The sequence below is a fragment of the Delphinus delphis genome, chromosome 20, assembly GCF_949987515.2.
Source record: "Delphinus delphis chromosome 20, mDelDel1.2, whole genome shotgun sequence".
NCBI lineage: Eukaryota > Metazoa > Chordata > Mammalia > Artiodactyla > Delphinidae > Delphinus > Delphinus delphis.
This window is the reverse complement of record NC_082702.1, coordinates 46,401,493-46,635,291: the sequence shown is the minus strand read 5'-3', so window position 1 is coordinate 46,635,291 and position 233,799 is coordinate 46,401,493. Positions and strand designations below refer to the sequence as shown.

The following is a 233,799-nucleotide window of genomic DNA, read 5'->3' as shown; positions in this document are numbered from 1 at the left end:
TATTGTTGACTGTAGGTACAATGTTGTACAGCAGTTCTCTGGAGCTTATTCATCTTTCTTGACCGACACTTGATGCTCAATGACTAGTAACTCCCCATTTCCCCCTCCCACAGCCTCTGGAAACCACCATGCCTCTTTTTGATTCTATGAATTTGATGTTTTAGATACCTCTTATAAGCTGAGTCATGCTGTATTTGTCTTTCTGTGATCAGCTTATTTCATTTAGTATAATGTCCTCGAGGTTCATCCATGTTGTTACATATTGCTGAATTTCCTTCTTTTTTAAGGCTGAATTCTATTCCATTGTAGGTATATACCACATTTACTTTATCCATTCATCTGTTAATGGACATTTAGGTTGTTTTCACTTCTTGGCTATTGTGAATAGTATTGCAATGAACATAGATGTGCTATTTCTTTGAAATCCTGATTTCAACTATTTTGGTTAAATACCCAAAAGTGGGATTGCTGGATCATATGGTAGTTCTACTTTTAACTTTTTGAGAAACCTCCGTACTGATTTCCATAATGACTGCACCATTTTCCCTCCAACAGTGTGCAAGGGTTTCAGTTTCTCTACATCCTCACCAACACTTGTTGTCTTCTTCTTTTTTACAATAGCCATCTTGATAGGTGTGAGATGATATTTCATTGTGGTTTTGATTTGCATTTCCCTAATGATTAGTAACATTGAGCATTTTTTCACATGCAAGTGGGCCATTTGTAAGTCTTCTTTGGAGAAATGACTGTTCAAGTCCTTAGCCCATTTTTTTCATCAGGTTATTCATTTTTTTATCATTGAGTTGTAGGAGTTCTTTATATATTTTGGAGATTAACCCCTTATCAAATATATGGTTTGAAAATATTTTCTACCATTCCATAGGTTGCTTTTCCACTCTTGTTTCTTTTGCTGTGTAGAAGCTTTTTAGTTTAATATAATTTTACTTATTTTTGTTACCTGTGCTCTTGGTGTTGTATCCATGAAATCATTGCTGGGGTCAATGTCACAAAGCTTTTCCCCTATGTCTTCTTCTAGAAGTTTTATAGTTTCAGGTGTCATGTGTAAGTCTTTAATCCATTTTGAGTTGGTTTTTGTGAGTGATATAAAATAAGGGTTCAATTTAATTTTTTGGCATGTGGATATGGTTTTCCCAGCACTATTTGTTGAACAGACTATCCTTGTCCCATTGTGTATTCTTGGCACCCTTGTCAAAGATCAGTTGATCGTATATATGTGGATTTATTTCTGGGTTCTCTATTCTGTTCCATTGGTCTATATGTCAGCTGTTATGCCAGTACCATAATGTTTTGATTACTGTAGCTTTGTAATATATTTTGAAATAAGAAAGTGTGATTCTTCCAGTTTCGTTTTTCTTTCTCAAGAATGATTTGGGGGCTTCCCTGGTGGCACAGTGGTTAAGAATCTGCCTGCCAACGCAGGGGACACCACAGGTTCATGCCCAGGAAGATCCCGTGTGCCGCGGAGCAACTAAGCCCGTGCACCACAACTGCTGAGCCTGCACTCTAGAGCCCACGAGCCACAACTACTCAATCCCATGCGCCTAGAGCCCATGCTCTGAAAAAAGAGAAGCCACTGCAATGAGAAGCCAGTGCACCACAATGAAGAGTAGCCCCCACTCACCACAACTAGAGAAAGCCTGCATGCAGCAATGAAGACCCAATGCAGCCAAAAATAAATAAATTTTAAAAAGAATGATTTGGCTATTTATGATCTTTTGTGTTTCCATATTAATTTAATTTAATTTAATTTAATTTAATTTAATGCTGCATGAGGGATCTTAGTTCCCCAACCAGGGATTGAACCTGCACCTCTTGCAGTGGAAGCATGGACCATTGGACCACCAGGGAAGTCCCTCCATATTAATTTTAGAATTGTTTTTCTATTTCTCTATAAAGTGACATTGGGAGTTTGATAGGGATTGCATTGAATCTGTAGACTGCATTGGGTAGATGCTCATTTTAACAATATTAAGTCTTCCAATCCATGAACACTCGTCTTTAGATTTATTTGTGTATTGTTTAATTTCCTTCATCAGTGTTTTGTAGTTTTCAGTGTACAAGTCTTTTACCTCCCTAGTTGATTTATTATTCCTAAGTATTTTATTCTTTTTGGTGCTATTGAAAATGACATTGTTTTCCTAATTTCCTTTTCAGATAATTTGTTGTTAGTGTATAGAAACACAACTGATTTTTTACGTTGATTTTGTATCCTGCAACTTCACTGAATTCATTTATTAGTTCTAACAGTTTTGTGGGCTTTTTAAATGGCGTCTTTAGAGTTTTCTATAGATAAGACCATGTAATCTGCAAACAGGTACAACTTTACTTCTTTCTTTACTATTTTGATGTCTTTACTTTCTTTTTCTTGCCTAATTGCTCTGGCTAGGACTTCTATTATTATATTGAATAGAACTGGTGAGAGTCAACATCCTTGCCTTGTTCCTGATCTTGGAGGAAAAGCATTCAGTTTTTCACCACTGAGAATGATGTTAGCTGTGAGCTTGTAATATATGGCCTTAGTGATGTTGAGATAATTTCCTCCTATTTCTGATTTGTTGAGAGTCTTTAATCATTAAAGAGTTTTGAATTTCGTGAAATACTTTTTCTGCACCTATTGAGATGATCATATGTTTTTATCCTTTATTCTGTTACTGTGGTGTATCACATTAATTGATTTTCATATGTTGAACCATTCTTGCATCCTAGGAATAAATCCCACTTGGTCATGGTGTATGATCCTTTTAATGTGTTGTTGGATTTGGTTTGCTAGTATTTTGTTGAGGATTGTTGTATCTATATTCAGCAGGAGTATTGGCCTGTACTTTTCTTATATCTTTGTCTGGCTTTGGTATCAGGGTAATGCTGAGCTTATAAAATGAGCTTCGAAGTGTTCTCTCCTCTTTAATTTTTTGCAAGAGTTTAACAAAGATTGGTACTAATTCATTTTTAAATGTTTCGTACAATTCACTAGTGAAACCATCTGGCCCTGGGCTTTTCTTTGTTGGGAGGTTTTTGATTACTGATTCAGTCTCCATTACTAATTATAGGTCTGTTCAGACTTTCTATTTCTTCATGATTTAATCCTGGTAGGCTGTATGTTTCTAGGAATTTATCTGTTTCTTCTAGGTTACCCAGTTTGTTGGCATATAATTGTTCATCACAATCTCTCTCTCTCTCTCTCTTTTTTTTTTTTTTTTTTTGCTCATGCTGCAGGGCTTTGTGGGATAATAGTTCCCCAACCAGGGATCAAACCCGGGCCCCTGGCACTGAAGACCCGGAATCCCAATCCCTGGACCTCCAGGGAATTACAGTCACTTTTGATCCTTTTTATTTCTGTGACATCAGTTGTAATGTCTTTTATTTGTGACTCTTTTTATTTGAATTTTCTCTCTTTTTTTCTTAGTGAAGCTAAGGGTTTGTAGAGTTTATCTTTAAAAAAATAAACTGTTTCACTGATTTTTTCTATTATTTTTCTGTTTTCTATTTCATTTATTTCTGCTCTAATATTTATTTCCTTCCTTCTGTTAACCTTGGGCTTAGTTTGTTCTTCTTTTTCTAGTTCCTTGAAGTGTAAAGTTTGGTTGTTTATTTGAGATCTTTTTTATGTAGGTATTTATTGCTGTGAACGTCCCTCTCAGTACTGCTTTTGTTGCATCCCCTAAGTTTTGGTATGTTGTGTTTCATTTGTTTCAAGGTACTTTCTAATTTTCTTTTGATTTCTTTTTTGACAGGATAGTTGCTCAAGAGTTGTTTAATTTCCACATATTTATGAATTTTCCAGTTTTCCTTCTGCTATTGATTTCTAGTTTCATTCCACTGTGGTCAGAAAAAATACTTGGTATGATTTCAATCTTCTTCAATTTGTTAAGACTTCTTGTGACCTAACTTCTGATCTATCCAGAGCAGAAGCTACCTCTTGCTCCAGAGCTTCTTGCTCCAGACCTCCCCATGGAATCTGGCTGAAGCTAGTCTGCACTGAGACTGCATCCTTGTTTAGCTATTTTCTCCCCCTGCCCTATCCTACCCTCTATCCTGAGAGCCTTCCTTCAGTAAATCACAACGTACCTGATTCTCTTTTTTGGACTCTGCTACTAAGGAACCTGAGCTAAGAAGAAAACTGATGATGCAGTAGGTGGAGAAAATAGCAGGAGAATATAAATGAATAAACACCCCAGACGTCCTCTACCCAGGTCTTCCCTATCCAAAAAGTCTTCTCATACAATCCAATTCTGTCCTTTTAGAGGAAACAGCCTGATGAGTTAATGAATGTCATTCCTCAGACTTTCTAGCTGCGGACACAGCTAACTGTAATAAAACATGACTTGCACCAAAAGAGAAAGCTCTGCAGTGACCTTAGAGGAGGAAGTTGATTTCCGCCGAACCCCCCACCCCAGCTTAAGTGTGTCTCTTCCTTCACTCCCTTCCCCCAACCCCAATATTTTCAAGCACCGAGAAGCAGACACAAGAACCTTCTCTCTAGCTCTGTTTTTTGCTCATCTAATCTTTCCCATACTGTGTCCTGGTTATAATAGTTTCCTGGGACCTTATTCTTTTCTGAATCTCCGGCCCCAAGCAGAGGGCCTGGCCCCAGGAGTACTCTGTAAATAATTACTGAGAAATTTGGGGAAGGTGGGGGAGTGTGGAAAGGGCAAGGGGAGAATACCAGGAGGAAGGAAGGATCCTTCGCTCTGAGCCAGATGGAAAGAGGTTCTAGGGAACCAATGCACCCTGAGCCTGGGGTTTGGCTACAAGAGCCCTGTGAAAGCTCCGAGAAGGCGGGCCAGACCTCCCTGTCCGACACCCAGTCCTTTAGCCGGCTCAGGGCAAAAACAGCCGCCGATAAAGCTGATTGGGAGACACGTGGAGGGGCCGGGCTCAGGGGCCGTGAGCCGAACGTCGCTTGACTTCGAAGGGGCACATCCGGCCGGTGGCAGCCGGCGTCGGGTGAGTCCCGCTCCGCCAGCGGAGCGCAGGGCGCGCGGCACGGGCACCGAGGGCAGGAGGCGCGGGGACTCGGCACTTCCCCCAGGGTCTCGCGTTCGCAGACTTCTCGCCCGGGAGGAAGGCAGTCGTCCGAGAAGAGAAGCCGAGGTGCCTGCCTGGAACTGTGCGCAGGACCGACTGGACGCCCTCAGGAGGCACGAGGGTGAGTCTGGCAGTCGTCCCGGGGCGCGCGCGGTCCCCGGAGGCGGCGGGGCTGAAGGGCGCAACCAGATTCCTGGGCAGTGAGGGGAGAGCCGCAGTGGGAGGTGGGGGTGACCCACGGTCCCATTTCCTGGAACTCAGGACCGAGTTCGTTTTCTTTCCTCGGCTCTGAGGGTGGAGCCGCCCGCTCGTGTCTCCGACTGCTTCCAGCTAAAGAAGGCGCGGCAAAGGGGTGGGCTCCAGGTGGAGGTCGTTGTGGAAGGGCCTCGGGAACCCAGCTCAGAAGAATTGGCCAAGCAGCCCCAGACAGACAACTCCAGACAGTGGGACATTGCCAAGGGAGATGATTCCAGATCTTGATGATTAATGCCCTCTTCCTTTTCGGGGGGCCCATTTTAGACACAAGGAGAGTAACCTTATGTAAAATGTCTCATCAGGAAAGGTTGCTTGGTGGCATTTTTCGGAAGGGAGGAGGAAATGGCATTAGAGTTCTCAATGGATTTATATTGTTACTACCGTTTTAAGATTTTTCACTTTTAAAATTAGTGACTTTTACCCCTCATTGTTTTTCTGCAAGTAACATATCCTTATCAAGGTTGTTAGCAGGTTTACATATTACAAATAGCACCTCAATGCACGTCCTTAGTATCCAACTATCTGTACACATATGAGCTTTTCCACAGCACAAGTTCCTAGAAATTCACATTGTTGAGTCAAAGTATATATGTATTTATATTCCCTTTCATCCTTTTGGTATCTTTATCATATACTTAATAAGCCCTAAACAACTTTAGTAATTATAATTTTAATATCTTATAGGTAAGTCCCTTTTTATTACAAAAATCCTTGTTATCGCTACTAATTTCCTCTTTCAAATGAACTTGAGGACCATTTACTTTCAGTACCAAAACGTGCCATTGCGAGTTTTATTGGAGCTGCATTAAATTGGATTTACCTTTGGAAAGGATTGCCAGGTTTGTCATTTTTAATCTTCCCAGCTAGAAAAATAACAGTTCTTTCCATTTCGTTTTTTGGTTTTTATTGTGGCCATGCCTGGAGGCACTCGAGATCTTAGTCCCCCAACCAGGGATGGAACCCGAGCTCCTTGCAGTGGAAGCACGGAGTCTTAACCGCTTCTCTGCCAGGGAAGTCCCTCTCCATTTCTTGAAGCTTTGTTTTCTGTGGTTTTCCTCATACCACATTATCACTCTTCCTGCGAAATGTATTGTTTTAAATTGTTGCTTTGATGAGTGGGATATTTTTTCCGATTATCTTTTGATTAGTTGTTTCTGAGATATGGCTTTTTTGATGAGGCTGACAATAAGATAACTGAAGCTTGGAGCTATGAAGCTGAAATCCTCAAGGTTCCCTGAGCAACATTTTCACATCTGCCTTTGTCTCCGGTGGACCAGAGAAAGGTATATAGTTCATTGCCCTCAGGAGTCCCAAGAAATGGCCTTGAAGCTCTCTGCTTAGCAACTGCGAATAGCTGGGCAGCCTGAGACCCACTGAGTCTTTTTAGGCATGCCCTAATACCTGTTACTTCTCTTGTTAGATCAGTATAACTCCAAGGCAACAACAAAAATGTATCAATTAGTTGCTTATTTGGTTTGGCTTCTGCTAGTTTCTTACTCATGCTTTTAAACCAGATTTGGGCTCCAGACCAATTACCTTCTTGGAATAGAACTGTTGAGATTAACTTTGTTTAAAAGTACTTTAGAGGGACTTCCCTGTCTGTCCATTGGTTAAGACTCCGCACTCCCACTGCGGGGGAACTAAGATCTTGCCTGCCAAAATAAAAGTCCTTTGGCAACCGTTTCTGTGGACTTGTACTTATTTAAATGCAACCTTTCCCTACCTCAGGATCTTCACCTATACAATGCAGATAACCACAGTGAGCTTGTGGTTCCAAAGCACTTAGCCTGTAGTAATCATCGCTATTATCATCATTCATTACTGAACACAGTTGCCTTTGGTTGCAAGTACAGCAAACACGATTCAAAGGAGCTTAAACAATAAGGAAGATTACTGGTTCATGAAACCTGTAATTGAGGAATGGGGTAGACTTCAGGGTCAGTTCAAACCACCAGTGGCTCAATGTTGTCACTGAGGACTCATTCTTTTCTTTCCGTTCTGCCATCTGTAAGTTAGCCTCATTCCACAGCTTTAGAATCAGGGCTCCATGCTTTCTCACTCATATTCAGAGAGAGGTTGAGAGTTAGAAGCTGACTTCCTGGGCTGGCTTAGGGGAGCCAGGACGTTCCCCAGCAAACGTACCCCTCAAAGTAGCCCAGGTGCCCAGTTTTGAACCCATCACTGTGATAAGCTACTAGGAATTGTCTGATGGCTTAGATCAACGTTTCTCAACCCCTGCACTATTGACATTTTGGGCTGGATCATTCTTCGTTGGCGGGGCGGGGTGGGAGGCATCCTGTGCATCGTAGCACCTTGACCTCTACCTGCTAGATGTCAATAACACCCATCCCCTAGCCGTGGCAACCAAAAATGTCTCCAGACGTTGCCAAAAGTCCCAGCAGGGAGTGGGGGGCGTGTGCAAAGTCACCTTCAGTTTAGAACCACTGGCTTAGATACAAGTCTCACCCTTAGAACCAGGGGTGGGGCCAGCTCCCCACAAACTGATTGCTGAATGGAGGAGGAGCAGATAGTCACAGAAAATTTGGGCAACAATAGGAAGTAGAGAAATGGATGCTGTGTAGGCAACACAGATGTCTACCTCAACCCCTCTGGGCCTGAAAAATCTCTTAGTCTTTAGTGCAAAGGCCTCTGAGGGGTCAGCACTTACAACATGAAGGCTTATTGATGCATCGGCCAATGGGGAGGCTGGAACAAATTTACAGAGTGCTAAAAACACAGTAGAGAGGGATGGAGGTGAGGACCAGGAAGGCAGGGCTGCTCAAGCACTGGGAAGAGAGACAGAAAAGAAAATTTGAGACTGCAGAAGCCAACTTCTATTACAGTCCTGAATATCCTCAGCTGGCTGTGGCCAAGGTAGTAAACTGAGGCTTCATGGGCAATATCCAGTTGACAAACATATTTTATTTGACCAACACAGTGTTGGACTGCACAGTTTTTAAAACATTTTTTGACTTGGTTGCAATATTTTAAATTGAGAGATTTAATATAAAAATCCAAATTTCTGATTGCTCTTTAAAAACTAGAAGATCTTCCACCACTGGGCCCTTTATCCTTGAAGAGTTGGTGACTTACTAGGTAATCCTTGCCTTATTTGGAAAGGGCCTGAGCTTTTCAACCTACTATCCTATAGTCACCCCTATACTTTGGCAGGATATATTTGTTAGAATAGGCTAAATTTATTTAATAAATAGACCCCAAAATATAATGTTTCAAATGCAATAGAAATTTAGTCCATGGCAGATATTCCAGGTTTATGAGCAGCTCTCCTCCAAGTGATGATTCCGGGATCCAGGATTCTCCCTTCTTGGGCTCTACCACACCTAGGGCTACATCATCCTGTGTAACCAGCTGACAGTGTGTGAAGGAGACAAACCTGACTCAGCCCAAAGTAACACTTATATTACTCACACCCCATTGGTGAGAACTAGTCACATGGCCACATCAAGGTGCAAGGAAGGCTGGGAGATGTAGTCCTAGCTGGGCCAACACTTTCCAGCTAAAACTGGAAGATTTTGGTGGACAGCAAGCCATCTCTACCTTACATGAAATTGATGGGGAGACCTCTACAGCCATTTAAATCACAGACACCCTTAGCCCAGTAGTAAATATGCAGGAGATTCCTGGGACTTAAACAAATTCCATCTGTTTCTTCCAGATATGGATCAATTGAGGCAGATCATCTCCTTAGTCCAGCTTATCTACAACCAGTGTGAAGAGATGAAATACTGCCAGAAACAGTGCTGGCATCTAAGGAGCCATGTCCATGGCCTGCTGCAGCCTCTGCAAATGCTCCAGGCCCAAGGAGAGAGGAACCTGCCCACCGAGATAACCACTACCCTGAAACGTTTCCAGGCTGCCCTAGAGGAAGCTAAGGAGCGGATAGATAAGTTCAGCAATAGATCCAGAAGTTTCTAACAGCAGGGCATGACAGAATACTCTTCAGTGGAGTGAACAAGAGGCTGAGAGATGTCTGGGAGGAGTTCTCACTGCTGCTTCAGGTGGATCAACGGATGCCTATTTCAAGCATCAGCCCAGGAGCATTCTGGCAACAGGAAGGTCAATAGGATGCAGAGGAAGACAGGAAGGTTATCCAAGGACTGAGAAGTGGTAAGGAGTTTTTTTAGATGGGGGGACTCCAAATGGTGGTATATTAGTCTCATTTTGGTTTACCAAAAAACCAGGAAGGCTGAAGAGGTTTTAGCAGGTATCTATTCATGTAACTCAGAACTCCGGACATCCCTGGGTACAGACATGGTGGGGGCTGGTGAGATTTGAGTGTGCCACCAGTGGCGGGGTGGGGGTGATACTGATGAGTCGGGTTTCCCTTTCCATTCTCTTTGATGTCAATCCTCCCAGCCTTAGTTTTTCCAGGACGTTCCATTAATATGTAAATTATCCAGGAAGAAAAATTCACTAATTATCTAAACAAACAGGAATTGAGTACCATGTTCCAGGCACTGTTCTAAGTGCCGGAGATTCAACACAGAGCAAAATACTCAAGATCTTTGCCTTCACGGAACATAAAGTCTGCAGATAGAGGGCTAAGTAAATTATTTTATCTAAAGGCAATAAAAATCATACACATGGTAATGAGATGGAAAGTGACAGTGGGTGCAGCGAGAGTGGTCAGGGTGACATTTGAATGGACACCTTGAATAATCAAAAGGAGTGAGTCATGTGAAGTTGAGGGAGAGGTGCATGGCCAGGAAGACAATGAATGCAAAAGCCCTGAGGTGGGAATAAATATGGCCTGTGCAAGGAACAGCCGGAAGCCAGGATGGCTTTAGTGTGGTAGGTGGAGAGATACCAGATGAAAGTGGGGAGGTAGGCCAAAAGATACAGGAGCAAGGTCATGCAGGTCGTGGTAGGCCTGATAAGAATTTTAGATTTGGGCTTCCCTGGTGGCACAGTGGTTGAGAGTCCGCCTGCCGATGCAGGGGACGCGGGTTCGTGCCCCGGTCAGGGAAGATCCCACATGCCGCGGAGCGGCTGGGCCCGTGAGCCATGGCCGCTGAGCCTGCGCGTCCAGAGCCTGTGCTCCGCAACGGGAGAGGCCACAACAGTGAGAGGCCCACGTACAGCAAAAAATAAAAAATAAATTAAAAAATAAATAAAATAAAAAAGGACACTTTCTATTACTACCATAACTTGAAGACAAGACTCACTTATCACAAATAGGTGACCACAAATAAAACCAAAACAATGTTATTAAATTCTGGCTGCATGATGCCTCCTGCCCAAAGGCCTGCAGTTCAGACCGGCATTCTCTTTGTGCAGAGGAGATGTCAGCAGATTTAGGGAGGTATTAAAGACATCCAACACCAAACTGAGACTTTCTTCTTGGCGTAATCGGAAAGACTGGAATTAAAAGAAGGATAATTTTCTCACTATGTCATCTTGCATACCACTTACCCATACTTTTGGAAATACTGCCTTAGATCTTTCTTGGAAATCATAAAGTTTATTCCTTCTCAACTCCCTACACTAGTGAGTTTTATGAGAAGTAATTTTGGACTGTAGGAGACACTGTTAGTGCCTATCCAGATGGCCTCTGATCCTTTTTACCTGCTCTGCACACTCATCCCCCACTCAGCATACTTTGCTGCTAACAGCTCATGGCCACCATCTGCAGAGGAATATCCATGGGCGCTGGAGCCCCTTGGCCCTGAGAGGTGAAAGTGCCCGGGAGCTTTATAGCCACCTGTCCCTGTCCCTGTTCCTCTCCCCCCAACCCCACCCAGTCCACAGTCATTGAACAACGGGTGTGAGTACAAAAGTCCAGCTCCTTTGCGTCGTGCAGAACAAACCCTGAGGGGTAGTTATCCTCTAGAGGTCCCCTTGGGGTCAGGCTGAGCCTGGAACTTCACCTGAAGTCACACCCTTGCTTGATTTCTTCTCCTTCTCTGTCCTGCTTCCTCTACTCCCTCACCTGGTTTCTCCTGGGAATACCTTCTTAATCAATCACTTGTACCCAAATCCGTGGCTCATGATCTGCTTCTGGGAGAGCCCAACCTAAGGCCAACTCTGTGATAACACCCCAAACTGGGAGGCAGGGGCTCCATTAATCCAAAACACTTAACACTTACTAAGTTGGTGGGAACCCCAGCTTCACATTCTGTTTCAACCAGAAGGGTCCTAGGTATGGTCCAACCATCCCGCCATGCCTCTGAGCCCTTTGCTTTGCTCAGTGCTTCCCAGGCAGAGCGCCACAGAGGCGTACAGCTCACAATTGTCACATCTTACCTCTGCATCCCTGTTTTCCCACCTACCCGTGGATAGCAAAGTCTGTGCAAAGGTCACTAATGTTCCCTGCCTTTGGTCGTGTCAGGCTGCACCATTCGGAAACACCTGCAGAACTCCACAGAAACATCAGCAGCACGAGCTTCCTGGTGACTAAAGACTGCAACGTGAAGGTGAGTATGGCCTTCCAGGGGCCCTTTGAGTTCGACCTGTGTGACTGTTTGGTGCTAGGAGAGGGACGCACGTTTCCCAGAGGCCTGTGCCTGCTCGTTTCTCTGCCTTCAACTGAGTTCAACTCTTCCCCTGCCTGGACAGCTTCCCGTGTGCCCACCACAGGACAGACTCAGTCCTGCCTGCTCTTCTGATGCCCGTCGTCCACCACTGCCCAGGCACTCAGCAGGGATGGGCTAAGAGCCATTTCCCCTTAGATGCCTGGACACCACTTCTGTGTCCCTGCAACACCCATGAGGGGATCTTCTTAAGCCCAGGTAGGCATTCAGACTCACAGGCCAGCCATAGCCCACACTTGGCACCTGGAGGCAATTAGAAGGGCATCACGCAACACAGCTTGCCAGCAGGGCAGCATCAAATCCTTCTCTCCAGCCGGAGACGCCACACCTGTCCCCACAATCCTCCAGGAGATATTCTCCTCATCCTAGGTGTGACAGAAAGAGGCTCCCCCCGGGTGGGTGCGAGGCCATCCAGGCTTAGAAGCCTCACGACTCACAGGAGTCAATATTCTTTCTTTTTTTTAGATTATTTATTTATTTATGTATTTATTTTCTTTACTTTTTTGGGTGCATCGGGTCTTAGTTGTGGCACATGGGATCTTCGTTGAGGCATGCAGGATCTTTTGCTGTGGCACGTGGGCTCTTCCTTGTGGCACATAGGCTTCTCTAGTTGCGGTGTGTGGGCTGTCTAGTTGTGACACATGGGCTTTCTAGTTGAGGTGCAAAGGCTCAGTAGTTGTGGTGTGCCAGCTTAGTTACCCCAGGGCATGTGGGATCTTAGTTCCCTGACCAGGGATTGAACCCGCGTCCCCTGCATTGGAAGGCGGATTCTTTACCACTGGACCACCAGGGAAGTCCCCCAGTAGCTCTTTATAGTCCCCATCCCCCCGACCCCTTGTCCATAAACAACTTACTAATCACCCATCATTTTAAAATCAGCAGCAATATTACTTAGGAGCATAGGTAACAGTCAGCGTTTGTCAGTTTCCCAGGGGAATAGAGCTAAAAGGTCCACTGAAATTCGGATTCTCCTATGGAAGAGAAAAGGCTTCTGTTAACTCGATGTCCACAGTTCCCGAGTGCTAAAAGAATATTTTCTCTGTCATCCACAGATAGCTTTCTCTGAATAACAGAAGACGGGTCTTTTCTGCCTTTCAGATGTCTTTCCCCATAGCTGGTGTCATATAAGTGTTCACAAAGCACGGGCCTTCTCACACCTGACTGTAACATGTGCTATTCAGCCTTTCACCCCTGGTGGCTAGCGTGGAGCCAGATGTCAGAGGATGTCAGTGCTCACTGAACATGTGAATGAAAGGAGGAGGAGCCACCTAAGTGTCTAATCCTTTTTCTGACCTTGCCCCTACTTTTGGATCCCTGGCTGCGTTTAGGGCTTGCAGCCCTCTGCACACGGATGGTGCTGATGACAGATGTGCATGGACCAAGGAGAACGCACACTCCCATGGCTTGTGCTGTGGCTTCTTTAAGAGCATGGCATTGACCGTGCAGGGTCAGTGGGGTAACAGGCTGCCTATAGGTTCAGATACAACAGAGAGGATACCCCTGTGTTGGTTTTTTGTGTGTTTTTTTGGTCTGCTTCCGAGAGAAAATGAGCCATCGGTGACTCCAGGCACCCCGTCCACACTCACTCAGTGGAGCTGAGTCGTCAACTGAGAAAGCCCTGTATCTGACGTAGTAACACTAGAACAACAACATACCAAGTCTTACAGGTGCTTTATAACCATCGCCTCAAGTAATCCTCATGCCTCATTTTATAGAGAAGAAACCTCTTTGTGTTTCTCTTGGTCGTTACACCATAATAAATTGAACCCAGGATGCCAGCCAGGAGAGTAGCCACAGAGCCAGAAGACACCACTGAAAATACATCCCAAAGGAAAAAAACTATCCCCTGAAAATCATGTGTAGCATCAACCCCTTCCCTCTATCCCCCACCCGAGATGGTGCTGTTTCTTTCTGTCTCTGAGTCATTATCTAGCTTGCAGGATTTGAGTTGAGAAAACACAGACTTCCATCAGCTGACCAACTAAAGGAAAAGAAGCAGAGAGAGTCAATTCTGCCGCATACATCTCACCTCAGAGACTGGAAAATGTGTATAATAAATATGACATAAAAGCTGAAATATACAGGTATGTTTATGTTCTCGTGCAGATTCTAACTCAGATGAACGGGACAAGAAAGTCCAAGTCAAATGCCATTAGGGAGGAGCACCTTAACTCTGTTGAATGGAATTGGGTGGTAATCAGAAAATTCACCGTGAGGACTTCCCTGGTGGTCCAGTGGTTAGGACTCTGCGCTTTCACTGCCATGGCCCAGGTTCAATCCCTGATTGGGGAACTGAGATCCCACAAGCTGCTCAGCACAGCCAAAAAGAAAATCCACTGTGTTTTCTGGAAATGGCTAGAGGGGCATGGGAAAAGGGAAACTTGTTACGGTTGTTCAGTTTCTTGGTTCTCTTTTAGCTTTGGAATCGTCCTCTGGGAAATCGCCACTGGGAAAAGCCCATTTGAAGGTAACCAGTGTGAAAGTTGGCTCAGATGGTGCTGGGATTGGGTCGCCTTCCAAGAGACTAGAAATTCCCATCAGTGCTGTCCTGGGCGCTTTGTTCTTCAGTGTGGGCATTGCCTGCGCTTGTCATTGGGGTCATTGGAAGCTCCTGTTTCTTCAGTTCTCAAAGTCCCTGGTTCCATTGCCAGCCATCAGCATCCAGAGAGATGTGTGTGTGCCAGAGCAATTTTTAAGCCTCCCATCCTATCATTTCCATGCCAGGCTGTGATTCCAAGAAGATCTACCAGCTGGTGGCTGTGGACCGGCACCAGGAGCCAGTGGATAAAGATTGCCCTTCACAGTTGCAGGAGATCATTGATGATTGCTGTGCATATGAGCCCTCCAGGAGGCCCTGTGTTGAAGGTAGGGCTTTTTCTGGTCTAAAGAGCATGGGCCACATGTGTTACTTAACATTTGTGAAAGATTTTCCTTATGTATCACAACCAGGGGTTGTTTTGCCCTTCGGGGGACATTTGGCAATGTCTAAAGACATTTTTGGCTGTCACAACTCAGGGGAGGTGGGGTGGGGTGGACATGCCATTGGCATCTAGTGGATAGAAGCTTCTCAACATCCTACAAGGCACAGGACAGCCCCCTACAACAAAGATTATCCGGCCCAGATATCAATAGCACAGGAGTTCAGAAACCCAGCCCTAAGGGCATTGTTTAGTCTAAAGTTGGGTTGCGAAGGCAGATTACTGCAGCCTATATTCTTTCTCTCCCTTCCTTCTCTTTTCTCAACATCCTGGGGGTAATTTCCTCTACTCAGACTTTTTTTTTTTGCGGCACGCAGGCCTCTCACTGTTGTGGCCTCTCCCGTTGCGGAGCACAGGCTCCCGACGCGCAGGCTCAGCGGCCATGGCTCACGGGCCCAGCCGCTCCGTGGCATGTGGGATCTTCCCGGACCGGGGCACGAACCCACGTCCCCTGCATCGGCAGGTGGACTCTCAACCACTGTGCCACCAGGGAAGCCCTCTACTCAGACTTTTATTTCACCAGGTTATCAGCTGCTCCTCCATTTCTTTACACCATCTCCCTCCCTGGGAATGTCTCCCTCTCCCACTCTAGATCCAAATTTCTCAGACTTTCCACGAAGCTCCAGACACAAGAGAACATGATTCACAGGCAGTAGCCCCGGATTGGGGAAATGTTTCCACTGAAGTTGCTACAGAGTTCAAAGATACAAAATAATGTTTTTCTTATCTTTATTGCGATATGTATCACAGGACAGTAGTGTATAAAATATATATGTGCAATTTTTTTTAAGTCAGAGGAAAAGAACATCACATATCCACCCCTGGTTAAAGACTAGAACATTGCTACAAACTCAGAAACCACGTATGAGTCCCTTGCTTTCACATTCCTCTCCTGGAGTAGGACAGTGGCTACTCCAATATTTGTTGACCGAATGAACTAGAAAATGAATGAATGAAGGTACTGCTAATGGTAGAGGGAAATTCATGGCTTTCCCCAGAGCCTGGGGATGAGGCTTACCACAAGTGTAAACTTTCTTTGGCATATTTTAACCTTGACAGTTCTTTCAAATTTTTCATTTAAATTATACGTTCAGGTCCATAAAAGTAGTTACTATCATGTAGTTTAGGGGAACCCATTAGTTATGTCTTTTGGTGGAGAAAAAAAAAAGACATCCATCTAAACAACTCTTCTATGAAGTGGCGCTTAGTGCATTTTTTTTTCAGTCTTTTTACAAATGGGCCAACGGGGGGTTGGTGTTTAAGTAATCACCCATAAAGTTGTAAATGGGAATTTCACCCCTAAAATGAAATACAGCCAATACCTTTCTCCTCTAACTATATAAAACTTTTGGAAGTTGGAGACAAGACTATAACCTTCTGGCTTGTGTGTTTATTCTTTCTCTTCTAATTAGTAAACATGGCCATTAGGTGGATCATGAATGAATATACTCTCAGAACCTTTTAGAAACATTCTGTATATTTTTCACTAAGCAGCCCTCTGTGTTGTCCAGATTTTTTTGCCATGTGATATTACCTATTAATTTTTTTTTAATTTTCAAAGAATCACTCAGTGTTTGATGATGTGCCTATGTATTCATTGACAAGGAAAGCAATTCAAGATATATTTTGAGATTAAAACACAATTCCATCTATACCTAAATATACACATTTAGATAGATGACGATTTTAAACAAAGTAACTAATGACTTCTCTGGAGACAATTTTTCTTTTTTGCTTCTATGTATTGTCTAAATTTTCTGCATTGGACATGCAGTTACTTATATAACAGTGAGAATCACTCAAAATGTTTTTCATTCTATGCCATAATATATGTATTTGTTTACAAAATAACATTCCTTTTCCTCATATTAACCTTGCTATAGCTCAGTAGAAGCTCCCTTAGGGGCAGGAAAAGGAAAAAAAAAAATACAAATGCTAATGTTCACTTTAGTGACAGGTTTGGAGGAGGAGAATATTGAAAAGTCAATTATTTGGATAATCCAAGGCTTTCAGTTGTTTACACTCTCCTCTGCTACTAGTTCCACTCAGAATTGGAAGCTGAGCAAATGAAATTCGGCAGTGTGCAGTCTGTGCCTGCGGTTTAGATTTTTAGGTCTTCCTCCTAAAGGTGAGATTTCGTCTTTCAGGGAAATGCTTGAAAAATGTTTGCTGTCAAGTGATGTGACGGTAGTTTAGTAGCAGGCAGTTTGTTGCAATGGTTTGGGATTGAAGAGACCGCGTAGGTAAGTTCTTTTGCATGAGCTCTTCAACCCACTGGAGGATATACAATATATGAACAGGATTGTCCCACTCCTCTTTACCGGCTCCGGGATACTGCGGGCAACATTTTGAAATTATTGGATTAGCTACCAGCCTTTGGATAAAGACATCTCCTTCACCAAAGACTTAGGGAGAAATAGCATAAGGCACAGTTTTAATATTTTCATCTTTCCAAAATGGACCAAGAAATCTTTCTCTTGCCACTTCCTCTCGCCACAAAATTCAAATAAAGAGCGGTAAAACCCTTCTTCCGCTTTTCTCTTTGGGCGAGAGTTGACGGACGTAGGTTTCTACCAATTGTACGAGGCCTTCTCGAGCGTGGTCCCGCCTAGTCCGTTTACGAGGGATCAGCCAATGAGAGCACCGCTGTTTCAGCCAGTGGCGACCAAAGAAAGAAGAAGAGAGGGTATTGGCCGCCGACTGGGACTGCTGCCCAATAGGAGCAGGCCGAGGCCGCAACACAGGCTGGCGGATTGAGCTGCACAACCGGAAGTGGTTGTTGGCGCCAGTCCGGCGAGAGTTCTTCGAAGGAGACTGCAGCTGCTCCGGGGGTCTCGCGAGTCTGACCGCGTCCTTTCGGTTTCAGGTGAGGTGGGCGTTTGCCTCTTCCCAGACCTTGGGCGTCTGGCTCCGGGATGACTTCTCGGGCTGGGTCCATGGACGCTGGGTCCATGGACGCCGGGCCCCGGGACGCCCCAAGATGGGCTGCGGGCCGGCCTGGAACCCGGCTGTCTGAGGAAGTTCGGCCGCTCCGGACGGCCCCAACTGTCGGGGCTGAGTCTCCCGAATCCCCGCTCTTTTGGGGTTGCTGGTGAGGATGGGGGCGGGGAAGGCAGGAACATCGGGGATCCCGGAAGGAGCCGACTTGGCCGCGGGGCCGGAGTCACAGGTACCGGGTTTGCTCTCCAGGCAGCCGAGCCTCAGACTCATCGTCTGCAAATAACTGCCGTCCCGTGGAGCGCCCTCTACTTGCATCACTTTCAAGTTGAACGAAAGACCTATTGTTCTGTCCAACTTTATCTCACAGCAACACTGTGACGTAAACACTTTTATTATCCCCATTTTACAGAGGAGCAAGTCGAATAGGGAACCTCCTAAGGTCCCAGAGGTAGGATGTGACAGAGCAGGGATTTGAACCCAGGTCGGCCCGACTCTCCGCCGGCGCCTCTTATTCTTTTAACTGGGAGCCATCATCCCGACTGGAGCGGACATTGGTTGAAATCTGAGTGACAAAGCTTGGGAAGATTACGGGAGGTCTAGAACCAGGCTGCTCACGGCCTGGGGCCGAGGGGGCGGCGGGGGGGACGGAAGCCGACGCACCGCTGCTCAGCCCCAGGCCTGGAGGGATTTGTGTTTCCCCACGTTGATTGGGAAGCTTTGCTCCAGTATGGCGCTGGTTAGAGAACTTTCTGCCGGGATGAACATGTTCTATATCTCTCGTATCTCTGTGTCAATATCGGGTGCTAATATGTTCTTAGTTGTTGGGGGATTTTTGGTTGGTTTTGTGTTTTTAGGTGGATGGTGGGTAATTCAGTAGATATTTAGCATCTGCTCTGTACTTCTTGCTGTGTAGGATACACCGATGAATCAGGTTTGGATTCGGCTCTGGGCCTTTCACGTCTCATCAGAACTGGTTGTTCTCTAATCAGAGCTGGCATATGATGGGAAGAAATTTCACTTTTTAATATTTAACCATACTGAGAAGTGCACAGAATAATTTTTAAAAGACCCGTGCATTCACCACCCAGGTCTAACAAATCTTGGCTTTGACTTTTTGATAGAATTCTTTTTTTTTTTTTCCTTAAAAAAAAAAATTCTGTATTCAAAACCTCATGTGTACCTCTGCACCCTTCCTCTCCTGAATTTGGTATTTTTCATGACTGGGCTTGTTTTATACTATCTTATATCTATAAGTCCATATAGTAGTGTGGTTTTGCATATTTTATAAGTGTCCTAAAATTGGAATTAATAATGGAGGTTGTTCTGTAACTGATAAAATTTTTGAGGAAATTTACCATGTTGGGGTTCTTAGAAGAGAGTGTATGGTTACATCTTGACCAGACGTTTTGCTTCACTTTCTTCTCCATTTTGAGTTCTCTCATTCTTGTACTTCAGTTAATCAAGTATTCTAGCTTGAGCTTTTAATATTATTATTTTTTAACTGTCTTTTGTTTTCTGAAAGAGTTACTCAGGTTTATCTTCCAGTTCTTCTATTAAAGCATTTATTTTGGCTGTAAATTTTCTTTTTTAAGAGCTCTTTCTTGTTTTCTGATTTGATCTTTTTTTCCTTGGCATTCTTTTAAGTTTGGATTTGTTTATTTATTTACTTACTTCTGTTTCTTGCATTGTATTCCTTGCTTTTCTCCGAGTTTCTGCTCTTTGTCTGCTTTGGTCTCTTTCTCTCATGTTGGAGGCTTTTCTTGAATGTCAGTTGTTCTTTGGCTATTCATATTGAGGAGAGACCCCCAGAAAACTGATTGGAAGTTCTTTATGAATGACTGAACCTTACCAACCAATGGACTTTTACTGTTAGATGTATGGGCAGAGATCCAGCCATTTTCTTGAGAGTCAGAGCTGTCAGTATTTATAGATCTTTCCTCTTGAGCTGGTTTTCTCTAGGCAACAATCCTGTAATTTCCTGCCTTGAGGCATAGAGAATGTATGTAAACCAGAATATTGTGTTCTGGATTTGTGCAGCTGGGGAGAAGGGTTGGAAGTGTCTCACACTTGTGAAAGTTTGTAGACTTTCACTTAACTCTTTGTTTTCACTGCTGGTCTTAAGTCTGTCTGGTTCAAACCTACAGTTGTCTGCAGCATAGGGGGAGGGGTTTTTTGATTGTTTGCCTGAGGGACAGAGTAACTACTTTCACAGGCTTTCCATCTCCTGTCTTTCAATGCTATCTTCTTTGGTACATGGTTTTTACAGTCCCCTCAGTGGAAATTAGCTTGCTTCTCAACAGCACACAGTCCTACCAGTTATCAGTCCGAAAAACTGATTTGTGTGTCTCATACTCTCTTTGCCTTGTACTTGTGGATCCACTGCTTTCAGTAGTTCAGTCCTTATTTTATCGATCGATTGATTGATTTATTTATTTATTTATTTATTTATTTATTTATGGCTGCGTTGAGTCTTCATTCCTGTGCGCGGGCTTTTCTCTAGCTGCAGCGAGCGGGGTCTACTCTTGGTTGTGGTGTGCGCGCTTCTCATCGTGGTGGCTTCTCTTGTTGCCGAGCACAGGCTCTAGGCACGCAAGCTTCAGTAGTTGCGGCATGTGAGCCCTAGAGTGCATGGGCTTCAGTAGTTGCAGCACACAGGATTCAGTACTTGTGGCTTGTGGCCTCTAGAGCACAGAATCAGTAGTTGTGGCACATGGGCTTATTTGCTCTGCAGCATGTGGGATCTTCCTGGACCAGGGATCGAACCTGTGTCTCCTGCATTAGCAGGCGTATTCTTAACCACTGTGCCACCAGGGAAGTCCCTAGATCTATTTTGAAGGTTAGTGCTGTGATCACATGACTTCATGTTTTCAAAAGGCAAACAGGAAAACTGGTTATAAGTACTTATTATGGGAAAAAAAAGTCGAACAAAATCATCTCTTTAAGTTTCTCAGTTTTGCCAAGAATGATCTTAAACAGAAATATTAAAGAACAGATATGATTAGATAAAACATGTCTTATAGCTGATATATTTTACTAATACTTACAAATATTGTTTCTTCAGTGATGGCTCATGAAGCAATGAAATATGATCTTCAGGTGCAGTTAGATCATGGTGCTGCACAACAGCCTGCTCCTCCTGAAGTGGTCAGCGGCCAAGGGGGACCACCCCTGCTCCAGCCTTCTCATACTGAGGTGGTCAGCAGCCAGGAAGGACCACCCCTGTTTGAGCCTGCACCTGCTGCAGTGGTCAGCAGCCAAGGGGGACCAGCCCTGCTGCAGCCCCCTCCTGATGAAGTGGTCAGCAGCCAAGAGGGACTGCCCCGGCTTCGGGCTGCTCCACAGGTATCCATTGATATGACAGAGGAGCTCTCAGGAGAAGAGACTGTGGAGAACATCAATCCAGGAGTTTCAGAGGAGAGTAGGCAGGAATCTGGTGCTAACCACACTGCCCAAGTATCTTCATTGGATCCAGTGAACAGCTTCATCAGTGGGCTGCAGAGACTTCATGGCATGCTGGAATTCCTGAGACCAACTTCGGACCACAGGGTGGGGCCAGTGAGAGCTAGGAGGAGGAGTTCTGCTTCACAGAGGGCAAGAGCTGGAGGGTCTCACAGGACAAACAGTGCCAGGTAAATATATGTATAAACAGTAGGATTAGTGCCAGATTGGGAATTATGAACCTTAGGCCCTGATCGTAGCCCCAGTGCTGCCAAGAATTGGCGTTGTGACTTGGCAAGTCAGGTGACCTTTCTGAACCCCCGTTACCTCATAAGTCAGATGAAAATAAAAGTGCTTGCCTTATTTACTTCACAAAGTAATGGAGGGGACAAGTTACACTGATATGTTTTGAAAACTCAGTGGTAGTTCGTTGGCAGCGGTTTCTGTAGAGGCTGGCTTTTCTTCAGATCGTTTGTCTCTTGTACATCAAAAAAATATTTAACTTGCAAGGCCACTCCACTCACCCATGTTTCATTGTTCTCCACTTAGTGGTGCAGTAGATTTTGGAAGATGGGCAGGCTGGATTTAGAGAAGCCTTGTGAAAAGTAGAGTGTGAATTAATTTAGAGCTTATCTGACTAAGTGAGAAACATTCTAGCCCTCTTCACCTGATACTGTGTTGTAGAGTTAAAAATAATTTTCTTCCATAGGTTTTGGTTTGAATTTGCCTCTTGAAGGGCTTAGCCGTCAGGTCTTGACAGAGTTATTATGAAGAACAACAATTATCTATGCCTTACCTGTTTTTTCACTTCCTCCAGCTTTTTTTGAAATACTTTGTTTCACATTTGGGCTTCTAAGTATCTTCATAATGTTGAGATTGAATTCAACCTTTTCATTTTAAATATGAAGGAAACTTGGACCCTGAGAGAGTGGTTTGTTCAGGGTCTCATAGTGACAGCACTGAGGAGGTTAGAGCTGGTGTTGGAACTTGAATCTGACTGTTGTCAACAAAAACAGATAGAGGAAGCTTCAGTCAGACCCATTTGTTTTCTAACACTGTGAAGATAATCAGGTGACAATAAAAAGTGGTAGCTGGGCCATCTAATACCTATGTTTTACAAATGAGGAAGATGATGGGGTGATTTGTGATTTGACTGGGATAACTGTGGAACTGGACTGTGCCTTCTGATTCTGGATTTCAGCATCCTTTTCCATGGATCCTGCTGATTACTGTATCAGGGCCTGCTATTACTGTGGCTTCAGTCTCTGTAATGCCTGGTCACTGCTGGATGTGATCCATCAAGGGTGAGAGGTGCCTAGTTCTGTGTTGACAAGAGTTGCAAATGTATGCTACTCTGTTATTTTAAGATGCCGTTTACTCGGATTTTGAAAGCAAAGTAGGATTTCATACATTTGTGTCATAGGTGAAAGTACCTTGTAGTGCAATTTGGGGTCCCTGTTGAAGTAAGGGGGCTGAGAGTTGAGAGTGGTGTCCCCAAGAACTGTCAAGAGGCCTCTTGCAGTAGTCCTCACGCTTGGTTGTTCATCCACTCATGAGCAGGCGGGGGTGGAGATTGCTCTTGGTCGGAGACTTTTGTGTTAACCAGTTCACAGGAGAGTGACACTTATAAACCAGATGCCAATTTACAGAGAAAATTAGAAACACCACAGAGACCAAATTCTCTTGTTGGCATGGTCAGCATGATTCACCTAGGGGATGCTGCCACACTGAAGCCAGACTCTAATCAGAAAATAGCTTGATGTGCGTAGAATCTCTGCTCAGGGACTGAGCTACAGAATTTAGATGTTAAATGATGTCAGTTAAGCTATTTGACTGACGGTCATATGTTTGTCTCCACAAAGAGAATAAACCTTAAAGGCAAGGAATTATGCAGTTCAGGGGAGAGAACATGGATTCTGGAGCCAGATAAATGTGGCGTTAAAATTTTTTTTCCTTTAAATTGTGTTGTAAACAAATTCCACACTAAATTCACATAAAAGTCTGAGCTTTTCCAGGACTTATTGCTTATACCTTCTGAATTTCTTGAGGTGAATTTCTCATTATGGTGTTTGACATTACTCACCCGACAGACCATTCCTGGGCCAGGTGCTGAGAGCCTGGGCCAAGGTGAGCAGCTTTTGCCTCAGACTCCACCAAGAAGCCAAAATTGGGGAAACCTTCATAGTGGGATATTTTTCCCAACTACTTCTCAGCCAAGGTCACAAACTCCTTTCCTGTTTCTTTGTTTGAGGCTGCTTGATTCTGACAGCCAGCATCATCACTTATTCATCAAATATTTGTAACACTCCACTATGTGAGAGACTGAACTTTTGCCTTGAAGATATGTTGGTGAACAGGACAGATCAGGGTACCGTTTCTCTTGGAGCTTATGGAATCTAGGACTATAGAGGGTAAGCAAGGGGCAAGAACTTACTATACTGTTATTTAATTCAGAGATGATAAGTGCGGGAAAAAAGGAGAATTTCTTGGGTTCTAAGACTGTACTCCTAGCACTGCCTCCCAGTTGCTCTTCATAGTTCGTCTTTTATATGTCCCCGCCTGACCTTGGAAATGCCTCTTTTGCTATGTAAAAGCAATATTAATGAGTGATTTTTTAAAAAATAGTCAATCACTTAATTTTTTACTGGTTTCTATGCAGAATGTTATTGATATGCACGTAATAGCCTAACTTTATTATGTATTTCATTTGGTTAAAATGTTCTTAGGAAATACTGTTCTTATATTCTTATTCTCATGAGTAGCTATAGCTGCTGTTCATGCACAGTTCCTAAAATAAGTTTGTAAACTTCGTTAGCATTTTTTTTTTGAAAAGGAAACCTGAGTGACATCAGTGAAAACGGCAGAGTAAGGACCCCAGAAAATTCTCTCCATAAAATCATTGAAACAGGGCTTCCCTGGTGGCGCAGTGGTTGGGAGTCTGCCTGTCAATGCAGGGGACGTGGATTCGAGCCCTGGTCTGGGAAGATCCCACATGCCATGGAGCAACTAAGCCCGTGTGCCACAGCTACTGAGCCTGCACGTCTGGAGCCTGTGCTCCGCAACGGGAGAGGCCGCGACAGTGAGAGGCCCGCGCACCGCGATGAAGAGTGGCCCCCGCTCGCCGCAACTGGAGAAAGAAAGCCCTCACACAGAAACGAAGACCCGACACAGCCATAAATAAAGAAATAAATTTATTTTTTTTAAAAATAATTGAAACAACTGGCAAAATTTATCAAAATCAACTTTTCAGTACTCTGGAAATTAACCAAATACTTGTAGCAATTCAGTGAGTGATTCTCAAACCAGCTGAATCTCAGTAAGAACTGTAAGCTTTGTGGCATTGCCTATTCCCATCCCCTTCTTCAGCTTCATAGTAGTCTTTTTTTAAAAAAAAAAATTTATTTATTTATTTGGCTGCGTTGGGTCTTAGTTGCAGCATGTGGGATCTTTCATTGTGGCACGCGGACTTCGTTGCCCCACGGCATGTGGGATCTTAGTTCCCCGACCAGGGATCGAACCCATGCTCCCTGCATTAGAAGGCTGATTCTTAACCACTACTATCGAGGGACTTACTATGAAGTCCCTCCATGGTAGTCTTGAAAACTAAATGCCTGCAATCACAGTGAAAAGGCAGCAGTCTGGAAGCAACTAGAGAGAGTAGAATGGAATTGGAGGTCCTTCAAAGCCTCATCCCCAGAGAATTCTCTTCCTTTGACCTGTTTGTTGGTTTCCTGGAAGATCCCACTTGAAAGGCAATCCCTGGCTTGTCCAGTTCGAAAATTCTAAAGCCTTTACCCCAGGGTCTGCCTGTGGCAGTGGATGACCATTGGGGCAAACATTAGACTAACCAAAAAGTTTAAAAGGAAAAGGTGGAGAATGAGATCTTCCTATGGGGTTTTGAAAAGTTCTGACATATTCCTGGGAATCTAGAAGGCCACATACATGCCCAGGGCTGTGTGCAGCTGGGCCCACAATCAGGAAAGACCTAGGAAGGCACTAAGCTCTCAACTCTGGCTGACTTTGAGGCTCTGCATAAGCAGGAAATGAAGGCTGAGGCAGAATTGTCACCTGCCTGGCTGATTATTGATGATGTGTCCCAACACACATCAAGTCTCTCACCAAAGACTGGGAGGTGTACTGATTCCAAGTGTTTAAGGAAATCTCTATCTAGTCATGAACTGAACACTAAGCTAACCAAACAGAAACTTCAGTGGCCACACACAACAAAGAATGCAAACTTTATAGAATTAACTTCAGAAAAGTCACTAAACCAATAGTAACAACTATAAGAAATAGCAACAACAACAAACCCTGGGAATGGGTGAAATCTCATTTCCAGAGTTACCACATTATATTATTTGAAATGTCCCGTTTTCAAGAAAAAATAAGATATGTAAAGAAAGTATAGCCAAAACACAGGAAGAAAAAATAGAAACTGTACATGAAGAAACCAAGATGTTGGACTTACTAGACCAACTTTAAATCTGCTATTTAAATATATTCAAAGAACTAAAGCAAAGTATAAAACAACAAAATAGACAATATCAATAAAGAGACTGAAGTTATAAAAATGTACAAAATAGAAATACTGGAGTTGACACAGTAAATGGAAAAAAATCACTAGAGAGCTCAACAGCAGGTTTGAGCAGGCAAAAGAGAGAACTTTTGTCCTTCTTTGACATTTTTGACTTGAAAAGTGGCTCAAAATAAGAGATGAGACAATGATGACCATAGCCAGGCTTCATACCTTCAAAAGACCTTGGTCTTAGCTGCAGAAGCAGAATCCCATGAGGCCATATTTGATCAATAGGGCCCTTTTAGGGCTTCCCTGGTGGCACAGTGGTTGAGAGTCCGCCTGCTGATGCAGGGGACACGGGTTCGTGCCCTACTCCGGGAGGATCCCATATGCCACGGATCGGCTGGGCCCGTGGGCCATGGCCGCTGGGCCTGTGCATCCGGAGCCTGTGCTCCGCAATGGGAGAGGCCACGGCAGTGAGAGGCTGGCGTACCGAAAAAAAAAATAGGGCCCTTTTTCTTCTTGCCCACTCTCTTTTCAGCCCCCTAATATCAGCAGACAAATTGCTGAGTCAGCCCTCCCTCCCTCCCTCCCTTTCTTTATATTAATGAGTCATGTCTTTAAAAGGTATTGACAAAAGAAATGCCAGTAAAGTAGGATTAGCTTTTAGCAGAGGGGTCAGGCTTCAGTGTGGGCTAATGGAATACTTGAGTGGAAAGAGCATGTCTAGTCCAGTCAGCACCTGCCTGAATCTCTATTCCTACTTCAGCGTTCAAAGGCAGCATTTAATGGCCTGGTGATGCATTAAAATGACTAGGATTTACCTCCAAATTACTGTGGATTATTCTTGTGATGATGGTACATTGTACAAGAATTCTGTTGTCTTTCTGCATATATAGGTTGAGATCACCGCTGGATGCTTACTTTCAACTGAGCAGGACGCAGCCTCATTCGCCAGCCACCTCTTATGGTTCAGAGACTAGGAATCCTGTCTCTGAAGACTTGCAGGTATCAGGTAGTTCTGACAGTGACAGCTCCACAGAGTATGAAGAGGGAGTTGTCCAGGCAGAGGAACCTGGAGCTGTTGTTTTAGAAGGTGAGTGTTTTATCCAGATTTGATCCACAAGGTCAACATCTGGAAAGCTTAGACTCCAGAAGGCTAGAAACTCTAGACTAGTGTTTTAATACTTTGCCTTTTCACCCCAAATGTCATAGATTAATGCTTTATAGTACAGAGCTTTCACTGGCCATAACTATATAGAGAGGATTTGATCTGGCTTGCAATTTAATGTGATTTGTGACCCATTGAGTTGGTCACTTTATAATGGCATTTTACATTCCCTTTCGTTTTCTTAGACATTTGAGAAGGAAGTAGATTATTTAAAAGAAAAGCTTTGTAAATTCAGCACCCTGTCTAGTCAGGTACTTTTTAAGTCCTAGTGTAATGTTACGTGTTGTGCAAGTGGAAGTTTATTTAACAGTAGATGCGCAGAGACCCTTTAAGCATATGCTTGTATTAAAAAACTCTCTGGGGACTTCCCTGGTGGCACAGTGAATAAGAATCCGCCTGCCAATGCAGGGGACACGGATTCGATCCCTGGTCTGGGAGGATCCCACGTACTGCGGAGCAACTAAGCCCACGAGCCACAACTACTGAAGCTCACACGCCTAGAGCCCATGCTCCGCAACAAGAAAAGCCACCACAAGGAGAAGCCTGCGCACCACAATGAAGAGTAGCCCCTGGTCGCCACAACTAGAGAAAGCCCGTGCGCAGCAACAAAGACCCAACGCAGCCAAAAATAAATAAAATTAAATCTTTACCCAGAAAAAAAACAAAAACCAAAAAACCTATCTGATACCCTACACTGTGGTCTTCTCACACTAAAGGGGACCAAGGCTTGGAGAAATGGCTTTCCAGGTCTGTGATAGGAAATATACAAGATGGGCCTAGGGCATTTTATTGTGCTGGAAAGCAAGGAAGCCGTCTGAGTCTTACACAGTTACATCAGTAGGCACAGGTGCAACCTTGAAAGAGATCCTACTGGCCTAAGTTGGGACAGTTTGAGCATTAAAAAGAATAATGAATGTATTCTTAGATTACAGATTGAAATACATCAAATCTGTGTGAATCTATAAATTCATAATTGTGCACTTTTTTTAAAAAAAAAAAACCTTACTTATCACCATAACAAGTTATTAGAGCCCTAACTCATTGCTCTGAAAACTGTTGAATAGAGGATTAAGCATTTATCCTGCCTTTCCTATATGAACTGTATCCAGAAAACCAAATAGTTGATGGAGAAGGTCTTTTAAGTGCTTGTTTGTTTGTTTTTTTGTTTTTGTTTTTGTTTTTCGATATGCGGGCCTCTCACCGTTGTGGCCTCTCCCGTTGCGGAGCACAGGCTCCGGACGCGCAGGCTCAGCGGCCATGGCTTATGGGCCCAGCCGCTCCGCGGCATGTGGGATCTTCCTGGACCGGGGCACGAACCTGTGTCCCCTGCATTGGCAGGTGGACTCTCAACCACTGCGCCACCAGGGAAGCCCTGTTTGTTTGTTTTTAAGACTTTTTTTTTTAGAGTAGTTTATGGTTCACAACAAAGCTGAAAGGAAGCTAGAGAGATCTCCCATATGCACCTGCCCCCCGTCCTCCCCTACACATACATGCACTGCCTCTCCATTATTGGCATCATTCACCAGAATGGTGCGTTAGTTACACACTGTAATCACTCGAAGTCTTTGGTTTACCTTGGGGTTTACTGTTGGTGTTGCACATTCTGTAAGTTTGGACAAATGTATAATGACATACATCCATCATTATAATATCATATATTATATGATATTATTTTCAGTGCCCTAAAGATTCTCTATGCTCTGCCTATTCTTCCCTTCCACCCACCCCCTAAGGAAGTTTTTTTTAATAGAAAACTTCCAGCTAGTAATTGTAGCATGAATGATAGGGGGGAAAATTATCATTTTGTGACTCCTAATGCATTGATGTATCTAGTCAAAGATCATCAGTGACTCTTCAAACCATTAGATTGGAAGGTTGGTGGGAGTCTTTTTAATAGAGGGACCAGGCTGACACCACCTGAACCCACTGATCAATCTTAGCATTTCAGAAAGTGAAACCACCAGATTTTATGTGCCTCTTGATGTGCTGCAATCAGAAATGTCCAGGGCTTCCCTGGTGGCGCAGTGGTTAACAATCCACCTGCCAGTGCAGGGGACACGGGTTCAATCCCTGGTCCGGGAAGATTCCACATGCCGTGGAGCAACTAGGCCCGTGAGCCACAGCTACTGAGCCTGCTCATCTGGAGCCTGTGCCCCGCAACAAGAGAGGCCACGATAGTGAAAGGCCCACGCACCGTGATGAAGAGTGACCCTCGCACCACGATGAAGAGTGGCCCCCACTTGCCGCAACTAGAGAAAGCCCTCGCACGAAACGAAGACCCAACACAGCCAAAAAAAAAAAAAGACATCATTAAAAGAGTGAGATGGCAACCCACTGACTAGAGAAAACATTCATAATACATATATCCAGAAAAGGGCTTATATCTAGATTACATAAATAACTTCTACCACCTTATAGAAAAATGGGCCGAAGATTTGCAAAGGTATTTCCAAAACAAGATAGCTAAATGTCCAATAAATATATACAGAGATTTGATTAGTCATCAGGGAAATACAGATTAAAACCACAGTGTGGTAACTGATATGCACCCACCGCAACAGCTAAAATTTAAAAGACTGACAATATCAAGTATTGGGAAGGATATAAAGCAACCAGACCTCTCATAGAGTACTGGTGGGAGTGTAAATTTTTTTTTTTAATTCTGCTTGTAAGAGGTTCACTTTATTTATTTTTTTATTGAAGCATAGTTGATTTACAATGTTGTGTTAGTTTCTGCTGTACAGCAAAGAGATTCAGTTATACATATATATATGTATATTCTTTTTTTATATATTCTTTTCCATTATGGTTTATCATAGGATATTTATTTATCTATTTATTTATTTTTGGCTGTGTTGGGTCTTTGTTGCTGCACGTGGGCTTTCTCTTGTTGCGGTGCCTGGGCTTCTCGTTGCTGAGAATGGGCTGTAGGGCTTCAGTAGTTGTGGCACGTGGGCTTAGTTGCTCCATGGTATGTGGGATCCTTCCAGACCAGGGATTGAACCCATGTCCCCTGCATTGGTAGGCGGATCCTTAACCACTGCACCACCAGGGAGGTCCCTCTTCTGCCCTTTTTTTTTTCTTTGCATTTTTGAGTGTTTTATTTATATCGAATTGGATAAAATGTGTGTATTTCTCAGACAGAAAAGACATGTCGAGGTAGAAATGTACCTTTCAACTATTCATGGGTACACAAGTACACTGGGGAGATTGTAAAAGTGCAGATTGTGATTCAGTAGGTCCGGTAGGCCTGAGTTCTATTTTTTTTTTTTGGGGGGGGGGGTTGAGTAATTTTTATTTAAAATTTTTATTTCCTTGTATCTTTTTTTTATTTTTACTTCTTTATTAGAGTATAATTGCTTTACAATGGTGTGTTAGTTTCTGCTTTATAACAAAGTGAATCAGTTATACATATACATATGTTCCCATATCTCTTCCCTCTTGTGTCTCCCTCCCTCCCACCCTCCCTATCCCACCCCTCCAGGCGGTCACAAAGCACCGAGCTGATCTCCCTGTGCTATGTGGCTGCTTCCCACTAGCTATCTACCTTACATTTGGTAGTGTTTATATGTCCATGCCTCTCTCTCTTGCTTTGTCACAGCTTACCCTTCCCCCCCCCATATCCTCAAGTCCATTCTCTAGTAGGTCTGTGTCTTTATTCCTGTCTTACCCCTAGGTTCTTCGTGACATTTTTTTTTCCCTTAAATTCCATATATATGTGTTAGCATACGGTATTTGTCTTTCTCTTTCTGACTTACTCTGCCCATTTTTTGATTGGGTTGTTTTTTTGTTGTTGAGTTGTATGAGCTGTTTGTATATTTTGGAAATTAAGCCCATGTCAGTCACATCTTTTGCAGATATTTTCTCCCATTCTGTAGGTTGTCTTTTCATTTTGCTTATGGTTTCCTTTGCTGTACAAAAGCTTGTAAGTTTGATTGGGTCCCATTTATTTAGTTTTGTTTTTATTTCTATTGCTTTGGGAGACTGACCTAAGAAAACATTGGTATGATTTGTTTTGCCTATGATCTCTTCTTAGGAGTTTTATGGTGTCATGTTTTATCTTTAAGTCTTTGAGCCATTTTGAATTTATTTTAGTGTATGGTGAGAAGGTGTGTTCTAACTTCATTTATTTACATATGGCTGTCCAACTTTCCCAACACCACTTGCTAAAGAGACTGTCTTTTTCCCATTGTATATTCTTGCCTCCTTTGTTGAAGATTAATTGACTGTAGGTGTGTGGGTTTATTTGTGGGCTCTATTTTCTGTTCCATTGATCCATATGTCTGTTTTTGTGCCAATACCATGCTGTTTTGATTACTGTAGCTTTGTGGTATTGTCTGAAGTCTGGGAGGGTTATGCCTCCTGCTTCATTCTTTTTTTTCAGGATTGCTTTGGCAATTCTGGGTCTTTTATGGTTCCATATAAATTTTAGGATTATTTGTTCTAGTGCTGTGAAAAATGTCATGGGTAATTTGATAGGGATTGCATTAAATCTGTAGGCTGCTTTGGGTAGTATGACCATTTTAGCAGTATTAATTCTTCCAGTCCAAGAGCATGGGATATCTTTCCATTTCTTTGAATCATCTTCAGTTTCCTTTATTTTATAGTTTCCTTTGTTTTATAGTTCTCAGTGAATAAGTCTTTTTCCTCCTTAGTCAGGTTTATTTCTAAATATTTTATTTTGGGGGGTGTGATTTTTTTCTTTCTTCTTTTTGGCCACACAGCATGCGGGATCTTAGTTCCCTGACCGGGGATTGAACTCATGCCCCATGCAGTGGAAGTGCAGAGTCTTAACCATTGGACTGCCAGGGAAGTCCCTTGTGGGTGTGATTTTTTAAAAGGTATTGTATTTTTACATCCCCTTTCTAATACTTCATTGTTAGTGTAAAATGCAACTGATTTCTGTATGTTAATCTTGTATCCTGCTACCTTGCTGAATTCCTTTATCAGTTCTAGTAGTTTTTGTGTGGAGTCCTTAAGATTTTATATATATAGTATCATATTATGTGCAGATAATGACAGTTTTACCTCTTCCCTTCCAATTTGGATACCTTTTATTTCTTTTTCTTGTCTGATTGCTGTGGCTAGGACTTCCAGTACTATGTTGAATAGAAGTGGTGAGAGTGGGCATCCTTGTCTTGTTCCAGATTTTAGCAGGAATGCTTTCAGCTTTTCACCATTGAGTATTATATTGTCTGTGAGTTTGTCATAAACAGACATGTTTATGACAAAAAACATGTTCTTGTTTTTTGAGGAAGGCATGTATCGCTTGAACTTCTCTGTAAGAACTGCTTTTGCTGCATCCCATAGATTTTGTATGGTTGTGTTTTCATTGTCATTTGTCTCAAGGTATTTTTTAATTTCCTGTTTGATTTCATCATTGGCCCATTGGTTTTTTAGTAGCATGTTGTTTAGTTTCCATGTAATCGTTTTTTTCTCATTTCTTTTTCTGTGGTTGATTTCTAGTTTCATGCTGTCGTGGTCACAAAAGATGCTTGAGATAATTTCTAAAAATATCAATTAAGTCTAACAGTTCTGTTGTATCATTTAGGATCTCTGTTTGCTGTATTGATTTTCAGTCTAGAAGATCCGTCCATTGATGTGAGTGGGGTGTTAAAGTCTCCTACTATTATTGTATTCCTGTCAGTCTCTCCCTTTATGTCTGTTAATTGTGTTTTATGTATTTTGATGCTTCTATATTAGGTGCATATATGTTGATGAGTTAAAATCCTCTTCTTGTGTTGATCCTTTTATTATATAGTGTCCTTTATCTTTCCTTATGGCCTTTTTCTTAAAGTCTATTTTGTCTGATATGAGTATTGCAACCCCCACTTTCTTATCATTTCTGTTAGCACCATATATCTTTTTCCATCCCCTCACTTTCAATCTGTATGTGTGCTTTGCCCTAAAGTGGGTCTCTTGTAGGCAGCATATTGTAGGCTTTTGTTGTTTCTATCCAGTCTGCCACTTTGTGTCTTTTGATTGGAGCATTTAGTCCATTGACATTTAAAGTAATTTTTTTTAAAGAAATATACTATTTATTTATTTATTTGTTTGTTTGTTTATTTATTTATTTTGCGGTACACGGGCCTCTCACTGCTGTGGCCTCTCCCGTTGCGGAGCACAGGCTCCGACGCGCAGGCCCAGCGGCCATGGCTCACGGGCCCAGCCGCTCCGCGGCACGTGGGATCCTCCCGGACCGGGGCACGAACCCGTGTCCCCTGCATCGGCAGGCGGACCCTCAACCACTGCGCCACCAGGGAAGCCCCCATTTATTTATTTTTTAATGTTACAGTTTCTTTATTATTTTCTCAATTTTTTTAATTAAAAAAATGTATCTTTATTATTATTATTATATTTTTGGCTGTGTTGGGTCTTCATTGCTGTGCACGGGCTTTCTCTAGTTGCAGCAAGCGGGGGCTACTCTTTGTTGCCATGCACAGGCCTCTCCTTGCAGTGGCTTCTCTTGTGGAGCATGGGCTCTAGACGCGCAGGCTTCAGTAGTTGCAGCACATGTGCTCAGTAGTTGTGGCACATGGGCTCAGTAGTTGTGGCACATGGGCTTAGTTGCTCTGTGGCATGTGGGAGCTTCCTAGACCAGGGATCAAACCCATGTCCCCTGTGTTGGCAGGCGGATTCTTAACTACTGCACCATCAGGGGAGTCCTTAAGGTAATTATTGATAGATATGTATTTAGTGCCATTTTAAACCTTGTTTTCCCATTGATTTTATATTTCTTCTTTTTCCCTTTTTTTCTTTTTGTTTTTCCTTTTGTGGTTTGATTCTTCTTATTATTAGTTTTTATTGGAGTATAGCTGATTTACAATGTTGTGTTAGTTTCTGCTGTACAGCAAAGTCAATCAGTTATACATATACATATATCCACTCTTTTTTAGATTCTGTTCCCATATAGGTCATTACAGAGTATTGAGTAGAGTACCCTGTGCTATGCAGTAGGTTCTTATTAGTTATCTATTTTATATATAGTAGTGTGTATTTGTCAATCCCAGTCTCCCAATTTATCCCTTCCCCCGATTATCTTTTGTATTATACTTATGTTCTCTTCTTTTTGGTTTTTGTGTATGTTTTTAATTTGTGGTTACCCTGTTTTTCAAGTATAGTAACCCTTTCCTATATCTGCTTGCCTTAGACTGGTAGTCATATGGGCTCAAATACATTTAAGGAAATTTTTTTTTTTAATCTACATTTTCTTACTCTCCTCCCCCACATTTTATGATTTTGATGTCCTCTTTTATATCAAAATGTAAATTGGTACAAACATTTTGCTAGTATTGTTATACACTCACTATATATATATAGAACCAGTGGCTCAACAATTTCACTTTTAGGTATATAGCCAAGGAAGTGAGTACATGTGTTCATGAACGACATGTATAAGAATGTAATAACACTGTTTGTAATAGGAAAAAACTGAAAACTATCCACAAACCCATTAGCAGTAGAATGGATAAATAAATGTTATATTTTTACGCAGTAAAACACAGAAGTGAAAATGAACTACAACTCCACACATTAGTATGGAAAAACCTTGCAAAGAATGTCAAACAGAAGTAGCAGAAAGTGGGTAACTCAGATGCCATTTATATATAAAAACAGGCAAAACCAGTCGATGGTGTTAAAATTTAGTAAAGTAGTTACTTTTGGGGGGCAAGGTCACCTCCCTGCCTGTCACCCAAGATAAAAGGAGGACATAAGGGTATAAGGGCCACTCTTAGGGTTGTTGGTGATGTTCTGGTTTATAGTTCAGTTTGTGAAAATTCACTAAAAATATTTATGGTACACTTTTCTGTATGCATATTACATTTCAATAAAAGATTTTTTTTTAAAGAGCCAATTTGAAGGGATTCTTTCTGGCTTACGATGGAACAATTTGAGCCTCAAAAAGAAAAATAACTAAAAATTAAGATTACTATCTTGACCATTAATGGAAGCTGTGAAAGGTTGTTGAGGAACCAGATAGTCTAGGGGTCAGACTGACATCACCTGAACCCAGTGTAAGCCTCCTGGTGTACTGCTATCAGAAGCACAAAACCTAAGTTTCTTGCTGCCCTTCCTCTTTGCAAAAAACAGAATTCAATCTACAAAATCATCTAGGTCTAACGGCCAGTTTATAGGAAAGGCAGGCAGTGAAGCAGTAAGTAAGGAATACCACGGGAAGCAATCAGCCAAATCCAGGATGTAGGACATTTCATAAGACAAATGACCAAATCTCCCTCAACAAATCAGTGACAAGGAGGGGATAGAAATAAGTGAAGGAGAATTGTTGTAAATGAAAAAGACTTAAGAGACATAACAATCCAAGCTCACTGTTTGAAGATCTTGTTTGGATCCTGATTGGAATAAATCTATTGTAAAGAGCAACTGTAAAGCAATTGGGAGGGACTTCCCTGGTGGTCCAGTGGTTAAGACTCTACGCGGGGCATGGGTTTGTTCCCTGGTTGGGGAAGATCCTGCATGCCTCACTATGTGGCCACAAAACAACAACTGGGAAATTTTGAGTACAAACTGGGTGCCTGGGATGGTATTGAAGGATTATTGTTAACTTTGTTAGATATAGTATTGTTAATTTTGTTAGGTATAGTGTTTATGTAAAAAAAAAAGTCCTTATCAGTGAGTGTTACAAAAGTTTTTACAAGTGAAACCACATTTTAGGGTTTGTTATTAGGAAAGAAAATAAAGGGAATGGGGGCTTATTTGGAACAAGATTGGAAAAATATTATTTTTGAAATTGGGTGATGGGTACTTGTGGGTTAGTTTACTATTCTGTCTACATTTAAAAATTAATTCATTGGGACTTCCTTGGCGGTCCAGTGGTGGGGACTCCATGCTTCCACTGCAGGAGGCTTGGGTTCAGTCCGCAGTCAGGAAACTAAGATCCCACGTGCTGCACAGCAAACAAAAAAAGGATTCATTGATGCTACTTGGGGAAATTGTCATTCCTTTTACATCAACAGTATCAATTAGAAATGGAAAGCTGTGGTGAGTCAGGCTCTCCTGCTAGCCTCATACCTGACTTATATCTTCTTTTATATATTACCTATCCCATCATTTCTGGAAACGACTTGGCAGAGCAACTAGGAGGTAACGACTTGGCAGAGCAACTCGGAGATATCTCAACAGAGCAAGAAGTTACATGTATTGGTGGAGGAGAGACTCTCCCCAAACAGGTAATATGAACATCCTTTTAAATGAGAGGTTTCTATTTACATTTAAAAAGGCAGCTGCAGATTAAAGTGGAAAACCCACAGACTTTGTAGGCAGGGGGTCCAGGTGTAGATCCTATACAAGTTACTCATTATTTGTGTGACTGCCTCCCCTTAGGCTTAAAAACATGGAGTAGGGGAAGATGTGAGGAGAATTTGTCCTGTCCACCTAAGAAGGTTAAGTATCAGTTTAAGTAGTAGATATGAATGCAGTTTATGAACTGTCTGGCAGAAAGATTGCTATGAGATAAACAGTTTTTATTTTTAAAAATTACAGATATCACTGTCCTCAATATGAGACTTATTTATACCAACTGTGGACCCTGCCAGTTCCAAAACATCATTGATTCACTTTTTGCAAGTTTCTATTTTTATTCATTCTCTCTAGAAAAGTTACTCTCATATAAATTTACTTATGTGTATAAATGTTGTTTCTTTATTTATTGAAATATAGTTGATGTACAGTATTATGTTAGTTTCAAGTGTACTGCAAAGTGACTTGACATTTGCATACATTATGAAGTGATCACCACAATAAGTTTAGTAACCATCTATCCCCATATAAAGTTATTACAATATTATTGACCACATTTTTCATGCTATGTATTACATCCCCATGGTTTATTATTTTATAACTGGAGGTTAGTACCTCTTAATCCCGTTCACCTATTTTGCCATAGCCCACTCCCCTTCCCTCTGGCACTCACCCATTTATTCTCTGTGTCTCTTAGTCTGGGTTTTTTTGTTTTGTTTTATTTTTCAGATTTCACATGTAAGTGAGATTATATGCTATTTGTCCACACTCCATACAGTTTCCTATAGTGTGTGCACCAATTTACATTCCCACCAACAGTGCATGAGTATTCCTTTTTCTCCACATCCTCGCCAATGCTTGTTATTTGTTGTCTTTTTGATGATAGCCATTCTGATGGATGTAAGGTGGTATCTCTTTGTGGTTTTAATTTGCATTTCCCTTATAATTAGTCATGCTGAGCATCTTTTCTTTTTATGTGTCTGTTGGCTGTTTCTTTGGGAAAATGTCTGTTCATGTCTTTTGCCCTTTTTTTTTTTTTTTTTTTTTTTTTTTTGCGGTATGCGGGCCTCTCACTGTTGTGGTCTCTCCCGTTGCGGAGCACAGGCTCCGGACGCGCAGGCCCAGGGGCCATGGCTCACGGGCCCAGCTGCTCTGCGGCATGTGGGATCTTCCCGGACCAGGGAATGAACCCCTGTCCCCTGCATTGGCAGGCGGACTCTCAACCACTGCACCACCAGGGAAGCCCCTTTTGCCCATTTTTTATCAGGTGGTTTTTTTGCTGTTGAGTTGTATGAGCTCTTTGTTTATTTTGGATATTATCAGATATATCTTTTGTTAATACCTTCTCCAATTCGGTAGGCTGCCTGTTCATTTTGTTGATAGTTTTCCTTTGCTGTGCAAAAACTTTAGTTTGATGTAGTCCTGTTTGTTTATTTTCGCTTGCTTCCGTTGCCTGAGGAGACATATTCAAAAAAAACACTGCTAGGACTGATGTCAAAGAGCCTATTGCCTATGTTTTCTTCTAGAAGTTTTATGGTTTCAGGTCTTATATTTAAATCTTCAGTCCATTTTGAGGTTACTTTTGTATATGATGTGAGAAAGTAGTCCAGTTTGATTTTTTTGCATGTAGTTGTCCAGATTTCCCAACACCATTTATTGAAGAGGCTGTCTTTTCCCCATTGTCTATTCTTGCCTCTTTTGTTCGTAAATTAATTGCCCATATAAGTGTGGCTTTATTTCTGGGCTCTCTGTTCTGTTCCATTGATCTATATGTCCGCTTATGTGATAGTACCATACTGTTTTGATTACTGTAGTTTTGTAGTATAGTTTGAAATCAGGGAGTGTAATGTTTCCAACTTTCTTCCTCTTTCTTGAGATTGCTTTGGCTATTTGGAGTTTTGTGTTTCCATACAAATTTTAGAATTGTTTATTCTAGTTCTGTGAAAAATGTTATTCATATTTTGACAGGGATTGCATTGAATCTATAGATTACCTGGCGGGGATATGATTATTTTAACAGTGTTAATTTTTCCAATCCATGAGCATAGTATATCTTTCCATTTGTTTGTGTTGTCTTCAGTTTCTTTCATCAGTGTCTTATAATTTTCAGAGTACAGGTCTTTTACCTCTTCAGTTAGATTTATTTCTAAGTATTTTGTTCTTTTTGATGTAGTTCACAAATGGGATTATTTTCTTAATTTCTCTTTCTGATAGTTCATTTTTAGTGTGTAGAAATGCAACAGATTTCTGTAGATGAATTTTGTATCCTTCAACTTTACTGAATTCACTTAAATGTTCTATCTTAAAATTCACACAAGAGGGATTATATAATATCCTGTTCTGGGACTGGTTCCTTTTCCCCCAACTTACTGCATTTTGGAGAGCCTTTTAGTGTCAGTACATAAAGTTGAATCTCATTCTTATTGGTAGTAATAGCTGCACAGTGTTTTTATATAGGAGTACATTTTTAGTTAACTCTTCCCTTGCCATGTACGTTATGGTTGTTCCCTTTTTCTTTATTTCTTTGTTGTTGCTGTTGCTTCCTAATAAGATCATGCTGCACTGAGCATCTTTGTACTATTGTCTTGGCAAATATTTGTGATTATATTCATGGGATATATTTCTAGCAGAAAGATTGCTATATCAAAGGAAAGATGTATGTATTTTTAGTTTTGATAGATAATGCCAAGTTGCTCTCAGGAAAATTTGTGCCAGTTTTACTTGCAGCAACAGTATGTAAGTATGCCCATTTCTCCCTCACCCTCAGTGCTTGGTGTCATCAGACATCTATTAGATGAAAAAGTAAAAATGTGGTCTCTTACTTGAATTTTCATTTCTTTATAAGTGAACACTTGCCGACCATTTGTATTTTTGTGTGAGTTGTTTATATCCTTTCTTTTTTTCCTGGTATTTTTTTTTTCTTTATTCACATGAGCCAGGTATTTTATAGCTACTTGAATTGATTATGGACCTAATTTACAATGTATAACAAACTTAATATTCCCTGTTGTTATTTAACTGGGTCACTTCTAGATTTGTTTTGTTTTAATATCTTCGTAAATATAGCTCCTTTTTGTCATTTGAATGAAAGAAAATCAAGAATTTTATAAGCTCAAAGGGTAATAATATTTTCATGGCTTATATTACCTTTGACCAGATTGCATTCTGGAAAGAATGGGAAGTGATTCATGGGTGTTGGGGTTTTTCTTTGGCATTTTCAATTGTGTTTGTATCATTTTTGTGTATCTTTTGTTAATTTGATAGAGTTTCACATCTTCTTCAAGACTGATTTTGCATCTTCTCTAATTTGAATGTATTCTGGTTTCCATCTAGCAGTCTCCCCAGAAGTCTAATCCTCTTCTAGCTTCTGCTTCTGTGGATGAGGAAGAAGCGGACACTTGCACGATATGTTTGGAACAGTGGACCAACGCTGGGGATCACCGGCTCTCGGCATTGCGCTGTGGGCACCTCTTTGGGTATAAGTGCATTTCTAAGTGGCTCAAAGGACAGGCACGAAAATGTCCTCAGGTAAAGACCATAGTTAAGAACTGTGCATGTGCACAGTCAACATGTTAAGTCAGGAGGATTCCTAGAACCACACTTATTGTGTCCCATTGGGCTCCTTAGTGCAACAAGAAAGCCAAGCACAGTGACATCGTTGTCCTTTATGCCCGAACCCTGAGAGCTTTGGACACTAGTGAACAGGAGCTCACAAAAAGGTAGGTGGCAAGAGTCTGCCTAGCTGGAATATTCGCTTTTGGTTCTTTGTATGCACCTCTGAAAAGGTATGAGTCACTCTTAGTGTGGTTCTGAGGCTTTCCTTGGGCTGTGACTGGGGATCTCTGGGGATCATTGGCAATCTGTCTAACACTGTGATTTATGATACATGTCTGATCATCTGAAGCATGGTTTGCTCTCCATATAGCATTAAAAATGATGATCTGGGGCTTCCCTGGTGGCACAGTGGTTAGAAACCCGCCTGCCAGTGCGGGGGACACGGGTTCGAGCCCAGGTCCGGGAAGATCCCACATGCCATGGAGCAACTGGGCCCATGAGCCACAACTACTGAGCCTGCGCTCTAGAGCCCACGAGCCACAACTACTGAAGCCCGCGTGCCTAGAGCCCATGTTCTGCAACAGAAGAAGCCACCACAATGAGAGGCCCACGTGCCGCAAGGAAGAGTAGCCCCTGCTCACCACAGCTAGAGAAAGCCCACGCGCAGCAACCGACCCAATGCAACTAAAAATAAATAATGAATGAATTTAAAAAATAAAAAGGTCATAGAGAAACCTTTAGCCATACAGTAATACCTCACACCTAGGCTGGGAAGCAGACCCAATCAGAAAGATAGCCTGGATTTTTTGTAGCCTGTCCAGATTCTTCCCTAGGGATTCATTTACTGCCTGCCTCTGCTGCTAAACACTGTGAACACTGAATCAGGGAATCCTCTGTCTTACTCTTTGTAGCCAATTCATGGCCATCTAGAACACACTCCCAAGTCTCAATCTCCTTGTCACTAGAATAGACTTAATGATACTTTTTAAAAACTGAGAATTTTTGTTTCTTGTGTCCCTAAGCCCTCCTGCAACAGTACTCTGCAAAGAAGTCTCACAAATGAGGCTTTGCACTTGTCGTACAATGCAAGAAATTATCAAGATTTTGGAAGCCCATGAACAAATGCTAATAACACTACTTATAAAATATGCTCTAAGAACATTAAAGATTAAAAATACCTGCACTGGACTTCCCTAGCGGTCCTGTGGTTAACACTGCACGCTTCCACTGCAAGGGGCACAGGTTCAGTTCCTGGTCAGGGAACTAAGATCCCACATGCCTCGCAGCACAGCCAAAAAAAATAAAAAGAACCTGCACTGAGAGAGTACAGGGATGTGGGTTCGCTCATGTATTACTGGTAAAAATGTACACGGGCACAAACATTTAGAGAGGCCTTTGGCAATATGCTTCAGAAGTCTAAAAGTAATTCTGCTTCAGGCATTTTTTCTAAAGAAATGATTAAGGATATGTGCAGAGATGTACTTAATAAGACTTGATTTTTGGTTAATACTCTGAGGCACATATCCTAGTTGATATATGTAGCTCTAGTTGATTCATTTTAATTTCTATATAATATTCTATTTCTCTAATTAGAGTTTACTTATATGTATTTTGTATTGGTGGACAGTTAGGTGGTTTCCAGTTTTTGTTAATATAAGCCATGCTGCAGAGAGATAGGTGAGTTTCTTTCGGTCTAGAAGTGGATTTGCTTTATCATAGCGTACGTGTAATTTCAACTTTACTAGATATTGTCAAATTGCTCTTCCAAGAGGCTATTCCAGTATATACCAGCAGCAGTGTAAGAGATTTCTCATTTTTTTTCATACCCTCACCTACTTTATATTATCAGACTTAATTTTTGCCAGTTTCATGGAGTGAAGTAGTATTTACTTTAATTTGCTTTTCCTCAATTGCGGTTGAACCTACTTTTCTATACATTGTGCTCAAATATTTTGCTCATTTATATTGAACAAAATATATTGTTTCTTACTGATTTATAGTTCTTTGTTTTCCTTATACCAACTCTTTGTTGGTTGTATACCTTGCAAATGTCATCTTCTAGTTTATGGTTTGTCTCTTTAACTTGTCTATTGTATCTTTTGTTGAACACAAGTTTTTAATTTTAGTGTAGTCATTTATCAGTCTCTCGTTTTGTGTGTTTTTGTCCCTACTACATTACAATCATGGAGACATAATATCTTCTTTTAAATGTTTTTTTTTTTTTTTTTAATAAATTTTTTCTTTTGGCTGCATTGGGTCTTTGTTGCTGCGTGTGGGCTTTCTGTAGTTGTGGCACGCGAGGGCTAATCTTTGTTCCGGTGCACGGGCTTCTCATTGTGGCGCCTTATCTTGTTGAGCACGGGCTCTAGGTGAACGGGCTCAGTAGTTGTGGCGCATGGGCTTAGTTGCTCTGTGGCATGTGGGATCTTCCTGGGCCAGGGCTTGAACCCATGTCCCCTGCACTGGCAGGCAGATTCTTAACCACTGTGCCACCAGGGAAGCCCCTTTTAAATGTCTTTAAAAGCTTTAGTTTTTACACTAGTTTTTAGTCTACCTAAAATCTAGTTTTATGGATGACCACAATTGTATTAATTAAGATTAATAATTTAAAAACTAATAAATAATTTTAAATTAATAAATAAAAATTTATATAGAAATGTTCTTTCTATATAAATTTCCATTGCTACCTCTATCCTAAATTAAGTTTCTATATTATGAATGGACTACTCTGTTGTTCCGGGGTCTGTTTGTTAATTCTTGCACCAGTACTTCAATTTAGTCTTTCCAGCTGTGAATATTATATAATATCCTTTCACTTATTCCCTGTTTCATTTGTGTCTTTTATAACTGTTTTGCTTCTTAAAGGCCTTAACTTTATTCCTAGGTTGCTGTTGTTAGAATGCTATTTCGAATGAATTTTTTTCTGTTATATTTACTAGTCAGTTATCTGGTATATGGGGAATGCTGTTGATCTAATTTCTTGATCTTGACTACAGCAGCCTTGCTGAACTCTAATAGTTTGTGGGTTCTCTTGAATTATAAGAGCCACTTTATCCCTTCCTTTCTAATTTTCATCTTTTTTTCTCTCCTGTCTCATTGCAGTGGAAATTTCTTTTTTTGCATTTCATATTTTGAAACATTCAGATTTATGATTTTTATTCCTGGTGAATGTGTCCTTTCATTACACATTGTTCCTCTTTATGCCTATTCATCCTTTTTAATTCTAATCAGTCTTTTTTTTAACATTCGCCTAGTGTATACTTTCTATCTTTTTAACTTAAGCCTCTTTTTAAAATTTATTTATTTATTTATTTTTGGCTGCATTGGGTCTTCATTGCTGCACGCGGGCTTTCTCTAGTGGGGGCTACTCTTTGTTGTGGTGTGCGGGCTTCTCACTGCGGTGGCTTCTCTTGTTGTGGAGCACAGGCTTCAGTAGTTGTGGCATGCGGGCTCTAGAGTGCAGGCTCAGTAGTTGTGGCACATGGGCTTAGTTGCTCCGTGGCATGTGGGATCTTCCCAGACCAGGGCTCGAACCCATGTCCCCTGCACTGGCAGACAGATTCCTAACCACTGTGCCACCAGGGAAGTCCAGCCTCTTTTTATAGTGTTCTTTAATTTGAGTATCTGATGAACAACCAGTACCTTATTTTCTTTTTATCCAGTAGATAACCTTGGTCTTTTAACAGGTCATTTTTACTCTTTTATAATTTGGCTCTAACTCAAGCAGTGAGCTTGGCTGTAATCCCTCATTTTGCATTTTAGGTCCCCATTCCCTAGTAAGAGCCAGATTCCTGGTCATCACTGCCTACTTCAACACTGAGACCCACCCCAGTAGGCTCATGAGTTCAGCCCTGCATGCTACTTTCCTGTAGTGTTTCTGGGTAGTGTTTCTGGGCTTGAGAGATTTTTCACTTGTTATATTTTATTCACTATCGTGACATATTTACAGCAAAGTGTATATCATAGCATGAATTTACTATGTCATCTTGATGCGAAGTCTTCTGTAGCCTTTCTAATCTCCACCTGTTGCTGGCTTTCCCCCTCTAGTTCCTTAGAAGAGGAGAAGATGCTAAGGAAGAAGGCTGAGTTAGAATCGGCACAGTGCCGGCTCCAGCTTCAAGTCCTCACTGAGGAATGCACTAAGCTTCACAGTCATGTTCAGGTAAGTTTGCCTTCTCTAATCCAAAGAACTTTTGGAGTAGGAATTAAGAAGGCATCTAAATATTATTTAGTTTCATCTCAGATACGAATAGGATTTGCCAGGTTTTTCAGGAAGTAAACATGATCAACTCTTTATTTCTGATTAGGGCTTATATACCTGCTTTATGATGAATTCTACTGCAGTGTGAATTATTTAAAAATTGAACAGCCACCTGATAATCAAAACTTGTTTAAGTCATTTCACTTCCTTGAATCTACCAATTAAATGAGAATTTCAGACAAAATGACCATTAAGGACTTTCAGTGCTTTATGATTCCATGCTCTCCCTATTTCAATTGCTTGTTGAAATATTGTGAAAACTGCAGCAGTTCTTTAGGATTCATGTTAACATTTTCTCGTAAAGGATAAGAAATATCCTTGTATTAGATCAAGGAATTGTGTATGAGGGGAACACCAAACGAAAAAGCTTCACATTTACAGAATCTTTTTCGTTTATAGGACTTGAAAAAACTTATTGTGCAGCATCAGAGTGAGATTTCACAGCTGACCGGGAGTTCCCAAGCACGTTTCCTAAGCAGCCTGTCCTCCAGCCAGAGCCAACACAAGTACCATTTCCAGAAGACATTCACAGTGTCTCAAACCGGAAACTGCCGAGTCATGACATACTCTGATGCTCTGAGCTGCCTGGTAGTATCACAGCCTTCTCCTCAGGCCTCCTTCCTTCCAGGTGAATAGTCCAGAACCTCAGGTGGTTTTGTTTTTGTTTTGTTTTGTTTTAAGGAACATTTATTTATTTATTTTTTGGCTGCGTTGGGTCTTCGTCGCTGCACGTGGGCTTTCTCTAGTTGCGGCGAGAGGGGGTTACTTTTCATCGTGGTGCATGGGCTTAAGAGATGCAGTGGCTTCTCTTGCTGCAGAGCACGGGCTCTAGGCACACAGGCTTCAGTACTTGTAGCTTGTGGGCTCTAGAGTGCAGGCTCAGTAGTTGTGGCACACAGGCTTAGTTGCTCCGCGGCATGTGGGATCTTCACGGACCAGGGTTCAAACCCGTGTTGCCTGCGTTGGCAGGCGGATTCTTAACCACTGCACCACCAGGGAAGTCCCCAGAACCTGTTTTTATGTTCATTTTTGGACTCTATTTCTCTCCTCCCTTCTTGAAGAATCCAGGACTCACTAGTAGGTGAACACTGTCCACAGCCCACCAAATCACTTTTTCCTAGTCACTTCCCTGTTAATACAGATACTTTAGGGTACTGCAAAGATGTCTGTACTGTCTATTGATGTCATTCTGTAAATTTGTTCACCAAAAGGGTAGAGATACTGAACCATGGTAAAGTGAGAGAAGATGTACTTAGAAGTGTGGGTTGTCCAAGGATAAGAACATCATTCCTGTACGTTCCAGTAAAGTACAGGTTCATTTTAGACTAGAAATATTTGAAAAAACACTACCCCAAGCTCTAATTCAAGTTAAAACAAGATTTAATGCTTATTTTCAGTAGTGTTCAAATTGACAAATTCCAAATAAAAGAATTTGGGAACATTATTATTTTATTAATATTATACTGCTTTTCTCTTTTTTGTGTGCTTTCCAAGCTTAATTTTAGGTTGTCTTAATGTTGAAAACCAAATCTCACATGCCCAGTGTTGTAGATGTTTTTCCTGCTGTCTTCAGCATATGATTTCTGTCAACTGTCAGGTCCCCTTTGCTTCAGCCTGATTTCCTGTCCCCCGACTTAGAAGTTACATTCAAATGCTTCAAAACTACGTCCCCCACACTTAGGTATATATAGGATTGGTGGTGGAATCCCTAGATTATCTTATATTTCTCTATTCACTAATATTACCTATGAGTTGAGAGGCTATCAGGAGGCTCCAATTGAGGGGAAAGTAAAAGGATTGTTTATAATGTTCCTATATCCCATTCAAGATTTTAATAAAAAGATTTATCATCATATAAAACCTTCCCCATTAATTGGAAAAATACTTATTTCTTCCAGTTGTTTCCCCAAATTGGGTGTGATCTGTTCCTTTATTTCTTAATGTGTCTATTCCATACTGCACAGCTAGCTCTTCCTGATAGACTGATGATGCTAATTTCCTCTTGTTTCCTTTAATGATTAACTAGGCAAATACTCATGTTCCCTTGTTGATTTAAAGCCTGTAGTTTCTGTGTTTGTTTCTCTGGCTCTCCTAATTCTGTTTCAGGAGAAAACACAGTAAACTTTCTCTCACTTTTTCCCCTAGTGAAGCAGAAGTGTGATCTTGAATCTAGGATTTGACAAATTTTGTTTGTGTATAACTCAGGTAAAATAGATACTTGGTAAAAATAAATGTATTATCATAACCTTGTAAGAAAACAGAGTAACAAATTTAAAAGGACAAGTTTTTGGCTTTCTTTTCCTCTCTTGGAATGGTATACATTGATTAGCATACTTGATGTCATCTGTTTTCATTCTGTTTCAGAAAAATGTAACATATCTTGACCACCTGACACAGAAATTACTTATCTCCATTCTTTATTGTTCACTATCTGTTGTACATCTTGAGTATCTGTGGTTCAGGTGGAATAGTGTCTTTCTCTCTCTCCCCCAACAGCTTTATTATTAAAGTATAATTGATGTGCAATAAACTGCACATACTTAACGTGGTGTACCATTTGGTGAGTGTTGATATATATATACACTCCTGAAACCATCGCCACAATCAAGATAATGAACATATCTATCACCCTGAAAGTTTGCTCAAGCCCTTTTGTAATCCATCATCCACCTGTCCCTCCCTCCTCTCCCCATCCCCAGGCAACCACGTTCTGTCATGATAGATCAGTTTATATTTTCTAGAATTGTACATAAATGGAACCATACAGTGTTACTCTTTTTTTGTCTGGCTTTTTTCAACATAACTTTTTAAAGATTATCCATATTATTGTGTCTATCAGTAGTTCATTTCTTTTTATTTTTGGATAGTATTCCATTGTATGTATATACAGTGGTTTGTCATTCACTTATTGATAGATATTTGGGATGGAATGTATTTTTTAAGATAAATTAGAACCCCGGGGAAATTTTATTATCTTTGTTCGACTAGCTTTTTCCCAGAGACATGCCAAGAAAGGTGAAGAAAGGACCTACTTGAAATGGTAGTTTGCTTTGCCCTAAATTGACTTTCAGTGATCTGTTTCACTCTCTCGTATCTTTGGCAGGCTTTGGTGTTAAGATGTTGAGTACTGCCAACATGAAAAGCAGTCAGTATATTCCCGTGCATGGCAAACAGATACGTGGACTGGCTTTCAGCAGTCGATCCAAAGGCTTACTTCTCTCTGCTTCCCTAGACAACACTATTAAACTGACCAGGTGAGTGCTTTGTGGGGAAGATGGGCCCTAGGTTGCCTAGGGTTGAATAGTGTGGAAATTAGTTATCTGTGTTATGATGACCTTGGCTTTTGTGGGGGTGGGATGGGAGATGTCTAAGGCATTGTCTTCTCAGATCCAGCTTCATTGAATTTAAAATGTATTGCTTTAAAAAGTGGATACAGCTGGTGACAAAACAGAACATGTGGTGTTCCATCTCCTTAAAATTATATATGTTACAAAATATATCTTAAGTCATGCAGATGAGAGTAACACCCTAGAGTTGGTAGAATGACAATATGGAGGGAGCCTTGGTACTGACACCGTGGAGTCACCATACTAGCTTGGGACTGCTTATTCCTTGTCTGTTTCCGGATCATTGTGCCTAACAGAAATGCCTACCAGGAACTCATTGTCCTGGGTGCCATGATGACTGCTCTCATCAGTAACTACATTTTATCAGTAGTCAGTTACTACATTTTAATCTTTCACATGCTCTGCAAGTACCCTGAACCAGATCTGAGTGTGCTCCATGCCTTTATCTTTTAGAAAGTAGTTCTACCCACACACCTATGGCCACCTAATCTATGACAAAGGAGGCAAGAATATAGAATGGAGAAAAGACAGCCTCTTCAATAAGTGTTGCTGGGAAGACTGGACAGCTACATGGAAAAGAATGAAATTAGAACACTCCCTAACACCATACACAAAAATAAACTCAAAATGGATTAAAGACTTAAATTTAAGGCCAGACACTTTAAAACTCTTAGAGGAAAACATAGGCAGAGGACTACCCTGGGGGTGCATAAGAATCTGCCTGCCAATGCAGGGGATATGGGTTCGAGCCGTGGTCCAGGAAGATCCCACATGCCATGGAGCAACTAAGCCCGTGCGCCGCAACTAAGCCCGTGCGCCACAACTAATGAGGCTGCGCTCTAGAGCCCGCAAGCCACGTCTACTGAGCCCGTATGCCACGACTACTGAGCCAGCACACCTGGAGCCTGTGCTCCACAACAAGAAAAGCCACCGCAATGAGAAGCCTGCACACCGCAACAAAGAGTAGCCCCTGCTCACCGCAACCAAAGAAAGCCCATGTGCAGCAACAAACCCCAATGCAGCCAAAAAGAAATAAGTAAATAAATAAACTTATTGTTTTTAAAAAAACAAAAACATAGGCAGAACACTCTTTGACATAAATCACAGCAAGATCTTTTTTTTTTTTTTTCTTGGCGGTACACGGGCCTCTCACTGTTGTGGCCTCTCCCGTTGTGGAGCGCAGGCTCAGCGGCCATGGCTATGGGCCTAGCCACTCCGCGGCATGTGGGATCTTCCCGGACCGGGGCACAAACCCGTGTCCCCTGCATCAGCAGGCGGTCTCTCAACCACTGCACCACCAGGGAAGCCCGCAAGACCTTTTTTGACCCACCGCCTAGAGTAATGAGAATAAAAACAAACAAAAGGGACCTAATTAAACTTAAAAGCTTTTGTACAGCAAAGGAAACTATAAGACAAAAAGACAACCCTCAGAATGGGAGAAGATATTTGCAAATGAAGCAGCTGACAAAAGATTAATCTCCAAAATACACAAACAGCTCATGCAGCTCAATATCAAAAAAACAAATAACCCAGTCAAAAAGTGAGCGGAAGACCTAAGTAGACATTTCTCCAAAGAAGACATACAGATAGATGGCCAACCATGAAAAGATGCTCAACATCACTAATTATTAGAGAAATGCAAATCAAAACTATAATGAGGCATCACCTCACACTGGTCAGAATGGCCATCATCAAAAAATCTACAAACAGTAAATGCTAGAGAGGGTGTGGAGAAAAGGGAACCCTCCTGCACTGTTGGTGGGAATGTAAATTGATACAGCCACTATGGAGAACAGTATGGAGGTTCCTTAAAACACTAAAAATAGAACTACCATACGACCCAGCAATCCCACTACTGGGCATACACCCAGAGGAAACCATAATTCAAAAAGACACATGCTGCAGACTTCCCTGGTGGCACGGTGGTTAAGAATCCGCCTGCCAGTGCAGGGGACACGGGTTCAAGCCCTAGTCCAGGAAGATCCCACATGCCACGGAGCAACTAAGCCCATGTTGTACGACTACTGAGCCTGCGCTCTAGAGCCCGTGAGCCACAACTACTGAGCCCATGTGCCACAACTACTGAAGCCCACACACCTAGAGCCTGTGCTCCACAACAAGAGAAGCCACTGCAGTGAGAAGCCAGTGCACCACAACAAAGAGTAGCCCCCGCTCAGTGCAACTAGAGAAAGCCCGCGCACAGCAGCAAAGACCCAATGCAGCCAATAAATAAATTAATTAATTGAAAAAAAAGAAAGACACATGCACTCCAGTGTTCATTGCAGCTCTATTTACAGTAGCCAGGACACGGAAGCAACCTAAATGTCCATCAACAGAGGAATGGATAAAGAAGATGTGGTACGTATATACAATGGAATATTATTCAGCCATAAAAAGAAACGAAATTGGGTCATTTGTAGAGACATGGATGGACCTAGAGACTGTCATGCAGAGTGAAGTAAGTCAGAAAGAGAACAACAAATATATTAACACATATATGTGGAATCTAGAAAAATGGTATAGATGATCTTATTTGCAAAGCAGGAATAGAGACACAGACATAGAGAACAAATGTATGGATACCAAGGGGGAAAAGAAGGGGGTGGGAGGAATTGGGAGATTAGGATTGACATATATACACTATTGCTATTATGTATAAAATAGGTAACTAGTGAGAACCTACTCTATAGCACAAGGAACTCTACTCAGTGCTCTCTGGTGACCTAAATGGGAAGGAAATCCAAAAAAGAAGGTATCTATGTATACGTATAGCTGATTCCTTTTGCTGTACAGTAGAAACTAACACAAGATTGTAAAGCAACTATACTCCAATGAAAATTAATTTTTTAAAAAAAAGTAGTTCTGATTAGATGTCTCTTAGTTGGCTTCTTATTTAATTTCTGCAGCTAAATCTGAGGGACATCATGATGCCTGCTCCAGGCCTGATATGCCTTTTGACTTTTCAAGAATGCTTCAGCTTAATTTTACCCCAAAAATCAATGTACCGTTAGGTTTTATGTGTATCTATATGCTATGACTTATTTTAGTAGTGTTGAAAAATAGGGGGAGAAAGAAAGGTTAAATAACAAAGTGTTATTAATGACTACCTCTGGATGATTGGATTATAATTTATTTTTATTTTTCTTATATGTATTTTCTAATTTTTCAATATTAAATATTGATTACCTGTGTAATAGGTAGCTATGGAGAAGGTAATAAGGGTAGAGTAGGGAATGTACTGTCTATCTGTCCCTTTAACTTATTCATTTACTTCCTTACAGCTCAGGAGGGAAACCTGTGTCCCCCAAAACAAATATTTTGGCATTAAAAGGAGTTATCTGGGCAGTCCCTAGGGGAAATTGGGAATCCAGATAGTTTTGGTGTGTGGTTATGTTCTTAAAGGATCATCATTAAAATGATAATCTTTACATCTTTCTTCTGTATTTGATTTTTGTAATGCATAGTTGTAAAAGTCTTTTTTAACTCCACAGCCTGGAGACAAATACTGTGGTCCAGACTTATAATACTGGACGTCCTGTCTGGAGCTGCTGCTGGTGTCTTGATGAAAACAATTACATGTATGCTGGATTGGTCAACGGTTCAATTCTGTTGTATGACCTTCGAAACACAAGCTCTCATATCCAGGAGTTAGCACCTCAGAAAGCTAGGTAGGGAGCCACCTGTAGGTAACAGCTTTCTCTTAGACTGTTATTGTATTAATCCTGTCTTTTGAGAGTGTTTCACAGTTGATCAGAATTCCTAACAGAGGGCAGTTCTCTGAGTCCACTGATCTATTCTCACTTCAGAATCAGTAACATCCTTAGAGTTTGTGTTCATGATAGTTCATATGGTAGAAAGTTCTGCTACCAAATATAACCAGATTCACCCAACATGCCAAAATGAAATCAGATCTATGTTCAGAGCCCAGCTCCACCATTTATGAGCTGTGTGACCTTGGTCACATTTCTTGGCCTGTTATGAGCTTCATCTGTGAAATATGGTTAGCACAGTCTTGCTTTAATAGACACATGTCTAACACACAGGAAGAGATCAGTAAAGAGCAGCCCAATAAAAAGTGATTTAAAACTTCCCTAATCCACAGCTGAACCATATTACTATGATTTATCCATTTATAATCCATTTATAGAATTGGGAGGTTTGTGAAGTTGGCCCAGGTTCTGAGGATGGGTAGCCACCAGCATCACTTTGGCTCTTCAGAGTGTACTAAAAGGGGGGTAGAGCAATCTAAACATAAAGATATCACTATAGTAATAATTGTTTACTGAAACCTAGCCTCAACACTGTGGGGTCTTCTTTTCGTTTGGGTTGAGTGGAATCGTTCTTCAGTGATGTGGTTCATGGGCCTGAAGGTGACTGATGTAAGTTTATACAAATACGAACTCCAGGCAAACAAGGTGACTGCCATCGATATAGAGGATCCACGTAGAGTAGACAATAAAATACAGCAAATAGCAAGGGATGAATATGTATTCGTTTTTGTTTTAGTTTGCTTAGGTTAGCTTCATTATGACAAGGAAATGAAACAAAGCAGGCAATGTGATCACTTTGGCAGCTTCAGCAGAAACGAGTTCATAGGAACATAGTCTGTAGGCTAACATTTCTGAGAGAACTCTTGGCATGCAGTCTGGGTCATATGATTGCAGAAAGACATTTAGAAAATCTCTAAAGAAACAATCCTGTTTCTGAATTAAAATGTAGTTGCTTTAGGCTGTTTTGTTTGTTTTTTGGCCGTGCCACACAGCTTGTAGGATCTTAGTTCCCTGACCAGTGGTTGAACCTGGGCCCACAGCAGTGAATGCACAGATTCCTAACCACTGGACTGCCAGGGAATTCCCTAGGCTGGATTTTAATTGAGGGGGTCTGTCAACTACAGCTTGGAAGCTTTAGTTTATTAGATGTATAAGCTGAATTTCCTTCCTGACTTTTCTTGTGTATGTGGCTAACCCCATTTCCAGAAGCTTCACACCCATCAGATCTTGTGTTTGTAACCTTGTACTTTTAAATTTCCTAGTCCATTTTTTTTCCCGTTGCTTTTAGAGCATGTGGTGTCTCCTCTGAAACTGAACGTGGAATATTATATGTATGCTCTTTTGTTTCTGCAGAGTGGGTTGGTAGTTTTATCAGCTATCAGAGGATAGTGACCCTCAGAAGTTTTTTAACCTTTTCTATAGAGTTAGGAAAGTCCTCAAGGGCTCCTGGTAGTGGGGTCTGGAGCAATCCAAGTATTGGAAGGTGAGGCATGATTTCCTTTCTTTCCCTTCAGATGCCCGCTGGTATCCCTGTCATACATACCCAGAGCTGCCTCGGCTGCATTTCCATATGGTGGGCTGTTGGCTGGAAGCTTGGAGAATGCTTCCTTTTGGGAGCTGAAAATGGGCTTTACTCATTGGCCTCATGTGCTGCCCATGGAGCCTGGGGGCTGCATAGACTTTCAGACAGAGAGCAGCAGCCGGCACTGTCTTGTGACCTACAGGCCTGGTGAGTGTTGTTCGCATGTCCTCGTGGGACCTGTGGTTTGTTTGGGAGCAGATCGGTAGAGGGGAGAAAAGGAGAGCTTGTCCTAGCCTTCAGGTGGTACTGGTAAGCCCCTCACAGACTAATAGCTCTTGCTACTACAGTGAGGACAGTGGCCCCGAGTTCTTCCATAGAGCCTGCCTCCCTTTTCCTCACTTGTGTGAACTGGGACATATTTGGCCAGGTACTCCTTGGAAGTGAATTAGCCACTTTAGGAGCCCCTGTGACTTAAGGCAGTAGTGGAATGAGGAGACCTGCTCTTGAAGCCACTGAGCTACCCTTAGATCAGTTTCATGTTTTCTACTTGCCCCTCATTTCACTTAAAAGAAAGGCCCAGATAAGGGGAGTCATGTAGAGAGCCCAGACTCTAGGCTATTAGCTGTTCTTCCTTATTTGGGGCCAACAAACATAAGTAAAGAGTAGATGGACAACTGTAGTGGCCCAAGCCAGCTGAACTTCTCATGCCCTCCAGAACCAGGACTGCAACCCTCAACTAGCAACTATGCTAAAATTGACAGGTTTTTCCTAGCTGAAAGGTATGAATCTAAATTCCTGATGAGCTATATTGATGGTCAGGCAGATGTTTTGTAAGAGATAGTCATTAAAGTGCCCAGTAACCTTGTACTTTTAAATTTCTGCTAGTTGTGGATTGACCTAAGCATTTTAAGTTTTGTTTGAGCTGAGAAGCTGCTTCAGCAGACTCTTCTTTCCCTTTTGGTTTTAGTCATCTAGGTCCTCTATCTCCAAGGATTTGCTATGACTTTAGAAAGCTTGGGGATCCCATTTTGTTCTCTAGCTTTTGTTTGCCTCCCAGCAGAACCACTTGTATATGTTTCCCCTTCTGTAATAATATGCTTTCACTTTATATGTACAGTTCCGGGGATTATTGGGGTCCTGACTTGGGGAAGGAAAAAGCCTTGTAGTCAGAACCCTTAAGGAAGACAAAAACCCAAACAGAGGTCTGGCCAGTTACAGTGATTTTCGTAAAAAGGCTAGCTCATTCTCAGAATTGTATCCCTCATATACAAAAACCTATCGTAGATAACTTGCTTCATCCTAGCCTAGGGTTCTGAATTTCATTTATGATGTATTATTTTGTTCTTGTTATGTTTGCTCTGTAGCTATTCATGATGGTTTGATAAAATTGTGCCCTTTCCACTCAACTAACTGGTAACCAAGTTCATGTATTTGGTTAATTTCTTTGGACCATCCCCATGGATCAATACTGATTTCTCTGTCTCATAGATAAAAATCACAAAACCTTACGAAGTGTACTCATGGAGATGTCCTATAAGCTGGATAATGCTGGAGAGCCAATCTGTTCCTGCAATTCTGTACAAACATTCCGTGGGGGACCCACTTGCAAACTACTGACCAAAAGTGCCATTTTCCAAAATCCAGAGAATGATGGCAGCATCCTGGTGTGTACTGGGGATGAAATGTCAAATTCTGCCCTGGTGAGTAGTCTGTCAGTTTTTTATACTGACGTATATAAAGCAAAGAGCCAAAGTTCTCCATAATTGCAAGTATCTTCATACGGGTATGTGTGTGGTTGCTTAGTTTATTTTTTACACAAGTCACACTTTATTGATACATACTACTCTATAATTTGCTCTTTCCCATTTAACTTCCTGTTTTGGATATCTTTCCATACCAATATCTTTAGATTGACCTCACTCTTTTTATGTGAGCTCTAGTGTCTCATGGGCCGTATTGTGAACCTTTTAAAAAAAGCGCTACTGAAACCTCTATAAAATAATTAATCAGGCATCAGCTTCATCAATTCAGGATGAATTTACAGTGGAGGGGTCAGCCTGTCACCACCTGAATACACTGATCAACCCTTGCATCACTGTAAATGGGTTAACCAGAAATAATTTGCCTCTTGATGTTAGGCAAAATGAAGCACACGATGCCTTCTGTGTGTTGTCCTTGAACCCATAGAGTAGCACTGTCCAATTATGTCACACGGGTCATGTGAGCACTTGAAAGTAGTTAATGTGAATGAAGAACTTAATTGTAAAATTTTTATGTAATTTAATTTAAATGTAAAGAGCCTTATGTGGCATACTGTATAACACAGGAAACTGCTTAATGCACTGTGGTGACCTAGATGGGAAGGAAATCCAAAAAAGAGGGGATATATGTATATGTATAGCTGATTCATTTTGCTGTACAGTAGAAACTAAAGCAGATGTCTTTTTTTTTTCCTTTGGCTGCATTGGGTCTTCGTTGCTGCACACGGGCTTTTTTCTCTAGTTGTGGCGAGTGGGTGCTACTCTTCATTGCGGTGCGCAGGCTTCTCATTGCAGTGGCTTCTCTTGTTGTGAAGCATGGGCTCTAGGCGCACGGGCTCAGTAGTTGTGGCTCACGGGCTCTAGAGCGCAGACTCAGTAGCTGTGGTACACGGGCTTAGTTGCTCAGCAGCATGTGGGATCTTCCCGGACCAGGGCTCGAACCCGTGTCCTCTGCATTGGCAGGCAGATTCTTAACCACTGCGCCACCAGGGAAGTCCCAAGAAAATGTCTTTTTTTTAGAGATGTATACTTATGTATATAAGGGTAAAATGACATGATGTCAGCAAAGAAAAAAGTAAAATCAATAAAGCATGTATGGTAAAAGCTTAGTAATCTGGGTGATGGATGGCTCATTGTACTATTGTACTTTTTATTACTTTAATCTTTTTTTTCCACAATAAAAAATTTTTTTAAAGGAGAAGAAAGCACCAGTTAGAATATAGGTTCCATGAGGACAGAGACAGGGACTTTTTGCCTTGTTGACCCTTTTTTCCCTAAAAGAGTTCTTGGCACATAGATTGAAGGAGTGAATACTAGGCTTGGTTTTCAGATCTACTCACAGGTAGACTAATTGCTGATTTTAGTAGGTGAGGCCATACGTGACCTGTGTCAGGTGTGTTGGCTTTGTGCAACCTTGTGAAGGTTAGGGACAGTCTGTTTTGCTCCTTGCAGTGCTTTCAAAGTTGTGTGATGATAAAGAATGCAAGTCCCTAGCTGAATTGAAGGGACCTAGCTGACCTTTATCTCTGCTTTTGTTTTTTAGCTGTGGGATGCTGGCAGTGGCTCGTTGCTGCAGGAACTGCAGGCTAATCAGCCTGTCTTGGACATCTGCCCATTTCAGGTGAACCATAACAGCTACTTGGCTACCTTAACGGAGAAGATGGTCCACATCCATAGGTGGGAGTGACCATGGTCTTGAAACTTGTCGGACATGCTGCTGGTTAATGTTAAATGTTTGTTAGCACCTGGCAGCCCTGAGCAAGATCTGTGCTTAATGTCTGTGGCCTAGAACTTTTGGGATTGTGGCAGTGTCCATCAAAAGAGTCAGTGACTGGTACTCCATCACATTATACATTTCTTGGGGGTAAAAGCCTTCATGAATCTTCATTGAGAATCAGTATTTTTGATCGAACTTACAGCTGAACCTTGGAGAGTATCCTCCCAGAAGTCATTTAGGATATGTGTGTGCACCAAGCATTTCCAGAGGATGTGACATCCCACCAGAGTGGTCTTGTCACTTGAGCTATATGACTTGGGAACGTGTATGTTCCTGAAGGGACTAATGGTCTTTCTGATGCTGCTTGGATGCAGCCTGGAGGCAAAAGAATCTTTCGTTGAACACAAGAGGGCACTGTAGAATCTTCCAAAGGATTTGATCTATTTCTGACCTTGCGGGCTGATAACCTTTTAGTAACTTGGTCTCATCCCTACAGAAGTGTGTGGTAGAGCACATCTGGTCTGCTTTGTGGCAGGAACAGTAATGTTCAGGTGTGCAGTGCTGGGATATTGGTAAACCCAGTGATGGTGGTGGCTGATGAGCTGTAGACCCTTCCCTAATGCCGAGTGTATGGAGTTCATCACATTGTGGGAGTCAAGGAACGAGACCAGTTGTTTGAGCAGTGAGGAAGACTCACTTTTTTTTCTAGCCAGCTTAGGATCTCAGGATTGGTTTTATATAAGCCAATGCTTTGAAGGCCACTCTTTGTCTCTCTCACTAGGAAAAGATGAGCCATATGTCAGAGCTCTTACTTGAGTCTCCTAGTTTGAGAGATCAGGAGCAAGGGGCTAATAACCAAGAGAGGCCTACAAAAGAGAAGCTACTCAGACTGCTGTTGAAAGCAAAAAAAGGACTTGTCTTTTCCATTTTGAAAGAGTTTCTCTCTGAACAAAGTCAACCCCTTGGAGTGAGGAGCCATTCTTGAGCGTGTTTAGAATTCCCAGGTTAAATCCTTCCCCCAGGTGAAACTGATGTTTGATTCCAAGTTCCTCTGATTTGCCTCCCTTCCTAACTTTAAAAAAAAGTGTTGTTAGTTAAACAGTTATTCTCAGGAAGATAATAGTGGTTGGAGGCCTATGTGGTTTGCAGGGAGATGCCCACCAGCTTTCATTTCAGCCCTGGATTGTCCAACTTTGGGAGCTGCACTTTTCTCCAATAGAGGGCTCAGTTTATATCTGTTTACTTTGCTAAAGGCTGCTCTTCTAAACTATTGTCCACAACAGAACATGTCTCAAGGTGTGTGCTCCTTGTTCTTGGGAGCAGGATGGCTAACAATGTGATTTTCTTAAATAATTGTAGAAATTTTATCATTTTTATTTTAAAACAGTTCTGACGGTGAACTCCTGAACTGTTTCCAGCATTTCTTACCAGCAAGGGGTTATTGCAGTAGATTTCCCCAGAGTTCCACATTCTAGTTGTGCTTTTAAAGAGTGGCCTCCTATTTAAGGACATCTTTCAAAAAGCCAGTTTCCAGAGCCTGGGAAAGAGCCCCCTTTTCTAAAGGAGGTGTTCCTTTTGATATGTTGATGACTAAGAATGACTACCCAGGCCTAGAGCTTCCGTGGCAGAAAAGGATTTGAATTAAAAAGCAGAGCTCGGGCTTCCCTGGTGGCGCAGTGGTTGAGAGTCCTCCTGCCGATGCAGGGGACACAGGTTCGTGCCCCGGTCTGGGAGGATCCCACATGCCGCGGAGCGGCTTGGCCCGTGAGCCATGACCGCTGAGCCTGCGCGTCCAGAGCCTGTGCTCCGCGACGGGAGAGGCCACAACAGTGAGAGGCCCACGTACCGCAAAAAAAAAAAAAAAAAGCAGAGCTCATCTGGTTTCAGCTGATGATAACAGAGAGAATGCAAGTGGTCAGGCCCTGGCTGCCTTTGTCTTTGGCAGAGGCAGAACCCAGGGCAGGGTTAGGATTTGACTAATGTTGAAGTACACTCAGCTGATGCTGATTAATCCCCCCAAGTGTAGGAACCAAGGGACTTGTATTACTAGGGAAGTTGAAAGAATCTCATGTCTTACCAATCCTTGCATTTCTCTAGTAAATTTAGATGTTTTAGAAGCAAATTCTTGGGGCTGTGACTGATTTCTCCAAAGGAAAAAAACTTTGCCCCTGCCCCCACTCACCTCTGCCTGGCAGGAGAGATTACCTCTGTAGACCCAGACTCTGCCCCACCATGTTCCCTTACCCTGGCTCTAAGGTTGTTTTCCCATTTGAGGGTTTGGAGTTAAGCAGACTCAAAAATATTTTCTTGTTGTATATATCCTTGTACCTGCTTTGAAAACCGGACAATGGGATCTCTTCATGTTCTGTGTTTTATGTTTTAATGTTAATATGAAAATAAAGCATTTACCATGTGTACCTACTCCTGATGTCTTTTGTCTTTTTTTTTTTGGCTGTGTTGGGTCTTAGTTGCAGCACACAGGATCTTCATTGCCATGCACAGGCTTCTCTCTAGTTGTGGAGTGCAGGCTTCTCTTTAGTTGTGGCATGCGGGCTTTCTAATTGTGGTGCTTGGGCTCCAGTGGTAGCCCTAGAGTTGGCCATGACCCCAGTTCCTCTCATGAAGGTGGTATCCTGACGAGGTAGAGAGAGTGACAGTACTTAACATCACTAGGCAAACAATATGCGCCTTCCCTCACCTGAGTCACTTGCTGCCTGAGTCAAGGAAAGGAAACAAATACATTAGCAGATGCTAACATTTGCTTCTCTGATTAAGACCCCTCTCTCTCCCCCCCCAAAAAAAGAGACGTGAAATTCCTTTAGGAACCATAGTTTGTACAACTTGGCAAATTGTTGTAAGGGAGGTTGAACACCCACACTCCAGAATACTGGGTTCTTCTCTCTGGGTCTTACAACCCTAGACAATCTAGGGTTCTCACCCTAGACAATCACTGAGATTTCTGTGACAAACAAGTTCAGATCCCTTAGCTGGATAATTTGGAGTGCCTGGAAGTATGTTATTCCATTTTTCATCCCTTTACTCTTTTTTTTTTTTTTTTTTTTTTTTGCGGTACGCAGTTCCTCTCACTGTTGTGGCCTCTCCCGTTGCGGAGCGCAGGCTCAACGGCCATGGCTCACGGGCCTAGCCACTCCGCGGCATGTGGGATCTTCCCAGACCAGGGCACGAACTCGTGTCCCCTGCATCGGCAGGTGGACTCTCAAACCACTGCGCCACCAAGGGAAGCCCCATCCCTTTACTCTTGTTGGTATTAAGCAACTGCTGTCATTCCAGCTCAGTAGTCATACTGTTTTGTTTCTAAAAATTAAAAAATAATCAGAATAGTTCATTTTAGATTTATAATAACAGCCTACATTTACTGAGTATGTACCTAATGCTGTGGTATACCTTTTATATGAAAGGAACTCTCAGAGAAGTGAAAGAATTTGCCCAGGTGTGGTGGCCATGAACATGAGCCTTTCAGATCTCCGACCAAGGAGGGCATAATTGACTGCTGTTCCAGCTGCTGAGCTCTGAAATCCACTGCTACATCACAGCAAGGCCGCACTTTCCAAGGGTTGCTCCCAGCCAGTGACTGAGGATGGCAGGGATACTAAGGCAGGCCCATTTCTGGGAGACGCTGAATGCCTGACAGGCAACTTTAGCTTGAGGACTCTCCAGTGTTGTTGGCCAAACTTTCTTAGACTTGAACTTCAGTCTAAGTTGTTTCCACGTAACCATCCTTGCTTCCTCCCTCTCTATCTCTGCTTCACATGGGTGAGATCTGTATATTTGCTCTAATTGCCTCATCTCTGTGGAATCATGCAGTATTTGTCTTGTTGTGACTGGCTTATTTCACTTAGCATAATGTCTTCGAAGTTCATCCATGTTGTAGCATGTATCAGAATTTCCTTCCTTTTTAAGACAATGATGTTCCATTGCATGCATAGACCACATTTTGCTTATCCATTCATCTGTCAGTGGACACTTGAGTTGTTTCCACATTTTAGCTATTATGAACAATGTTGCTATGAACATGGGTGTACAAATATCTCTTTGAGACCCTGCTTTCAATTCTTTTGGGTATATACCCAGAAGTGGAATTGTTGAATCGTATGGTAATTCTCTTCTTAATTATTTGAGGAACTGCCATACTGTTTTTCCACAGCAGCTGTGCCATTTTACATTCCCACTAACAGTGCATAAGAGTTTCAGTTTCTCCACATCCTCTTCAACTCTTGTTACTTTCTTTTTTTGGAGGGGGGTTGTTTGTTTGTTTGACGGTAGCCATCTGAATGGTGTGAGGTGGCATCTTATTGTAGTTTTGATTTGTATTTACCTAATGATTAGTGATGTTGAGCATCTTTTCATGTGCTTATTGGCTATTTGTATACCTTCTTTAGAGAAATGTTTATTCAAATCCCTTGCCCACTTTATTTTTTTTTAATTTATTTATTTTATTTATTTATTTTTGGCTGTGTTGGGTCTTTGTTGCTGCGTGTGGGCTTTCTCTAGTTGCGGTGAGTGAGGGCTACTCTTTGTTGTGATGTGTGGGCTTCTCATTGCAGTGGCTTCTCTTGTTGCAGAGCACGGGCTCTAGGTACGTGGGCTTCGGTAATTGTGGCACGTGGGCTCAGTAGTTGTGGCTCGTGGGCTCTAGAGCGCAGGCTCAGTAGTTGTGGCACACGGGCTTAGTTGCTCCACGGCATGTGGGATCTTCTTGGACCAGGGCTCGACCCCATGTCCCCTGCATTGGCAGGCAGATTCTTAACCACTGCGCCACCAGGGAAACCCCCCTTGCCCACTCTTAAATTGGGTTGTTTGGTTATTTGTTGATGCCTAATCCCATTTTGTTTTCTGCTTCCTGCTAGACCTAGATAACACGGGTATGCCAGGAGTGTTCCGGGAAATTTGGTAAGATGGGGATGATTGAGGCCCAAGAATAATAAAGACCAGGTGGCAATGCTTAACTTCCAGAAGCCAGGAGGCCACAATTCCATTATTACCAGCAAGATTGAAGAGCTGACTAAGGGGTCTTGACCCGCAGGGAGTTGGGGAGAGAGTTAATAAAAGACAGCATCCCTAGGGGCAAAATAGACACAGCCAATGAGGGTGCTTTTTTTTTTTTTGCAGTACGCAGGCCTCTCACTGTTGTGGCCTCTCCCACTGCGGAGCACAGGCTCCGGACGCGCAGGCTCAGCGGCCATGGCTCATGGGCCTAGCCGCTCCGCGGCATGTGGGATCTTCCTGGACCGGGGCACGAACCCGTGTCCCCTGCATCGGCAGGCGGACTCTCAACCACTGCACCACCAGGGAAGCCCAATGAGGGTGCTTTTTAACATCTATAAACAAAAAATTCCATAAGAAAGGAGGGGCAGGAGGCTAAAGGTGGTCATCCCCAAAGGTCATACTCCTTTGCTCAGTTTCTAGACCTGAGCCAATTTTCAGATCCAGAGCCCATTGATGAATAAGTAGTTGGGAGCCTAGGAACAAAGACCCTACAACACCATGCCAAGCATATGGTTCCTTCAGTCTTTCCCCACAGAGACTCAATGGCCATTTACTTGGGTGACTATACACTGACAAAAGAGAAATAACCAACTATTTGAGGACTATTGGACATTTGGTCCAAGTTGCCATTGATACTCAGACTAAAAGCATCATCATCGGTCCCTGGCCCCTGGGGACCTGGTACTATAAATGGAGTCCTGGCTAGATTATGGCTCACAGTGGCCCCACTGGTTATGTGGACCCATCCAGTGATCATTTCCCCAGTCCCCAAGTATATAACTGGAAATGATCTAGAATAATCCAGACCTAGAAACACTAGATCATTGTGAAAATGATCTGTAAACATGTGGTGTCTCTGGCCTGTGGGGTAAGAATTACCATTACAGGGACTTCCCTGGTGGCGCAGTGGTTAAGAATCCGCCTGCCAATGCAGGGGACATGGGTTTGATACCTGGTCTGGGAAGATCCCACGTGCCACGGAGCAGCTAAGCCCGTGCACCACAACTACTGAGCCTGTGCTCTGGAGCCCGCGAGCCACAACTACTGAGCCCAGGCGCCACAACTCCTGAGTCCGTGCACCTAGAGCCTGTGCTCCACAACAAGAGAAGCCACTGCAATGAGAAGCCTGCACACCGCAACAAAGAGTAGCCCCCGCTTGTTGCACCTGAAGAAAGCCTGTGCACAGCAATGAAGACCCAACGCAGCCAAAAATAAATTAATTAATTTTAAAAAAATACCATTACAGGAAAGGCCAAATGTAAACCTTGGAAACTGCTCTGCAGTCACTGGCCAGGATAATAAATTAAAAGCAATGTTGGGAATTCCCCAGCAGTCCAGTGGTTAGGACTCAGCACTTTCACTGCCATGGTCTGGGTTCAGTCCCTGATCAGGGAACTAAGATCCTGCAAGACGCGTGGTGTGACCAAGGAAAACAAAAAAAAGCAGTGTCTTACTGGGGGATGGAGGATGGTGGAGATTAGTGCCCCATTAAAACCTACAGGATGCAAGTATGACCCTGAAAGACAGTGGAGAGTGAAAAATACTCCAGTGGGTGGAGCTGCAAGCTGTGCCCTAATCTTTCCACTTTGTATGGAAGAAGTGGTTTAAGGTGAGAATATAAACAGATTCCTGGGCAGGGTCCAGCAGCCTGGTCTGGGATAGTGGCATGTGGTTGGACTATATGGAGAAGGCACAATGTGTAAAGACTTTTTATTACAGGACAATGCACACCAGAACCTCTACCATGGAAGAGGCATTGAACAACCAAGTAGGCAAAATGACTCAACCAATTGACAGCCATCCTTCAGCCACTGTAGACCTGATATGTTGGGCCCACGAATGGAGTGGCCGCGGTGGCAGAGATGGAGGCTACATATGGGCCCAAAGTCTGTCTGGGAGAATGGACTGCCACTTACCAAGGCTGCCTCTTAATGTCCAACCTGTCAGCAACAGAGACCAACACTGAGTCTCTGATATGCCCTTTTCCTAGAGAAGATCAAGTAGCTACTTTGTGGCAAGTCAGATACAATGGGCCTCTTCCTCTTGAAAAGGCCAGCAGTTCTCCCTTATAGGGATAGATATCTATTCTGCGTGTGGATTTAACTTTCTTGCTCTCAGGGCCTCTGCCAGCAGAATGCCAGATTGAGGCACAGATTGCTACACAACATAGCATCTGACCCAGGGGACCCACTGTACAGTGAAGGGATTGCAGAAGTGGATCCATGACCATGGGATCTGTTGGTCTTGTCATATACTATCCCATCCAGAAACAGCCAGCTAATAGCCTACTGATAATGACCTTCTAAAGACATAGCTGAAGCACTAGCTAAGAAGCAACACTGAGAGAATAGGGTGTCATTCTTCAGGATGCAATGTTAAGAGACCTCTGTTGGTGCTGTTTCCCCAGTAGGCAGCATACATGGGTCCAGGAACCAACATGAGGAAACAGGAGTGGCTTCATTTACTGTCACTCCCAGTGACCTGGGTGATTTTGTACTTCCCATCCCAGCAACCTGGGCTCCACATCATTGAAGGTCCTGGGTTCCTACAGGGGTGCACTTTGCCAGAGGACACAGCAAGGGTCCCACCGAACTATAAATTATGGCTGCTACCAGAGCACTTTGAGACCTTGTGCCCAGGGACCAATAGGTGAGAAGAGGAATCACCATATTGGCAGTGGTAACACCCTGATCAACAGGAGCAAGTAGGGCTGCTTGTACATAATGGGAGCAAAGAGAAATATCCAAGTGGTCCACTTGGATGCCTTCTGGTGCTCCGTTGCCTCTCTCTAACTGTGGACAGACATGCAACAATACCACAGCAGGATGAAAAGGTTATTATGCCCACTACCAACACCACACCTGAAATGAAGCCTTGGGTCACATCACCAGGTAAGCCACCAAGACTTCTGAGGTGCTAGCTGAGGGTAAAGGAAATTCAGAATGGAGGAAAAAGAGGATGAGTTCCACTTGCAGCCCTGAGATCACCAGCAATGATGGACATTAGTTTATCTCACTAACCTCCCTCTTCTGAGTTTTTCCCTCTGAAAAAGAGATCCATGGAAACTATAGAGTAGCTGTTCATCAAATTTGTGTAGAGAAATAAATCTGTGGGGCACAAGGGATGGAATATGATGGTCATGAAAATTTGCCTCTCATATGTCCAATTGTGGGGACTGTATGTAATTGGCCAGCTGCTGTGCTCTGAAATCCATCGCTGGGTTCACTCTGAGGCCACACTCCCCAAGGGTTCTTCCAGCCAGTGACTGAGCATGGCAAGAGATGCTAAAGCAGGCCTATTCCTGTGAGGCTTTAATCCTAATAAGTTTCTTCCACAGCGAATCCTGTCTGGAGATTGCTTCTCACAGAACCCAGAATAACCCACCAGGAGGCAAATGGTGGATTAGATAAACCCAGACAGTCCAGGCTGGTTCTTCTAACTACAGTGCTATCCCCAAGGCAGGAAGTACATAGGAGGTGCTCAGAAAAGAACTGCTGAATTATAAATGAATAAATCTAAAAATGGCATGTTGAAAAGGGGTTAATTTTCCTAGGAAGGCTTCAGAAATATTGAGACTTCTGAGCTGAGCATGAAAGGAGAAGAAAACAAAAATTTTAGGAAGAAAGTGTTAGAACTTCATGGGTCAATGTCACATCTACATGATCGTGAAATTTTGGATATGGCAAAGGTCAGGAGGCGCCTGAGGAAAGAGACCACTGATGCAGTCCTGCACTAGAGCAATAGTTGCCGAGGACTGGCAGGGACCAGTGCTGCCTTAGTTGTCAGGAAAGCATATTCCTGGATTCCATAATCAGAAACATTTGAAAATTGCTCCAGGTGATTCAGCTGCACAGTCAAGTTTGGGAAAGCATTCCTGTATTTTGGAAGCTGCCATAGTCCTCAAATGGGGAAGATGGTAAGAAGTCAGGGGAGGAAAGTGCTCTGCCCCATCACTTCTTTTCACCTTGCTTGCCCAAACAATGAGAAGAACAATTAGAGGGCTTCAGGGAAGTCACTTCAGCCACTCAGCGGTGGGAGGAGAAGCTTGGCCAGCTCAGTAAGCCTTCATTGATTGCCCTCTATGTGCCCAACATCATGCTGAGCACTGAGGGTACTTGTGAGGTGGTTGAAGACTCTATTAGCTCTTGCTTGGCGATTAAACCACACCCCGGCTGATACCTCTCCAACAGCTTCCCAATGCACTTAGATTTAAGTAGACTTAAACCTAGTGCAGTTGTTTTCTGTTTATCCTACGTGTTCTTTGTTACTTTATTCCCACCTTGTTGCCTTCTTTTGGATTAATCAAATGCTTTACACTTACACATTCTTGTAGTATTCTTTTAGTGTTTATCCTAGACTCCAGGGCCTAGCAGTTACAATCTGCATTCTTCTTTATATGCTATGGGAGTCATATATTTCACTGTTACATATGTTAAAAATCTCTCATTATCGTTGTTTAAAACAATATTAATTGTCCACATATTTACCCTTTCAGTGCTCTTTATTCCTTCCTGCAGTCCTATGCTTCCATCTGGGATCATTTTCCTTCAGCCTAGAGTAGTGCAGACCATCTAGCAATGAATTACCTCACTCTCTCAGCTTTAGTTTGTCTGCAAATGCCTTTTTTAACTATTTAATTTATTTATTTAAATTTATTTATTTGTTTATTTATCTTTGGCTGCATTGGGTCTTCGTTGCTGCACGCGGGCTTTCTCTAGTTGTGGTGAGCGGGGGCTACTCTTCGCCGCAGTGTGCAGGCTTCTCATGGCAGTGTCTTCTCTTGTCGCAGAGCACAGGCTCTAGGCGCGCGGGCTTCAGTAGTTGTGGCATGCGGGCTCAGTAGTTGTGGCTCGCGGGCTCTAGAGCACAGGCTCAGTAGTTGTGGCACACAGGCTTAGTTGCTCCGCAGCATGTGGGATCTTCCCAGACCAGAGCTTGAACCCATGCCCCTGCACTGGCAGGCAGATTCTTAACCACTGCGCCACCAGAGAAGTCCCTGCAAATGTCTTTATTTCACCTTTTTTGAATGGATCTAATTACATTTTTTAAAACTTACTGAAGGGCCTCCCTGGTGGCGCAGTGGTTGAGAATCCGCCTGCTGATGCAGGGGACACGGGTTCGTGCCCCGGTCCGGGAAGATCCCACGTGCCGCGGAGCAGCTGGGCCCGTGAGCCATGACCGCTGAGCCTGTGCGTCCGGAGCCTGTGCTCCGCAATGGGAGAGGCCACAACAGTGAGAGGCCCGCGTACCGCAAAAAAAAAACCAAAAAAACAAAAACTTACTGAGATCAAATTCATGTAACATAAACTCCACTATTTTAACAATTTTAAGTGCACAGTTCAGTGGTTTTTAGTATAATCACAATGTTTTGATTGTGATTATCTGATTCATCACTATTATCTGATTCCAGAATATTTCCATCATTCCCAAAGAAATCCCATACTTCTCAGTTCTCCCCTCCTCCCATCTCCTGGAAACCATTAATCTACTTCTGTCTCTATGGATTTGCCTTTTCTGGATATTTCATATGAATGTAATCCTACAACTGGTGGCTTTTTGTCTCTGGTTTCTTTCACTTAGTATTATGTTTTCAAGGTTCATCCATGTTGTAGCGTGTTATCAGTACTTCATTACATTTTTTTCTTTTTTGGCTGTGCCTCGCAGCATGTGGGATCTTAGTTCCCCAACCAGGGATGGAACCTGTGCCCCCTGCAGTGGAAGCACAGAGTCTTTAACCACTGGACCACCAGGGAAGTCCCTAGTACTTCATTTTTTTTTTTTTTTCCTAGTACTTCATTTTTGAAGTACAATTTCCCTGGGTGTAGAATTCTAGGTTAGCAACATTTTTTTTTCTTTTGGTATTTAAATTATGTCATTCTACTGTTTTCTGGCTTTCATAGTTTCTTAATGAAAAATCAGATATGCCTGTTATTGGTCCTTTGAAGATAATGCATCTTTGTCTGCTTTTAAGATTTTCTCTTTCTCTCTTTGATTGTCACCAGTTTTACAATGACATGCCAAGGCTGTCTATGAACCAGGACGTGGGCTCTCACTGGACACTGAATCTGCCAGCACCTTGATCTTGGCCTTCCCAGCCTCTAGAACTATGAGAAATAAATTTCCATTGTTTATAAGCTATCCCATCTATGGTATTCTGTTTTGGGTTTTTTTTTTTAGTTTTTTAAATCTTTTTTTTTGGCCGTACCACCTGGCTTGCGGGATCTTAGTTCCCCAACCAGGGATTGAACCCGTGCCCCCTGCAGTGGAAGCATGGAGTCCTAACCACTGGACCACCAGGGAATTCCCTATAGTATTCTGTTAAAGCAACCCACACAGACTAAGATATCCAGACTGCTGTTTATGTTATCTAATGAATTTTAGTTCAGTTCTTGAATGTCCATTTGATTATTTGTATAGAATCCAATTTTCTGTTGAAATTCTCTATTTTCACCTATTTTATCTATCTTTTATTTTCTATAGTATACCAGTCACAGTTATTTTAAAGTCCCCATCTGATGAGTCCAATATCTGAATCATATGGAGTTTTTGCTGACTTTTTGTTTTCGGTTATTTAGTTTAGCTTAGTTCAGCTTTGTTTTGTTTTTAGCATGCCTCATAATGTTTGATTCAAAGCTGGACCATGCAGATTAAAAATTATAGAAGCTCTGGATGGTATTAATCTTTCTCCAAAAAGGTTAATTTTTCTTCTTATAGACAGAGTACTGGAGGCTCACCTTGTCCCCACTGAGGCATGTTTTAAGCTTTATTAGGGTTGGCCCATTGTAGTTTTGTCTTTTCTTCTAGGGCAAGGTCCTTACCCCTGGGGTGTTGTCCTTCCTCCTGCAATATGGCCTTTGTTCCTAGGGTGTAACACTTCTGAGGCCTCAGTTAAAAGCCAGGGGTGTTTACCAAGGCCTCTACACCTCAGCAGGGTCCAAGCTCCAAGCTGAAATCTCTCTCAATTTATTGCTCTCTCAGCTATTGTTTTCTTCAGGATTTGTTGGAGTCTGACTCTGTGCATGCACAGCTTAGGAGTCAGTCAGCCACTTGAGAGAAATTTGTTCACAGATTTTTCGCTTTTTCTCGGTGGTTTCCTTCTCTCCAGTATTTTGACCCTTAAGTCCCAGCCACTTAGAGGATTCTGAACTCCTACCTGTACATTTTCAGCCCAATAAGATTACTGCTTTCTGCAAGGGCTCAATTCTTCTGGGCCACAATTTGGACAGTCCCCTCAGAAAAAAATCTGGGCTGGAGCTTCCCTGTGTACTTCTCTTTTCTCAAAGATTGTAGCCCCCCATTTCCTCACTGTATTAGTTACTTTCTAACCCCTCAAAAGATATTTTATATATTTTATCTAGTTTTTATGGTTTTATTTCAGCGTAAATACAAATTTGTATTTGTACTCGTATTTGGGATCAGAATCCTCCCCAGTTTCATGTATATATAGGGCCTGCAGGGCCTTATATGATCTGGCCCTTGATGGGTTCTCTGACTCCTTCTTCTAGTCCCCTCTTTCCTCATTTCAATGCAGCCACATAGGCCTTCAGTCTGAATGCTTATTCCCTTGTCTTGAACTTGCACTTGTCATTAACCTTTGCTTTTGGAACTCTTTTGTTATGGTCTAAATGTTTTTGTCCCCTCTAAATTCATATGTTAAAATCCTAATGCCCACTGTGATGGTATTAGGAGATGGGGCCTTTGGAGGTGCTTAGATCATGAGAGTAGAACCCTCATGAATGAGATTAGTGTTCTTATAAAAGAGATCCCACAAAGCTCCCAGCTCCTTCCGCCCTGTGAGGACACAGTTAGAAGTTGGCTGTCTGCAACCCATAAGAGGGCCTTTGCCAAAACCTGACCATGCTACCACCCTGATCTTGGACTTCTAGCCTCCAGAACTGTGAGAAATAAGTTTCTGTTGTTTATAAGCCACCCAGTGTGTGCTATTTTGTTATAGAAGTCTGAACAGACTAAGTATCTTTAGATCTGCCCCTCCCTTTTTTTTTTTTTTACAAATTTATGCCAATTCACTCTTAATGATCACTAGCTGCCTTTATATAAAATCTCCTCCCCACCCCAGTCATCCCATTTATCTTTTCTTTCTTTATTTATTTTAAAAAATATTTATTTATTTATTTGGCTGTGCCGGGTCTTAGTTGTGGCATGTGGGATCTTCATTGCAGCATGTGAGATCTTTAGTTGCAGCATGCAAACTCTTAGTTGTGTCATGTGGGAGCTAGATCCCTAACCAGGGATCGAACCCGGGCCCTCTGCATTGGGAGTGCAGAGTCTTAGCCACTGGACCACCAGCGAAGTCCCTGTCTTTTATTTTCTTCATAGTACTTATACTATCTGAAATTATCTTGCTCTTTATTCACTATCTTACTGTTTATCTCTCATATAAGCCAGTTCTTGAGCAATGCGTGACATATTAAAAAAAAATGCTCAACACATATCTATTGGATGAGTTACGGAAGTGAGGATCAAGAAACAAAGGGTACAGTAAAGGGTAAAATGAATTCCTAGTTTGTGATAGAGACAGTCTGTTTTTATTGAAAAGTCACTGAGTCCAGGCGACCCAGGTCAGGTCAACCCTCTTCTCACTGGCCTGTGGGTTTGTGTTTTCTGTAAAGTCTGACTTCCCTGACACAGCCTGAGCTGGCCAGGTTCCCAGATTTCTCTCAGTTTCTTGCTTGTTGGTCACTGTGATTTCAGGATAGGCACATACACTCGTCCCTATCTCCAGAGGCAGTCTGTGGCCGGGTCTAGGGTTTCCTCACTGCAGGCTGTGAGATGGGTAACTGCTGGCTTCTCTTAGCAGATTGTCAATTTCTGGCCTTAAACTGGCTTAAAAAATAAACTCCCACTTGTTGTCTGCACACATGGAGACCCATCATTGAAAATTAATGACCCTTATCCAGTGGTTAGGACTCTGTGCTTTCACTGCTGAGGGCCTGGGTTCAATCCCTAGTCGGAGAACTAAGGTCACACAAGCTACATGGCATGGCCAAAAAAAATTAATTAATTAAACAATTAAAAAAATTAATGACCCTAAGTGACTTTTCAAGAACTTCAGGTCTGAGATTTACCTATGCCACATATCTGTTAAGGAACATGTACATTTATCTGTTCTACCCTGGGCTGTCTTGGTCAATGCTCAAGGTTGGCAGCAGCCTTAGCACCACATTATGGCAGTAGCAGGAGTGAGTTTTGGTAGAGATGTCAACATGTCCTCATTCCTAGAGATAGAGGCCTGTGTCAGCCACAGTGGGCAGTTTGTACCCCTAAAATATTCTCAGTCTCAGGGGTTCCTTATGAGGCTCATGAGCCCCCACCCGACCTCTCAGGTTCTAGCTATGTCTGGTCTTCACTGCCCATTTGTGGGTCAGGACAGCAGAAGCTGCATTTTTGAACACGGATGACCAGTGGGGATCACATGTCCCAAGCTGCCCTCACTCCCCAACATGGTATACTGGCAGAGTGGGATAAAAGTGCACCACGCCAACTGAGAGGCCAGGGGTTCTGGTCCCAGGCTGGCAAAGTTCATCCTGGGCAGGACATTTAACCCTGCTGTGCAGAACTGTTACCATCTCTGCCATTCTTCAGGTGAGTGAGAACCCAACTCAGGCCTGATGCATGGCTCAGATGACACAATAGATGCGAAGATGCTTTAGGAAGATAACATCTCTCCTATGGAAAAGGAGGGGACACTGGTGTTAAGTGAAACAACCATCCCTGCCTGTAGTGCTTGCTGAAGATGCTGCATGCAGGTCAGCAAGACAGTTATGAGGCACAGACTTAACCTGAGGCCTCAAAGACATGTTTTGTTATTTTCTTTCCCTCCTTGAAACATGAGTTTAAATTCTGGCTTAAAATCTGGCTCACATGCAAAGGGCTTCCCAGTTTATTCATAATACTGGCTATAACTTTTTTAATTCCCTATTGTGGGCCAGGCACTATTATTTCTAATCTTCACAATTATACATTAGAGCTCCTCCTTTTCTTTCTCAGACGAGAAAAATGAGGGTCAGAGAAGTTAAAGGACTTGCCTACTCTGCCGAAGAGCAAGGAATATAACAGGCTCTTTTCTTATTCTGGAACCAGTGCTTCTAACCCTGATTCAATGCTGCCTCCTTTTCTGGGTAAGAGAGGCTTTTGGGGCTGGTGGAAGGAAGCAAGGAGAAATGCAAGAAGAGGTTCTTAGATGCCGGAATACACCTGATCGTGTAAAGTTCACCTCTACACATAAAGTTTTTATTTCAAGTCATTGAACGGATGACATACTCTACCGGCCATCTTGGTTGTGGCAATCCCAATCCTTTTTTATTTTTCTGTGACGACAACCAAGGGAATTAGGCAAAGCTGCCCTACCCAGATATCTTAAGGCGCACCAGGAACGCCCCCGGCAAAGAGCGCAGCTTTCCCGCCCGCCGAGGTCCGGGGCGTGGGCCATTCGGAGCTCGGCCACTCCCGGGCTTTGCTCCCAGCTGGCGGGTCTGCGCCGGCAGGAGAAGGGATCGGATGGACCCCGCCGGGCCCCGCCCGACTCCCCGCCCCCTCATTTAAATACGCTGCGCCGGCGGGTGCGTCGAGCTCGCCGCGGACTCAAGATGGCGGCGTGTGGACGTGTACGGAGGATGTTCCGCTTGTCGGCGGCGCTGCAGCTACTGCTGCTCGCGGCGGCCGGGGCCGACAAACTCCAGGGCCAGGGAGGCCACAGCCCAGGCCAGGGCCCGGGGGCCAACCTTCTGCCCCTCGGAGGGCAACCTGGAGGCGGCGCTCTAGGGGGTCAGCTCCAGCTGCCTCAGTCATCTCAGTTGCAGCAGCAGCAGCAGCAGCAGCAGCAGCAACAACCGCCTCAGCAGCCGCAGCCGCCTTTCCCGGCGGGTGGGTCTCCGGCCCGGCGGGGCGGATCAGGGCCTGGCGGGGCTGGCGGGGGCTGGAAGCTGGCGGAGGAAGAGTCCTGCAGGGAGGACGTGACCCGTGTGTGTCCCAAGCATACCTGGAGCAACAACCTGGCGGTGCTGGAGTGCTTGCAGGACGTGAGGGAGGTGAGGAGGCAGGACGGGGCCGGGAGGTCCAGGCCTGCTGCGGGCCCGAGGGTGTCGCCGGCCTTGGAAGCCGCTGACGACGGTCTGCTGCCTCTCTCTCTTCCTCTGAGCTGCGCTCGCTCCTTCCCTCTCTGCCCCTCGCTCCCCGGCGCATTCCAAGAAGGGGACCCCACCCCCACCTTTCATTACCTCTGGGTGCGGGGGTCTGGGACGCAGACCCCAGCTCCCGGCTGCAGTCGGCGAAGGCCCAGAGCGTGTTTATATTTGCTCCGGTCTTTTGTGTGATGCTGTAAGCGCGGTGGCTCCTCGGTGAAAACCTGTTTAGGATTTTGCCATCCGTTTCGACTTGGATAATTTGTAGCAACCCTTTTAAACATGAAAAATGGTTGGCGTACTTCAGCTGTTAAAGAATGCCCAGCTGTTTATTGGCAGTAGATAATGTTTGTTTAGGTAACTGGTTCTATTCTGATGTGTATTGTAGACAGCAACCGGATTTACTGTCTTTACCCTATTCTTTTGTAATTCAAAAATTCCTATTATTTACCAGCTGCTGAAAGTAATATATGCTTTTTTTTTCCCTTCTTTTTCTTCTTCATTTCTTTTGGTCAATTTGTAATGAATCTCAAGTGTAAGCTGTTACTTCAAGTGATTTAGAGTCCCAGAGCTTGAAAAGTTGGGGCAGTATTTGAAGATGGATTGTGGGGTCTTTGCCTTTCTGACGTCTGAATATGATTTTAACAGTACCTTTTAATGCAGTCTAGGTTTGATGTTGTTTGATGTGATTCAGTTAAGTAACAGAGAATTTCTTCTCTGGATTTAATGCTGCAGACTTAAGTGCATTTTTGACAGTTACCAAAGTTTGGGAGCAAATTTGGTAGGGATACTTTTTTTGTAAGGTTTAGGTGTATAGAATTAGGCCCAAAGGTTGACAGGTAGAATAAAGCCACCGCTGGATACAATTTTATTTGGGAAGTTGTTAAGAGAATTTTCTAAGGTGTTCATGGTCATAGGAAAACCACTGGCTTGTTGAAAAATGCTAGTCTTGGCAGGTTTTTTCCCCCTCATCCCCCTGTGATATTTGCTCTGGTATTCCACACAGAGTAATTCACAGGAGGAAAAGATATACATGCTCAGGAGACAGCGAGAAGGGAAATTTCTAGAGCCACCAGAAATGTGGGGCCTTAGATGACTTATCTACAATTTGAAAACTAGGAAGATAATCCCTTGTTATTCTTTATTCTGCAACTACTCCTCTAGTCGATAACAGCTATGATTCTTAATTCTGTCAAGCTTCCTGAAATTTTCTATTTGGCCTTCAAGGATATATAATAGATGCTGTTCTCTCAAACTAGGATCCTAATATTGAAGGCCAAACATTTGGTTAAGCAGTTTGTGGTAGAAACAGGATGTTATTAGCGAAAGTGGCAAAAAGTGGCCCATTTAAGGAATACATGTCTCCTTACGTGCATTAGGGACATTTGGAAACAGTCACTCACAGGAGCAGTCTTCCTTTGTCATGCATGTAGAAGTGTGTAGCAGCATATATAATCTGTAAATAACTTAGCTTTGACCACTTTTGGAGTCTTTTTAATTTGGTAGGTACTATCTTTCTTGCATTAGTTAGTGTAAAGATCCTGGCCTGAAAATGTAGTCCCTGCTCCACCTTTCACTGTAAGATTCTCAGCAAGGGTATTCTTTTGGTAACTACATTTTTCTTCCTTTATAAGGATTTAAACTCTTTGAAGGTAGTTACTAGGTCCTGTATTTCCTTTGTAACTTTTCAGAGTACCTAATTCAGTGCTGAGACTCAGTGAATAGTGTTGACTGATTGAAGGTGAGTAAGCTAATGGAGCCCGTTTTATGCTCTAGAGAAAGAAAAGGTGTCATGTAAATTGGAAGAGGCAGTTTGGGGGGGGGCAGGGGTTTCCAAATTTCCAATTTAATTAATTTTCCTCCAATTTTATATACATAAAAATTGAAAGAATAGTATCATGAACAGCTGTGTATATTCTTTAGGAGGTGGAGCTATTTTTAAACTACTTCTTTTTTTCCTTTAAAGACAGCAAAAAGAAATTTTATTCCACTCAGAGAATTAGTTAAATCTCAATTATGTGTTTGAAAGAGCATAACGATTAAAAAAGTAAACTAGCTAGGCACATTTGAAGTGAAAGTGTGGAATATGTTTTGTATGTGCTTTTTGGTAAGTAGGACAGTTTGATAGGAAAGTAGACATTTGTGCTTCTTTATCCCTTTGGATACATATTTGGGGAAGATTGTTCTCTGTGTTCTTGCTATTAGAATTATGAAAAGACAAAGCATGTGAGTATTTAAATGGTAGTATAGTAAACCACATTTTTATTTTGAAACAACGGGTAGGTTAAGTCTTAAGTTCAGATATTTTAAGGTTCTCTTTAGTGTTCAAAGTTATGTACTAATTCACTTAGAGAATCTATATGAAGGTATTTATACTTACCTTTAAATAATTTCAGTGGATACTTTCCGTTTGTCTAATGCATCATATGCCACCAAATTAAAATTTTATGTGTGAACTATATTGAAACTGTACATAGACTAAGATTAGCTCACAGCTTTTTCTCCTTTTGGCCACTATTTTAAGGTTATATGTTGTGGGGGATTCTTTTTTTAACTCTGTCAGCTGAGTCATACTTTTTAAAAGGTGAAGTATACCCAGCGAGTCCCCTGTTACATAGTGGGTATATTAGCAGTAATGATGGATAGTAGTCCTGGTTACGTGTGTGTGTATGTATATTAGTTAGTAGTAGTTCTAGTCATAAGAATATATAACTAGAAGGTATAAGGGTAAAAAGGAAAAATACATCCTGGGCTGTTCTACCAGGTGGAGAAGTAATACCCAAAGTATTACTGTCTAGTATTTGATAAAGAGATAAGACATGCTTTATGTTGAGAGTAATTTTAAAATAGTTTACATATTTTTGGCTGAAATGACCAACAGTATCTTTTTCATTTTTTTAAAAAATAGATTTATTTATTTATTTTTGGCTGTGTTGGGTGTTCGTTGCTTCATGCGGGCTTTCTGTAGTTGCGGCCAGCGGGAGCTACTCTTCGTTGTGGTGCACGGACATCTCATTGTGGTGGCTTATGTTGTTGCAGAGCATGGGCTTTAGGTGTGCGGTCTTCAGTAGTTGTGGCGCACATGCTCAGTAGTTGTGGCGCACGGGCTTAGTTGCTCCGCGGCATGTGGGATCTTCCTGGACCAGGGCTCAAACCTGTGTCCCCTGCATTGGCAGGCAGATTCTTAACCACTGTGCCACCAGGGAAGTCTCGACCAATAGTATCTTGTGTTTAGAAGTTGCAGATGGAGATGTTGTTTCTTTAGAAGTTTATTAGTGATGTGCATAGTTTTTCTTAGGTTGTTTTTTTTTGTTTGATTTAAAAAAAGAAACAAAAAACTTTCTAATATGGAAAATTTCAAACATAAACACAAATAGAATGGTATGATGACTCCCCACATACGCATCACACAGCTTCAGCTATCCTCACTTTTTTTTTTTAATCACACGGGTTAGGAGAATGTATATTTTAAAGCAAGTTCCAAACACTGTCATTTCTGTTATAAATACTTCAGTGTGAGTCTCTGATAAGGACTTAAAAAAAAAAACCAGAATCTAATTGTTATTTTTTAGTATTTGAAAGCATTGTGAGTATTTTTTCTGAATTTCTTGGTACTTTGTCTTGATATATCAGTTTCAGGTTATAAATTTGTGACCACTATCTCTAAACTATGCACAGAGTGAATGCTTTGTAAATATTTATTTTAGATGGCCTATTTTACATATTGAACAGGAATTAATATTTCAACATTACAAACTTACTTTCAAACTCATAGGTGAACATTTTCTTATTCTATTCTTAGCCTTTCTCTTAACTGTACGTATCCTAAGATAGTATGCCATAATGTCCGTATTATCGCATTTATCCTGTGAGGTGAATAGTGTTATTATCTTAGTTGAGAAACAGGCTCAGATAGATGAAGTAATTTGTCCAGTGTTATATCCTAAGTTGTAGGGGTGGTATTCAGCAAGTTCTCTTTGACTTCAAAGATTGTATTCTTTCTAATCTGCCATGGATGGTTGCAGCTAGGGAAATTAGTATGTGGCTGTTGAGAACACCAGGGGTTCATAAGTGCACACAAAAGGAGAAGAGTCACCTGGAATTAGAATCTTCTTTTCTTCACTACCAAGAACAACTGGGTAGGAGCAGCATCTTTGCATTGGAGTATTGTCGATTTCTCAGGTGGATAGACTGGCATTATTAGACAAAGCTAATTTAATTACTAGTCTGAGTCCATTACAAGTAGAGTTTCTGCTTCATGAAAAGATTTTCAGATTTTCAGAATTCACCTTAAGCAGAATTTGTACTGGTATAATGGAAGAATTTAGATATATTCCCCTACTATTTGTATTGAATCAATGGAACACCACAAAGAGTAAACTAGGACTAGAGCTGGCACTGCCATTAACTAATTCTATGACTGTGAGCAAGTCAGTTTACCACTCGAGTCTCAGTTTCCTCATGTGTTAAATGAGAGGCTTGGGAAATAGTACAATTTACAATTTCTAAGATTCCTATTATTTAACCTTTATGAGTTGTTTCCTGTGTATATTCCTGTATGTATGTATTTTATAGTTTCTAGGATTTATATATGTGACATCTCCTGGTTCCTTATTCATTCACGGGTGAAATAGTGAAATGGATAATGCAAACAGCAGTTAATCCAAACATCGTTTGGCTTTAGGATACATTATGATTGTTTTGTTTGAGCCAATATGGAATTTCCTCCTATGCTGACTCTCAGTGGTTGGAAGCAGTCTAACCACATAATCAAGGCATTATTTTATTTTTTATTTTTTATTTTTTGCGGTACGCGGGCCTCTCACTGCTGTGGCCTCTCCCGTTGCGGAGCACAGGCTCCAGACACGCAGGCTCAGCGGCCATGGCTCACGGGCCCAGCCGCCTCGCGGCATGTGGGATCTTCCCGGACCGGGGCACGAACCCGTGTCCCCTGCATCCGCAGGCGGACTCTCAACCACTGCGCCACCGGGGAAGCCCCTCAAGGCATTATTGATCCCCTATTATGCACTTATCATTGTGGAAGAACACTAGTACTTTAAGACACTACCATTGCTTACAGTTGGTTTGATAAATGGGATTGTGCTCAAGAAACAGTTATATAAGAGAGTGTTCATCACTTGGTGTCACACAGACAAGTAAATTCTTTAGGGCGATGAAAAGAGTACAAAATTAGGATTTAGACTTGGATGGAACTCCGCTCTGCTACTCTTGGCTTAAAAATCTTATCACTTTTTTTTTACCCTTAAGTAGGGACAGTTCAGCCCTGTTGTAAGTGAAGATACACATGAGTTCTTGAGTTTGATGTGCTAGTTGTATTTTTCTTTTTTATGTTAAACAAAATATGTTACCATTAAAGTAGGCAGTACTAACACATACCACCAGAAATCATCTTGCTTATCACTTATGGTACATGCTTTGGAACATTCTAAGAGTGGATTATCGCTTAAGATCCTTCCAGCTCTGGTACTTTGTGATTCTGTCATCTGTAGAAATACAAAACATTGCAAGGGAATCATAAGCACAAGTGAAAAGGGAAGATGCTTTGAGAAATTAAGGGGGCTGTACTGACTGTACTGAAGTAGAGAGTTTGCGAATTTTTTCAGAGTCCAGGTTATAAAGGGTCTTGCATACACCACTGTCTTATTCTCCAACTAAAGCCCAGAAATGGAATGTGTTTTTATCCCTGAGATAAAAATATTCCCCCAGATAAGTGAGTTACCTGTAAAATAGCACTGTCACTTATGGAAGGAACTTTTTAAGAAGCCTCTTGATAAGACTGCTTTACAGTATATAGTTGCTGAATAATTTCATTGCTCTTTGGAAGAAAATAAAATACTCGATCAGTCCAAGAGATAAGATGATACGTTTCTCCTAATGTATTCAAAACAAATTTCATCAGCAACAATCCTCCCAAAAAACTTCTCCTGCTTATATGAGAAATGTATGTAGTATTTTAAAAAGAAGCAGTTAAAATGGCTTGTAGGATGTCATGCAAATTAATTTTTCTTCCTTCAGCAAACATTTATTGAATAAATACTGTGTACAAGACACTGTGCTTAGTGTTAAAGGTTACAAATATTGATTATAGCTAGCATTTATCGAGGGCTTTTTGTGTGCCCTGCCCTAAGGGACCAGATGTTCTCTAGGTGTTATATCTCATTTAATCCTATGAGAGATATATCATTAGTATTATTTTAATTATTACTATTTTTTAAATGAGGGAACTCCCTCAGGGCCAGTAAGTAGTGGAATTGATATTTGAAAGCAAGTCTGTCCAACTGTAAAATGGCTCTTTCCCCCTCCCCCTGTGCCTGTGGTAGTCACCAGCTATATATGTTGCTACTGAGCAGTTGAAATATGAGTAGTCTGAGTTGAGATGTGCTGTAAGTGTGAAATGCACACTTGATTTTAAAGACTTAGAACACACAGGAAGGTAAACTATCTCAATTTTTTTGGGGGGGTAGGGGTGCGCTGCACAGCTTGCAGGATCCTAGTTCCGCCACCAGCAATTGAAACCGGGACCTCAACAGTGAAAGCACAGAGTCCCAACCACTGTACTGCCAGGGAATTCCCGTGTCAGTTTTTATATTGATTACATGTTTGAATGATAATATTTTGGATATATTGGGTTAAAAACATTATTAAAGCCAGTTTTACTTTTTATTTTTTAATGTGACTATTAGAAGACATAAAATAATATATGTGGCTTCCATTATATTTCTGTTGGACAGCACTGATCTGGAAGAAGAAAAAGGTATCTTTATTAAAACTATAATACAAGTTATAAAGTAGTAAGTACCATAAGAGAAGGAGAAATTAAATGCTATGCGCATATGGTAGAGGAAATCGTTGGGAGAATCAGAAAAAAACTCTTCACTGCTTTTCAGTCTTAAATTGATGTTCATATCATGAAATTCTTAATTTAGCCACCTTAAAATGCCTGGTTAATAGATGGATGTCATTTTCCTCATGCCGACTTTATGAGTTGTAAAGGGGTACAGTAGCTCCTTCAGATTAAGAGGAGCTGAACTCATAAAACTGGAAGCCAGCAAGTGACTCATCTTTATTTGATTGAGTTAGATATATTTAAAACTTAAGAAAGAATGTCAAGTGATGGCCCTCAGAACTGTGCCAGTACTAACCCTTGTATCTGCATTAAAATAGAGTGTGGAGGGACAAGAGTGTGGACTGGAATCTGAAAACAACGAATTAAGAGAACCAGACATGTATTTTCATTCAGTTTAAATAATTTTACTGAAATTAGAGTATTATGTTAGATCGACTGCGTGGTGTTTACAGTACCTATAAATTCTCCTATTGAAGCCTTGAATAACATTGTAACTCTATACAGGGGGAGTCATAGTGAAAACGGGTACTTGGTTGAATTCCTCAATCTGCATCCTTGTAAAACAGAACAAAGAACAAACTCTTAAAACATTTTTGTGTTCCTTTAAAAAAAAAATAACAAATGTGATGTATAGTTAAAATCATAAGGAAGATAAACAGTGAAGTGAAATGATATGTGAGAGAAATTAACCAGGAGAATGTGTGTATGTTATAAGTCAATTCAAATGCAGAGTTACCAAAAAAAAAATGAAAGAAAAAAATCATGTTTAAAGAAAATGCTCTGATGTCTAGGAAGGTTTCATTTGTAATTTAAGTTAACATAGAAAGACAGACTGCAAGTCACTTAACAGAATTCCCAAAGTTCCTATGCTGGCCAAATCAGCTCCGTAATGTGATAAACACCATAAAGTGAACAAAAACTTCAAGGAGGGAGAAGGGAATGTAATGGAGAGTTTTAATCATGCACAAAGTCTGCCATTTGTTAATTAATGCCATCTACTGCGCATAGTTGTTGCACATGAAATAATCAGCAGAGATAAGGTCCTGTAGTCATGTGGAGCTCATCATAGGAGGAGCAGTGTGGTGAGTGGTAAAGAGTGGGCTCTGGAACTGCAGTCCTGGATTCAAATCCTAGCTCACTTACCACTTACTGTGACCTTGGACAGATTTATCTCTTCAGCCTTCACTTTTCTTATGTGTAAAGTTGAGGTATGAAACCACTCCCACAGGGTTATGAAGAGGATGAAAAAAATTTAAATATATAGAGCATCCATCAAATTGCAGTTGCCCATCAGTGGTCTTTCTGCCCTTTGTTGTTGCAGATGATGTCCTTCAAGATATGGCTTTATGTTCACTGTCTTAAGAGAAATCTGAAGTAAATTGTAATGTGCCACACCTTTTATTATAATCCTTCCAAGGCTTCTTCAAGAAAGCTGTAGTTGAACTTGAAGAGTAGTAAGGTCAAAAACTTTTTATAGGACTTCCCTGGTGGCGCAGTGGTTAAGAATCCGCCTGCCAGTGCAGGGGACACGGGTTCGAGCCCTGGTCCGGAAAGGTCCCACATGTTGCGGAGCAACTAAGCCCACGCACCACAACTACTGAGCCTGCGCTCTAGAGCCTGCGAGCCACAACTGCTGAGCCCGAGTGCCACAACTACTGAAGTCCGCGTGCCTAGAGCCCGTGCTCTGCAACAAGAGAAGCCACCCAATGAGAAGCCCGGGAACTGCAACGAAGAGTAGCCCCCGCTCACCGCAACTAGAGAAAAGCCCGAGCGCAGCAACAAAGACCCAAGGCAGCCAAAAATAAAAATAAATAAATAAATAAAAATTTATTAAAAAACAAATAATGCAGGTAGTATTTTAAAAAAAACTTTTTATAGAGTCTTTACCAGGTATTTAAAATGTGTACACTTTGAGGTTGTGGAGTGCAAAGGACTGAATTCTCTGGGTAAAGGAATTCAGTTCTACCAAATGTTCTTTCATTCTCTTGGCCTAAATGATGCCTAAATTTGGAATAAACTGCCTATCAGACAAAGGAAATCTCTGTTCTTTGATATAAGAGGGAAAAAATTAGTTCTTCTATTTCTGAAGACTGTGTTGCTTAAAACATCCTCCCTCTGTAGAATGGAATGACTAAGTAACTTTTATCAGCTGAGAAACAGAAGGCATTGATTGTTATCTTTTTGCCCTTTGTAAAACCAGATAAATATAAAAATCACTTAAACTTTCCTGAAAGCTGGCAACTTTTCAGAGGGAAAGTAATATGTAAGGACTTCTATGTTGCTAAGGTGGGAACATTTTCTGGCCTATGAAACAGTCTATATTGAGGTATAAATACATAAATTAATCATACATTAAGGACAGCACAAAATATTCTCAGTATTTAAGCCTTCTTTCTGAGGTAATTAGGTAGTAGAGTTAGTTTTGAATAGTTTTGAAATAGGCAAAATTCCACAATCTCGGGACTTCCCTGGGGTCCAGTGGTTAAGACTTCGCACTCCCAATGCAGGGGGCATGGGTTCAATCCCTGGTCGAACTAAGATCCCACATGCCACATGGTGTAGCAAAAAAAAATCCACAATCTCTTATTCAAACTCTGATTTGCTAGGTTAGTACCTGACTGACGTGTGTATAGATAAAAGCTTTTAGTGTGTAGAGTTGTTGGTTTTCTTTTAAATCATTGTAAGAAGTTTCAAGAATTTATACGATTGTATATTGATTTTCAACTTGAAAGTATCATCTGAAACAGGAGAAATTAGAGCAGTGAAAGCGGAAGTCAGATGAGATTGGTATGGTTCCCTTCCTCTTTTGGAAACAAATTCACATTCTTTAGTCCATGGTCTCACGCTGCTTCTCCATTCTCCAGCTCTGCTTCCCACTAGCTCCCTACATGATATCCTACTGATCGCTACCTTTCCCCCAAGTCGTTTAATGGTATTGGCTTCCAGAGAGTGCCAGTTACAGCTGTTGAGTTTTTATGTAAATATTTTGTTGGCAAAGATTTTATATTCAGTGATTTGAGAAGCTTCTGCCCCAGACTGTTGCTCATTACCTTTCCCTTTGCACAGTCCACTGCCCCTACCCCTACCAGTTCTCCTTTAAGCATTGTTTTCTGGCTTGTTTTTACTAGCAGACGGAACCATAAGAATTACTAATATTTGATCATATTTGATTTATAAAAAGCAGTTTCACATGGTTCAGTCTGTTGTTCATCTTGCTCAGATTTTGAGTAAGCAGTATATGCTTCTGTAGCAATATCATTGTTTCCTTTTGTATCATCTTAAACTCTAGAGACAGGAGAAATTTAGTCATTGTAGTGTAGGGCTTTCACCTTGGGAGTCTTCCTGAAATTTTTTCCCCAGCTTCTCATTTGGCTTATCTGCCCCTAGGACCAAAAGAAGAGAACCATTGTAGATTGTTTTATATTTTTACTCATTCATTTGTGAAATATTTACTGAGCGCTCACTGTAGGGGTTAATTAATAAGCAAGATGATTATTTGGCATTAAAAAAAGGTGACATGAGAGTTTTGTTTCTTAAAAAATAATGTATTCTGAAAAATTTTTCTTACCTCTCTTACAATAGGGGAAATGTGGAACCAGGTATAAATGTCAGGGAAGAACTCACCAAATATACTTGCTTTTTAAAACTTGAGTATTGACCTAACAACCTTCTCCCTAAATATTTAGTTACTCTGAGTTAAGTTGCTAGCTAACATTTAGTTTATGGAACCCTTTAAATCTCGTTTGCAGTTCTTGATAATGGTATGTGGTAGATAGGACAGATATCAGCCGTATTTTACAGACAGAAAAACCACAAGAATCAGATGGATTGTGATTTGGCCAAGTCTTTTAAGTATTAAGAAACAGAGCTTAGACGCCAACTCAAGCCTTTTTAAATTTAGAGCCTCTGTTTTTCCGTGCTACCACATTGCTTCTCTGATAATTTTCACATTTACATAAATGATATATTTTCATATTTTTAAATGTATTTTTATAGCCCATTTTTATTTAAATCTGCCAACAAATATTTGAACACATACTGTGTGCCCCTATTTCTTAAAATAATTTTTCTGTTCTCCTCTCCTGGGCGCTAATCTTACACAGGTTAAATTGCTTGCTATCGTCTCACAGTCATGAGGCTCTTTTCTTCACCCTCCTCTCCCCACCAACAGTGGGGTTGGGTTTTTTTTTTTCCCCTCTGTTTCATTTTGGATTATTACTATTGTTGTATTTTTAGGTTCATAGGTCTTTTCTTCTGTGGTTTCCAGTCTGCTGTTAGTGCCATCTGTCCAGTATATCTTTTGTTTTAGATACTCTATTTTTCATCTGTAGAAGTTTGATTTGGATCTTACATATATATTCCATTTCTCTCTTTGTTATGTTCATATTTTCCTTTACAACCTTGAATGCATTTGTAATAGCTGTTTTAAAAAGGTCCTCATCTGCTAATTCCATTATCTGTCATTTCTTGGTCTTTTTCCACTGATTAATTTTTCTTCTGGTGGTCACATTCCTACTTCTTTGCACGTGTGGTGATTTTTTTTATTGGGTGTTGGTCATTGTGCATTTTACGTCTTTGCTGAATTTGGTCGAATTCCCTTAAAGAGTGTTAGATTTTGTCTGGCACACAGGTTACATGGAGATCAGTTTGATCCTTTTGAGGCTTGCTTTTAAACTTTGTTAGGGCAAGTCCAGAGCAGCCTTTAGTCTATTTCTACTTTAATTCTACTGCTGAGATGTGACTCTTCTGGGACTCTACCCAATGTCCCAAGTTATGTGAGGTCTCTCCTTTCTGGTTGGTGGGAATGAACTACTCCCTGCCTTGTGAGCTTCAAGAATTATTTGGCGTATTTGCTTTTCAGTGTTTCGTTTCGCACTGCATACACATAGGATAGGACTTGACTCAGGGCGATTCCTCTGAAGATCTCCTGTGTTCTTTGTACAGCTCTCCTTTCCATTACTCTCTCTGTCTTGCAAATTCTGGCCGCCTTGGATCCCCTGAACTTTGATTTCTCTCCTCTACTCAGCAAGTACACTAGAGTCTGTTTGGGTTCCTCCTCCCTGTGCTGCAGCCTAGAAACCACCTCCTGGCAGTAAGATGGGGTGATCGTCAGGCTCACATTGTTTCACTTCTCTCAGGGATCATAGGCTTATGCTGCCTGTTGTCCAGTTACTGAAAATTATTTCATATATTTTGTCTAGTTGTTAATTACTACGGGGGCAATTTCTGTGGTAATTAATAACTTTGTGAGCAGAAGTAGAAATCACTATCCCTTGAAGTTTAACTTCTGACCTATCAAATGGAAATGAATAGAAGAATTTGTTAGAAAAGGAGATTAAGCATTATTTATTAAAATTGCAAATGTATATATCTGTCTTTTGAGGTAACAATCCTACTTCTGAAAATTTATACATAACAGTATGATCAGTGTGTAGGAGGTATTTAATTGAAGTTTTTTTTTTTTTTGGTAATAGCAAACAATTGGAAGCAACCTAACACCCTTCAATAAGGAAGTGATTAAATAAATTTATTGTACATCAATGCAATGAACTATTGTATTACTGTGGAAAAGAAACTCTTTATGTCAGGTACGGAAAGAGCTCCAAGATCTGTGACTAAATTAAGAAAGTAAAGTTACCACTTTGTATAGTATACTACCTTTTTTACAATCAAAGGGGAAAAATAATAATATTTATTAATATTTGCTTGTATTTGCATTAGAATGCTCCAGAAGGGTACAGAAGAAATTAAGGCTAATGGAGGATAAAAATGGGTGGGAAACTTTCCACTCTATTCTTAATATTTTTGATTTTTTTTCTTTTTGGCTGCACCATGCGGCTTGTGGGATCGTAGTTCCCCAACCAGGGATTGAACCCAGGCCCACGGCAGTGGAAGTGCCGAGTCCTAACCACTGACGACCAGGGAATTCCCTATATTTTTGATTTTTTAAAAAAATATTTGAGGTGTATGTATGTGTTACCCGTTTAACTTTTTTTTTTTAATTAAGATAAAGAGCTTTTTTTCCCCATTGCTCATGTTGACTAAACTATCTTAGTATGAGAGTTCCACAGGTATAATTTCATTTTGTGCCAAGGTCGGCTTGTTTGTAACTGGGTTGAGCCAAGCCTTTCACGAACTTAGAAGATAAAAGATTTCCTTAATGTATTATTTAGGGCAAAACTAACTGCCATACCAAACCCAAAACTACCAGTGGCTTAGCGCAAGAGAAGTTGTGGAAGACTGCCAGCCATCTGGTGATGGGAAACCCTGGTTCCTCCCAGCTTGTGGTCCTATTTCCTAGGACTTTAGAGTCTTCTGCTTTCAGGCAGACAAGAGAATTAGAAACCCTGCCTGCTGCTTTTTCTTTTTTTTTTTTTTAAGTCCTTATTACCCTTCCTTCCATATAATTCACATACCATAAAATTCAACCACAAGTACTTTTTTTTTTATTTTTGGCTGCGTTGGGTGTTCGATGGTGCATGTGAGCTTTCTCTAGTTGTGGCGAGCGGGGGCTACTCTTCACTGCGGTGCTCGGGCTTTTCATTTCTCATTGCGGTGGCTTCTCTTGTAGTGGAGCACGGGCTCTAGGCACGTGGGCTTCAGTAGTTGTGGCTCATGGGCTTAGCTGCTTCGCGGCATGTGGGATCTTCCTGGACCAGGGCTCGAACCCGTGTTCCCTGCATTGGCAGGCGGATTCTTAACCACTGCACCAGCAGGGAAGTCCCCCAAGCACAAGTTCTTAAAAGCCCTGGCCTCAAGGTGACCAACTCTTTTGTTCACATTCCACAGGCGAGAACTCTTCACATGCAGCACCTAAATACACGGGACTGGGTAATGCGCTCCTAGTGACAGCTCCCCACTGTGAAAAGGGGAGCACAAAATGCTAGCAAGACAACTAGCAAGTTGTATCACAGTTATCTGGGCAAGTCAGATCAAGTTCATGTGCCAGCCTTTTATTTGTCATATCAAGCAGTTATGTTCCTTCACATTTTCTCTAGGAAGATGACAGTTGTTTACAAGCAATCAGATTTTTCTTTGCTCTAAATGTGTGGAAATACTTCCATGTGATCAGTTTTCAGTGTTATGATCTCTTTGATTTAAAGTATGGAAGCAGTTTCAGCCTTGTGTAGTGATCTCAGTTCCAGTTTTATACTTGCTAAGGGTCAAGACCTTGTGTCCTATGCCTGGCATTAAAGCCCCAAGCCCTAGGTTAATGGAACAGTCCCCCTTCTTCCTTCCTCTGCTTCTGGTGCCATGGTTTTTAATCCTCCCTCCCTCCTTTTCCTGGCACCTAGGGGATTCCTCTTTCTCCTGAGTTCATCTATGCCTTTGAAAGAACTTCATGTTTATTGTTGAAGACTTTTCAAGTTCTGAACATATATATTGCTAGAACCTGAAGTTCTTGAGTTCTGTGGCAGCTTATTCTTTGGATAAGTGACTTTGTTCAAAAGAGATGAGGAAGTAGATTAACATTTATTGGGCAACTGCTATGTGCTTGTATACATAATCTTATTTAATCACCACTGTTACTCTAAGAGGTAGATTTAGTTTTACCCCTCATTTTATTATGGAAAATTTCAAAGGTACAGAACAGTTTTAAAAAATCATACATTGATCACCCATATACCCGACCACTAAAATTTTACCATTAACATTTTGCTCTACTTGCTTTATCACATAAATACGTTTTAAACATTTACTGTAAGCTATATGAAAAAATTGTATTCCAAGTCAGTTTTAGTTCATAGCTTTTCTTGTGCTTAATAAAAACAAAACACTCTCCTACTGCCAGAACTTTAAAAAAAAAAAGAAAGAAAAGAGAAATTGTATCTTAGTCAAAAACAACTGCATTTATTTTGTGTTAGTCTTTTTTTTCTCCTCCTCAAGGTGGTTGGGAAAACCAGTGTCTTTTTCTGAAGCAGGTCTGCTCATTCTGCTATGATGAGCCAAAATCCTTAGACTTTGCTTTTTTCCTCAGTTTCTGAAGATGTTTATTTTCACGGTCATCTTTTTCTAGATCTGGCCTTTCCATTATTATAAGTTTATGTAACCTAAAAGGAATTCCAGATGATTCAAGATATACCAAGCTTGGGAAATTGAGCCGTCTTCTGAATGGCTGACCCTGCAACATGGCATGGCATTTCAAACTGATACATGTTGGAACTTTTGCTGAGTTTAACGATGCCATGCAATGGTGATTTATAGATTATATTGAGATAATAATAGATTCATTTTTTAGATTAATTAGAATGTAGCAAGTAGAGTGTAGCAAAAGCGCAGAGTGTTTGTTCCTCTGAGCTAGTATCCTCCGTCATCCAAAATAGTTGTTTAATAATTTAGTTATAATAATAACCTGTATAGGATGTTGTCAACCTTTTGATGTGTATGTTTAGTGTGCTTTTTAAAAAATTCCATTACTTTTGTTCTCCACTGGATGATTTAGAGCTCAGTCTTTTGTGATGATAAATCACTTCCATTGGCATGCTGAAGTCTGGACATAGGTTTATTCTTGCTGTGCAGCAACTATATTTCCTGGATTCAGAAGATGGCTGTCAGCTGGAGCTTTCTAAGAGTCAATTTAATATGATTGGCTGTATGTTAAAATGTTGTTGGTATTTGTAATGACTGCTTTTTGCCAAGAGGACGTTTAAGTTTTGTTTTTTTTTTTTTGGCTGTGTTGGGTCTGTTGCGCGCGGGCTTTCTCTAGTTGCGGTGAGCGGGAGCCACTCTTTGTTGCAGTGCATGGGCTTCTCATTGTGGTGGCTTCTCTTGTGGAGCACAGGCTCTAGGGTGCACGGGCTTCTATAGTTGTGACTTGCAGACCCTAGAGCGCAGGCTCAGTAGTTGTGGCGCCACGGGCCCAGTTGCTCTGTGGCATGTGGGATCCTCCCAGACCAGGGCTCGAACCCATGTCCCCTGTATTGGCAGGCAGACTCTTAACCACTGTGCCACCAAGGAAGCCCCATGCTTTTTCTTTTCTTTTCTTTTCTTTTCTTTTTTAAATATTTTAAGAATAGTTTAAAAATAATTAACAATTTGTCACTCCATAAGGCTAGACATACTAAATAAATTTGTTTTAAACTGTTATGATCACCTTAAGAAACAAAGTATCTTGAAATTGTTGTCACAAGGCATTAATTAGCATATGTAGGAATTATAAGATAAAGTGTGAAATTAAGGACAAGCAATACTTTTTTTAAAATTTTTATTGGAGTATACTTGATTTACAGAATGGGTTCATTTCAGGTGTACAGCAAAGTGAATCAGTTACATATATACATATATTCACCTTTTTTTTTTTTTTTTTAAGATTCTTTTCCCATATGGGCCATTACAGAGTATTGAGTAGAGTTCCCTGTGCTATACCGCAGGTTCTTATTAGTTATGTTTTCTGTATAGTAATGTGTATATGTGAATCCCAATCTCCCAGTTTGTCCCTCCCTCCTGAAAATGTTTATTATTAAAGACCTAATGAGAGATCATTATAATGGGATTAGCAAACAGATCTGCTTATTTCTGTGACATAAATTGTTAAAGTAGGACTGATAACATTGTATCAGGGCATCTTAGAATTTCAGGAATTTCATACAATTTTGGAACACTTCTGTTAATATATTCCTATATAAATATAAGGTTAAAAGATTGTTTTTCTTTAATTTTAAAAAATTTATTAAAAAAAAAACATAATGGTACAAAAAGGTTGAAAGTAAAAGAATTGGAAAAGATATACCGTGCAAATATAAACCAAAAGGAAATTATATAATAACATATAGTAGACTTGAAAGCAAAAGCGTTACTAGAAATAAACAAGGGCACTTCATATCAACAAGTCCAATTTACCAGGAAGTTTTAAATTTGTATGTACTTAACTTCAACTTATATAGAGCAACAGAGCTACAAGGAAAAAATAGAGAAATTCACTATCATAATAGGAGATTTAACATACTGCTGTCATTCACTGATAGAGGATACTGCTTTCAGAACCAGGAGACACCCACCCCAAAAAATTAGTAAGGATATAAAAAATTTAAATAACATGAGCAGCAAATTTGATTCAACAAGCAGATATATAGTCATTATACTCCAAAACTTTAAATTATAAATTATTTTCAAGCACACTTGGAACATTTTTAAAACTGACCATATTGTGCTATAAGGCAAATTTTAACAAATTTCAAAGTTTTAAAATTATACAAAGTGTGTTTCTTGACTTGTAGTTAAGCTACAAATCAGTAACAAAAAAGTAACTAGAAGTTATGAAATACACTACTTCTAAGTAACCCCCCAAAAAACAAATCACAATTGGAGTTAGAAAATAATTTGAACTGAATGATAATAAAAATATTACATACCAAAACTTGGATGTGACTAAAGCTGTGCTTACAGGAATATGTATAAGGACAAGCAATTCTCAAAATTATCCTTTCAGTTAGAAATGAAGTCTTTAGAGAGACTTCCCTGGTGGTCCAGTGGGTAAGACTCTGCGCTCCCTGTGCAGGGGGCTTGGGTTCGACCCCTGGTTGGGAAACTAGATCCCGCATGCTGCAACTAAGACCCGGTGCAGCCAAAAATAAATAGATAAATATTAAAGAAAAAAGAAGGAAAGAAAGAAAGAAATGAAGTCTTTAGAGTGTTTAATTTTCATCTATCACCATCATTGTTACATAGTCCTTGTAATGAATTGAATTTGATTCTGGATCAATTGCAGCAGACATTTCTTCCATTTCCTCCTGAGAAAAAGGCTGACCTTCTTCAGTCATATAGTTAATCAGTTCTTCCTTAGAAAGAAACCCATGTTTAGCTGGATCTAATACCTCAAAAGCTTGAAGAAGGAGATCTTCCGGAATTGGTCTGTATCTTCTTTCCAGTAGTACTTCAGTCATCAGGAAGAAAATTTTCAAATTCACTGTATCCAGTGGATTCTTCTTCCTCTACCTCTGCAATGAGATCATGTAGCTCTCCTTCACTAGGGCAGCTTCCTAGTGACCTGATAATTGTTCTGATCTCTCTGAGCCTTCCTTGTCTCTGTCGTCCACCATCTTGTTCTGTCTATGCTTTTTCTAATTCAGAGGTACTCGAACTTTAATAATGCAGTTTTTCAGTTCAGGAAGTTCTTTGTATTGAAGCATGCATAAAACTCTGCAGACATGGGATTAAATCACTTAGAAGTGTTATATGTGTTTTGAAAATAAAGAATCTTTTGAAAGCTTGTTAATATTTTGTTCTGTGTGGCTCTTACTATAAATGATGTGAATAATCTGTCTTATACTTACCTTTAGAAAACCCAGTTTAAATGATTGGACTTAAATAAGAAAAACTAAGCCACTTGATTGTATTACATACTATTATTTCATAAAGATTTTAGTATCATAGCATGATAACACATTATAGTTGAATTTTTTTCTTATTTTTAGGTATATATTTTGTAAATTTTATTTTGTACAGAAACTATCCCTTGAAAAAGAAACTTGAAGTTTCTTAATGGGCTATATTTTTTTAACAGATTTTTTTCCTAATGTTGACCCAGAGTTCATCTGTTATTTTAGATAGGTAAATTAATTTGCCATAATTTTATTTAGAATTTTGAATCTGTGAGCATTGGAATTTAAGGACAAATTTATAAAATGCAGCTGTCTGAAACTCTACTTGATAACAGTGTTGTAAATAATAATATTAATCATACTTGTAAGAAACACCCTAAGAGATAGTTTGTAAATGTTTTGCCAGCAAAACTTGGTTACTTAATGTTAGGCCTTTGTGATGCAATTAATAGTAACATTTTCAAGGTAATAATGCTGGTGGAAGTCTGCAAGGAACTTAAAATAAAGGAGAGTCAAAGAGAAGAATTAGTCATTGTTTTTCAATGCCATGGCCAATGGGAGAACTGCCCTGAGCAGCTGACATTAGTTGTTCTTGGCAAATTGAGCTCTTTAGTGAAATGTCTGCATTGGCTTAGATTCGTTTTTGAGGGAAATGGGAAGTCACCGAATATTTTTGGGTAGGAGAATGGCATGGCAAATTAGTTAGGGAAATTATTATTATTTTTGGGGGGGGAAATTATTTTTGTAGCAGTGTGGATTGAAGTAAGGAAGATCTGAAGGAACTCACTGAATAAGCTGCTTTTGTAATTGAACTGTGGACCACAGTAGCAATGGAGATGGCAATGGGATTGAAGGGAGACTCATTACTTAGGAAAAATTGAGTGCTTTTGTTCATTCATTTGCCACATTTTGGATAACTGTTATTTACTACATGTCTGAAACTTAATGGTAGGTGTTGGGAGTATGGAGATTATCATACCACTCATCTCCTACTCCTAAAAGGCATGATCCTTGTTCTCATGGGGCTTTCCATCTAGTGGAGGAGATAGCCATTAAAGAATCACAAAGTAAATGGAAAATTATAGCTACAATAAATGCTTTGAAAGAGATCTATGTGGACATTTGGCTAATCAGAGAGTCAGGAAATATTTTCCTGAGAAGACGTTGGCTGAGCTGAAGGAACAGTAGAATTTAACCAAGTGAAGAGAGGTTAAAGTTTAACTGTTAGGCTCCCTCCAAAAATATATAATTCTTAGCTTGTGTTGAATTTGAAGTGACAGCCAGGCATGTCAAGCAATTTCCAGTAAGAGGGTGTAAATTTGGAACTAGATCTTGAACTGAATCTAAATTTTAGTCATTCAGCTTAAAAGGCTGTAGTTGGAGGTATGAAAATGGTTGAGCCCTCTTAAAGAATGTGTAAATAGAAGAGTATGATTCCAAGGACTGAGCCCTGGGGAATGCTCACAATTGAAGGTTGGAAAGAAGCTTGTTGAGGGAATTACAGGGAACAGAAGGAATGGTTGAGAGTTAAAAGAAGATTTAGAAGAGTTTTTAACTGTGGAGGCCAAGGAGGAAAATTTTAGTTGTGGGAACCAAGGAAAGGGACATTTGAAAGGAGGTAGTAGTAATCACTAGGGTAAATAGCACAGTTAAGATTAATGACTGAGAAAAGGGCATGGGTTTTTGTAAAACAGAGATAGAACAGGTTCTGCAGAACCCAGATTTGGACTATTTGAAACTATATTAGTCTATTTCAGAAGTGTGATAGTGACAAGAGGTGAGAATATCTGAAAGGGAGGCCATCTCAGTTAAATAAAGATATTTCAAGATTAAGGAAATTCATTTTAGTTTAAAGGCAGAGAGAAAGGAACAAGTAGAAGGTAAAAGATAGGAGATGCTGGTGAGTAAGAAGGTAAATATAAATGCTCATAAAGAAAGAAAGGAGGAGGAGATTCAAATCAGTTTGGTGTCAGAAAACATGATTTGTAATTTTTTGGGAGAACTTAAAGACTATAGCCCTTTTGAATTTCACAGACCTTACCAGTTCTCAAGAGAGTTGCTATCTTAGGTTTAACTTACAACCCACAGAGTAAAGATTATTCTGCTTTTCTTCTTTTTTTCCTTCCTCAGAACTGTTTCATTCCTAAATTAAATTTCAGTGAAAGTAAATAGAGATGTTTATCCCTATTGTTCAAAGTAATTGTGTAGTCATTTACTAAATTGTCACCATGTTGTTTAGTATTGCAAGGTAGTTTGGGGGTGGAGCCAAACACTTGGGGCTTTGTGCCCCACAAATAATATTTAGTAAACCTGGTTGCCTGTAGGAAAGTAGACAAAACAATGGTTTAAATGCCATTCTGGAATAGATGCAGAACAGTTGGGAAAAGCACCATAGTAGCTTCTGTAAAGAAGAATTACAGCTTTAGGAATGCAAAATGTCAGGACTGCAAGAGTGAACCTTCTCTCTCCAGCTAGAAGTTTTTCAATACATCGTAAAATGCCTAAACTTTATCAGTGTGTCACCTGATTTTGTGTCTGACTAGTACCACCTGGCCTCTTAGGCTCTGGGTGTATGTGCATGCTCACAGCAACACAACTGTTGTATTCCCATTTCCTAGCCGAGTGCATCTTATATGCTCAATAAATCCTGAATGAAAAAAGAAAGTAACTTTTTATTGGCTATGAGTAATTAGAAACTTAAATTATTTTAAGTTTCTCTGCCACTAATGCAAACAAGGAGTGTCTGGCTTTTGTATAGTTTGTTTTCTTTTTTTAAAAAAATATTTATTTATTTTGGCTCTGCCGGGTCTTAGTTGTGGGATCTTTTAGTTGTGGCATGCAGACTCTTAGTTGTGGCATGCATGTGGGAGCTAGTTCCCCGACCAGAGAGCAAACCCGGGCCCCCTGCATTGGAAGCACAGAGTCTTACCCACTGGACCACCAGGGGAGTCCCATGTATAGTTTGTTTTCATACTTGGCATCTACCCAACTGCTTGTTTTATTATCGTACCAGCAACATACAAGTTCAAAAAGAACCCAAAACTGTGTCGTCCATTTTTTTTATTGTGGTATCATAGAATTTACCATTATTAAACATTTTTTAGGTCTACAGTTCAAAATGAATTAAGTATATTCACATTGTTGTGAAACCATCACCACCATCCATCTCCAGAACTTTTCATCATCCCAACTGAAACCATAGCCATTAAACAATAACTACCCATCCTCCCTCTCCCTAGCCCCTGGCAACCACCATTCTGTTTTCTGTCTCTGAATCTGACTACTCTAGTACCTCATATAATAGTGGAATAGTACAATATTTGTCCTTTTATGTCTGGCTTATTTCACTTAGTGTCTTCAAGTTTCATCCATGTTGTAGCATGTGTCAGAACCTCCTTCCTTTTTTTTTTTTTAAAGTTTTATTTTTTTTTATATTTATTTTTGGCTGTGTTGGGTCTTCGTTTCTGTGCGAGGGCTTTCTCTAGTTGCGGCAAGCGGGGGCCACTCACTATCGCGGCCTCTCTTGTTGCGGAGCACAGGTACCAGATGCGCAGGCTCAGTAGTTGTGGCTTACGGGCCCAGCCGCTCCACAGCATGTGGGATCCTCCTAGACCAGGGCTTGAACCCGTGTCCCCTGCATTGGCAGGCAGATTCTCAACCACTGCGCCACCAGGGAAGCCCCTCCTTCCTTTTTAAAGCTGAATAATATTCTGTTGTATGTGTAGACTACATTTTATTTATCCATTCAGCCATCAGGCAACTTGGGTTGCTTGCACCTTTCAGCTGTTGTGAATAATGCTGCTATGAACATGGGTATACAAATATCTGAGACCCTGCTTTCAATTCTTTTGGATATACATATACTTAGAAGTATCAGTAGAATTGCTGGATAATATCATAATTGTTTTTAATTTTTTGAATGTATGACCATACTGTTTTCTGCAGTGGTTGCACCATTTTACATTCCCACCAGCAGTGCACAAAGTTCCAGTTTCTTCACATCCTCTCCAACACTTGTTATTTTTAAGTTTTTAAAAATTTAATTAAATTAATTAATTTATTTTTGGCCATGCTCCGCGGCTTGCGGGATCTTAGTTCCCCAACCACGGATTGAACCTGGGCCATGGCAGTGAAAGCACTGAGTCCTAACCACTGGACTGCCAGGGAATTCCCTATTTTTTAATTTTTTAAATAATATTCTGATGGATGTGAAGTGATATCTCATTGTGGTTTTGATCTACATTTCCCTGATTCTTACTGATTTGAGCATCTTCATGTGCTTATTGGCCATTTGTGTGCCTTCCTCGGAGGAAAGTCTATTCAAGTCCTTTGCCTAGTTTTTAGTCGGGTTACTTCTTGTTGTTGTTGAGTTGTAGGAGTTCTTTATGTATTCTCAATATTAAACTCTTATCAGGTAAATCATTTGCAGATATTTTCTCCTATCCCATGGGTTGCCTTTTCACTGTCGATTGTGTCCTTTGATGCACAGAAGTTTTTTATTTTGATGTAGTCCAGTTTATCTATTTCTTTTGCCATCATATCCAAGAAATCATTGCCAAATTCCATGTCATGAAGTTTTCCCCTTATGCTTTCTTTTAAGAATTTTATAGTTTTAGCTCTTACATTTAGGTCTCATCCATTTTGAGTTAATTCTGTACATGCTGTAGGGTAAGGATCCAACTTCAGTCTTTTGCATGAGGATGTTAAATTTTTCCAACACCATTTGTTGAAAAGACTGTCCTTTCCCCATTGAATGGTCTTGGTACCCTTGTTGAAAGTCATTTGACTATATATGCTAAAGTTTATTTCTGTCCACACTGGAGCAATTGTCAGTAACAGTTTAAGTGTTGCTGGCTCCAGTAGTGGGCTTCTTCTGGGCTTCAGCTTCCAGTAAACTGTGATTCCCTGTATTCACCTGTCTCCGATTTTGGGGCAACAGTTTGCCGAGTGACTTCAGGTCTGATGGATTTCAGAAGAGTTGTTGATTTTCAGTTTGTTCAGCTTTTTTCTCATTGTGAGGATGGGAGTGATGATTTCCAAGCTCTTTACATGTCGGACCAGAGACTAGAAGTTTTCCTGGCTCATCTTGTACTTTTCCAGTCCCAGACCTGGAATCAACCACTTCTCTAAGGAACTCTGTTTCCTTTTAGTGGAGAGTGGTCTTTAGAAGCCAAGGTCTGGGTGCTAGGTGTGCTCATTGCTACTCATGTGTCATTGCTTCAGCAGACAGAGCTAGAAAATGTATAGTGTCCTTGCATCTACATACATGCATTAATATAGACATATGCACACACGTGCACATATGTGTATATACACAGACATCTATTCTTACCTGTGTGTATATATATAGACAAACATGTTAAAAGCTGATTTTTATTCATATTGATGCCTCCAGTACCACAAGGTTCATTCTAGCTTTCTCCCTTTCCATGTTTATAATTCCCTTCCATGACGGTGAAAAACTTGGTTCTTACTATCCACAAATTATTTATTTGATTGCTGAATCATATAATACACTTAAAATGGTTTCAGAATGCTAAACTATGTCACTGTGAGAAAGCAGACCTATAACTAGGGTTCAGTATTTGTTTATAGCTCTTTTTGTCATTGCACTGAGGATATAAAGTCAAAATACTGTCTTTATAAGCCACTGGAGTGAGTCTCCCTCTTCCTTCCCCTCTCTCCCTTATGGTTATGGTATTCAGTTGAAATACAGTTAGGTTCGTTTGTTTTTCTTTGAATTGCATTTTTGCCTTCCCTCATTCTTAGTTTTAAAATTTTGGGGACTTCCCTGGTGGTCCGATGGGTAAGACTCCGTGCTCCCAATGCAGGGGGCCCGGGTTTGATCGCTGGTCGGGGAACTAGATCCCACGTGCATGCCGCAACTAAGAGTTGCATGTTGCAACTAAGAGATCCTGCATGCTGCAACTAATACCCGGCACAGCCATAAATAAATAAATGAATGAATGAATAAATAAATATTTTTAAAAAGTAAATAAAATTTTGAGTCACTAAAAATAACATGGTTCCAGAATTGCCTCCCTACTACACCTTTTACCCCATTCCCATCCTTCCACCCTTTTCTTCCCATTTGCAGGGTAGCCAGTCTCAGTTTTTAGTTTATACTTTCTCTTTCTTTAGGTACAATGAGCAGATACTATATGTATATTTTTTTCTTTCCCCTTATTTCTTACCCAGAAGATAGCATACTTGAAACTCTTTTGTACTTTGCTTTTTTTCATTTAACCTTATGTCTTTGAAATCACTTTATACCAATTCATAGAGATCTTCCTTAGTTTATTCAGCCACTGTCCTGTGCATGAGTGTTTATTTCCTGTATTTTGCGGTTATGAGCAATGCTGCAGTGAATAGCCTTGCTTTTATGTAGTTTCATATTGTTGTAGATAATATTCCTGGAAGTGCAGTTTTGTTGGCTTTTGTTATTGCACCAACAGCATATCAGTTCAAAAGCAAACAAAAAATTTTTGAAGTTTTTTACATTTTATTGTTCACAAGCATTAGTTGATATTTTCAAAAACCTCTTAATAAAGGACTCCCCGGGTACTGCTACTGGGTGATGTAACCAGACAGAAAAATCCCACCTAACTGAATTGCTCTAAAAGTGAACATGGTAAAGTGGAACGGGAAGCATCTCCTTATCTCAGGTTGGTTAACTGCTCACTTGTAAGTCACAAAACATTGTATATATTTCATAGTGATTTTTCTTAATTAGTAATTCTTAGTTGGAATTTTTGGGAAAAGATTATATCGTGTACATCTCTGCAAATAATGTGAAGTACAAGCCTGTCACTCGTTAGGAAAAAAAAGCTAAACATATATTAACAATACTTATAATTTTTTATTTATTTATTTTTTTGCGGTACGTGGGCCTCTCACTGCTGTGGCCTCTCCCGTTGTGGAGCACAGGCTCCGGACGCGCAGGCTCAGTGGCCATGGCTCACGGGCCCAGCCGCTCCGCGGCATGTGGGATCCTCCTGGACTGGGGCACAAACCCGTGTCCCCTGCATCGGCAGGCGGACTCTCAACCACGGCGCCACCAGGGAAGCCCAACAATACTTATAATTTTAAAAAATGGGGCCTGATTAAAAAACAAAAACTTCGTTGTATTTATTATTAGTGTGGTTTTGCTTCTTAAGTACTTCCTATGATGAACTGTTGCTTTTCTCTTACCCAGCCCTTGGATATCCCATTTTCCTGATAGGCCCAGAAAAGCCTAACTAGTGTTTGTTCTTAACCCCATTTAGAGCAACATTTTCAATTTAGTTTTTTGATTTAGCATCTTTAAAATGTGATAGCCTTTAGGATTTAGATACGTGTTTTGGACAGTGGTGCAGCATGAGATTCAACTATTCTGGAAAAGTTTTGCTAATATCCTTAAATGACGATCTCTTGAGTTTTTAAAACAGTTTATGCATTTAATATCTCAAATCCTGGTACAGTATTGCTATTCAGCATTCCTGGGGCAGCCTTGAACCCTCTGATTCTGGATTCCAACTCATTTATGTGGATTATTAAGAACTGGCTCTTAATAAATGTAGAACTTTCAGGACACATCTACCTGTTTTCAGCTAGTTAAAGATTACTGAAATGCCTTCTTAGACCATGTTATCTTGGAAAAACATTGTTTCAAAGGTCTTTTCTTAAATCTTGTTTTAGCTGGTTGATTCAAGATAACCTATGCAAATGGTATTTTGGGGGAATTAAAACAAAACAAAACCAGCATCACTAGACCAGGTAACTTTCTTTGTGTACTGAAGCACAGCAGAGTAGAATTAGGAGTACATCTTAAGAAAATGATCCCATATTCGCATGGATTCCATTTGTCCTGGCAGGCATATGGATTTTGTTTCTTCCCCTCCGTTTTTTATTCAGTAGTGCATATATAGTTTTAATACATAAAAATTAAAGTCAGAGCACAACCAGGTATATAATGGAAAAGTGTAATATTCTATTTTAGCTTTCCCTACTTTCAACTCTTAGTTCTTTATTTTTTTTATTTTTATTTTTATTTTTTTTTTGCGGTACGTGAGCCTCTCATTGCTGTGGCCTCTCCCGTTGCGGAGCACAGGCTCCGGACGGGCAGGCTCAGCGGCCATGGCTCACGGGCCCAGCCGCCCCGCGGCATGCGGGACTCTCCCGGACAGGGGCACAAACCCGCGTCCCCTGCATCGGCAGGCGGACTCTCAACCACTGTGCCACCAGGGAAGCCCTCTTTATTTATTTATTTTTGCGATACGCGGGCCTCTCACTGTTGTGGCTTCTCCCGTTGCGGAGCACAGGCTCCGGATGCGCAGGCTCAGCGGCCATGGCTCACAGGCCTAGTTGCTCCGCAGCATGTGGGATCCTCCCAGACCAGCCATGGCTCACAGGCCTAGTTGCTCCGCAGCATGTGGGATCCTCCCAGACCGGGGCACGAACCCGTGTCCTCTGCATCGGCAGGCGGACTCTCAACCACTGTGCCACCAGGGAAGCCCCAGTTCTTTATTTTTGTATTTATCTAATTTTTAAGTAGAATACTTAATATTCTCTTTTTTTTATTAGACATTATCTATTGATTTCTTACAAACTATCTACATTTTGTCCTTATAAAACACACATAACAGTATTTACTCTGAAATTGAACTTTGTAGAGCAAGAAATCCTACAAAGCTAAGGGGTAAAATAGACTGTGCCGCACCACAGACAGGATTCATACAAGTCACTGGCTTTAGAATGTGGCATTAATTGGCCAAGTTCTACAGAAAGCTTTGATCTACTCTAATGAGATCAATTTTGGTCCATTTCATTCTTGTCTCAGTCTCATTTATCAGTCATGAGTAATCAGCATACTCATATACTAAACAGTTTCTTAAAAAAGAGATCAGATTCATTGCTACTTAGGTCTGATTAGTTAAAAAAATAAAAGCAAACAAATGAAAAAACCTACAAAAATCCACAAAGTTGTGTCTTACTCATTTTTTTAGTTTTAACAGAATGGGAAGCAAGTCTAAGTCATTGCTGTAAGAATGTTTCAGTGTGAAGTCAGAATACTTCAAGCAACTATCAATCACCCCTTTGTGTTTTATGATTTTCATTTTTATATTTCTGTTATAGATTACAGTCTTCTGGCTATGTTTCTTTTGCATTTCTGGATCCACAGTCATGATGCATATTAACTCTGCAGAGTTCTTTCGTTAGAAAACATTTCTAGAGTCTACTTTTTGGTGATGATTTCCTTTGTGATTCAAACAATATCAAAATAGATTTACTTAGAACTTGTGTGAATCTGGTTTTTATTTTATTTTATTTTTAAATATTTATTTATTTATTTTTATTTTTGGCTGCCTGGGGTCTTTGTTGCTGAACGCGGGCTATTCTTCGTTGCGGTTCCCGGGCTTATTGCGGTGGCTTCTCTTGTTGCAGAGCACGGGCTCTAGCCGCGCGGGCTTCAATAGTTGTGGCACTCGGGCTCAGTAGTTGTGGCGCACGGGCTTAGTTGCTCCGCGGCATGTGGGATCTTCCCGGACCAGGGCTCGAACCCGTGACCCCTGCACTGGCAGGCGGATTCTTAACCACTGCACCACCAGTGAAGTCCCTGAATCTGGTTTTTAAATTTGGAAAGGTTTTACTCTCCATGGGAACAGCTAAGGGTATATGTCTGGTTAATTTGAGACCCTCCTGAATTGGCATTCAGTTTTTAAGTTTCTCTTAATAACTACTGAAAACGCCATTTATATAAAACTCAGCAGTAAATTTATTTTCTCTTCTATAAACAGGTACATACTAGGCAGCACAAATAAAAAAACTCTTGCTTTGGCTTGGCTTTTCGCTAGTCCTAGAGACTTACTTCTCCTTCTTGATGGTTATCAGAGCCTGGGTAGGCTTTGCTATTAGCAAAAGTGAATAGGATGATCCTTTAAAAGTTATTTTTTGTGTATTTATATTTGAAGCCCAGGTTTTTGGAGGGTGGGGTCCCATGTATAAAGTATGATAGGAGTCATTAGAAATTTGCCCTCAATAACATCTTGACGTCTATTTTTCTAAATCAGAATTGGTACATGATTTCTTCTAAGAAATAAAAATAAAATATTTCTTCAGGTACTCATTCAGGATCATGAGTAAACAGAATGTTGTCAGTTATATTTTAAAGTGAAAAGAATAAAAAATAAACTTTATCTTCAGTAAGCTTCATTGTTTTTTGGCTTAGCAGTTCTTGTTAAAGCATTACTAAATAGCTATTAAATTGAAATCTAGAAGAGATCAGTTCTCTAATTTCTTCACAACCTTGTTTTATCAAGCACTCCTCTATGCCCATTTGTATCTTAGACTAGAAATTGGCAAACTACAGTCCATGGGCCAAATCCAGACCACAGCCTGCTTTTTGTATGTCTCTGGAGGTAAGAGTTGTTTTTACAGTTTTTAAAAGGTTAAAAGAAGATACCACAAGACTGTAGAGATTGTTTGTAGCCCACAAAGCCTAAAATAATTACTCTATGTCCCTTTACAGAACAAATTTGTTTTAGGCTATAATATATAATGTATGTACAACTCTCTATTTGTATTTATTTATTTTGTGCAACTCTTTTTTTTTTTTTTTTTTTTTTTTTTTTTCGGTACACGGTCCTGTCACTGCCGTGGCCTCTCCCGTTGCGGAGCACAGGCTCCAGATGCGCAGGCTCAGCGGCCATGGCTCACGGGCCTAGCCGCTCCACGGCATGTGGGATCTTCCTGGACCGGGGCACGAACCCATGTCCCCTGCATCGGCAGGTGGACTCTCAACCACTGCGCCACCAGGGAAGCCCGTGCAACTCTTTTTAAATGGTTTATAATCCATCTGAATTACCGTCACCTTCAGTAAGAAAAATGTCTTGCTGTATCTAATTACATATCCTTCATTTTTATAGGAATTCACCAAATTTGTTGGTTTTTATAGTTGATATGGACTTGAAATTTTTTTTATTTTTTGATTGAAGTATAGTTGATTTACAATGCTGTGTTAATTACTACTGTACAGTAAAGTGATTCAGTTATATATATATACACACACACACATTCTTTTTTTTTTCTTTGTTTCTTTGACCACACCATGCGGCTTGTGGGATCTTAGTTCCCCGACCAGGGATTGAACCTGCACCCTTGGCAGTGAGAGCCCGGAGTCCTAACCACTGGACCGCCAGGGAATTCCCAACATTCTTTTTTAATATTCTGTTCCATTATAGTTTATCATAGGATATATAGTTCTCTGTGCTATACAGTAGGACCTTGTTGTTTATCCATTCTATATACAATAGCTTACATCTGCTCACCCCAACCACCCAATCCATCCCTCCCACAACACCCTCCCTCTTGGCAACCACCAATCTGTTCTCTATGTCCATGATTCTACTTCTGTTTCATAGATAGGTTCATTTGTGTCATATTTTAGATTACACATATAAGTGAAATCCTATGGTATTTGTCTTTCTCTTTCTGACTTCACTTAGTGTGATAGTCTCTAGTTGCATCTGGTGTGGACTTCTATTAATCAGAATCTGTATACATGACACTGTGGACTTTAATTAAACTAGCTTGGGATTTGAGACAGAAGGACAGCACCCCGCAGGTACTTGTGCTTACTTTTGTGCTTGCTCTTCGGTGCGTGCATTTTTGTGATGCTGCTTTAGGAATGGTAATGAATTTGAATATTGCCATTTCTTCATAGATGCAACATTTTCTCATTGATACATTTGCCTACTGCATAGAGAGTGTTATTTCTTTGAGGCTGTATTTTGTGGTACGCGGGCCTCTCAGTGTTGTGGCCTCTCCTGTTGTGGAGCACAGGCTCCGGACGTGCAGGCTCAGCGGCCATGGCTCATGGGCCCAACCGCTCCGCGGCATGTGGGATCCTCCTGGACCAGGGCACAAACCTGCGTCCCCTGCCTCGGCAGGCGGACTGTCAACCACTGCGCCACCAGGGAAGCCCCGAGGCTATATTTTGATGTTAAATTGGGTGGTGTGGTTGATTTGGCTGAGTTTTTTTTTAAATAAATTTATTTATTTTATTTTATTTATTTTTGGCTGTGTTGGGTCTTCTTTGTGGTGTGCAGGATTCTCTTTGTGGTGGCTTCTTTTGTTGTGGAGCATGGGCTCTAGGCACGCGGGCTTTGGTAGTTGTGGCATATGGGCTCAGTAGTTGTGGCTCGCGGGCTCTAGAATGCAGGCTTAGTAGTTGTGGCACACAGGCTTAGTTGCTCCGCGGCATGTGGGATCTTCCCAGACCAGGGCTCGAACCCGTGTCCCCTGCATTAGCAGGAGGATTCTTAACCACTGCGCCACCAGGGAAGCCCCACCTTAACATTTTGGAAATCAGGATGTATCTTAAATTTTATGACATAATTACAATTGGCAGTTCCCCCCACCGTGGTGCATAAAATAATGGTTCACCTTAAAATCAGTAAGGCATGGTTCATATATTCTACTCACTTATATTAACTGTTACGTGCATTGTTTTCTTGTTCCTTATATAAATTTTTAATAGGTTTTTAAAAATTTATTTATTTATTTATTTAGGCCGTGCTGGATCTTAGTTGCGGCACATGGGATGTTCCTTGCAGCACGTGGGATGGGTTCTTTTCGTTGCGACATGCGGACTTCTTAGTTGCTGCCTGCGGGCTTCTTAGTTGCAGCATGCATGCAGGATCTAGTTCCCTAACCAGGGGTGGAACTTGGGCCCCCTGCATTGGGAGTGTGGATAGAGTCTTACCCACTGGACCACCAGGGAAGTCCCTCTTTTTCCTTATATTGATTCCACCCCTTTTTACTTACTTGGATATTGCAGCCAAAATTCATTATTTTGGAAATCTTTAATCATTAAAGGATTTGTTTGGGGATTTATTTTAATTCTGAGATTTGTAATTTGAATTAGATAATAAGCATCATCATCCATATCTGGTCAACAGAGCAATTTAGGAAAATCCACAGTTAGCATAGTGTTTCTCTCAACTGAGATTCTTACTGCTTTACTTCATCTAACTTACTATAAAATAAAATGGATAACTATCCAGTGAATAAAGATCCCTAAAAATAAAATGAAACTCACAACTCAAATATTATGTAGTTATAGAAAAGTTTGCGATGTTTGAGATAAGAATTTACAAAGCTATTAAATCAGAGACCCTGGGTTCCTTCTAGTTTTGCTAACTATGCCAATTTTATGGGGGATTGAGGGAGAAATTGGTCAGTAGGAAAAGTAGAGACTCACCCTACTGATTCAAGTGTGGAGGGTAAATCTTCCTCCTACTAAATAAAGTACTTCACTGTTCTGAACAGTGACAATCTGAATACATTTTCTTTATGAGAACGTGATTAAGTTAATTAAAGACATATTATTAGGGTTGTTCTTATAAGTTGTTCCTATCTGCCTACATAATGTAAACAACCTACATACAGTTAGACTGTTAGTTTTAGCTCTGTTTTTACCCCTTGGCTCTAGACTTTAGGTTATTTTCCATATAACCTGCGTTACAGGGTGCTCCATACAAAAGTTGGTTAAATAAGGGCTTCCCTGGTGGTGCAGTGGTTGAGAGTCCGCCTGCCGATGCAGGGGACACAGGTTCGTGCCCCGGTCTGGGAAGATCCCACATGCCGCGGAGTGGCTGGGCCCGTGAGCCATGGCCGCTGAGCCTGCGTGTCCGGAGCCTGTGCTCCGCAGCGGGAGAGGCCACAACAGTGAGAGGCCTGCGTACCGCAAAAAAAAAAGAAAAAAGAAAAAAAAATTGGTTAAATAACGTGCTTGAGTTAGCCTCAAACAAAAACATACGTTTTGTGGAGAGAAGTCCATTTCTCCTAGTAAAAAAACTTTAAACTTTCTAGTAAAAGAACTTCTGGTATTTAAAACCAAGGTTTATAATGTGATAAAAATATTCAATATTGTTGACCGTTTCCATCATCTTGCTTTTCTCCTATAGGACTGTTTCACTTTCTTGTAGTAAAAGCAAAAGGGTATTTGTGTGTGTGTTTGTGATTTAGGAATTTAGAGTTAACTCACCAGCTTATAATTGTCCCTGTATGAATTAGTGACCGTTTTTCCACAGAAATTGTTTCTATCCTAGGCTAATTGTTTCTGAGCCATTGCTCAACCTGTTTTCAGAATGGGAGCACATTTTATTAATAATTAGCTCAAGAAAAACATAATTAATAAAGTTAATCTGTTGCTAAGTAAAACCATATGAAATTCCAAAGCAAAATACAAATATGAGTTTATGTGTTCCAAAGCAAGTTCCTTAGCGTAAGTAAATGATAGAAAGCCCAGGCATGATCCTAGTTCTTGCTGTACAAAAAGGAGCTAGCAGGAGACTTTCTTCTTTGCCATCTTCTGCAGTATGTGAATTAAGAATACTAAGAATCTGGTTAACACACATTAACAGTTATCTTGATGTTATGCATGGTTATTTTATACAGAAATGTAAAAATAGTGGCAAATCATTCTTTGAAGAATAGAATCACATTTTAAATATATTGATGGAGTTAGTGATTTAAAGGAAATTTGTGCTAAGTTTTTTGTTTTTGTTCTGTATGGCAAGTCCCTTCACAACATGAATAACAGACCTATTTTATGTTTCGTTGTCTGAAACAAAGCCACTAAACAAGACAAGATTATGATTTGGAATTTGGTGACCTGATTCAGTTTTCAAAGAAGGAAAAATTGTAATTTGTGAACTTTTAAACTACCACAGTGATCATTTGATCAGTATGTGAGAATAATCCATTTAGTTAATATCTCCAAGCACAGCTATAACTGTTTTTTAAATTATTTTTTTTCCATTTTACCACAAAATCCTATAAAATAAACTGAAGGAAATTACATCTTTTTATATTAGCATCTCATCTTTATTGGGGTATCTGTCAGTAGGTCCACTGTTAAGCAGAGAGCTAATTAAAGTGACAAAGCAATGATGTCGTTGAATTTGCAAGTTGAGGAAATGAATATTAATAAGATCCATCCCATTAGAAAATAATTTTATTCATGCACTTTGCCAAAGTTCTTGGGTATAACTTAGTTCTTTCCCCGACTAGTCATTTTCATCCTGATTTAATGATGTCCCATCTGACTTTTCAGTGACCAACTGATATTTAGCAGTAATATATTCAGAAGAGTGTAGGAATCTCAACCGATTTATTGAAAAAATTCTGTCTTAAATATTTTCAAACAAAATAGGGTTTAAATAAATAGTACTGAGGAATTGTACAAATTGGTTTTTATTCCCCAGGACTGTTTTTGTGAGCATAGTAATTCCCAAGTATCTCTTTAAAGATCATTTTGTGTTGTACCTGGTTCTTAAAGACTTATGTTACTGAGGTTTAGCATGGTTGTAAACTATGTTGCCGTGGTTAAGAATGTTGGATGCATATGCTTTGGGTTGAAGGGTTTTTTTGGTTTGTTTTTTGTTTTTGCTGCGCCATGCCGCTTGCGGGATCTTCGTTCCCTGGGATCGAACCTGGGCCCACAGCTGTGAAAGTGCAGAGTTCTAACCATCAGGGAATTCCCATGGTTGAGGATTTTTAATAATCCCATGAGAAATCTAGATGGATAATTTGTATCTTTGTATATGTGAGTCCTGCTATTATCAGATGGCTACTTCTATAAAAGAGCTGTTTATTATACCAAATTATGGAATTTGGATATACAGTGAAAACTCAGCTTTTAACAGCTACAAGAAGACCAAAATAATGGCAAAGTGTAATAGGAACTAGAATGGAAACTGCTATGGAGTCCATATTTTAGAGAATGTTCCAGGGGATTCCTTGGCAGTCCAGTGGTTAGGACTCCATGCTTCTACACCGGGCCAAAAAAAAAAAAAAAAAGAATGTTCCAGAAAATTGCCGTTTGTCTAACTAACACTGTTAAGCTAGAATCTGTCGAAACAATCAAATTTTGAGCAAAGATAAAACAAGGTCCTGTGACTCAACCATGGACTTAAGTACAAATTAAGAGGGAAGATTTCTCTTAAGAAAGGGAGAATGGAGAACTCTCCCTGAATCTTTGCCCGCACCCGACTCTTCTGAGGTGTGGCTGAAGCAACACTGTAAAGGCATACCCCACGGGACACTGCTCACATTCTTCTGGCCCTTGTGCTCGAAGTGACCCGGCCTAGTTTTGATATTTTTTTAAAGGCAGTTGTAGAGGAGACTGAGCGGTCTATCTCATGCACACCACCGCTGCACTTCCACACTGGTGAATTAGCAGTGTGTTTACAAGAAACCAGGTTTCCCTCCTCGTTTTTTTTTTTTTTTTCCACACACACATACTGTATTTTATTTTTACAAGAGATAAATAAACTGACACCAAGCATTGTAACTGGATGACCACAACAAAAGCAACAATGATTGCAGTTACCAAACATGAAACACACTCATACTATGTCATGATATTGACATTCAGTCCAGTAATCCTCCACTGTAACAGCTCCTTTACTTTACAGTGAAAATTGATTTGTATATTTTTTGCCTTGAGTCCTTGTGGGATTTTTTTTTTTTTTTTTTTTTGGTGGTACGCGGGCCTCTCACCGTTGTGGCCTCTCCCGTTGCGGAGCACAGGCTCCGGACGCGCAGGCTCAGCGGCCATGGCTCACGGGCCCAGCCGCTCCGCGGCATGTGGGATCTTCCCGGACCGGGGCACGAACCCGTGTCCCCTGCATCAGCAGGCGGACTCTCAACCACTGCGCCACCAGGGAAGCCCGGGATTTTTTTTTTTATTCAAGCAGAAAGTCACAAAAATTATAATCATCCTCATCAGTTCACTCAGTCCCATGTAATTAATTTTTTTTTCACCTCCTCATTTTTTAAAAGAGTGGTATAATAAAATATATATTTGATCTTTGTCTCCAGTTCCTGGCACAGAGCTCCGAAAACCCTTGGAATTTCCTGAGTAATAGGATTTGTTACTTCATAACACGCCCCTTTCATTACACTTGAGTTTATGCTAATGAAGTGATTTACAACGGGGCCCCAGGATAGCCAGAGAATGGGCCAGTCATCAGGAGTGATTAGAAGGTTGGAACGTTCAGTCCCACCCACCAGCCTCCAAGGATGGGGTGGGATGGCTCTCTGGAGACTGAGCGTTATAAAAACTCAAACTAGAAGACCTGGGGAGCTTCTGTGTTGGTGCACAGATCAAGGTGCCAGGAGGTGACGTGCCCTGTGTGGGCCTGAAGCTCTGTTGTGCCTTCCCTCACTTTGCCCTAGGCATCTCTTCCATTTGACTGTTCCTGAGTTGTATCTTATATAATAAACTGGTAAATGTAAGTAGAAGTTTTCCTAAGTTCTGTGATTTGGTCTAGAGAGTTATTAAACTTGAGGAGGGCGTCATGGGGACCCTCTAACTTGTAGCCAAGTCAGAAGAATTACAAGTGTCCTTGGGACCTGAGATTCACGACTGGCATCTGAAGTAAGGGCAGTCTTGTGAAACCGAGCCCTCAATTTGTGGGGTCTGCCCTAACTCTGGGTAGTTAGTGTGACGATGAAAATTAATCAGTAGTCAGTATATGAAAGTAGTGGAAAATTTTATTTGAGCCAGATTTGAGGATTATAACTTGGGAAGAGCATCTCAGAAAGCTCCCAGAACTGTTCCTCCCATTGGAAGTCAAAACACAGTTACATAAGTTTTTTTAGACAGAGGGCTGTACATTAAATGACGTATTATTGACAGTTTACACAATCCAGATCTAAACATGGCCCTTACAAGATCAAGAAGGAATGTTATCTTTTAAGGAGTTGTCTTATTGATTTTAGGAGAATGTTGCTCTTTGCTTCACTTGAACAGGTATTTCTTCTGATGGGGGAGGTTTGGTTGATGCATAAAGCAGATACACAGTAGGTGGGGAGAGAGGAGGCCAGAGGGCAGAGAAAATTTTTTATGTTTAAATTTTTCTTGTTTTGCCATAGAATATGAATTTTATTTCACAGTGTCAGAACTAAACTGACACCCAGTTAACGTAGGAGAATCTGAGAGCTGGTATCACAAAGAGTAAGCTCTGCTTGGGACTTCCCTGGTGGTCCACCTTCCAATGCAGGGGACACAGGTTCGATCCCTTGTTGGGGAACTAAGATCCCACATGCCGCGGGGAAACTAAGTTTGTGTGCTGCAACAAAGACTCAGCGTAGCCAAAAAAAAAAAAAAGCATAAATTCTGCTTTGTTTTGTTTTGTTTTTTAAATTAATTAATTAATTTTTTTGGGGCTGTGTTATGTCTTCTTTTCTGTGGGAGGGCTTTCTCTAATTGCGGCAAGCGGGGGGCCACTCTTCATCGCGGTGCGCGGGCCTCTCACTATCGCGGCCTCTCTTGTTGCGGAGCACAGGCTCCAGACGCGCAGGCTCAGTAGTTGTGGCTCACGGGCCTAGTTGCTCCGCGGCATGTGGGATCTTCCCAGACCAGGGCTCAAACCCGTGTCCCCTGCATTGGCAGGCGGATTCTCAACCACTGTGCCACCAGGGAAGCTCTCTGCTTTGTTTTTATGTGCTTAGTAGATATTAACATTTGCATTAAAAAATACATAAGAATAAATTTGCTCAAAGAAAGTGTCAACTGAAGAAAAATGCACAACCTAAAAATTGCAAGTTATGTTTTATTTCGGGACCTTGCTGAGAACTATAGCCCAGGAGACAGCCTCTCAGATAGCTCTGAGGAACTGTTCCAAAGAGGTAAGGGAGGAGCTAGGATATATAGGAATTTTTGCTGAAAAAGAATCATGTAGTTGAACATCAAAAGATTACTGCCAATCTCAAAAAAAAACCCAGACATTTCAAGTTAATGATTTTATTGCTTTTCTGTGTATGGGAAGAAGCTAGAGTCTGGGCTCATTGAAATTAGTTCTTAGATACGCATCTTAACTATTTAGGGCCAGTATCCTGTTTTTTTCTCCTTCCTGAATTCCCCTTATAGCACACTGTGGCACTGTGGCGGGGCGGGGGCTGCAGTGGCTGGTGGCTTGGTGGTGGCCACATTTGCTGTTTACTGGAATGACGGGCAACATTGTTTGTTTACTGGAATGGCAGGCAACATCCTTTGTCCACAAAAGTAAAGATCCAACTTAACAGAAAGAGATAATATTCTTCCTAGATTTGGAAGACCTGCAGATCAGTTCAATGCAATCGCAGTCAAAATCCCAGCAGGCTTTTTTGGGGGGCTAGGTAATAGAAACTGACAAGCTGAGTCTTACATTTATATAGAAATGCAAGTGAGCTTGAATAGCTAAAACAGCTGAAAAAGAATAAAATTGGATGACTTGCATTACTTGTATTTCAGCACTTATAAAGATTTACTATAAAGTAATCAAGACAGTATGGTAGGGCTTCCCTTGTGGCGCAGTGGTTAAGAATCCACCTGCCAATGCAGGGGACACGGGTTCGAGCCCTGGTCCAGGAAGATCCCACATGCCACGGAGCAACTAAGCCCGTTTGCCACAACTACTGAGCCCACGCACCTAGAGCCCATGCTCTGCAACAAGAGAAGCCACCACAATGAGAAGCCCGCACACCGCAATGAAGAGTAGCCCCTGCTCACCACAACTAGAGAAAGCCCACATACAGCAACGAAGACCCAACACAGCCAAAAAAAAAAGACAGTATGGTATTGTCAGAAAGATAAACTTATAAACCTGGGGTTGACAAAATGGCTGTGTGTTTTGTAAGTAAAATTTTAGTGAAACAAAGCTAAACCTATTTGTTTATGTATTCCCTAGGGCTGCTTTTGATCTACAGTTACCAAATTGAGTATAACAGAGATTGTATATGGCCCCAAGCCTAAAATACTGTCTGTTCAGTGGTTCAGAATCGAAAGTTGATAAATAGGTCCACATATGCCTGATTGTTACCTGAAAACTGATTTCACCTCTTGGTGGGTGTTGAGCCAAAAGATACAACCAAGCCAAAGACTGGGAGAAGGAAGGATTTGTTACTTGCAGCAAGTAAGGAGGAGAACATGGGAGATCTTTCCCAAAGCAGTGTCTCCCTGAACAGCAAAACTGGGGAAGTTTTAAGCTAAGGGTACATGCATATTCATGAAGGGGCTTGAACAGAGGAGAATTCAGCATAGAACTGAGGCAGAGGTTGAGTCCAAGCTTTAGCTGATTAAAGTCATGAGGGTCAGAAAAGGTCACCATTATAATTCCTTAGATTCTGGCCAGTCTGGGGTTCTTAGCATGTAGTTGCCATTCTCCACCTGGATGGGGCCTTAGTTCCTGTTGAACAGCTCAAAGATATGTATCAGATTGTCATTTATATCCCTTGAGAAGGAACTAGGACTCTGTTCTATCGCTGAACTATTGTTTCTTTCTTTTTTTTAATATTTATTTATTTGGTTGTGCTGGGTCTTAGTCGTGGCAGGTAGGCTCCTTAGTTGCGGCTCGTGGGCTTCTTAGTTGCTGCATGCAGGCTCCTTATTTGTGGCATGCAAACTCTTAGTTTTGGTATGCAGGTGGGATCTAGTTCCCTGTCGAGGGATGGAGCCCAGGCCCCCTGCATTGGGAGTGCACAGTCTTAACCACTACGCCACCAAGGAAGTCCCTGAACTATTGTTTCTTGACTGCTTTTCCTCTGTTCCTGCATTCCTTTGTTCACTTAGGATCATTAATTGCTGAGACCTGTTAAGGGCAAGCATTGTGGCCTGGCTTAGATTACAAAATGGCTTAGGCCTAAAATGGCTTCTTTTATGTCAAAAAAGGCTGTATCTGCTTCTTTTCCTCCGGGGATCCTATAACCTATCTGCCTACATGATCAAATGATTTTCAACAAAGATGCCAATCAAAAAGGAAAGGATAGTTGTTCAAGCACAATTTGTTGAGGAATCTGTTGTGTTTATATGGGAAGAAAATTAACTTCAGCCTTACATCACACCTTCACCAAAAATAACTTGAAATGGATCATAGATATAAATTTAAAAGCTTTTTAAACAAAATTCGACTGAGTAAAAATGTAAAGATCTTACTGGCCTTATTCAGTGATTCATGAATAGGACAGCATCCCATCTAGCAAATAGAAAGGAGCTCGGAAGAGCTATACAAAATGAGTGGCTTCTATAGGTGAAAGGGGACAGAAAAAGGAAATTTCTAGCAAAGAGTGTGTTGTTTCAGGCAAGGTCACCTTCCTTTGGGGGACAGAAGGGGTCTCAGGCAGATTACCTCACTAGTGCTGACCAGTAATTAACCAGATTGACTGGTTAAAGGTTACATTCCTGGTAAAGACTGAAACTGCAGTTAGGTTAGGTATTGTCTTGATTTGCTGATGTGGGGCCATTTTGGGCCTGTCCTCTCTTTTTTTTTAACAAGCTAAAAATAAAAATTCTAGAAAAGATACAGAATATTCATCAACTCGGAGTAGGCAAAGATTTCTTAAGACATAAAAGCACTAACTGTAAAAAGAAAAAATGGATAAATTTGATTACATAAAAATTAAAATTTCTGCTCTTTAAAAAATACTATCGGGACTCCCCTGGTGGTGCAGTGGTTAGGAATCCATCTGCCAATGAAGGGGACACGGGTTTGAGCCCTGGTCCGGGACGATCCCACATGCTGATCCCACATGCTGCGGAGCAACTAAGCCCGTGCGCCACAACTACTGAGCCTGCGCTGTAGAGCCTGCGAGACACAGCTGCTGAGCCTGTGTGCTGCAACTGCTGAAGCCCATGCGCCTAGAGCCCATACTCTGCAACAAGAGAAGCCACTGCAATGAGAAGCCCACACATCGTGACGAAGAGTAGCCCCTGCTCGCCGCAACTAGAGAAAGCCTGCACGCGGCAACAAAGACCCAACACAGCCAAAAATAAATAAAATTGAAAAAAATAAAAATAAAAAAAATAAAAAGCACTATCAGAAAACGAAATGGCAACCACAGACTAGGAGAAAATATTTGTAAAACATATATCCATCATATGATGTGTCTAGAATAAATCAAGAAGTCTTAAAATTCAATAATAGTAAACTCAATTTTTTAAAACAAGAAAAAGATTTGAACAGTGCTTTACAAAAAAATGATATTAGTGGCCACTTATCACTTGGAAAAACTCTGTATATCATTAGTCATCAAGGAAATGCAAATTAAAACCATGAGATACCACTTACTATCCACTAGAATGGCTAAAATTAAAAATATGAAAAAAAAAACATGAGCAATTGTTGGCAAAGAGGTGGAGCAACTAGAACTCTCATGCATTGCTAGTGGGTGGGTTGTAAATTGGTGTAACCACTTTGGAAAATTGAATTAAAAAAAATTTTTTATTGAGGTACAGTTGATTTACAATATTATATTAGTTTCAGGTGTAAAACATACTGATTCACAACTTATATAGATTATATTCCATTTAAAATTATTATAAAATATTGGCTGTATCCCCTGAGCTGTACAATATATCCTTGTAGCTTATTTATTTTATACATAGTAGCGAATTTTCTTATATTTCAACATACACTTAACGTATGATCCAGAAATTCCAGCCTTAGATATTTACCCAAAGTATACCTCGAAGTTGATTTTTAAAAAGAATTTTATTGAAAAATAATAAATAGGGAATTCCCTGGCAGTCCAGTGGTTAGGACTCTGCACTTTCACTGCCGTCAGCCTGGGTTCAATCTCTGGTCGGGGAACTAAGATCCTGCAAGCCTCATGGCACAGCCAAAATAATAAAGAAAAAGAATAAATAAAGAGCATCTCTTTTGCAAAAGTAATTTGATCACGTCTATTCCCTGATTAAACTCTTTTAACACTTTCTCACTGCATTTCAAGTAAAATCCAAATTCTTTCCTGACTTCTTTTGGAATGTATTTTCTGCCACTTTACTTTTCACTAGGCTCTGTCCATACCTGCACTCCTTAGTTGCTAAAACATGCCAGACTCTTTCCAATATGATGTTCCTTCTGCCTAGAATACTCTCCATCCACCCCCACCTTCCCCACCCACTTGTTCATAGCTACATCCTCTCTGTTTAGATCTAGGCTTAAATGACATCTCCACAGAGAAATTTTTCCTGCCCTCCTTACCTAAAGTAAAAATTTCCACTGTTATTCTTTATTCCCCAGTTTCTTTCATGACAAAATTAGCCATTATTTTAGTTGTCTGCCTATTTTTTCATTGTTTATCTCATCCTCTCGCGTGAAAGCTCCACAAGGTAGTGCCCTTGTCTGTCTTGTACAGCACTGTGTCTCCATCACCTACCTCAGAGTCACCTGGGCTTTGTGAAGGAGTGAACATTGTTCCCTAAGCCTGAAATCTCTCTTCCTTCTCATCTATTGTAACTCCCCCCTCATCTTTCAAGGCCCAGCTCAAATGACAACTATTCTTCAAAGCCGCCTTCCACTCCTTGTTTAATTCCTTAGTGTATAAGTTAGTGTTTGTACTACACTAAAATGTTTTCAAAACTGGTGAAGGGCGACTTCCCTGGTGGTGCAGTGGTTAAGACTCAGTGCTCCCAATGCCCGGGTCCTGGGTTCGATCCCTGGTCAGGGAAGTAGGTCCCACATGCATGCCACAACTAGGAGTTCTCATGCCACAACTAAGGAGCCCGCCTGCTGCAACTAAGGAGCCTGCCTGCCACAGCTAGGACTTGGCACAACCAAATGAATGAATGAATGAATGAGTAAATAAATAAATATTAAGAAAAAAAAAAAACCTGGTAAAGGAACTTAGAACCAAAGCAGAGGTTGAACACTGGCTTAAACAAAAGGACCTATAACTTAACGGAGTTCGTATCTTCCAAGTCAAGACATTTGAAAGAAAAAACGGTGATCTTTGGTGGAAAATATAGTCTATTTTCCACTCCTCCAAACTAGGTCATAGCAGTGTCTTAAGCTATACACACTTCCAACTTCTTTGGTTAAAACTTAACTCCTCAGGAGGATAGGTATAGGACTGGTAAGAAAAGAAAAACTGGAAAGGTGTTTGCCATTTTCTTTTAGTTGTAATTAACTTCCTGTTCTAGGCTAGCTTCTGTTGTGCCTACTTGGAGGAATGGGTAAAATTCTTAAGAGCCTGCAGGTGAAAATAAGTAGTTTTAAAAAGATGCCTTCCCCTTCTTCCTCCTCCTTTCTCTCCCCAATAATTCTCCTGGTACATGATTTACCTCATTCATTTGAAATTAGCTGTTTAACATCATTATAGCCTTTGCCATGACACCTAAAGGTGAGCCCCTCTGCCCCCGAACACACACACGTGCACACAAATCAACCGACTCTTTAAAGTTGGATTTTCTTTTATTAAAAAAAAAAAAAGGTATAGCATTTGAAGGGATGAGAAGATACAATTCTGTAAAACCCTAAAAGCATTTCTCGGATAATCCTGTCATAGTCCTCTGATTAATTTATGACTTCTAGGCATTAATATTCTCAGGAAGTTACAACAGCCAGTATGACAGAATAAACCAAAGTTGCTAAATTGCTTTTCAGCAGTGTGATCTGTATTTGGCATACTCTGTCTTTCTCATATCAGGAGTCCAAGTACTGTTACTTCAGTGGTTCTTAAACTCGAGCATGCATCAGATCACTTTGAAGCCTGGTTACAACATAGATTCAGTAGGTCCAAGAATTTGCAGATGCTGATATTGATGCACTTTGAGAATCACACAGTAGCTTATATGAATATTCCTACATATTTGGGTTGCCCAGACAAAAGCCCTCTTTAGGTGAATGTTATTTGAGTTTACGATTCACCTTAATCTAGATAATTTGTGTTTATTGTTGTTCAAGGAATTGAATGGGCAGGAAAATGGAGTTCTCATAATTTTAGATTTAACCTAGTCCTTATCTTAAAATTTTTCTTGCCTTATATAAAGCAGTTCATAAAACCTGTCTTGTCATCTCAGGCCAAACTAGAAGCTATTTTTATTACGTATAATTAACCTAATTCTCAGAAAAGGAGCAGGTGTGGGGGAATGGCCAGCATTGAAACAAGTGTGGAAGCTCTCAAAAATTGCTTTTCTGAAATTAATGTTACCAGCCTCAATATAGCATTTGAAGTTGTTGTTTTTAGAATCTTGGACCTAGTTACTCAAATCTAGGGCTGAGTTTGTAAGGGTTAAATAGTTTGGCTGTGGATTCAACATGAATATTTCCAAGGTTGTCCTAACTCCAAACGTTAGATCAGCTTATTTGAGAAGTTGGAGGTGTGTTACTATGCAGAAACTTGGAGAAGTAGTTAGAGAGAAATACAGAATCCATCCCATTGGTGAACCGTCTTTCAGCTTCTCACATCTACTGCCCGTGTTTGATGTTATCACAGCATAGTATTCCAGAAGCTGTTTCTATACATAGCATCTTTATGTTTATAGTATAACTATGGAGAAGTTTTGTTTAAATCTTTAAAAAAAATTTTTTCAAAGAATTGTTGCCAAGCTTATTCCCCATCTTTTGACTTTTGTTTGAATCTTTGTCTTATTTCAAAGGCTGAGAGCTGTTACCCAATTGAGCCTTGAATTATGAAAGTCCAATATTTTTGAAATCGTAAAATTAAAAAATCTTTTTTAATTAAAAGATTCTTATGTTTTAAATTTTAGACTTATCACGTCTTATGGACCAAAATAGCACATTCCGTTTTTGGCAGCTTCTGTCGTGCCCATGCCAATAAAAGCAGCACCATATGGTGTGACTGCTGTCCCACTAGGAAACCCACACCCTGTGGAGACGTTGCCTGCCATGAAGCAGAGCCGCTGCTCCCCATATGCTTATCTTTTTAAGCCAACATATTGACCAAGATATATTAAGATTCCAGGACATCCTATCAGTTGAGTCTTGTAGCCCTTTTTCCTACCAGCTTTAACATTTGACCACATTATGAAAATACATACTCAAAACTTTATGGAATCTCTTACCCAGCCTCAGAAAGAAGCTTTTGAATGACTACTGCAAGAAACGAAAATATGTACGTTTTAGAATACAGTCAGTAAGTGTTTCAGTGCTCCTTAACTGCTAGTACCTATCTATCTCTAGCTAGTACCTAGCTATCTCCTCTCTTGCTCACCCCCCTCCCCTGACCAAACACCCAGAAGGAAAAGGGTTTGCAAATATTAATCTTAGGTGTTGGTGTAAGTGTAGGAAGATGGGCTGAAAGTTGTAGTTCTCTGTGATGGAAAGAGTTTAGAATGTGAAAGAAAGAGGGGATAATTGCTGTTCTACTCACTTCTGTGTATTCTGTCCTTTGTTGGATAGGTGTGCAGTGTTTTCCAAATAACCACCCTCTGCTGCCTGTTCTTTGTCTCTTTTATGCTGGAGCAGCCATTTAGTTATGGCTGGAGCAGCCATTTAGTTCATTGTAACCTTCATCCAAACACTTCTCTACCTTATAAAATTACTATTAAGGCTTTCCAGTATAAAATTATCTAATTCTTCTGAAAATGAAGGCACACAGCTAAGTTTTGTTCATCATATAGATTATGTCTGTAGTTTTCAATAACTTTATTTAGTTATTCTTGAAACATGTATTATTGAGCATTTACTGTGTTAATTGTATTGGGCAATGTGTATATGGAATAGACAAAATTCCACCCTCCAGAAACATATAAGCAGGTTATAATACAGTATAATGCTTTACTGAAAAGATATGCAGTATACTATGGTTGTATCTTGAGGCAGCTCCTGAAATTAAAGTTTCTAAAGACTCAAAGGAAAATATAAAACTTTGGTGTTACAGCAAAGTGCTTATAAATGTTATTGCCTGGTCTGTCAAAAAAGTGCTTAAAGCTCAGAGAAATTTATAAGGCTGGTTCAAGCTAAGTGACAAATAACTGAAAAATTAAGTATCTTTAAATAATTTATGTTACAGTATTTCTAAAATTTGAACATCTAATAGTCATGTGCGATTTTTCAAAGTTAAAATTTTGGGGAATTATATTTTTAATTTGAATATGATGAAGTGTTTTGTTAGTAATGTATATGCCTTATATTTAAATTTCTAGAATAAGAATCTACAGATATTTTACATTTTGAGGTGTTACTAGATAGGAACGTGGTTTAAATCAGTGTTTTTCAGCAGGAATACTTTAGGCATCTTGGAGGAATCATTTCTCCTTGTGTAGTACTGTCCTATACATTGAAGGACATTTAGTATACTCGGCCTCTTTTTATATTTTTTATATTCATATAAAAAGTTGAATGCCTTCTTACAACTGTTTGACCCAATAACATTGAGGCTGCTTTTATTACGTATAAATGAAGACCAGTATGTATTTCTGATTTACTGTTTTTAAAAGCGGTAAATGATAGTTAAAACATTGCCCTCTAAATGCTAGTGTTTCTCCTCCTCCCACGTTGGTGTGATAAAGAAAAATATCCCTTCACATTTCCAAATGTACCTCGTTGGGAGTTGACCATCTCCTTATTACATAATACTTTCGCTTTCTGTACATGTGTACAAAATTTTACTTTCTGAACTTAAGAGATTTGCTCTGAACTTTAATAAATAAGACATCTCTCTTTTTAAAATTAGAATGCATGCTTAGATATGTATGGGAGGGGTTTCCAGCTGGCTTGGTGCAGGAGCGTATAATTTTGTTTACTGTAAATCTCAGCAAACATTTTCTCACACTAGGGACAGCAGCCACATCACACTGTGGAAGGTGCAATACTCAACCTGATCTTTTTTTTAACAGCTTTATTGAAGTGTATTTTACATATCACAGAATCCACCAATTTCAAGTTTACATTGATTTTTAGCAACTTTACTGAATGGTATAATCATCACCATAAATCAGTTTTAGAACATTTTTATCACCCCAGAAATATGTCTCGTGCCCATTTATAGTTAATCCCCATTCATTCCTTTACCTAGACTCTACTAATCTACTTTTATATAAATGGAATCATCAACATGTGACCATTCCCTTCTTAAAACATTTCTCTGTGGCTCCCCTATCAGACTGTTGTCTTTCACTCACCTCCTCAGTCAAGGGCTTGAATGTTCTATCGAGGGTTCTGTTCTCACTCAGCCTAGGTGATTTCATTCTGACCTAAATGTGATGATTACCATATCTCTATCACTAACCTAAATCTCTTTCCTGAGCTCCAGACACATATTGCCAACTACACCTGCAGGGTATGTCCACAAGCACCTCAGTCTCAACATCTCTGAAACTGAGCTCAATACCCGCTAATACAAGCCTAATGGGCCTGAATTTCACTTTTCAGGGAAGGTACCACCTTCCACTTTGTTCACCAACTTGTAAAGTAGGGCAGCCATCATCCTTCATTCTTCTTTCCCTCACTTCCACATCCAATAAGTTACCAACTCTGAAATTACCCTTTAAATACCATATACACTGAATACAGTCAACCTGAGTTTAGGTAGTATAAGTATGCCATGTAGTTTGGGTCAAGAATCTGTAGAGATTCTAAGCAAGATCAGGCCTTAACAGGAAGTGTAGTAAATTTTCACCCATTTTAAGTTTTGAGATTCACAAGAATAAACTCAGCACACTTAGTAACAAGGTATCTTTAAGAAGTTTCAGAATTCTTTAATTTTATTATAATTTTATTTTTCTTTTTTTAAGTTTTTTTATAAAAGTTACACATAAAGAATCAACGGATTCTACAGTGTTTCTTTTTTCCTAAATAAATTTATTTATTTAATTTTGGCTGCGTTGAGTCTTTATTGCTATGCGCGGGCTTTCTCTAGTTGCTGTGAATGGGGGCTACTCTTCATTGCGGTCCACGGGCTTCTCATTGCGGTTGGCTTCTCTTGTTGTGGAGCATGGGCTTCAGTAGTTGTGGATCGCAGGCTCTAGAGTGCAGGCTCAGTAGTAGTGATGCAAGGGCTTAGTTGCTCTGCGGCATGTGGGATCTTCCCCCACCAGGGATCGAACCCGTGTCCCCTGCATTGGCAGGTGGATTCTTAACCCCTGCACCACCGGGGAAGTCCCCCCTTTTTTAGGGGGGAAAATTATTTATTTATTTATGCTGCACCCAGTCTTAGTTGTGGCACATGGGATCTTCCTTGCCACGTGTGGGCTTTTCGTTGCTACGTGTGGGCTCCTTAGTTGCAGCATGTGGGCTCCTTAGTTGCAGCATGCGGGCTCCTTAGTTGCAGCATGTGGGATCTTTAGTTGTGGCACATGGGATCTTTAGTTGCAGCATGCGGGATCTAGTTCCCTGACCAGGGATCAAACCCAGGCCCACTGCATTGGAGGTGCGGAGTCTTAGCCACTGGACCACCAGGGAAGTCCCTACAATGTTTCTTGAGGCATGTAGCAATCTGTATTTCCCCTTATAATTTTTTTTTAATTAAGGCTAAAACAGAGATTCTTTTGGCTTTTACATCCCCACTCCCAGATACTCTAAGTGAAGTTTTCCATTTTCTGTAGAACAGAAGAATAATTTACAGTTTTCTCACAAAACAAAATTGGTACTCGCATAACAAATTGAATGTCTATTTGCAGTGGTTTGACACAATTAGGTAGAGGCAGTTTCCTGTTCAGTAAGTAAATAAAAGAGTAATGTTTTATAACTTTACAAAAGAGTAAAGTTCCTTTCTATTTTATTAGCAGCAAATTTTACTTGGATAAAGAGCATTTTAAATTTTATGTAAAATATTTGTTGACTTAGATTTTCAGGGTCCTCATCACAAAGACTGAGTGGACTTTGTGAAGAACATAGTGGAACATGGGATAGAATTAGAAATGAATTGTTAGACTTCAGTAGAAGCTAGCAAGAATGTCTTTTCTAAGCAGCTGTTAAGAAGCTAAGGAAAGGGGTTTTTCTTTCCATATAGGAGATGGCTTTCCCATTACTTCCTCTTCCCTTTTGAATTATTTTTGTTTGTTGTCCTAGGGAGATAATCAGTTTTTGCTCTTAGTTCTGTCTCTCTCTGTCTCTCCTCCAGATCTCATCGATTGGTGTTTATTCATATGAAATTTTTTCCTTAGTCATTTCTAAAAGCTTTACCTGAAGGATGAGCGGTTTCTCCTGAGGGAATTGGATTTAAATGAATAAGGGTGATGAATTCCTTTACAGGTGCGCAGAGGAACTCCAGAAATGTAATTCTTGATAATCCTTTCCTTCTCCATCCTAGTACTATTCCATCAGGAATCCAAAATAGTGGATTTAGTTTTCTGAGAATAGTGCTCTTTGACATCCTTATTTAATAATTTCTTGTCCTGTCCAGCTTAAATTCATTGCATAGTTTTGGTCTTAATTTGGGGATATCTTAGGGAATTGATGTTAAAATAAAAGGCCTGAAAAATAGACCAAAAAGGAAGAAGTTTAGGAGAAGCTGTGTATTTCATTGTGACCCCAGTGATTGACAGCCTGCCTTTGGAAGCTTAGAGATCAAATAGAATTTCTGTCAACCAAGTAACAAATATTTGTAGAATGCCAGTGTGTGCCTAGTATTGTGTAGCACAGGATGTAATTACTGCCTTCCAGGAACTTCCTTAAATATAAGTTATCTTAAGAAGAAAATTTTTGCCAGAGACTTGTGGGGGTTTGTGATCAACCAAGAATTTATTTTATTAGGATTTTAATATTTTTAGGAATATTTTCAGGATAGATATAACTTGGAGCCAAAAATTATGTTTCATTGCTTGCTCTGCGATGTCATAGTTGCACCAAGTGAGAATTAGAACATAGATTTGAAATTCTTACTCAATTTCAGATTGAATAAAGGTATCCTGCAGCAGATATTTTTAGAATGGAGGATCAACTGAAGGGCCCAGGTTCTCATGCAGAAACTGATGTTGGGATATTGACTTTAAAACTTTGAATTTTTCACTCTGAATTATTTTTCTGTTCTGAAATGCAAGTTTAAGCTGTCATCAGTGGATTAAATCAATTTTTATATATATAATAAGAATACAACTTTTGATATGAGAGACAACTTAAATGATCCCCCTATTAATAGGAAGTGGATATTTTTCACAGATGTTAATTGAGTTGGTGATTATACTATCAGAATTGTCAGATGGCTTTAGATGGGTATGGCTTTAATTTTTATGGGAGAAAGGTTTGAAAAAATGTGTTTTTCTCTTTTCACCATACTTAAAATTTAAAGCATTGTAACGGCAGAGGATGGGATTAATGATTAGCTCCTCCCAAGTCGTAGTATGAGTTAACTGGTAGAATAGGGATAGAAATTAACAATTTCATAGTCTTAGTCAGTTGCTTTCCTCACCATACAAAAAGAAAGCTAAATGTGAAAAAAATGTCTTGAATTTTGTCATTAATGGAAACTGTAGTCTTAAGCCAATACACAGATATAAGACACTTTTGTTGTGTCTGATCTGTTTTGGTGGCAATTAATTATGTAAGTTAGATCTACTTAATCTTAAATTCTAAGGCAAAAGTGATCAGTCATCTTTGGAAAAAGAATCTGCTATTCATTATATCCTTTTTTTTACTGAGATTTTTAGAGAGGATGTATAATTATATTAAATAAGCTATTGGTGAAACAAGGAAAAGGTTGCAGAGATAAGTTATATTTTTAGGAATTTTTATGTTACTTTTTTATTAAATAAATTTATTTATTTATTTATTCGTTCATTCATTTTATTTATTTATGGCTGTGTTGGGTCTTAGTTCCGCCCACAGGCTTTCTCTAGTTGCGGCGAGTGAGGGCTACTGTTCATTGCGGTGCACGGTCTTCTCATTGCGGTGGCTTCTCTTGTTGTGGAGCATGTGCTCTAGGCGTGTGGGCTTCAGTAGTTGGGGCCCATGGGCTCCAGTAGTTGTGGCTCACAGGCTCTAGAGCACAGGCTCAGTAGTTGTGGCACACAGGCTTAGTTGCTCTGCGGCATGTGGGATCTTCCCGGACCAGGGCTTGAACCCGTGTCCCCTGCATTGGCAGGTGGATTCTCAACCACTGCGCCACCTGGGAAGCCCTTTGTTACTGTTTTTTTGGGTTTTTTTTTTGCGGTACACGGGCCTCTCACTGCTGTGGCCTCTCCCGTTGCGGAGCACAGGCTCTGGACGCACAGGCTCAGCGGCCATGGCTCACGGGCCTAGCCACTCCGCGGCATGTGGGATCTTCCCAGACTGGGGCACGAACCCGTGTCCCCTGCATCGGTAGGCAGACTCTCAACCACCGCACCACCAGGGAAGCCCTGTTACTCTTTTTAATTGAGGTACTACCACCTCCAAGGGGCCTAGGGAGCAAAATAAAACCAGAAAAACTTAGGAACACACACACACACACACACATTCTTTTTATATTCTTTTCCATCACGGTTTATCACAGGATATTGAATATAGTTCCTTGTGCTATACAGTAGGACTTTGTTTATCCATTCTATATATAGTAGTTAGCATCTGCTAACCCCAAACTCCCAATCCATCCCTCCCCCACCTCACTCCCCCTTAGCAACCACAAGTCCGTTCTCTATGTCTGTGAGTCTGTTTCTATTTTGTAGATAAGTTCATTTGTGTCATATTTTAGATTCCACATATAAATGATATCATATAGTATTTGTCTTTCTCTTTCTGCTTACTTCACTTAGTATGATAATCTCTAGGTCCATCCATGTTGCTGCAAATGGCATTATTTCATTCTTTTTTATGGCTGAGTAGTAGTCCATTATATTATATACCACATCTCCTTTGTCAGTTCATCTGTTGATGGACATTTAGGTTGTTTCCATGTTTTGGCTATTGTGAAGAGTGCTGCTATGAACATAGGGGTGCATGTATCTTTTCAAATTATATTTTTGTCCGGATATATGGCCAGGAGTATGATTGCTGGATCATATGGCAACTCTGTTTTTAGTTTTTTGAGGAACTTCCATACTGTTTTCCATAGTGGCTACTCCAACTTACATTCCCACCAACAGTGTAGGAGGGTTGTCTTTTCTCCACAGCCTTTCCAGCATTTGTTATTTGTAGACTTTTTAATAATGGCCTTTTTTTTTTTGCGGTACACGGGCCTCTCACTGTTGTGGCCTCTCCCGTTGCGGAGCACAGGCTCTGGACGCGCAGGCTCAGCGGCCATGGCTCACGGGCCCAGCCGCTCCGCGGCATGTGGGATCTTCCCAGACCAGGGCACGAACCCGTGTCGCCTGCATCGGCAGGCGGACCCTCAACCACTGCGCCACCAGGGAAGCCCAGTAATGGCCATTTTGATTAGTGTGAGGTGGTACCTCACTGTAGTTTTGATTTGCATTTCACTAATAATTAGTGATGTTGAGCATCTTTTCATGTGCCTATTGGCCATCTCTATAGGCCATCTCTATGTCTTCTTTGGAAAAATGTCTGTTTCGGTCTTCTGCCCATTATTCGATTGGGTTGTTTTTTTTGTATTGAGTTGTATGAGCTGTCAGAAAAACTTAGGAATTTTTAATGGCACCAAAATGAACTTATAAGAGACTCTTTTAAACCAGGGAAGTCGGTTTCCAATTCCTATGCACTGTTTCTTTGTTTCGGAAGCAGGAACAATTTAGTAACCAGTCTAATAAATTACTTGGTAAGTCATGGATGTTGAGATCATTTATTCAGTGTCAAGCCTTCTGGAAAGGGAATATTAATACCTTCACTTATCTTTCTTTTCAAACTTCATTAACTGGCTGTTAGACCAAAACTATCCCATATTATTTTATGTTTTAAAATGTGTATTTGGTATTCACAATGTACTATGATGTAAAATAAACTCTTCTATACCTGAAAAAAGAAATGTGTATTTGGTAATTTTGAGATGAAGTTTAAAAATTAAAATTCTGGCTAAAGGTTTTTAGTAAGTTACTTAATTAGATGATAATAAGATATCTCGTATGAATTATGTCCTAAATTTTTCTTTTAAAATCGGTCATGAATCACATATTTTGGCTTATGTATATGCTTCTGAATTCTTTATGTTAGTGGCATAACTAGCCACCAACATTCATAATGTTGTAAGATTCTTAACCAGACAGGTGACTCAGAGTAGACATAAAGGTGAGTACAGTACAGCTTACAATTGAAGTGTGTATTTATTTAAAAAAAAATTTTTTTTTAAATCTTTATTGAATTTGTTACAATACTGCTTCTGTTTTATGTTTTGGGTTTTTTGGCCGCAAGGCATGTGGGATCTTAGCTTCCCAACCAGGGACCGAACCCGCACTCCCTGCATTGGAAGGCGAAGTCTTAACCACGGGACAGCCAGGGAAGTCCCCGAAGTGTGTATTTTAAATAAGTCTTAGAATGTTGCATTTTATGGATTTTATTTAGTCCATATTACAGAGAGAAGTCTCAGGTAAATGCTTGAATCTTTTCTTCTTGCATACTGAGGTGAAAATAAGGATCATAGAGAGTCTAGGTAAAAGGTTAAAAATATTCCTTGGCACCAAAAGCAAGAGAGAAAGCAATCCAAAATTGACTTTCTGCTGTTCCCCTCTCCCCAGTCTTTTTTTTTCTTTCTTCTGAAACTGAAACAAAAATATGTTTGGGGTTATTAGATATTAAGTCCTGCTTCTGAATAGGTATAGTTATGCCCTGCCTAATGCAGAGAGCCTTTCCCCAGTCGAGTTCTGTGATGTGGATTATTTAGTAAGATTTCAGTTGGGAAAACGCTTGTGTGCTTTCTGTGGCTCACTTATGTTACTTGTTCTGTCCTCTTTCTGTGGTCCATGAGGCATTTCATTTGTATCACATGTCAGAATTTAAAATATTATCTTTGAAATAGTGAACTTTCCTCCAGTCATAGATCCTTATCTTCTATATTTCTGGTGTAGACTAAAGATTCAGAGACCCTAAATCAAAGGCTTCTATTTTAGACATTAGATTTCCCAGTACTCTTCTGAAGAATAATAACTGTGATGATCAAAATTTTAAAGATACTGTTGTAAGGTCTGAGTGTATTTGAAAGAATTATGGTAGTGTAACCCTGGACCACTTTTACACTGCTTTGTACGATCTGTTCACAGGTGGCTGTCAGGTGATTTAAAGTAACAAACCCAGACAGATGCATGGCATTGACTGAATTGTCAAAGGCATCAGTCTTGCTTATTAAAATTGACAGTTGCTGACAAGCAGCATTTACTTTCACAAAATGAATCAACTGGAGTTTGATGTGATGAGAGAAGTGCATTGATTGCCAGCAGTGGGCTAGAAACATTTACCAAGTAAAATTTAGAAAAGTGATTTTAGATGACTAAGAGCCTTGGTTTGTTTGCATATTTAAAGATACTTGCATCTAAACAGTTGGACTTAAATACAACCAAATACAGAGGTTGTTTGGAGCCTTAAAACAGTTGAGAGAACAAAATCAAAACTATTTAACTTCTGATGTTTACTTAGAAACAAAAACCTAAATGAAGTTCAAAACAGATATCTAACCTGGATTTGTATATGGATATTAGATTGAGAGATTAGAGTGAGGAGCAAGACAAATTCCACACACAGTTGTGCCGAGCAAACTTGGTGAAGTGATTTAAAGACTTTTCTTTCCATTAGGATAAGATTTTTCTACCTTAATTTCCTAAATTAATGTATTCCTTTACTCTAGTTTATCCTAATGTAATTGAACTACGTAAACTGAAGTTGCCTTCCTACAACAGTGAGGCCCGCATACGGCAAAAAAATAATAATAATTATAATTCTGAAAGGATCTGTGATTGTTCTGCCTGTCTCCTTTCACCTCTCCCAGTTATTTCTATAACAGTATTTCTCCTTCCTCAAAAAGGTAATTATCTGTTTTTCTTTTTGGCGGTATGCGGGCCTCTCACTGTTGTGGCCTCTCCCGTTGCGGAGCACAGGCTCTGGATGCGCAGGCTCAGCGGCCATGGCTCACGGGCCCAACCACTCCGCGGCGTGTGAGATCTTCCCGGACCGGGGCACGAACCTGTGTCCCCTGCACCGGCAGGTGGACTCTCAACCACTGCGCCACCAGGGAAGCCCTAATTATCTGTTTTTATAGAATCATATTAGTTAGCCAATTGGAGTCAAACTGTCTTGCTTTTTATTCAGTTTCCTACCTATTGTAACTGAAGTGTGGGGAATTATTATATATTCAGGTCATATAGTGATCATTGGCTCAACTGAACTTCCCAGCAAAAGAATCCTCCTGGTTTTTTGTTCTTTGCACTTTCGTTTCAAATCAATTTTATAATAGAAAATTACCACTTTAAAAGGCAAAGATGTGGTTTAGAGATTATGGATAATTCTTATTAAATATTGCATCTTTATTAATGTTTATATTAATTTTTCAATATTTCCCAGAGTAAGTGTTTAATTCTATCATTTCAGCCTTTATAGTTTGATATAATGGTAATTATTAACATACAATTAATGTACCTTTGTTCTACCGACTATAGAATGATATTATCTAAGCAAGAAGAAATATGGAAAACTTTTGAAGATTTCTGTAGATTTTATGTATATTACTGATGTTGTTAACCCCAGAAGATTGTTTTTAAAATATATCAATTTTTTCCCTGTTCAGCCCTAAATGCCTTTGAACTGGATGTTGAAGGATCTATTGGCATAGAACCTGATGAACTCCTCCAAATTTCACCAATCTGTTAATAAAGCAAAGCTGAATTTATTAGAACTTACTACAGTAAAGGAGAATACCACCTTGACAGGAAGAAGTAAAAAATGGGATATTTAAATGGCTTTGAGGTCTGAGGCCAAGTGGCTTTAATGGGATTTTTTTTTTTGGCCGTGCTGAGCGGCTTGTAGGATCTCAGTTCGTTGCAACACACAGGCTCAGTATTTGCGGCATGCGGGCTTAGTTGCCCCGCAGCATGTGGGATCTTAGTTCCCCGACCAGGGATTGAACCATGGGTCCCCTGCATTGGAAGGTGAATTCTTAACCACTGGACTACCAGGGAAGTCCCTGTTCAATAGTGATTTCTTTTGCCCTTTCAGTTTCTCCATGTGACTCTCTTTTGAGAGGAGACTATTTATGTGATAACTCTTTGCTGTTCCTCTACCACTTTTCAAGTCCATTTAAGCATCCACTGGTGTTAAGGTATCAGGTACTCTTCTTCCCCCATTCCAACTTACCATACTCAACTGTTCTTTTTTTGGCTGCATTGGGTCTTCGTTGCTGCACGCAGGCTTTCTCTAGTTGTGGCGAGCGGGGGCTACTCTTCGTTGCTGTGCGCGGGCTTCTTACTGCGGTGGCTTCTCTCGTTGCAGAGCACGGGCTCTAGGCACGCAGGCTTCAGTAGTTGTGGAATGCAGCCTCAGTAGTTGTGGCTCACGGACTCTAGAGTTCAGGCTCAGTTGTTGTGGCACACCCGCTTAGTTGCTCCATGGCATGTGGGATCTTCCTGGACCAGGGCTTGAACCCATGTCCCTTGCATTGGCAGGCGGATTCTTAACCACTGCGCCACCAGGGAAGACCTACTCAAATGTTCTTCATTGGGACTTCCCTGGCGGTGAAGACTTCGTGCTCCCGATGCAGGGGGCTCGGGTTCAATCCCTGGTCGGGGAACTAGATCCCACATGCGTGCCGCAACTAAGAGTCCGCATACCACAACTATGAAGTCCGCATGCTGCAACTAAAGATCCCTCACACTGCAATGAAGATCCTGCATGCCGCAACTATGACCCGGTACAGTCAAAATAAATAAATAAATAAGTAAGTAAAATATTTTTTTTAAAGTTCTTCATCTCTCTCATTTAACTGAATTTTTATCTCCTGTGCATTCCTGCTTCAAAACTTGCACATCCTTCAGAATTATGCAATGTAGTTGCAGACTTAATTCAGATAGAAGGCCAGTCCCTGAATCACAGCTGTTCTCTTAAGCAGCACCAATCATCTGAAGTGGGTTATACAGAAAGGGTTCTGTACAGTTTGGCAATTCAGCCCTATTGGCTTCTTCTCATCAGGCCAGTAAAAGTAAACAGTGCACTCACCACTAGTCAGTATGGAAGAAATGTGGTATTTTTAGATACTTGGGTATGGAGCATGAGAAATTATATTTAATTTCAGGACTTTTTTTGCATCCTGTAATCTTATATCCATTTTTTGGTTTTATCTTTTCACAATTATAGAAGTAGCATAGTTGGATTGGAGGTAATGAGCTACATTGATAGAATCATTCCAGATCTACTGGGTATAAACATTAATAGTATTGTCAGATGTCTGGAAATTTTGTCTCTATTTTAGTCTCCTTTCCCACGTTGCATTTGGCTGTAGTAGCCACTGTTTTGACACATTTGTACCTATATTCAGCTGTTCCAAATCATCTGAGATGGCAAATAAAGAGTATAAAAGGTACCGTATTAAAATTGACATTCTGTTCCTTTTCTTTCCCTTCTAGTTTTATTGAGATATAATTGACATACAGCACTGTATAAGTTTAAGGTATAGAGCATAATGATTTGATTTACATACATCATGAAGTGATTATCACAAAAGTTTAGTGAATATCCATCATCTCTTAGAAGTACAAAATTAAATAAATAGAAAAATTTTTTTTCTTGTGATGATAATCTTAGGATTTACTCTCAACAACTTTCATGTATAACATATAGCAGTGTTAATTATATTTATCATGTTGTACATTACATCCCTAGTACTTATTTATTTTATAACTGGAAGTTTGTACTTTTTGATTGCCTTTGTCCAATTCCTCTTACCCTCCCCACCCCCTGCCCTTCTTCTCTGGTAACCACAAATCTGATGTCTTGGGCTTCCCTGGTGGCGCAGTGGTTGAGAGTCCGCCTGCCGATGCAGGCGACACGGGTTCGTGCCCTGGTCCAGGAAGATCCCACATGCCGCAGAGTGGCTGGGCCCGTGAGCCATGGCCGCTGAGCCTGCGCATCCGGAGCCTGTGCTCCGTAACGGGAGAGGGCACAACAGTGAGAGGCCCGCGTACCGCAAAAAAAAAAAAAAAAAAAAAAAATCTGATGTCTTTTTCTATGAGTTTGTTTGTTTATTTGTTTGTTCTTGAAATATAATTGACCTACAACACTATGTTAGCTGCTGTTATACAACATAGTGATTCAATGTTTCTCCTCATTCCAAAATGATCACCATGATAAGTCCAGTTGCTTATGTCACCATACAGAGATATTACATGGTTAGTGACTCTATCCCCCACACTGTACATTTCATACCCATGACATTTATTTTGCAATTGGAAGTTTATACCTCTTAATACCCCTCTCCTATTTCTTACTTCCCCCTACCCTCCTTCTCCCTGGCAGACATCTGTTTCTTCTCTGTATCTGTAACTCTGTTTATGTTCTGTTATGTTTGTTCATTTGTGTTTTTTTTTTTAGATTCCACATATAAGTGATATCATACAGTGTTTGTCTTTCTCTGTCTGATTTATTTCACTTAGCATAATACCCTCTGGGTTCATCCATGTTGTTGCAAATGACAAGATTTCATTCTTTTTTATGTCTGAGTAATATTCCATTATGTGTGTGTGTATGTGTGTATACCATATCTTCTTTATCCATTCGTCTGTTGATGGGCACTTAGGCTGCTTCCATATCTTTGTTATTGTAAATAATGCTGCAGTGAGCATAGGGGTGCTTATATCTTTTCAAATTAGTGTTTTTGTTTTCCTCAGGTAAATACCCAGGAGGAGAATTGCTGAATCGTATGGTAGTTCTATTTGTAAATTTTTGAAGAATCTCTGTACTGTTTCCATAGCTGTTGCATCGGTTTACAATTCCACCAACAGTGTATGAGGATGACATTCTTCTCATAATTCCTATAATGTTCTTCAGAGAATTTTGTTTTCATCTCTCATTTTAAAACTCCCATGTAACAGTTGACCACACTGGGAAAACTAGGCCAAAAATTGTTAATGTGCTTTTCTTAGAGCAGAACTACCAATGTAGGACTCTTTTTTTTTTTTAAATACACATTTCTTCTTTCATTCATTCATTCATTTATTTTATTTTTGTCTGTGCTGGGTCTTCGTTGCTGTGCGCAGCCTTTCTCTAGTTCTGGCGAGCAGGGGCTGCTCTTTGTTGTGGTGCGCAGGCTTCTCGTTGCGGTGGCTTCTCTTGTTGTGGAGCGTGGGCTCTAGGTGTGCAGGCTTCAGTAGTTGCAGCACACGGTCTCAGTAGTTGCGGCCCGTGGGCTCTAGGGCACGTGGGCTTCAGTAGTTGTGGCTTGCTGGCTCTAGAGCGCAGGCTCAGTAGTTGTGTCGCATGGGCTTAGTTGCTCCATGGCATGTGGGATCTTCCTGAACCAGGGCTCGAACCCATGTCCCCTGCATTGGCAGGCAGATTCTTAACCACAGCCCCACCAGGGAAGTCCCCTGTAGGACTCTTAAAAGGGCCAGATTTCCACTTGCCATGTCCCAGAAGATGTTGATATTCTATATTTCCTCCCCACCACTACCCTATTTGGAATAGACAGTGGAAGAGAAAAAAAGAGAAAAATACGGACTGAGGAGGGTATATCATTAAATTTCCTCGGTGCCCCAACCATGAATATGTATTCCAGATATTTTCAAAGGTGTCTATGTTTATGTCTTAAAGTGGAATTATCTTTGATTTTTCTTCTTTTTTCTTCTTTTTTGCATGTGGTACATAATTCAAAAAGTGCAAAAGGGTATATAGTGAAAGTCAATATTTTTATGTGTCCTTTCAGAGATAGTATATACAAATACAATCAAATATGTATGTCATTTATTTTGAATTCTTATTCTTCTCCTGCATGAATTATGGGCTACTAGAAAGCAGTAATGTTGCTTTTGATGTTTATTTGATTAGATTATGTGCAGAGACTGAAGGGCCAGTATTATCTTATATTTGAAGGCCCTGTATAATTTTCAAAGGCCTTTTAAATAATTCTACTCATAACAGCCCTGTGAAGTACGTAAAGCAGGATTTATCTGTTTTGTAGACATGAAATTTGAAGCCTGAAGAATTATGTGACTTGATCAAGGCTTGTTATGCAATCAATATACAATGGAACTGGAATCAGAACTTAAGTTTTTTGGCTCCTAATCCAGAATTCTTTCTACCATGTTTCCTCTCAAACACGATGAAATGAGGGGATCTATTATATGGTGTCTGTTTTTATGAGGTATGAAAAATACTGTGAGTAGCTATTTCAGAAGAATTTTGGTACTGTATTTTTGTAGTGTTGCCATAGTAGTAGTAGTCATTGCAGCCTCACAGTTCAGAGGAAGTATGTCCTTTTTGATGAATTGTCTGCAAAATAGTTTATAAACGTTAGGCACTTTAGACTGAATGATAATGCTCTAGGTGCCACTCTTGTAACATGGGCACCAAAACTGACTTTATCCAGGAAACTGGGCAATGAAAAACAAGGTCTTTTATCTCTTTGCATCTGTGTGCCTGTCATGGCTGGAAGCCACGTTGACAGACCTGTCCAAGATTCTTTCCCTTGAAGGTTAAAGGGGAATCTGGCCAAGCATTTGATAGAATGCCTCTTTTTTCTTCCCCGCCCCCCCAAATTAGGACTAAATTGGATTCTGAATTTCTAAGTTGTCTCCTAGGGAGAAAAAAAAGAGTTGGTAGGAGGTAACTTTTTTCTCCTTGCTGATAGTAGGCTCTCATGAGGATGATTTAGTTCCAGAAAAATTCATTCACGATGGTGAAGTGAGGCAGAGTCCTTGCAAGGCCATAATTGGATTTTAAAGCACTTGTCACTACAAAACCATCCCTGTATTTCTTCAATATTAGGCAGTCCCAAATGGAAGGTTGATGAAAAGGTTGAATGAGCTCTGTATGTGAAAGAAATATCTCTAAACAATTCTTTTGAGGATGACCTGTCTCCTACAGTTTATAGGTACCTTTATTTCTGATTCATAATAGAAAAATGGGGGGGGGGATGGGGAAAAACTTCACAATATTTCTTATAGTACAGAAAATTACTTGGTTTTGTAATTTACATTTTTTTTTTTTTTTTTTTTTGCGGTACGCGGGCCTCTCATTGTTGTGGCCTCTCCCGTTGCAGAGCACAGGCTCCGGACACGCGGGCTCAGCGGCCATGGCTTATGGGCCTAGCCGCTTTGCGGCATGTGGGATCTTCCCGGACCGGGGCACGAACCCGTGTCCCCTGCATCAGCAGGCGGACTCTCAACCACTGCGCCACCGGGGAAGCCCTGTAATTTACATTTCCTAATAAACTTTAAGATTTGTAAAATGATAATCCAATGTGTATCCTTTGGGCCATAATGTAATGATGCAGTTTTTGTTCAGTAACTAGATTACTATATCCTTATTTGTCATTCCCTGCTCTGGGCACAGAAGATGATAAATTTTATTAATTTTGAGTGTTTCCATTTGGTCATTTGAACAAGTTTTAGAGTTTTCTTAGGCAAAAATAAGATGTAATTTGGCTTCTCAAAGTGAATTTTGGGGCATAGCATCTTCATGGATATGGATCATTCAGTCAGTGAGTCAAGAGTTGCTCGGTCTTGGTGTGTGAGCTGTTAAGTCCAGTAATTAGCCAGGTTGTTGTGCTTTAATATTTTTAAAATAGAGCTAAAGCCTCATTGAAGGTGAATGAATTAGTACTTGACAAAGCAGCAAGTCTTGCCAGTATTTTTTATCTATGAGTAAGTGTGTTACCTGAACCAGAGCAGAACCGTTTGCTAATTCCCACTATAATATAGATATGGAGATATATATATATATATAATTAGAATTAAAGGCCATTGAGGATATTTTTCATTTTAAAGGTATAAGACAAGTAAGTCTTGACCTCATCATAGTCCCCTGACTGTCCAAGAACCAGGGTTAAATGAGCCCTAATTTGTGCGTGTGGGGTCTTGCCTATTTATCTTTTATCCCTTTAAATTGTATCATGTTCCTATAGAAGTAACATTGAGTAACATTCTTGGTGTTGAGTTTTTGGGCTGTTTCTCTGAACTACACCTAAAGTAGTGCCCTGGTCAGTCGTCTGCTCCAACACCTTCGAACTGGGGAGGAATATGATGATGGTGAGAAGCCCCTTGATGTCTGTTACTCTTCGTGTTGCCAGATGGTCCTGGTACTGGACTGTCAGAGAAATTACCCATGAGTCCCCAGGATTGGTCTATGTAATTGATGCTGCCAAACACAGTCACAAATTTTGTAACGCAAGTTGAAGATACTATGTATCTTTGGAGGCCTGAAGGTGTGGAAGGACAGCACAGGAAGAAGTGTACGAAGTGTAGACTGCCACTCTTCTGCCAGTCCCAGCTGAAGAATGCTCCCATGACCTCCATTGTGGATAGAGCAGTAGTCAGGTTTGGCCAGGGTTTTGGGAAAATGAAATACGTATACCCAGAAACAAGAGCCTCCTAAGAAGGTGATAATGACCAAATGGACTAAAGACATGGGCACATTCAGCTCTGTCACTATGTCTGCTATTGATGAAGAGGAAGAGAAGATTGAGGCTAGGGAAGTTGCTGACTTGTGTGCACAGAATGCCAAAGTGATAGAAAAACAGTTGGAACGCAAAGTCCTGAGCAACAGGCAGTTGCAAGAGCTAGCTGAACTAGAAGCCAAGAAAGCAAACATGAAAGGGACTTTGACTAACCATCAGTTCAAATGATCAGGACCTTTCTCTGAACCCAGCTGGAAGCAAACATTTAGATCAAGAGGAAAAAGAGCTTTTCTTAGACTACATGGACTGGTTCCTACCTTTATGCCCCAGCAGAAGGCTTTATGTTGTTTCCCTTTGATTCTCCTAGATTCAGTGAGGTCTGTGAGTCCATATGATCTGCTTTCTAGAAATGGATTTTTCTGAATCTTTCTGTATATAGGTCTTCTGTACTATTTTTTGCCCCTATGATGTACACTTCTTGAGCTGTGTAAAAGCTCTATGAATAGATCAGTGCTTGAGTGTCTCCAGTTTCTAAAGTAGCTGTTCTTATTCCTTCTTCAAAGTTAATAAAATGTTTAACGATTATTAAAAAGTAATTATACATTATTTACCTGTTGTTAACCCCACCACCCATTGGGGGAGCACAGAGGTAAATAACAGTAAATTGAAGCACCACTCTCTGCACTGAGTTTACCATAACATATTAATATGGATGATGGCAAACCACCGTTAGACCAATGTTGGGATTTTATTAAAATTTTGTAGTTATCTCACTGTGTATTAGGAGATGCCAAATATGTAAGCCTAAGAATGGTCACCACAGAGTTCCTCACTTTCTTACTCAAGCCTCTGCCCTCTGTACAGAATATACCTTTCAAACTCCTCCACACCTAGTGTTCACAGCCCCCCTCTCATCTGCCTCAACCTAGACACAGTATTACATCACCAAATCACAACCTCCTTTTAAGACTGAACTCAATTGTTCCCTCTTCCATTAGACTCTCTCTGATTCTATCATCCTAACTCATGAGGGGTGGTGGTACTTCTTTCGTTCTTTAAGATATCAGCTCCTTCAACTCCACATTCAACTTTGTGTGATCGTTAGGTACAGACTCACGTTTTACCTCCTCTACCACAGTAATTTACTTGAGAGCCAGCATCTGTAACTCTGTTTCATACCTTTTCTTTTTATTTCGCACTGAACCTGTACATAAATCCTTTCTGAAGAGATGGATGAATGTTAAAGAATCATACAAAAGCAAAACTCTTTAGTGAATCAGAGCACAGTTGGAGGGCATGAAGCTTATGTTTATCACTGTTCTTTTGGAAAAACAATACTTAGCAGCTATCCTGGGTACAAATAAAAATTAATTCTGGGGGACTTCCCTGGTGGTGCAGTGGTTAAGAATCCGCCTGCCAATGTAGGGGACATGGATTCAAGGCCTGGTCTGGGAAGATCCCACATGCTGCGGAGCAACTAAGCCCGTGCACCACAACTACTGAGCCTATGCTCTAGAGCCCATGAGCCACAGCTACTGAAACCTGCGCGCCTAGAGCCCATGCTCCGCAACAAGAGAAGCCACCGCAATAAGCCTCTGCACCAGAATGAAGAGTAGCCCCCGCTTGCTGCAACTAGAGAAAGCCCGCACGCAGCAATGAAGACCCAATGCAGCCAAAAATAAATAAATAAATAAATTTATTAAAAAATTAATTCTGACTCAGCCAGAATAAGGCACTAAAGGAACTTAGTTATGAATCTGACTGAGGGTTAATATTCAGTTTACACTTGCTCAGGGGAAGTTTACCCAGACTAAATGACTGAGTTTATCTAATCATTACCAACTATATTATTTTCAGTGTGCTTTTTTGGTGGGCAAGAGTGAAGTGGTTTGGGCCAAGTTAATAAATGAATTGCTTATATGATTGGAAGTTTACGGGGTTTTTAATGTAACTCCCAGAAGAAGAATTTACTTACTACTGTAGCAGAATATTTCTAATCAGAAGGAGGCATCGCGCTGTTGCTCAGCCTTCAGATTTTTGCAAGGCCGTGAAAGCACCAATGCTACTGATTTCTTGTTTTGTTGTTTTTTTGTTTTCTCTTAGTGATTAATAAACAGTCTCTTGCCACTTAATTTAGTATCAGGTGTGATCTGGTGGGTAGTTCAACTTCAGTGGATGTGACTATAGAATGTTTCATATTTTAGACACAGTCTAATTCCCAAGATTTCTGTTTCAGAAACTGGGACAACTTCCAAGTCAGTGTTGTGAATCCTTTAATTTCTCCTGCCAGACTCATTAACTCAGCCTGTTCGCCTTTGGGGAAATCGTAGTTCCAGACTTCTACTCTTTGCAAAAATCATCCTCTTAAGTGAATGTGATGGTTGAATTAATTGAGAACATCGAGACTCAAGCTTTTCAGCAGTATATTCTGAAACCTGTTTGTTGTGACTTTGACCAGCATAGAATGATTAAGATGAAGTAGTAGGAAACCATAATCATAATACAAAAATTACCTGCATTAAAAGGTGTGGAGTTCAACAAATACTCTATTTTTGTGTTCCACACCTCAGCTTTTATAGACTCAGAAAGCTGGAAAGAATCTCGACCATCTTAGACCCGTGTTTCTTTTTTTTTTAAAACCATAGTGTGCATTTATTTTTAAAAATCCAAATATAAGTGGACCCATATAGTTCAAACTCATGTTGTTCAAGGGTCAACTGTACTTCAGTGCATTGTTGGCTTTGATTATTATTCTGAAGACTGCCATAGTATTGTCTTGAAGGCTGTCCAGTGTTCTTTTTTTTTTTTTTTTTTTTTTTTTTGACGTATGCGGGCCTCTCACTGTTATGGCCTCTTCCGTTGCGGAGCACAGGCTCCGGACGCGCAGGCTCAGCGGCCATGGCTCACGGGCCCAGCTGCTCTGCGGCATGTGGGATCTTCCCAGACCAGGGCACGAACCTGTGTCCCCTGCATCGGCAGGCAGACTCTCAACCACTGCGCCACCAGGGAAGCCCTGTCCAGTGTTCTTTTGTTTTTAACTTTTTATTTTATATTGGAGTATAGTTGATTAACAATGTTATGTTAGTTTTAGGTGTACAGCAAAGTGATTCAGTTATACATATACATGTATCTGTGCTTTTTCAAAGTCTTTTCCCATTTATGTTGTTACGTAATATTGAGCAGAGTTCCCTGTGCTATACAAGAGGTCCTTGTTAGTTATCCATTTTTTTATTTTTACTTATTTATTTATGTATTTATTTATGGCTGGGATGGGTCTTTGTTGCTGCATGCGGGCTTTCTCTAGTTGCAGCGAGCAGGGGCTACTCTTCCTTCTGTGCGGGCTTCTCATTGCGGTGGTTTCTCTTGTTGCGGAGCACGGGCTCTAGGTGTCCGGGCTTCAGTAGTTGTAGCACACGGGCTTCAGTAGTTGTGGCTTGCGGGTTCTAGAACACAGGCTCAAGAGTTGTGGCGCACGGGCTTAGTTGCTCTGTGACATGTGGGATCTTCCTGGACCAGGGCTCGAACCTGTGTCCCCTGCATTAGCAGGTGGATTGTTAACCACTGCACCACCAGGGAAGTCCCTGGTTACCCATTTTTAATATAGCAGTGTGTACATGTCAATCCCAAACTCCCTAACTATCCCTCTCCGTATCCCCCCCGGTAACCATAAATTTGTTCTCTAAGTTTGTGAGTCTGTATCTGTTTTGTATCTCTGTTTTGTGTCTTTTTTTTTAGATTACGCATATAAGCAATATCATGCTATATCTGTCTTTCTGACTTACTTATGGATCTTTTTGAGATTATGATGACAGCTGTGGATTCTCTTCTCAGGAAAATATACTTGCACACAGAAGTTTGTATTCAGTTTCAGGACAGTCTCACTCCTAAGTCTGTCATGGATCCTAGGTGGTGAAATCCCTGTTATAGTCCAAAGCCTGTCCTTGGGAGTCTAGAGAAGTGACCCATCTAAAATCACAGAGCTTCTAGGGACTTCTCTGGTGGTCCAGTGGTAAAGAATCCACCTTCCAATGCAGGGGATGCGGGTTCAGTCCCTGGTCAGGGAACTAAAATCCCACATACCATTGGGCAACTAAGCCTGTGCACCGCAACTACTGAGCCTGCGTGCCTCAACTAGACAGCCCACATGCCGCAAACTACAGATTCCACGCACCCTGGAGCCTGCGCGCCACAACTAGAGAGAGAAAACCCTCAAGCCACGACTAGGGAGAAGCCCATGTGCCACAACTAAGACCCGACACAGCCAAAAAAAATAAAGGAGAAAATAAATAAATAAAATAATAAATAAATATTAAAAATAAATAAATAAAATCACAGAGCTTCTATAGCTAAATACTTCTACTAGTCTATTGTTCTTTCTCCACAGTTCTATCCCTTAAAGCCCATATTGAGTTTACAGAACTAGAGGAAGGGCTTAGGGGTATTAAGCCTTAAAATCAACTGTTTCAGCTTAATTTACCCAGTTAGGAGATTAAAGTACAATAATACCCCAAACATTTAAGTCATTGATTTAGAAAAGCCAAATGAACTAAGCAAAGTTTTTTTTTATAATCTGTTGTGGTTATTCAAAGAGCTAATCTAGATCCCTAGTTGATCTAATTACCAGTTTCTTACCCAAGCTGTGGGCATCTGAATTCATTAAACAAATCAGTGTAGAGCACTAGTTCTGTTTATTCATCCTGTCTACCTTTCTTTGGTTTTTGGGGGGTTGGTTGCTTTGTTTGTTTGTTTTTAACATGTATATTGGAGTATAATTGCTTTACAGTGTGGGTTAGTTTCTGCTGTGTAACAATCAGCTATATGTATGCATATATCCCCATATCCCCTCCATCTTGCATCTCCCTCCCAGCCTCCCTATCGCACCCTCCCTATCCCACCCCTCTAGGTGGTCACAAAGCACTGAGCTGATCTCCCTGTGCTATGCGTCTGCTTCCCACTAGCTCTCTGTTTTACATTTGGTAGTGTATATATGTCATTGCTACTCGTCCCAGCTTACCCTTCCCCCTCCCTGTGTCCTCAAGTCCATTCTCTATGTCTGTGTCTTTGTTCCTGTCCTGTCCCTAGGTTCATCAGAACCAATTTTTTTTTTTTGAGATTCCATAAATATGTGTTAGCAACGGTATTTGTTTTTCTCTTTCTGACTTACTTCACTCTGTATGACAGACTCTAAGTTCATCCACCTCACTACAAATAACTCAATTTTGTTTCTTTTTATGGCTGAGTAATATTCCATTGTATATATGTGCCACATCTTCTTTATCCATTCATATGGCAGTGGACACTTAGGTTGCTTCCATGTCCTGGCTATTGTAAATAGTGCTGCAGTGAACATTGAGGTACATGATTCTTTTTGAATTATCGTTTTCTCAGGGTATATGCCCAGTAGTGGGTTTGCTGGGTCATATGGTAGTTCTAGTTTTAGTTTTTTAAGGAACCTCCATACTGTTTTCCATAGTGGCTGTATCAGTTTACATTCCCACCAACAGTGCAAGAGGGTTGCCTTTTCTCCACGCCCTCTCCAGCATTTATTGTTTGTAGATTTTTTGATGATGGCCATTCTGACTGGTGTGAGGTGATACCTCATTGTACTTTTGATTTGCATTTCTGTAATAATTAGTGATATTGAGCATCTTTTTCTGTGTTTGTTGGCCATCTCTCTGTATGTCTTCTTTGGAGAAATGTCTATTTCGGTCTTCTGCCCATTTTTGGATTGGGTTGTTTGTTTTTTTGATATTGAGCCGCATGAGCTGCTTGTATATTTTGGAGATTAATCCTTTGTCAGTTGCTTCATTTACAAATATTTTCTCCCATTCTGAGGGTTGTCTTTTCGTCTTTTTTACGGTTTCCTTTGCTGTGCAAAAGCTTTTAAGTTTCATTAGGTCCCATTTGTTTATTTTTGTTTTTATTTCCATTTCTCTAGGAGGTGAGTCAAAAAGGATCTTGTTGTGATTTATGTCATAGAGTGTTCTGCCTAAGTTTTCTTCTAAGAGTTTTATAGTGTCTGGCCTTACATTTAGGTCTTTAATCTATTTTGAGTTTCTTTTTGTGTATGGTGTTAAGAAGTGTTCTAATTTCATTCTTTTACATGTAGCTGTCCAGTTTTCCCACAACCACTTATTGAAGAAGCTGTCTTTTCTCCATTGTATACTCTTGCCTTCTTTATCAAAGATAAGGTGACTATATGTGTGTGGGTTTATCTCTGGGCTTTCTATCCTGTTCCATTGATCTATATTTCTGTTTTTTGTGCCAGTACCATATTGTCTTGATTACTGTAGCTTTGTAGTATAGTCTGAAGTCGGGGAGCCTGATTCCTCCAGCTCCATTTTTCTTTCTCAAGATTGCTTTGGCTGTTCGGGGTCTTTTGTGTTTTCATACAAATTGTGCAATTTTTTGTTCTAGGTCTGTGAAAAATGCCATTGGTAGTTTGATAGGGATTGCATTGAATCTGTAGATTGCTTTGGGCAGTATAGTCATTTTCAAAATGTTGATTCTTCCAGTCTAAGAACATGGTATATCTCTCTATCTGTGTGTATCATCTTTAATTTCTTTCATCAGTGTCTTACAGTTTTCTTCATACAGGTCTTTTGTCTCCTTAGGTAGGTTTATTCCTAGGTATTCTTTTTGTTGCAATGGTAAATGGGAATGTTTCCTTAATTTCTCTTTCAGATTTTTCATCATTAGTGTATAGGAATGCAAGCAATTTCTGTGCATTAATTTTGTATCCTGCTACTTTACTGAATTCATTAATTAGCTCTAGAAGTTTTCTGATAGAGTCTTTAGGATTCTCTAGGTATAGTATCATGTCATCTGCAAACAGAGACAGCTTTACTTCTTCTTTTCTGATTTAGATTCCTTTTATTTCTTTTTCTTCTCTGATTGCTGTGGCTAAAACTTCCAAAACTATGTTGAATAATAGTGGTGAGAGTGGGCAACCTTGTCTTGTTCCTGATCTTAGTGGAAATGATTTCAGTTTTTCACCATTAAAAACGATGTTGGCTGTGGGTTTGTCATATATGGCATTTATTATGTTGAGGTAAGTTCCCTCTATGCCTACTTTCTGGAGGTTTTTATCATAAATGGGTGTTGAATTTTGTCAAAAGCTTTTTCTGCATCTACTGAGATGATCATGTGGTTTTTCTCCTTCAGTTTGTTAATATGGTGTATCACATTGATTGATTTGCGTATATTGAAGAATCCTTGCATTCCTGGGATAAACCCCACTTGATCATGGTGTATGATCCTTTTTTTTTTAAGTTTTTTTTTTAATTTATTTTATTTATTTATTTTTGTCTGTGTTGGGTCTTTGTTGCTGTGCACAGGCTCTCTCTAGTTGCTGTGAGTGGGGGCTACTCTTTGTTGCAGTGCATGTGCCTCTCACTACAGTGGCTTTTTCTGTTGCAGAGCATGGGCTCCAGGTGTGCGGGCCTCAGCAGCCATGGCACATGGGCTCAGCACTTGTGGCTCGTGGGCTCCAGAGCGCAAGCCCAGTAGTTGTGGCACATGGGCCAGTTGCTTCATGGCATGTGGGATCCTCCTGAGCCAGGGATTGAACCCGTGTCCCCTGCATTGGCAGGCAGATTCCTAACCATTGAGCCACCAGGGAAGTCCCTGTATGATCCTTTTAATGTGCTGTTGGATTCTGTTTGCTAGTATTTTGTTGAGGATTTTTGCATCTATGTTCATCAGTGATATTGGCCTGTAGTTTTCTTTTTTTGTGACATCTTTGGTTTTGGTATCAGGGTGACGGTGGCCTCATAGAATGAGTTTGGGAGTGTTCCTCCCTCTGCTATATTTTGGAAGAGTTTGAGAAGGATAGGTGTTAGCTCTTCTCTATATGTTTGATAGAATTTGCCTGTGAAGCCATCTGGCCCTGGGCTTTTGCTTGTTGGAAGATTTTTAATTACAGTTTCAATTTCGGTCCTTGTGATTGGTCTGTTTATATTTTCTATTTCTTCCTGTTTCAGTGTCGGAAGGTTGTGCTTTCCTAAGAATTTGTCCATTTCTTCCAGGTTGTCCATTTTATTGGCATATAGTTGCTTGTAGTAATCTCTCAGGATCCTTTGTATTTCTGCAGTGTCAGTTGTTACTTCTCCTTTTTCATTTCTAATTCTGTTGATTTGAGTCTTCCTTTTTTCTTGAAGAGTCTGGCTAATGGTTTATCAATTTTGTTTATCTTCTCAAAGAACCAGGTTTTAGTTTCATTGATCTTTGCTGTTGTTTCCTTTTATTTCTGAACTGATCTTTATGATTTCTTTCCTTCTGCTAACTTTGGGGTTTTTTTTTTGTTGTTGTTGTTCTTTCTCTAATTGCTTTAGGTGTAAGGTTAGGTTGTTTATTTGAGATTCTTGTTTCTTGAGGTAGGATTGTATTGCTATAAACTTGCCTCTTAGAACTGGTTTTGCTGCATCCCATAGGTTTTGGGTCATCGTGTTTTCACTGTCATTTGTTTCTAGGTATTTTTTGATTTCCTCTTTGGTTTCTTCAGTGATCTCTTGGTTATTAAGTAGTGTATTCTTTAGCCTCCATGTGTTTGTATTTTTTACAGTTTTTTCCTGTAATTCATATCTAGTCTCATAGCTTTGTGGTCAGAAGAGATACTTGATACGATTTCAATTTTCTTAAATTTACCAAGGCTTGATTTGTGACCCAAGATATGGTCTATCCTGGAGAATGTTCCATGAGCACTTGAGAAGAAAGTGTATTCTGTTGTTTTTGGATGGAATGTACTATAAATATCAATTAAGTCCATCTTGTTTAATGTGTCATTTAAAGCTTGTGTTTCCTTATTTATTTTCATTTTGGATTACCTGTCCATTGGTGAAAGTGGGGTGTCCCCACTTAAAGTCTCCTACTATTATTTTGTTACTGTCCATTTCCCCTTTTATGGTTGTTATTAGCATTTGCCTTATGTATTGAGGTGCTCCTATGTTGGGTGCATAAATATTTACAGTTGTTATATCTTCTTGTTGGATTGATCCCTTGATCATTATGTAGTGTCCTTTTTTGTCTCTTGTAATAGTCTTTATTTTAAAGTCTGTTTTGTCAGATATGAGAATTGCTACTCCAGCTTTCTTTTGATTTCCATTTGCATGGAATCTTTTTCCATCCCCTCACTTTCAGTCTGTATGTGTCCCTGGGTCTGAAGTGGTGTCTTGTAGACAGCATATATATGGGTCTTGTTTTTGTATCCATTCAGCCAGTCTGTGTCTTTTGGTTGGAGCATTTACTGTGTTTACATTTAAGGTAATTATTAATATGTATGTTCCTATTACTATTTTCTTAATTGTTTTGGGTTTGTTATTGTAGGTCTTTTCATTCTCTTGTGTTTCCTGCCTAGAGAAGTTCCTTTAGCATTTGTTGTAAAGCTGGTTTGGTGGTGCTGAATTCTCTTAGCTTTTGCTTGTCTGTAAGGGTTTTAATTTCTCTGTCAAATCTGAATGAGATCCTTACTGGGTAGAGTAATCATGGTTGTAGGTTTTTCCCATTCATCACTTTAAATATGTCCTGCCACTCCCTTCTGGCTTGCAGAGTTTCTGCTAAAAAAATCAGCTGTTAACCTTATGGGGATTCCCTTGTATGTTATTTGTTGCTTTTCCCTTGCTGCTTTTAATATTTTTTCTTTGTATTTAATTTTTTTAATAAGTTTATCTTATTTATTTTTGGCTGCATTGGGTCTTCGTTGCTGCAAACGGGCTTTCTCTAGTTGCGGTGAGTGGGGGCTACTCTTCGTTGCAGTGTGCAGCCTTCTCATTGTAGTGGCCTCTCTTGCTGCCGAGCTCGGGCTCTAGGCACGCGGGCTTCAGTAGTTGTGGCCCGTGGGCTCTAGAGCTCAGGCTCGGTAGTTGTGGCGTATGGGCTTAGTTGCTTCGCGTCATGTGGGATCTTCCCAGACCAGGGCTTGAACCCGTGTCCCCTGCATTGGCAGGCAGATTCTTAACCACTGAGCCACCAGGGAAGCCTGTTGTATTTAATTTTTGACAGTTTGATTAATATGTATCTCTGTGTGTTTCCCTTTGGGTTTATCCTGTATGGTAGTCCCTGTGCTTCCTGGACTTGATTCACTATTTCCTTTCCCATGTTAAGGAAGTTTTCAGCTATAATCTCTTCAAATACTTTCTCAGACCCCTTCTTTTTCTTGTCTTCTCCTGGGACCCCTATAATTTGAATGTTGGTGCGTTTAATGTTGTCCCAGAGGTCTCTGAGATTGTCCTCAATTCTTTTCATTCTTTTTTCTTTATTCTGCTCCCTGGCAGTTATTTCCACCATTTTATCTTCCAGCTCACTTATCTGTCCTTCTGCCTCAGTTATTCTGCTATTGATTCCTTCTAGAGTATTTTTTATTTCAGTAACTGTGTTGTTCATCACTGTTTGTTTGCTCTTTAGTTCTTCTAGATCCTTGTTAAATTTTTCTTGTATTTTCTCCATTCTGTTTCCAAGATTTTGGATCATCTTTACTATCATTACTCTGCATTCTTTTTCAGGTAGGTTATCTAGTTCGTCTTCATTTATTTGGTCTTGTAGGTTTTTACCTTGCTCCTTCGTCTGTAACATATTTTTTTTGTCATTTCTTTTTTTTGTTTGTTTGATGGGTGGTACTGTAGTCCTGTCTTACTGGTTGTTTGGCCTGAGACATCTAGCACTCCAGTTTGCAGGCAGTTAGATAGAGCTGGATCTTGGTGCTGAGTTGAGGACCTCCAGGAGGCCTCACTCCAGTTGATATTCCCTGGGGTCTGAGGTTCTCTATTAGTCCAGTGGTTTGGACTCGGAGCTCCCACCACAGGAGCTCATACACAACCTCCGGCCTGGGAACCAAGATCCTGCAAGTTTCGTGGCATGGTGAAAGGAAAAAAAAAAAAACGAAGAAAGAAAGAAAAAAAAGAGCTGTACAATATCAAAGAATAAGAAACAAAATAAAATTAGAAGGATAAAAAATATATTAGGAAAAATAAAACTATAATTGAAACAACTGCAGTAAGGTAAAATAAAACCACAGCAAAAAAAAGAAAAGAAAGAGGGGGAAGGGCAACAAGCCAAAAGGAGAGATCACTAACAAAGTATAAAAAATAAAATAAAATTAGAAAAATAAAAGATTTATTAGGAAAAATAAAAATATAAAAGAATCAACAACAATGAATCAACAAGGTAAAACAGAACCCCAATCTAAAAGAGGAAGAAGGAAAAGGAAAAAAATAAAGAAAAAAGCCTTGGCTATGGGGGTGGAGTTTAGGAGCAGGTGGAACTTAGGCAGGGGTGGGGTTTTGGGTGGGGCGGGGCCTAGGCAGGTGTCGGGGTGCGGGGTGATGTTTGAGCGTGGAGTGGGGCTTAGGCGGGCACGTTGCAGCGTGGGGTGGGGCCTCTGCTTAGGACCTGGGGGAGGGGAGAGGCAGCACATCCAAAGGAGGGCCTCTGGAGTGTGGGGTTCCGGAGTTTGGAGGTAGGGCCCTGAGTGAGGGTGTGTGGGTGGGGTTTAGGCCCAGCTCATTGGACGGGGTCTCCCAGTGTAGAGGTGGGGCCCGGGGTGGGGGTGTAGGGGCGGGGCTTGGGCTCTGTGCACAGGAGGGAGGCTCCGAGGGCAGAGGACTGGGCCCGGGAGCCCAACAGTCTTCCCGGTGCCTAAGAGGACAGGGGACGCACTGGCCACGTTCCCTTCTGTTTCTCTGTGCCCCTCCCCCACCTTCTCTCCCAGGTTCTCGCCCCCTAACAGGGGTGGGTACCGCTTGGTGTAGGAGCTCCTCACCTCCCCCAGCCGCCCCTCAGGGGTGCCGGTCCTGGAGGTCCGGCCTTTACTTTTACTCCGCCTTGCCTTCCTCCTACTCCCTCAGGGCCTGCACAGCTGGAGGGGGCCTCTGTGGGCAGAGGATCAGGCCTGGGTCTTCAGCAGTCTCCCAGGGGCCCACGTGGGCATGGTAAACCTGGCCATGCTCCCTTTTGATCCTCTGCCGTCCCAGTGGTTCCCCAATTTCCCCTTTCGGCCGTGGGATACCTTCCCCTCCCACAGCCACCCCTCAGGGGCGCCAGTCCCATCCCGCCTCCGCTTCTTCTCCCGCTTCACTACCCCCACACCCCACGTCCTACCCAGTCACTAGGGGCTCCTCCCGTTCCCTTAGGTGTCCGTGGTCCCCCACCAGTGCCTGGTAGGTGCCCTAGTTGTGAGGAGACGCGAATTCTGCGTCCTCCTAGTACACCATTCTTGATTTTGCCCCTGGTTTTTTTTTTTGCCGTACGCAGGCCTCTCACTGCTGTGGCTCCCCCGTTGCAGAGCACAGGCTCCGGACGCGCAGGCCCAGTGGCCATGGCCCATGGGCCCAGCCACTCCACGTCACGTGGGATCCTCCCAGACGGGGGCACGAACCCACGGCCCCTGCATCGGCAGGCGGACTCTCAACCACTGGGCCACCAGGGAAGCCCCCATCAGATTCTTTATTGGAGTCAGGCAGGTGTCTCCAAGTACTTAGGGCTTGTCTCTCCTACAGTGCTATTGCTGCATCATTCATTCAGCATTAACTGAGTTCCTTCTCTATTTTAGTCACTGCTGTGTTTGGTTGGGGGGATGCTTCACATTTTCTTTTTTCTCTTTCCTCTATTCATAATCATTTCTTTTTTGATATTAATATAGGTAACTTCAGCAGTCTCTTTTCCAAAATTTGATCATTAATTTAACAAAGTTATTTGTGAGCCTTTTCATAAAATTTTCTCCTCCCAGTTTTCTGTTGTTAAGAGGACAATTATTTTAATTCCAAAGAGGAAACACTTGATGTAAGAGTCTTTTCAAAGTCCAGATTTCTATCTCCAGAGTAATAGAGAGCAGCTAATAATGTGGCAAAGCTTAGCTTCTAATTTACTGCTTCCACAGCTAGGAACCTTCGCTTTGCCTCTGATTTGAAGGGGTAGGGATGGGGATAGGACTCCTAAACTGGTGAGAAGAAAGGTTTCAACTCTTAGTTTTCTATCTTGATCATGTTCTTACCGTTTGAAAAAATTACTAAGCATACTCTAGTAGATATATATTCATAAAATATTAATTATTCTAACATATATTATAAAAACATTAAAGTATAAATTAAAGCATGAGCTTTTCAAAAAAGAGAGGTCCATTATTTTCTTCCTGAGCCCCAGGGGATCATCTAACTTGCATCCCCTTTGGAAATCATTCTTCTGTCTAAACCTTCAGGCCTAGTCAAGTCCCTGCTCTTGCTTACTTGCTTGATTTCACCATTTTATTTCTATAACTGGATTGTAAACTACCTGAGGTTAGGGACAATTTGTGTCTTACCTTTCTTCTGTATCCCACAACAATGCCTAGCACAGTTTTGGGTAGTTCATAATTATTCAGTTTTTACTTGTTGATTGATTTCTTGGGATCATTTCAGAGTATTATTTCACTGATTGTTAATAAAAGGAAAAAATCCTCAGCCTTTTTTCACCTTAGTAATTCTGGTGTTAGTCCTCATACTATTCTTATTCTAAGATTAAAGGTCATCAAGCCTATCTGCATTTACAGATTTGCAGAAATAGATAACGTCTGATGAAGTGACTTGATTGGGACCTCATGGCCATGGTGTAGGCTCAGAACCAGACCTGTGTCAGCACCCATGTTTGTTTTTGTTCCTTGAAATTTCTGTCTTAGTTTCTTATCAAATGGCTGAGTGCCAAACCATAGCATTTTCTCTTTATACTTTCTCTAGTTAGTTTGTGCTGGCATTATTCATGTTCCCACTGTTTGGGTATACTACTTTATATTTTATATTCTGCAAGTCTCTTTTCTGTTCCTCTGAACCACTACTTTGTCCTTTGATTCTAAAGGCTCTTTTAAATTTATAAGAGTAATTATTCATAATTACACTTAGAAATTCTTTATAGCTGTTCAGTTCAGTGAGTCTCAGTGGCTTAACATCATAACCTTGTTCTCATGGCACTCCTATATTGTCTTCTCTCTGTGGGTAGAAAAACTAAATCTAGAAAGAAAAAAAATAAGCCAGTTTATTGTCAATTGCAAATTGATACAGCGAGAGAGATGAAAACCAAACACTGACCTCCACATTTGCAGTTCACTTATGTCTCTGTGGACTGTGTCATTCCTTCATAGAAGGTGTAGTATTCTGTACTTACTAATATAATTCGCTAAATTAAACCATTGCAGTTACCAATTACGACTTAAAGGTTTTGAGATTTTTCTTATTTCATTTGCCTGATGGGCTTATTAGTCATTTTCTTCTTCATTACACACACCCTCAAAATTTCAAGGGCTTATAATGACAAATATTTATTCTTCTTGTTCATGGCTGTGCAGGTCAGTTGGGGTGGCTGTGCGCTGGGCTGCGGGTTAGGTTTAGGTCTGCTCCACGTGTCTCTCCTTTTCCTTGTACTAGCAGCTCTCTGTACATGTTGTTCGCATCGGGAATGTCAGGAGTGCGAGAGTACAAGCCAAACCACCCAAGCACATTTAAAGCCTCTTCTCATATTATGCCTGTTAAAATCCCATTGGCCAAAGCAAGTCAGTGGCCTAACCTAACATCAGTGGAGCAGGGTATATACTCATTCCACAGCAGGAGGCTATGCAGAGTTACAGGGCGAAGGATCTGGATATCAAATTGTATTAAAGAAAAGTAGAAAACTGGGGGAAATAATCCATTCTATCACTGTAGGAAAGTAAGACGTTAAAACACTCATTAATTTGCTGATTTAAGTCCTATGGACTGAAAACATGGCAATGCTTTTTTTCCATGGGTAACTTAAATGTTCTTTGACTACTTTACTTTGAAGATTCTCCAATGCTCTGAATTTCTTTCAAGAATGCCCCTTTAATCCAAAGTTATCATTTAATAAAAATGAACACAAGTAGAGATGCTAATGGTATTGATTGCTGTCTGTGCTTTGAGAAAGAGCTAGAATTACTGATTGATTGGAAAAAATTGAAAGGATAGATTAAAAGGGGATAAGGCAGAAAACTGCTTGTACAAAATAAAGTATTCTTGCAAATAAACTGTTAAGGGCTATAAGTTGAGCACTTGGAATTTCAGTGAAGGGAACAGAGTTAAGCTAGATTAACTCATAGTATGGAGGCTGACTTCTGAGATTTAGGAAGACACTTCAGAAAGACATTAAAATATCTATTCTTACTTAGACAAGGAAGGAGAAAGTTCAGAAGTGGTGTGTTATAATCTCACGATTGCCTAGCAATCTAATTAAAGTCCATTTTAATATAATATTTTATAAGTAAGTACAAAAATGAGTTTGTACATTAGAATTAATGCCTGCTAAATAATGTAGTGGAATGAATAGTTCCCTGGAAACCTTTTTCTTCCTAAAGTGATGCTAGGTGTGTCTGCTTAATTTGTTAATGTTTACTGTTTTCTGTATTGCCTTATTTCTATCCTTGAATAGGGAGAATCTTTTTATTTTGAAAGTGGCATCTTTTAACAGCCTATGTCAGGAATATTTCATAGAGGGGACGCAATTTACTTTGTTTGAGCAGGTTGGAGTACTATGGAATCTCAAAGGAAATAGTGCTTTATTATGGCGTACATTATGACAATTGTATCTCCTTTAACGGTGTGAACAAGGAAATTAAAGGAGAAGTGTATGGCAAAGGTATTCAATATAAGGCCTAACCTAGTCTACTTTTTTGTCACAGAATTGAAAGTTCATTTTATCTCTGTTATATGTACCTGGCTTTATGAGCGAATGTATTCATGGGAATATATAAATAATTTCTGTTTTTTTAAACTTTGTATTTTTAATCATAGACCTGCAAGATTATAGACTGATAAGAAGTTACAAACATAGACGTAGAGGTCCCATGTACCCACCACCTCACTTCCCCTAATGGTGACATGTGAGACTAATTTTTAAATCATTGTCAGACCTTTTTTGCCCTCTTTAATAAGCCTTCTTTTTTCCAGATATCTAACTTTCTTTAAAGCGAGGGCACCTGTATTGTGCCTGATCCTCTTCAGCTTTCAGAATTATGAAGTATTATGTAAGGATCCTTCTGTCACTCTTGCTTTATGTCTTTAGTACATCCTTCTCCATTTTCCCAATTTCCAGATTGTACCATTGATTGGGAAGGGACTGTGTCTCATCCTTTTCTGGTATATTTCTCCTCAGCAATCTAAAAGATGTATAAGCCCCATTTTACTCCTCATATTGAAGTATTATATTCAGTTGAATATTCAGATTTCTTGTCTTGAGTTTATTTTGGTGGTGTTTGAAAACTTGAGAGGATGTTTTTTTTAACATCATCTCTTCTTTTTTTTCCTTTTAGCCTGAAAATGAAATTTCTTCAGACTGCAATCATGTAAGTATGGATTTTCCATAATTCACCTTACGTGCTTTATATATATGATGATAGATATTGGGATGCTTTTCCTGTTGTTCTGGGAAGCATAATGTTTTCTTAAATTCACTTAATCTTAACAAGAGGGTGATTAACCTCATTTATGGTAAATCTACACCTACTCACTCCTCTATTGTTGAAATCAGTAGGCTCTGCCAAATAATATTAATATACTTAAGTTTAAATTTTTCTTCAGTTACAGCTACCATATGAAATTGTTTCTTTGCATGTCAGGCTTACAATTGTAGAGTTTTGTATTTTAAAGTTGTTTCATTTAGTCATCATACAGTCATCTACTGTGTGCCAAACACTGTGGTAGAAATTAAAGACACACAAATAAGCACCTTGAAGATAGAGACATATATTAGAGTTAGCAGATAAGAACCCCAGAGATAACTACTATTAATACATTCAATGTCATATATATGTGTCATATATATATTTGTAATACATTCAGTGTCTATATATCTCCCCATATTACATACAGTCTGACATTAAAAGGAGAGTGACGTGAAATCAAATCTGTGCAAAAAGTACCAGGTGCTTCAGCAGAAACTTGTAAGAGTACAATGGGGACACAAGAGTGAATTTTGCCCAGGTGGGTTGATGTCAGGAAACACTTAATAGTGGAGATGATACTTGAGTTGTGTCTCAAAAGAGGAGTAGTTATATATCTGAAATCACTCTGTGTCCACATTATTTGATAGTTTGAATGGGAGACTGTAAGAATAGAGAAGCAGGTTGGCTGCCTAAGTTGACTACTTATTCTAAAGAAGGTCTAGATAGGTCAGAGATTTAAAGTAAAAATAAAACCACAAGAGTAGTAGAAGAAAACATGAACAGAGGGTAGGGTTTTTAAAACATGATACAACCTCAAAAAATATTTAAAGAAAAAAAAAGATTTATAAATCTGATTGCATTAAAACCTCAGAAAAGGGGACTTCCCTGGTGGTAAAGACTTCACCTTCCAATGCAGGGGGTGAAGGTTCAATCCCTGGTTGGGAGCTAAGATCCCACATGCCTCGTGGCCAAAAAACCAAAGCATAAAACATAAAGCAGAGCAATACTGTAACAAATTCAATAACAACTTCAAAAATGGTCCACATAAAAAAAAAAATCTTTAAAAAAAAAACTCAAAAAAGAGATTTGAGGGTTTTTTCCTCAAAAATATTATGTAAATTATGAAAAAATATTTGCAGTGCAGATGAAAAGGACTACATTCTTTAATAGAAAGTACTGTTAATAAACATAGAAAACAGACATAAATAGACTATTCACAGGGAAAGAAAAAGATGTCCAGTAAACAACAAAAATTTCAATTCTTTCATAAAGTGTGAAAATTAAAAGAAAAATGAGTGCACTGTTTTTATCCATCTGATTAACAAATATTAAAAATTTGATAAATATACAGTATTGACAAGCATATGAAGATTTAAGCATTCTCTAGCCCACCAGTCAATGGCTACCCATTGGCCAAATCCAGACCACTGCCTGTTTTTATGCATAAAGTTTTATTGGAACACAGCCACACTCATTCAGTTACATACTGTAGCTGCTTACCATGTTATAATGGCAAGGTTGAGTAGTCACAACAGTGACTGTAGTTTCCTGAAAGCCTAAAAAATTTACTTTCTGGCCCTTGCGGGAAAAGTTTGCTAAACTCTGCTCTAGCCTATGGATAGAAATATAAATAAGAAAAACTTCTTTATAAAGCATTCAACTTAAAATGATATTTGTTATGGCATTATTATGGCATTATTTATTAAGCAAAAGATTAGGAAAAAATCCTCAAAAATCTATTAATAGACTAAATCTGACAGAGAGGAAGCCCAGAAAGAAGCTCCAGAGGGGTGGAGAAAGAAGCTGATCTCCAAAGGACGTTACACCGCTGAAAATGGGGACAAATAGTATACAGAAAACGGAAAGATTTATGTCCTAATAAAGAGAGATTAGGGCACAGACACAGGAGAAGATGGACATCTACAAGTCAAGATGAGAGCCCTCAGAAGAAATTGGTGCTACTGACACCTTGATCTCAGACTTCTACCCTCCAGATTTGTGAGCAAATAAATTTTTGTTGTTTAAGCCACCCAGTTTATGGTATTTTGTTACAGCAGCCCTACCAAACTAATACACTTGGGTTGGGATGGAATGCATTATAATTTTTCCCATTAAAGTTTTATTTTATTTTTATTTTTATAAATTTATTTATTTATTTATTTTTGACTGTGTTGGGTCTTCGTTGCTGTGCGTGGGCTTTCTGTAGTTGCAGCAAGTAGGAGCTACTCTTCGTTGCGGCACGCGGGTTTCTCATTGCTGTGGCTTCTCTTGTTGCGGAGCACGGGCTCTAGGTGTGTGGACTTCAGTAGTTGTGGCACGCGGGCTCTAGAGCACAGGCTCAGTAGTTGTGGCACACAGGCTTAGTTGGTCCGCGGCATGTGGGATCCTCCCGGACCAGGGCTCAAACCCGTGTCCCCTGCATTGGCAGGCGGATTCTTAACCACTCTGCCACCAGGGAAACCAAGTGAATTTAAAAGTAAAACTATTTAAAATAGCATATAAAGCATCAAATACATAAGAATAAATCTAACAAAAGTATGTAAGACATCTCTACAGATAACTATAAAATATTACTCAGAGAAATTTGAACACCTAAATAAATGAAGAGATATATTAATATATACTATGCTAGTGAGTTGGAAGACTAAATATTATAAAGACATCAGCTCTTACCAAATTATAGATTCTGTACGATCCCATTTTTGTTGTTTCAAAAAATAGTAAGCTGATTCTAAAATTTACATGGGAACACAGTTTTGACCAATAATAGCCAGAAGTCTTGAAAAGAACCAAGCAGAGAGAATTTCACCACCTGATTGAAGACTTAAAGTAGCAGTAATTAAGGCAGTGTGGCAGAGGCACAGGGGTCGACAAGTAGACCAGTGAAACAGAATGAGTCCAAAAACAGACTCATATATAGATAGACACTCGAATAAAAAAATCTTAATCCTTACTGCACACCATTCACAGAAATCTATTCTAGATGCATTATAGAGCTAAAGGTGAAAAGTATAATAATAAAACTTCTAGAAGATAACATAAGAGACTATGTGGGATAAGCAAAGATTTAATAAATGGGAAACAGAAAGCAGTAAGCAAAAGCAAAAGATTGATAAATCAGATTATATTAAAGTTTGTTTCATTAAATATAGTTTTAAGAGTGTGAAAAGACAAGCCATAGAGAAGGAAAAAATATTTTAATCCTTATCTGACAGTATGTGCAGAATATATGAAGAATTCATACAAAGCAATAAAGAAAAGACAACAGGGCTTCCCTGGTGGCGCAGTGGTTAAGAATCCGCCTGCCAGCGCAGGGGGACATGGGTTCGAGCCCTGGTCCGGGAAGATCCCGCATGCTGCAGAGCAGCGGGGTCTGTGTGCCACAACTGCTGAGCCTGCTTTCTAGAGCCCGTGAGCCACAACTACTGAGCCTGCAGGTCTGGAGCCCGTGCTCCATGGCAGGAGGGGCCACCGCGGTGAGAGGCCTGCGCACCCCAGTGAGGAGTGGCCCCAGCTCACCACAACTGGAGAAGGCCTGCATGCAGTAATGAAGACCCAACGCAGCCAAAAATACAAGATAATAAATAAAATAAATATTAAAAAGTCTTAACTATTAAAAAAAGAAAAGAATCCCCCTGCCAATGCAGGGGACACGGGTTTGAGCCCTGGTCTGGGAAGATCCCACATGCCGTGGAGCAACTAAGCCCGTGCGCCACAACCACGGAGCCTGTGCTCTAGAGCCTGCGAGCCACAACTACTGAAGTCCACGCACCTAGAGCCCGTGCTCCGCAACAAGAGAAGCCACTGCCATGAGAAGACCGCACACCGCAACAAAGAGTAGCCTCTGCTCACCGCAACTAGAGAAAGCCCGTGCACAACAACAAAGACCCAACGCAGCCAAAAATAAAATAGATAAAATAAATTTAAAAAAAAAGAAAGAAAGAAAAGACAACAGAATAGAAAAATGGAGAAGATAAATTTAATCAAGGAGGTGAAAGATGACCTGTATATTGAAAACTACAAGACATTACTGAAAGAAATTGAAGAAGACATAAATAAATGAAAAGATATTCCATGCTCATGGGTTGGTAGAATTAGTATTGTTAAAATGTTCATACTACTCAAAGCAATATACAGATTCTGTGCAATTCCTATCAAAATTCCAATGACATTTTTCACAGAAATAGAACAAACAATCCTAAAATTTGTTTGGAACCATAAAAGACCCCAGATAGCCAAAGCAATCGTGAGAAAGAAGAAGGAAGCTGAAGGCATCACACGCCCTGAGTTCAAACTATATTACAAAGCTATAGTAATTAAAACAATATGGTATTGGCATAAAAATAGACACATAGATCAGTGGAACAGAATATAGATCCCAGAAATAAACCCATGCATATATGTCAGTTAGTTTACAACAAAGGAGCCAAGAATATGTAGTGGGGAAAAGAACAGTCTCTTCAGTAAATGGTATTGAGAAAAGTGGACCACTGCCTTACACCAGACACAGAAATTAACTCAAGACCTGAGACCATAAAACTCTTAGGAAAAAAAAGGCGGTAAGCTCTTTCATAGGTCTTGGTGATGGTTTTTTGAATGTGACACCAAAAGCAAAAATAAGGCGAGGCTATATCAGACTAAAAAGCTTCTGCACAGCAAAGGAAACCACCAAGAAAATTAAAAGACAGCCTACTGAATGGGAGAAAATATTTGCAAATCAAATCTCAGATAAGGGGCTAACATCCAAAATGTATAAAGAACTCATACAACTCATACAACAAACAAAAAAACCCAATTAAAGAATGAACAGAAGATCTGTATAAACACTTTTCCAAAAAAGACATACAGATGGCCAATAAGTACATGAAAAGATAATCATCAGAGAAACCAAATCACGAGATGTCACCACAAACCCGTTAGAATGGCTGTCATCAAAAGGACTAGAAATAACAAGTATTGGTGAGGAGGTGGAGAACAGGGAACCTTTGTGTACTATTGGTGGGAATGCAAATTGATACAGCCACTGCAGTGTGGAGGTTCCTCAAGAAGTTAAAAATAGAACTACCATATGATCCACTTCTGGGTATTTATCTGAAGATAATGAAAACACTAACTCAGAAAGATATGTGCACCCTCATGTTCATTGCAGCATTATTTACAATAGCCAAGATATGGAAACAATATAAGTGTTAAATGGTTAAGAAAATGTGTGTATACATACATACACACACACACAATGGAATATTATTCAGCCATAAAAGGAAGGAAATCTTGCCACTTCAAACAACATGTATGGACCTCGAGGGCATTATGCTATTGAAATAAGTCAGACAAAGACATATACTATACGATCTTTCTTTTATGTGGAATCTTAAAAACAAAACAAAAAAAACACCAAGCTCATAGATACAGAGAACAGATTGGTGGCTGCCAGAGGTGGGAGAAATGGGTGAGCTGGTTTTTGTTGTTGTTGTTTTAGTTTAAATAAATTGAATTTTTTAAAAATAGAAATTGTTCCTTAAAATACAATATAACTACTGGATGGACAAATTTAGGATAAGCCCTTAATTAAAAACAAAAAGAAAGAAAGAAAAGAAAAATGGGTAAGATACTTGAACATCCATATGTTAAAGATGGCAGTTGAATGATCTACAAATAAATGGAAAGGTGCTCATCCTCATTAATAATCAGGGAAATGGAAATTAAAACCTGAGTGAAATACTAGTATCTACATTCACCATTAGAATTGCTAAAATTCAAAAGACCGACAGTGTTAATACCGAGCATTACTGTGAATATAAAATAAGGGAGCTTTCGTGATCGTTTCGGCAGCACATATACTAGAATAACGGAGTTTTCAAATACTGATAGTGATAATGTAAATTAGTGTAACTACTTTGAAAGCTGTTGGGTATTACTTAGTAAAGCGGAACTTAGGCACAGTATATAATACAGCCTTTTCACTTCCAGGTACTTACCCCACAGAAATGCTTATGTATCTGTCTATACATGTAAGGAATATTTATAGCAGCTCATAATAGCCCTGTGAGTAAACAGTTAACAAAACCTTTCTTTCCCCTTCAGGAGAATTTCAATCCTGTTAACTATGTAGCTCAGTTCCCTGGTGACCTAGTAAGGGTGAAATACCAACTAAGGTTCAAGGCAGTATTACTTAAGATAAAAATGACCCTGATTGGTAAATTCTATATGGATTGGGGAGAACTATAAATGAATTATAAATACTCATTGGGGGTGCCATACTATAGGTTTCCCTGAATGTGGTGACTCTTGTACCTGGGTGTGTGTGTTCCTTGCAGGGATCCTGGAAACTATGCCCAGAGGGCTGTTTCAACAGATAATGGCTCGCATGGGGCTTGAGGTTTCTAAGCCAAAACTGCCTCTTCCAGTGCCTGTTGGGAGTGTTGTCTTCTCACACCTGAGCTGTCATTTGGAGAGAAGATACCGCCAGATGGCTACATAGACTGTTGCCATGACTCCCATTGGAGAGGAACAATTGATGCTGCCCTGCTGACTGACAATTTGTGGTTCCTGTCTTTTATCCAGCACAGACCTTTCCACAAACTCCAGACTCCAAGTGCTGATTTCACGTTTCTACGCTATCTCACAGTCATTTCTAGAACTGAACTCTTAATTTTCTACCTCTAAACCTCTCTTGTTACAGTCTTCCCAATCTCAGTTCTTCCCATTGCTCAAATCAAAAACCTTGAGTCCTCTTGTCCTCTTATATCCCACATTCAGTCTGTTAGCAGCCTTGCTGTCTGGCGCTCCTTTTGAAATGTGTCCTGAATCTGACCATTTTCACTGGTACCCCCTGGTTCAAGCCATCGTCAGTTCTCTTTTGTGCTTCTTTAATAGCCTCCTAAGCAGTCTCCCTTCTTCTGCCCTTGTCCGTCTACAGTCTATACTCCATGCTACAGCCTGAATGATTCCTCTAACAGTCAGGTCATATTACGTCTCTGCCCAAAACCCCAGAAGCTTTTTTCTCACTTATTAAACTCCCAGGTCCTTAACAGTGGCCTACAACACATGCAGAGAGTAGAGACCTGCTCCTTGGCCTCTTCTACCACTGTCCGCCTTGATAACTGTACTTAGGCCACAAGCAGCCTCCTCGCTATCCCTCAGATATTCACAGAATGTGCCTGACTTAGGTCTTTTGCATTTGCTGTTCATCATGGAACAGTCACCTTTTCAGGATGTTCATTTTCCTTGTCCTCCTCTATTAAAGCACCCCTAACTCGTCACTTCAGTTCTTTTATACTAGCTTAATTTTCTTTATAGCATTCAATACCTGATCTATTTATTTGATCATTTGCATATTATCTTTCTCTCCTTCATACAGTGTAAACTACTTGAGGGCAGGGATTTTGCCCTTCTTTGCTCACATCTGTCTTGAGTGGTACCTGGTATATATTAGCCACTCCAAAAAAAAAGAAAAAACTTGAATGAAAAATATGAGAAAATTTCCAAGAACTGAAGGATGAGTTTCTAGATTAAAAGTGCCCATGAGTGCCTCACACCATGGATGGAAAGATAACCCAAACCAATTTTAGGGTTCTGAAAAGAACCCTGGGAGTAAATAAAAGATCTCAAAAGCTTTCAGAGAAAAAAATAATAATTAAACTACTGGGAGTTTGAGTAATATGATACTTCTCATTAGCATTACTGGAAACTAGAAGAGAGTAGACCAGTGCCTTTAAAATTCTGAGGAAAAATTATATTTAGTCAAGATAATACAAAATAGACATTTCATACATAAAATTTTTCAAGACATTTACTACCCATACATGTTTTCTCATAAAGCTACTAGAGGATGTGCTTCACCAAAATGAGGGAATACAGCAAGACAAAGAAAACTAAAGAATCCAGTAATTAGTGCATCAGGCTAAGAAAAAGCAAAGGAATTCCAAGGATGATGGTGAAGGATGACACCTGTGCAGAGGCTTAGATGGCAACCAGTCCTGACTGAAGCAGGAAGACGGAAGACTCCAAGAGGAATGTCTCACCTGAGAGATCACTTGAAGCATTTGAACATTTTGAGAGATTTGCTTTTCCAGTGAAGAGATGGGGGATTAATTAGTAATGGGTATATCGAAAATAGGCTGATGAAATAAATGACTGTTAACTATATGACAAACTAAAAATTGAAAGAAATATTCTATATGGCTCATTATATATAGTATTTTTACATAATCAATAACGTAAATACTGAGTATCTAATGACATTATGATTTAACTATATTGGGAGGATTGGGATCAGGAAGAGGGTGTAAGAGTTCATTCCTTACCTTCTATAGTATAAAGCTATTATACAGTATCTAAAACTAACAGGTCAGGCAATTTTAAGCAATTTAATAGCTTAAAAGTATGGAGGTAATTACCATAAGAAAAAGGTAAAAGAATTGTCTCTGGGTAATGGGTAGGACTTTAGAAAGGGACTTTGTGGGGGACTGCTTGTTTGTTTAGATTGACTACCTTTGACTATTTAACTAAACAGACAGCTTTGATTTTAAAAATTTTAAGGATGAATGGAAGAGTAAGTAGATTAAATAAACTTAGACTATACTTTAAAGGAGCTTGACTGTGAAGGAAGAATTTTCCTTCATAAGTCAGACAGAGAAAGACAAATATCATATGATATTGCTTATATGTGGAATCTTAAAAAAAAAAGGGCACAAATGAACTTACCTACAAGAAAGAAACAGAGTTACAGACGTAGAAAACAAACTTCTGGTTACCAGGGGGCAAGGCAGGGGAGAGGGATAAATTGGAATATTGGGATTGACATATACACACTACTATATATAAAATAGATAACTATTAAGGACCTACTGTATAGCACTGGGAACTCTACTCAATTCTCTGTAATGGCCTATATGGGAAAAGAATCTAAAAAAGAGTAGATATATGTATATGTATAACAGATTCACTTTGCTCTGCACCTGAAACTAACACAATACTGTAAGTCAGCTATACTCCAATTAAAATTAAAATTAAAAAAAAGAATTTTCCTTCGCTCCCCACACCCAAATCTTGTCATTATTCTAAATAAATATCTCAAATATATCCCATCTTCTCCCATCCAAAAACTCTTGCCTTTTAACTGGCCTACTAACCCCCTCAGTGTAGCCCTTCTCTATACAACCAGAGTTCATCTTTTGAGTTCTCTGATTAAAATTATCCATTAGCCTCTCATTTCCTTTAAGGTAAAATCCAGATTCTTTAATATCAGCTACAGTAGTGTGATCTAACACCCCTTCTCCCCTGATCTTTCATACCCTCAACTCCAGCCATTCTGAACTATGGGATTCCCAGAAGTTATCATTATTCTTTCTGTCCTTTCTACGCTTGCAGTCCTAGAACCCCAGTCTTCCTCAGTTCATCTGACAAAATTCCTTCTTACTCCTGGCCCAGTATAACTTGACCACTACCAGCCTCACCTATCCCTCCTCTACAATCACTGTGATATGTTCTTTCCTTGTGTTCCCATAATATCTTCTGCATTCTTCTGTTACCACATTTATCACAGTGTGTTTTTATTGCTTATTTTCTTCCCAATCGAACTCTTCCATCTTTTGTTTCCTGTGGTTGAGCTTCTTGAGTACTAAGACAGTGGCTTTTTAAATTTTTTTTTACTTCCACCTGTCTCAACTTTGTCGCCTAACACAATACTCAGATTATAGTAGTTACTCAGTACATATTTGGGGGAGGGAGTTGGGTGCGTAGATGGATTCAAAGATGAGAGTCTTAAATTTAAGGAAATTGAAGCTGAAATACATCATGCTAACCAGTAGTATTTATTGTCAAATTGCAGTTATTTTTCTTAGTTGATTATAGCCACTCAGAGGAAAGGACACCTATCAAATATGGTGTAAATAATCACCTCTCAGTAATCAAGTGTAATGTGTGTTTATCTGTTTTCTAGAGGAAAATGTACTTGTGGCAACCTATGTTGAATTGCCTTTTAACCTATATTCCTGAAAGAGAATAATAAAGCGTTAATAAGTCATATTAAAAGTGAAAGACCAGAAAGTAGATTAATGGTTGTAAAGGATGGAAGTAGGGAGGATGGCGAGTGATAGAACAGGCATGGGGTTTCTGCTGGGGTGATGAGAATGTTCTTGGATTAGAAAGTGGTGATGGTTATGCACCCTTGTGAATACAGTTGACCCTCGAACGACACAGGTTTGAACTGCACGGGTCCACTTATACACAGGTTTTTTTTCAGTAGTAAATACTGCAGTACTGCAGGAATCTGAGCATGGGGAACTGTGGATGCAGAGGGCCCCCTATAAATTATACTCAGATTTTCAACTTCACAGAGGGTTGGTGCCCCTAATGTGGCCGTTGTTCATATGTCAACCATATACTAAAAAAACACTGAATTGTACACTTTAAAATCGTGAATTTTATGGTATGTGAATTATAACTGAAAAAGTGAAAAAAAGACAAGAGGTAGAATATTTAGCATTAGACAATAGTATCATGGTTATCTGGGAGGAGTCCTGTTCGTAAGGAAATTTACACCTATTATCAGAACGAATAAGGTTCCAAATTAAAAGTTAAAGACATTCAAAAGATCTAAATGATTATCTGAATGGTTTTTGTCAGAAAATCTGTTTCTAGCCCAATCATAGGACATCTGAGTTTGTATTAGATAAAGTAAGGAAATACTCTGTGGTTTGTATTTATTTTTTTTGACATTTGTTGCTGTTCACTCCAACTCTAAGTACCAAACAACTTTTTTCTTTCTTGCATTTTCCCTTTTCTTCTTTCTTTCTCTTTCTTTCTTTTTTTTTTTTTTTTTTTACATGGAAGAAATGCCATTGGGTCACCTGCAAGTCACTCAATAAGGAGGACATTTTTAATCTGTCTTTGGTTTGATGTACATATATAATCAGAATGTGTTGCCTTAATTTTAAAATATAACATTTAATTACCATGTAGTACTGACTTAGATAGATGGTAATAGATAAATAGTAAAATATATTTGTCCAGTTCTAACCACATCTTTTGAATCATGGGATCTACTTCTGAGGAACCAGGAGGCCTAAGATGCCTTCAGTTAGAACTGAGCTTCTCCTATATCTTTTCTCAGTTTGGCCTTATATGTCCTATTGGTTGAACTTACCATGGTATAGATTTGTTATTTTGTTGATCCATTCAACAGATACTTATCAATGCCTGTGTGTTACATGCACTCTTCTAGGCACCGGGCATATAGTAGTTAACAAGGCAAAAGTCCCATCCTCTTAAAACTTTCATTATAGATAGTAGCCAGATTCTTAACCCTTTTTCTAAAAACTCACTTATTGATGATAGTTGGGCGATTAGAGTTTTTTACCGCTTTTCTTTGTTTTTTGGTTTTGAGGAGGGAGGAGAAGAAATCCTCCTCATCCTTTATATTTTATTTCTTCACAAAATCTTCCTCAGCACTCTTATGCGGAATTTACTGCCTGTTTCTGTGTTGTTCCTAATGCACTTTATATTAGCTTCTGTTCTACTTCTAAACAGCAAATCCGGTCATGTCACTCCCTTATTTCCCTTTTAGTGACTCCCCATTACTCTTGGGTTAAAGTTCAGACATGACTTACAAGGACTTTATGATCTGGTCCTGGCCTGTGTCTCCACAGTCAATCCTCCATTGGACTTTCAGTTCGTCTAACATGCCCTGCTTCCCATTCCAATGAGCTTCCATGCATGCTGCTTTATTTACTTAAAACAGTCTTCTTACCCTTTTTAATATGGCTAACTGCTACTAATTTTTCAGATTTCATCGTAGATAGCACTTTCTCTGGTAAACCTTCCCTGACCAAACCCCCTACTGCAGTGTGGGGTACTCCTCCCCTGTACTGCTGTGGCACCTTGTGATGCCATTAACCAAATACACATTACCTGCTATTACCATAGCCACCACTGGACAGTGTTTGTCTTTCTCCTCCTGTTTTAACCCCCAGTTCCTAACACAGTATGTGCTCAAACATTTGCTTCTGTTTCCTGTAATAACCTATGAAGCCCTTGAGATTAGACTGTGTGTGGTACATCATAAGAAGTGCTAAGCAGATGTTTGAATAATCAGTGAATGAGTGATTGTATTCTTTAGTCTTGGAGTGCAGCCATCTGAAAGAAAAGCTTGTGAACTGCCCCTCCACCCCCCAAACCTCTTCATGTTCTACGTCATACAAAGCCCCTGCTCTGTCTCTCCATCCGAGCAGAGTTTAAGAGCTCATTTTTGCTACTTTTCAGGAATTGAATCATGTATTGAAATTTTTTAACTGAAGCTACAAAAATAAAGTAATATTCAGCCCTCGCCCATGAATAGTAATGGATTTAGAGATTTCATAGCTTAAGACATGTTAAAACAGTTGTGTAAAATAGACCTTATCGTGTATATGTCAAGTTGAGGGTTTTAGAGGAATAAAGAAAGATGTGTCAGGAAACTAGACTCTGGACAACACTCCTTCATAAAAATGATGTGTGAAAAGCACTGTTGATTGTGAAATCTGCAACTACCAATTCTTGAGCTCCTGGGTTAGACTTTTTGATTTAAGAATTTTGTGTATACAACCTATTTATATTTTCTCTGAAACCCTTATCAGGAATTTTCATTTTAATTATTTTCCTGACTTAAAAAAAAATTTGTCCTTAAGTAAAAAGAGAAAAATGTATGTCCGAATGGTAGTGTTTTATTTTGTCTGCACATTTTTTCCTTTTATCTGTAAATACAGTGACATTTTATCTTTTTGTTTGTTAACTGAAGTGTGAATATGTTTTATCTGACTCTGTATAATGGAATTTTATCATTTATAGTAACCATTGATGTTAAATTTCATACTATTCTAACTGGAGTTTTTTTGGCTTTTTTGTTTTGTTTTTCTCTTATACCTAGTTGTTATGGAATTATAAGCTGAACCTAACTACAGATCCCAAATTTGAATCTGTGGCCAGAGAGGTTTGCAAGTCTACCATATCAGAGGTAGGTTGTGAAAGAAAGAATTTTGTGCATATTTAATGACTTAGAAGCGAAAATTACATCTGTTGACCAGACCAGTCATTAAAGGAGGAATGACTGATTCAGTAACTTTACTTTTCTTGGAATTAACATATGTCTTGGCTCAGAGATAGGCTAAAGGGGTGTAATTAGACTTCTTTTTCTTAACATTTACCTACACTTACAGTAGGATACTGTTGATTCAGACAAGTTGGAAATCAGGCTCTTTTTGTCCCCAAATGGAGAATACAATCACTTCTGTTATCAGTCAGTGCTCTCACACATTGTACAATCTGCTTATGACTGAGGCGTTATCAGAATGGTTTCCCCAGGAGGCTGATAAACATTCCTAAGTGTTTTGGCTATGCACTTGGACCAGTTGAACCACAGGGCATATGCTTCAAATAATAGGAGTTAGCATTAAAAAGGTTTGTAAAAAGATTGTATATATTGTTATAAATGGATATTGAGTATAAAAATAAAAATAATTACTAAAAATGTATAACATTATATGGATGCTAATTGGTGATATTTTTCAATCATTTCTCTTGGCTCAGTGTAAATATCAAATAATATGAGTGAAAATTGTGGTATTGAAATTTTTATTTTAATTTATTTTATTTTTTAGAATTAGTGATAGAAATTCCATGAAGCTGGGGATTTCTTCATACTGAAAGAATCACAAAGAAAATAGTTGCTATTTTTTTTACCTCAAAGTTAATAATCACAGATCTTGCATCATATAGATTTGTCCCCAAACTACCCTATTGATGACTTAATTCAGGACCATTTTCTCCTGAGGTCTTAAGGAAGACGCTACTCCAACCAGATAAGTCCTCAGCTTGTGTTCCTAACTTTCGTCATTATGGGATCTTGTGGAACCTGTTTTCTTCCTCAAACTTTCTACTACTGAATCAGATATGATTTATTCTTTTAAAGCTTTCTTCATATGCGTTGGGGCTTCAGAATAGAATAGCTTATTTTAAAACATTGATCTTCAGCTTCTAGGTTCAGTATCACGCACCTCAAACTCCCTATGTGACTCATGTACATACCCGTTTGAGTGCCATGTGGAAATTTAGCTCATAGACTATGCAGATTCATCAGAATAATCTCCCCCTTTGCTGGTTTTATCCATCTGTATTTATAAAATGAAACTGGCTTCCTTGTAATGTACATGTTATGTTATGGCCCTCTTGTAACCTTTTGGGGTGTTGTGGTTTTATAAAAGATTAATGTAACAGGGACACTTCTCCCTCCCTAGAGGGAGATTATACTGGAGTCAAGAAAATTAAATATCAGGAAGAACATAGTTGCCAACAAAACATTTTATTCTACATCTCCCTCTTATCTTCTTTCTTAATTTTGGAATCCTTCCAAGGGGGAAAACAACATCATAAGAATACTGAAGACTGCCAGCCAAACTTTTTATTTACTCTCCATGATTGAGTCAAATGTTGCCTGCTTTTCTCCTGCCTCATGTCAAAAATAGAGTGACTATAGCATTTTTTAATGGCACCTTAAGCATCTGCTCCCCAGCCACTTCAGAGTTTACTCCCATTCATAAATATGTTGACGATTTAATGCTGTTTTTTGCTGTTAATCTTAGAAATTTCTTTTATTAGACTTCTCTCCAATAGAGTGGTTGAAGAAAAGCATACACTTTTAATTCAGACACTACATCTGGTTGTAATTGGTGGTGAACAAATAGGTGTTTCAGTAAAATCTCAGGTGATGGAAGCTAAATATACATTTAATTTCTTATTGAGGCTCCAATTCAAAATGTCTCTTGGTCTTTCTTCAGAGTTTTAAACCATTGATTGCCCAGTATTAGAGCCTATACGAATACTTCTACTTCATTGTTTTAAAACCCAGGTGTCTGCCACTAGTCCTGTGTTTTTCATGCAGGGTTTTTCCAGTGGTTGAATTACAAATGCTGAGATGTTCAAGCAGCTATTTCTCCTTTCACTTTTGAAACTTACCTCTGTTTTGCTTTAAAAAAATCACAAACAAACAAAAAACCCTTTTCTTGGAAATACATTCACGGCCCTCTCTTTAGGCATCACCCAAAAAAAAGAGCTCAATGTTAAGCTGAAAACATTACATTCAGCTTGTTGACTGTTGAAGATCTCTGCTGCCTCTTGAAGCCAGTGTGAGGCTATTTAAATTTCCAGGTTTGCTTCTTTAAAAGTAAACACGATTTCCTCTCTTGAACTGAGTCTTTGACTTGCTCTGGATTTAATCCTGGGGTTAGACATGAAGAGACCCATCGGCCCATAGGACAATTAGTATGTGGTATATCCTTCACCTAGCACCTTTTGGAAAAGGAGATTGTATTTATCTTATCAAGTGTACATGTTTACCGTAGGTGGTGTAATAGTAGAGAATGGTCTCTATTGGTTTCAAAAAAACCGGTAAAATATTCCCTTCTCATTTTTTTTTCCTTCTCATTTATATTGGAAACAGACATTTACATTTGGCTCCTTCCTCTTGTCAAAACTGCCTTTTTTTTTTAATTGCTCCAAATGCAACAGGCTTTTTCTAAACAACCTTCTCTGCTTTATAATTCAAGCTTAAAACCGTGTAAGTAGATTTCACTTTTTTATGCCTGAATTTCAACATTTTGGGGCTATTTTCCTTCATTAGCGCTTGTGATTTTGTGTACTTTGCAGGAACACTACCCATGTGGAGTCACGCTGTGCTTGATCCACTAGGTCATATGTCTAAACCACCCAAATTAGACTTGCAATGGCCTTCCCCTTCCCAAACTTCTTGCCAGACTGCACTGAACATCATTTTTTTAAAATAAATTTATTTATTTATTATTTATTTTTGGCTGCATTGGGTCTTTGTTGCTACGTGCGGGCTTTCTATAGTTGTGGTGAGTGGGAGCTACTCTTTGTTGCGGTGCGCAGGCTTCTCACTGCAGTGGCTTCTCTTGTTGCGGAGCACGAGCTCTAGGTGCGTGGGCTTCAGTAGTTGTGGCACTTGGGCTCAGCAGTTGTGGCTCACAGGCTCTAGAGCGCAGGCTCAGTAGTTGTGGCGAACAGGCTTAGTTGCTCCGCAGCATGTGGGATCTTCCCAGACCAGGACTGGAACGCGTGTTCCCTGCATTGGCAGGCAGATTCTTAACCACTGCGCCACCAGGGAAGTCCCTAAACATCATATTTAAACATATTTCTGTTCTAGACCACAGTGTTGAAGCTGGGATTCTACTAGGTTCAAAAACATATGTCCAAATCCATAGTTAATTCAGAACACATTAATGTCATGTCAAGAGGTAATAGTACGCCTTCCTCCCTCCCTCCCCTTGGTCATTAGGTTTACCTAACATTAATAGTTTGCTGTGTAGCTTGGCTTGGGATATGCAACTAGACTTTAGTTCTGCACCTGTTTTTCAGACCTATTCCTTAGACTGATCTTCTCACTGTCCATTGTGTTCTTTGCATGGATAAAGGGACTTCTCAGTAGAATCATTATAAAAAGAGCTGTCAAAAGCTCTTTTCAATAAATACATTTTAATCAACTTTCTCAACAAAGCTGAAAATTTTTAAAAAGCTCTTTACTCCATTTAAACATGAGTTCTACCTAAGCATTTGTATATGTATGTATTTTCTTGCAAAGCATATTAATCAGGTATTTCCTAGAAGGTGCAACGATCTGAGTAGGCATGGCACACGATTTTCTTTAAAACACAAGCATTTCTAAGTGTTTTCCTTTTTCTTCCCCGGAAGAAGAAACAAGAAAATATCATTCTCTCTTTTGTAAAAGTTGTTTGGTAAGAGAATAGTATAATTGTGTAAAACAGCCACTTTCCTTTGAGCAGATCAAAGAGTGTGCTGATGAACCAGTTGGAAAAGGTTACTTGGTTTCCTGCTTGGTGGATCACCGAGGCAACATCACTGAGTACCAGTGTCACCAGTACATCACCAAGATGACAGCCATCATTTTCAGTGATTACCGTCTGATCTGTGGCTTCATGGATGACTGTAAAAATGACATCAACATTCTGAAATGTGGGAGCATTCGGCTTGGAGAAAAGGTATCTACTACACTGCCTTCACCAAAGGGGTCTTACAGACTCGATGGATGAAAAGCTTTGTATGACTGGCATGGAAAAATTTAGGGCTAGAGGTAGACTTAAAGTTGAGGTCCAGACAGCCCCAATATCTAAGGCTAGTTGGCCTGTGGGTACACTTCATCTGTTTGTAACAAAATGTTTCGATACTGTATGGGGGAGTAGAGGAATTAATATCTGCTAAGATTAGTGTTAGCTTCAAAATGCAAAACCAGCTGCTGGTTACCTATAACGTTCCTCTGGAAAAGTATTCAGTAGTCCTTTGGGAAAAGTAGTTGGATTAGGAGGGACTCAAGTTCTCTAACCTTTCTTTGCATATACCTCACTGTTGCCATAAAAAAAATTACTTAGTAAGCACACCAGTATAAAAGAAGATAATGTATTTAAAAATTAGAAAATTTAAAAATATGGAAGGTACTTTTAGCTTCTCAGAAGAAAGCTACTCTGTAAATGTTATATATGTTATGTTCATCTCAGGAGAACTAGTTTTAGTAAAGACAGGAAAGAAAATAACTACCTAGGTTCTTCTTCCTTAATTATATCTGATCTTGTTTTTGTCCTTGTTAGTCTGTTGTCCAGAGGGTCACAATGGAGGTTCAGCCAGGTTAATGCTGAATTTGTTTGCTTAGCAAAAATGAAAGAACTCCTAAAAAGTAGCAGATGCCGGTGGGAGAGGTAGTCTGAGACCTATGTATGGCATCAGCTGTTAATTGCTGCTGCTCATTAATCTGCTGTTCAGGAAGTACGAGAGAAAGCAAAATCCATTTGTGCCTTTGCCCTCTGTTCAGAGCACTGTGACTTGCAGGCTTCCATCCCTGACTGGGGGGCGTGGTGTTAGAATTCTGGAACTGCACACACCAGTTCAAATGAAGGTTTGAGCGCTGGTTATTGTCTGGCTGTCACCAAATACCCTTTGCTTCATACCAGCACAGGGCTCGCCCTTTCACAGGGAACCTCTGAGTCAGTCTTGAGAGCGCCGTGAACTGACATTTAGCTTTCAGGCAGCTAATGAAAGGCCAGTTTTAATAAAGAAGGGTGATTCTTCACTTTCCCAGCACACTGTAGAAATGGAACAAAAGCATTTAAGTCACCCTGATAGTTCAGGAAGCGCCTCTGACTTTATTTAGGGTGTTGAGGGTTATATCCAGTTCCAAACCTCGCTCTTAAAAATCTTCATATAAGTGTAACAGACACACTTTTCAGGACTCAGTGATGACACATTTTCATTTTTGTGGTTAGTGATCCATGCTGTAGAGCAGACCATTACAATTCACCTCTCTTTGTAGTAGTTCTTCCCTATTGCCCACAAAGATAATCGCTGGTTAGCTTCCCACTAGCAATCTGAACTGTTAGTGCAAAACCTGCTTTCAGCTGCGTGTACAAGTTACTAAGTCTGCACTGACTTGAACCATGGTAGAATATAACAGTGCCAGAGCCCAAAGATGTGGCAGTGAGGATTGATTTTTCAGCTTAGTTAAAATAACAAAAAATGTTTCCATGGACCATCCAAATGCACATTTTTGTCATTTTCATCTTTGGCTCTACCTGCCAGTTAGATGAATTTCTTTTTACTCCAGACCCCCACCCTAGCACCCTAGAATGACTCATGCCTGCACTTCTGAAAAAGCATGTTCCTTTCTATGTAATCCACCCTATTGCTACAGCCAAGTTTAAAAATGATAGCAGTCTGTCCTCAGCCCTTCTTTGCCTTTTTCTAACTATAGTTTACTTCTCTGAAGCCAAGTTATTTAGTTTTGAAAATTATCCTGAAAATTTATAAAGTCAGCTTCTGACCACAGAAGAGAACACACTCATCAGTTTTAAATTTGTTGCCCTGAAGCTTGCAAACTCCTCTGTGACTAGCTTTGAACTCACCTCCAAAGGCCAGAGGAGAGGGGTCATGGTTAATCTGTTTATACCCTGCCTCTGTATGAACATATAAATGTCATAATTTCAAAACTATAATGATTCTTTCAGAATGTTAATATATGTAAATTTTTAGAACAAAGACTATATATTTAATAAAACATTTAGAATTTTCTAAATAAATATTTTTAAAATGAAAAGGCAGATCTCCAAAAGTAAATGTAAATAATTTATATCATTTGAAGAGAAAATAGAATGTGGCATCCAGTACAGGAACTTAATTGCAGACAAGTGCCCCATATTATTACTACTTTTATACTTTTCACACACTAGTTTTATCATTTTATCCTTTTCTGCTTTTAACCAACTACTTTGAATAGTTCAGACATTCTTTTTCTCTCTTTACCTATGGAGGTAGATCACAGAAGACATTACAGATGTTGAAACGGAGAATGGTTAATAGCAGAGATGAAAACTGAGTTCTTGCCCACCTTTTTGTGATTAGTGTTATCCTTCTCTGGTCTTTCAAAAAATTTTTTTAATAAGGCAAGGTGTATGGAGAAGAAAAAATATTACCTATTGAACTGCTAAAAACTGATCGGGACCCTAGAAATAGTTTGTTGGGGGTTTTTTTGTTGTTTTTTTTTTGTTTTTTTGCGGTACGCGAGCCTCTCACTGTTGTGGCCTCTCCCGTTGCGGAGCACAGGCTCCGGACGCGCAGACTCAGCGGCCATGGCTCACGGGCCCAGCTGCTCTGCGGCATGTGGGATCTTCCCGGACCGGGGCACGAACCCGTGTCCCCTGCATCGGCAGGTGGACTCTCAACCACTGCGCCACCAGGGAAGCCCAGTAATAGTTTTAAGACAGACATTTGTCTCACCACAATAAGAATTTTAAAAATTCATTTTACATCCATTTACAATATCATTTGTTATTCATATGTCAAGCCTGCATATTAATAACTTTTAAAAACCTAACCCTAAGTAATTTCATTTTCTTGTAGGTAATGTGCTGCTGTACAGTTCCTTGCTTTCATTCATATTCAGTAATAACCCTACAGTCTTCTTTGTCAAATATTTGCATACATTTCAGTTGTATAACTCAAATGGGCTGAACCGAAAAGCTCAGAGACTCTGGGAAACTGAGAAGAATTCCTGAAATATCTTTATTAGAAAAAATTATCTAAAGTTATGATGAATGAAAATATCTAATGGAGGTGATGTTATGGCACAATACTAATATGTGGTGCTACAATTGCTATAATTAAAATTACATCTCACATTCCTTAGAGGATTTCAAACCAAACCATGGTGCTGGTGCATTTAAACAGTTGTAAACCCTAAGTATACAGGGAAACTTAGACTCATTTCTTTACCCTATGATGTCAGAACTAAAGGGTAAGTCTAAATCGTGAGTTGACTATCATGCTATTATTTTCAACCTCTTTTATATGATTGTGACCTAATTGCTAGCAACCTCTCAGTAAGTTATTATGAGCTACTAAAATTTGGTATAGGACATTATTTCATTAACACAAAATCATGTTTATAATAATCTCTTGTAAACTGTAAATAGTAAGTGACTGATATGTTTCCAAATCTTTGTTATCACAGGTTTGTTTTTCCTTTGGGAAGTGGAAATGGGTAGGGCTCTTCTAAGTGGGCCAAAGTCAGACACATTTTAGTGTCACTCATAAATTAGGAAGAAAAAATAAGCCTTACTCTGAATTTCTGGGGTTGTGTCCACTTTTCTCTCTGTCCTTATCTTTTTGTCACTTGTCCTTCAGAGTTTTTTCTCCCTTCAGAATTACTCTCTAAAAAAGCTTTTTGCTCATCTTAGGTTTCTAAGCATTGGATGGAATCATAAAGCTAGTGAGAAAGTTTGAGGTACAGATAGAAAATAGGAAGGCACGAGAATCTGCTAGTATAGTGTGCTTCCTGATCTTTTTTGGATCAGAAAACCTTTTGAAATTTAATGAAAGCTATGAACTCTCCTCAGGAAAAATATACAAAACCCACATACAAATTGTAGGAGTTTCATAGCACTCCAAGATCTAAAAAATAAATGGTGGACTGTTAGCTAGGTGCCTTATGTTCTGCAACTTGGACAAGTTGATAAACTCCTTTAGGCCTCTGTTTACTCAACTGCACAATAGGTATCACAGCTCGTAGCCCCTTTCACAGGTATATTAGGAGAGAACATGAAAATTTTCATGAAAATACTTGGAAATAAATGTGCTGTGGAACAAACCCTATTACAACAAAATGGAAAAAAACTATATACATTTTTTGTTGAATTGAAATTTTAGTAAAATAGATGTTTCCCTACCTAGTTTTAGGAGTCTTATATACAGATGATTTCATAAACATGGTATTTTACTATAATGAGATTTTATATACGTGCGTGTGTGTGTGTGTGTGTGTGTGTGAGTAAAATGATAACACTGAATTTTCTGCTGCTTTGGTTTGGTATATTTATGGATACACCTCTCAAGTTTTTGAAGCATATCTTCTGAGTATAGGAAATTAGGACTCTTGAATAGAAAGTGTTTAGGGGAAATTTTTCATATTTTGAACGATTGAGTGCTTGTGGTTGCTATGGGGTAGATGCAATGTACAATTAAAGATAATTGGATTAGGAAAGCTCTCAAAAGCAGTTTGTATAAATGGTGGTAATCTTGTTAAATCATATTAAGATAAATCCAGAACATCAAAGTGAACAACATTACACTAAAGATTGGGGTCTTTGCGGACAGTATAAAATAGAAAAAAGAGAAAGAGGGTCTCTATAACATATTTTCTCAATGAATTTTGAGGTTTGTTGTTATTTTTTAAACTTGACTAAAGCACATTTGAGAAATACCTAGCCCTTAGAGGTAAATGAACAGATATTTCTGCAGTGTTCTATCAGTATTGACAATGAACTGTGATCACTACATTGGGCTGATGTAATTTCTTTAAAATTTTCTGACATTTTAAACTCTGAAAAGTCAGGTTCTTGTTTCTAGTGCAAACTAAACTGACTTAAATTTCCCAGGATCTGTATTTTCATTTATAGCTTGCAACTATTACATTCTTACCAAAGATTATCGAGGGCATTTTCTGTAACTTTCACAATGTGGTTGGTTCTCACCCTATTTCTCAATAGAACATTGATAAACAATTGTGTGTTGAGTTGATTTTTTTGGTTTTTTGTTTTTAACCAAATGATGTTTATTTGATGCTCATGGTGGTGAGAGTTTTTTAATGTTAGTATCCTTGCTGTTTTAGGATGCACATTCACAGGGTGAGGTGGTATCATGCTTGGAGAAAGGCCTGGTGAAGGAAGCAGAAGAAAGAGATCCTAAGATTCAAGTCTCTGAACTCTGCAAGAAAGCCATTCTCCGGGTGGCTGAGCTGTCCTCAGATGACTTTCACTTAGACCGGCATTTATATTTTGCCTGCCGAGATGATCGGGAACGTTTTTGTGAAAATGTGAGTCAGCTCAGAAACTGTTCTTCTTTGCTTCCTTTTCTTCCTAAATATTTTTTTATACTTGATTCCAAAATTAAACCAACACAAGCTGTCACATGTAGAAAAGTCACTGAAATGGAAGGTGGAGTTGGTCCCAGGATAACAGAAAGTTATCTGGGTACTGGATACGGCTCCTCAGCCTTGAGGTAACATCTAGTTAACACTTGGCTTCGAACAGTCTCCATACGTTGTTTTTTCTACTCTATCTCACTTCTCAATTTCAATTCTTGGAAGTCTGTTTTATATATAGGAATCCTATCTTACCAGGGAATCCCATTCACATATATTCCGTGGCTAAAAATTGGCCATATTACGTATTTATATTTAACTACTTTTGGCTAAGACGAAGGAAGCAACAGGTGGCTAACTTTTAAAACCAAATCCTTGGTTACTACCTGCGTACCCTATAGAAGACCTTTCCAACCCTTTAGGCAGAAATAATCTCCATCTTTACCGCAAAGGACTGAGCGTGACTTGTGTACACTCCCACTCTGCCTGCTGTTTTGAATTAATAGCTTTAGCTATCAGAACCACTGATCAGAGCCAATGCTAGAGTTTTATTGACTCTAGCATAAAGTTGTAAGAAGAGAGACTCATTGACGCTTCTCTTGGTTTCCTAATTAACAGTATGTCTGGGAACACATGACAGTGTATTCAAATACCATGGGAAATTTTTTTTCATCTTTACTGCAATCGTTACTTTCTTTCAAAGGCTACTAAATTTTACAAATGGCTGAGCCATATGTTCAAAGGTAGTCATCATTATAATAATTTAACAGAAAGTTCTTTATAAGATTGTGGATATTGCCCAGCGTAACTACTTAGCTAGTGATGATGATGATGTTATATTCCATCTTACAGACACAAGCTGGTGAAGGCAGAGTATATAAGTGCCTCTTTAACCATAAATTTGAAGAATCTATGAGTGAAAAAGTAAGTATTACTTTGAAACAAACCAGCATTTTATTCATTTTCTTAAAAGCTTTCTCAAATCCTCTCAAACAATATTCTTATAAACTCATACCAAAATATAAAATACTGATACAGCTTGTCCTTTTCAGGGGTAAGATACTTGGCTTTTAGTAGGAAACCAAAGCATATTTCACCTAAACCAAAAAAATTAAGCTTCTCGTGATATCTGGACTTTGGGACGCCAATGGGGAATCAATTTGGGGAGTAAAATCAGAGAATTTTATGTCAGAATTACACTGAAGCCATCCCTATGTACTCAAGAAGTTTAGACTAACCAAACCAATATGCTTCATAGATAATTAGCGATTTAATTTTTCAGCAACTGTGTCATTAAGCTTTCTCATTACTGTTAGTTCTTTGTCCCTGGATGAATGCAAGAATCTTTCATGACTTTTGAAAGTCGTTATTTTTGGCTTTGCTATCCTGTCACTTACTTTCCTGTGTGGCTGAAGAAATGTTTTTCATTTCACTTCCTTATATCATTTAGTATTGAATAATTGTATTTTAAAAGTATAGTAGAATGGAGCTTCCAGAGTGTTATGTCAGTTGCCACTTTCATTCTGGTGGAATTTACTTTAGGGATATTGTTGAAGAGGAAAAGAATACTTTGTCAAGTTAATGTATTAGAATCTACCAAATATTTATGTGTTTTGGACAGTTGCTGTTGTTGCAACAATCAGCAATTCACCATAGAATTCCAGGCTTTCCTGCTCATATACCCCTGCTTCTTGCTACACTAGTTCAGCACACTTGTGCTCAATTTTAACCAAACCTAAACATAGACATTTTGGTAACCACTGCAGTTGTTTACTGTACTTGGCCATGAGCCTCTGCTTGTCTTAGAGGTACATGTACTTAGAGGTACATGTGAACGGCTCAGAGGTACATGTGAACGATCTCACAGCTCCCTTGGTGCCCTCTTTTCTCAGTGTCGAGAAGCACTAACAACCCGCCAAAAGCTGATTGCCCAGGATTATAAAGTCAGTTATTCATTGGCCAAATCCTGTAAGAGTGACTTGAAGAAATACCGGTGCAACGTGGAAAACCTTCCTCGGTCCCGGGAAGCCAGGCTCTCCTACCTTCTGATGTGTCTGGAGTCAGCTGTGCATAGAGGTAAGAGTTAATTTCTTTTTATCCTTTTCGCTCCTTTTTGGATCGTCTCCTGCTATGTGGGCTCTTTTGAGTACACTTGTACCTTGTGACTCAGGAGCCTTTCTTTGTAAGCAAAACTCTAGGCTGAAGGCTTGGTATCCCTAAGTCTTATTGAAGCCCCTTCCTCTTAACTCAAGAGCCCTAAATTTTGTTTTTCTTTACATCCCAGCCTTTTTAAAGTAAGGTATATTTCTCAAATCCAATTTAAAATTTTTAAAATGCATGTCACACAGCAATTTTAGGAGAGTCAGGGAAGCGTAATGATTTAGCATATGAGCTTTGGGTCAGAGAGACGTGACTTCAAATGATGGCTCTATCACCATACTAACTGCCTGGGGACCATTATTTATGTTTCTTAATCTCTCCAAACCTCATTTTTCTTATCTATAAAACAAAAATATATTACCTGTGTTGAGGAGTTCTTGTGAGGATCGAATGAGGTTTTTTGGCATAGCACGTAACATATGGTAAGTGATAAGTAAGTACTGTTATTATTCTAACAGTGTTGATATAAAGAAATGAAGCAGTGAAAGAAGGAAGGATTACCTTATAAGGTCAGACTCGGGGTCTGTTCAGTCCAAAAGTCAATCCCTGATAAAGGAACTAAGAAGGATGTATAAAAGGTCAGGGTCATTCAGAAAGAACGTTTCTTAACATGGGCTATAGGATGTAAAAATGAAATTTCTAGCTGTCGAATGAATGATGCTAGGACAATTGCCTAGTGATTAAAAAGTTAAGAGGAAAAAGATCAGTTGTTAAATAAAACTCAGAACTTTTTGTTGAATTTTTTTCTCATATCTGGGTAGTGAAAGACTCCTAAGCTTAAAAGCAATGGAATAGCAACCAGAGACCATGCATGTTTGGTATTCATGCAAACGAAGGACATTTTGGAGGAAATTGGAGAATTTTGATTATGGTCTGGGTGTTTGATGAAATTTTCTTGAAACGTAAAGGCGGAGATTGTTGACTACTAAAAGCATATTATAAAGCAGAATGCAAAACATCTAATTTTGGTATTTAAAAAATAGAGAGTTTATCTCCTTAAACTGCAAATTAACAGGAAACACAAAAAGACTCAGCAAATAAATGGTCAAAGGATATGAACAGATAATTCATAAAAGTTATACAGATTTTTTAATACTAAAAAGTCTGACCATGTGAGTGTTAGTAGGATGTGAAAGAACTGGAACTACACTATTGATGGGAATTTTAAATTTCTACTTCGGAAAATAGTTGGCCAGTTTCTTAAGAAGTTCCGCATACATCTAACTTATGACCCAGCTGTGTAAATCCTAGGTTACCCAAGGTATATGAAAGCATATATCCATATAAACTCTTGTGTATGAATGCTCATAACAGCATATTTGTAATAGCCCAAAACTGGAAATAACCCAAATGTTCATCAGCAGTTTAAGGGATAAACGAATTGTAGTATAGCCACATAATGGAATCATATTACTTAGCAGTAAAAAGCAACGCACTGTTGATTTGTGGCTGAATCTCAAAAAATCTGAAAGAAGTCAGACAAAAAAAAAAAAGAGTCCATAGCATATCATTCCATTTATATGAACTTTATTTATATGAACTTCTGAAAACTGCAAACTAGTAAAATAATGTGTAGTCACAGAAAGCAGATCATTGGTTGACTGGGCATGGGGTAGGTGGGTAGAGAGGAAAGGAAAGGAGGGATTCTAAACGAACATGTGGAAGCTTTTGGAGTTGATGGTTATATGTTCGATATCTTGATTGTGGTGATGGTTTCATTGATGCGTACATATGTCAGACTTATCCAATTGTATGTTTTAAAAGCGTAGTTTATGATATGTCAGTTATACCTCAGCAAAGCTGGGTTTTTTTTTGGTTAAATTTCATAAGTTTTCCCAGATGGCATTGACAGCTCAAAGAAGAGTTGGGGAGCTGTAGTGAGTATTTGAAGTGAAGATTTTTCCACACGCTTAAAGGGTGTAAGCCAGTAGGGATTTTCCTGGCTTTGATTTTTACCCCAGTAGTTATCTTATTGATAAGACTTCTGTTGGCAAAACATACGCATTACTAGTTCAGTAGTATAAAATTCTGTATAAGGCAGAACACTGACAGGATAAACCCTAGTCTTTGGAGTATTAAACTCATTTTATGCTGATAAAGCTTTTGCTAAGTTCTCTGCTTTTCAGTCTAGATAATAGTATGACTGGTATATTCTAGGGAAAAACTTGTACTTTTAATATGTGGTAATATCCGATCCTGTAGCTCACCATCCATAATGTTGTGACTTAAATCCTAACAGGGCGGCAAGTGAGCAGCGAGTGCCAGGGCGAGATGTTAGATTACCGCCGCATGTTGATGGAAGACTTTTCTTTGAGCCCTGAGATCATCCTGAGCTGTCGGGGGGAGATTGAACACCACTGTTCTGGATTGCATCGAAAAGGGCGAACCCTGCATTGTCTGATGAAAGTAGTTCGGGGGGAGAAAGGGAACCTTGGAATGAACTGCCAGCAAGCGGTAAGGACAGATTTTCCGCTGCCGTTGTTAATGTTACAGTTTATCAGCCGAGGAGCCTCTTCCTGACGCTGTCCCAGCTCATTTATCTGGATCATTTGTGACATCACAGTGAACCTTAGGTATTAAGAACTAGACACAAAATACTGTTTCTTCAGGCATATCAGAGTAAAAACGTGGAATTTGCTGCAGAGCAGAAGTTTGAGCTCATAATAAATAAAAAGAGCTATACAGTAAACTTAAAGAAATAGATTAAATGCATTGTTTACTGGAGTGTTTAAAGAAGAGATATCTGGCTAGATTGTATTTACTAAGGCAAACCGGGTTCTGGGAAATCAGAAAAGGTCTTCCAGCAAAAGAGAATGTGCCTCTCCCACCACTTTTGATTGAGTTGAGGCTGAAAGAGAGCTGAAATGAATTGAAACTTTCTAAGATTCTCTTCGTGTTACTGATATGCAGCATGGCATGAATTCCTGGCCTGAAGGATCAAGAAAGCATGTCGTTTTCAAAATCCCACCATCTTTTCTTGTTCAACAAGGGCAGCTGTGCATGGGAGGGTCTGTCTTTCTCTACCGCCAAACTCTACAGTCAGTTCTGTAAACATAGTTGGAAAAAATTAGTGTGCTTTGCTTGAGAAGATAAAGTTGTTCTTGATTCAAGGTTTATAAACAGTTGAGTAACTATAGATCAGGTACATATTATAATTTAACAAAGTATTATAATAGATACAGTGCATCTGTTTCATTACCATTATCCATGTTTATTGCTTTTTACCGAATAAGAGTCTTTGAGCAATTTACAATACGAAATGTAACAGTGGCATCGTGTACAATGAATTCTGTGGTTTCCTATACCTTCCTTTAGGAAGCACAGAAGATAGAGTTTAGCCTTATACTCTAAATTAGAAGGTTGAGATTCTCTCCTAAGTGAAACTTCAGAAAACTGCAATTCATTAGTCTCTTATTTTTGTTGTTGGCATTTTTTATTAAAAACAGAATATTAATTGAATTTGATTTTCCTCCTAATCAGGTAAAATCATAATTTTACAGTCTGAAACACAAAATTTCCATAGAATTTTGACATGGAGTCAAATTTCATCTTAGCTTCTATTACTCACCCTGACCCAGAGTGGACAGTAACTTATACATCCCATAGTGGGGAAAATAGACAAATGTCGCCTCTTATCCAGAATACCAAGCCTAGCTAGAAGGAAGCCTTCTGGATATAGTTCCTCAGGAGCAGTCTTTGCTGGTGATTGTCCTGGGAAACTTCTGTGACAGTGTGTGTGCCTGGGCCCCAGACCAAGAACAAATCAAGACATTTCATCCTTAATGCAGCATGCAAAGGGGAGGGTGGTGGTCAGGACTAAACTTATATTTTTCCTGAGGCTACACTTTGTACTAAGGTGTACAGAAAAAAGAAATTAGTCTGATTTTATTTGGAAGCATCTAGTTTACCTCCAGGGCTTTTTGAAATTTAGCTTGTTGAGAGAGAAATAAATAGCACCCACCTCATGCTTTGTGCCCAAAAGAAAAGTGCTTCCAAAGCTAGAGGTTAGCCTCAAAAGGTAAAATACGTGGTTCTGTCCACATTAAGTTTGGCTAAGTGGGCAAGAAACACTTCATTTTGTTTTTTATGGACCTGTGGTCTTTAGCCTTTGCTCACAAAAATTGAAGATAAGTGATCCAAAGGGAGAAAGTTTTCCTTAGTCATCTACTTCATTATCCATCCTCAGTCACGTGGAGGAATGTTTTGTAATAATTTGCTTTTCAAAGTTTCTTTCCTTGATACAGTAGACTTCCATATTGGTCTGTGGTTGACCATTAATTTTCCCTTGTTCTCTGCTTGGTGGTGCTTTGATTTAGTGATCTCTCAATAAATAGTAAAGCGAATAAATAGTGAAGCATAAGAATAATTATTATCTTAATGAGTATATACTCTTCCAAATACACTGTGATCATGAACTTAAATTCTTTTCAGTTATGGCTGAACAAATCTGGGCCCAGTCTCACCTAGGCTGAGGAGACTGCTGTCTATTCTCTAGACTAATTGTTTGGAAGCATTTTCTCACGTTTTCCTAAGCAATCAGGGCAGGAATAGATGTATCATCATGTACTATTTCACGTACGTAGTGTTTATTTCCCACACCGCTGTCACTGGATTCCAGAGTAGCAGTGATCCCTTGAGCCTTTGACCTCCTAGAGTCTGTAGGGCATTCACTGTCTTCTTTTAGAACCTGCAGTCTGGTACATGCACGGAGAATTCTCAAAGTTTGCCTGTCAGTCATGGATATTTAACTAAGTTCTTAGAGAAACTTCCAGACTCCCATGATGCTTATAATGTCCCTCAGAAAAAGAAGTAAATATTTTGGTCTTTGTCAGCAAATTAAAATTGGTAGTCATTTGACAGTAGTAGTAATCTTCCTACTAACTAACCACTGCATTTTGAAGCTTCTCCAAATTGCACCGAGAATTGGTATAAGTAAGTTCCATCCCAGAATATTAGATATCTTTCATACTTCTCTCATCTTGATTGTTGACTTCTTTCAGGAGAGACAAAATTGGGTTTTTCTTTTGATCTTTGTTCTCTGATCAAGTGTGTGATGGGGTCAGTGCTTTCATATGAGCCTCTATAGGATTGTAGGTCAAACGTATGAGGATCAGACAAGGCTCCTACAGAGGCTAAATCAATGACACAAAAAGGGCTCCAATTCTTTAACTTGGAACAAAAGGAACCCCAACCAGAAGCACCGTAGTTTTCAGATTTGCTTTGTGTTATTTAAGATTCCCACCCCAAACACCATCTGCTGCCCATCTGTAGTAATAATGATCTTTTACATCTGTAAGATGCTTTGCAGCTTACACAACCTTCTATATATTATTCTTCCTTATAATTCTTTGCAGTTAAAGAAACTGGAACTTAGAGGTTAATCAACTTGCCTTTGTTCTCAAAGCTAGTATCTGGCAGAGACAGAACTATTAATAGAACTCAGGTTGTCTCATCCTTGATTTAGAGCTTTTTCATCTGTGCCCCGACTGCTTTCTCCTCAGACAGGAAAAAAGAATCTGAGGCACATCTTATCATGCTTTCACTTTATTCTATGACAGAGTGTGGACCAAGCAAAAGTAAATGTTAAAGAATATATCCTCATTTTCAACTGCATAGTGACAAGTATTTTTCTGTATTACTTGTAATGAACAAGCTCTGGTTCATCTCTTGGTTATATAAAAAATAGTTGAGGAAAAATAGGAAATTATAAATAATATTCTTGTTTTTTGTAATTGGTATTTCTTGCAACTGAAATCTCACATCTCTTTTTAATAAAGCAGAGTATACTTGTTTTATGCCATTGTCTTTGCAGCAAAATTCAAATTCTAGATTTTTAAGACCAAATTAGATCTCTAACTGGAAATGTCTTCTGTTTACTCTTCTCGACTCAACTCTGCCTTGGCACTGAGTGTCAGATTTAGTAATTTGATTAACAGATGTGAGGAAAGAGGCAGCTTTTATATTGTAAGGTCCTCTTGTTTTGCACACATCCAGGGATGGTTCAGACAGGTAGGCAAGCTATACCTACAATGAGTTAAACAGAAAAACTTGCAAAGTAGAGGAACTAGTTGGAAAGTATTTGACAAGAGCCGTTGAGCTTGGCCAGTGACAATTGTAGTACCTTGTTAAGAGTACATTGTGATATACCAGACTGAGAACTGATTGAAGACATGACGTTGCTCATCCTAGATGTATAAGTGACTTTCTTTCTTCCTTCTTAATTTTTCTTAATCCAGCTTCAAACACTGATTCAGGAGACTGACCCTGGTGCAGATTACCGCATTGATAGAGCTTTGAATGAAGCTTGTGAATCTGTAATACAGACAGCCTGCAAACACATAAGATCCGGAGACCCAATGTAGGTTATCTTACTTGTGGTATTGTATTGTATTTGGCAGTGCAGCATGGGGAATATATCCCCAAATGACTTTCAGACGGTTTAGCAACTTAACTGAAATTTTGTTAAGCAGGAACACATACCAGCTTTTGTTAAAACTAGTATTGGGATGGAGACTTGGGCTCTGCCTCATCCATGATGTAGAGAACCTAGACCCAGCATTGTGATGATGTGTGTTGACAGTGACTGAGCATATACAGTCCTAGACATTAGGTCACTGAATAATCCTACTTAATGGTCAAATAAAAATCGGAGAGAAAAACTCACAGGATAAAATGAAGCATGCTTTGGCTCTATACTTTTCATCCTATGTGTATATTGTCTCATATGCATTGGCAACTTAATAATTATTAGAGAGTAATTAATTATAATTGAAATGAAGCACAAAATGTGGTGGTTGGAGGGGGTAATCATGGACAAAATGAACTCTGAAGTTATATCCAAGATCTAGGAAAGCTGTAAAATGCTGTAATAAAGCATTTGAGTCTCATGTATTGGTTTTTTTCCATATGATGTGCAAACAGCTCTTAAAACCAGGTTGCAAGTAAGAACAGGTTTTCCATTCTGCAAAAATCTTTATAGCCTGCAGCTGACCGTACCCAACTGTGTGAAACAAATGCAGTCCATGTTTCTCATCATTCTCCTGTGCATATACTCCAGATGTTCATGCTGTGGTAGGAGGTTAAAAAAAAGATCTTCTTCCTTGAAGCTCTTTGTATGGTTGGTGGAGGTAGACAAACACTCTTAAGACTGATTAAGACTATTTACCAATATGAAAATAACTGTGTCAACTATTAAGGGAGCAGGGGAGAGGGAGGAAGGAGGGAACTGCTACAGATTAAATAGATTTGAGATACTGTCAGTTAAATGCAGGTTATGGACCTTTTCTGGGTCCTGTTTTGAACAAACGTGAAAAGGCATGAGATAATTGGAAAAATTTGAAAGCTGACAGGATATTTCATGATATTAAGGATTTTTAGATTTACTTCTTTGGTGGATAATGGTATTATGTTTTCATATTATAGAGAAACATGCTGAAGTATAATATTTACAAATGAAATGATAGGGTATCTGGGATTTATTTCAAAATATTAGCAAGGAGGGTATAGGGTTAAAACAAACTTTGTCTTAAAGCTATGGGAAGGGAAGATGGATATTATATGATTCTCTACTTTTGTATGGTTGGAAGTTTCTCATAATAAACAGTTAAATATACAGCAGCTGCACACAGCTCTTGTGTAAGCTGAGTCCTAAGTGCTAAGTGGCTCTAAAGTTGATAGAAGGCATAAGCACTGTTAGGTTGAGTTAATTTGAGTGATTCTCAGGAAAGTAAGTCCCTGATTGCCCTAGGAAAATAGCTAAATGGCTTTTTCTACAGACCAAGCAATACTGGTGTGAGAGTTCTGAATCCATTGTCAGAACTTTCTCTAGTTACAATTTCACCCCTGTTTTATGCCCAGGATCCTCTCGTGCCTGATGGAACATTTATACACAGAAAAAATGGTGGAAGATTGTGAACACCGTCTCTTAGAGCTGCAATATTTCATCTCCCGTGATTGGAAGTGAGTATTTTGTTTGGTTTGGTTGGGGGGTTTTTCTGGCCACGCGGCATGTGAGATCCTAGTTCCCTGACCAGGGATCGAACCTGTGCCCCCTGCATTGGAAGCGCAGAGGCTTAAGCACTGGAAGTGAGTATTTTGAAGCCATAGTAAGGTAAGCCTCAACCTGTTCTCCTGTGTAGTCACTATCCCTTGTATTTTTAAAAAATAATCAGTAGGGCTTCCCTGGTGGCGCAGTGGTTGAGAGTCTGCCTGCCGATGCAGGGGACACGGGTTCGTGCCCCAGTCCGGGAAGATCCCACATGCCGCGGAGCGGCTAGACCCGTGAGCCGTGGCCGCTGAGCCTGCACGGGCCGGAGCCTGTGCTCCGCAATGGGAGAGGCCACAACAGTGAGAGGCCCGCGTACCACAAAAAAATAATAATAATAATAATCAGTAGTAATTTGTTTTTGTTAAGTTGTGGGATAGCTGACACTCTAATCTCCAGAAAAATCTCTTTCTTGCTTTCAGAACAGTATCTAAAAGCAGAGACAGCCCCTGCAGGTCTATTCCCAAGTGGCCCCATTAACTACTACATTGAAAGTCAGGGTCCAGTGTTTCTGATACCACAAACGTCTAACTAGAAAGAACTTGGGCAGCGGTGGGGCAGCAGAAGCATCTTCAGATATGTCTCTTATAGTGATTTTTATTTTTATTGATTTGTCCTGGGTATGGGAGTTTGCTTTATTTCTTTTACTATTCAAAGTTATTGAATTTATTCTGTCTTAAGAAGCTCTTCTCGGTAAATGACAACTTGATTCTCTTTTCATCCTGTTAGCCAGAAAAAAGGGAGGAGGTAGATGAAATAGAAGTATATCTCTTATAGTCAGAATAACTGTTTATTGGCTGCAATCCCTCCCTCTTTCCATGTCTTATTTTCTCTTCCCACCTCCAGACCAGGCTGTTCCTCCTGCCTCCCAAGTTCAGCTGCTTCCTGATTGTTTTAAGCCACTGTACTTTGGTCATTAATTATTTTTCTGGTGATTAATATATGTTTTACCCCCATACTTTACTGAAAAAAGATTACTTGAAGACTCAGTGTGTCTATTTCTGTTTCCTCAAGTTAACTCTTGAAAAGACTTCAGAAACTTGGGTGGGAATTTCCCTGTGCTTACTCTAGCTATCTAAACCGAAATAACAGACTGTTTACTGAGTTTATTACCTTAAAAAAGTATGTTTTTTCCTCTCCTGTAATTCCTTCATCCATGATCAAAGGATGCTTTCCAATCTTTAAAGCTACTTAAATATTAGCCTTTTTCCTCCCATTAAGTAGCCCTCTCCCAAGGTTGATAGTATAATATAGACAGAGTGAAGTATCCATTGGTCTGATTTGGAGAGGCAGCAGGCTCGTCACCTAATCCACTGTCTCCAGAGTCAAAGTTAAATGTCAAGTTTTTTTAATTGATAAGCATGTTCAGGTAAACTAAAAATATAACTGCCTTACCTTGCATGGGAAAAAGAACTGGAACAGTTTTACTAGAAAAGAACTTGAGGAGGAGACGGTTTATGTTGCCCTTTCCTGATCTTAGTGAACCTAGTATATCAGGTAAGATTGACTTTTACTCACAGAAAAAGTACTGAGTAAAAGTTGTGAATTGCCTGGTGATTGCTACAACCCTTGTCTCATTTCAGCTAGGGCATGTTAATGCTGAGTCTATTATTGTAATGTTGTGTGTCTTACATTGGGAAGATACCATCTTTTTTTTTTTTTTTTTTGCGGTACGCGGGCCTCTCACTGTTGTGGCCTCTCCCGTTGCGGAGCACAGGCTCCGGACGCGCAGGCTCAGCGGCCATGGCTCACGGGCCCAGCCGCTCCGCGGCATGTGGGATCTTCCCGGACCGGGGCACGAACCCATGTCCCCTGCATCGGCAGGTGGACTCTCAACCACTGCGCCACCAGGGAAGCCCGCGAAGATACCATCTTTGAGGCAGAACTTAAATCTTCTATATTAAGGATTAACAAACTTCTACAGATTAACCACTGTGTGTTCATGAAGAACAAAATTCAGGAATGTACTTGTGCTCACCTGCCGTCTCCATTCCCCTAGAAGTGATTGTCAACGGGTACACAAACAAGCACCTTGCAGAAACCCTTAGCATGTCTTGGGAGGAAAGGTATAGTAAGAGTGGTTATCTCTTAACTCTTAACCTTATAGGCTGGACCCTGTCTTATACCGCAAATGCCAGGGAGATGCATCTCGTCTTTGCCACACCCACGGTTGGAATGAAACCAGTGAACTTATGCCTCCTGGAGCTGTGTTCTCATGCTTATACCGACATGCCTACCGCACTGAGGAACAGGGCAGGAGGGTATGCACTCAATATTGACTTCATTTCTTCCTGTTGTCATTTAATTCATTTGCTGTGAATTGTTGTGATTCCTGTCATCCTAGGAAAACTTTGTTAGTATATCTGGCGAGGAGGGGTTGCTGCACTACTAGAAGCTTCTTCAGTGAGTGTACATAGAATTGTTCTACCAGCTTCCTTCCATCTGATTTTATGTTTTTAACAAAATGAGGGGACATTTCCAGTTTTTCTTAAAATTACCAAAATCTAAATCACAAGTAGACAAATGCCGCTACCCTAACTGTATTTAGCGTTAAAGATCCATTAGAAGCTCTTAGCCAAGGTGTAAATGGTTTTTAGGCTTCTGCCCTTGGCAGCAGAGCCCATAGTGCGTGTATTGGTGAGGCCCCTCAGACAGCACACGCGTTGGAGCTACACCCTCCACGCCCCACTCCCTTGGTATTTGTCTGCCCTGAGTACTGCCTCTTGTTGGGATGTTCGTGTCTGCTTGGCTCTCAGGTGACATTTGTTGCCTTCTGGTCCCGTACTGACATGCTACTTGCTCTCCAGGGTGGCCTTTTTAAGCCTTCTGAGATACTCTATTGCATTTCAGCCCTGCATTTGTTACAGAAAATATAGATGGTATTATTTCACAGGCATGTTTGCAAATACCCCTTCTGAGCTTAATGCAAAAGTCTGACTGTTTAGGATTCGGAATGAGGAGACTCAGAAAGAAATGTCATACTTTAGTTACTGCAGTATTAACCCAGTTTTTATATTGCTACGTAAGAAAATATGGAAATTTGTTGTTACTTTTTTCTTCGTATAATGAGCCTGTCATTAATCACAGGAGCTCCTAAATCCTAGCGTCTTGGTAGTCACTATAGTAGGAGGTTCCTTGTCTTTGTAAATAAAGAAAGAGTTGGAATCTGGTATGCTGTCCTTTTAAAAAATAGGCTTCTTTTAAAAATCGAGGTTAAAGTCACATAACATAAAGTTAATCATTTTAGAAGGAAAAATTCAGTGGCATTTAGTACATTCACAAAGTTGTGCAACCACCACCTCTGTCTACTTCCAAAATATTTCCATGTCTCTGAAAGGAAACTCCTGTGCCGATTAAGCAGTTACTCTCTATACCCACCGTACCTCCCTCCAGATGTGTTGGCTCTTTTAGGAGGAGAGGCTGACTGTACCTGTCAATGACAGCTTTCTCACAACTCTCCCCAAAATATTAGTTTTAATATGTTTGACCCTCTGCTTAATTCTCATTAACTTATCTAGAAGAGTCGGGTTCTGACCTGAAGTAACTCTCACCTTGTTCCGAGTTTAGGTAAATTTGAACTCAGTTCTCCTCACCCAAGTGTTTATTCTCTCTTGAATCAGACCCAGTATTCCACTCTACATTCATAGAGTAGTGGCAAAGTAATTTTCCTGAACAAAAACCTCTCTACCTCATCTGAACAAATCCAGTTCATTTTTTAATTGAAGTATAGTTGACTTACAATATTATATTAGTTTCAGGTGTACAGCATAGTGATTCAGTCCTAATTCACTTTTATCAGGATACTCTGAGAAAAGAATATTGTTTCATACAGTATATATATTAGAAAATGCCTAATGTATTTATAATCACATTCCTAGAGATAAAGGTGTTTAGAAACCTTATAGAACATTTAATTTTTATTCTGGAAGAGATTCGAGGCTTAAAGTTTGGTTCAAATAACTGTCAACTTATTTGTTATTTTCCTGACAATGGATTTGTTTTATCTGGTGTCTTTTGGTTTTGGTACCTTTGAAGTATTTTGCTTATTATTTCTCATGTAGCTCTCACGGGAATGCCGAGCTGAAGTCCAGAGGATCCTACACCAGCGTGCCATGGACGTTAAGCTGGATCCTGCCCTTCAGGATAAGTGCCTGATTGATCTGGGGAAATGGTGCAGTGAAAAAACAGAGACTGGACAGGTAGGTGACAAAGCTACCTATTTATGGTGCAGTAATAATAATAATGTTCATGATTAACATTTTATGTCGACTACAAACACCGTAAAATCCATCTCCATCAGCTTCACAGGTGTGTGATTTGTTATATTAGTCACTGTTCTTCCTATAAGAAATCCTGAGGAAAATGTTCTCTTTGGTCTCTATAACTGTACTTTTCCTAAGCAGTTAGTTTGTTTGAATGTTATGGTTATTATGGTTTGTAATTGATTGTTTTCCCTCTTTGTGCTGCCTCTTAAAAAGCCTCGAGCCAAAGATATGGTGTGCCTCTCGCAGGTGTATTAGATTTTGTGGTAGGCATTTTGTGTACTAACTTACTACTGGCTTCATTCCACTTTCCTTAACATATTTTCTTTTTCCTTTCTCTTTTTTACTCATTTTTAATTGATTTTATCTTGCCCTTCTTTTTTTTTCTTTTCTCATTTTTGTAAGCTACATTAGGTCCTTTTGAGGGAAGGCAGAGTATAAATATATACATCGATATGTGAATACTGATATGCATGAATAGTACGCTTGCCCTACGACAGTCCTAGAAGAGATGTAGAAATGGAATTATTTTTTCCATTTAGTAATTGATACACTTGAGGCTCAGAGAAATGAAGGGTATTGACTTAACTTACCTTGAGCTCAGGTCTAATCCTAGCCAGGCATTTGTTCCATTTTATTATAACCTCTCCGTACAGGAAAGTGTAGAAAAGGAGCAAACCCAAGAATTAATGTGCATGCTATAAATGGTTTCTTAGGATTTTGTGCCTAGTTAAAAAAAAAAAAAAAAAAGATACGTTGTTGCATTCTAGCAAATTAGGTGGGAAGATATCTTGTCTTTTAGATCAAGGCAGAGGAACCATGCAGTGAGGAATAGCTACTTATTTAAAGGCCCATTAATACTAGAAGGAGGCATGAACGGTTCCATTTGTACCACTCCAAAACACCCTCTGGGATTAAACTAATGAAAGTCACATGTGCAGGAATTGGACATTTTTTAAAAGCAACATGATGCCTGCTCAGATCTGTTGGGCCTGGGAATATCATTTTCAGCAGTCTTGTTTCCTGGGCCTGCTACAGTTCTGTCGAGTTTATTGTTAGGAAATGCCATATAGTTTAGCTTGCTGTTGCCTCTGTCTAATGAAACAAGGGATATAGTCATATGGAATCCCATGAAACAGTTTCCTTTCATACGCCCTGTAAAATAACAGTGAGAAAGCTGCACTACATTACAGCCCATCCCTGTGAAGCTAACTTAGGAAAGGAGTCCATGAGTGGAATTTTTCCCTTAGCTATTTATCTCCTCCCAAAAGTTGTATGCATTTTCCTTTAGGGTCCCCACCCCCCACTCCCTTTCTGGCTCTTGTATAATTCCCACAATCCTTCTCCTCGCTTCCCATTCTAATTCTGAAACAGAGATTCTTGCAGAATAGTCAGTAAGTTAAACTTGATCCTTTAACAGAGCCCTTTGCTGAGAAATAGCTATTCGTGTTCTTTGGGAAAGTAAGCTAATGTAAAACTTAAAACCTCTAAGTCCCTAAAAGGAATAGCAATAGACTGATGTTACAAGGTAACTCCAGCTCAGTTTCCAAAGCCCAGGTAAGATAGCTTTTAGATACTCAAACCCTAGTGTGCTCACTTGTTTTACAGTTACCCTCAGAGGATCCTTTTATGTGGGTTAGGGTTAGAATCCCAGATTTGATTTGCAGGAGCTATCAGCTCTCTACTGTGTTTCAGACCCTGAAACTGGGTCCCAACTTACTTGCCCACAAAGAGTCGTAGAACGTGCCGTGTCTTTCACTGTGAATATTTTGTCCAACGATAATTATCAAAATGCAGATTAGCAAGGTGTTGACGGAATGGAGTAAAGGCCTGATGAGATTTTTAGACTCTGAGGACACCTGAACATTGATTCTTGTTGGACTTATCAGTTTGGCCTTCTGGAGGATTTGCATGGTGGTTGTACCCCCTTGACCCTCTTAACCACCCTGATACATCAAATAATCATCTTTTCAATGATTATTTGATGAATCCCAGTTTGGGGACTCAAATAAAGCTCTAGCATTCTGTTCAGTGAAGTTGTTTAAAAGAAAAGAAAAGCAAGACCACTGAAAAGGAAGTGGACACTGGTGTCTCATCTACCCTTGACTATTTATATAACTGACAGGTGCTAAGAGAGTGCCTTTTCATTTGCAGGAGCTTGAATGCCTCCAGGATCATCTTGATGACTTGGCTGTAGAGTGCAGAGATATAGTCGGCAACCTCACCGAGTTAGAATCCGAGGTAAGCAGTTTGCAGCTCATGGAAGGAGAGTGCCCTGTCGGCAGCTTTTCTTTTCTTCTTAGTTCTTTTGTTTCAAGACTCTTGAGAATTCAGATTCCCTGTAGAACAAAAGAAACCTTGTCAGATTCTCTGTTTGCTTTTTAAAGATGAATATCATGATGCTTCTTGAACCCCTTTCCTCATTTCTGTAGGTAAACACTGCATTTAGCCCTTCGGTTTTCTTCATAAATTAGAATTATCACAGTGACAAGACCAATCTTTTTTCCCCCTTTAAGAAAAGATAACAGCTATACTTCACATCCCTTAATCACATTCAAGAATAGTCCAAGCATTCCTATTCTGTCATCCTTAGCTTTTTCAATTAGGTCATTTGGTAATGTCTTTTTGTTTCGTTTTTTTAACTTATTTATTTATTTTTGGCTGCTTTGGGTCTTCTTTGCTGCATGTGGGCTTTCTCTAGTTGAGGCACGCAGGGGCTACTCTTGGTTGTGTCGCGCAGGCTTCACATTGTGGTGGCTTCTCTTGTTGTGGAGCACGGGCTCTAGGCGTGCGGGCTCAGTAGTTGTGGCTCACGGGATTAGTTGCTCCGCAGCATGTGGGATCTTCCCCGACCATGGATCGAACCTGTGTTCCCCCCCATTGGCAGGCGGATTCTTAACCACTGTGCCACCAGGGAAGTCCCCATTTGGTAATGTTTGTGTGTGCACTGAAATAAAATAAAAGCCTGAGATTTGCAGTAAAACATGGAAGATTGAATATTATTCCATGTTTATCCCTGTTCCATCCTAAAACTCACTAAAGTACAAAAAATGAGATTAAAAAGAAACCTCATAAACATAGGCATACTATTTGAAATATAGAGAGTATTGGGGGGGGTGGCAGTTAAAATGTGAAAATTGTCTTGTAGGGCCAGAAATCAGGGAAACAGTGAATGGCTATTTTTTTTTTTATGTAAACCTTTTAGAACTATTTAAGTTGTCAAAATTGGCAATACATAAAATTACATTTCTTAGGGTCTTTATTTTCTTTCTGTTTTTCAAAAATGCATTGTCTTCTTTTATCTTGTGTCATCTCCTGTCTCATTCTCATTGTCCTTGTGGGCTGATGAGGATGTTCTGGGGTGTGTAACTCTTTTTTTTTTGTGGTGCGCGGGCCTCTCACTGTCGTGGCCTCTCCCGCCGCGGAGCACAGGCTCCGGACGCGCGGGCCTAGTGGCCATGGCTCACGGGCCCAGCCGCTCCGTGGCATGTGGGATCTTCCTGGGCCTGGGCACAAACCCGTGTCCCCCGCATCGGCAGGCGGACTCTCAACCACTGCGCCACCAGGGAAGCCCCTGGGGTGTGTAACTCTTTAAAGGAAGATGTTATTTCAGCAGCTAATGCTGCACAGCAGTTAACTCTGCTTGAAGGCAGTTAGCGTGTGTTCCCGAGAGGTAGTAGTTTGTCATCTGGTTCGAGGACAGAATGATAGATGTCAGTTACTCCTGTTTTCATTTTGAACTGCTTAGCTTTGGAGAAAAATTCCAAAGGCTTTACATACTCTAATATTATTTTTATTTTTTATTTTATTTTATTTTTTATTGGGGTAGAGTTGTTTATACTCTAATATTATTTTTGAATGTTTTTTTCTACCCACAGTTCTTACTTCTGTCTTCTCTCTTGCTCAAGCACGAGGGGAATCTGCCTCTAGAAAACTTGCCTTTCAAAGTATAATGAAGGAGCGTTAGAGGAGTAGCGTAGAACTGCTGTTCTGTCTGTGCTGGGGCTATCTAACCGAAATACTGGAATAGTTTCCAAATGTACATATTGGACTATTTACCCATCAGATGATACTGATTCAGAGAAAGAAACTGCTCCTCCCCCACCCCTGGCTCTTTCTAAAGCAGAATTACTGATATTTTAGCTGGAGAGGGTGTGGAGAAAAGGGAACCCTTTTGCACTGTTGGTGGGAATGTAAATTGATACAGCCACTATGGAGGTTCCTTAAAAAACTACAAATAGAACTACCATATGACCCAGCAATCCCACTACTGGGCATATACCCTGAGAAAACCATAATTCAAAAAGAGTCATGTACCAAAATGTTCATTGCGGCTCTATTTACAATAGCCAGGACATGGAAGCAACCTAAGTGTCCATCGACAGATGAATGGATAAAGAAGATGTGGCACATATATACAATGGAATATTACTCAGCCAGAAAAAGAAATGAAATTGAGTTACTTGTAGTGAGGTGGATGGACCTAGAGTCTGTCATACAGAGTGAAATAAGTTAGAAAGAGAAAAACAAATACCGTATGCTAACACATATATAGAGAATCTAAGGGGGAAAAAAAAGGGTCATGAAGAACCTAGGGGCAAGACGGGAATAAAGACACAGACCTACTAGAGAATGGACTTGAGGATATGGGGAGGGGGAAGGGTAAGCTGTGACAAAGTGAGAGAGTGGCATGGATATATATACACTACCAAATGTAAAATACATAGCTAGTGGAAAGCAGCCGCATAGCACAGGGAGATCAGCTCAGTGCTTTGTGACCACCTAGAGGGGTGGGATAGGGAGGGTGGGAGGGAGGGAGACGCAAGAGGGAAGAGATATGGGAACATATGTATAACTGATAAACTTTGTTATAAAGCAGAAACTAACACACCATTGTAAAGCAATTATACTCCAATAAAGATGTTAAAAAAAAAGAATTACTGATCTTTTAATCTTCTGCAGGATATTCAAATAGAAGCCTTGCTGATGAGAGCCTGCGAGCCCATAATTCAGAACTTTTGCCACGTAAGTGACGTCTAGAGGAACAAGGGTTAGAAACAGAACCAGTTTCACTGGGGCTCTGGCCCCCACGTGTATTGAACTCATCTCTGTCTTCCGCTCACATTGCTCCTAAGTGATAACCAACTTTCACCAGTTAAAGTTGAAAATGCAAACATCAAGAGGGGCCACCATCCTGGGAAACTATTTGCTTACCCCTCGTAGGTAACCAGATCATTGGTTAACAGCACTTGCTGAGATGCCGTCTGTAAGGAAAGAGGGGAGGGGGAAGCCCCATTTGTAGGGCTAAATTGCTTCTGATAACATACAGCCGGGATTTGTTAACAATAATGTGGCTTCCCCTTCCAGCTCTCTCCTTGTACCTGATGTTGAGGGAATTCCGTTACTTTATTACTTTTAGTCACTTACTGAACTACCTAAATTGTGGGAGTGAAAACACACCCAGTAACCCTAAGGATCTGACAATCAGCAGACAATGTTAGATGTTATCCCTAAAGCCAGCTGCCGGCATCATATAAGGAGAAGAGTTAAGAGACCTGCATAGTACATGTTCTTGTTGGAGCTTCACGCAGTGAGGGCAACTTGCTGCGTAAATTTTATTCCCCTGAGTGTTGATCCTTTGTAATGTCTCAGACTTACTTTGACATAATTTGTGATGTGTCTTATTTGTAAAGGCTCTAGAATCGATCTCGTTTGCATTTTTTGTATGGGCTGGGGTGCAGGCTTTGTTCATTAATAGTTACAAATGAAGGGTAAATGTGCACTGCCTTCCCCAGGATGTAGCAGATAACCAGATAGACTCTGGAGACTTGATGGAGTGTCTCATACAGAACAAACACCAGAAGGATATGAATGAGAAGTGCGCCATCGGAGTCACCCACTTCCAGCTGGTCAGTAACACCTGGCACATCCTTCTCGTCTTGACTGCTTGGATGGTTACTGAATCCCTTCCTCTTTCAGAACATCAGGGCACCTCTTCTGTGAAAAATCATTTTTTCCAAATATCTGTTCAGTGCAGCAGCCCAAGTGTGTATCAGTACACTAGAATCTAAGCTTTTTTTTTCTTTTAAATCATACTACCCAGGTCTGGCATTTGAATAAGAAGGTTAAACCATAGTCTTCGTAGTTACCACATGTCTAAAGGAAGTATTTCTGGTAAAGCAAGCACTTCCTTCCTAGAAGGGTGAAATCCAGTCATCTATGTAAAATTGACCTCTTCTTGGGGCACCTAGCCTCCCTGACTGCCATCCCCAAATGGTACTGAGGGCCTCTGGACTGTGGGCACTGGGAGACAGGGGAGAACAGACAAACCCTGCTGTTGTTGACTTGTTTACATTCTTGTGAAAGAAAGATGCAAAGGTACATTTACAAATATATAGTTTCAGGTGAGCCTGTGAGGAAAAATAAAGCAGTGTAAGGCCTGCAGGGTGATGGAGAAAAAGGGACTTGAGAAGGAGGTGTTTGAATGGAAGCGTCAAGAAAAGTGAGGGAGCAAACCATGGGAAGATCTGGGGGAAGAGTCACAGCCTGTGTGTGACTGGAAGCTGGTGTACGCGGAGCAAAAGATGCCGTGGGCAGCTTAGCAGGTCATGAAGTCTGAAGAGACAGAGTTGTGCAGGCCTGAAAAGCTAGCTGCTGCAAACGGTATATGAATACACTTACACCCAGCGCCGCTGATTAGACCTCGTCACAGAGCTTCTGATTTTCTTTTTCATCATCTTTTTTAGGTGCAGATGAAGGATTTTCGGTTCTCTTACAAGTTTAAAATGGCCTGCAAGGAGGACGTGTTGAAACTTTGTCCCAACATAAAGAAAAAGTATGTAGCTTTTAATTGATTCGTTCTGCTTCCCTAAAGTCCCTCTTAGCTACTGAATGAGTATCCAGGATGTCAGATGGCCTGCTGCTCTCTGACAGGATTAGCCCTGCAGGCCTCCTACACCCTCCTTTGGTAGTATGGCCAAACACTTGGATTGTCTAGACATATCCTCTTTATAGCAGCCTGGAGCCACACCTGGTGGTGGTAGTTCTGATATGGAGAGCCTGTGTCCTAAAGGAGCATTTTTAATTTTTCCAGGTTCAGGCTATCTAACTGATGAAGCACATACAGATTGTGTACTTAGAGGAGCACGTTGCAGTGTGAATAAGACGTTAACTGATTTCCTCCGAACGTCATTCCATTGTGTCATCTCTTCAGGGAAGCAGCAGAAGCTTTCACTGAGTTAGAGATGTAGTAAAGAAACAAAAGCTGTATTCATTTAAGAATTAGGTGTTAATGAGGAGAGTGATGAGCTTTTATAGCATGGCTGCCCAGATTCTTCCATGCTGCTCTTTGCAAAGGTGCATTTCTAGAACACAGTTCCCCTCATAGAAACCAAGTTCCCGTGTTTGCTTAGATTTCTGTACTTTTCAGGAATGATTTTCTCAGTATATCAAAGACACTGTCCAGAGTTAAGAGTAGAGAAGCATTCCTCTCTGGTCACATGTTTTCATCAAAACAAGTGTTAAACTGTCCTTGCACACATGTTCCCTCTCTGGCCTCCCCACCAGCCAGGAATGTTGTTAGCATTTGAGCTGTGGCCCAACTTTTATGACATATACAGACAAATTGCTGCTTTTAGCTCTCTGAAAACACAGTGAGACTTACAGGAAAGGCATTCAAAAACATGGTAAAGGGGTTCCTGGGTTCTGGGGGGATGGTGTGGCCCCTGCCCCAGCCCAGTTCTCACCATCTGCCTTTGTGTGGCTCCAGCCAGTCTCAAGCCTCTTCTTTCCTTGGCAGGGTGGACGTGGTGATCTGCCTAAGCACCACCGTGCGCAACGACACTCTCCAGGAAGCCAAGGAACACAGGGTGTCCCTGAAGTGCCGCAAGCAGCTGCGGGTGGAGGAGCTGGAGATGGTAACGCTGCAGAGCACAACCTCTGGTCCAGAAACCACAGGGCAGGGCTTAGAGAGTTAGGTGAAGGGTGAGGGCAAACTGAAAGATTTCAGCCACAAGCGTGATGGTTAAGACTTGGAGCTGCGTGCTAAAATTTTACCATAGGACAGCTTCTTGTTTCCCTTTTTTTCAAGGATAAAGTATTTTTTACCACACATAACTGGAAGTCCAGCTGTAAGACAGGCTGTAAGCATGTGATGTAGTCATTGCATCAGTAATGTCCTCGAGGATCGAGGGTCTCTCCCTCTCCAGTCTGCTGCCTTGGACACCAGCTTCATTGTTAAGGCTGGTTTCCCTCATGGCCACACAATGGCTGCCTGCAACAACTGGGCCACCCGTTGCAATATTCATCTCCAGCAGGAAAATAGAAACAAGAGAAAACTGCCCCCAGCCTGAAATAAAGGTCCTTCTCCTCAATTTGATTGTGTCAGTTTGAGATCTGTGCCCCATCCCCTGTCAGGGGATGCAATCACTGATGAGCTTACTGATAATCAAGGGGAGGTGGATGTTGGGAAGCCACCCACAGTGTGCACTATGAGGGGACACTACTTTTCACTTTACTTTTGAGGATAAGCCTAAGCCACATAAGACGGCTAAAAATATATTTTAATATGTTTTGTACACCAGAAACTAGTAATGGACACCAGGTATTAGTAATATCCCCAAAGTTGCAGTACGAGATTTTCATATACAGAGGTAGTGATTCTGTGGTAATTATGTTTAAGTGGAACTGGCCTAAACATACTTCTATAATAGGAACTTTGGGTCCTCAGATTTGAACCTGGCTCTTTCAGTAACATGATAATAATAATAAAAGTAGAGTCCTACATCTGTATAATGGTTTTAGCTTTCAAAGTGGTTTCCACATCATTACTATCTTATTTCATCGCACAACAGTCCTGTGAAGGGGTCAGAGTAGATGGTAGCATTTCATTTTGCAAACAAAGGCCAAGGCCTTGTAGCTAGGTAGTGGCAGAACTGAAACTCAATCCTACTTCTCTGTTTACTGCAGTGACCACACTGCTGCCACTTAGCTGTGTAGAAGTTATGGCCACCAGACAAGATCCAATCAACAAATAAATATGTAGAACATTTGATCTCTCCAGCTTAGAGTAAGCTCACTTTTCCATGCCGGTTCCCCCTCATACAGACAGAGGACATCCGTCTGGAACCAGATCTGTATGAAGCCTGCAAGAGTGACATCAAGAACCACTGTTCCACTGTGCAGTATGGCAATGCTCAGGTAACTTTTTGTTTTTATTTTTTAATTGTAAAGGTAACGTGAAGGTACCTTTTTAATAATTAATTCTGTGCTGGTGAGATAGGCCCCATGCCATCCTATCCAGCCTGATCATCCCTTCTTAAGGTACGCCAGGCTGCTTTTCCCAAACAGACTACTTTTGCTCACCTTCATTCCTCTTTGTCACCTATTCATTCTCTTCCCTCTTTCAGGTTACCTTGTCCTCCTCCACCTTGTCTGCCTAGTTAACTCCTAACTATCCTTCAAATGCCTCCTCCTCTCTATAGCTTTCCCAACACTCTGCACCTCCAAAATTAATTATTCCCGCATATGATCCCATTGCACAGAAGTTCTTAACTAGAGGTCACGTAAGAACCATCATGGGAGGTTTTCTTACCCTAATTCACAGAACAGGGCCCTATCCAGAATCATCAGGAATGAAATGCAATCAAGTGGTTTTTTGTTTTTGTTTTTAATGTTCTTCCATTGACTCATCTACCTCTTCTAGTTCAGGGCATTGCCAGGTACTTTAGCCTTTGAGATAGTGGCTTCGTTGTCTTCTAGTATCTGCTGTTGGTGATGCAAAGTCTGATGTCAATCTGATTCTTATTTCTGTGTAGTTAATCTACCTCTGAGTTTTCTCTTTATCTTTAATGATCTATAATTTCACTGTGATATAGTTAGATATGGTTTTTGTTTTCATTATCCTGGTTGGCTCATTCAGTCTCAGAATTCATGTCTTTCTTCAGTTCTAGGAGATTCTCAAACCTTTCAAATATTGCGTTCCTTTTCCTTCCTTCTGGAACTCCTGTTAGACACTTGGAGCATCTGAATCTGTCCTCCATGTCTCTCAATTTCTCTTTTATGCTTTTCATTTCTTCATCTCTCTGTACTACACTGAGGTAATTTTTCAGTTCTGTTTCCCAGCTTCATAATTTATCCTTTAGCACTTTCCATCTTGCTCTTTAGAGAGACTACCAGTTGGGTTTTATTTTTCATTTCTTTTTTTTTTTTTTCTCATATAGTGTATGTATTTTATTAGAGAGCATTCGCAATTCCTTCCACCCATCCCTTGTGACATTGCTATTATTCATTTTTTATGCATATGCTATGATCACCCAGTACATTGTTATTAGGCAGTTATCAGATCAATTAAGAATAAGAAAAATAAATCATTTTTTTCACTTTTTTTCCTTCTCTAATGCTCTTCCTTGCTTTATGTAGATCCAAGGTTTTGACCTATATATTTTCCCTTCTGCCCAAAGAACTTTTTAACATTTTTTTTACAAGGTGCATGTATGGACAATGAATTCCCTGTTTTTATTTGTGTGAGAAAGTCTATCTTCTCTTCATTTTTTTTTTTTTTCTTTTTTTTGCCATACGCGGGCCTCTCACTGTTGTGGCCCCTCCTGTTGCGGAGCACAGGCTCCGGACGCGCAGGCTTAGTGGCCATGGCTCACAGGTCTAGCCTCTCTGTGGCATGTGGGATCTTCCTGGACCGGGGCACGAACCCGTGTCCCCTGCATCGGCAGGTGGACTCTCAACCACTGCGCCACCAGGGAAGCCCCTCTTCTCTTCATTTTTGAACAGTTTTGCTGGATATAGAATTCTAGGTTGCTGGATATAGAATTCTGGGTTGCTGGATTTTTTTTTTCTTTCAATACTGCAAATATTTCACTTCACACAGTTTTCTGCGTAGTTTCTGATGAGAGGTCCACTGTAGTTCTTGCATCTGTATATGAGTTTCATAGAGCTGCCAAATTACCACATACTGGGTGCCTTAAAACAAATTTATTATATCACAGTTCTGGAGGCCTGAAGTCTGAAATCAAGGTGTTGGCAAGACTGCTTTCTTTCCTAAGGCTCTAGGGCGGAATGCTTCCTTGCTTTTTCCATCTTCTGGTGGTTCCAGTCCTTGACTTGGGGATGCATGATTCCAGTCTCTGCCTCCATCTTCTCATGACCTTCTCCTCCATGTCTCTCCTTTGTGTATTATGTATATTTTCTTATTCTTATAAACTTATAAAGACATTTACATTAGATTTAGGGCCCATCCAGATAACTCAGGATGATCTCATTTTGAGATTCCTCGCTTAATTACTTTTGCAAAGAATTTTTGTCTCAAATATTCACATTCACAACTGCGGGTTTAGGACTTATACATATCTTTTGGGGAACCAAAATTCAAGCTACTAAAATCTCTTTCTCTATAGATGAGGTGGTTTTCCCCTCATATTGTCATTTATTTAGGTTTTCTTATTGGTTTATATCTGCAATGATTTTTAGTTTCTGGTGTACAGTTTTTCTACATCTTTTGTCAGATTTATCCCTATGTACTTTATATTTTCTGATGCTATTTTATCTTGTAGTTGATTTCTAATCTCACAGTGTTGTGGTCGGAAAAGATGCTTGATATGATTTCAATTTTTTTAAATTTACTGAGGCTTGCCCAGCATGTGGTGTATCCTGAAGAATGTTCCATGTGCACTTGAAAAGAATGTGCATTCTGCTCCTTTTGGATGGAATGCTCTATAAATAAAAGTTAAGTCCATCTGGTCTAATGTGTCACTTAAGGCCTATGTTTCCTTATTGATTTTCTGTCTGTCCAATGACGTTAAGTGCAGTGTTAAAGTCCCCCACTATTATTGTGTTACTGATGATTTGTTCTCTTAAGGCTGTTAGCATTTGCCTTATAGATTGAGGTACTCCTATGTTGGGTGCATATATATTTACAATTGTTATATCTTATTGTAGTGACCCCTTGATCATCACGTAGTGTCCTTCTTTGTCTCTTGTAGTAGTCTTTTTAAAGTCTGTATTGTCTCATATGAGTATTGCTACTCCAGCTTTCTTTTGATTTCCATTTGCATGGAGTACCTTTTTCCATACCCTCACTTTCAGTCTGTATGTGTCCCTAGATCTGAAGTGGGTCTCTTCTACACAGCATATATATGGGTCTTGTTTTTGTATCCATTCAGCCAGTCTATGTCTTTTGGTTGGAGCATTTAATCCATTTACATTTAAGGTAATGACCTATATGTATGTTCTTATTGCCATTTTGTTAATTGTTTTGGATTAGTTTTTGTAGGTCTTTTTGCTTCCCTTCCTCTTTTGTTCTCGTGATTTGATGACTGTCTTTAGTGTTGTGTTTGGATTCCTTTTTCTTCTTTGTGTGTATATCTACTGTAGATTTTTGGTTTGTGGTTACCATGAGGTTTTGATATAGCAGTCTATATATATACACAAGATTGTTTTAAGTTGCTCTTGTCTTAATTTCCAATGCATTTCCAATATCCTGCATATGTACTCTTCTCTTCTCACAACTGCTGGTTTTGATACCATATTTGTGGATGATTTCCTACCTTTACTGTATGTTTGCCTTTCCTGGTGAGCTATCCCATTCATATTTTCCTTGTTTCTAGTTGTGACCTTTTCTTTTCTGTCTAGAGAAGTTCCTTTAGCATTTGTTGTAAAACTGGTTTGGTGGTGAATTCTCTTAGCTTTTGCTTATCCAGAAAGCTTTTGATTTCTCCATCAAATCTGAACGAGAGCCTTGTTGGATAGAGTATTCTTGGTTGTATGTTTTTCCTTTTCATCACTTTAAATATATCATGCCAGTCTCTTCTGGCCTGCAGTTTCTGCTGAAAAATCAGCTGATAACCTTATGGGAGTTCCCTTGTATGTTATTTGTTGCTTTTCCCTTCTTGCTTTTAATATTTCCTGCTTGTCTTTAATTTTTGTCAGTTTGATTAATATGTGTCTCAGTGTGTTCCTCCTTGGGTTTATCCTGCCTGGAATTCTCTGCATTTCTTGGACTTGGGTGTTAGGGAAGTTTTCAGCTATCATCTCTTCAAATATTTTCTCAGGCCCTTTCTCTCTTCTCCTTCTGGGACCCCTATAATGCAAATGTTGTTACATTTCACGTTGTCCCAGAGATCTCTTAAACTGTCCTCACTTTTCATTCTTTTTTATTTTTTTAACTCTGTTCTGCAGCAGTGATTTCCACCATTCTGTCTTCCAGCTCACTTATCCATTCTTCTGCCTCATTTATTCTGCTATTGATTCCTTCTGGTGTATTTTCATTCCAGTTATTATATTGTTCGTCTCTGCTTGTTTCTTCTTTATATCTTCTAGCTCTTTGTTAAACATTTCTTGTATCTTCTCAGTCTGTAACTCCATTGTTTTTCCGAGATCTTGGATCATCTTTACTATCATTACTCTGAATGTTCTTTTCAGGTAGATTGCCTAGCTCCACGTTACTTAGTTGTTCTTCTGGGGTCTTAGCTTTTTTCCTTCGTCTGGAACATATTCCTCTGCCATCTCATTTTGTCAGACTTTCTGTGTTTGTGGTCCCACTGGCTTCAGGATTGTAGTTCCTCTTGCTTCTGGCTTCTGCCTCCTGGTGGGTGAGGCTGGGCTAAGAGGCTTGTGCACGTTTCCTGGTGAGCAGGGCCGTGTCAGTGGGGTGTGTTTAGAGGCGGCTGTGGGCTCAGGAAGACTTTAAGCAGCCTGTCTGTTGATGGGTGGGGCTGTGTTCCTGCCCCATTGGTTGTTTGGCCTGAGGCGTCCCAGCACCGGAGCCTAAGGGCTGTTGGGTGGGGGTCATGTCTTGGTGTCAAAATGGTGGCCTCCGGGATAGCTCACGCCAATGAGTACTCCTCAGTACCTCTGCCACCAATGTCCTTGTCCCTGCAGTGAGCCACAGCTACCCCCTGCCGCTCTAGGAGACCCTCCAAGTCCAGCAATGAAGTCACTGCTTTTCCCCCTGGGTCCTAGTATACACAAGACCTTGTGTGAGCCCTCCAAGAGTGGAGTTTCTGTTTCCCCCAGTCCCGTGGCATTCCTGCGATCAAGCCCTGCTGGCCTTCAAAGCCAAATGTTCTGCGTGCTCCTCCTCCTGATGCCAGACCCCCAGTCTGGGGAGCCTGAAGTGGGGCTCAGAACTCTTACTCCTATGGGAGAACCTCTGCGATATACTTATTTTCCAGTTTGTGGGTTGCCCACCCAGTGGGTATAGGATTTGATTATATCATTAATGTGCCCCTCCTACCATCTCACTGTGGCCTGTCTTTGGAAGTAGAATATCTTTTTTGGTAGGTTCCAGTCTTTTTTGATGGTTGTTCAGCAGTTAGTTGTGATTTTGGTGTTTTTGCGAGTGGAGGTGAGCTCAGGTCCTACTACTCCACGGTCTTGTCCCCTTCACTTATTTTTCATTTGTAACATCTCTAATTGGTTCTTCTCATAACTACCTGTTCTTGACTCTTATTTACTGTTTTCTTCTCTGTTGTTCTGAAGATATTCAATATACGTTTGATTGCTCTGTTGCCTTTCCCCCTCAGTTCTGAGGCCTTGATTTATTTTGTTTATCATCTTTCTTACGGTATTAGTGTCCCTTAACTGCAGTTGACCCTTGAACAGCATGGGGTTAGGAGTGCTGCACGTCCACATAGTTAAAAACCTGTGTATAGTGTCAGCCCTCCATATATGTTGGGCCCTCCCTATCTAAGTTCCACATCCACAGATTCAACCAGTCACAGATCATGTAGTCCTGTAGTGTTTACTATTGAAAAAAATTCTCATGTAAGTGGACCTGTGTAGTTCAAACCCTTGTCATTGAAGGGTCAACTGTATTTGGTGATTCTTGGTTGTGCCTTGAGGATTTCATAGAAGTCTCATGACTACATGCTACAGCCCTAGCTACTGCAGCTTCCCATCTGCTTTCTTTCTTTATCTTTTTTTTATAGTAGCTAAAAGTTTGTTGTAGGGAAGGGGAGGTTTTAGGATACACCTAATTCAGTCTCTTAAAATCTATCCCATGGCATTTTATTCTTTTATGTTAAGTCACTCATCTTTTTTATTGTAGTTGTTTATTTATATAACTGCCCTGTGAGACTGTATAGTCTTCAAAGGTAAGGATTGAGTCTCATTCGTAGCTGGCATCTAATGCTCTGTTCTCATGTGGTAAATGGTGAGTTGAACTGAACTTCCTGGCTTGTGCTTGCTGTCGAGTCAGGGTTATTGCTCCAGGGAAAGGCAGAGAGCCTGATGTATGCTCCAGAAGGGATCTTGACAAGGAATAGCCCTGGAAGGAAGAAGAAACCAGGAATCTTGAGAGGGTTTCCTTCCCCTTAGACTCCAGTACAACCTGCTCTTTATCCATAATGTTTATACATTTGGTTTGCTATTAGCCCTGGGGTTGTAAATCTATTATAATTCTCCTTTGTGAGGAAATCCTGATTCCTATTACCTAGGAATTAGAAATGAAAGGTACCTGTATAGAAAAGTGAGGAATGTACTAAGAACTTAATGCTTCAGCCAGAAAACATGGATTATCAATACCTGATCCACCTCTTAACTTGCCCGTAACTGTTATGCCCTAGATTATTGAATGTCTGAAAGAAAACAAGAAGCAACTGAGCACCCGTTGCCACCAGAAAGTCTTTAAGCTGCAGGAGACAGAGATGATGGACCCAGAACTAGACTATACACTCATGAGAGTCTGCAAGCAGATGATAAAGGTAAGGGACCCAAAACCAAGAGTTGAGCACAGGGTAAGTCAACATAACAGAAACACAAACTTCTTTAAATTTCAGAGAAAATTCATATAATCTCTCAATGTCAACCTGTTTTATACAGCTACGGCTGTGGTTCTCGAAGTCTGGTCCCTATACCTGCAGCGTCAGCACCACCTGGGAACTTACAAAGTCTCAGGCCCCACCCCGATCTCTGAGTCAAGCTCTGGGAGTGGCGCCCTCTGTTTTCACAAGCCCCCGGGGGTTCCAATGAAGCTCAAGTTTCAGAACCACTAAGCTAAGATAGCTAACCTCACTTTGACCTGGGGAAGTAAATAGATGTCCATTAAATATGTGATTGGTTTTCAGCGCGGTTGGTGGTAGGTATACTGAGGAGGCCACCATCAAATGTCCTGATCATCCATCTGTCACCATCAAAGGCTTTTTTTGTTCTACAGGTTGTTTTGCTTCATTTACTTCTTCAATAAATGCCCCCTGCAGCAGGGCTGACTGGAGAACCTGGATGTCAGTTCCTTTATTTGTCCACACGTACAAAGAGATTAAACTTACACCTTACTAAATAAGGTGCTAACCCCTTATTTCAGCTTCCCTTTAAAATAAAATGATACTCCTCACCCTATCAATAAACTCCAAAGAGAACTGTGAAAGTTAGAAGTCTCTTTAGCTGGGTCTGGAAGAGTTGAGTCCTCTGTAAAAGTGGAAATGTCAGGCTCTGATTTGAAGGAGGTTTGTAAGATTTTGATGACTTCTATAAAAATCAGTCAGCAGGGGCTTCCCTGGTGGCGCAGTGGTTGAGAGTCCGCCTGCCGATGCAGGGGACACGGGTTGGTGCCCCGGTCTGGGAGGATCCCACATGCTGCGGAGCGGCTGGGCCCGTGAGCCATGGCCGCTGAGCCTGCGCGTCCGAAGCCTGTGCTACACAACGGGAGAGGCCACAGCAGTGAGAGGCCCGCATACCGCAAAAAAAAAAAAAAAAATCAGTCAGCACTCCATGTCCCCATATTAAGATAACAGTGGACTATAATTAATAGACTGTGAATTAGCAGATATAGATAGAGTTTATCACTAGTCCAAAATGAATCTCTGACTTCAAGGACACTAACAAGTGTACGGGGGCTGGCTCCGCAGGATTTGGTAGGATTATAGCCCCTCTGGTTAAAGGGGTGAACCAGATAGGTCCTTCCCCCACATCCCTGTTCACACTGGTTGCTGGGTAATTCCTAAATTTCCCATTGGGATTGGGTAGATGTGGCTTGAGGGCTAGGTGGTCACCTGGTACAATGTTACATTCATGCAAAAACAGTATGTAAGCTTATGAGAGGCCGTGTAATGTAGCATAGCCATGTAAGTAGGGAACGCGTCCTATCCAAAATAGGAACAGGTAGTAGAAAGAAATTGAGAAATATAGTAGAGAATAGGTAAAGGGGAACTTGAGGCTGGGTGATTATTCAGGCTTACCATTTCTCGTCCCAAGTGATGCCTTTAGGTTCTGTCATAAGCTCCCCAAAAGATGTAAGAGTGATAAATATGGTGTTAATTGCCATATTTGGGTAACTACTTCTATAAAACTTTGTTTCTTTGCAGAGATTCTGTCCAGAAGCGGATTCCAAAACGATGTTGCAATGCTTGAAGCAAAATAAGAACAGTGAATTGATGGATCCCAAATGCAAACAGATGATAACCAAGCGCCAGATCACCCAGAACACTGGTAACATTTTGGCGTGGCTTTCCTGGTCCTGCTGGGTGTGGCTTGAAAGGAATTGAGTGGGCATATACTTGCCTAATTAAACTAAAGGTGCTTTGTTGCTCCTGAATGTTAAGGGAAGAGTCCGGATGTGATGAGCAAAGTGACTTACTTCTTCCTTGAAGAGCATCTAGAAGAACAGAATGAAAGTCATGGGAAAGAGGAGGCTGAAAACATAGGACACTTGCCTTTGAAGGGTGTACAAAACGAATTAGGGCTAAAGTTCATTGAAAAGTCTAGAAATTTAGTAAAACTTCACGCATGTGGCAGGAGACTATGTGGGTAATCTGTTTTAGAACAGAGAAATTTAAGCTCTGAGTTGCAAGACCTTGTAACTTAGTGGTCAAGTTGAGTTGGATAGTCTGTTCTCAGAATTTTCAAAAATATGTATCATGGGGAAGGTTGCTGATGTCTGCTAGATTTTTGTGAGGACTGCTTAGAATGTTGGCCTCAATAGATCCTGCAGAGCTGCTGCAGAGTACGTTTCCTGGGGGTTTCCACGTCTGCTCTTCCACCACAGTATATTGCTGATTTAAAACAGCGTGTTGAGGGAGTTCCCTGGTGGCCTAGTTAGGATTCTGGGCTTTCACTGCCGTGGCCCGGGTTCAATCCCACAAGCCGCAGGAAATGGCCAAAAATAAAATAAAATAAAACAGTGTAGTGAGAGCTCAGTAAACATTTACCAAGTAAACAAATCAGTGGTTTATTAGTGGTCGTTAACCTAATATGCCCCCTTTGGGTAAGTGGATCTCAAAACATTTGTGAATCCAGGTGGAGTGTTTTATCCTGTGCTTATTCCTTTCTGCTCTAGATTACCGCTTAAACCCTGTGCTGAGGAAAGCCTGTAAAGCTGACATTCCTAAATTCTGTCATGGTATCCTGACTAAGGCCAAGGACGATTCGGAGTTAGAAGGTCAAGTCATCTCTTGCCTCAAGTTGAGATATGCTGACCAGGTAAACTGCCCTGGGCTTTCCACAGAGGTGTACTTATGGAACCTCCACTAGTCCTGGCAGTTTTTTCTTTGGAGGTCCGTAGCTTGCTGCTACTTTCCCCAAGACCTTTCTGCACACCTTCCCCAAGCCAGGGCCCAGATAAAAAGCTGACATGTTCTAATAGGCTGACGTACTCTCCCTTGTCTCATGTAGCGCCTCTCTTCAGACTGTGAAGACCAGATCCGGATTATTATCCAGGAGTCTGCTCTAGATTACCGACTCGATCCTCAGCTCCAACTACACTGCTCGGATGAGGTAGGATCTGGGGACAAAACTGGTTGTGAACAGAGCTGGTCAGAGAAGTTTTTACTGGAGAAAAGTTCTTTACTCTGTTTCCCTTCAGCCCTGAATCCAGGGCTCTTCTAGGCTCTCCACTGTCTGAGTTCCTGGTTCTGTGTAACACTGAATTTGGTTTGTCCTTAGTCCTATCACTATTCAGTTTTGATTCCATATTTCTCTATTGAACAGCATTTTTGTTTATTATATCTGTCTACGTCTAGTTTGTCCTTCCCTCTCCTTATTCTGATGTTCAACGCAGAATACTCCCAACACTTGCCAGAAGGATAAAAGTGCTCCTGCAATGCCTCTGCCGAAGTGCCAGTTCTTGGATATTACTTGACTTTCTAGCTAGAAAAGGTCATGTAGTGAACCTTGTTCAACATATGTCCATTTTATGGGAACATGGCTAAAGATATTTCAAAAAAGCTTACAAAGCTGTCCAAAGAAGGTTAAATTTTTAACTGTGCTGCAGGCTATGTATCAGGACCCCTTTGTGTGTGTGTGTGTGTGTGTGTTTCCAAGTTGTGTAGCTGGGTTGACTCTGAACCTCTGTCAATGTCAAGCATTTGCTTTTAGGATTTTACTTGGCTGTATGACCTTCCTCTTGAGGAATCAGAGAGTAGCCTTCTTTGTGGCCAGCCCTGGGACAGTCTGACTCAGGTCTTGGGGTTGACAGCATGAAGATACATGTATTGACTGTTTTTCAATTCTGTGCCAGTCCTCGTGAAGGAGAACAGAGCCTGGCATCCCATATGGGAGGGAGGGGAGTGAAATCCACCAGGAATCCGTTTGATCCGTTTGAGAAGAGCCCCGGGCACATGTGTGGGAGGATCTCCAATCGACATGCTTCAGAGACCAAGGTGTCTCGTGAGAGTAGGGGTTCCCTTGTTTTTTGTGTGTGTCCTGAACAGATTGCCAGTCTATGTGCCGAAGAAGCAGCAGCCCAGGAGCAGACAGGTCAAGTAGAGGAGTGCCTCAAAGTTAACCTGCTCAAAATCAAAACAGAAATGTGTAAAAAGGTAACTCCCATCAGTCACCATTTTCTCTCACTTGCTTTTCTCTGCTCTTCTTCCTCTTAAAGCTATAGTCTGTACATCTTAGTGATCAAATCTAAACCTTCCTTCCCAGAATTCTATCTTGTTCCCTCTTACCAAACTAATTTGCCTTTTGACCATTAATTGTCTGTAACTTAAATAGTCTTTCACATGTACTAATTACTTGTGAATATGTCTCATCCCCATGACTAGACCATTGTTTAAGGTCATTGTTTAAGTGCTATGCCAAAGTAAAATGTCAATTCCAATATATCAGTAAGCGTACTGCATTTGTAAAAGTCAATGAAACTACAAATTCAGTTCATTTCAGAAACATCACATAAAAACAAATTTATCAAAATATGATAGCTGGACTTCTCTGGTGACGCAGTGGTTAAGAATCGTCCTGCCAGTGCAGGGGACACAGGTTCGAGCCCTGGTCCGGGAAGATCCCACATGCTGTGGAGCAACTAAGCCTGTGTGCCACAACTACTGAGCCTGCGCTCTAGAGCCCACAAGCCACAACTGCTGAGCCTGTGTGCCACAACTACTGAAGCCCACGCGCCTAGAGCCCATGCTCTGCAACGAGAGAAGCCACCACAATGAGAAGCCCACACACCGCAACAAAGAGTAGCCCCCACTCACCACAACTAGAGAAAGCCTACGTGCAGCAACGAAGACCCAACGCAGCCAAAAATAAATTAATTAATTTAAAAAAAAAGATAGCTAAGCATGCATTATCTTACAAAATTGAAAGTGAAATAATGTATTTGATCTTTTTTAAAAAACTTAATCTCTTTTTGGAAAAGTGTTTCAATGATATTACTGAGTCACTGTGAATATTGTGTGCAGATATTTTCATCTGCTAAAAATGTTTCTAATTCCACATGGTCTGAGGAGTGGCAGAAGTTGGCTAAAGGCTAAATCCAGATATTTTCCTTTGAATACTTTTTCATCAAATTATCCCATTTAACTTCAAGGAGGACTTTTTGAACAACATTTCAGGGGTTTTTTTTTGTTTTTGTTTGTTTGTTTTATTGTTTTACAGTCTGTGAAGCACAAAGTAATTTTTACTTAAGAAAGCAATTTTTGACTGTCTTTACCTGCTATAATTTCATCATGTATAAATGGAGAGTCTGCAGAGTTGATTTCAGTTCTATCATGTTTATATTCCTGTTGTTCAGAACATCTTTAAACTCAAATAAGAATTATTCTTGCAGTAGAAGTTATGCTCTGTCAGTTCTTTCTTTCCTTTTGAGGATAATGGAAGTAAAGTGAAACATTTTGCAAATGCACCTTTCTGTTTGGGAATTTTAGTATAGCTTATTACTCTGATTTTCAATTTTCACATTTTCAGACATATAAAGTAACAAAATAACTGCATTAAATCAATATAAACACTAACACTTAGTATTTAATAATATAGCATACCAGAGTGCCCAAAACCCAATTCTGATCTTAAACTTGCCTCGCTTTGCTTATTAGCAAACAGCTCTGCATACGCTAGGTCCCCAAATTGTATTTATTGAATTAAATTGGATGCTAGCCGTCTGCGTTCTTTGCATCATCACCACATTGCCACCTATCTCAGAGTAGCCTCTGTTGGCTTAATCGTCCCTCCTTGACTTTTTTGTTTGTATGTAAAGTATTTACAGACAACGGATCTGATGTATTTCCTCTATAAAAGCTCTGTCTATGATCTTCCCTTCTTAGGAAGTGTTAAACATGCTGAAGGAAAGCAAAGCAGACATCTTTGTGGACCCAGTTCTTCATACAGCTTGTGCCCTGGACATTAAACACCACTGTGCAGCCATCACCCCTGGCCGAGGGCGTCGTAAGTCACGGTGTTCACTCTGACCCTGTCTGAACTATCTTGGGAGGAGCAAAGACTCCCTCTGAGACATCAGTTCCAGCTACTCTGTTCTGTAGCTGCAGCTCAACCATAGACAGCATCCACTGGGGGCCTGGTTGATGCCTTTGTGGCAAAGTGAGTTTAGGAGTAATCCTGCTGCAGGTTTGAACTGATAGAGCCATGACCCGAGGTAAAGATTTGATGACAAGAGGAAGTTGAGTTATTTATCAGGGAGGCAAAAGTTAAGCTATCCTCATGGCCCTCTTCCCTGCCTTGTCCAACCTTGGACAGCTTCATCAGCTTCCCCAGTGGCCACAGTGGGCTCAGCAGACAGGTTCTGTGTGAGGTGGAACCTGGGCAGGTATATGGTTGTTTCTGAGCCATGTGTGTCCAATGAATAAAATGAGAGAGGTTTTAAGAGAGACTCTGGACAGCCAACCTTAAATATTCTTCTCCATGGTAGCTCTTGGGTTAAGTGTCCTTGAAGGGATTTAACTTTGTATAGCCTCCAGATCTGAATTCTCTGGTGGTTAGGTACCCTTCTCCCCATCCTTACCGAAATTTCTGTTCTGTACAGCTTCAGACGCTTCTTATCCCTTTCCGTTGCACAGAAATGTCCTGCCTTATGGAGGCCCTGGAGGATAAGCGGGTGAGGTTACAACCTGAGTGCAAAAAACGCCTCAATGACCGGATTGAAATGTGGAGTTACGCAGCAAAGGTAATGACCACGAGAATCACCTGATGTGGCGTCTCCTCTGTCAGTTTCCCAGGTCTCTTGGAGATACTTCACTGGCCTCCTTGTCCTTGTTGTGAGACTGGCAGTAGGTTTATTTGAAAAAATCTCTCAGTGCACCATAAGACGCCTGGGCTCTGTGAGCCTGGAGCCATCATCTCCAGGTAGCACAGCAGAGACATTAATTAGTCCCTTCTTTCGTCATTGGTTTCCGCCTTTGAGCCGCCAAGCGTTGCTTCAGTGACTCCACTGCTAGTTTTCTGTTGGCAGATGTTGGTGCTTAAATCAGATTAATCTGGAGCCTCCTTGCTCTGTTCCGAGTACATGGATGAGCACAGAAGCAGCCCAGACCTCTCTGGGCTGGACCCTTTTCAGCACCCAGGCTAAGTTGAGACTCAACGGAACAGGTCCGTGTGCACCTGGGGAGCCTTTTGGTCCTGATTCTGCTATAGTAGCCTACCACAGAGGTCCACTGGAGAAAGCACTGAGGAAAACTGAGGAGGAAAACTGGTTAGACTCTGAGTGTCCACGATTGGGGGAGTGATTAAGTATATTCAGTCAGCATAAGTCATGTTTGCAAGTTGTTTTTGGTGGGGGGCGGATGCTGATGATATGATGGTGAGTGAAAACAAGTCACGACAGAGAATTAGCACCCGACAGAATCTCAGCTTTTCTCTTTGTTTTTAAAAAGACAGCAACGTGAAGAAAATAAATCAAAATATGTAAGAACCTGTGACCTTGTGCAAGTCACTTGACCACTTCCCACCCCTCGGGCCTCCGGGCCTTCATCTGTAGCGTGGGAGTAGTAAAATGTATGTCCCAGGACTAATGTGAGGACTAAACGATTGAAACATGCTGAGCCCTTTGCCAGCACACCGTCAGGTCCTCTGTGAGAGCTGTTACTACGTGGGCGGCAGTGATCACTGTGATGAATTGTATGATCGGGAAAAACAGTTGTAGCTCGGTGTTTGATTTTCTTGCCCGTTGCCCTCCTCTCTCCCCAAAAGAAATGACCTAAGTTACAGTAGCAGTCCAGGGGGGCAAGTTAGAGCAAGCATTGTCCCAGCCCACTTCTCTCCGAGGATGATGCCCCTGTGTGTTTTCCAGGTGGCCCCCGCGGATGGCTTCTCTGACCTCGCCATGCAAGTGATGACATCCCCTTCAAAGAACTACATTCTCTCTGTGATCAGTGGGAGCATCTGCATACTGTTCCTGATTGGCCTGATGTGTGGACGTATCACCAAACGAGTGACACGAGAGCTCAAGGACAGGTAGAGCCACCTTGAGCACCAGAGGAACTACCTGTCCAGTGCCCAGTTTGTACAGCCCTCCTGTATAGCGTACCCACCCACCTCGTCCTTCTGCGAGGTGACACCAACACCCATGTTAGAGCAGCAGCAGGTATCCACCGCATTGTCCCGTCTCAGACTTCACCCGTGTCCATGGTATCCTCCTCCTCGACCATTTGTGCAGCAGCTGGCCGCTTTGGGTATTGCCTTTGTTGGCAAACTCGGGTTTACCTGCCCATAGACAAGTCTCTCATACCGATGGAACTACCAGTACTTCCAGAACCAACTCACCTGACCTGCAACTCAAACGATTTTTTTTTTTAAAAACACCAAAAAAAAAAAAAAGAAATTTTTAAAGAAAAAAATGTATATAGTAACACATCTCCTCCAGGCTTGATTTGAGCAATGGGGTTATTTCTTCTGTGTGACAGTGTGAAATGAAGGCAGGACTTTAGAGGGGAAACACACCACCCAACATGCTGTAACTGGGATGTCCTGCTTACTTCTCAACAGCACCTTTGGCCCATGTCAGGGCCATGGACTTCACCGAGTAGTGGGAAACGACTAACCAGCCCGCTTTGGGTCTTGTTTTCTTCTGCTGAAACAGTGATGCCTTCCAGTTCCTACCCTAGTAGAGCCACTGCTGGTCAGGACCCCACAGCCGTGGGCATTTGTGTGATCTCCTCACCTCAGTGGAGTAGAGCATGAGCTTCCCTAGGCCGAGGGCAGGTGGGTTGGAGAGGGGATCAGAAGTGTGTGCAGCTGATCTGTCCACTGATCTGCATGGAGAGGCTGGACCCTGAGGCCCAAGGCAGAGTGCCCCAGTGACCTTCCTCCTCCAGGGCACTGCAGGACTCAAGCCGCGTTCGGATTGATCCTGCTGGGGTGGCAGTTCCTCCAGAAGCCCTCCGCTTCACCGGGAGGCCGTGACTCTGGGGGCCGGAGCTCAGGGCAGGAAGGAGGAGCGGGGTATTGATTGACTTTGCTTTACTTCCCAGGTGAGACAATGGCTTATAAAGACTTAGCCTGGTCTCAGGGTGTGACTGGCAGTCCAACCTGACCTTTCTGCAGGTTCAAGACCACCTTCCCAGACAAGCTCCTTTAGACCTCTACATGGAGAGGGTGTGGAAAATTACTACATTAAAAGATGGAGGCGTTTCTCCGTTTTTTCTTTCTGTCCGTTTGCTGCATATACCCACTACAGTAGGCATTGGCTAAATGTACTTTGATGATTCATCAGTCTTTCCTGAATCTGAGCTTTATGGAAGCAATATTCCTGACCATCCCTCGTCCCTCCAGTGTAGAGATGACAGGCTTGGAGTATAAAAAGGGAGGAGTGCAGGCATCACAGTTCAACCTGGTGCACCTGGACTTGAGTTTGGGGCATGGAATCCAGTGGCTGCACAAGAGGGCGGCGTGTACAGTAGAAGATATATTTATATAATATATATTTTATTAACCTGTTAGACTCCACAAAGTATTATAAATCACGTGCCTAAAACTGTCCACGTAGACCATGCTCCATCCCTTGCCCTGCGCCTCTTTGCCGCTGTGCACACGTGCTGAGGGACCTCCCCACATCTGTCTTCCCTGGAATGTGTTCAGTACAAAGTGGGTCAGTTTGTGGCTCGGTTGATCCAAATGACTCCTTGTCTAACCTGACTGACATATATTTGAATACTGTGGTTTTCTTCTTTTTCTTTCTTTTTCCTTTTTACTACCCTTCCTGGAGGCAGTGGGTTCCAGAAGCTGCATATGCCCCCTGCCTAGGGTACTCCAAGTCATGAAGGGGAGCTTCCAAGCTGCTTGGTCCCCCAAGTCCTGCTCTTAGGGTCTTTCTGATTCTTAGCAACTGTCCTGGGGTTCTTCAGCCTCATAAAACTTGAAACTCTTGGAGTCCGAGCAGCGCCCCCTCCTACCACCACTTTTGGACTGAACTGAGCTGATCTAGATAGTCCACCTCCAGGGGCTCCCCCCTGGGTGGTGGGGTCTGGGATCGAGGACCGGGGATATATCTGTACACAGGCCCCCACTGGCATGTCTGATGTGGTTTACAGGATAGAATGACTGTTCCCTGTTTGATGAGAGTGGGAGTACCATTCTCCATCTCTGCAGTCTCCCTCCCAGTGTATGTAAAACATCTCCATGGTTTAATGTGTCTAGATACTTTCGTTCTTTCTGAACTGAGAGATGATCTCAATTGTCTGCAGCATATCTGGAAGTTTGAAAAGGAGTTTGATTCTTGAAACATTTGTCATCTTTAGAAATGATCCAGATAGATAGAAGGGATAACTCGGCCGGTATCTTTGATTGCTCGTTGTCAGAAAACATTTCACCATCCGACTTGGAGTAGTTTCAGTGACTGGTTTTTAGAATAGTTTCATATGACTGAGCAGTTTCCTGCATCCAAGGGGCCCAGCACCATCTGAAACTACGGCCCAACTATATCCATTTCTGTACCTCATTGGTGTAACAAAACAGGTTCTGGGACACCTCTGGTTACTGGGCTCATAGGTCACTCTTGGGTAAATCAGCTAGTCAAGAATTAGTCAGGAAGAAACCATGGCCCTAGTGGAGCTGATGACAGACCTGTGTCCTTTTTCTCTTCTGATGTCTAGCCCATGAACAATAACATAAGCAGCAGGTAGGGTTTTTGGCCAAGGCCAAGGCTCCAAGCACTTGCTGAAGATTCCAGTAGCCAGAGAACTCATCAGGCCTTGTCAGCTCACACCAGTGTGTCAGAGACTCAGACTTGATGTCTCTACAACACCCCAGAGGTGCCAGGAGGTCAGTCTCTGGGCTGGAGGCCCTGCAGTGCAGGAGGTCAGAAATCTGAGCAGAACGTCAAGAGCAAGGCTTTCTTCTCCCTGCATTGGAGTTTCTCACACAGAAGGGTGGCTGTGGGAGTGAGACCTTGACCCTGGTGCATCCCTGGCCTTCCTCTGCTATTGCTGCTGTCCCAAGAGAAGTCTGCTAGCAAGATGCTCTGAGGTGGGAGCCATCGCTCGGGCTTGGGTTCACTCCAGCAGGAAAGCCCTCCTTCTTAGCGTTCCCTAAAATTCTGGTACCACTACCAGGCCCAGTGCTGTGGATCCCATCAGCTTGTTCTGAGCCAGTGCACCCTTAGAAGCGAGGGGAATTCTAATACTGAGTGAGCAGGTGTTGACTTGCATTCATTGCAGGCCTTTGACCGTCTCACATCCTGCACGTATTCTTCTTGGGGACGCTGGGAAGGAGGGAGATTCTGCTTTCCTAGGTGTGCCAGGAAATTACCATCAGATTTCATTTCTTCCTGTTTCCTGAGGTCAAGTAACAAGAGAAGCCAGTCGTAAAGAGTCGTAGGCTCGTTTACGTTTTATCAGACAGAGTGCTGACCTCCCGCCACCTTCCCAAAGGAAGATTCACTCTCCTATATCAGCCTCACTTCTGTGCCACCTCCAGGCTTGTGGTACCACTTCTATCCTAAAGAACCCCACTAGTGTGAGTCACCCAGGGAGGGGTAGGTTGCTTTGTGGGACCTCCTTACCTGGTCTCAAGTTCCTCTGAGAAAAGGCCTCCCCATCCCATTTCTTCCCCTCCCCCACCAAAAAGTAAACGTTTTCTGCATATAACTTACTCTAAGCAAGCAGATACGGAGAAGGAACCTGGAGCAGGGACCCTTAGAAGCCAGCCAACACAGCCTGACACATTCAAACTAAATTGGGGCCGTAGAATAAAAAGAAGAATATGGCTTTTTGAATCATGTGCATTTTGGTATGTTTACTTATATTTCTGATTCTTAGGAAATTTGAAAAACCTCAAAGACTCCTTTTATTTATTCTCACCATTTGGACAGCACCTAAGTAATTTTATAAAATGCAGCATTCCAGTGCCCTGAGTTTCCCCGAGGCCTTTAGGGATACTCCACTCCTAAGTCCCCTCTTCCGCACTGGTCTTCAGTTCCCAAAGGGCCTGGGGCCAGAGCTGATGTTCTGGTCTCCGTCTCTCTCTCACGTGTCTTGGTTGGTCATCTCTCCCACTACACTCCTCTTGGTCCTCCTCTCCCCTAGGACCAGGGTCACATGTCAGGGCAGTCAAGTTTGAAGCCGAATCCCCCTTCCTGCCCAGACCCCAGACAAAAGATCAGTCATTAGCAAACCAGGACTGACTCTTCAGAGTGACAGGTTCATCCAGGCCATCTAGTGAGATCACTGTGGAGACCCAGGGAGCACAAAGGTAGGACTGTCTGCTCGGGCTGGTAGTGACAGGATCCTGATGGTGGCTTCCTCTCCTTCTCCCTTCCCAAGAGCTGCCACAACGCACAGGTAGGGGTTTTGGGATACATGCAGTGGAGGAATCTCCTTGGGCAAGGAGAAAATTCAGATAGTGCCTCTATATTCTGTTTCGCCTTCCCCCCCAACATAGAATTGACAACTGGACCCCAGAGCCCAGCAGGCCCTGTACCACACACGCTAGATGGTTTGAACAGGTCCCTGTCAGACTGAGGGGCACTAGAGTGAATGACCGACGGGAGGGGCTGGCAGCCCGAGGCTTCCTGAGCGGCTTCTCCCAACACCATGTTCCCAGGTCAATCGAAGCAGGAAAACAGACTGTACAGCAAATGCTGTGTGAGATCTTAGGCCTTTAACTTTTTTTTTTTAAGAAGGAAAAAAAGAAAAGTAAAACTAACAAGCCTCTTTTGTAAATGGTTTTCCTTTCTATGTATAAAATCCTGGAAGTTTCTTGTTTTTACATGTTCATGCTGTGTAATTTTGAGATGTTACTGAGATTCTGAACATAATGTGCATTTTTTTCTGTACAGATGAAATGGGAGAATTTAATAAAGAGTTTGCAGGTTTTTACTTGTTAAATTTTCTCTGTGGTGACTGGGAGGACTCTCCTCCAACCACATGCTCTGCTGGAAGAAGTCTTCGGAGCTGTGAGTACTGACTGTAAACTTGCCACTGACGCTCAGAAACTTACTGTTAGAATGTCCGTGTTCTTGGCTAATTAGGTCAAACAGAGTAGGACGATAGGCCTTTACAGGAGAGCTGGAAGCCATATCTGGGGTTTTCTGACTCTCAAGCTCATGTGTCCAGACTTGTTCATTCTACTGATGTGTTTAAGCCATGTGATGAGGCTCCTTCCTGGGGGGAACACATACCTGGAACTTCTCCTTATAGATGTGACACATGGATGGCACCTGGTCTCTGATGGCCGCCTTCCCATTCAGGCCCAGAACTAGGCCACATTTATTTTCTGGGCCCTGCTATGTCCGCGTTTAGTCAGTGCTTGCCTCCCCCTTCCAACAGCCCACCCCTGAGGTCAGTGACCTCATGACACCCTTCCCGAACCTTGTCTTCTACCTCCTCTACTCTCAGCAAAGCCAATGTGCATCCGGCTGTTAAAAAGTAACAGCTTAAGGAATTGCATGGTAGCAAGGATTTCTTTAAGTAGTAATGGCTGTACTAATATTCAAGTAATGAAATGGGATGTTCAGTGAGAAAGGAGGGGTAACCTGGAACCCAGGGTTTCTCCTCAGAACTCCTCAAATCCATTTTCAGCAGCTGTCACTTAGGAGATAGTAGGCCTATGTGTACAGTGGACATGGGAGAAGGTGAAGAGTAGAAGAAGAAAGGAGGGAGCGGTTGAGGGGCATTTTGAGTCCTAGTGTGAATATTCCTTTATCTAGGAGGCTCAGGGCAGCCGTCAGCCCTGAATGCATGCCCTGGAGAGGCTACCTGGCTTTGGTGTAAGTGTAGGACTTGAGCTGTGGGTTCAGGCTCCTCGTCACCTGTATCTCTACAAGGGAGAAGTGACTCGCCGGCCAAGCTGGCCTCAGCCCCCCGAGGGGACACCGCAGCAGTGAATGGCTTACGTGTCGCCTGGCTGACACCTTAGCAGTCTCTGAATGAATTGCCCCACTCCCAAATTCTGTGTGTGATTTTTCTGGTAAAAGATCCTTGGCCAACTTCAATCCTCAGAGGCGTTTGGCCTCTGTTTTCCAAAGGGACTAAGAACAAAAGAGTTTTAGCCGAAAAGGGGAGAAGGTTAGACTGTCCAAGTCTCTCACTTAGATGAAAAAGTGAGGTGCAGGAACTTCCCTGATGGTGCAGTGGTTAAGAATCTGCCTGCCAATGCAGGGAACTACGGGTTCGAGCCCTGGTCCAGGAAGATCCCACATGCTGTGGAGCAACTAAGCCCGTGCACCACAACTACTGGGCCTGTGCCCTAGAGCCCATGAGCCACAACTACTGAGCTCATGTGCTGCAACTACTGAAGCCCATGGTCCTAGAGCCCATGCTCCACAACAAGAGAAGCCACCGCAATGAGAGAAGCCCGTGCACCGCAACGAAGAGTAGCCCCAGCTCACCGCAACTAGAGAAAACCTGCGCGCAGCAATGAAGACCCAACGCAGCCAAAAATAAATTTAAAAAAAAAAAGAGAGCTTCCCTGGTGGCGCAGTGGTTGAGAGTCTGCCTGCCGATGCAGGGGACACGGGTTCGTGCCCCCGTCCGGGAAGATCCCACATGCCACGGAGCGGCTGGACACGTGAGCCATGGCCGCTGAGCCTGTGTGTCCGGAGCCTGTGCTCCGCAATGGGAGAGGCCACAACAGTGAGAGGCCCGCGTACCGCAAAAAAAAAAAAAAAAAGAAAAAGTGAGGTGCAGAGGCGGGGAGGGACTTGTGTTCACATACAGCTGATTAGCTGCAAAACGAGAGTGTTTGCCCTTGCCTAACCAGATTGGCTTCGGGACCTGTGTGACCAAACTGAAACTCCAGCCCCCATCCAGCTCTGGGCAGAGGCTGCTGACCTGACCCCAGAGCCTGCAGACCCTGGACAGGCCTCCCTGGGGAGCTCTTGACCTTGGTCCTGGGTTCCCACCTCCCCTGCTCAAAACAATAACCCTCAGCACAGCAGTGTCTTCTCAAATAACTTGTTATCTACAGAGAGAAAATAGTAATTCACAGTGGAGAAAACACAGCTAAACCACGTGATCCACGTTAACATCAAGAGGAGCAGAATGAACAGACATCACATGCCTCCTGATACAATGTACTGAGGACACAACATCCTTTCGTCTCCCTGTCAAAAGAGCAGAGCCTGAATCCAATCATAATGAAACATCGGACAAACCCAAACTGAGCAACATTGTACAAAATAACCGCCCTGCACTCAACACTTATCAATCATGAAAGATAACGACTAAGGAATTGTTCCAGATTAAAGGTGGCTGAAGAAGGACATAATAACTAAATTCAGTGTGTGATCTGGACCAGAAAAAAAAAGTTTTGTTACCTAACACACATCTGAGGTAACCTTTTTGGAGAATTGGGTCACTAGGTTTTTAAGGCTGCCTCTCCACTACGGAGACCAGGGGGCCAACAGCAGTTCTTACTTTGTAATAATTTGATGCAACCAATAAAGAAGCCTTGAACATGAAAAAAAAACACTTTTTTTGACCATTGTATTGTGTTACACTAAGACTGATGGCTGACTTCGAATCAGAAATGATGGAAGTCAGAAGACAGTGAAAAGACATATTTAAAGTCCTGGGGTGATAAAAAATGCCAATGTAGAATTTTTTTTACCTAATGAACATAACCCTTAAAATAAAGATGTTCTCAGATAAAAGCTTAGAGAATTTGTCACTGTGAGACTTGCACAAAAGGAATCCGAAAGGAAAATCTTCAAGTAGAAGAGAATGATCCTAGATGGAAACACGGAAATGCATGAAGGAGGAGCACTAGAAAAGGTAAATATGTGCTTAAATATTAGCAAAAAGTGAAATTAAAATATATATGAATTTTAGTGAAATAAATTTAAGATTAAAAATAAATTTTTTTTTTTTGATATGTAAGAAGTGGATTTATTTAGAGGGAAACACACTCCACAGACAGAGAGTAGGCCATCTCAGAAGGTGAGAAAGGCCTAAATTTTTTAAATTAAAAAATATATAAATATTGTACAAAGCAATAGAAATGTCTTTAACATATATGTTGACTTAAAATGTCTTTAAAAAAACACACAGGGGTTCCCTGGTGGTGCAGTGGTTGAGAGTCCGCCTGCTGATGCAGGGGACACGGGTTCGTGCCCCGGTCCGGGAAGATCCCATATGCCGCAGAGCGGCTGGGCCCGTGAGCCATGGCCGCTGAGCCTGTGCGTCCAGAGCCTGTGCTCCACAAGCGGAGAGGCCACAACAGTGAGAGGCCTGTGTACCGCAAAAAAAAAAAAAAGCCCACAAACGTTGGTAGGAGGCAAGTGAAGTTGAAGTGCTCTAAAGTTCTAGCCTTACTGGACAAGTGATCAAAGTAATGTATTAGGCTATTAAGTCAAATGCTTTGGTGTGGTGGGGGTGTAAATTAGGAGTTTGGGGTTAAAATATACACACTATATAGAATAGATAACCAGCAAGAACCTATTGTATAGCACATGGAAGTATACTCAATATCTTGAAATAACCTATAATGGAAAAGAATCATATATATCATGGAAACTGAAATGCAGACTACAGTGAGATCAGCTGCACACACACCTGAATGGTTAAAATTCAGACAGAATTTTAAAATTTTAAAAAGACAGAATGTTTCGTTTTGGCAAAGATGTGAAACCACTGGAATCCTCGTACAAATGTATTTTATCTGTTTTTGTTCATATTCCAAAATCAGAAGGAAATATTTGAAACCATTAATAGTAGCAGAGTGTGGGTTTATGATTATGGGAGGTCTTTTAACTTTTAATATTTCTCCTCCTGTTTTAATTGTATTTTTCATGCTTTAATCAGACAAAAATGTTCAAGTTTCACATTTTGAAAAGAACAAGCCCCTTCCGCACCACACACAAACACCAAGGCCCGGGACCAAAGGACGTCTCACCTTCATCTCTCCCGGCCTTCCAGCCACGCTCATCCCTGATGCCGCCGGCTCAGAACCTCGCCAGTCCTCCCCACCCTCCTCTCCCTACCCCCTCCGTCACCCCTCCAGGGCCCTCTGTCTTAGTTCTTGGCCTCTCTCTCCCTCACCCTCTCTCCCATCAGGGTCAGGGTCCGTCTTTGCTGAGGGCGGCTCAGTTTCCCCCGGTCTCAGTTCCCGAAGGAGAACGAGGAACAGACCCCGCCCCCTGCCCCTTCGTAGCCGGGCTCCACCGGCACGCGCCCTCTGTCTCCGGTCCTGCAGGTTCCTCTCCCATCCAGCCTCCCTCCACCGAAGCCTGCGGAGCCCAGGTCTGCTTTGCCTGCCGCCTGGGTGGCGCCCAGCCTCCCTGCTGCTCCCGCTGCCCCCACTCCAGCTCCAGCCCATCCTCCACCAGAACTCCACCACGTGCACCAGGCCCACCCGCCCAGACCTGCAGTGGCTCCTGTGCCTGCTGGCCGCCGCCCCTCCCCAGGTCAGCTCCCCAACCTGCTAGCTGTGTGACTGTGGATAACCCCGTCTCACCTATGCAGTGAGGGGTGTAGAACCTACATCACAGACTTGTCAGAAAGGTTAAAGGAGAGAACGTCTAGTGCGAGGTGGCTGTCTAATCAGTGTGGCCCACTTCTGCCATTTCTGTTAAGCTTCAGTGGACAGCATTGCAACAAGGTGGCCCCCACTGCCCCCCCGGAGTACTGCCTCTCTGTGCCTGCTGCTGTTCCTCCACCCTTCAACTGCCCTTCCAGGCCTCCCCCAGCCCGTCCATCCAGGTCCAGCCCTGGTGACCTCTCCCCCGCCCGCTGCGCTCCCATCCCTCAGGCCTGTGTTCTTCATGGGGGGTGGCAGTGAGGGGCCCACGGGGTTGTGCACCAGGATTCTGCCCTCCAGCCCATAGCCTCTGATACCCTCCCCAACCTAGGAGGCCCCTTCTTTATTGGCTCCTAAACCAGGATTTGTCTCTTGGGCAGCCCCCCCACCTACCCCCCCCCATTAAAAAGGAGAAAGAGGCTAAGGATCTGGGGGTGGGGGGCTGGGAAACAAGGACCTCGCCTGAGGCAGAGAAGAGCAGCCGAAGCCACAGGGTCCAGCCAAGCCGGGAGACTGTGGCTCCTCTCAGAAGCTTTCCTTGGGTTACCATCTCCATATCTGCCCCGGGACAGAAGGCGCAGCGCTTCTCGAACTGAGCCGTCCTTGTCGGGGGCTTGGTATCTTCTTCCTCCCTAGGTAGGGAGGGTAGGGGACAGACACAGGTGCCTCTCAGTTCAGCAGCCGTGCCCCAGCCTCTGCCCACAGAGCCGCCTCCTCACTGCCTCTCCGTGTCGCTCTCTAAAGGGCGCCTCTGCTTCCTGATGGGTCCGAAGAAGTGGGCAGCAGTTTCTCTTACAGCTCAGTGGTAAAAGCCCCAAGGTTCGGTCATCGGAGACCTGAGACACCCTTTCCTCCCAGGGACCAAGACCTCATGGTTCTGTGATGACAAGATCATCATCATCATCATCACAGAAGATAACTGGCCACCTCATCTCCCCCTTGGGTTGGGTTGTTGGGAGGACTCAAGGACAGTGCCTTGCCTGTTGGAAATACTTGGTGAACGAGGTAGGTTTGTGTTTTCCAAGATGGCCACCACAGCCTATCACCTCCCATGTGCCTTCTTTCTTTTTTTTTCTTTTCTTTTAATTTTTATTGGAGTATGCTTGATTTACAATGTTGTATTAGTTTCAGGTGTACAGCAAAGTGAATCAGTTATACATACATCCACTCTTTTTTTAGATTCTTTTCCCATATAGGCCATTACAGAGTATTGAATAGAGTTCCCTGTGCTATACAGTAGGTCCTTATTAGTTATCTATTTTATATATAGTAGTATGTGTATGTCAATCCCAAGCTCCCAATTTATCCCTCCCCCCTTAACCCCTGGTAGCCATAAGTTTGTTTTCTACATCTGTGACTCTATTTCTGTTTTGAAAATAAGTTCGTTTGCACCCTTTTTTTAGATTCCACACATAAGCAATATCACATGACATTTGTCTTTCTGTGTCTGACTTACTTCACTCAGTATGAAAATCTCTAGGTCTATGCATGTTGCAGCAAATGGCATTATTTTGTTCTTTTTTTGTGGCTGAGTAATATGCCATTGTATATACGTACCACAGCTTCTTTATCCATTCCTCTGTTGTTGGACATTTAGGTTGTTTCCATGTCTTGGCTATTGTAAATAGTGCTGCAGTGAACACTGAGGGCATTTATCTTTTCAAATTATAGTTTTCTCTGGGTATATGCCTAGGAGTGGAATTGCTGGGTCATATCGTAGCTCTATTCTTAGTTTTTTTAGGAACCTCCATACTGTTCTCCATAGTGACTGTACCAATTTACATTCCCATCAGCAGTATAGGAGGGTTCCCTTTTCTCCGCACCCTCTCCAGCATTTATTGTTTATAGATTTTTTGACGATGGCCATTCTGACCAGTGTGAGGTGATACCTCATCGTAGTTCTGATTTGCATTTCTCTAATAGTTAGTGATGCTGAGCATCTCTTCATGTGCTTTTCGGCCATCTGTGTGTCTTCTTTGGAGAAATGTCTGTTTAGATCCTCCACCCATTTTTTGATTGGGTTGTTTGTTTTTTGATATTGAGCTGCATGAGCTGCACATGCCCTTCTTTCCTTTTCCAACCTAGTATTTTTTATTTTTAAAATTGGCCCACTGTAAGCTGCACATATCTAAAGTGTACAATTTGGTACAGTTTAACATGTATACACCTGTGAAACCGTCACCACTATCAGGGTACTGAGCATATCCATCAACCCTAAGTTTTCTCATGCCCCTTTGTCATCCCTCCCTCTACCCCACCCCTAGCATCTCCATGCAACCACTGGTATGCTTTCTTGCCACTACAGGTTAATTGCATTTTCTAGACTTTTATATAAATTGAATAATACTGTGCATACACTTTTTTTGTCTGGCTTCTTCCACTCAGCATAATAATTTTGAGAGCCATCCATGTTGTTGCATGGATCAACAGTGAATTCATTTTTTTTAATTCAAAAATTTTTTTTAATTAAAATTTTTTTTTTAATTTTTTGGCTGCATTGAGTCTTCATTGCTGTGCTCGGGCTTTCTGTGGTTGCAGCGAGTGGGGGCTACCCTTCCTTGCAGTGAGCGGGCTTCTCACCGTGGTGGCTTCTCTTGTTGCGACTCTAGGCACATGGGCTTCAGTAGTTGTGGCACATGGGCTTAGTTGCTCTGTGGCATGTGGGATCTTCCTGGACCAGGGATCGAACCCGTGTGCCCTGCACTGGCAGGTGGATTCTTAACCACCACGCCACCAGGGAAGTCCGATAGTGAATTCATTTTTATTGCTGAATTGTATTTCTCTGTATAGCTATACCATAATTTACTTATCCATTCGCCTATTGATGGACATTTGGGTTGTTTCTCATTTTTGTTTACTTCAGATAAAGCTGCTATGAACATTCATGTGTAAATCTTTGTACGGACATCTGCGTTCATTGCTCTCAGGTAAATAGCTTGGAATTGCGTGGCTGGGTCATATGGTAAGTGTATGTTTAACTTCCAAAGAAACTGCCAAGGATTTTCCAAAGCAGTTGTATGAGAGCATCCTTGACAACCCTGGGCGTGGCAGGTCATTTTTATTTAAACATTCTACTAGGTGTGTAGTGGTATCTCATTGTGGTTTTAATTTGCATTCCCCAGTGACTAATGATGTTACCTGGGGTCATCAAGCTGGGAAGAAGCCAAGCATCGGCAGGGAGAAGCCCACATGTAGGTGTGCTGCTGACGACCAGCCTCAGCTTGCAAGTGAGCAAACCCTCAGATGATCCCAGCTTCCAGCCTTCCAGCCACCCCTGCTGGTGCCACATGGGGCAGAAACAAGCTGACCCCACGAAGCCCTGCCCCAGCTGCAGATTCGTGGGCAAAGTAGATGATGGGTGTCATAAGCCTCTCTGTTTGGGGTGGCGTATGCAGCGGTGGCTAACTGAAACAGTGAGTCTGATAGCTGTGATGTGTTATTACTACTGACCTAGTTCTTTTCCTCCACATGTGGTTTATATTTGTCTTCTCAATAAACCCTCAGTTCCTAGCAGACAGACATCGTTTCTTTCATTTCTGGAATGCCAGCCCCAGAACCTTGCTCCTGACTGTCCTGCCCCCTTCTCCCTGCGACTCCCTCCTCCAGTCCTACCACATTCTCTCGTCTGTTACATCAGCTCCCTCTGACCCTTTGCCTTCTCTTAGCCACCTCCCCAGGGGACAGAGTAGAGTGTTGAAGAGCTTAGGCTCTCCTGTTGGACTGCCTGGATTTGAATCCTGTCTCTGCTCCTTCTTTTCTAAGCTGTAAGAAATTGACCAAATTCTTTAACCTCTCCGAGCCTCAATTTTACCTTCTATAAAATGAAAACAGTGGCACCTACCGCAGAGGGTGGTGATGAGGCTTCAGTGAGATGATGCATGTAAAGAACTTAGACTTGGGCTGGCGCCACTACTGTTATTTTCACTATGGTGTTGTCTGATGCCTGTATGGATATAAAAACACCCTCTCATTCTCTGTCAGGGAGCTCGTCTGCCCAGCTCCTGATGGAAAGGTGTCTGGGTGGGAAGAGCGAACATCTGTTGTCCTAGGAGATTTACAAACATGAAATAACTTGCATTCTTTTTTCTTTTTTATAAATTTATTTATTTATTTTTGGCTGTATTGGGTCTTCGTTGCTGCGTGCAGGCTTTCTTTAGTTGCGGCGAGCGGGGGCTACTCTGTTGCAGTGTGTGGGCTTCAGTAGTTGTGGCACGCGGGCTCAGTAGTTGTGGCTCACGGGCTCTAGAGCGCAGGCTCAGTAGTTGTGGTGCACGGGCTTAGTTGCTTCTCAGCATGTGGGATCTTCCTGGACCAGGGCTTGAGCCCTTGTCCCCTGCATTGGCAGGCGGATTCTTAACCACTGAACCACGAGGGAAGTCCCTCACTTGCATTTTTAAATCCTGGCTTCTCTCCTTACAGGTCTTATATTTCCAGGCAAAATATTCCCTCCTTCTGAGCCTACTTCCCACATCCAGAACAGGGGTAATGCTGTCTGCCAAACAGGGGTGAATGCAGGGACGTTACAATGCACTGTCCTGACACAAAGTGAGCCCCTGATGAATGGTAGCTTTTAACACGAATAACATTCACTCTGTGATGCAGCAGGTAATAGTTACTGAGGAAGGAGAACAAGGATGGGGGAAGATTTTTCAATGTATATTTTTTGGAGCTTTAAAATGTTTATATTATCTATGTTGTTTTAAAATTAAATATAAATTTTAAGAAATGAATAAAATTGATAAATTCAGATTATGAACAAATAAAATTTACAATATACTATGTTCCAGATAACTATTTTTGTCCTATTTTATAGATGGAGAAACTGAGTCTCAGAGTGGAGTAACTTGCCCAGGATCAAGCAGCCAGCCAGAGCCGGAGCCGGGATTAGAACCCAGGTCTGCCTGACTCCAGGGCCCAGGGCCTTTCCCTGCGCTTGCTCTCTGGTTTCTGGGTAAGCACCATGGGGTGGTCAGGCGGCCTAATGGATGGGAGTAGCTTCCTGAAATCAGCTTCCCAGTGAGAAGCTGGTCCATCCCATGCCTCCTTAGACTCCTGAAGACGGGGTGTCTCCTCCGGAAATCTTCCGGCTGGGTGTCGGGGCCTCCTGACCCTCCCACATTTGCTCCAGCGGGCAGGTCCCCACATCTCGGATGGCACCTGTGTCTAGGACTGAGCAGGTTTCTTCAGAGGCGCAGACCCCTCACTCCCAGCTCCGCTAACTCATGGTCTCACGTGGGGAGCGGTCCCATTCCCATGGGGTGGGGGGCAGTTTGGGAGGGCTTTGGCACCTCCATAATTCCCATCAACTCCTTCTGCCAAAATAATGAAACAGTTTCAAGGCAAGTCCTTAAATCCCCACTTCTCGATGCCCCTCATTAATTATTATGCAGACATTCCATACGTGACCAGTGGCTGCTCTCAGACTGCTTCCTGACTGTGGCTGTGCCACAGTCCCCCTCCTTCTGGCCCAATAGAAATTCAGCCCAAATGTTACAGGGAGCAACGACAGTCTAGAAAAGTACACAACTGAGGGGCAGGGGAGGGCCGGTGTCACGGGGCCTGGCCCCATCATTTTGCACTTGAGGAACGTGGGTGGGGAGTGGGGCACTGACACATGTCGAGTCAGCCATGGCACGGGCTCTCCAGGCCTTCTGAGTGCCCACCGATGCCCTTCTCCCTAAAGGGCAGGGAGTTAGAGGACAAACAACAAACAAAACAAAATCATTGCCTTTGAGCACTTATGAATGTCCCTGCTGGACAGGAGAAGATAGATTGAGGGGCGGAGCCCTGGATTCATGTCAAAACAATCAGGGAACCAAAGGCCATCCGGTAACAAAGTCCTGCAGCTCTCACAGAGTCCCATGGTCACAGGCTCTGCAGACGTATCCTAGGCACCTGCCCCGCAAAAGACCACACCTGATATCCACAGAACACAATTCACCGGCTCCCCTGGGGGCAGAGACTGGCATCCAATGTGCTTTTGAAACAGCTTTTTTGAGATTTAACTCACATACCATTCAATTAACCCATTTTAGGTGTAGAAGTCAATGGTATTTAGTACATTCACAGTGTTGTGTAACTATCGCCACAATAAATTTTAGAACATTTACATCACCCCAAAAAGAAACCCCATACCTGTCAGCAGTCACCCCTATTTCTCCCCAGCTTCGCATCCCAGCCTGTTGCAGCCAGAAATCTACCTTCTGTCTTTATAGATTTGCCTATTCTGGCCATTGTCTATAAATGGAATCATATAATATGTGGCCTTTCCGTTTGGCTTCTGTCACTTAGCTTAATGTTTTCAAAGTTCATCCATGTTGCAGCTGTACCCACACTTCATTCCTTTTTATTGTTGGATAATAGTCCATTGTACGGATATACTCTATTTTATTTATCCACTCGTCTGTGGATGGGCATCTAGGTTGTTTCCACTTTTTGGCTATTCTGAATAATGCCGCTATGAACATTCATGTGCAAGTTTTTGGCACCGAATTTTCAAAACCTATTTACAGCAGCTCAGTTATCTAATAGGAACCACTGCCTCAGTTGCTGTTCCTTTAAGGGAAAGTGGTAAATCCCATTCAGAAGCAGCCTGACGTGAGGGGCCCCTCTAGGTGCTCCTCTAAGCAGCGAAGAGAGTGCTGGGAAGGGGGCAGCTGAGGGCTAACAGTGGCGAATTTTCTATAGCTCTCACTCTGCCATGGAGAAAAAGGAAAACTAAAGATAGTTTGTAGGTGGATCCCAATGTTGGTTTGAACTTCAAAGAGTCTCCATCAATAATTGTCTCCTAGTTGCACAGTCAAGGTGTCGAAATGGTTGGGCCTCTCTTATTAGCTGCTTCCTAGAGAGTATTCAGCTATCCTTTTTTTAATTCAGTGCGTTTCACTCAACTCTAGTTGCAACTTGAGGAAAGAAAACACATGTCAAGTCTCCTGACAGAAGAACAAATCACTGAGCAGAAATCGGCCAGCGGGCAGATGTCCTGGGGTTCATAGGATGAAGAGGCAACTCGAGAATCTGCTGGGCATTGGTGAGCAGGTGGAGTGAGGGAGGGAGAGAGTTCTGGGGGTGTTTGATTCTTCCTCAAAAGGTTGGGTATTGTCATTCAGCCATTCCTGGTAAGAGATGCCGGAAACAGCTAAGGAAAGAATCCTCCTCTAATTCTGACGTAGGAGCTTCTCAGGGTGGGGCACCCAGTTATCTGGTGAAGGCAGGTGTCTTCAAAGTGGAGGCAAAACAAGTTTTGCTCAGTTAAACACCATTAACATAACTCTGCAAGTGTCCCAGCGGGTTCACAGGAACAGCCCTGAAATGGTTCAGTTACACTTTTGAAGGGAAAAGATTCTGAGAAGTGACCAACATTAGGTGTGAACAACAAGCACCACACAGGCCCCCGGAAAAGCTGGAAAGCACAGAGGCCAAGTCAGCCAAGGTCACCGGAGGCCAGGGTAGAGCTGCTCACAGGTCATCCACACCCATGCATCCCTGGGCCTGGAAAGAGCTCACTCAGCTCAGACAAGCCCACTGGATTCCCAGGCTGCCTCCTGAGCGAGTGAGTCTCCACCAAGCCCAAGTAGCTCGTAAACAAGTCATAATGAGCGCAAAGCATCAGCCCCAGGGGCACCTGGGGACTCCCGCCCAGCTCCCGCCACAAGCGTCAGGCTCACAGGCCTGGGCACAGGTCTCTGCTCTTCAGCTGCGTGTCACCAGCCTCCGTGGTCATTCAGTTTGGCTCATCATCCACACCTCCCACAGTCTGGAGTCTCAGGTGCCAGGCCGTGCAGCTCACTTTGCAAGAATAATAATAAAAGTAGCTGTTGTGTAAAATTTTTCACAAATTTTTGGCCAAGTATTTTTTATGCATTATTTGAGTCTGCAAAAACAGAAACCAAAACGTATCGTTGCCCGTTTTACAAGCAAGTAATCGGAGGCTGTGATGATTAATTTTATGTATCAACCTGGCTAGGATATGGCGACCAGATGTTTGGTCAAGCACCAGTCTAGATATTGTTGTAAAGGTATTTTCTGGATGTGAATAACAGTAAAATCAGTAGGCTTTCAGGAAAGCAGATTCCCCTCCATAATGGGGGGGGGGCCTCATCCGTTCAGTTGAAGGTCTTAAGAGAAAAGACAGAGATCCTGTGGAGGAAGAAGGAATTGGGCCTCCACACTGCCTACAAACTCGAGACCCCCAACATCAGCTGTTCCCTGGGTCTCCAGCCTGCCCGCCTGCCCTGTGCATTTCAGACCTGCCAGCCCCACAATCCCATGAGTCACTTCGAGATAAATCTCTCCCTCTCTCTATATATACATCCTATTGGTTCTTTCTCTTTATATATAGTCTCTATTGGTGATTACTACAGAGGCCCAGGAAAGGTAACCACCTCCCAGGGTCATACACTAAGGAAGAGGCAGTGCTGGCCAGCTCCAAAGTTGTGCTCTTAACCAAACACACAACAACCCTTTCAGCCTGGACTCTGAGAGGCTCCAGTCAGCTGATGCCCCAGATCCAAGTGTCTGAGGGTCCCTAACTCTACAGAACATCTCATGGGAAGGACAGCTAAGGGATGGGCACACACCTCTCTTTGGGAGGCTACACCAAAGGAGCTGCTCCTCAGTGGCTCCTGTGTCACAGGGACCACGCTGGGTTATCACCCCTCGGGGGAGATTTTATTAGTCTGACTTGGGTTTCTTACTAATCTCCACGTGGTGCCCTCCAGATGAGGGGCTGTGTGAACCAAGAACACAGCATTTCATAGGCCGCAGCACCACCTACTGCTGTTTTATATGAACAAAGAGAGTGACTGAATCATGCTGATCTGAGACCACTCCAGCATTAGCCCCATTTTACAGTTTGGCAAACAGAGGTTCTTTAAGAACCAGCTCAAGTCCTGCCTCATCCACAAAGCTTTACACAACTACCATTTCTCCTCCAGACTTTTCAAGAGTTGGCACCCAGGGGATTCCAGATACAAGAGGAGTTTGGAAAGCTCTTTAGAAGGACGGACATGTCTCTCAGCCTTGCTGATTCCAGTTCCTGTGGAGGATATGGGTTTAGATTCCCCAGGTGATTCTAATGCACCACCACTGTTTCTACCACATGTCTTAGCACTGACTTGAAGAGTTCACTACTTCATAGAGACTTAGATGTGAGGCCTGGTTTTTATTATCTGCAACTTGAGAACGTGCTTCTCTAGGCCTCACTTTCCTCACAGGTCAAGCAGGGATACTCTGCTCTAATTCACACAGTTGTGGTGAAGTTTCAACAAGGCAAGGCAGTTAGGGCACAGGAGCCATTTATAAAATTACTCTGTCTTACAGGGACTCTGAAATAGCACCCTGCACCCTGCACAGCACTGAGTCCATAGCAGGTGTTTTACTGCAAAACTGCTCCATGATTTTTGGGTGCAGGTTGGTGTGGTGAGCGCACTGGCTGCTTCTCTCAGACAATGAGCTTGTCTTCCCACAGGTGTGAACAGGAATGGGCACAGCCCTGGTTTCCACACAGACATGGGCTCACAGGTACATGGAGGATACACCCTGTGCCAGGTGCTTACCATGGAGTCCGTGTAAGGCTGGATGTCAAGTCCAGTGACAGCGATAGTAACTTCAGGGGGAGGAATGGGGTTTCTTCCCCAGCCATGCCCCTACTGCATGGAGAGTAACACTTGTAAACGTTTGTGTCTTCATTATGTCAGTTCTCAAATTCTCTTTTACACTTCGGTAACAGGACAATGGTTTTTTTGGTTTTGGGTTTTTTTTAATATGTTGGGGATAGGAGTTTATTCATTTATTTATTTATTTTTGCTGTATTGGGTTTTTGTTTCTGTGTGAGGGCCTTCAGTTGTGGCAAGCGGGGGCCACTCTTCATCGCGGTGCACGGGCCTCTCACTATCGCGGCCTGTCTTGTTGCGGAGCACAGGCTCCAGACGCGCAGGCTCAGCAGTTGTGGCTCACGGGCCCAGTTGCTCCGCGGCATGTGGGATCCTCCCAGACCAGGGCTCGAACCATGTCCCCTGCATTAGCAGGCAGATTCTCAACCACTGCGCCTCCAGGGAAGCCCAGGACAATGGGTTTTTCTGCAATGTTTATTCCATCGTCTAACACAATGCCCGGCCACAAGAGCCCATCCATTAAACAAAATTGGCTTGTGTGGTGAGATGGGCTTGAATCCAAAGAATGGGAACTGGTGAGTGTGGCCCCAAATGGAGCATAACCTGTGCCCATTTGATTATTATCCATTCAAAGACATATTTACTGGACAATGTGCCAAACACAGTTCCAAGTGCTGAGAACATAGTCATGCATGAGATTTAGGTTCTGTTGTCAGAGGGCAAAGCTTGCAACTAGTGGGAAAGGCAGTCAACACTGATCTAATTTAGTGACAAGTTCTATAAAGGAAAGAAAACAGGGTGATGTGATAGTAAGCGGGGTGATGGAGTGGATGGGGAGCTTCTGAGAGGATGGAGTGAATGATTCCTCTTCCTCTGGTTCAGACTAGCAGGGAAGGTGCAAAGAGTAAGGTCCAGCCCAGAGCTCAGGTCTTCTTATCCTGCCTCTGAGGTTGGGCCAGGCCAGAAGACTGGATTTCAGATCTGCACTTTGGTAACGTAACAGGACAACCATTTTATGTGCAATGTTTATCCTTAGTGATGGTAAATACATATGCCTGGTAGCTACAGATATAGAACATTTCTCAAGCAGACATGGCAAGAGTAGTGAAACGTCTGTTCATTCATTTACAAACCTAGTGACATGAAAAGAAAATCTTCATTGAAATCCGGCTTGATAGAAACTGTGCACAATGTTAATACCACATTTGCAGAGGGCAGAAATGCTCGGTCACCCTGTGTGCCTGTCATCACCAGGGCTCATGAGAAACATCCCATTTACTGAAGTGCCTCAGGGAATTCCCTGGCGGTCCAGAGGTTAGGACTCTGGCTTCCACTGCCGAGGGCCTGGGTTCAATCCCTGGTGGGGAACTAAGGTCCTGCAAAACACGAGGCACGGCCAAAAAAAAAATTATAATAATAATAAAGTGCCTCAAACACCCTCAGGACCACATGCTGATGCAACACAGGGACAGAAAAGGCTGAGCTGAGCTGGACATTTACAAACGCAAAGAATAAGTTGTAGCCTTTACAATAATTATAGTGGCGTTTATCATACATCCCAAGAGTTGACCAGAGAGTAGAGCGTTAGCTGTGCTGTTAGAAAACCCTTCACTGAAATGAGCTGCGGTTTTGACCCCACACCCTCTTGTTCTGGGAAAAGAGAAGCTGTGTAGAGTGCATGGTTACCCTCAGACAGAAATTAAGGTACTTTTTCTTCCTCCTTCACGTCTCCACCCACCATGTGACACTCTACAGTATGAGGCATTAGAATATAGCTTGGAAGAAAGAGGTCCCCCAAGCTTCAGTTCTTGGTGTGCAAAGTAAATCCTGGCATTGATCTTTTGAAACAGGCGCTAAAAGTATCCTCCCCACCTCTTGTAATTCCTGTCCTTGAGAGAATGAAGAATGAGAAGGCAGAAGGTTTGCAAAGGATAAAACAGATGCACCTAGGGGCTTCCCTGGTGGCGCAGTGGTTGAGAGGCCGCCTGCCGATGCAGGGGACACGGGTTCGTGCTCCGGTCCGGGAAGATCCCACATGCCGCGGAGCGGCTGGGCCCGTGAGTCATGGCCGCTGAGTCTGCGCGTCCGGAGCCTGTGCTCCACAACGGGAGAGGTCACAACAGTGAGAGGCCCGCGTATCGCAAAAAAAAAAAAAAATAGATGCACCTAAATATCAGGAGAAACATGGCCCATGAAGAAATGTGTAATTCTGCAAGGGCTGCATACACTCTTCTCAGAGGATTCAAGAATCACACAAGAAATAACTCTGGTCTTTAATAGAAAAAGAGAAGTCAAGATCATAAAAACACTCAATCCTCTTGAAAAATAGTGCATCAGTGGTTATGAGAGCCTACAAAGCACAAGACAAAATTGACAATGAAAGGAGCCTTAGGACTTAGCATTTTAAAGTGGAGGCCAGGGGATTCCCTGGTGGCGCAGTGGCTAAGAATCCGCCTGCCAATGCAGGGGACACGGGTTCAAGCCCTGGTGTGGGAAGATCCCACATGCCGCGGAGCAACTAAGCCCGTGCGCCACAACTACTGAACCCACGTGCCACAATTACTGAAGCCCACGCACCTAGAGCCCGTGCTCCGCGACAAGAGAAGCCACCGCAATGAGAAGCCCGCGCACCGCAACGAAGAGTAGCCCCCACTCGCTGCAACTAGAGAAAAGCTGGAGCACAGCAACGAAGACCAACGCAGCCAAAATAAATAAATAAATTTATTTTAAAATAATAATAAATAAAATAAAGTGGAGGCCAGAAATGGCAATGGGGGAGGGAAGCAGGGAGAAATCTAAACAGCTTGTTCAGTACTTACTGCATGAAAACAATGTAATTAACAGGTTAAATATCACTATTCCATCCACCATTTCCTATACACAACTAGATTTCTCCCAAATTCACATGCCTGGGAGATGGCTCATCAAAAATATTTGTGACGGGACCCCTGGTGGCACAGTGGTTGAGAACCCGCCTGCCAATACAGGGGACACGGGTTCGAGCCCTGGTCTGGGAAGATCCCACATGTTGTGGAGCAACTAAGCCCATGTGCCACAACTACTGAGCCTGAGGTCTAGAGCCCGCGTGCCACAACTACTGAAACCCGTGCACCTAGAGCCTGTGCTCCGCAACAAGAGAAGCCACTGCGATGAGAAGCCCGTGCACTGCAACGAAGAGTAGCCCCCGCTGGTCGCAACTAGAGAAAAGCCCACGTGCAGCAACGAAGACCCAATGCAGCCTAAATAAATAAATTTTAAAAAATATTTTTTAAAAAATTGTGACTATTTTCCCTCGAAATTGCCACATCCAGGTATCAGAAAGACTTCCCCAAGAATATACCTCATATCTGTTAGTCTATTCCCTCTTCTTTTGGGGGGCAGCTGGTGACCCTAAGCTTTAAGCCCAGAGCTAAAATATTAACGTATGTAGCTAGCATGGAGTCCCAGAATGCCTTGAACTTTCAGGTAACAGAGTAGCAAAAGGCAGCATCTGTTCTCAGGAAACCAGACCTCATGTGGGCTGTCTTGTGTGAGTTAACTGGCAAGTGAGAACATATAAGGCTGTGGGCTAGCGTGGTAACACAGAGGTCCCTGGAGCTTTACTGCCACTCCTTAATAGCAGAAGCCCTTTCTTTCTTGTGCACTGCTGAAACCCATCACCCAGCAGGACGCCCAGCCACAAGAGGCCATCCATTAAACAAAATTGGCTTGTGTGGTGAGACGGGCTTGAATCCAAAGAATGGGAACTAGAGAGGTGGCCCAACACGCTGGGGAGGCTATACCATTAGATCACTGTCCATTCAAAGAATATGTACTGGACTTTGTGCCAAGCACTGTTCTAAGTACTGAGAACATAGCCCTGCACGAGATTTAGGTTCTGTCGTCAGAGGGCAGAGCTTGCAACTAGTGGGAAAGGCAATCAACAAACACTGATCTACTTCAATGACAAGTTCTATAAAGGAAAGAAAACAGGGCGATGTGATAGTAAGCAAGGTGATGGGGAGCTTCTCAGAGGATGTAGTGAATGAAATGATTCCTCTTCCTCTGGTCCAGACAAGCAGAGAAGGCGCAAAGAGTAAGATCCGGCCCAGAGCTCAGGTCTTCTTATCC

At 41.1% G+C, this 233,799-nt stretch overlaps 3 protein-coding genes, 1 long non-coding RNA gene and 1 pseudogene across 5 annotated transcripts; all 5 read left to right on the top strand.

The window, feature by feature from the left end:
- Positions 1–8,979: 8,979 nt before the first annotated feature.
- Positions 8,980–17,587, top strand: MLKL (mixed lineage kinase domain like pseudokinase). The gene is given in 11 exon segments (XM_059999302.1): positions 8,980–9,217; positions 9,220–9,429; positions 10,916–10,994; positions 11,651–11,735; positions 13,786–13,801; positions 13,804–13,936; positions 14,270–14,319; positions 14,577–14,717; positions 15,148–15,204; positions 16,944–16,958; positions 17,382–17,587. Coding segments are annotated over 11 exon segments (1,230 nt in total).
- A 37-nt stretch (positions 17,588–17,624) lies between these two features.
- Positions 17,625–58,499, top strand: RFWD3 (ring finger and WD repeat domain 3). 2 transcript variants are annotated; one of them, XM_060000598.1, is made up of 13 exons: positions 17,625–17,696; positions 20,832–21,399; positions 26,624–26,820; positions 35,986–36,083; positions 39,490–39,681; positions 39,781–39,872; positions 43,756–43,870; positions 44,369–44,597; positions 47,073–47,223; positions 50,808–50,984; positions 52,601–52,815; positions 54,097–54,308; positions 55,912–58,499. In XM_060000598.1, the coding sequence occupies exons 2-13, from the start codon at positions 20,834–20,836 to the stop codon at positions 56,053–56,055; spliced, it is 2,388 nt and encodes a 795-aa protein (XP_059856581.1). In that variant the 5' UTR covers positions 17,625–17,696; positions 20,832–20,833; the 3' UTR covers positions 56,056–58,499. The 2 variants fall into 2 exon arrangements, with proteins under 2 accessions (XP_059856581.1, XP_059856580.1); XM_060000597.1 differs by having other exon boundaries at positions 39,487–39,681.
- A 13,197-nt stretch (positions 58,500–71,696) lies between these two features.
- Positions 71,697–215,451, top strand: GLG1 (golgi glycoprotein 1). Its single transcript, XM_059999262.1, has 26 exons — positions 71,697–72,140; positions 149,872–149,904; positions 162,911–162,997; positions 166,839–167,054; positions 172,226–172,429; positions 173,330–173,401; positions 174,370–174,553; positions 176,877–177,091; positions 180,874–180,995; positions 182,495–182,596; positions 184,789–184,942; positions 186,743–186,880; positions 189,098–189,184; positions 191,906–191,968; positions 192,739–192,852; positions 193,690–193,778; positions 194,742–194,859; positions 196,049–196,141; positions 202,519–202,656; positions 204,256–204,379; positions 205,227–205,369; positions 205,562–205,663; positions 206,599–206,706; positions 208,435–208,555; positions 209,185–209,291; positions 210,414–215,451. The coding sequence occupies exons 1-26, from the start codon at positions 71,700–71,702 to the stop codon at positions 210,579–210,581; spliced, it is 3,543 nt and encodes a 1,180-aa protein (XP_059855245.1). The 5' UTR covers positions 71,697–71,699; the 3' UTR covers positions 210,582–215,451.
- On the top strand, positions 133,058–134,238 carry LOC132415997 (STING ER exit protein pseudogene; annotated as a pseudogene).
- A 9,503-nt stretch (positions 215,452–224,954) lies between the features above and the next one.
- Positions 224,955–227,739, top strand: LOC132416811 (uncharacterized). The gene is made up of 3 exons (XR_009517731.1): positions 224,955–225,026; positions 226,972–227,105; positions 227,612–227,739. It is a non-coding gene; the product is annotated as an uncharacterized lncRNA (long non-coding RNA).
- The last annotated feature ends 6,060 nt before the right edge of the window (positions 227,740–233,799 follow it).

What these genes read in the sequence shown, in the direction of transcription:
- RFWD3 (XM_060000597.1), top strand. Translation starts at nt 20,834, where the DNA reads ATGGCTCATGAAGCAATGAAATATGATCTTCAGGTGCAGTTAGATCAT. An exon ending in GAACAGGAGCTCACAAAAAG is followed by an intron (nt 39,873 to 43,755) that starts GTAGGTGGCAAG and finishes TTCCCCCTCTAG; the next exon opens with TTCCTTAGAAGAGGAGAAGA. An exon ending in TCAGGCCTCCTTCCTTCCAG is followed by an intron (nt 44,598 to 47,072) that starts GTGAATAGTCCA and finishes TATCTTTGGCAG; the next exon opens with GCTTTGGTGTTAAGATGTTG.
- GLG1 (XM_059999262.1), top strand. Translation starts at nt 71,700, where the DNA reads ATGGCGGCGTGTGGACGTGTACGGAGGATGTTCCGCTTGTCGGCGGCG. An exon ending in TTTCTTCAGACTGCAATCAT is followed by an intron (nt 149,905 to 162,910) that starts GTAAGTATGGAT and finishes TCTTATACCTAG; the next exon opens with TTGTTATGGAATTATAAGCT. An exon ending in TGCAGTATGGCAATGCTCAG is followed by an intron (nt 196,142 to 202,518) that starts GTAACTTTTTGT and finishes GTTATGCCCTAG; the next exon opens with ATTATTGAATGTCTGAAAGA.